This window comes from Tursiops truncatus, chromosome 3, assembly GCF_011762595.2.
Source record: "Tursiops truncatus isolate mTurTru1 chromosome 3, mTurTru1.mat.Y, whole genome shotgun sequence".
Taxonomy (NCBI): domain Eukaryota; kingdom Metazoa; phylum Chordata; class Mammalia; order Artiodactyla; family Delphinidae; genus Tursiops; species Tursiops truncatus.
In genome coordinates, this window is record NC_047036.1 from 163650011 (window position 1) to 163921965 (window position 271955).

Consider the following 271955-nt stretch of genomic DNA (forward strand, 5'->3'; position numbering starts at 1 on the left):
AAACATATACAATGGCCAAGACATGGAAGCAACCTAAATGTCCATCCACAGATGGATGGATAAAGAAAATGTGGTACATGTATACAATGGAATATTACTCAGCCATAAAAAGGAATGAAATAATGCCATTTGCAGCAACATGGATGGACCTAGAGATGATCATATTAAGTGAAGTCAGACAGAGAAAGACAAATATATGGTATCACTTATATGTAGAATCTAAAGAAATGATACACATGAACTTATTTACAAAACAGAAACAGACTCACAGACATAGAAAACAAACTTATGGTTACCAAAGGGGAAGGGGTGGGGGGAGGGATAAATTAGGAGTTTGGGATTAACATATATACATACACAAAAGATAATCAACAAGGACGGACTGTATAGCACAGGGAACTCTACTCGATATTCTTTTTTAAAAAAAATATTTATTTATTTATTTGGCTCTACCAGGACCTAGTTGCAGCACGCGGGATCTTCAAGACAGCCTGCAGGATCTTTTCTTTTTTTTTTTTTTAAGGTTCCGGCATGTGGGATCTTTAGTTGTGGCATGCGGGATCTTTTTAGTTGCAGCATGCAGGATCTAGTTTCCTGACCAGGGATCAAACCCGGGACCCCTGCATTGGGAGTGTGGAGTCTTAACCAGTGGACCTCCAGGGAAGTCCCTCTAATCAATATTCTGTAATAACCTGTATGGGAAAAGAATCTGAAAAAGAATGGATATATGTATATATATATATATAACTGAATCACTTTGCTGTACACCTGAAACTAACACAACATTGTAAATCAACTATACTCCAATATGACATTTTTTAAATTAATTAATTAATTTATTTATTTTTGGCTGCATGGGGTCTTCGTGGCTGCGTGCGGGCTTTCTCTAGTTGCGGGGAGCCGGGGCTACTCTTCGTTGCAGTGCGAGGGCTTCTCATTGTGGTGGCTTCTCTGGTTGCAGAGCGCGGGCTCTAGAACGCAGGCTCTAGAGCCCGCAAGCCACAACTACTGAGCCACATGCCAAACTACTGAGCCCGTGCACCTAGAGCCCATGCTCCGCAACAAGAGAAGCCACCAGAATGAGAAGCCCGTGTACCGCAACGAAGAGTAGCCCCTGCTGGCGCAACTAGAGAAAGCCCACGCACAGCAATGAATAAACAAATAAATAAAAAGTCAAACGTGGGACTTCCCTGGGAGTCCAGTGGTTAAGTCTCCGCCCTTCCACTGCAGGGGGCACAGGTTCGATCCCTGGTTGGGGAATCAGGATCCTGAACGCCACACGGTGTAGCCAAAATAAATAAATAAATAAAATTTAAAAAGTAAAAATAGAAAAGTTAAATGTAGAATTACTATATGATCCAGCCATGCCACTCCTAGGCTATATACACCCAAAAGAATTGGAAGCAGGGTTTCAGATATTTGTACACCCATGTTCATAGCAGCACTATTCACAATAGCCAAAAGGTAGCAACAATCCAAGTGTCCATCAGTGGATGAATGAATATCAGAATGTGTATGTATACAGTGGAGTATTACTCAGCCTTAAAAAGGAAGGGAATTCTGGGCTTCCCTGGTGGCGCAGTGGTTGAGAGTCCGCCTGCCGATGCAGGGGATACGGGTTCGTACCCCGGTCCGGGAAGATCCCACATGCCGCAGAGCGGCTGGGCCCGTGAGCAATGGCCGCTGAGCCTGCGCGTCCGGAGCCTGTGCTCCGCAACGGGAGAGGCCACAACAGTGAGAGGTCCACGTAACACAAAAAAAAAAAAAAAAAAAAAAAAAGGAAGGAAATTCTGACACGTGCCACAACATAGGTGAACTTTGGAAATTTGCTGGATGAAATAAGCAAGTGCATTAGTCAGCCAGGACTGCCTTAGCAAAGTACCAACACCCTTTTATTTTCTCCCAATTCTGGAGGCTAAAAGTCTGAGATCGAGGTGTTGGCAGGGCTGATTTCTTCTGAAGGCTCTCTCCTGGGCTTGCGGCTGGCTGTCTTCTTCCTGTGTCCTCATACAGTCTTCCCTCTGTGTGTGTCCTCTTCTTATAAGGACATCAGTCATACTGGATCAGGGCCCACCCCAGTGACCTCATTTCATCTTAATTATCGCTTTACAGCCTCTCTCTCCAAATAAAGTCACATTCTAAGATGCTGGGGATTCAAACTTCAGCATAAGAATTTGAAGACACAACTCAGCCAGTCACAAAAAGAGAAATACTATGTGATTCTACTTACAGGGTGTCCCTAGAGGAAGCAAATTCCTAGACATAGAAAGTAGGATGGTGGGTGTCAGAGGCTGGGGGGAGGGGAGAATGGGGAGTCAGTGTTTCATGGGGACAGAGTTTCAGTTTGGGGTGATGAAAAAGTTCTGGAGGGCTTCCTTGGTGGCGCAGTGGTTGAGAGTCTGCCTGCCGATGCAGGGGACGCGGGTTCGTGCCCCGGTCCGGGAAGATCCCACGTGCCGCGGAGCGGCTGGGCCCGTGAGCCATGGCCGCTGAGCCTGCGCGTCCGGAGCCTGTGCTCCACAGCGGGAGAGGCCACAACAGTGAGAGGCCCACGTACCGCAAAAAAAAAAAAAAAAAAAAAAAAAAAATTTATCAAGATGGGTGTTGGGGATGGTTGCACAACAATGGGAACGTACTTCATGCCCCTGAACTGGACATTTTAAAATGGTTAGAAATGGTAAATTTCTTGTCGTGTGTATTTTACCACAGTAACAAATAATAATAAAATGAATAAATGGAGAGGGGATAGAGGCCTCCGGGTGGGAAAGAGGGAAGTGAATGATGTCAACACACATTTCCTGCAGCTCCTGTGGAATTTCATCCCTTTCTGATCCCTTTGGACAATGTAGTGGGTGGGATAGTGACCTCCCCCCAACCCCGAATTCAATTTATATGACCTGGAGCCTCGAATGTGACCTTATTTGAGAATCATCGCAGATGTAACTAGTTAGGGATCTCGAGATAAAATCATTCTGGATTTAGGGTGGGTTTGGGCCCTAAACCCAATGGCTTAGGGTTACTGTGTCCTAATTTAATAAAAAAGAAAAAAAAGAGGGAGATTTGGACACAGACCCAGAGAGGAGAACGCCACGTGAAGACAAGCTTGGAATGCCAGGAGCCACCAGAAGCTGGAGGAGGTAAGAAAGGACTCAGTTCTGCTGATACCTTGATTTCACACTTCCGGCCTCCAGAAAGGTGCGAGAATACCTTTTTATTGTTTTAAACCACCAAGCTTATGTTAATTTATGGCAGCCATGGGAAACTAACAGAAGCAGAAAACAGTGGGTAGCCGACAGCATGTATTTCAGCTGCCTGTGTGTGTGAGAAGCAAAAGGTTTGGGAAAAGGGTCCACGTCCAGGGTCCAGGGAGGGGTCCTTTTCTAAGAATAGGGATGCTGTTCAGATCTTGCTGGTGGCCTGGGCTTTAAAAAAAAATTAAAACATTTTCAATTGAACATCTCGATTTGGAGTTTCTCTTGGAAAATCCAGAGATGTGACCATGTTGGAACTGCCCTCCTCCATTCCTCCACGCCGCGCCCCGTGGCCACTTGCCGCTGAGCTGAGTACCTGCTCTTTTCTTCCTGGGTGGGGCATAGGGTCAACTTCCAGTTTGCCGGCGTGCCTCCACCTCCCTCCAGCAACCTGCCGGTCAGGTAGGCATCTCAGTTGTGGCCCCCTCAGCCAAGACAGCCACCTGACTGAGATATCCAAAGGATGTCCCCGCAGGTAGAACCCGGCTGCAGCCGCCGGTAGAAAGAAAGGTTCAGAAAGGACGATGGTTAGATATCTAAGTGTCTGGAATTCCTCTTCCTCGAGAGGAAGTGGAGGGCGGGGTCCACCCACCATTAAGATCCTTCGAAACGCGACCGCTTTCCACCACTTTCCGGGTCCATCCCCTGACCTCGCTCACCTGGACCAGTGCAGTAGCCTCCTCCTTCGTCTCAGGGCTCCTCCCCTCCCCCCACAGTGTGTTTCCCCGACGGCCGCCAGAGGGCGCCTGTGAGCACCTGAGTCGTTTGGGTTCATCCGCTGTTTAGAACCACTCCCCCGTGGCTCCCACTTTACTCAGAGCAAAGCCAAGTCTTCCTCATGCCCTGCAAAGCGCTGCTGTGTCCTCAGAGCCCAGAAAAGTGCCTAGCGCACAGTAGGTGCTCAATAAATGCTTCTTGAGCGAGCAAACTAATGCAGTGACCAGCCTTCCACATCATCTGATTATTATGGCAAACCTGCCTCACGATGAGAAATCATTGCCCAGCCAAGCTACTGGACATTCAACTGTGAGGCTGGAATTACTTTTATGCCCATTTTATAGATGTGAAACCTGAGGCCAGAGAGGGGGGGCCTGACCTCCACAAGCTCATCCAGGGAACAAATGGCAGAGCTGGGATTTGAACCAAGTGTGTCTCTTTCTCATCATTTCACTTCGGTTATAATTTGAATTCCTCAGGTGGATTTGCTGACACGCCTTCCAGGCTATCATTCATTGTCTGACACACGTCTCCTCGTGGTTTGCTGGGTTCTATCCACCTGTCATTGTGTTGTTGGTTCTAGCAAGCCAGGAGACAGACCCACAGCCAAGCCAGCGTGCTGAGATTCAAGACTGAGGGTCATTCATCAACCAGGCAGGGAAGTTAGGCAGCGACACGGCATACTCACTCCACTTCTTTTTATCATCAGTCTCTGAGATCTTGCAGGACCCTGCTCTAGCCTGTACAGGCCAAGGGATATGTTTGTACCTTCTGTGAAGAATGCAAAGTCATGATCAGCATAGCTGTTGAATTTCATCTAAAATGGAGGAAGATTTACTTGTGAACTTGAACTGCCAAGTTGCCCTGAATGATTCAGCAGCTGATGGTGTCGATTCTGGATCTGCCTCCTTGCACAACTGTAGGGGCCGCTGCTCCCATTAAAAGCATATAAATGGCATCTCCTAGAGCTTTCTAGCACAGCAGTTCCCATCTTAGGGATACATACCATTGCTTCTGTCTGTGTCAGGCCTTCCCCCAGACACTGCCCTCTCATGGCAGTGGGTGCGGCTACCTCTTCTTCTTACTGCGAAGGAAACAAGCCACAAAGCTTAAAGAACCCCCCAGGAGAACACATCTCACAGGAATTCCCTGGCGGCCTAGTGGCTGGGACTCCTCGCTTTCACTGCCAAGGGCCCGGTTTCCATCCCTGTTCAGGGAATTAAAGTCTCACAAGCTGCGTGGGGTGGAATGTAAATTGATACAGTCACTGTGGAGAACAGTATGGAGGTTCTTTAAAAAACTAAAAATGGAGTTACCATATGACCCAGCAATCCCACTGCTGGGCATATACCCAGAGAAAACCATAATTCAAAAAGACACATGTACTCCAATGTTCACTGCAGCACTGTTTACAATAGCCAGGTCATGGAAGCAACCTAAATGCCCATCAACAGATGAATGGATAAAGAAGATGTGGTACATATGTATACAATGGAATATTACTCATCCATAAAAAGGAACGAAATTGGGTCATTTGTAGAGACGTGGATGGACCTAGAGACTGTCATACACAGTGAAGTAAGTCAGAAAGTGAAAAACAAATATTGTATATTAATGCATATATGTGGAATCTAGAAAAGTGGTACAGATGAACCTGTTTGCAAGGCAGAAATGGAGACACAGATGTAGAGAACAAACATATGGACACCAAGGGGCTAAGGAGAGGGATGAGGTGAATTGGGAGATCGGGATTGACATATATACAGTAATATGTACAAAATAGATAACTAATGAGAACCTGCTATGTAGCACAGGGAACTCCACTTCACTGTACAGTAGGAACAAACACCATATTGTAGAACAACTATACCCCAATATAAATAAATAAATAAATAAAATCTTGGTCATTTTACATCAGATTTGGGAAGCACTCCAGGCCAAATAAATGCCTGGAAACCTATCCAATTAAAATATAAGGTCAAGCAGGGTGTAAATTGGTACATCTAGCAGAAGGGTAGTTTGGCACTAGGTATTGAAATAAGCAGATGCCAGCAATTCACCTATCTCTCCTAAGGAAGCCCAAAGCTGTGGCTCTAGAGATGTTCATCACGCCATTATTTATAAATGTGAAAAGGGAGAAGCAATCTAAATTCCATCAACAGGGGATTGGTTGTGACTGGTGGTTAAAGAAAGAGGCTATATGTTAATTCAGACAATATTTCTGCGGAACAGAATTGATTGAAGAGGAAGCTTCAATGCATATTGTTAAGTGAAAGAAGCCAGTCTGAAAAGGCTACGTACAGTGTGATTCCAACCATGTGACATTCTGGAAAAGGCAAAACTATACAAACTGTAAAAATCATTGGGTGAGGGACTTCCCTGGTGGCGTGGTGGATAAGACTCCAAACTGCCATGCAGGGGGCCTGGGTTTGATCCCTGGTCAGGGAACTAGATCCCACGTGCATGCTGCAACTAAGAGTTCACATGCCACAACTAAAGATCCCTCATGCTGCAACTAAGGAGCCGGCGAGCCGCAACTAAGACCTGGTGCAACCAACCAAATAAATATTTTTAAAAATTAAAAACATAAATAATTGGGGAACTTCCCTGGCTGTCCAGTGGTTAGGACTCCATACTTCCACTGCAGGGGTTCGATCCCTGGTGGGAGAACTAAGATCCCGCATGTTCCAAGGCTCAAAAAAAAAGAAAATATCATTGGGTAGCAGGGATTCAGGGTGGGGGTAGGGACAGGAGTTGGGGGGAGGAATACAGGGAGCACAGAGGATTTTTAAGGCAGTGAAACTGTTCTGCACGACGACGCTGTACTGGCGGATACAAGACCTTGTGCCTTTGTCAAAACCCATTGAATGTACAACACCAAGAGTGAACTTAATGTGAACCATGGACTTCAGTTGATAATAATGTATCAATATTGGTTCATCGGTTTTAACAAATTTACCACACTAATGCTAGATGTTAATAATAAAGCAAACTGTGAGCAGGGACAGAGGAGATATGTGAGAATTGTACTTTCCATTTAATTTTTCTGTAAGCCTAAAACTTTGAAAAACTAAATTCTATTAATTAAAAACAAAGTTCATTATTTGGTAATCACTTTAAATGGAGTATAACCTATAAAAATATTGAATCACTATGTCATACACCTGAAACTAATATAATACTGTAAGTCAACTATACTTCAATAAGAAAAGAAGTACTGGGACTTCCCTTGTGGTCCAGAGGTTAAGAATCTGCCTTCCAATGCAGGGGACATGGGTTTGATCCCTGGTTGGGGGACCAAGATCCCACATGCCACGGGGCAACTAAGCCCACACACCGCAACTACTGAGCTCACACACCACAACTAGAGAAGCCCATGTGCCACAATGAAGAGCCCGAGCACTGTAATGAAAGATCCCACATATTGCAACGAAGATCCTGCCTGCCGCAACTAAGACCTGACACAGCCAAATAAATTAAATTAAATTAAATTAAATTAAAATACTTTAAAAAATACCTCCCAAAATAAAATAAAATTAGTGAGAAACTTAAAAAAAAATTAAAAATCTGGTAACGGGACTTCTCTCATAGCTCAGTGGCTAAGAATCCGTCTGCCAATGCAGGGGACATGGGTTCGAGCCCTGGTCTGGGAAGATCCCACATGCCACAGAGCAACTAAGCCCGTGCGCCACAACTACTGAGCCTGGGTGCCTAGAGCCCGTGAGCCACAACTACTGAGGCTGCATGCCACAACTACTGAGCCCGCACACCACAACTACTGAAGCCCACACGCCTAGAGCCCGTGCTCCGCAACAAGAGAAGCCACTGCAATGAGAAGTCCGTGCACTGCAATGAAGAGTAGCCCCCCCCCCGCTGCAACTAGAGAAAGCCTTCGTGTGGCAATGAAGACCCAATGCAGTCAAAAAATAAATAAAATTAATTAATTTTTTAAAATATCTGTTTGGCTTCCCTGGTGGCGCAGTTGTTGAGAGTCCACCTGCCGATGCAGGGGACACGGGTTCATGCCCTGGTCCGGGAGGATCCCACACGCCGCAGAGCGGCTGGGCCCGTGAGCCATGGCCTCTGAGCCTGCGCGTCTGGAGACTGTGCTCCGCAACGGGAGAGGCCACAGCAGTGAGAGGCCGGCGCAAAAAAAAAAAAAAAGAAATCTGGTAATGGCATCTGTTTTTTGCTCCAAACTCATTTGTGCTGTTTGCCATTTAATTTATTTAAACAATCTTTTTTTAATGAGGACATAGAACACAAATACAGAAAGCTCCATAGAGCATGTAGGCTGGATATAATGAATCATGGCAAAGCAGACAGCGTTGAATGCGTGTTTTGTGATTTTATATAAATAACGTAGCACTGAAGGTGTGATTTTTATAACTTGCTGGGAAGGCAGTGCGGTGTCATCCTTAAGAACATCCTTTCTCTGCTGTTGACTCACTGTGGGGGCCAGGGTTGTTGTGAGATTAAGTGGAGTAATATATCCCCATTTTACAGATGAGGAAACTGAGGCACAAAGCTTAAAACTGTCCCACGGAGTCCGAAAGTGGCGGGAGCCAGAATTTGACCCCAGGGCCTCAGTCTTAACCACCACATAGATGTTTTGCTGTCCACCCATCTGCCCACAAATATACAGTCTTTCTATCTTTTTTTTGGCCACACCATGCATGGCATGTGGGATCTTAGTTCCCTGGCCAGGGATCGAACCTGGGTCCCCTGCAATGGAAGCATGGAGTCGTAACCACTGGACCACCAGGGAAGTCCCCAGTCTTATCTTAAAGTACAGAATCCACCATGGCCTTGGAGGGTCAACGGTGGGGAAAACCCACAGAAAAATCCCGTCATGTTGCCAAGAGGACACAGCAGTTCCCAAAGTCGTGCGTTCAGAACAATCCCAACTTTTGAAAAATTCGCACAGATGACTGTTCTGTAGGGAAAAATGACCAGGAGGAAATTCACAAAAATGTCTGCATTGGTGGGCTTTTGGGCAACTTTTTTTTCTTATGTAGTCTTTTCTGAAAAATGTTCCCAAATTGTCTAGAGTGAACACGGATTCCTTTGGCACGCAGAAGAAATTGTTTAGAAAATGGAGGGATGTTTTGATTGTTTGTAAAAGGTGCCTGGGGGCGGGGCAGTGGCACTGGAGGACAGGCTGCCTCTTCGGCGCCGAGGCCTCTGCATTCCTGGGAGGGTTTTCTCACCATCTCAGCGGATGCTCCTTGCTGAGCCTGGCAGGGATGTTGGAAACCACGACTTCATCTTGGACCATGCGAGAGAGAGATGATCTGCAGAAACAAAAAAACAGCTCTGACCCTAAACTTAGCCAGGACCTCAGGGGTCATGGAAAACAGTCCCACCCAGCACAGGAATTTCCTTTTCAGTCTGGGTTCAGACTGTTTTCTGTGGTTCTCTCTTAAAAGACCTGAGAGAGTTGGTGTAGACATTTCCCGTAGCCCTTACTCCATGTCAGGTGCTTGACAAATGGTCTGGATTCTTCCCTCCCCTCCTTGGAGGTAGGTGCTCTTACTACACCCATTTTACAGATAAGAAACTAGAGGCACGGTGGCAGAAGGCCTGTGCCCCAGCCCACACAGATGAGATGTGAAGGCCTGTCTCCTGAGTCCAAAGTCAAGTCTCCTTTCTGATGGGTGGCATCTCCCCACTCTCTAATTCATTCAATTTTTTATTCAAAGAGGATCCATTGAGCACCCAGTATATGCCCACCATTGTGCCAAACAGATGCAGTCCCTATCATCCCAAACTCAGATATTTTGGGGACCCAGATGTGTAAACAGACAATTACAACATTGAATCTGGCTTCTTTCTTTTTTTCTTTTTTTTTGGCCACGCCGCGCGGCTCAAACCTGGGCCCCCAGCAGTGGAAGCACAGAGTCCCTAACCACTGGATCACCAGGGAATTCCCTGGACCTGACTTCTTTCTGAGAACATCAGGTGACGGGGATATCACTACCTGACAAAGCAACTTGGTCAGTTATTGGTGGACTCCGGTCTGACCCCCTTATTCCTTGGGCCAGGGAGCTCTCAGGCTTCCATGAGGCAAAGGAGACTCTGAGCCCACAGCTGTCTCCTTTGGAAGTCCAGCCTTACATCTGCATCCTCACCTCCTGTTCCTGGGCCTGGCTTTCAGAGTCTGCCAGGGGTAGCCTCTGGCCCCCCATCTGCAGCCCTTCTAACACCCGAAGACCCAACAGGCATCCCTTGACACCTTTTGTGTGTTTAATATGGGCAGGTGTGACTGCTGGCACCAAGTATTTAAAAACAAAATGAAGTCTGGCCATTTTTCAGCACAAAAATAGTCTGTGCTTATGATGCCACTTATATGAAATATCTGGGGTGGGGGAGGGGTGGACTGGGAGTTTGGGATAAGCAGGTGCAAACTATTATATATAGGATGGATAAACAACAAGGTCCCACTGTATAGCACAGGGAACTGTAGTCAATATCCTGTGATAAACTGTAATGGAAAAGAACATGAAAAGGAATGTGTACATGTGTATAACTGAATCATTTTGCTGTATACCAGAAATTAACGCAACATTGTAAATCAACTACACTTGAATAAAATAAATTTTAAAGAAAGAAAGAAAGAAACTAATAAGGACCTGCTATATAGCACAGGGAACTCTACTCAGTACTTTGTAATGGCCTTTATGGGAAAAGAATCTGAAAAAGAGGGGATATATGTATACATATAGCTGATTCATTTTGCTGTACACCTGAAACTAACACAAAATTATAAATCAATTATACTCCAATAAATTTTTTTTTTAAAAAAGAGAAATACCTATAATAGGCAAACTGACAGGGACAGAAGAGAGAATAAAAGTTACCAGGGGTGGTATCAGGGAAGTTATTCCTAATGGGTGCAGAACGTCTGTTTGGGGCGATAAAAAATTTTGGAATTAAATAGTGGTGATGGTCGCATGACATTGTGAATGTAATTAACACCACTGAACTGTACACTTAAAAATAGTTAAAATGGCAAATTTTGTGTTATATATATCCTACCACAATTTAAAAAGAGCATAAAAAAATAACCTATGCTTAGTGTAAAAACATCCAAACATTGTAAAAATTGATAGCCACCTAGAAAAAGAGAGTTCCCCAACTTATTTTTTTGGCAGTGAAACTGCTTCTAATCACTGGACCGCCAGGGAAGTCCCAAAAGAGTTCCTTTTAATCCCATATATTCCTCCAAATTTTTCTACCTTATATTAAACTTAGTAACATTATTTTAAATAATCTAGGTCCTCTCCATGCCCCTACTCCTCACAGTTGCAAAGATTCCTGTCTGCTTTGTTCACTGGATGTCTTCAGTGCCTGGTACACAGTAGGAGCTCAATAAAGACCCATCAACTCTTTATTCAAGCTTCAATGAAATGAGAAAACCCTTGTGTCTGGGGTCTAAAGATCTGGGTGCCAGATCTGGCACTGCCCCTCACTGACTGTGGGATCCTGATCCATGCTTGGCCTCAGTATACCTGAGTCTTATCTGCAAAATGGGCTCAAGGAGAGTTTCCACGTGAGGATGTGCAGGAATAGATGCCCTTATACACTGCTGGTGGGAATGTACAATGGCACAGCCACCTTGGAAAACAGTCTGGCAGTTCCTCAAAAGGTTAAACATAGAATTACCATCTGACCCATTTAGATATGCACCCAAGAGACATGAAAACATACGTCCACTCGAGTACTTTGCTGACTTTTCCTTTTTTGGGGGGGGGGCACTTCTTGCAACTTGTGGGATTTTAGTTCCCCGGACCAGGGATCGAACCTGGGTCCTCGGCAGTGAGAGCTCGGAGTCCTAACCACACACAAGTACCTTGTACTCAGATGTTCAGAGAAGCGTTCGTTATTCACAATAGTCAAATGGTGGAAACAACCCAAAAGTTCATCCACTGATGAATGGATGAACAAATTGGGGTATATCTATACAATGAAATATTTATTATTCAGCCACATAAGGAATGAAGTTCCAACACACGCTACAACAAGGATGGACCTTGAAAACATTATGCTAAGTGAAAGAAGTCAGATGCAAAAGACCACATGTTATTTTATTCCAGTCATAGGAAGTCCAGGATAGTAGGTTAGTGGTTACACAGGGCTCAGGGGATGGGGACAGGGGACAGGAGACAAGAGGGTGAGAGCTAAGGGTACAGGAGTTTCTGAGTAATGAAAATATTTTACAACTGACCATGATGAAGTTTGCACTTATCTGTGAAAATACTAAAAACCACTGGAGTACACTTTACATGGGACATTGTGTGGTATGTGAATTATATCTCAATAAAGCTATTTTTAAATTAATTTAATTTATTGAAGTATAATTGATTTACAATGTTGTGTTAGCTTCAGGTATACAGCAAAGTGATTCAGTTATATATATATATATATATTCTTTTTCAGATTCTTTTCCCTTATAGGGTATTACAAAATATTGAGTATAGTTCCCTGTGCTGTACAGTAGCTCCTTACTGGTTATCTGTTTTATGTACAGTAGTGCATTTGTTTTTTTTTTTCATTTTTATTGATGTATAGTTGATTTACAATGTTGTGTTAGTTTCAGGTGTACAGCAAAGTGAATCAGTTATACATACACATATATCTACTCAGTAGTGTGTATATGTTAATCCCAAACTCCTAATTTATCCCTCCCCCACAGTAAAGCTACTTATTTATTTATTTATTTATTTATTTATTTATTTATCTTCTCCAGGTCTTAGTTGCGGCATGCAGGTACTAGTTCCCTGACCAGGGATCGAATCCAGGCCCCCTGCATTGGGAGCATGGAGTCTTGACCACTGGACCACCAGGGAAGTCCCAAAGCTATTTTTTTTTTTAAGTATAGTTTTTGCTTCTGAGCTGGAGGTAAGGAGAAACTGCAGGCTGAGGGTAGCCCGAGGTCAGCTGTCCATCCACGGGAGTGTGGAGAGAAGCTGTGGAGAGAAGATACCCACAGCTCAGCCCGAAAGGCTGAGGTCAGGTCAGCCCATCCCTGAACTAGTAACTATTTCCTCTGTGGCCTTAAAGAAAACAGGCTGAGACCTTGCTTTGTGGCTTGAACCCTTGGAGCAGGTTTTTGTCATGGACCCTTCCCTCCCACGTCTGGCCCTGCCCCCCTGGAGACCACCCCCTCCTCTGTCTGCATCGCTCCAGGTGGCCTGGTAATCCCAGGTCCTCTGAGATTCTCTTCTTTACCCATGGCACCTCTGTACCCTGGGGTGGCTTTGTCTTAACTGGACCTCTTTTTTTTTATTATTATTAATTTATTTTTTGTCTGTGTTGGGTCTTCGTTTCTGTGCGAGGCCTTTCTCTAGTTGCGGCAAGCGGGGGCCACTCTTCATCGCGGTGCGCGGGCCTCTCACTGTTGCAGCCTCTCTTGTTGCAGAGCACAGGCTCCAGACGCACAGGCTCAGTAGTTGTGGCTCACGGGCCTAGTTGCTCCGTGGCATGTGGGATCTTCCCAGACCAGGGCTCGAACCTGTGTCCCCTGCATCGGCAGGCAGATTCTCAACCACTGCGCCACCACGGAATCCCTGGACCTCTTTTTAACTTAACGACTTCTTTAAAGACCCTATTTCTGATTGACACATACACACGACTATATATAAAATAGATAATTAATAAGAACCTTCTGTATAGCACAGGGAACTCTACTCAACACTCTGTAATGACCTATATGGGAATAGAATCTAAAAAAGAGTGGACGTATGTATATGTGTAACTGATTCACTTTGCTGTACAGCACAAAACTAACACAACATTGTAAATCAACTATACTCCAATAAAAATTAATTTTAAAAAACAAACAAACACCCTGTCTCCAAATACAGTCCCATTCTGAGGTCCTGGGAAGTAGGGCTTCAACATATGAATTTTGGAGGGAATTCCCTGGTGGTCCCGTGGTTAGGACTCTGCACTTTCACTGCCCAGGCTGCCAGTTCAATCCCTGGTTGGGGAACTAAGATCCCGCCAGTCATGCTGAGCAGCCAAAAGAAAAAAGAGAAAAAAAGGATGAATCTCAAAGAAAAAAAAAAAATCTCTATACTCAGTCAAATAAACGCCACCCGGTTTCCTGAATGTCTCTCCTCTGGGCCTCTGTTCATGCTGTTCCCATGGCCTGGAAGGCCCTTCACCTGCCGGACGCCAGCACAGCCTGTTAAGTCTCAGCTCAGATGCCCCCTCCTCTGAGAAGCCCTCCGGCTGGGTCAAACATTGCATCAGGGCCCCCTCAGTGCCTCAGTGCCTCAGTGCCTGGCATTCCCCCCACGACAGCTCTGATTACTGGGTCATCATCATCCGCTGTCCTGCCAGTGAGCTCCAAAACTCCGAAACAATCCCTCAGATTCCCTCATGCTGGCCTTTTGTAGTCAGCCCCAGGCAAATACTGACCTGCTCTCTCATGCTAGAGATCTATTCTCTGAGAATGTTATATATTTGGAATCATACGACATGCAGCCTTTTGAGCCTGGCCTCTTTCACTGCAACATAAAGCATTTGGGCGTAAAGCTTTGCTGCCTGTATCAGTAGTTTGTTCCTTTATGTTGCTGAAGAATATTCCATTGTACGAATGGACCCAAGTTTGTTTTATATTCACCCATTGAAGGACAATTGAGTGTTTCCAGCTATTGGTGATTATGAATAAAACTATTGTAAATAATGACGTACAGGTTTTTATGTGAACATAAATTTTCATTTCTAAATTCACAGCAGTGGGATTGCTGGGCCATGCAGTGGTTGCATGTTTAGTGTTTTAAGAACCACCAAACTGTTTTCCAGAGTGGCTCACCATTTTGCATTCCCACTATTCCCAGCCAGGGTTCTTGGCCTCCCTAATCGATAGAAATTGATAAGAGGCCAGACAAGAAATTCAGGCAAGGCTTTATTGGGGCCCCTGTTGCAGCAGGAGGGAGCAAAAACAAGTAACAGGTTCCCTGGAGGGGTGGCTTAGGCGGTCTGTCCACCCCCATGGTGGTGCTGTGTGTGTTTTTGGCCTTTTTGTATATTGTCCATAATTTGCCCCAACTGCCCATGCATGCAGTTATTTTTAGTCCCTTATCGTTTCTTTGTATTTTGTTGCTGGAGGAGGCGTTTGTCCAGGTGCAAGCACGGCAGCAAAGGGTCCCAGGTCCCGGCCTGTCTCACCACCAGCAGCATCTGAGAGGCCCAGTTTCTCTGCATCCTCATCTGCACTTGGTATTGTCGGTATTTTTAGTTTAGCCATTCTAATAAGCGTGACACGAGTCTTTTAAGGCTGGCATCATAGCCAAGGTGCAGGATTTGAACCCGAGCATCGGAGCACGTAACCACTGCAAGGTGCAGTGGTAAAGATACAGGAAGTTGCTGGCCTGAGAAAACTTGTTCCACCTAGAAGATAGAGTTTTGTGGAAGTCATTGCCGCCTGCTCCAAAAAGTTGTGCTAAGGAGGAAATGCCACAGGATGGAGGGCAGGGCTTTCATGCAAGAGGTGGCGCTGGGTTCAAGTCCTAACTCCACCACTTCTCAGCTGGGTCACCAGAGTCTTTCTGAGCCTAGTTGGCTCATCTGGTGAATGTGCCTCATAGGTTCCATCTCACAGAGGCAAGGTGTCCCCCAGAGCCCTGGTCGGTCGGTGAGAGAGTTCTTGCAACATGTGCCCCAGTTCCTTACAGCCAACTCGCACTTGTGCTTCAATGGTGGGACAGGTGACACAGGGAACTCGAGAGGAGAAAAGGTCACTGTAGGGGCCAGTCCGGACAGGAGAATCAGATCTTCCTGAAACAAACCAGAGGGTGCCCCTGTCTTGCTCTGCACCCCTCCAGGGTTCCCCACTACCCACTGGGCTATGCCCAGGCCCCCACTGGGAGGTCCTGCCGGACCTGATCCCACAAACTCACCAACCTTGAGTCTCATCCTCTCCTCCCTGCGCTGCACACGGGTGACTTCTACTTCTCCTCTCCATCTTTGCCTTGCTGGTCCGTCTGCCTAGAACTCCCTGCCTCCCCAACTCAGCCTGAACTTCAGGTCTCAGCACTAACATTACCTCCTTCCCATGCCTGGCATACAGCAGGTGCTCAATAAATGCTGCTGGAGTGAATGAATGAGGTGGGAAAAGGAAGGGGGAGCAGTCTTATGGGGCAGATGAGGGAGTCTGTAGGCCACAGGGAGGAGCTTGGCTCCTTCCTGCAGCAATGGGGAGCCACAGCAGGCTTTAGGCAGGGAAAGGCATGTTGTAGGGGGACCTTTTTGTGCCGTGGGCCCTTATCAGTGGAAATTTGTAAGTGCCTAAAATAAAACACCTCAGATGGTAAAGGAAACCCATTACAAACCCATTACATGCGATACAGTTATCAAAATATGCTTTAATTGTGATGGAATTTGTACAACTTTCCTCACACTTAAATACCGAGGCCCGGTAGCAGCTCTAATGACTGTTAACGTTAGGAGCAGGGGCAGGCGTGAGTGATGCAAGTTTTTCCCCTCCAAATTCATGGACCCCCCCCACTTCTATTTGTGGACCCCTTGGGTGTCTGGGACCCCTGGAGAAAAATTCCCAGACGTTGGAATGTGACCAGAGCACTGGAAATGAGCAAACTGGACAGAAGTGTCACCAGGAGGGATAAGAAGTGATTACTAAGGACGTGGATTAGCATCCACACAGACAAGCGTCAGGAGGCTTGGCCATCTGTTCAAAGAAAAACAGGAAGCCTGTGGCCTGCCCCTCTGGCCTCTCTGGGCCCAGCCTTTGTCTTTGTGACTTAAACTCCCAAAGGCAGGCCTGGACACCCTGAGCCGGCTCCCAGCTTCCTCCCCCGGCTCCGGAAGCGGCAGGAAAAACAATAGGACAAAGGCAGCATCTCCCGGGTTCTGTGCTCTCCTGACAACATCTCATGGGCACCGAACATGGGCCCACAGGGTTGGCTCTGAAGGTAACATCCCCATTTCACAGGTGAGGAAACTGAGGTCCAGAGAGCCCCACCCCCACCCCATCCAGGTCACTTAGCCTGGCTGTGGCCAAGCCAGCATTGGAATCCAGGTCTTTTTGGACTCCAAGCCCTGCCTGTGATCATTCCTACTCTGAACTCACCACCTGGACCAGTGCAGTCCCTCCTCCTAGGTCCGCAAGCTGCTGCCGTCAGACCCCACAGGCTGTTCTCCCACACCAGCCAGAGGAGGCCAAAGTCCCCACCAAGCTCAGCCTCTGTTTGAGCAGCTGCAGGGGTCACCCCAGCCCCGCCTGGTTGAGTCAGGCCTGGTCATATCCTGGAGAGGAACTGCCTTGTTAATCAAGTCTGGCGGGCACCAGGGTGGGCAGGTAGCTAGAGCAGGACCTTTATTTGGAGGGTTCCTTGAAGAAGTTTTTCCACTAAGACAGGGCTCATAGCCCCCACTGGCTCCTGTGTGGAATCAGCTCCCACAAGGGCCTGGAGCTTAGTGCTGACCCCACCCCTCACTGAGCAGATGAGGAAACAGAGGCTCAGAGAGGTTGAGAGATTTACCCTGGGTCACACAGCCTGGCCTGGATTGGGATCCAAGTGGTATTTATTTTATTTTATTTTATTATTTTATTTTTGGCCATTCCTGAGCGTCACTTGGGATCTTAATTCCCCGGCCAGGGATCGAACCAGTGCCCCCTGCATTGGAAGCGCAGAGTCTTAACCACTAGACCGCCAGGGAAGTCCCCCAACTAGTATTTATTTATTTATTTATTTTAAAATATTTATTTATTTGGCTGCATTGGGTCTTAGTTGAGGCACACAGGATCATTGTTGTAGCATGTGGGATCTTTCGTTGCAGCGTGCGGGCTTCTCTCTAGCTGTGGCGGTTGGGCTCCAGAGCACGTGGGCTCAGTAGTCGCAGCGTGTGGGCCCTCTAGTTGTGGCCCACAGGCTTAGTTGCCCTGCGGCATGTGGGATCTTCGTTCCCCGACCAGGGATTGAACTCGCGTCCCCTGCATTGGAAGGCAGATTCTTAAACAGTGGATCACCAAGGAAGTCCCCCAGCTGGTATTTAGAGACAACCACTTTGGAGTCAGGCTCCCTGGGCCACAGATCTGGAATTACAGATCTGACACTGATTCGTTGGGTAAAATGGCACAAGTCACTCTGCGTCCCCGAGCCTCAGTTTCCTCATCTGTACAAGTGGTATGTTGATGGCACCCACGTGTGGGAAGGAGAACAGCATGTACAAAGGCCCTGAGGTGGAGTTGCGCCCTAGTCTTTAGAGCCACATGGAAGAGGTGGGCAGCTGGAGTGGCGTGATTAAGGAAGACAATGGGAGGAGGGGATGGCAGGGAGGTGACAAGATCAGATCATGCAGGGCCTTGTGGGCCACAGTGAGGACTTTGGCTTTTACTCTGAGTGAGGTGGGAGCCATGAAGGATTCTAAGCAGAGGAGGGAGCTGATCTGATTTGGGTGTTCCCAGGCTCCTTCTGACCATCGAGGGGAAAACAAACTGTGAGGGGTGAGGGCGGGAGCTGGGAGACCAGGTATGATGGGGGCTGGACTGGAAATAGGCAAAGAGGAGTGGAGAAACCCGCCAGTCTTTGCTCATCTTCACGTTTCCTGCCCAGCAGCTACCAGCAGACTGAAAGGCGAGGCAAGGACTTTAGCCTGGGAGGCTGCAGGTTGCAGCAAGGGTGACCCGGGGTGGGGCACACCAGGGCGTGATGAGCAGGGTTACACCTGGCATCTCCCGGGCCAAAGTGGCTGGACCACTTGGGAAGGTGCGCGCATGTCACATGCCAGGCTGGGAGCCACCCTCCTGTGCCCTCAGGAGCCTGGGGCCCCACAGTCCAGGCCTCCCTCCTGTGGGCTCAGGATCTGACACTGATCCACTGGGCAACTGGGGCAAGTCACTCTGCTTCTCTGGGCCTCAGTTTTCTTTCTTTTTTTTTTTTTTTTTTAAAGATCTTTTTTGGTGTGGACCATTTTTAAAGTCTTTATTGAATTTGTTACAATACATATTTTAAAAATTTTACTTATTTATTTTTATTGTTGGCCGTGTTGGGTCTTCGTTGCTGTGCACAGGCTTTCTCTAGTTCTGCTGAGCGGGGGCAACTCTTCATTGCGGTGCATGGGCTTCTCATTGCGGTGGCTTCTCTTGTTGCGGAGCACGGGCTCTAGGAGCGTAGGCTTCAGTAGTTGTGGCACGCGGGCTCAGGAGTTGTGGCTCGCGGGCTCTAGAGCACAGCCTCAATAGTTGTGGCCCACTGTCTTAGTTAGTCCGTGGAGTGTGGGAGTTTCCCGGACCAGGGCCCCGCCGTGTCTGGCAGGCGGATTCTTAACCACTGCACCACAAGGGAGGTCCAAATTTGTTACAAAATTGTTTCTGTTTTATGTTTTGGTTTTTTGGCTGAGGCATGTGGGATCTTAGCTCCCCGACCAGGGATCGAACCCTCACCCCCTGCATTGGAAGGCGAAGTTGTAACCACTGGACCACCAGGGAAGTCCTGGGCCTCTGTTTCCTCATCTGTAAAAGGGGGGAATAATGACAGCACCCATACACAGGAATGGGAACAGCACATGCAAAGGCCCTGAGGTAGAGCTGAGCCCTAGCATTCTTCAGCCCCCAGTTCCTAGGCCCTTTTCTAACCAGGGCTAGAAGGGCCATCAGGAGGAGGCACCTGGGCATGCAAAGCCTGGGAGGTGAGCGAGAAATTGGCATATGCAGGTGCTGAGTGGGGGCTAGAGAATCCACTAAGACTGCTGCCTTGGGGCTGGTAGAGGAACTTTTGGGGAGAGATTTTAGACCACATACTGGCCAAGATATCCGCACATCCTCCCTGCACTGGAGGCGGCTGGGCCGGTCCAGCCTCCCAGACTGGCTCACTCAGGTCCCGCCACCGGGTCCTGTGTCACATCTCCTAGCGCCTTGGAGCCCAACTGGACTCCTCTGCCCTCACCCCAGACTGGGGCACATCCCATGGAGACCCCTAGGTAAGCGCCTGAACATCCCTGTGCCTCAGTTTACTCATCTGTAAAATGGCGGAAAGGATAGGTCCTCCCACATATCAGAACTACAGGGCCGTGCTTAACAAACGCTCGAGATTATAATTATTATGGTGATTATAGTGATTGCTAGCCAGAGGGCAGAAAAAGCAGCCCCCGGGAGGAAGTCCGAGGCCCCCAGCCTCAGTCCCGTATCCTCTCCTCCCCTGCCCCCCCTCAGTTTCCCCAGGCCAGCCTCGAGGGCCGCAAAGGCGGCCGGGGGACCCGCGCCCCCTCCGGCCAGCAGGGGCAGCACGGAGCGGCCCGGGACACCCGGAAGGGCCCCGCCCCCGGCCCCGCCCAGCCCGGGCTGCCCAGAACCGGGAGGCGGCGGTGGCGGCGGCCACGGCGGGGACGGTGCGCGGGGTTGCAGCGGCGGGGCCGGCGGCTGGACGCGCGGAGCACCATGGCGGTAGCCGAGCGCCGCGCCTTCGCGCACAAGATCAACAGGTAGTGCGGCCGCCGGGCCCCCTCCCGGGCCGCCCCCACGTGTCGGAGCCCCGCCCCGGGGCGGCCCGGCCCTCCCTCTTCTGGGCGCCCCCCGTTCAAGCTCCTTCCGCCTTGGCCAGCTCCGGCCCGCTTCCTCCGGCCGGGGGCGCAGGCCTGGGGAGGTGGGGAGGACGGGGGGGTTCCGGGCTGGGGGTCGCGGAGGGGCTGCGGGCGCGGTGGTGGCTGAGGTCTTCCCTTGGAACCGGTGGGACGCGTGGGGGCGTGCCCGGGGGGGCCTTCCTGGAGGAGGCGGCGCGGGGAAAGCGCTGCCCGGCGCCCTCCGCGCGTCCTACCCATCTCCTGGCCCCTCCCCCGGCCCCCTAGCTCCTCAAGCGTGGGAGTTGGGGGGCTTTTTCCGTCCCATCCTCTGGGCCTGGTGTGGGGCAGGGACGCATCAGGCGCCGAGATTTGGGAACAGGGATGGTGCTCCTGGCGGCCTTTGAACCTCCTCGGGAAGTTTCCCGTAATCTTCTCCCCGCGAGGGTCCCGTGCCCAGCTGTCTGGGGGGCAGGGGACAGCTGTGAATGTCCCCCCGCCCCCAGCCCTGCTTCAGGCTCTCCCAGCACCGGCTGGACGCTCTGGAGATGGATGGTGATTGAATGGAAGGAGTGGGGGCGGGGGACGGAACCAGCTGGTGGGCAGACGGGGGGAGGGGACAGGCGCCAGGCGCTGGGGGATCCATTTCCGTGGCCACTGGTGATTGTAAGAGATTGACCAGGGAGGGGGATGTCAGACTCTCTGGGGCTGAAGAGCCTTTCTCCCATTCGGGTCTTTGCCTCCAATAGTGGGTTCAGAATCTGCTGGGGTGGGGGGTGTTTCTCTCACAGCGGGGCAGGGGTGGGGTGGGGTGGGGCGGGAGGCGGGCAGGGACCTCCCCTGATCAGCCCCAGGTGAAAGAGTCAGCCCTGCCCTGACGGAGACACAAGAAAAGATCCCACCCTTGGGGGCAGATACAGTGGGGGAGGCAGAGGAGAAGCAGGATAAAGTAGATTATATGTTAGTGGTAAGTGGTATCAGGACATACAAGGCAGAGAAGGGAGATGGGGAATGTGAGGACTATTTTAGATCTGGGAGGCGGGTCAGGAAGGCCTGGAGGAGAAGGTGGCATTTAAACAAAGATCTGATGGAGGTGAGGGAGGGGTCCATGCCCAGACATGGGGGAAGAGCAGTCCAAACACAGGGAAGGGCAAGTGCAAAGGCCCAGGGGCAGGAGCAGATGTTCACAGAGCATCTGAGGAAGCCAGTCAGGCTGGAGCAGAGTGAGGAGGGGGGCAGGTTGTACAGGGCTTGTGGGTTGTGGGGAGGAGTTTAACTTTTACCCTGAGTGAGGTGGGGGCCATGAAGAGTTCGGAACAGAGGAGGGACATTGTGACCTGGTGTCTGGGGCATAGTGGTTGGGCAATTTTTATGTTCTGTTATCTCTGTGTCTCTGAATCGTTCCTGTCTCTTGGACCTTTGGTGTTTCTGAGCTTGGGGAGGTTATTGCTGTCTGTTTTTTTGCCTCTCGGTCCCTATGTCCTTGGGTCCTGGCGTCCACTCAAGTGAGAAAGAGAGGCCCTGGGTTTTGCCCTGGGGAATGGTTGCTCTATAGAGTTCAGGGTAAGAAAAGCAGAGAAAGATCCTGGGGCCCCAGTGAACCACAAGCAAATGGCTCAAGTCTTCCAGCCACCCTCTGACAAGGTCTCAGCAGACTGGTGGGCACCCAGGTATCTACATGCTCAGACCTAGGCCTATATTCATCTGCTTGTTCATTCAACTATTCATTCCACAAGTGCCATATTAATCTGAATATTAGACAGTCCCCCAGTTTCCTAATGAACAGGTCCATTTAAAACAAAGATTTGGGGGGACAACTTAAAAATACAGACTCGGGAATTCCCTGGTGGTCCAGTGGTTAGGACTCGGCGCTTTCACTGCAGGGGCCCGGGTTCGATCCCTGGTCAGGGAACTGAGATCCTGCAAGCCGCGAGGCATGGCCAGAAGGAACAACAACAAACAAACTCTTATGAACGTACACAACACGCACAAATAGTATTGTATGCAACATAATGTTCTTTTTTTTTTTTTGACTTGTACTCTTTAAAATAAAGTCCAATCTGGAATGGTGATAACGACCAGCACTTTTTTTTTTTTTTTTTTTTTTTTTTTGGCTGTGTGGCTTGGTTTGGCTTGCGGGATCTTAGTTCCCCGACCAGGGATCAAACCCATGACCCCTGCAGTGGAAGCCTGGAGTCCTAACCACTGGACCGCCACGGAATTCCCATGACCAGCACTTCTAATGTGCTTATCGCATGCTGGTCCCCATCTGAGATGTCACTAATTGTCACCAGAGCCCGTTGACATCGGTATAACTATTGAAACCAAAACCCAAAGTGGTTAGGTCACTCTCAAGGGTCTCTCGGGGGGGAAGTAGCCCAAGAGTGTGTGGCTCCAGAGTTGAGAACAGTCTTGGAAACCGTGCCTCTTCCTGCCCTCTCCTGTCCGCAAGGATGTCCATTCATGCTTCCCAGGCTTCTGAGAGCAGTGTCATTATTTTGCCCCTCAGTTGTCTGATGTGGGGCAGTTTGCCGTTCTCATTTAAAGAAATGCTTTGTTGGAGGGGTGGGAGCACAACAAGACATTGACGAAATTCCAAAAGTACCTGTGGGATTTCCAGGAAATATCTTCCTCCCACTCCTGTCCCCAAATATATTTGCAGACGTGAGCTTAGGCGTAGGTGATTATTTTTTACCTTTAAAAAAATTGTAACAGATGACATGTAGACAGAAAAATGCTAAGTTTAAGTAAGGAGTAATCATGAAACAAGTGCCAGGGGAAAAGTCACTCGGATCAAGACGGGCTGTCTTGGGAATTCCCTGGCTGTCCAGTGGTTAGGACTCCGTGCTTCCACTGCATGGGGCACAGGTTCAATCCCTGGTCGGGGAACTAAGATCCTGCATGCTGTGTGATGCTGCCAAAAAAAAAAAAAAGGGGGGCCGTCTCTACCTTCCCAAGCCTCCCCACTCCAGCAGGCCCCTCTCAAGGTGATCTGCACTTGATTCTGCCCCTCAGGGAACGGCCATGCTGGTGGTAGCTACTGTTTCTTCCTCACTTACATTATGGTTTCTCCATCCAAGTTGGCTTCCTATCTGCAGTGGGTTGGCTTTGTCTGTTTAGAACATCTCATAAACGGAACCACACAGGATGTCAAGTCCTATGTGGCAGCGTAATGTCGGCAGCATCCGTGCTGCCGACTGTAGTCTGGCTCATCCTTTTTCATTGCTGCATACTATTCCCCCTGTTTCTTGTGTGTTCTCCATCTTTGGTCAAGGATCTTGTGAGTTGTTTCCCTTTGAGGCTGTCATGATCAGAGCTGCCATGAACATTCTCGGCCATGTATTTCCTCCTGAGTATCTACGCCTCAGAGTGGAATTGCTGGATTGGCATATTTTCAACTCTGCCTGTAAATTTACAGATGGTTTTCCAGAGGGGTTCCTCCAGCAGCAGATGAGGGTTCCCATTGCTCTGCATCCTTGCTGGCACTCATATTATTTGCCTTTAAATTCTTCTGTCAGTCCAGGAGGGGTAGGGTGGGATATGAGGAGGAATCTCTTCATGGTTTTATATTTACTCATTTTCTTCCCTCACTCTTTACAGAAGTGGGAACACAGCATCAAGGCTTAAGCCATTCTTGTTTCTGGTTTTGTCATCCTCCTCCCCTGTGAGAGTAGTCCTCTGTTAATCTGGCCAGCCCTGGAGGGGAGGTACACAGTCTCACATGAATTCCCAGTGATGCCACTGCTTCATGTTTCCCCTCTGAGCATCTCTTTAGTAGCACATAGGGTTGTGGAGTTTTCACCTCTCACCAATAGCTAAAACCCACCACCTGATCTTTGCAGTTTCCCTCACTGAATGCTGAGATCCCTTCCTGAGAAAACCCACTGAATTCAGCTCAGCATTTTGCCTCCCTTTTTGAAATGTGGTCCACGGGAACATCTGAAGCAGATCTGATGTGGGAGTGAGAAAGACAGAGGAGTTGACGGTGACTCCCAGGTGTGGGTCCCAAGCGTCCAAGAGAGTAGGGCTGCCCTTAGTGAGACAGAGAGGATGATGGGAGGGCAGGTTATGGTCATGGGGCAGATTTGAGGATCTGTTGGTGTTTAGATGGTGTTGAAGCCTCGAGACTGGATGGGACTGCTCTTCGGAGTGGGGAGCGGGTGAGTGTGGACAGGGAAGGGGCAGGTTCTGGAGCCCCTGTTCTTGGCCCTGCTCCCCATCATGGAATGCCTAGCGCTAAAGGACTTTGACCTCCAGCTGACCAGGGTTCAATTCTGGGCACCGCTGCATTCTGCTGTGTGACCCTGGGTGCCTCACGACCCTTCTCTGAGCCTCACTCACCTTTGGTATACAAAGCAGGGTCAGGAATTCCAGTTTCCCAGGATGCTCTGTGAGGCAACGTGGGGACAGCTAGCTTTAATTGAGCACTTACTATGTGCCAGGCCCTACACTCAGAACAGCTCAATAAGTCGTGGGTACTGTCCCGAGCCCAGAGGTCCAGAGAAAAGATGTCATTCACCCCTGCTCGCCCAGCTCCAAGTGCAGAGCTCTGTGACTCAGTAAACTGGCTCCTGTGGCCACACCGTTGTGGACCCAGCCTTCTCCCACTCTGGGGGCCTCACTCTAAGGCCCGTGGCAAAATGAAGCTGGAGGCTCAGCCCTCCCCACCCCCCTCCCTGTTCTGGGGCAGCAGCTGCAGAACAGCTGGGACCAGGGCACAGACAGGTTCCCTGATATGGCATCTTTCGTAAATCACCCCCAATCCTCCTCTGTGTGCCCATGCTTCCAGAGGAAGTGGCCTGGACTTCGGGAATTTGAGGACAAATCCCTAATTTTTCCTCCCCCCAAGCATCGCCTGGCTCGCAGGATCTTAGTTCCCCAACCAGGGACTGAACCTGGGCCCTCAGCAGTGAAAGCACGGAGTCCTAACCACTGGACCGCCAGGGAGTTCCACAAATCCCTCATTTTTAACATTCTTTGAATTTCCTACAAGCTTCTCTTCCCTTCCCCGCTTCCCCGCACCTCCCGTCCAACAGAAGCAAGACTCTGAGACAGTTGACAGAGAAAAGAAATAGAATCCAGGGACAGAGAAGGAATGAGGCTGGGGTCTCAAATTGGAGACCCCACATTGGATCAGGGTCGTGACCAAGTTTTGTTTGACCCACACGGATTTGAGTTCGGAGGCTCACAGGCAGGGCTGAAGCTCCTAATTATCCCCACTCCACACCTGTCTTTCCTGGGCCCACCTCACACATCCATTGCATTGGACGCTTGTGGGCCACATTTGCAACCCTCAACATAGCGCTTTATGGGGTACAACTTTTTATTTTTTAAAAATGTTTATTTATTTGGTTGCTCTGGATCTTAGTTGCAGCATGTGGGGTCTTTAGTTGCAGCATGTGGGATCTAGTTCCCTGACCAGGGATCGAACCTGGGCCCCCTGCGTTAGGAGCACGGTGTCTTAGCCACCGCACCACCAGGGAAGTCCCAGGGGTACAACTTTTTATTAAGAAAATTTCCAAGCATAAGAGAAAAGAGGGAAGCAGGAGCTATTGAGGCCTGAACCCCTCAGCCGTTGCCTTGCCTTCCTGATTTTAAGAGAAACTGAGGCCCAGAAAGGTTGTTCCACCTGTCCAAAGCCACACAGCTAAAAGATAAGGGGCTTCCCCCAACTGACAGTAGATTTACGCAAGTTGGACCAAGAGGGAGATTGGAAGGGATTCACTCATTCCATCAAAAAAACATTTATTGGGCTTCCCTGGTGGCGCAGCGGTTGAGAGTCCGCCTGCCGATGCAGGGGACACGGGTTCGTGCCCTGGTCCGGGACGATCCCACATGCCGCGGAGCGGCTGGGCCCGTGAGCCGTGGCCGCTGAGCCTGCGCGTCCGGAGCCTGTGCTCTGCAACGGAAGAGGCTACAACAGTGAGAGGCCCACGTACCGCAAAAAAACAAACAAACAAACATGTATTGATGGGAATTCCCTGGCAGTCCAGTGGTTAGGTCTTGGTGCTTTCACTGCCAGAGGCTGGAGTGTGATCCCTGGTCGAGGAACTAAAATTCCATAAGCCGGGCTTCCCCGGTGGTGCAGTGGTTGGGAGTCCGCCTGCCGATGCGGCGGGCGCGGGTTCGTGCTCCGGTCCGGGAAGATCCCACATGCCGCGGAGCGGCTGGGCCCGTGAGCCATGGCCGCTGGGCCTGCGCGTCCGGAGCCTGTGCTCCGCAGCGGGAGAGGCCGCGGCAGTGGGAGGCCCGCATACCGCAAATAAATAAATTAATTAATTAATTAAATTCCACAAGCCATGTGGCGCAGCCAAAAAAAAAAAAAAAAATTTATTGAGCATCTACTATGTGTGGGATCCAGTGCTGGGGCCTCCACAGGGACAACACAGTCCTAGTCCTGTTTTCACAGAGACCCCAGGGAGCAGGGATTTCCAGGCCCAGAGAACAGAGCCTAGCCTCAGAGCCTTTGCACTCGCTGTTCCCTCTGCCTGGCACACTCTTCCCCCAGATAACTGCATGGCTCCCTCTCCTTCCAAGCTCAGCTGAGGGAATTGAGAGCTTGGGGAATCCCTGCCCCTGTAGGATTTGTTCGAAATTCCCGTGCTGGCCCCCTCCGCTGTGGGTCTTGCCCCTTCACCCTCGTCCTCTGGGACTCTGAAGGTCAGCGTAGATGCAGGCGGCCCATGAAGGCCACGGCACCGACCTTGGTGGCTGGGTTGTGCTCTCTGAGAGTCATGCTGGCCTCTTACACACAGTCAGCTTCAGTCTCAGACTCCTTGAGAAGGTGGGTGTGTGGCATGCCCACTGAATGCCAGGCCCCCTGCTCAGCTCCACTGGTCTGTGAGAGCAGGGCAGCTACAGATGGATAAACTGAGGTTCAGAGGCAGAAGTGACTTATCTGGCAAGGGTGGAACGGTTCTCACGTTCCTGATGAGAGGCAGAGGTCCTCCAGATGAGGAAGTAGAGGCCTCTCTCCAGACCTGGAAGCCAGTCCTGGTGGGTCAGGACTCAGAGCCTGGGGGCCAGGGGGAAGAAGGACGCGCAGGAATCAGTGGCCCTCAGGCCCTGCCCAGCAGCAGCCTTCTATCTGTGCTTGCAGGAGGAAAGGGGAGATGTATGCGCCACAGCCTTGGGGCCCACACGCTGAGATCTGTGGCTCCTGAAGCCTGGGTTCTCTTGGCCCGGAGCCTGATTTTTTTTCTTTCCATAGCCTGGATTTTCCTCTCATGGAATGAATTTGTCGGCTCTGAAGCCCCGGTTCCCAGGGCCCCGCTGCCCAAGTTCTCCTGCCCCCAACTACCCCCTTCCTGTCCCCACAGGACGGTGGCTGCCGAGGTGCGGAAGCAGGTGTCCCGGGAACGCAGTGGCTCTCCCCACTCCAGCAGGCGCTGCAGCAGCTCCCTGGGGGTGAGTGTTTGGGAGCCCCCCCCCGCCGCTGCTGTGGGGACCCTGAGGCTGGGAGGGACCCAGCTGTGGCAGGGAACGGGGTCCCTGTCCTGGCCCAGCACTGTCCCCATTCCTGTCCCCAGTGAGCGTGAGTGGGAGGGTGGTGGACCCCCCTCTCTGCAGGGAGCAGCCCTGTGGGTGGTCGGGGTCGTGGGGGAGAAGTTCAGCCTGCTGTGGCCCGCAACTCCTGCTGCCTGGACCACCCAGCTGGGGAGGGTGGGGAGGGCGGTCTGGGGGATGGGAGGTGCTTCTGGCTGCAGTGGGGAGGGGTGGGGCTCTCTCGCCCCAGGGCCTGAGGAGTTGTCTCTTTCTTTGCTGCAGTCCACAAACCTTTCCTTCCACCATGAGTTTCCTGCCGCTCCAGGCACAGGGTGTGATTTCCTGCCTGGAAAGAGGGTCAGGGCCGGCCAAGCTGGGGTGGGGGTGGAGTGGCTGAGGTCACTGTCCTCCAGGGCCCCTCCAGCTCCAACACCCTCCATGGCTCCCACCGCCCTCTTGTTTGTTCAAGGCCAGCCCAAGTCCACACTCACCCTCCAGCCCCCCGGAGCACGGGTCACAGCCACTTTGCTCCAACTCAGGTCCCACTGACTGAAGTCATCGAGCCGCTGGACTTTGAGGATGTGCTCCTGAGCCGGCCGCCAGATGCAGAGCCTGGGCCGCTCCGGGACCTGGTCGAGTTTCCAGCTGATGACCTGGAGCTGCTGCTGCAGCCCCGGGAATGCCGCACCACGGAGCCTGGGATCCCCGAGGATGGGTGGGTTCAGCCCCACGCCCTCCCTGTCTGTAACTCCACCTACCTCTGTGCCCCCCGTGAATACCCTCTTTCAACTCTTGGCTCCACTGTGTGACCTTGGGCAAGTCCTCTGCCCTCTCTGAGCCTCTACCTCTGTATCTCTGAAACAGGCAGAAGGACAGGCCCCACCTCACAGGCCACTGGAAAGATTGACACTGGGCCCTGCCTCTGTTTATTACCCTGATTGTATTTTGTGCAGAAAGCTGGATGCCCAGGTGAGGGCTGCCTTGGAGATGTACACGGAGGACTGGATAATCGCCCACAGGAGGTGGGTCTGGCTCGGGGGCAGCTCAGGGTAGAGAGGCCAGGTCTGAGCCCAGAAGAGCCCATTGTGTGCTGCCGGTCCTCCTGTTTATCCACCCACCGTCCCTTTAAGGGTAGCCAGACTTCTCCGGCAGAGCACTGGGAGGGTGGATGGCCTTGCACGCATCATCTGGACCCTGGAGGTGTGTCAGCACATCCGGGAGCCCTGGGGAGCCCTCATTCCTGATACCCACCAAGCCCCGCCTCCTCCTAGGTACCAGCACCTGAGTGCAGCATACAGCCCCATCACCCTAGAGACGCAGCGAGAGAGGCAGAAGGGCCTCACCCGCCAGGTCTTCGAGCAGGACGCTTCTGGGGATGAGAGGTCCAGCCCGGACGACTCGGTGAGGAAGCCCTGGGCAGGGGTCACTATAAGCATATGTACATGCATGGGCTGCGGCCCCAGCTCTCAAACGCATATGATGGGAAATAACCCAACAGCCTTGAACCCAAAAGGAAATGTATCAGCCCTGTAAGTGAAAAGTTACGGGTAACAATTATAAGCATTTATTAAGGGCTTAGTGTGTACTAAATGTTTTATACTTGTCCTTATCTTTCATCCTGTGAGATCGGGCAACACCCATTTTACAGATAAAGACAGAAGTTCCCTGGTGGTCTAGTGGTTAGGATTCGGAGCTTTCACTGCTATGGCCTGGGTTCAATCCCTGGTTGAGTCTTGAGCCTGTATTTTGTCAGCCAATATTTATTGAGTGTCTACTTTTACCAGTAATAATCATGTCAAGAATTATTGTTTCCTTGTTACTATTTATAAATGTAGATGGGGAAACTGAGGCCCTTAGGGTTGGGATCAGAGACCCAGGATCACAGAGCTGAGCTGGGATTTGAACCAAGGTAGTCTGCTTCTGACCATAGCTGAGTCTGGGAGGTCAGGCAGGGTCCTGGGCCATTGACAGCCCCAGTGAGAACTCTCCCTCCCCTGGCAACAGTGAGCAGAGTCCCAGGGAAGGCTCTCATTGGCCCAACCCAGGCATATCCTGACCTTGGAGCCAATCCCTGGGGTTGGTACCTGTTTTGTTCTGACTGGCCAGACAAGGGTCATGTGATACCCAGACTGGGATGTAACCTCCCCACAATAGTAAAGGAGGGGGCTTCCCCAGACAGAAGGTTCTAGAAAGAGAGTCAGCAGAGCCCTCAGGTGACCCTTGTAGTGGTGACCCCAGCCCCTGGCCCTCAGTTTCCCCATCTATAGGTTGGGCATGAGGACAGTCTCACCTGAGTAGGATGGAGATGCATTCAGCTGGCACTCAGCGCTTGCCCATTCTCTACTGCTGGCAGGATGACCCCCGGCACTCCTCAGGCTCCCCAGACGACACCCCACGAAGCAGTGGTGCCTCTGGCATCTTCGACCTGAGGAACTTGGCAGCCGACTCATTGCTGCCCTCACTGCTGGAGCGCGTGGCCCCGGAGGATGTGGACCGGCGCAATGAGGCCCTGCGGCGGCAGCACCGGTCCCGTGCCCTGCTCACCCTCTACCCGGCGCCCGACGAGGTGGGTGCCCACTAGCCTGCACAGGCCCTGAAGTCAATACACATCCAACTGACATGTATCACAGTATATGATCCCAGCAAGATTTCCTGGGTGCCTACTGTATACCCTGCATTGTATACTTTAATTCAATGGCTTCTATTGGGTGCCTACTATATACCCCTATATTTTTCCACCCAGCATTTATTGAGCACCTACTATATACTGCTATATTTACTCAACCAATATTTACTGTAAGCCTACTGTGTAGTCTTTTCTTTAATCAAACAGCATATAATCAACCAATATTTATTGAATACCTACTGTGTACCCTATTTTTTATTTGATGACTTATTATATATACCCCTATATTTATCCATTCAGCATTTATTGGGCACCTACTGTGTACTCTATATTTTTATTCAATGACCTTTATTTATTATACATACCCTTATATTTATCCACCCAGCATTTATTGGGCATTTACCGTATATTCATATTTATTCAGTCAATGTTAACTGTATGCCTACTGTATAGTCTTCTATTTAATTAAAGTGCATTTGAGCAACTAATGTTTATTGAGCACCTACCATGTGTACCTATATTTATCCAACTAACTTTTATTAGGCACCTAGTATATACATCTGTGTTTTAATTCAGCCATTTATTGAATGCTTGCTGTATACCCCAATATTTTACTCAACTAGTACTTATTGGGTGTCTAGTACACATCTCTATATATGTCCAGTCAGCATTAATCAAATACTTTCTGTATATGTCTATTCAACCACTTTTTAGTAGGTACCTACTACATACCTCTGTGTTTATCCAACCAAGATGTTTGAGTGCCAGTTATATAGCAGGCACTGGGGATACAGCCACGAACAAGATAGAGCCAGTCTTTGCTCTCCGAGTTCACAGCCTAGGGGAGGAGAGATACCAGGAAATGACAACCCAGAATAGTACCATGATGAGATGTGTGTCATTGTCTCTCACATGGCCCACAATGTCCCAGCCATGTGGCCCATTGCAGCAGGGCCTGTTGAGCAGCTGGAACATCAAGTGGCTCTGAGTGAGGGAAGGCTTCCTGGAGGAAGTTCCAGCTAAGGTGCGACCTGACGATGAGCATGTATCGGCCAGGCAAGGAGGAAGGGAGAAGAAGGGCATTCCAGGTAGCGGGAACGGCATGTGCAAAGGCTCAGAGGCAGGGGACTGAAAGAAGTTTAGTCAGCCTGCGGGTAGAGCTGGTCTCAGGCCACACATTCCAAGCCCTTCCTGGAGGATGTGTTCCCAGCTGCCCCTTCGGCTCTTGGCAGGATGAGGCCGTGGAACGCTGCAGCCGCCCGGAGCCACCCCGAGAGCACTTCGGACAGAGGATCCTGGTCAAGTGTCTGTCGCTTAAGTGAGTGTGCTGACCCGTCCCTCCCTTCAGACATGGGAGGGGACCATGTGGCTTATGGTGTGGCACACACTCGGCGCTCACTACTCGAGCTATGCCATTACCGTGTGCAGCCCTGAGACCTATGAGGACACCTGTGGGCTCTCAGGCTGGAAAATAAGACTCCCTTTTGCATTATTCAAAACCGCCAATCCTAAGCTCCAGTTGTGTGTCAGGCTCAGTTCTCAGCCCTCCATGTGTATTAACACTGACCTTCACCACAACATGCGATGTGGGTGCAGGTGGGAAACCAAGGCACAGGGTGGAAAGGTCATTGTGCCCAAGATCACGAGTTGTGAGGCCAGAGTCTGGCCCTCGCCCAGGCTGCTGCTAGGACCCAGGCTAGAGGGGGCGCTGGTGACCCTGGGCCTGGCTTCCAGCTGCCCAAGGCCCCCTCCACATCGCCCCCTGGGAGCAGCCAGCGTTCGTGGGAATGGAGCTAAACAGGATGTGGCCTTGGACCTGAGCCCGGCCCTGCCCCTCCCCAACTCTCAGTTCCTGCCTGGATGAGGGCAGGAAAGGGAGGTCCCATCTGGCCTGAGGCCTGGGTGGGCCTCCTGCCTCAAGCACACGGGCTGGGAACTGGCTCTCTGAGCTCATCCAGTCATTCAACAAACACTCATTAAGCATCTACTGTATGCAAGGCCGTGTAACTGTGGGATGACCACACAGGGCTCTGTAGGTGGGGGATACAGCACAAACAGAGGCCAGTAGATGTCTGGAGAAAGGAAAATTGAGGCCAAGAAGTGGGCGGGACAGGGCCACGCAGGGCAGTGAGGAGCCTCAAATTTTAAGTTTTGGGTTTTTTTTTTATTCTTACTACCTTCTTTTTTTAAAAAATATTTATTTATTTATTTGGCTGCATCAGGTCTTAGTTGCGGCATGTGGGATCTTCTTTGCAGCATGCAGGATCTTCGTTGCGGCATGCAGGATCTTTCGTTGTGGCACACGGGTTCTTAGTTGTGGCTCACAGGTTCAAAGTTGTGGCACGCAGGCTCTCTAATGGTGGTGCGGGCTTAGTTGCCCCGCGGCATGTGGGATCTTAGTTCCCCGACCAGGGATCGAACCCACGTCCCCTGCATTGGAAGGCGGATTCTTAACCACTGGACCACCAGGGTAGTCCCAAATTTTAAGTTTTAAGATGTTTCCTTAGGAGGCACGTGGATGATGAGTAGAAATGAGCAGGGCAGAGTAAGACAGGGAGGCGGTTATGGGGGCTGTTTCGGCGATCGAAGATGGGACTCAGCCCAGGATGGCAGAAGCCGTAGAGGACACCTCAGGGAGGGGAGGCAGGGAGGCCCAGGAGTCGAGAATTTCAAGATGGGACTTGGGGGGGTGTGGGGGGATTGATGTGCCAAAAGGTGCCTCCATGCCAACCGAACAAGGGCCGTGGTTTCAGCAGGAGGGACTCTGTGTGAGTTACTTACTGAGGGAGGAAGGCGGGCGGGGGAGGTGGGGGAGGTAGTCTCTTGGTGCCTTAGTTTCCCCTTTGGCAAAATGGGACAGGTCTTTCCTACAAGCCCTTGAATGGTGCTTCTCTGTGACCCAGTGGGAAACAGATGCCCCCCGCCCCCACAAAGCACCAAGGCTGGGCTGGACCTCAAGAGGGAGTGGGGTGTATGGAGGAGGGAGTGTCAAGGTCATCCTCTGCCAGAGAACCCCCGTTTACTGCAGGTTCGAGATAGAAATTGAGCCCATCTTTGGCATCTTGGCCCTGTACGACGTGCGGGAGAAGAAGAAGGTAGGAACCCCTTTCTTCCCTTTCCTCACAGTCCCCCTCCTCGCTGCAGGGTAGTGGGCTTCCTGGAAGTGGTGGCCCAGCTGCCTCTTGTGCCCCCAGATCTCGGAGAACTTCTACTTTGACCTGAACTCAGACTCCATGAAGGGGCTACTGCGGGCCCATGGCACCCATCCTGCCATCTCCACCCTGGCCCGCTCTGCCATCTTCTCCGTGACCTATCCCTCGCCCGACATCTTCTTGGTCATCAAGGTACCCACTGGGGCTGGCAAGGGGGTGATAATGGTGAAGGCTGCAGGCGAGGTCCCCGCTCTCATGAAAGAAGACAGACATGTCACTAAGAAGGGTGATCAGGGCTGTCATGGGGGAAGTACAGGCAGCTGGGTGAGAGCCCAGAGGAAGCTTCTGACCCAACCCAGGTGGGGAGAAATCACCAAGGGCTTCCTTGGAGAGGTTACAGCTCAGCCGACACCCATGAGTGGGCAGCCTGGGGAGAAATGGCATCCCGGCACATGTGGGTGGATGTTTAAAATTTTTTTTAGTTGAGAGTTTTTCAGTTTATTAGAGGAAGAAAGACCTAGTTGGCACATTCGTTTGGGATTTTCTTTTTCCGGGAGTGAGTTCAAATTTCCTTCCCCAAAACATTCAGTTAGGTTACGCTAATGACATTAATTGAACACCTTAAGGCAGGCGCTGCTCCCAGTCGGTTAGGCTTCACAGGGATTCTGGTCTTTGGTCCTCACAGCAGCCCCGGGAGGTGGGAGATGACATGGGGCCCATTTTACAGTTGGGGAAACCGAGGCACAGAACTGGTAAGGAATGTGCTCAAGGTCCCATAGCCCCTCAGTGGTCAGGATTGGAGTCCAGGCTCAGAGCCATGCTTGATGTGGACTCTGTTTATACTAACAAAGAAAGATGTAAATGTGGGGGAAAAAATGGAGTCTTGGGTTTGGGGCCGGGTTTAAAAGGTGGGGAGGGTGTAGCTGGTTGCCCAGGCTGAGAGCTAGCACTCAGTCCCAAGGACAGTGGGAGCCATGGTTGGTGTTGGAACCGAGAGCCCTAGCTGGATGGAACGGAATGTGTGGGAGGCTGTGAGGGTCAGGGAAGTTGGGTGTGGCTTGGGGAGGTTGCAGCCCCAGCAGTGCCTCACTGGCCTTGTCTGCCCCTCAGCTGGAGAAGGTGCTGCAGCAGGGGGACATCAGCGAGTGCTGCGAGCCCTACATGGTGATGAAGGAGGTGGACACAGCCAAGGTAAGCGTGGGAAGCTGGGCCAGGTAGTGAAGGGGTCCCCAGGCAGGGCAGATCCTGGATTCAGAGGGCCTGGGGCACTGAGATTGTGGGGTGTGTTTCCGGCGTCTCCCCACAGAACAAAGAGAAGCTAGAGAAGCTGCGCCTGGCGGCTGAGCAGTTCTGCACCCGTCTGGGCCGCTACCGCATGCCCTTTGCCTGGACGGCGGTGCACCTGGCCAACATTGTGAGCAGCGCGGGCCAGTCGGACCGGGACTCGGACTCGGAGGGCGGTGAGGAGGCGGGGCCGACGGGCCAGGGGCGGAGCTACCGGGGAAGGGGAGGGGCGCCCTCTGCTGGCCGGATTTGGTACCAGACCTGAGTCCGCACCGTCTCTGCCCCTCCCTGCCTCTCTCTCATTTCTGTCCCTCTCCATCACTGTCACTGTCTCCCCTAGAGCGCCGACCCACTTGGACTGACCGCCGCCGTCGGGGGCCCCAGGACCGGACGAGTAGCGGGGACGATGCCTGCAGCTTCTCCGGCTTCCGCCCAGCCACGCTAACTGTCACCAACTTCTTTAAGCAGGTGCCGTGACTCGGGGGGCAGGGGGCTAAGGGCTACCCCCCTGTGGCTGCCCGGGCCCCGGGGACCCCAAGCCCCTCAGCCCTGGTTCACCAGGGCGGGTCCCTGCAGGAAGCTGAGCGGCTCAGTGATGAGGACCTCTTCAAGTTCCTGGCTGACATGCGGCGCCCGACATCCCTGCTGCGGCGCCTGCGGCCCGTGACCGGTGCGTGGTGCGCGCCCTAGACGAGACGTGTTACTCATACAGTCACTCAGCAACCCCACACTGAGCACGTACTGTGCCAGGCCCTGGGGACCATGATAGGCAAAGCCCCGAGTTCACGGGTGGACGTTCTAATGGGGCCCAGAGATGAGAAACAGAATAAGATAGGACTTCCCTGTGGTGGTCCAGTGGCTAAGAATCCACGCTTCCACTACAGGGGGCACGGGTTCGATCCCTGGTTGGGGAAGATCCCGCATGCCGCGGGGTGCGGCCAAAAAAAAAAAAAAGAATAAATAAGACAGATAGATAGTGGGTCACACGGGGAATGTGGTGGGCAGAGCTGATCAAATATGAGGGCAAGACATGGGAGTTGAGGCCATCTTTCAGCCTTAGCACCTGAAGGATAGAGCCACCAGAGGGTGTTGTGGGAGAGTCAGAGCCCTGATCCGAAGCCCAGAGAGGTAGGGCCCGGCTCGAGGCTCCCAGGCATGTGCAAACTGACTACCCCCTCCCCAGCCCAGCTCAAGATTGACATCTCCCCAGCCCCTGAGAACCCCCACTTCTGCCTCTCCCCGGAGCTGCTTCATGTCAAGCCCTACCCAGACCCCAGGGGTCGGCCCACCAAGGAGATTCTGGAGTTCCCCGCCCGTGAGGTCTACGCCCCCCACACCAGCTACAGGTACAGCCTCTGGGGCAGCCGGGCACTTGAATAGGGGCATTCAGGCATCGTGCAAAGGGAGATGCCCTTTCCCCGACACTCACAGACACTGGCCTGAGATGCCACTGCTCTGCTTTAATGGGGGATGGATAGGAATGAAGGGGCGTGTCCTTCCTCCACCCCTCCTCGACGGTCCGTGTCCTCTGCCTGCGTCCCTGCCTGCTTTCGTCTCTGCTCCATGGCCGGAAGTGGGGCCCAGCGCCCTGGCCGACCTCAGCAGACAGGCAGCTCCTCCCTGTGCAGGGGCCGCGTGGGGCATGGCAGCATCCCCCGGTGCGTGACTGGTCCTCAGTTCCACCCAGACAGGTCTCAGGCTGGGAGCGCCGCCGTGTGGAGTCTGGGAGGGAGGTGAGGTTCAGGCAAGGCGCAGGGGTCCCCATCCCGCTGCCCGGCACGCCCAACCCCCCACCAGGCACACCTCTCCTGAATATCTCTCAGCCGCTGCTGCTGCGCCATCATCTCCTGCTTCTGTCGCTGCATGTGGCCCACGAGGGCCCACACGATGTGGCTCTGCTTGTCTGCATGGGCCTGTGGGGTCAGGACAGAAACCTCAGCTGGGGGCCTCCTCATCTCCCGTCCCTCGACCCCACCCAGACCCCCCTGCTCCCCACTGCATCTGTGCGACCCGGCAAGTCACTGCCACTCCTTGGCCTCAACTTCCCCACCTGTAAAATGGGGATGAAACAGGAGTCCCTCTGTGGGGTTGTTACGAGCATGGAATTTTAGAGGGCATAAAACAGTGCCTGGATACATCATGGGCACTCAAGAAATTCTCTAAATAGTATGCATTTATTGAGTAACTCCCATGTGCCACCCCCTACTGAGGATTTTATCTGCACTGAGTCCCTGGCTCTGCTTTGAGAAATCAGTTGTCGCCCTTATTTGCAAATAGGGAAACTGAGGCATGGGAAGGGACATGGGTTTTGCCCAGAGGCACACAGAGTAGAGGCCAGGGTGCTGGAAGGCTGACCTTTGGGGGGTCTCTGGGACAAAAGGTTCAGAAATGAGGTCTGGTTGTGAATCAGGGTCTTGACTCCCCCAGGGCTGGGAACCCCTTACCTTTAAGGCCTCAAATTCTTGGCGGGCATGGCCCAGCCAAGCGCCTCTCAGCTGGACTTCCATCCGCTTCATTTTCTTCCGCAGCACCTGCTGTCCTTGGGCCACTTCCTCCAGCGCCTGGGCTGTGGCTTCTGCCTGCAGCTTGAGACCATCCTCTGCCATCTGATCAATAGATAGCGGATGTTAGTAGGATGACCTACTGGGACTGACCTGATTTTAACACTGGAAATCCTGTATTCCAGGACCACCCTCAGTCCTGGGAAAACCTGACAGTTGGTCACCCTAGGCATAACTCTCCCATAGACTCCTATCCACCCCACAACACCCCAACTGCAGCGTCTACCTGCATCTCCAGTAGGCTCGCACGTAGCTCCTGGGCTGCATCCTGGCCCTGGCTGACCTCCTGCCTCAGGAGCCCCAGCGCCTGGCCATAGAGACTCAGGCTGCGCCCGGCCTCTGTCAGCTGTGCCTCGGTGGCCCTGTACACGCCGTTGAGAGCCTGGCTCAGCTGCAGGGCCCCGTGAAAGAGCAGGGTCAGCTCCTCCTGCTGCGCCGGCTCCGAGCCGCTCATGGGGGCCACCGGGGCAGGCTGGGCCACCATCGCCAGGGCGCACAGCAGACACAGCATGAGCATGGGCATGACTGGGGGGCTGGGGGTGTGGCCACAGCAACACTGCTGCTGCCTTTTATGCCTTAACACCCCCCTTAACCTCAGGTCAATCGTTAACTGGCCAACCGGGTGCCCCGTGTTGTGCAAGGGCCTGGCTGGCACTAAAGTTGCATCAGGCGAATGTCCAGCCGGGCCACGCTGGTATCACGCTGGCTGGGGCTCGGGGCCAGGTGTGGGCTGGGGACGCTAGGAGAGAACAGGCCCAGGCCCTGCTGGGAGACCCTACGGCTCCTAGCCTCAGTTCCCCCTCCTGTGGATAGGCATGACAACAATAACGGCAATAACAGTGAAGCTTTTATGAGTTCCAGTGGTTTGCCCAGAGCTGTCCCACTGCTGTTATAGTAGCTGGTCTCATAATCCTCCCATGAGCCTGTGATGCTGGAGTTTTTGTCGGCCTGGTTAAGAGCTAAGGGAGCAGGTACAGATGGTGGAGACTCTCCCAGGGCCACACAGCCTGACTCCAGGACCTCCACGTACCCTGGCTCAATGCTAACTGCCATTTGTCTCCCTGGATGACTGTGGGCAAGTGCCTCTGTTTCCCTGTGAAATGGAGTGTGATGTGAGTCCCTGCCCACAGCCTGCTGGTGAGAAATAAATGAGTCATTTCACGTCGGGTGCTTAGAACAGAGCCCAACACACCCAGAGCCAGCCGGTGCCACATTAGTGTTTGGTGCAATCATTGACATTTTTGTAATTTAGCATCATTGGTATTACAAAGGCTCAGCTGGGGAGGCTTGGTGCCCCCCATTAGACAGATAGGGAAACTGAGGCCCAGGGGGCAGTTAGGGTTTGAATGGAGTTACCCTGGGGGAGGGAGACAGAACCCTGACCCCAGCCCAGCCCTTGCCTTCAACTCCAGCCTTGGTTTCCCCGCCTGAGAGACACGCCATATAATTCTAGTGGCCTCTTCTGGGGGAAGGGGTGGTCAGGCTGCTGAGCTGGGTGATGGGCAGGTCAGCCTGCGCAGGGCTCAGGCCTGGTGCTGGTTGCCCGGGCTACCTTCTCGGAAGTCTGGCCCTCAGCACCCATCTGTCTCCTGCCCTCTGCCTCACTGTGTACCCTCAGTACCCCCGAAGTCCCTCTGTTCCCACCGTCTGTGCTCTGAGGGTGCCCGTCTGTCCTCCATTCTCTGCCAGTCACATCTCCCGCCTGGTGCCCATACGTGTCCCTGACCCGGCTCTCAGTGCCCCAGTGGTGTGGCCACCGTCCCCCGGCTCTCTGTCCCTCTGACGTGGACATGCCCCTGCCCCCGCAGGAACCTGCTGTACGTGTACCCGCACAGCCTCAACTTCAGCAGCCGCCAGGGCTCCGTGCGCAACCTCACTGTGCGAGTGCAGTACATGGCGGGCGAGGACCCCAGCCAGGCCCTGCCGGTCAGTGGCGGGGCCCAGGGGGAGGTGGGCGGGGTGTCCCCCACCGGCCCCTCATGCCCCTGCTCCCCCAGGTCATCTTTGGCAAGTCCAGCTGCAGCGAATTCACCCGCGAGGCCTTCACACCAGTGGTCTACCATAACAAGTATGTGGGGTCGGGGTGGGGGGACTGATGGGGGTACAGTGGGGCAGGAAGGGGCGCCAGGGTCGGGGGAGGGGTGCCGTCTCCTGGAGTGCTAATGCGGGAACCCGAGGCAGAGAGCAGGGACAGTGGGGCCCAGCAGCACTGGGGGAACGTGTGGCAGACGGGGCGGGGCAGGCAAGGGGGAGCCCGGCCCCCAGCAGAACCCCCAGCCGGCCCTGCCAGGTCCCCTGAATTCTACGAGGAATTTAAGCTGCGTCTCCCGGCCTGTGTGACCGAGAACCACCACCTGCTGTTCACCTTCTACCACGTCAGCTGCCAGCCCCGGCCAGGCACGGCCCTGGAGACTCCTGTGGGCTTTACTGTGAGCTCCCCTCCACCACTGCCAGCCCGCACCCCCATGCCCAGCCCTCCTGCCCACCGTCCGGCCCCATACCTGACCCCCAGCCTCCCCCCAGTGGATCCCACTGCTGCAGCACGGCCGCCTGAGGACCGGCCCCTTCTGCCTCCCTGTGTCCGTGGATCAGCCCCCGCCCAGCTACTCCGTGCTCACACCGGACGTACGTGCTCTGGACTCCCTGCCAACTAGCACCCTGTCCCCCATCAGTGCTCCCAAGTCCCCTATTCGTGCCCTGCTTTCCTTCCCACCAACACCCCTGGGAGCCTTGTCCTCCATTAGGGCCTCCGGGGCCCCTGCCTGCCTCGTCACACCCACCCCCATTATTAATCCTGTGTGATCTGCTGTCCCCGACTAGCCCTGCCTCGTTACTGACCCCTCCCCTGCCTCTGCACTCACTGTTCCATAGTGAGATTCCACTGCCTCCCCGCTGCAGCCCCCCACTTGCAGCCCTGCTTGCCTCCCTAATCACTGTCCCTAGGGCACCCCCTCCCCATGCGAATGTTCTGTCACCCTCCCACATAGCCTTTAATTTGCACCCCGGGGACCTGGAGTCCTCCCATCATGCTATTTCCTGTTCATGCCCTCCAATAACAGTCACTCTGGGTCTCCATTCTCCCGTGAGCATCCCAGGCTTCCGGCCTGCCCGGTGGAACCCCGTAGCGCTCCCCTCCATCTGCCCCCATCTCTGGGTTGGGCGGGGCCCGGGGGCAGGGTGCCAGGTGGCTCCCCGGGGCGGGGCTGTGCTCGGGCCACAGTGTCGCAATGGCTGAGGCTGGTGGCCTGAGCGGTGGGGAGGGCCGGCCGGTGCCCACTTGGTGTGTCCCTCCCGCAGGTGGCGCTGCCGGGCATGCGCTGGGTGGATGGCCACAAGGGTGTGTTCAGCGTGGAGCTCACGGCTGTGTCGTCTGTGCACCCCCAGGTAGGGGGTGGGGCCAGAGCCCAGGAGTCCGGCCCTGGGGTTGGGCAACAGTTTCCGCTGACCACGGAGGCCTGGCTTCGGGCCATTGGACACGACTTTGGTCAGCGGGGCCAGGCTCCAGGGAAGCTGCTGACTCAGGCGGGGGCGGCCGTGCCAGTGGCCGTCCTAGCTGGAGCTTTGGCCTTTGCATGGTCTCTCCTCCCCCCACCCGATTTGTCCCTTGTCATTTCTGTGATCACCCCCCACCTTTTCCTTTTCTTCTTGATCTACCGTCTTGTCCCTTTTCTCATGTATTTTCCGTTCACTGATCCCAAGCCTCGGTGTCCCAGCCTACTCAGCCTCGCACTCGATCCCCTGGGCCCTTTCTGGACTGGGGGCCCTGGCCTCGCCCTGCTCACCCCTGGTCTCCCACCAGGACCCCTACCTGGACAAATTCTTCACCCTGGTGCACGTCCTGGAGGAAGGGGCCTTTCCATTCCGGCTCAAGGATGCCGTGCTGAGCGAGAGCACCGTGGAACAGGAGCTGCGGGCCAGCCTGGTGGCCCTGCGACTCGCCAGCCCTGAACCCCTTGTCGCCTTCTCCCACCACGTACTGGACAAGCTCGTACGCCTGGTCGTGCGGCCCCCCATCATCGGCGGCCAGATCGGTGCGCGGGCACAGCCTCATACCTTAGTTTCCCCATCTGGAGAATGGGCCTTGGGTCCCCTGGTCCTGGGTGACCTCCCATAGCCCATTTATCTCTCTGGTCTCAGTTTTCCAATCTGAAAAATGGCCCCTCAGTCCCCTAGTCCCCTGAATTTTTGATGGCCACGTGAGCCCCCTGGACCCTGAAGTCTCTTCCCTGGGGAAGTGGGAAGCCCTGGGACCTGGAACTTGAACTCTCTTCTGCCCGGCAGTAAACCTGGGTCGTGTAGCCTTTGAAGCAATGGCTCATGTAGTCAGCCTCGTCCACCGGAGCCTGGAGGCTGCCCAGGATGCCCGTGGTCACTGCCCACTGCTGGCTGCCTATGTCTACTATGCCTTCCGACTGCCTGGCACGGAGCCCAGCCTCCCAGGTGGTGAGTGTTGGTGGGAGACCCTGCGGCACGGGAAATACCTGGGACCAGAGCATCCCAAGCAAAGGGAAGGGCATGTGCAAAGGTCCTGAGGCTGCACAGGCTTTGGTTGGTTTGGGCAATTTACAGGAGAGAGAGAGAGAACTTTTTGCCCCAGCCCCAGGGGAGTGGTCTTTGTAAACTTGAGTGGCATGTGATTCAGCCAGTCAGCAAGCAGGGACTCAAGCAGAGCTGTCTGGGTTTGAATCTCAGTTCTGCCTACAAGCTCTGTGACTCTGGGCCAGTGACTTGACCTCTCTGGGCCTGTTTTCCCATCTATAAAACGATGATAATAATAGTGCCTCTCACAGGGGTGCTAGTAGTAGTCAATGGCATAGTAATCCATGCAAGATGCTTGGCACACTGAGCGCTCAGTAAAGTTGGATTTTTTTTCATTTGCTAAATAATTGACAATTAGCACTAAGACTTATAACGTGCCAGGCACCGTTCTCAGTGTTTTTCATTCTCCCCAAAATTGCTGTGAGGCAGAGCCATTATCACACCCATTTTACAGGCGAAGAACCTAGAGGTTCAGAGAAAGAAAGTGACTTCGCCAACGGCAGCTGACTGGGAAGGGGCAGGGGGTCATGAGGGCAGGTGGGCAGGGGGCTGAGCATATATATTCCTTCTATCATCAGGGGCCCCTCCAGTGACGCTGCAGCCTGCCACGCTGGCCCATGGCCCTGGCCGCCCCGCAAGCCTCTACCTGGCCCGCTCTAAGAGTATCAGCAGCAGCAACCCTGACCTGGCCGTGGCCCCTGGCTCCGTGGATGACGAGGTCTCCCGCATCCTGGCCAGCAAGGTAGGGCAAGGGGCCCCTGCTCTCTCCAGCCTCAGTGGTCATGGCTGCCAGGTGGGCAGGTGAAAGATCTCAGTATTGACAGAGGATAGGAAAGACAGCCAACAGCATGGATGAAGACTTGACCCTGGGTTATTCCCTGGCGGTCCAGTGGTTAGGACTCCAAGCTCTCACTGCCAAGGGTGCGGGTTCAATCCCTGGTCAGGGAACCAAGATCCTGCAAGCCACACAGACTGGCCAAAAAAAAATAGACTTGACCCTGGACATTAGGGTTGGGCCCTGGCTGTCACAGGTTGGGAGCTGTGACTCGGACTCTTAGGCTGACCCAAGGACAGGTGACTGGATCTTGAAAAAAGAGCACCATGTACATAGCGCAGTGGTGCATTTCCATGTGTACCCTATGCATGTACGTACACGGGGCACGTATATGCACGCACCCCACGCACATGGGAACGCGGGTGCATGTACTCATGCATTCCACGCACAGACGTATGCGGGATGCATATACGTGTGCACCCCATGCGCAGTTGCGCACACACACATATTCCAGGGTTGCGTGTGGGTGTCCACGTGGGCACACGTGTGGCCCAGGACAGTGAGCACGCTTGGTGTTTCACGCTGGTTTCCCTGCCCTCTGCCCATAGATGCTACCACTTATCCGTGTATCTCCAGGGTATCGACCGCTCACACTCCTGGGTGAATTCTGCTTATGCTCCAGGAGGCAGCAAGGCGGTGCTGCGACGGGCACCCCCTTATTGTGGGGCCGACCCCAGACAGGTGCCCTCCCTGCCTGCCCCTGCACGTGTGTCACCCCACCTCAGCATGAGCTCCTCCCACCTTCCTGGCTGGGGCCGACTAACCTAGGGGGGCTGCCTGGAGGAGGCAGCGGACACCCCCCCCCCCCGCCCCCGCCTTTGTTTGGGGCTGTGGAGTGGATGTTGTAGGCAACACAGGGTCATCTTAACCAGCCTTTTGCTGCCACACAGACCACAGCCTCAGGCAGAGACAGAAGGGGCAGGGTGGTATGCAAATAGCATGCAAATGATATGCACATTCAGCCGCTCTAACCTCACTGTCCCGCATGGCCTGTTTCTCTCCCTTTAATCCACTCTGTTCGGGGGACTCTCAACTGTCCCCTTGACACAGCAGCCTGAATGATGCCCAGGGGATGGAACTGAACCTCTGGGCTCCCCAACCCCGTTTCAGGCAGAGCGACCCCTGTGGGCAGCTTCCTTTGCTTTGCCCCTTCCTGGGACCTGGTGTGGGGAGGGGCTTTGCCATCAGACCCTGGATCGGGATCAAGTCCTGGTTCTGCTGTGGGCTCCTCCTGCGCCCCAGGTTCTGAATTTTCAGAAGTGAAGACTTGCTATTCAGTGCAGCGGTCCGAGCCTGGGAGGGAGTTAGGGCATCACAGGCAAGATTTTGTTGGGGAGATAGATCCTCAACCCAGCTTCATCCCTGAGTTACTGGCTAGTCGGGGAGAGAGACACCCATCAAACAAACACATGGATATATAAGTGCAGCGGGTGAAAATACCTGAAAGGAAACGAACTGAAACAGGCCACCAGCCTCCCTCTGGGTGGTCTGGGGAGGCTCTCCCGGGAGGTGACATTTTTGCTGGTACCTGAAGGGTAAGATAGAGCCAGCCAGTGAAGGGTGGGTGTTCCAGATGGAGGGAAAGGCATATGCAGAGGTTGGAACCAAGCTCAGAGGCCCCTGGGCACCAAGGGCTGGATTCCCTGCATACCTGGCCCCAGGCCGTGTTCCAGCTCTGTACCTGTCACCTAGGCAACCTGCACCGCATGGCAGCCAGGGAACTGTTCACAGCACGAGCAGGGGGACTTTTGGACGGTCTTCTAAGATTTGCTGGGAGTCTGGGTTCATGGGCCTTTCCAGTCCCCCCATGTTTTTAACAGGTCTCCCCACCAGTGCCCTCAGTTCTCTGGGGTGTCAGCTGGGCCTGGAAGAGCACATAAGAGGTGACAAGGTGGCAGGAGGGCAGGCATTCCAGGCAGGAGGCGGCAGTGAGGCTGGCCTTTGCGGTAGATGGCCCATCTGATGCGGGCTGAGGAGCCCAGGGCGTGTGGCTGGGACTATGGGAGCTGGGGGGGCCCCCACGGCCAAGGCAAGGACCTGGGCAGTTTCCAGGGCCGGGCCAGCTCCATCACTGGGTCTCCTCTCCCTGTCAGCGGCCTCACCTGAGCAGCAAAGGAGGCGGGGAGAGTGGAGCTTGAGCACCTCATGCCCATTTCACAGATGGGGACACTGAGGCCCGGCAAGGCCCCAAGCAAGGCTGGAGCGGGGCCAGGCCTGGAAACCGGGGCTCTCTTGGCTGCTCCTACCGTCTCTCATCACCACCTCACCTCCTCTGTCCTTATCTTTCTTTTTCTTATTTCTCCTCCTCCATCCTCCCTTTAATCCCCTTTGTCTACACTCTACACCCCTGTCTGCACTCTTCCTCCTCCACCCTGGTGCCCTCCGCCTCCTCTGTCCATCCCTGGACTCACGGACTCACACGCACTCTCCGCCCTCGTCCCCACTTGGCTCACCTCCTCTGACCACGTTCTCTTCTCCGTCTACACTGATTTTACCCTCCCCACCTCCACTCCTCCCATGTCTTTTCTCTTATCTTTGTCTGCTGGGTCCTGCTCCATCTGATGGGTTCCCGTCCACATTCTTGCCTGTTCCGTTCACCCTGCTTGTCCCCTCCTTACCTGTGTCTTGCTTCTTCTCGTCTCTTCCATCACATTCTTACTCTCTCCATCCGCTCCCACACACTTCTGTCTTTATTAACACGGCTCTCCCCATCCACGTCCCCGCTGTCTGTCCACACGGCCATGTCTTTCCTCCATCCACGCCGACTGTCTCTCTCCTCTATCCATACCGCCTGCACCCACTCTGACCCCCCTCGCCATCCCATCCCCTCGCCATCCCATCATAGGCCATCGACCGCAGCTCTAGCCGAACCTCTTCCTACCTCGAGGGCTCCTCCTCGACCCCACCAGCCACCCAGCCGAGACCCACTGTGCAGAAGGTAGTGGGAGGCAGGGGGTGGGTGACTCCATTTTGGGGTCCAGAGCTCCCTTGCCCTCGAGCCCAGCAGGGTCTGGAGAGCCCGGGGAAAGGGCACATTGACTCCTCCTGGCCCCTTTCCTCCTGCATGGCCTCTCGCTGCTCTAATCCCAAGCCCTCCAGCTGCATCCTCCCCTGTCACGCCCTCCAGACGGGGGTACGGGGTGGGCTCCTCTGCTCTCTGTGATCCCTGCCCCTGCCCCCAGCTGCTTCACGAGGAGCTGGCCCTGCAGTGGGTGGTCAGCGGCAGTGCCGTGCGCGAGGCTGTCCTGCAGCATGCCTGGTTCTTCTTCCAGCTCATGGTGAGACGCCTTCCTCCCCGCCCAAGAACAAGGGGCCCCCAGGGGAGACTCTCCTTGGGGAGAGAAGCCCCCTGAGATTGTACCTAAGCCCCCTGAGAAGTGGCCCCAAGAGACCCACACGTAGAGAGAGATAAGAGATGCCTAAGGGAATCTCTCCCTGGAGAGGCCCCCTGAAAGTTCCCTGAAACCCCTTGCACAGCGAGAAGGATCCCCACTACCCACCTTCCCTATAAGACCATTGAGAGACCCCCAGCTAGCAAGGAGGCCTCCCCTGCAAGAGAGAGAAGGAAACTGTTGGGATCAGACTGGAGACATCCCCCAAACTCTTCAAGAGGTGCCTTGAACTATTCCTCCTGACTACAGCCGTCCCCCCTCAATCTGGTGGGCCTTCAAGCCCCACCCTCCTACCTACAGTCAGACGTTGACCCCTGGAGACCTGCTCTAGCCCCACCCATACTCTCTCAGCCTCGCACCCACTCAAGGCCCCGCCCATGTCCTTCTCAAGCCCCACCCACAACCTGCAAAGTCCCACCCACAGCTCTTGGGCCCTCCCCACAGCTATCAGGCCCCACTCTCACCCCATAACTACAGGGCTCAAGCCACATCCAGGACCCCTCATGCCCACCTTTAGCCCACTTCAAGCCACCACTCACAGCCCACCCATCTGCTCCCTTCTGGCAGGCCACCTCCACCCACAGCCCCTCAAGACCCACCCCCCACCCTCTTCCCCCACCCCCAGGTGAAAAGCATGGCGCTGCACCTGCTTCTGGGCCAGAAGCTGGACACACCCCGCAAGCTTCGCTTCCCTGGGCGCTTCCTGGATGACATTGCTGCCCTGGTGGGCTCTGTGGGCCTGGAGGTCATCACCCGCGTCCACAAGGTAAGGGGGAGGGGCCTCCATGGAGGGAGGGTGGGGCAGGGGTGCTTAGGGAGGACATAGAGCCAGCCACATGAGGCATCAGTCCTGTCCAGTGCCTCCTGGCTACAAGACCACGAATCCCATTTGCTGAATCAGCCTGTTCACACAACATCTATTTCTTAAGCACAGCCCTGTGCTGGGAACTAGAGACACAGCAGTGAACAAAACAGACCCAGTTCCTTACCCTCACGGAGCTGACTTTTAGGGGAAGACTTGAAGGACATGAGGGAGCAATCTATGTGATATCTGGGGGAAGAGCATTCCAGTCAGGGGGGGAACAGCAAGTGCAAAGGCCCTGAGGTAGGACCGTGCCACTGTCAGAGGAGCAGTGAGGCGGTGAGTGGCTGGGGTGAAGTGAACAAAGTGGAGAGTGGGAGTTGGTGAAGGCAGAGAGGTGACAGGGCAGATGCACTAGCCCTCAGCACAGTGTCAGAATACAGTAAGTACTCGGTAAATGGATGTCGATGTTCCGAGACCTTGATGGTTATCCAGGCCCTGGACCACTAATTCCAGTGCTCACAGAAGCTGGGCAGACAGTGATAATAGTAATAAAATTATGCATTTATTGAGCTCTTACTGTGTACTTAAATACTTTATTTTTGAATTTTATTTATTTATTTTTATTTGTTTATTTTTGGCTGCACTGGGTCTCCATTGCTGTGCGCGGGCTTTCTCTAGCTGTGGCGAGCGGGGGCTACTCTTTATTGCGGTGCGCGGGCTTCTCATTGCAGTGTCTTCTCTTGTTGCGGAGCACGGGCTCTAGGCACGCAGGCTTCAGTAGTTGGGGCGTGCAGGCTCAGTAGTTGTGGTGCACGGGCTTAGTTGCTCCGCGGCATGAAGGATCTTCCCGGACCAGGCCTCAAACCCATGTCCCCTGCATTGGCAGGCGGATTCTTAACACTGTGCCACCAGGGAAGCCCCTACCTAAATACTTTAGATGGATCACATTAAACTCTCCCAACAACTCCATGAAGTTAGTAGTATTGTTTCCTCCATTATACTGTTGGAGAAACGGAGGCAAAGAATGACTGAGTAACAACTTGATACCATATAAGTGGGAATGGGCAGAATGGGGATTTGAACCCTCACCACCAGCTTCAGTTGGGGGAGTAGGGCTTATGGTGGACCAGAGGGCATGTGGCCAGAATGTCTGATTTTTAAAGAGAAAGGGGACTTCGGATTTGATGGGAATTTTCCAGATTTTTGAAATGCTAGTTGGCCCAAGCTGGTCCTTGTGCAATCCCCTGCGACCTCTGGGCTGGTCTCAAAGGTTTTAACCTTGTTTCGCTAGAGCCTCCCCAGGGGCTGAGTTCCCGGAGGCTGATCCAGATTATGAGGAAACCCTCCTCAAAAGGGCTGCAGGAAGGGGCTTCCCTGGTGCCTTAGTGGTTGAGAATCTGCCTGCAGGGGACACGGGTTTGAGCCCTGGTCTGGGAGGATCCCACATGCCGCGGAGCAACTAGGCCCGTGAGCCACAACTACTGAGCCTGCGCATCTGGAGCCTGTGCTCCACAACAAGAGAGGCCGCGATAGTGAGGGGCCCGCGCACCGTGATGAAGAGTGGCCCCCGCTTGCCCCAACTAGAGAAAGCCCTCGCACAGAAACGAAGACCCAACACAGCAAAAATAAATTAATTAATTAATAAATTCCTAACCCCAACATCTTCTTTTAAAAAAAAGAAAAAAAGGGCTGCAGGGAAGAACAATGCCCTTGAGAAGCACCTTCGTCACAGCGCTGGGGGGGTATCAGTGACGGGCCACAGCGGTTTCATTCCTTCACTTGACATTTATGGAGTACCAACTGTGTCAGGCTCCACGCACAAGTCTCTGCCCCACTTGAGGACTCAGAGCTCAGGTGGATTTTGTATTTTGTTTCTTTGGGTTGCAGGGAACTGCGGGCCACCGAGGCTAACTTGTGAGGCCAAGAGTAGCTCCCGAAAGCAGGAGGGCAGCTGGGCCTTGAGGCCATGGGAGCCTCCTTCCTTGTCGTTCGTTCCTCACACTTGCCAGGCGCTTCCTGCTCCAGGGCCTTTGCACTTACTGTTCCCTCTCTTCAGAACGCCTTTCTCCCCTGGGCTCTTGCTCACCCTTCAGGCCTCTCTTGAAATAGCACCCTGTTAGTTGTCTTTGAAACACATAGAGCTATCTGGAATACTCTTATCCCCCATTCCCCCCCCCATGAGCCCATGAGACTGAGAGCTGGACAATCAGCAGGGACCATGTCTGTCTTTTTCACAAGACTTGGTACATAATAGATGCTTGTTAAATGATTTCTTAGGGTTTATCAGTTAGGGCAAAGGTTAATTTGCTTGAACATCATCACAAATGGTTTAAATGTGACCAAAGTTTATTTCTGAGCATAGGTGGGCTACGGGGGGCTCCACGGTGTGGGCCTGGCCATCTCAGTTCATCATGGTACCTGCCACATCAGGCATTACAGGCTATGGAAACCGGAGGACCTGCCCCTTCTGTTTAAGTGGCCGCGTCATTCCTCTCAAATCCCACTGGCCAGGATGTGGTCACATGATTGTTCTCAGCTGCATGGGAGGCTAGGAAATGTAGTCCCTACCCAGCTCTGAACTCTGAAAAAGCGTCCCAATACCTGTGAGAGGATATGGTAGGGGGTCAGCAGCCAGTCTCTGCCATCTGTGTTGTGTTACTCAAATCTGGTGAGAGAATAAAAAAGAGTGTCCTCAACAGAGCCGGGTGGAGGGTAGACACTAATTGTGGGGAAGGGAAGGGCTAGTCAGAGGGAGGAGGACAACCAGGAAGCCTGGGAGTCCAGAGCCTAGAGACAAGGGCGTGTCGAGGAGACCCAAGGTTTTCGGGCAGTGACACGGCTCTTAGGGGTCACTGGTGGCCTTGGCGAGAGCCAGGCCAGGGGCAGGGATGGAGGCTTGATGGGGTGGGTGGGCATGGCCTGACAGGCCCTGTTCCCCCAGGACGTGGAGCTGGCCGAGCACCTCAACGCCAGCCTGGCCTTCTTCCTCAGTGATCTGCTGTCCCTGGTGGACCGCGGCTTTGTCTTCAGCCTGGTCCGGGCTCACTACAAGCAGGTAGGGGTGGGCGTGGTGGGAATGGCACTCCTGCAGAGACGTGGTAGGAACAACACACCTGCGGGGATGTGGTGGGGACGGCATACCTGTGGGGGACTTGGAGGGGACAGCACACCTGCGGGGACATGGCAGGGGGTGGTGTGGATTGGTGGGCAGAGCAGTGTAGTGTCACCCGCTGAACCCTCCCCCGCAGGTGGCCACACGGCTGCAGTCAGCTCCCAACCCGGCGGTGCTGCTGACCCTGCGCATGGACTTCACCCGCATCCTATGCGGCCACGAGCACTACGTGACCCTCAACCTCCCTTGCTGCCCCCTGTCACCCCCGGCCTCACCCTCGCCCTCCGTATCTTCCACCACCTCGCAGGTGGGCTGGCCTCACATCTGCTTCCTCTTCTTTACCTATGACCTCTTACCTTTCAGCCCTTCTTGTGTGGTTCCCTCATCTCTGTCCATTTCGCAATAGGCCACTGCCCAGGGGACTGACCCCTTACCTCTGACCCTTCACCTCTGACCCTGCATTCTCAGCAGTTTCCTGGGAGGACCAGCTTCTGATTTCTCACCCCTAAATGCTAACTCCCAGACTGGTGTTCCATCTGCCATTTCTCAAATCTCTGACTTTGGACCCTGTGCCCTGTCATCTCACAGATGAGTTAACCCTAACCTCTCACCTCTGACCCTTGGCCCCTGGTCCCTTGCTTTGTCCCCCTCTCCAGAGCTCCACCTTTTCCAGCCAGGCCCCAGACCCCAAGGTGATCAGCATGTTCGAGCTGAGTGGGTCGTTCCGGCAGCAGCACTTCCTGGCTGGGCTCCTGCTGACGGAACTGGCCCTGGCCCTGGAACCTGAGGCCGAGGGGTGAGCACAGGCCCTGCCTGGCCGTGGGGTGGGAGGAAGGTCCAGGAGCCACACCCACTCTGTCCTGAGCACCTCACTACCCCACAGGGCGTCCCTGCTGCACAAGAAGGCCATCAGTGCTGTCCACAGCCTGCTCTGTGGCCATGATGCTGACCCCCGCTACGCCGAGGCCACTGTGAAGGCCCGGGTGGCCGAGCTATACCTGCCACTGCTGTCACTGGCGCGGGACACACTGCCACGGCTGCATGACTTTGCTGGTCAGCAGGGCAAGGAGGGGTGGGGTCCCACAATCTGGGGGCCTGATTGATCCCACAAGGCTCAGATCGGGAAAGGTGGGCGAGCATGTTAGGAGTAAAAACATGGGTGTTAGGATCAGAGGAGTGGGTTCAAGCCCTGCTGTGGGGCCCCAGGAAAGCCATTAACCTCTCTGAGCCTCAGATTTATCACCTGTACAATGGAGACAGTGGTAGCACCAGCTACTTCCTAGGATTATGTGAAAATCTGAGCACGTGTAGTACTGGGATATTGTCAGCGTGCAATACATGGGAGGTGAATTATCTTCTAGAAAGAGGTGTGAGGAGGGAAAGGTGGGGAACATCAGTTGGGGCCCTGTGTTCGTTCATTTATATTCACTTTCATTGGCACCACTGATGGACAAGTGTGTTCAGTGGTTGGAAACACAGACCTGGGATTGGTGGGTTGATCCCCTTCGTCATTCGGGGGAAACTCTCAGTTGTTATCTCTTGAATTTTTTTTTCTGCCTCGTTTTCTCTCTTCTCTCCTCCTGAGACTCCAATTACACGTATGTTAGACCTTTATGATCATGTCACAAGTGTCTGCTGTGCTCTGTTCTGGTTTTCATTCTGTTTGCTCCCTGTGCTTGAGTTGGGAAACTTTCTATTCACATGTGTTTGAGCTCACTACTTCTGTCTTCTGCTGTGTCTGGTCTTCTATTAATCCCCTCCATTGAGTTCTGAATTTCAAATTTTATATTTTCCAGTTGTAAATTTTGATTTCGTTGTTGTTGTAGATTCTAGTTCTCTGCTGAAATTCTCCATTTTTTTAACCCATGTTTGTGCATCTTTTTTATTTTTATTTTAAAGTTTTGCCCACTTCAACATTTGATCATTTCTGTGCCTGCTTCTATTGTCTTTTCTCCCTTATCAGTCACCTTTTCCTGCCTCTTCACATCTTCTGATTTTGTGTTGTATTTTGGACATTGCATGTAAAAGGAACATCAGGACTGAAGCAATGTCATCTTTTCCCAGTGAGCATTCCCCTTTCTCTCTCTTAGGCAGCTAGGATAAGGGGCTGATCACCTCAATCCAGTCAGGAATTCAGCTAGGTTAAACTGGGCTGGAGCTTTAGTAAAACTCAGTTGACTTTGACCTTTTATTTCAAGACTCTCTGGAGTGAAACCTGTTCTGTATTTGTTGGCAGCAACTCACTCTCTCTGATGAGACTGTGTTTTTTGGGGAGGGGGGAGTGGAGAGAGTACTCTTTTAAAATCAGAGATTTGTTTTTTTTCTTTTTTTTTTTTGGCTGTGTTGTGTCTTCGTTGCTGTGCACGGGCTTTCGGTAGTTGCGGTGAGCGGGGGCCACTCTTTGTTGCGGTGCGCGGGCTTCTTATTGCAGTGGCTTCTCTTGTTGCGGAGCACAGGCTTTAGGCGTGTAGGCTTCAGTAGTTATGGCACGTGGGCTCTAGAGCACAGGCTCAGTAGTTGTGGCGTACGGGCTTAGTGGCTCCGTGGCATGTGTGAATCTTCCTCGACCAGGGATTGAACCTGTGTCCCCTGCATTGGCAGGTGGATTCTTAACCACTGTGCCACCAGGGAAGTCCAAGATTAGAGATTTTGGAACCAGACTGTTTAGATTAAAATCCTAGCTCTACCATTTACCTACTGTGTGACCCCAGGAAAGTAACTTAACCTCTCTGTGCCTCAGTTTCTTCTTCTAAAGAGTAAGGGTGATAAAAGGACTTATCTCATAGGGTTGTTTTGAAGAGTAAGAGTTAATATTGTTAAAGTGCTTAGAACAGTACCTGACGCAGGAAATGCTATGTAAGTGCCAGTTGGTGCTATAATAATAGCAGCAGCATTTATTATTGTGGTTGTCACCATTGCCATCATCATCATCGTCGTCATCTCTACAATGACTGCTCCTGTGCACCAGGCCACGTTCTAAGTGTTGAGTTTAGAGTGGCCAGAGCAGATACAGTCCAGGCCTTTGTGGATCTTAGAAACAGTTGCATGATGCATGTAACTAATTACAAGTACAATAAGTGAGCTCTGGGAGTCAATAACTAGAGACTCCACCCTGGTCTGGGGGGTGGAATCAGGGAAGGCTTCCCTGAGGAGGTGACCTGTGAGCTGAAATTTGAGACAGAGACAGCACTTAACCACGGTCTCATTCTTTTCTCGACCCAGAGGGACCAGGTCAGCGGTCAAGACTGGCCTCTATGCTCGACTCAGACACAGAAGGGGAAGGGGACATGGGAGGCACCATCAACCCCTCAGTGGCCATGGCCATCGCTGGTGGCCCCCTGGCCCCTGGTTCCCGGGCCAGCATCTCCCAGGGCCCAGCGACCGTGAGTACCAGGCTTGTCCCCAGAGACCCCATCCAACATTTGATTGTTTTTGTGCCTACGTCTAATGTCTTTTCTCCCTTATCAATCACATCTTCCTGCCCCTTCACATGTCTTGTGATTTTTTTATTGTATTTTGGACATCGTGTGTCCGATAACCTGGTAACGGAATTTATGCAATGAAGTACCAATTGGCCAGGTCTCATCTTAACATGGAGAAAAATGAAAGTCACCTCTCTCCCTTCTGAGTGCCCTGTCCCCTCTCTGCCCCCAGGCTGCTCGCTCGGGCTGTGCCCTCTCCGCCGAGTCTAGTCGGACCTTGCTGGTGTGTGTGCTGTGGGTCTTGAAGAATGCTGAGCCAGCCCTGCTGCAGCGCTGGGCTGCGGACCTGGCCCTCCCTCAGCTGGGTCGTCTCTTGGACTTGCTGTACCTCTGTCTGGCTGCCTTTGAATACAAGGTTCGAGGGGTGGGCGAGGGACTGGGGTATAGGAGGCAGAAGAAGCAGGACCAGGTTAGCCCACAGAAAAGAGCAGAGTCAACCTCGAACTTATTCTCTGTTCCTGCAGGGGAAAAAGGCCTTTGAACGTATCAACAGTCTCACGTTCAAGAAGTCACTGGACATGAAGGCCCGGCTGGAGGAAGCTATCTTGGGCACCATCGGAGCCCGACAGGAGATGGTGCGACGGAGCCGTGGTGAGAGGGAGACGTACCCCATGCACGTCCCTACCCGGTGCCTCCCAGCCTTTGTACCAGGGGCCCCAAGGCGGGGACCATCTCTGCCTCTATTTGGCTTACTTTTCCCAGAAAGAAGTCGACGCGTTATCCCCGTACACGTGGGTGTCTGTGTTCCCTGTTCACGTCTAACTGCATCCACTCCGCAAGCATCCACGTCACCCAGTGTCCTCACAGGGATCCCATGTGTGTGGGATCCATTCTCATGGTCACGTGTGTCTCTCTGTTTTTGCACATCTGTGAACATGCACCTGTGTGTCTCAGAGAGGAGCCCATTTGGGAACCAGGAGAATGTACGCTGGCGGAAGAGCGTCACACACTGGAGACAAACCTCAGACCGTGTGGACAAGTGGGTGTGGGCAGGAAGTAGTTTGCTGGGGTTAGACCAATGTCCAGAGAACTGGCGCCCCCCCACCCCAGGGCAGCCGAGGGAGGGGAAAGACCTCAGCCGTGGGGTGAAGTCTGGCCCTGAGAGGCCCCCTCAATCCCTCCTGTCCCCTCCAGGACCAAGGATGAAATGGAACACGAGGCCTTGGTGGACGGGAACCTGGCAACCGAGGCAAGCCTGGTGGTTCTGGATACACTGGAGATCATCGTGCAGGTAGGGCTTGATCCAGCACCTCCCTCACCTCTGACCCCACCACAGGGCCTTGTGATCTCTGACTCCAGAATCCCTCTCCTTCCCTGACTCCATAACCACCCCAGTCTCTAACAGCTGGATTTCTGGCCCCCCAGACGGTGATGCTGTCAGAGGCCCGGGAGAGTATCTTGGGCGCGGTACTGAAGGTTGTGTTGTACAGTCTGGGCAGTGCCCAGAGTGCCCTCTTCTTGCAGCACGGCCTGGCCACACAGCGGGCCCTGGTATCCAAGGTGAGTACCTCCGACAGCCACGCTTCTTAAGAGTAACAGTTGGGCTTCCCTGGTGGCGCAGTGGTTGAGAGTCCGCCTGCCGATGCAGGGGACACGGGTTCGTGCCCCGGTCCGGGAAGATCCCACATGCCACGGAGCGGCTGGGCCCGTGAGCCATGGCCGCTGAGCCTGCGCGTCCGGAGCCTGTGCTCCGCAGCGGGAGAGGCCACAACAGTGAGGCCCACGTACCGCAAAAAAAAAAAAGAAAAAAAAGAGTAACAGTCACAGCCCATTCATTGAGCAACTGTTGTGTGCTCAGCAGCTCCATGAGGCAGGCAGACACTCCTTAGCTACAGCTTGCAGAGGAGGGAACTGAGGATCAGAATGGCAGAGTTACTCACCCGGAGTCACACAGTAGGGGCTTAAACCCAGGTCTGACGCCAAAACCTGCTGGGCTTGGCCCGAGAAGGCAGAACACAGACCGATGCTTCTGCCCATGTCCCCATCGGGGACCTTCTGAGCCAGAACGGGGAGGGGCTGACTGGTGTCTGTCCCGCCCTGGGGGCCAGTTCCCAGAGCTGCTGTTTGAGGAGGACACAGAGCTGTGTGCCGACCTCTGCTTGAGGCTCCTGCGACACTGCGGCAGCCGCATCAGCGCCATCCGTACGCACGCCAGCGCCTCCCTCTACCTCCTCATGCGCCAGAATTTCGAGATTGGCAACGTAAGTGGGGGTGTGGCGGTGGGGGTGATCTACGGCTCTGGGGAGGGCGGCTGACTAGGGGTCTTGACACGATAGATGCACGGCAGGAGGGGAGAGGGGTGAAGTCAGTGGGTCGAGCAGGCTCTGGTGTGAGGGTCCGAGGTCCACAGTCAGGCGTGCTCTTCCTCCCCGGCCTACCCAGAACTTTGCCCGCGTGAAGATGCAAGTGACCATGTCGCTTTCGTCCCTGGTGGGGACAACGCAGAACTTCAGCGAAGAGCACCTGCGACGTTCACTCAAGACCATCCTCACCTATGCCGAGGAGGATGTGGGGCTGCGGGACAGCACCTTTGCTGAGCAGGTGACCCCGCCGGACCCCCGCCCGACCTTCCGCAGCCAGGGTCTTTGCCCTGCCATGCTTGACCCCTGACCCCACCACCTCGGCTCCGTCACTCCTGGCCATTCCCCCGTTCCAGGTCCAGGACCTGATGTTCAACTTGCACATGATCCTGACTGACACGGTGAAGATGAAGGAGCATCAGGAGGACCCGGAAATGCTCATTGACCTCATGTACAGGTGAGGAGGGCCGGTTGGAACCTTCAGCCATTCACAGACAGGTGAGGGGAGAGGAGGTGGTGAGAGGGACAGGTGGGGAGGGAGCAGGTGAGCGTACAGGTAATAAGAGAGACAATTAAGGATGGCCAAGTGAAGAGGGACCAGGAGAGGAGACACGTGAAGATGACCAAGTGAGAGGGCAGACAGGTGAGGGGCCAGGTGAGCAGACAGGTGAGGGCAGGTAAATGAGCAAGTAAAAATGGTGCCGGATGAACATACAGATGAGGATGACAGAGGAGCACAAGAATAAGTGAGGGGGACAGGTAGGAGAGACAGGTGAGGTGCTAACCCATGAAGGGGTGACAGAGTAGGGGAACAAGTGATTTGGAGGAGAGTAAAGGGTATTTAGTAAGAAACTGGGGAGTGGGAGATGGGGGCCCGGGTGATGGAGACAGGGAAGGCAGGGGGCATACAGAAGGGATGGGCCTGGGCAGACCCAGAGTGACACTTGTGGGGGTAATGAAGAGATGGACAGGTAAGGAGTGGGATAAGTAAGGAGACAGGTGAATGGGGTAAGGGTGAGGAGATTGGCTGGGGCAGATGGGTGGGATCACAGGTGAAGGGGATGGACAAGTGAGGGGTGAGCAGGGGGGCAAGGTGAGTCTCCATCCTTCTCACATCCCCCCTCACCTGGGTTCTAGGATTGCCCGGGGCTACCAGGGCTCCCCAGACCTGCGGCTGACATGGCTGCAGAACATGGCGGGGAAGCACGCGGAGCTGGGCAACCACGCGGAGGCTGCGCAGTGCATGGTTCACGCGGCCGCCCTGGTGGCCGAGTACCTCGCTCTGCTGGAGGACAGCCGCCACCTGCCTGTGGGCTGTGTTTCCTTCCAGGTGAGCGTCAGGGATGGGGGCTGGGGGGTGGGGTAGTGGCGGGCAGGGGGTGGCACACGTGGGCCGAGGACCAGGCTCTGATGCCACCTCTCACCCCAGAACATCTCGTCCAACGTGCTGGAGGAGTCCGCCATCTCTGACGACATCCTGTCGCCTGATGAGGAGGGCTTCTGTTCCGGGAAGCACTTCACGGAGCTGGGGCTGGTGGGGCTGCTGGAACAGGCGGCTGCCTACTTCACCATGGTGAGGCCTGGGGCTGGGGCGACATCGTGCATCTGCTCGTGAGCCCGATACCCACTCCCAGAGCCTCAAGGTGAAGCTGCTGCCTGGACCCTTTCTGGGCAGGGGATTTGTGGAGAAGGACTGGGATCCCTCAGAGGCCCCGTTACCTGCCTTTTTCCCCATAAAACCCTTGAATATATTCAGTTACCATTTTAAATTCTTTTTTTTTTTTTTTGTGCCGCACCCTGTGGCTTGCAGGATCTTAGGTCCCCGACTAAGGGGACTGAACCCAGGCCCCCCTGCAGTGAGAATGTGGAGTCCTAACCACTGGACCACTAGGGAATTCCCTAAAATTCTCTTTTGTTATAAAAAATTTCAAGAACACATAAAAGAAAGTTGTATCCCCACCACCCCCCATACCCAGCACTCAAATTCAGTGACCACCTATATTTACCATCCTGTTTCAATTCTTCGCATCAAGCCTTCTTTTTTTTTCCCCTTTTTTTCTAGAGGTTTTTTTTTTTTATTATTGTTGTTTTTATTATTATGATCACTTTGCTGGAGTCTCAGAGACAGAGGCCTTGGGAATAAGCCAGACGGTAGACACAGATCTCTAACAGTCAGCAAATAGCTCAGGATACCTGCCGTGTGCCAGGCTTGATGCTGGCCCTGACTGGGGGCCAGCGGCACTCAGGAGCGGCCATTACCATGTGCTGGGAGGCAGTTGGGTGTGGAGGTTTTAGACACCATGCCAGAAGGGCCGGCCTTCAGGTCCTGGCCCTGGGGAGCCCCTCCACGTCTCTGAAGTTCAGTTTCCCCTCTGAGGAATGGAAAAAGATGACGACTCCTCCCACCAATGAAGGAACATGGGTAGAGTGTACATGTACGCAGCACCGGGTCCATAGTAAGCATGGTGGAGACCACAGAGGATGTTTGTAGGGGCTGAGTGGAAAGGCTGGTACCCCATCTGGGGCAGGTGTGGTCAGGGTGGGCTTCCTGGAGGAAGTGATGGAAGATGGCGCCCTGGAGGGTGGGTAGGAGCATGGAAGGAGGGTTGTTCCAGGCAGGAGAGAAGATCAGGGCTGGTGCTGGAAATCCTGATGTTCCACCCCCAGGGTGGGCTCTACGAGGCAGTGAATGAGGTCTACAAGACCCTCATCCCCATCCTGGAAGCCCACCGCGACTACAAGAAGCTGGCTGCTGTGCACGGCAAACTGCAGGAGGCCTTCACCAAGATCATGCACCAGGTGGGCCCAGGATGCCCTCTCAGACCCTGCCCTCAGCCCCAGCCCCTGGCCCCTGCCGACCTCAGCTGACCTTGACCCTTCTGTCCTCACCCACAGAGCTCCGGCTGGGAGGTGAGTGGCCACCTGCCTCTGGTCAACAGTGGTCAGGCACCACCAGGGGGCGCTGGAGGAGCACAGCTGCCTGGCCGCGGGGGCTCAGTGGGTGATGACGCACCCCACTACTTCCCCCCCGGAGCCCCCCTCCCTGCCCCAGATCTCCAGGGCAGCCTGTGACTCACCCAGCTGGGAGCTCTCCAGAGACACCCCTCCCTCAGGCAGGGCCAGCTTGGTCACTGCCTGGAAGGGGGGGCCTCCAACTTCCTCTGTCTCTGTTTCTCTTTCTCTCTCTTTGTGTCTCTTGGTCTCTTTCCGTCCACCTCTCCCTGTCTCTGCCTCTCTCCTTGATCACTCTCTCTGTGTGTCTCCCTTGGTCTCTGTCTCTCCCTGTCTCCCCAGCTTCCCGCAGGGTCTCTGCTCATTGCCATTTAATGTCCCCCCTCTCCCGCCTCTCCCCGACTTGGGTCTATTTTTAGGCATCTCCTAGTTTGGGGAGAATTTTCTGGCCAAAGATTGCAGGAACCCAGAACCAAGGGGGGAGGACTGGGTGGGAGCTGGGCGGGGCGGTTAAGTCCTCTCCCTCCCCGGATCTCCTGTCTCTGCCCATGGAATAGTTCTCATGGGGTAGCATAACCAGGACTCTGGGGGTTGGGGGCTGTGACCTCTGACCTCACCCATGACTTTGTCTCTCTGCCCCCTGCTCCCCACCTCCATCTCCTGGTACCTATCTCACCCTGCCTGGATCTGCCTTGGTGAGTGAACATGGAGCCACCCCCATCCTTCCCAGTGAAAAGTAGCCTACCTGGAGGGAGGGGGTCCTTCTTGGCAAACTTAGATCTGGGAGGGGAGGGAATGCACTGGAACAAGGGAACTAGAGCCTCTGTCCCAGAGCAAGAAACGGCCACGCCTTCCCTCAGTCACTCATGCATATGAGCACCTACTGTATACCCGGACCTATAGGCATTGAGGACCTAGTTATGAGCAATAGGGCCCCGGTTCTCATTTCATATTGAGATCCAGACGCTGAAGAACTGCATGGGTCATGAGGGAGAATCAGAAACTAGGGGTTTGTGTTAAATGAGAAGAAAGATTTGTGGGAGGTAGGAGGCAGGCTGGGGAAAAAGAGTGAGGGTGTGGGCAATTGGCAGTCATGTGGGTCCGTGCCCCTGCCTGTGCCTGTGATGTGATGTTCTTAGGGTGTCCAGGGTCCTCCGCCCACGCCCACCTCTTCTGCACGTGGGGCCTGAGGACCCATGTGTCTCTGGCGTAGGGGGACCTCCAGCAGGGCCTCCTGGGCAACAGCAGCTTTCCCACAGCCCCAGCGTGTGTTCGGGACATACTTCCGCGTGGGCTTCTACGGTGCCCGCTTTGGTGACCTAGATGAACAGGAGTTCGTGTACAAGGAGCCATCCATCACGAAGCTGGCCGAGATCTCACACCGGCTGGAGGCACGTCCTGGCCGTTGGGGGGGGGGGGGGTGGACAGGGCACTGGGCTGCCCTGGGGCGGGGTGCCCTGGGACAGGGCACTGGGGCTGCAGCTGTGAGTCAGCCCCGTGTTCTCAGGAGTTCTACACGGAGAGATTTGGGGAGGACGTGGTCCAGATCATCAAAGATTCTAACCCTGTGGACAAGACCAAGCTGGACCCCCAGAAGGTGAGGACTCCTTACTATCCCCCCAGGGACCCCAAAATCCTATATTCAGGGAGACTCCAAGTACTATAATCCTGTGGCCCCTCAAATCCTATATCTCTGGGAAACTCCAAAGCTTATCTCCCTCGGGGACCCCACGTCCTATTCCTCATGGGATTCCCAAACATCCAAAGGAGATATAGGGAGACCTGGGAACTCCAGATCCAAAGCCCCCAGACCCAAGGAGGCCCAAATCCCCTTTCTCCAGGGATGGGGCCCCTGCGGGAGGCCAGCAAGCCCCAGGTGTGTGTATTGGGGCTGAGAGCCTCACCCCTGAGCCCCGTGCCCCAGGCCTACATCCAGATCACGTACGTGGAGCCGCACTTCGACACCTATGAGCTCAAGGACCGGGTGACCTACTTCGACCGCAACTACGGGCTGCGAACCTTCCTGTTCTGCACGCCCTTCACGCCAGACGGGCGCGCACACGGAGAGCTGCCCGAGCAGCACAAGCGCAAGACGCTGCTCAGCACAGACCACGCCTTCCCCTACATCAAGACACGAATCCGCGTGTGCCACCGGGAGGAGGTGGGCGGGGCCCAGGCCTGGGGGAGGCCCAGGGAGGGGAGGTACAGAGACCCCAAAACCAAGGGAGGCCAGGGACCCCCAAACTCCAACCTCCAGACCCCAATCTGCAGACTCAAACCCTTACTTCCAGACCTTGCTGACCCAAGGCTGGACGAGAACCAGACCAGAGTTATCAGAACCAGACAAAGGCAGCTGAACCTTGACCCCCACCCTGCCAGACCCAAGCAGGCAGGAGCCCCAGACCTGGTTCCTTACAGCCTCTTGTACCCCTGTCCACCCCCAGCTGGGGTCCAAGCTGCCGTGGGCTGGGTTGGGTCAGCACATCCTCGGGCCCCGACGTGTGCCCGCTTATCTCCACCCCGCAGACAGTGCTGACGCCAGTAGAGGTGGCCATTGAGGACATGCAGAAGAAGACTCGGGAGCTGGCCTTCGCCACCGAGCAGGACCCGCCTGATGCCAAAATGCTGCAGATGGTGCTGCAGGGCTCCGTGGGGCCCACTGTAAACCAGGCACGGTCGGTGGGGTATGCAGGCTGCCTGAGGCCCCCGGGGGCCGTGCAGACATCGTCACAAGTCCCTGTCACCCCACAGGGTCCACTGGAGGTGGCCCAGGTGTTTTTGGCCGAGATCCCTCAAGACCCTAAGCTCTTCAGGCATCACAACAAGCTGCGGCTCTGTTTCAAGGACTTCTGCAAGAAGTAGGCCTGACCACCCCCCCAATCAGGGTCCCTCTAACCCCCGCATTATGGCTCTCTGCCTATCTGACTCCCCAGTACAGCCTGTCTATAAACCTGAGCCCCCATTGTAGCCTCTCTGATTTCCATTAAGTCACATCCACCTGCCGGACCCCCATTATAGGCTCCTCTGCATGCCTGACCCCAGCTCGCGAACTCCCCACCTCTGGTCTTGCTTTGTCTTCTGAGTGTCAGCCCCTGAGCATCTCATGCCATCTGGTCCTCCCTCAGGTGCGAGGATGCGCTGCGGAAGAACAAAGCCCTGATTGGGCCGGACCAGAAGGAGTACCACCGTGAGCTGGAGCGCAACTACTCCCGCCTGCGGGAGGCTCTGCAGCCTCTGCTCACCCAGCGCCTGCCTCAGCTGCTGGCGCCAAACACAGCCGGCTTCAGGTGCCTGACCCAGGCCTCCCACCCTAGAGAGGGAGAGAGGGGGCAGGCAAAGCCAGGCAGAGCGTGGGGGCCGTCATACACGTGCACGTCAACACGGGTGCTCAGGGCTTTGCACAGTCATGTGACTACTCAGACACGTACACATATTCAAGCTCAGGGCAACCGTTTCTGATCATTTCCCAGGTGTGTGACTTCATTTTTCTGAGCTTCAGTTGCCACATCTGTAAAATGGGCATGATTCACATCTCCAGTGGTGGATTCTAAGAGAGAATTTCTGATTCCATGGTCAGATCAGAACCAATGTAAAAGGAGCCAGGAAGACCATAGAAGACCTCCTTGGAGGAGGAGGGCAGAGGAAAAGGGGGAGGGGGAGGAGGCTGGGGAGCATTATGGAGTTGGGGGCCCTGTGGCCATGTTGATCCACTTCACTCCTCCCCCAGGAACTCCTTGAACAGAGCAAGTTTCCGGAAGGCTGACCTCTGAGCCCACAGGGCCTGAAGCCACACCCAGAGGAACCAGCACCCTGGACTCAGCTGTCTGTGCCTTCCTGACAGTCTCCCCTACTGCCCACTCAGCCATGGCGTGACCACATCACACATGGGTCTGGGCCCTCTGTCCCTCTGTTCTCGTCTGTGTGCACTGATGCCTCTTACCTTTTCTAATTTAAAATGGTTTTTATAAACAGCCTGTGTGGTGTGGTCCCTGGGAGCTGGGTCCCATGTGCACCCTCTACCTGCACACCCTGATTGCTGATGCATAGACACTGAGAACCAGTTGGGTGCCAGGGACACAGCAGTGACACCGGATGCAAATTTCTGCCCTTGTAGAGCTGACATTCTAGTGGGGAAGGCAACACACAAAGGACAATGTCACATGTGTGCAGGGGGAATAATAGTAACATTTATTAAACTCTCGTTAAGTGCCCAGCCCTATATAATTGGCTCCCGCAAAGACACTGCCCCGTTTATGGGCCTTTCTTCCTGAGGGACCTCTATTAGGCCCCTGCCTCATGGTTATAGAATCATCTTAACACCACTATCAGGCAGGCAGCATTCTTAGACCCATTTTACAGATGGGGAAACTGAGGCAGCAAGTAAAGGCTTGGTGGAGTTAGGATTGGAGCCCAGGTCTGGCTGGCCATGGAACCCAGGCCTTAGCTACGGTCTGTGCAGCCTCGCGCTGACCCAGCCCTCCCTTCCCGCCCCGCGGTGGTCACGCCACCGTGTACCAGGCCTGTGCTGGGCGGCTTCCAGCCCTGAGCCGGCGGGGGGTGGGGTGACCTCCCGCAGACGCCGCCGCCACCACCGCCCTCCCTCCAGGAGCTGGATCCCGGCCAGCCCCGCCCTCTCCCGCCCCCCGCAGCGGCCCAGCGGCAGCTGTCGTGGGGGGGAGGATAGCGATGGTGGGACCCTGCCCCGAGAACAGGAAGAGGGGGCGAGGCCGGATACCCCACGCGCGCACACACACCTGCCCGTCCAGGTGCGATCGTGTCCCCCCCCATCCCCCTCAACAGTGGCTGGGCCGCTGGCGACTAGAGGGGCGGGGCCAGCCCGGGGGCGGGGCGGGGCGGAGCTACCGCCGAGGGCCGGGCGCTCGGGCGGCGGCGCGCTGAGGACGCACGGGCGGCGGGACGCTGGGACAGCGGCGGCCGGAGCGCGCGAGGCGAGTAGGACCCGGGCTGGGTCGGGGTTCGAGTCTGGTTCGGGGTTCGAGCGTGGTCCCCACCCCACCCACCCCACCCCTAACCCCGGGGCGTGATCTCGCCGGTCTCTACCAGCTGCTGCCTCCAACTCCATCATCTATGCCCAAACTTTCCGGACTTTGAGTGTCTTGGTCCCGCGCCTCTGCCCCGTCCTCATCTTTGACCCTGTCCCTGCTTCTCTCCCCCAACCCCATCCTCCATCCGTTCCTCCCTACCCCTTTGCCCCATCACTGCCTCCCCTCTGCCCCTCTCCCACGTCTCCATCCTCCTTTCTACCTCTGTCCCGCCTCCCCACTCCCCCACTCGGTCCTCCTTCGCCCTCCTCCGCGGCCGGGCCGGAGCCAGGCCCAGGCGGCGGGAAGGCGGCCGGGCGTCCGGCCGGGCTGGGCCTCGGCCTGGCGGCTGGGCCGGCGTGGGGAGCAGCAGCTGTTTGCCATTAGCTGGGGACCCCGCAGGCCCCGCCCCTACCCTGTACGGGGCGGGGTCCTCCTCGCCCCCGTCTTTGAGGCGGGGAGAGGAGCGGGAAGACCCCAGAGACGTCCAGGCTGGTCTGGGAGGGGGGCTTTAGGGAGACCCCGCCGGACATTCAGGCCTGCCCGGGACCCCCCGCCCCTTCCCTGAGCCTCCCACCTGTCCCCTCTTGGAGTGTCCTGTCCCTTTCTCTCCATGTCTCTCTGTCCTATCCCGTGTCCTCCGCTTTCTCCAGGGGTCCTATAGAGGGAGAGGAGTCTCAGCCACAGACACCCACCACCATTACGCTTTCCCCCACCATCTGCTTTCTCCACGTGGAGTCAGTCACCGGCCCACGTGGAAGACGGTCAGGTGGCTGGAGACCCTCAGACCTCAGTCTCTCTGCCTGGGAAATGGGCAGAGGAATGTGGCAAAGGGCTTAAGGGTGGCTTGGCTGGCAGTGGGGGAATCTACCAGGCTTAGGATTCAAATCCAGACCCAGCTAATTACCCCTTCAGTGACCCTGGGCAAGTCACTGTGTATTTCTGTGTCCCCAAACACCGCATCTGTAAAACAGGGTGATAACTACCCACCTGGTAGGGTTGTCATGATGATCAAATGAGTTGCTGGGATGATGATTATAGTTATTACTGTTATTCGCCTCACACCCTCCACCTCCAGGGTTCCACACCGGGGACCGTTCCTGGTCCCTGCCTCCAGTCTCTCTCAGGTCCCCAGAAACTTTTTTTAAATTCACTTTTATTTTATCAGCTGTACAACGCATCATGCGGGATCTTAGTTCCCCAGAGATCGAACCCATGCTCCCTGCATTGGAAGTGCAGAGTCCTAGCCACTGGACCGCCAGGGAAGTCCCTGCAGAAAATATTTTTGATCACCTCCCTGTTGTGCATGGAATGGCCCTCCAGGCAGCTGGAAAACCAAATTTCCTACAATTGGGTGACTGTGTGTTCCAGGCATTGAAAGACAGAGAAGTGAGGACAGAGACGTGGAGAGACAGGGAGAGACAAGTGAAGAGAGACACAGAGAGACAGAGACTTGGAGAGACATAGAGAGACGTGGAGAGACGAAGCAAGACGCTAAGCAAGGAGGGTGTGAGACAGGAGAAGCTTGGCTGCCCCTGGAGCCCCGGCCCCACCTTCATGCCCAGCAGGTGGCCCACCTGGCCCATCCTCCCAGGTACCCACTGCCCCAGCACCTGCAGCTTGCAAAGGGTCCTCTCTGGTGGTGGGATGGGCCGGGACCTCTGCAGCAGGGTGGCTAGGGGTCAGACAGCAGAAAGGACTGGCCAAACTCAGGTGGAGTGTTGGGGACAAAAGTGCCCTGGCCAGCCTCCAGAGCTGGGGGGGGCAGGTTAGTGAGAGGCCCTCCTTGTCCCTCCTCTTTGAAGCCTCCAGGCACCCCCTCTTACTTCCTCCCCCCACCCCCACGACTTCTCGGGCCTCCACCCGGCCTTCTATCCCCGCCGCGCTGCCCCCCGCGCCCCCCCCCCAGCCCTGAGCCGGACGCGTCCTTGGTCGGGGTGGTGGGGGGGTGGGGGCAGGAAGTTCTCGTGTAGCTCGGCAGCGAAACTGTTTATTTTTAGAGAAAATTGTTTCCATAAAGGGAAAAGGCTTTGCTCCTCGCTGCCTCCCCCCAACTTTCCCTACCGCCCCCCACCCGCACCGCCTGGCCTGACCCAGCTCTGTTTTGGGGTCCCCTACCCTGAGCTCTATTCCTCTTTGTGCCCTGTGTCTCTTGTCTCCTCGGATCCTTGCAGGAAGGCTGTCTCCCCACGAGTGCCCCAGCCCTCGGTCCACCTAAGCCCCCATCTGTCCCAGCAGCCAGCTCTTGCCTGGGCTAAGGGGAGGGGGCTCAGGAAAGGTGGGGCCTGTCAGGCTTAGGGCTCCTCCTCGGGCCCGGGAGCCTTGTGGAGGCGGGGCTGTGGGAACAGCTGGAGCCTGTCCAGGGGCCGGACAGATGTGCGGGCAGACTGTGAGTTTTGGTTTCTTTGTTCCAGGCTCTGGGGGCTCCCCACCCCTTTCCACAGCCAGGCTGGGTGTGCACCTATGAGAGGGTCCCACGCCCAGGGGAAGGGGGAACTTGCGGGGAGGTGGAGGGGGCAGAGGGGAGAGGTGGCCACATCCCCTCCCCTCCCCCAGCAGATTCCCAACTTGGGGGGGGCTTCATCACACCCTCTCCCCAGGTAAGCCTCAGCCCGTGCTGCAGGTGGTCTGATTCACAGTCGCCCAAGTGACTCTTGAGGAGCGTCTGCAGGCAGGAGGATGGCCCAAGTCCTGCACGTGCCAGCCCCCTTCCCAGGTCAGGGGTCTCACGGGGAAGAGGGCCCTGCCCTGGGGTTGGAGGTGGGGGAGGGGAGACACGGCCTCGGGGAGGGGAGAGGGCCCTACTTGAGGAGGCTGAGGGTAGGACGCAGCCCTGCCCTGAGGGCCTGAAGAGGGACAACTTGGTTCTCCCCTGGAGAGTGTGATGGGAGAGACTGGGTCTTCCAGGGAAGGAGGTTGGTCTGAGTGGGGAGACAGGGTCCTGTCTTGGTTGGGAGGTTGGAGGCACAGCCCTGCCCTGGGAGGGTCTGAGGGGGTGACAGGGCCTTGCCCTGGCCGGGGAAGGCTCGGAGACCGCAGACACAGCTGAGCAGTTGAGCACCCGGTGGCCTCCCATCCTTTGGGCAAATAAGCCTTGACCCTCCCAGGGGAATCAGTTTGCCTCGAGGAGGGGACCGCAGTGTTCAGAGGCACTGGCCTTTCCTCCCACCCCAGGGACCCCCGGCCCAGCCTCCCCGCCCACCTTCCCCTCCAAGGAGCCCGACCTGCCCTACTCCGTGGAGACGCCCTACGGCTACCGCCTGGACCTGGACTTTCTCAAGTACGTGGATGACATCGAGAAGGGCCACACTCTGCGGCGGGTGGCCGTGCAGCGCCGGCCCCGCCTCGGCTCCCTGCCCCGCGGCCCTGGCTCCTGGTGGACGTCCACCGAGTCTCTGTGCTCCAACGCCAGTGGGGACAGCCGGCACTCGGCCTACTCCTACTGCGGCCGAGGCTTCTACCCGCAGTATGGCGCCCTGGAGACCCGCGCTGGCTTCAACCCGCGCGTGGAGCGCACGCTGCTGGACGCCCGTCGCCGCCTTGAGGACCAGGCGGCCGCCCCCACCGGCCTGGGCTCCCTGACCCCCAGCGTGGCTGGCTCGACAAGCTCACTGGTGGGCGTGGGGCTGCCACCCCCGACGCCGCGGGGATCGGGACTGTCCACGCCGGTGCCGCCCAGTGCTGGGCACCTGGCCCACGTGCGGGAGCAGATGGCGGGGGCCCTGCGGAAGCTGCGGCAGCTGGAGGAGCAGGTGAAACTGATTCCCGTGCTCCAGGTGAAGCTGTCGGTGCTGCAGGAGGAGAAGCGGCAGCTCACAGTGCAGCTCAAGAGCCAGAAATTCCTAGGCCACCCGGCGGGAGCCCGGGGGCGCAGCGAGCTCTGCCTGGACCTCCCTGAGCCCCCCGAGGACCCGGCGGTGCTCGAGACCCGGAGCGTGGGCACCTGGGTCCGAGAGCGGGACTTAGGCATGCCCGACGGGGAGGCAGCCCTTGCCGCTAAGGTCGCCGTGCTGGAGACCCAGCTCAAGAAAGCGCTCCAGGAGCTGCAGGCAGCTCAGGCCCGGCAGGCCGACCTCCAGCCCCAGGCCTGGCCGCCACCAGACAGCCCAGTCCGTGTGGACACTGTCCGGGTGGTGGAGGGGCCGAGGGAGGTAGAGGTGGCGGCCAGCACAGCTGCGGGGGCCCCTGCACAGCGGGCCCAGAGTCTGGAGCCCTACGGGGCAGGGCTGCGGGCCCTGGCGACATCCGGCGGGGCCGAGAGCCCCCCTGTGTTCCGCAGCCAGGAGGTGGTAGAGACAGTGTTCCCAACACCCCCTGCATCCACCAGCAATGTCCACCTGGTAAAGAAGATCAGCATCACAGAGCGCAGCTGCGATGGGGCAGCAGGTGAGCCTTAGTGGGCGGGGGCAGATGGTGGAGGGTCCCTCCTTCTTCCTCTGAATGCCGGGGTCCAGCCCCAGCCCTGTCCTCCTACCAGCTCTCAGAGCCTCGGTCTCTTCATCTGTGAAAAGGGGACACTTATGCTGCTGACTCAGTACCTCTAGGTACCATGAAAAGAAATTGGGTGTCTGTTAAGCGTGTGTGCTCATGTCTAGCACATTGTAAATGTCTGGAAAACAGGAGGTATTTAGGGGAGGGTCCCCAAGGCTGTTGGTTGCTGGGCAAAAAATCGTCGCTGATTGGCAGAAACCAATCTCAGACTATGAAAAGGAAATGTGTTGTCCGTGTAACTTAGTGACGGATGGCTTCAGGCGTAGCTGGATCCAGGTACTCAGATATCCTCAGGAATCTCTAACTCCCTCTTTCTCTTCCTCTGTGAATCGTGGAGCCTTCTCTCTCAGGCAGACAAAGGTGGCTCCACCACTCCGGGCATCTGTCCTTGCAGCTCAGTGGAAAGGGAGCCCCTCAATCCAGATAGCACCAAGAAAAATCCCACGGGTGGCCCTCCTTGGCTGGCTTGGGTCATATGCCCATCACTGAGCTAATCACTGTGTATCTCACTGCCCAGGCCCAGATCCTGGGGGTAGAGGAGCCCCACCCAAGTCCTGAGGGAGGAAGGGGCTGCTCCCTGGAGGAACTGCTGAGTCCTCATTCCAGGAAAGGGGATGTGGGATGTGCAGAATGGCAGCTGTCCCACCACCGCCCGTCCTGAGGCCCCTGGGAGGAGCTGCCAGAATGATTCATAATAATAACAGCTGTTCTTTATCGAATACCAGTTTGGTGCTGAGGGCTCTGATAAGTGTTTCACCTACAGAGGAGGTTAAGACGGTGGGCTGTGCAGCCAGGCAAACTGGGTTCAAATTTCACTTCTTACTGTGTGACCCTGAATGAGAAGCTCCACCTCCCTGGGCCTCAGCTTCCTTATCTGTGAAGTGGCATAATAATGACCCCCCACCTCTAAGACTCTTGTGAATTAGTGCATACAGTAAGTGCTTAGCTAGTGCTTGTTACTCCATCTACTAATGATTTTCAGGTCAATTTTTGTCATAGCTGGGGAAACTGAGGCCTGGGGAGAAGCTTCACTTGCCCTGTGTCACACAGCCAGGATCTAAGCCCAGGCCATTCTGAACCTACAGCAGAGCTCAAAGGTGGGGCCCAGATCCCCATCCCAGCCTTGAATGTCAGGTGGCCAGAGCCCATGGAGGGACCAGAGGGCACCAGCTGGGGGTCAGGGACCCAGCTGTGTTTTCTTACTTCCCCATGTTGTTCCTGGACAGCTCTGGACTCCACCCTTCTGCTCTGTCTATCCCAAACACCCAGCCCTGCGACCCTGGCCCCCAGCCAGAGGCCCCGCCCTGCCCAGCCTCGAGATCTCTTGAGAGGCAACCTCCATTCCAGACATGCCTCTCAGGGCAGCCACGGGGCCTTCTGCCTGCAGAACACACAGACCTAGCAATGTCCCCACCCTGTGCAAGCTACCGCCCCTGAGAAAGTTCTTCTTTGTGTCTCACTTAACTCCTTCTTGCTGCAGCCAGCCCTAATCTCTGCCTTGCTTGGGTGGAACTGGTGTGTGCTAATTCATTTCGATACCTTCTCATCCGGCAGGCATTTATTGAGTGCCTGCTATGTGCCAGACTCTTCCAGGCACTGGGGACACAGCAGTGAACAAGACAGACAAAAGCCCTTGCGATAAACAAATAAGAGACCACCAAAAACACGTGAAGAAAAATAATTTCAGAGAACACGTTTGGAGCAAATAAAATGGGCACGGGGTGGGTGGTGGTTGGATGGGGTGGCGGCCTGTGTTCAAATTCTGGTTTCCTTGCCCCCTAGCTTTGTGCCCTTGAGCAAGCTGTTTAACCTCTCTGTGCCAAATTTGCAAATTGGGGGTCCTGACAACCTGATGTCACCAGATCAGTGTGATCTTAAGTGCATCAGTTGGTGTGAGTGTTCAGTATGGTACCAGGCGCTGGTAGGTTGCTCTTTGAACCAAGATGTGAAAGGAAAGAAGCAGCCGGGTGGCTGCTTGACAAGTGGTTTCTGTTTGTGTATTTGTTTTTCTGTTTTTTGGCCACACCACAAGGCATGCGGGGATCTTAGTTCCCCAAGCAGGTATCAAACTCACGCCCCCTGCAGTGGAAGCATGGCGTCTTAACCACTGGACCGCCAGGGAAGTCCTTGATGAGTGTTCGGACCATGTGTTCTTTTAGGTCGGTCAGCTCAATGGGTAGGTCAGGGAGGACTCCCTGGAGGAGGAGGCAGGAAGGAGCCCAGCCTCTCTGACATCTAGAATTTGCTTGCTGCAGCCAAGGCAGGGAAGGTGAGAGGCAGCCTCCCCCTCAGGCTGGCAAAGGTGGGTGGGGCAGGCCTGGAGACCCCATAAAGTCTCATTCACCCCTCACCTTTCAAAGGCACCACAGAGAGATTAGTGGGAGAAGGGGTAGCCAGGCAGGTGCATCCGTGAGATCTCTCCAAGGCTTTGAAATTTCCTGTGCTCTTGTTTGAAACATAGTCCTATGAAAGCAATTCATATTGTTTGTGGAAGGTTTGGAAAGTACAGACGAATCTGGAACACAAAATATAAGCCCCATAAACCCACCACCACCCAGACACAGCTGCTGTCAACACTTTTGCTTCTTTCCTTCTGATTTTTATTTATTTATTTATTTATTTATTTTTGGCTGTGTTGGGTCTTCGTTTCTGTGTGTGGGCTTTCTCTAGTTGCTGCGAGCGGGCCACTCTTCATCGCGGCGCGCGGGCCTCTCACTGTCGCGGCCTCTCTTGTTGTGGAGCACAGGTTCCAGACGCGCAGGCTCAGTAGTTGTGGCTCACGGGCCTAGTTGCTCCTCGGCATGTGGGATCTTCCCAGACCAGGGCTCGAACCCGTGTCCCCCGCATTGGCAGGCAGATTCTCAACAACTGCGCCACCAGGGAAGCCCCCTTCTGATTTTTTTTAATGCAGAAAATAATATGTATTTTTCAAGTCTGGCAACATATAGCTGATGGAATTTGTTGTGTTGCTTTATTTTATATTTAAAAGCATTTAGGCAGCCCTTACAATGGGCCAGGGCATTATTTGATGCCCTTTTTGTATTTTAATTCATTTACACCCCCAGCAGCGCTATGAGGTGGGTAGTGTTTTTATCTCCATTTTACAGATAAGAAAACTGAGGCACTGGGAGGTAAAGGAATTTGCCCACAGTTTTCAAAGCCAGGATTTAAACTCTCTGATTTCTTTAATTTAACATTATCCCAGGGCCATTTCATCACATTGTTAAAAATTCTTGGGGGAATTCCCTAGCGGTCCAGTGGTTAGGACTCTATGCTTTCACTGCCAAGGGTGTGGGTTCAATCCCTGATCAGAGAACTAAGATCCCGAAAGCTGCAAGGCGCGGCCAAAAAAAATTCTTGGGACATGCTATTTATTTTTTAACAGCCGGGTGACTCTTTACTGTCAAAGATGCTATGCAAATGTCCTTCTATGGGAACCCTTGATCCCCCCACCCCCTTTTTTTTTGGACTCGCCAAGTGGCTTCCAGGGATCTGAGTTCCTGGACCAGGGATCGAACTTGGGCCCTCTGGACTGCGGAAGTCCTTGGAAGGGCATTTTTAAGGACCGTGATGTCTGTTACCAAATTGCTTTACACACACACACACACACACACACACACACACACACACACACAAACACACACCCTCCGTGTACAGGTTGGCCAAGTGATTTAATTTTTTTTTTTTTTTTTTTTTTGCGGTACACAGGCCTCTTACTGTTGTGGCCTCTCCCGTTGCGGAGCACAGGCTCCAGACACGTAGGTTCAGTGGCCATGGCTCACGGGCCCAGCCGCTCCGCGGCATGTGGGATCCTCCCAAACCAGGGCACGAACCCGTGTCCCCTGCATCGATAGGCGCACTCTCAACCACTGCGCCACCAGGGAAGCCCCACATTTTTAATGTATACATTTTGATGAGTTTGGCTTCTCAGTTCTGCCTTTGTAGCACTTAAGCAGGTTTAGCCAATGCATAAATGAAAGAGCATGGCTGTGTACCAATAAAACTTAACGTGTGGACACTGAAATTTCAATTTCCTATAATTTTCACGTGTCCCAAAGAGAATCCTTCTTTTGATGTTTTTCCCAACCATTTAAAAATGTAAAAACCGTGTCCGTGGGCCGTGATTCAGCAACCGCTGCTCAGTCATACACTTCCACCCCCACTGTAATATCCTTCCTTGCCACCCATCTTCCAGAAGCTTATTTAGATATTTGAGTGTTCTTGAAAACTATGCCCTATGCTTGTTTAATTTCCTAAAATGGTATTGCGCTTTAGGGAAAAAAAAATCTCATTCTGTTTCTTATTTTTTCCTCTCTACACACTATTTTGGAACTCTCCACCCTGATGTTTATAAATCTGGTTTGTCACTTTTAATGACTGCGTAGATTTCTGCCCTAGGTATGTGCTACACTTTCTTATCTGATCCCGCCCCCCCCCCCCTTGGTGGGCCCCTGGGTTACTTCCAGCTCCTGGCCGCTTTGAACAGTATGGCGCCATCCTCACATGTCCCCTCTGGTGGGCCTGCTGGGTCACAGGGAATGTACAACTTCACTCCAGATTTCGTCTTATCCTCTTCGGAAAAGGTCTCCCTGTCCACGTTCCCAGCGGCCATGCTTGGGCCTGAAGTGCCCACTTCCCTACATCTGCACTAACGTACAGTTTTACCTGTCTTTCTAATTTTTTGCCCATTTGACACCGGTGCAAGGTGGTATCTGCTTGTTTTTTTTCGTTTTTGTATTTTTTTTTTTAATTGGGGTATAGTTGTTTTACGATGATGTGTTCGTTTCATATCTCCTTGTTTTAATTTGCATTCCTTTGATTTCTGGTGAGGTTGAGCATCACCATATAAGTTTAACAAGAATCCTTGGTGAGTTGCTTAGTTTTAGCCTTTGTCCATTTTTCTTTGGGCAAGTTTGAGATGTTCCTGGCATATTTCAGAATAGAGGTTGGCAAACTACAGCCTGCAGGGCCAAATCCAGCCCACTGCCTGTTTTTATATAGCCCATGAGCTAAGAATGGTTTTTATGTTTTTAAATGGTTGAACAATGTGAAAAGAAGAATAACATTGTGTGATATGAGCAAAATTATATGAAATTCTAACTTATTAGAATACAGCCACGCCCACTCATTTATGTACTGTTTAGGGCTGCTTTTGTACTATTTGCAGCAGACCTTATGGCCCGCATAGCCCAACATATTTACTATCTGGCCCTTTACAGAAAAATCTTGTTGACTCCTATTCTAGAAAGTAATCCCTTGCCTGTTTTTGGCATTATGACTATCTTCCCACAGCCTGTATTCTTCTGTAGATTAACTTTGTCTAAGAGTTTTTTTTTTTTTTAACCAAATAGAAATCTTCATGTTGATGTAGTTAAACCCATCGTATTTTTCTTTTTTAAATTTTTGATATTTTCTGCTTTATTGAGATATAATTGACATATAACATTATATCAGTTTAAAGTATACAAATTAATGATTGGATATATGTACATACTGCAAAATGATTACCACAATAGGTTTAATTAACATCCATCACCTCACAGAGTTACAGGTTTTTTTCCTTGTGATGAGAAGTTTTAAGATCTCTCTTAGCAACTTTCAAATATACATCAGAGATATTGCGGGTTCGGTTCTAGACCCCCTGCAGTAAAGCAAGTCACACAATTTTTTGGTTTCCGAGTGCATATGAAAGTTATGTTTACACTGTAGTGTAGTCTATTAAGTGTGTGGTAGAATTATGTCTAAAAAATAATGTACATACCTTAATTAAAAAATACTTCATTGCTAAAAAACACTAACCATCATCTGAGCCTTCAGCGAGTCATAACATTTTTGCAATAGTCACATCAAAGATCACTGATCACAGGTCACCATAACAAATATAATAATGATGAAAAAGCTTGAAATATTGTGAGAATTAACAAAATGTGACACAAAGATACAAAGGGAGCAAATGCTGTTGGAAAAATTGTGCCAATAGGCTTGCTCGATGCAGGGTTGCCACAAACCTTCAATTTGTAAAAAACATGCAGTATCTTCGAAGCACAATAAAGTGAAGCCCACTAAAAGAAGGTATTGCCTGTATCTTATACCTGGAGGTTTGTACCTCTGGACCACCTTTACCCATCCCACCCATCCCCTGCTTCTGGCAGCCATCAATCTGTTCTCTGTATCTCTGAGGTTTTTCTGTTTTGTTTTTGTTTTTTTTATTCCACATTTAAGTGAGATCACCTCATACTTTTCATATATGGTTAGTGCTCAGAGGGCTCTGTAAAGAGATCTTTCCCCTTCTTGAGGCCACTGATATTCTGCCATATTTTCTTCCTGTAGCTTTGTCATTGTGCCTTCATATTAGTCCTTCAGAGTTTATTTTTTGCATAAGGTGTGAGGTAGGGATACAGCCTGATTTTCCTTGGGCAGAGTAAGCTGCTTTCCCTACACCACCCCACAGAGCTCACCCTTGACCACTGATTTGTGGAAAGCCCTCTGCTTTACCCCAAGTTCTTTCAGACAGGGTCTGTGCTGGAACTCCTTTCCTTTGGCCCATTTCTTCTTGCAGCCATGCCCTGCTGATTTAATTATTGTGACTTTGGGAATATGTGTTACTGTCTCCTAAGCCAGCTTCCCCATCCCTGCCCATTTTTGTAAAATTAGCTGGCCATGGACTTTTGTTCTTCCTTATAAATTTTGGTAACAGTTTGCTCCATCTCCCAGTAGAATAACAATAATAACTGTTATCAGTTTTGTTATTGTTATTTTAGTGTTGCAGTGTCTGACCTTGAACTTCTCAAGCTGGAAGGAGCCATGCTTTTCCCTCCGGGCAGAACGGGCCATACAGCTGCACCACTTCACCTTTTTTTTTTTTTTTCACATTTTAAAAAATTGCGGTAAAATACATATAACATAAAACTTACTCTCTTAACCATTTTAAAGTGTCCAGTTCAGTGGCAATAAGCACATTCACACTGCTGTCCAACCATCCCCACCATCTTTGTCCAGAACTTTTCCATCTTCCCAAATTGAATCTCTGCCCCATCACACACTCACTCCCCAGCCCCTGGCACTCACCATCCTACTTTCTGTCTCTATGGATTTAACTCCTCTAGGAACCTCATATAAGTGGATTCATGCAGTATTTGTCCTTCTGTGACTGGCTTCTTTCACTGAGCATAGTCTGATTTGCTGAGTAACAAACATCCCAGGTGTTTACATCAGGAGGCCTGAGTTCGGGCAACCGTGAGACCGTGAAGTGGCCCATCTGCCTCCTGATAAATTCCACTCACATAGTGCTTTGGTTTGTTTGTTTGATGTGAATTTATTGACACGGTTTAAAAAACAATCTGGAGATTCAAGTAAAAACCCGGTGTTTGCTCTTGGTTCCCCATGGGAGTTGGAGCTCCCCGCTCAGGAATCCGCCTGGCCCGACTGGGCTGGGGCGCTGTCGGAAGCATTCATGGCCAATGTCTTATCCGTTCTATGTGCTTTACTTCTGCTGAGTGTTTACTCCCCGTTCTTAGCTCAAGTTGAGTGTTGCCCATGGACTTGAGGAAGTAGTTACTGTGGATGTCAAAAAAAGTTAACCGTTAAAGGGAATTAAAATGAATTGGTCTGCAGAGCCCCTGGCCAGTTGGCAGGAAGGGGACATCCTGGAGAAGTGGTGACACAGAAGCCACACGTGGCCTGGCCGGGGCGGGGCTTGGGGGGGAAACCTGAGTGGGTTCCAAGACCCGGGCAGCCACTCCAAGTGGCAACTGGACTTTTGTTTCTAGCTCCAGGCTGGTGATCCGGGGCTGGAGCTGTCTGCCAAGCCCACTCCCGTTTGTGCAGTGGGCACCCTTGGGGCCCAGGTCCTGTAATGTCACCTTTGTTCTCAGGCCAAACTGGGCGGGGTTTTTTCTAATGATGATAAAATATACATAACATAAAAGGTATCATTTTTGCCATGTTTGAGTGTCCAGCTCACATTGTTGTGCAACTGTCCCCACCCTCCATTCCCAGAACTTTTTCATTGGCCCAAACTGAAACCACCTGGGTGGGGTTTTAGTTTTCAGTTTCTAATAGCCCTTATTGTTTCTTTTTCATGATTATTGAAAGGAACACCTGCTTAATTTCTTTTTTTTTTATTTATTTACTTATTTATTTTTTGGTTACGTTGGGTCTTCGTTGCGGTGCGCGGGCTTCTTATTGCGGTGGCTTCTCTTGTGGAGCATGGGCTCTAGGCGTGTGCGCTCAGTAGTTGTGGCTCGTGGGCTCTAGAGCACAGGCTCAGTAGTTGTGGCACACGGGCTTAGTTGCTCCGTGGCATGTGGGATCTTCCCGGACCAGGGCTCGAACCCGTGTCCCCTGCATTGGCAGATGGATTCTTAACCACTGCGCCACTGGGGAAATCCCCTGCTTTATGTTAAGTAAAGAAGAAGGAAGTGAAATACAAAATGTTATCTACAGCACAACCCTACTTCTGTTAAAAAAAAAGTATAATATTAAATCTTATCAAAATATAGTTTACAATTCTCTTGAATTAACAAATGCTCTTCAAGTGCTCTTGATGTGCAGGTGTTGTTCTAAGCTCTCTCCCTCACATTACTGTCTTTAGTCTGCACAATGCCATGATGTAGGAAATGGTGTTTGTCCAAGGCACAGAGAGGTTAAGTGACTTGCCTGAGGTCACACAGCTCTTTTGTCAGAGATATGAGTCCCGACCATGACTACTATGCTTGGCTATAGTTTCCAGACACTACTTAGTATGAAGTCAGAGGGGGTCACAAGCCAGGATTATGGGGTCTCGTAGTCTTCCCTGACCCTGACCCGCTGCGAGGCAGGCAACAAACCAGGGTTGGAATGGATTCTGCTACTTGTTTGCTGGGTGACCTCAGGCAATCTGTGTGCCTCAATTTCCTCATCGGTAAATAATCCAACTTCTGTATGGGCTGGGAAGATTTGATGAACTAATGCAAGAATTAGCCCTTGGAGCACCTGGCCTGGGGTATGTGACCCGGCCCCCCCGCCAGGAGGTAGCCGTTGTTACTGTTCTTGTTTTGCTATTGTTACCCACAGTAAGCACCTCTTTTCCTGCCCCTTCAGGTCTCCCACAGGCTCCTGCAGAGTCATCCTTGTCACCCCCGGAGTCTGAGGGGGACTCCCTCGCGCAGCCAGAGAAGAACACAGGCCTGGTGCCTGCCCACGATGCCACCAACAGGGAGCCTACCAGGCAAGCAGCCCCACAGGAGTTGGAGTCAGAGGAGGCCGGGGGTGCAGGTAAATGGGGGTGGCCACCGAGAGGGTCAGGTGCCAGAGGCCCGGCACGGGGTCTGGCTTCGGGAGACCCTCACGACAGCACGCTCCCCCACCAGGAGGGCCCCCGGCAGGTGTGCCATCCATCATGAAGCGGAAAGAGGAGCCCGCAGACCCCGAGACCCGCCGGAGGAGCCTCCAGTTCGTGGGGGTCAACGGCAGGTGAGAGAACCTGGTCTGAGCCCCTCACTTTATGGTTCATTCATTTAACCAAAGCACAGCAGACAGACGAGGAAACGGAGGCACAACGAGGCCCCGTGGGCTGGCTCCAGAGCCTGTGCTGCAACCACTGTACCACACTACCCCTCGGGAGGTGCCGGACTCGGCTCCCTGCCCTGATGGAGCTCCTGGTCCACTGCGATCTTGGGCCCTAATAGGCGATCCCAACACAACATGACTGGAGCAATGATGGGGGATGCTCAGGCAGTGGGGAGACCAAGGAAATAACTGACGGAGGGGAGCACATGTGCTGCAGGACAAGCAGAAGCTTCCGAGGTGCAGAGTGGGAGGGGTGGGGTCTCCTGATGGAGGACACAGCCTGGATAAAGGCTCAGGGGTGGGAGGAAGCAGTGACGTGAAAAATGGGAGGCCTGGGGCTTCCCTGGTGGCTCAGTGGTTGAGAGTCCGCCTGCCAATGCAGGCGACACGGGTTCGTGCCCCGGTCCGGGAAGATCCCACATGCCGCGGAGGGGCTGGGCCCGTGATCCATGGCCGCTGAGCCTGAGCGTCCGGAACCTGTGCTCCACGACGGGAGAGGCCACAACAGTGAGAGGCCTGCGTACCGCAAAAAAAAAAAAAAAAGGGGGGGAGGCCTGGGGAACCGGGCCAGTTGGGGGCCTTGAATGCCAGGCCCAGAAGTTTAGATGTGTTTGGAGGTAGCAAGAAGCATGAGGGTCCTATTTGCAGTGGGACAAGGGTCTGAATCAGTATAACACCTGTGTAAGGAGCAAAGGGTGGAAGGGAAAAGCAATGTCCCTCCCTGGCCCCCCCAAGCATGATCACAATCACGGCCAGTGTTTGTTGATCACTTACTGTGTGCCAGGTGCTATAAGCTGCATCCCTGGAGCCCTGTGAGCTAGATACTGCCATTACCCCCATTTAACAGATGGGGAAACTGAGGCCCAGAGAGGTCAAATGACCCTCCCCACCACCTGCAGCGTCTCCCCCAGGTATGAGTCCTCATCCGAGGATTCCAGCACAGCAGAGAACTTCTCGGACAATGACAGTACAGAGAACGAGGCCCCAGAGCCGGAGGAGAGGGTTCCGAGTGTGGTTGAAGCCCCCCAGCTCAGGCCCAAGGAGACGGCAAAGGCCAAGATCAGCCGGGAGGAGTGCCAGCTGTCCCGGGAGTCTCAGCAGGCGCCCACAGCTGAGGGGGCGTCGGGATCAAGTGCGGAAGAGGAGATCCGGTCAGTTTTCTGTGTGGGAGGGATTTAGGCAGGGCCTGGGGTGACCTCAGATCCCACCATTCAAACCCTCTGAGGGAACCTCCCATCAGTCAGTCATGCCCACCTTAGTCTGAATTAGTAAACAAGCACTTTCTCCTTCTGGGCATCTGAAGGTCCGGAGGCTTTGATAAAGGGCCTGATGGGGGCAATTTGGGCTGTTCAGGTTTGGGTTTAAGGGGCAGACCAAGTTTGTTCTTAAGCCATCCACCTTCTTTGGGACATTTGCCACACCTGTCCATCCTGTGTATGTCTCTTTTTTTTTTCCCCTGATAAAAAAAAAAATCTGTCCTCAGAAAAAGATTTTCCATCTGCCACTGGCCACTTGGAATAAATGTTGGCCGACGTGTCCACTTTCTCTTGGGGTCTGTGTGCTCCCCATGTCTGCCCCTTGGGGTGCTATGTAAAATTATGTCCCCAGGGAAGGGGGTCTGAGATTCTACCACTCAGGTGAGCCCTGGCAGGACTGGGTGAGTGCCTTGGTGGAGAGTGTTGAGGGCCTCTCCGAGCACCCCAGCTGGATGTGGGGAGTAGGGGGCACCCAGGAGCCTGAGGTGGGTGCTTCCAAGATCAACTCCCCGTTTGTCTGCCACCGGCAGGATGGAGCTCAGCCCCGACCTCATCTCAGCCTGCCTGGCCCTGGAGAAGTACCTGGAGAACCCCAGTGCCCTCACCGAGCGGGAGCTGGTATGGTGGGGCCCTGGGCCTGAAAGCGGGGCGGGGAGGGCTTTGTCCCTTCCACCCTCACCCTGGCTTCTCCTTGTGCTTTGGATCACGGGGACCCCAGGATCCTAGCTGGGAGCTTGTGGGGGGCTCCGAGGCTTGAGTCTTGGTCTTTGGAGAGGCTCCAGGGAGGCAGGGAGGGGCCAAGGACGATTGCCCGCCGGCAAACCCAGCCTTGGTTCCTGTTCCTTCGGGGGCCTGAGGGAAGGGGCTGCCATATTTCCCTTGATGGGTGTCTACACAGGCCTTTGAAGGTCACATCCAGGGTGGAGACGCTCACACCTTCTTCTGGGGGCGTACCTGGTACTGCAGTGTCTACACTTCCCTTTAGGGTTCTTGTACAGGGCAGGGGACACTGCGTTTTCCTCCAGGGGGGCTCACTGGGGTGGGGCGCCCATGCTTCCCCTCAAGGCTCGGGTTCAGGGTGGGGTGTCTGCACTCCCCTTGGGGGGCTTCGTCTGGGATGGGGTGGGCTTCCGTGGCCCTCACACCCCTTTCCTTCCCAATCTGCAACCAGAAAGTGGCCTACACCACGGTGCTGCAGGAGTGGCTGCGCCTGGCCTGCCGCAGCGATGCCCACCCAGAGCTTGTGCGGCGCCACCTGGTCACCTTCCGGGCCATGTCGGCGCGCCTGCTGGACTATGTGGTCAACATCGCCGACAGCAACGGCAACACTGCGCTGCACTACTCCGTGTCCCACGCCAACTTCCCCGTGGTGCGGCAGCTGCTCGACAGCGGTGAGCCAGGCGGGGCGGGGACAGTGGAGCCACTGCCCTCCTGGTCTGTGGGGGAGGCCACCCTCATAGTTTGATGGAGGAAATGCTGCCCTCCCCGTCTGATGGGGCAGACGCCGCCCTCCCAGTCTGATGGGGGAGACGCTGCTCTCCCAGTCTGAGGTGAGGGGGATACAGGCCCCACCTGTGGCCCCGGTGTACTGGAAAAGGCAGACATGGTCTTATGGAAAATATGTGGCCCTTCCCTCCCCCCCCCAACCAATGACCCCTGTATAATGAAAGTGACACCCCTGGAACCCTAGTCTGAGGGAAAGACATGGATGCGGCCTCTGGCCTGGGGCTTGGAGAGAAGATGTGGTCCTCAATTCGACATGAAGAAATTTGCTTTCCCCTAGTGTAACGGGGAAGACAGAGCCCCCTAGTCAGTCTGATGAAGGAGGCAGAGCTGGGAGACCCTAGGCCAGAATGGGGTTCTCAGTCCAAGAAAAAGGAGTAATTAGGCCAGGCCTAGACTGCTGGAGGAGGCATGATTCCCAGGCTTCCAGTCTGATGGTAGAGACATGACCTGGTCCTCGGGGACCACCCCCCCAGCCTTAAGGCAGACCTGGCCAGCATCAGGGGTGTCTGAGGCCTGTCGTCCTCCCGGTCCCCTCCCCTCAGGTGTCTGCCAGGTAGACAAGCAGAACCGTGCCGGCTACAGCCCCATCATGCTCACCGCCCTGGCCACCCTGAAGACCCAGCACGACCTCGAGACTGTCCTGCAGCTCTTCCGGCTCGGAGATGTCAATGCCAGAGCCAGCCAGGTACGGGCCCTCGGCGCTGCAGACCGGGATAACTCTTCCCATTTATTAAGTCCTGGCCATACCCAAGCCCAAGGGGAGAATCCCCACTCCACAGGCAAAGAAACCAAGGCTCAGGGACGTATTCATTTCCTCAAGGTCAAACTAGAGGAGGGGGGACTTGAACCTGGGGGTCTAGCTCCCCATCCTTTTTTTTTTTTTTTTTGGCCGTGTCACATGGCATGTGGGATCTTAGTTCCCCAACCAGGGATCTAACCTGCGCCCCCTGCAGTGGAAGCACGGAGTCTTAACTACTGGACCTCCAGGGAAGTCCCAAGAGCCCCATTCTTTTTATTTTTTATTTTATTTATTTATTTTTGGCTGCATTGGGTCTTCGTTGCGGTGAGTGGGCTTCTCATTGTGGTGGCTCCTCTTGTTGCAGAGCACGGGCTCTAGGCATGTGGGCTTCAGTAGTTGTGTCATGTGAGCTCAGTAGTTGTGGCTCGCTGGCTCAGTAGTTGTGGCTCACTGGCTTCAGAGCACAGGCTCAGTAATTGTGGCGCACGGGCTTAGTTGCTCCGCGGCATGCGGGTCCTCCCGGACCAGGGATCGAACCCGTGTCCCCTGCGTTGGCAGGAGAGTTCTCAACCACTGCGCCACCAGGGAAGCCCCCGAGAGCCCCATTCTTAATGACCTGCCTGCCAGGGTGCCTCTGATACAGAACCTCATGGTGGAAATGGGGGTGTGGGAAGACATGGGGGTCCTCAGCTTTCCTTAAGCCGACGCCATCCCACATCCTGCTTGGTAATTCATTGACCAGCAACTGGACGCTGGGGACTTAAATGTTTGACAAGCAGGCACAGTCCCCACCCTCCCAAAGCTCACTAGCCAGCCAGGAGCTCCAGGAGCCCAAGCATTGGAGGCTTAGCAGGGGTTTGGACCCAGGGCTGTGGGAAGCCACCAGGGCAGGGGCGAGGGCTGCTTTCTGGTTTGGAATCTCCCTTCGGCTGTATGTTGGGGAGCAGAAGCTGGGAGACTGTGGAGGTGACTGGGGCATGGATGGGTGTCTGGGCAGAAGAGCAGGGCACCCAGGACCCCGTGGGAACAGCAAGGAGGGGAGAGATTAGCAGCAGCCTTACGGCAGCAAAGGAAAAGGGGGAGGTGCTGCCGTGGTGCATAACAGGCAGACCCTCCTTGCTTTTTTACTGATTTTTTTTAATTAAAATTTTTTTCTTGGTGGTTTACTTTTTTTTTAATTGAAGTATAGTTGATTTACAGCATTGTGTTAGTTTCTGGTGTACAGCAAAGTGATTCAGTTTTACATATATGCTCTTTTTCAGATTCTTTTCCATTATAGGTTATTGCCAGCTATTGAATATAGTTTCCTGTGCTATACAGTAGGACCTTGTTGTTTATCTGTTTTACATATAGTAGTTTGTTAATCCCAAGCTCCTAATTTATCCCCCCACCTTTCCCCTTTGGTAACCATAAATTTGTTTTCTATGCCTGTGAGTCTGTTTCTGTTTTGTAAATAAGTTCATTTGTATCATTTTTTTAGATTCCACATATAAGTGGTATCATATGATAATATTTGTCTTTCTCTGACTGACTTCGCTTAGTATGGTAATCTCTAGGCCCACCCATGTTACTGCAAATGGCATTACTTCATTCTTCTTTATGGCTGAGTAATACTCCATTGTGTATATATGTACCACATCTTTATCCATTCATCTGTCGATGGACACTTAGGTTGCTTCCAAGTCTTGCCTGTTGTAAAAGTGCTGCTGTGAGCATTGGGGTGCATGTACCTGTTTGAATTCGAGTTTTCGTCCTTCCAGATGTATGCCCAGGTGGTTTACTTTTTTAAAAATCGAGGTGAAGTGCACATAAGATTAACCCTTTTAAAGTGAACAAATCGATCCATAATGCTGTACCACTACCTCCAGAACATCTTTACACCCTGATAGGAGACCCGGCACCCACAGCTGTCACTCCCGTCCTCACTTCCCCAGCCCCTGGCCCCCTCCAGTCTGCTCTCTGTCTCTATGGATTTGCCTGTTCCGGGTATTTCATATAAATGGAATCATGTGGTATTGGGTCCTTTCGTGTCTGGCTCCTAGCACGGAGCATAATATTTTCAAGGTTCATCCACGTTGCGGTATGCTTCAGGCCTTCATTTCTCTTTAAGGATGAATAATGTTCTGTAGTATGGATATGTAAATTTCTTTATCCATTCATCCACTGATGGGTGTTGATTTTTTTTTTACCGTGAAGTTTAACTGGCAGACAGAAAAGTGTACAACTCTTAGCGCGACACATTTTACTTACGTTTGCACCTGTGAGTTAGGAATCTGATTTAAGTGGGCATAGCGGTGGAGAGGCACAGAGCTTCTCCCCGAGGAGGAGACATTTAAGCTGAGACCTGAGGGAGGAGCCAGCAGGAGGAAGCCGGATCAGCAAGTGCAAAGGCCCAGTGGTAGGAAGGATTATTTGAGATACAGAAGGAGGCCCGTGAGTGGAGGTGCTGTTAGCGTCAGAGTACCCAGGAACCATGGATGGTTCCGGAGCAGGGGTGTCACGCTCTGGAGGCTGCGTGATTCGTAAGCTGTTCCTTGCCTTACCCAGGCGGGGCAGACAGCCCTGATGCTGGCGGTCAGCCACGGGCGGGTGGACGTGGTCAAAGCCCTGCTTGCCTGCGAGGCGGACGTCAACGTCCAAGACGATGACGGCTCCACGGCCCTCATGTGTGCCTGCGAGCACGGCCACAAGGAGATCACGGCGCTGCTGCTGGCTGTGCCCAGCTGCGACATCTCTATCACCGACCGCGTGAGTCCCCACCCAGGCGCACTCCGGGGAGGGCGGGAACATGGTGCAGGGTGTCAGCATAGCAACTGATGCTTTGCAGGACGGGAGCACGGCGTTGATGGTGGCCTTGGATGCAGGACACAGTGAAATTGCATCCATGCTGTACTCTCGCATGAACATCAAGTGCTCGGTGAGTCTCGGCCCGGGCAGGGCAGCGGGTGCGGGGCTCTGGGAAGGGATGGTGTATGGGGACCATCCCAAGGGCTGCATGGTCAGCTACTTGCTGAACCTTCACAGTGCCCCCGCGAGGAAGTAAGGCACGAGAGCTGAGACTGCACGGTATTCGAACCCGGATCTGTCTAGTTCCAAATCATGCTCTTAATTATCACACAGAGGACTTGGGCGTGCCTCCCAAGCATGCCTTCTGGAACCTTCCACAATAACCCAATTCAGCTGCATAAAGTACTGTTACTATTACCATTTCTCAGGTGGGGAAGCTGACGCTTTGAATGGTTACATTCCTGGCCCAAAGTCTCACAGACAGGAAGGGGCGGAGAGACCTCGGGGTCTGAACCCAGACCACGGGCAGGAGCCCTCTGCCCCCTCCTCTTCACCCCTACCTTGTACCTGCCCCGGCCTCCCCAGGCACGTCTGGGGCCAGGTTCAAGGGTGGTGTGGTGGGCGTCAACCACAGCAATTCCCCAAATGGTCTAGGAGAGAAAAGGTTGCTGAGACCAAAGCCATTTGGGTCCTGACTGGCCTCCAGCTTCTTCCCGAGGCCCTGAGTCTTTCCGTCTTCACTGCGTAGGGTGTTAGGACACCTGAGCCTCCGTTGTGGTGCTTAGGGGATCCCCTTGGGATCAGCTGTGGGCCTTCATGTCCTCAGCTGGAAAATGGGGGGTGATGGGGCTGGGTGGCGTCCTGCTGTCTGATCTGTGGTCCTGCTTCCCAGGGCTCCTGAGGGATGAATCCCACTCCTCCATCACTGTCCCCCTGGACCATTGCCACTGCCTCCGCTCTGCTTCCCTGGCTCCCACCCTCACTGTCCCCTCCACTCTGTTCTCCCCACAGCGGCCAGAGGCCACTGTGAGCACCTGAGTCGGGGTACATCCCTCCTCTGCTCACAGCCCTCTGTGGCTCCCACCCCACTTAGAGAAAAAAGCAGAAGTCACCTCCAGAGCACACCAAGCCCTGCTCAACACCCCTCACCTCCCCCCACTCTCTTTCCTCTCCTCCTCGCTCACTCTGCTCCAGCCACACTGGCCCGATCGCCGCTCCTGCCTCAGGGCTTTTGCACTTGCTGTTTCCGCTGCCTGGAACGCCCTGCCCCTTGGCTGGACCCCTAACATCCTTCAGCTCAGACGTCACCCTCCCCAACCGCCCACTCTCCACTTTCACTGCCTTCCACCCCCTATCCCTCAGGAAAAACCCTCCACTGCATTCATCTGTGAGCTGCTCCGAAGCATCTCCCCAACATCACCTCCTCGAGGCCAAGGAACCAAGGCCTCTTGTTCACTCACGGCAGGCGCGGGGCCAGCCAACAAAGTCGGCGCCTCATAGCACAGGAAAGGATGCCAAACAAAAGGAATTCTGCCTCTCGTTTCAGTTTGCCCCGATGTCGGATGAGGAGAGTCCTGCGTCGTCCTCCGCAGAAGAGTAGCCGTCAGAGGGGCCCGAGGCGCCTCTCCCGGGGGCCAGGCAGCCCCAGAGCGAACCATCCCTGGTCCCTCATCCCCTCCCTGGCCGGCCCCCACTCTACCCACCAAGGCCCAAGTCTCAAATGCAAGTGGGGTTTTCTTCTGCTTCCCCAGGGAGCCCCCAACAGCCCTGAGACTTCAGCCGAAAGCAGGTTTTTTCCCAGCACCCCGGTTCAAAGCAGCCGCAGCGCAGACCGAAGCTAAATTCTTATATAAATTGGCGCCAGTGGCTGATGCTGGGGCGTGGGTTTGCGAAGAACGCTGAGAACAATCAACTGGCAATTAAGGATGGAGGAGGGTGAGAGGGAAAAATATTGTATTTCGGAATCATGTTCGGGGAAGGGGGGGGAAATTTGAAAGTCACTGGAATCGCATATTTTCATTTTAATCCTCAATGTGATTACGCACGGATCACGTCTGGAGTGGCCTAATGCGCCCCCCGCTTGCTCCCCTACATTTAATTGTTCGGTATATAATAGCATTTTGTCCACTTCCCCCTCCCCAGACGGCTTTCTTGGTGGAATTTTCTTCTGGTCTCTTCACAAAGCAGACCCTGTCTTTGTCACCCGGGGCAGGAAGTTTAGTCGTTTCTTCTGCCTTCACGTGGCCACTGCCAGCGTCTCCCACGCCCTCATTCAGGTGCGGGGCTCGGGACCCAGCAGCCAAGGTGTGCAAGTAGTTCATATCGAGAGATTACCCAGAAATCCGTCCCCTCCCCACATGGGGGCCCTGGCAAATACTCATTTTCCTAGAAAATCCTTTAGATGTGGAGGTGCAGGAAATGAATCCGGTCCCCAGAGTGGTCCTTGCATCCCTAGGCTTAGAACGCCAGTAGCAGGGCCATCCTTTTTCTCCCCAGACTCCAGAATTTCTCTCCTCAAAGGAAAGAAAACAGGGCATGAGATTGTTGGCAAAGCATAGGACCAGTTCCAAAAACTCCATGTGTGCTCGATTAAAAGTTGGCTGCCCCCAAGGGCTCCCAGTGCAAACTTAAAGAGACAGGGCTTTGCCGAAAACCAAACAAGGGCCAGCTGGGTTGTTTTTTTTTTTTTTTTTAACAACGTACAGGCTTTCCAGAGCTGCCTGGAACGGAGCCTGCTGGAAACGGGGCTCTCCCGACACACGTAGTTTCCTGCATGGCCTATTTTGTCCCCAGAATCTCAACAAAGTTTTCTTTCCTGTTCCTTCCTTTTGTGACCAAAAAAAAAAAAAAAAAGGGAGGGGGGAAGGGGGACAGGTTCCGAGCGTCGAAAAGTGCCTTGTGACCAGGGAGTAAGATCCCTAGTTCTTAGGTGTCCTGCCCTCTCTTGTCCAGTTCTCAGCCTAGCTGCCGGGGTGGAAGCCAAAACCCCAGCAGGACAGAGCAAGCCCTCGGCACTTACACGTTCATTCAATACAGCCAAGTGCTGGCTTCTCTCCTAGAAAAGTAGGTTTCCTGGCTTGATGGAGTCTGGCTTGCTTTGATTTTGATGGAAGGGATGGTACCCAAGTCAAGAGAGCTTAAATGGTCAAAGGAGAGAGACACCCCAGTGTGTGTGTGTGCGCGCGCGTGCGTGCGTGCGTGTGTGTGTGTGTGTGTGTGTAAATGGTGAGGAAAGGAAACCCAAGCTGACTGGGGATGACCACTGACAGAAGGCCACAGCTTTGGGCAGCTTTGAGAAGCGGTACAAGCATTGTGTGCCTGTGTGTCTGGCCCTGGAGCCGGTGGGTGTGTTTCTTTTAAGCTTTTAGAAGCAGTTCATTGACACCCCCTATAAGTCCATAGTTATCCCTGTGTTCCCTTCTCCCCAGCTTACCCACTGGACTTGGCATGGTAGGCTACAGGGGGTCCTGCCTCTGATCCCACTCTCTTCTCACGTGTATTCATGACCTTTAACTTCACTTTCCAACCACGGTACGTCCATAAAGACAGTATTACACTTAAATGAAGTATTCCTTTTAGTAATCGTTTTTTAGAAAGTAAAGGAATTTAATAAAGCTACCTTATGATTATGCCAAAGCATCTGTGTCTGGTCTTTGTTACTGTACTACTCTTGAAGTTTTAAAATAGATCTCTTTTTTTTTTTGCGGTACGCGGGCCTCTCACTGTGGTGGCCTCTCCCGTTGCGGAGCACAGGTTCCGTACGCGCAGGCTCAGCGGCCATGGCTCACGGGCCCAGCCGCTCCGCGGCATGTGGGATCTTCCCGGACCGGGGCACGAACCCGTGTCGCCTGCATCGGCAGGCGGACTCTCAGCCACTGCGCCACCAGGGAAGCCCTAAAATAGATCTCTTTTTTTAAAATGGACTTATTTGAACAATGTTCCAAGCTACAGAAAGGTGACAAGAATATTACAATAAACGGCCTTATGCTCTGCCCTACACTGGCACCATCCAATACTATAGCCACTAGCCACCTGTGGCAATCTCCATTTAGATGGAAATCAACTGTAATTAATTCATGGTCAGTAGCTGCATGTGGTTGGTGGCTACCCTATTGGGCTGCAGAGATACAGAACACTGCCACTGTGGCAGAAAGTTCTAATCAAACCCATTGTGGGTGGGACTCCCCTGGTGGTGCAGTGGTTAAGAATCCGCCTGCCAATGCAGGGCACATGGGTTCGAGCCCTTGTCCGGGAAGAGCCCACATGCCACAGAGCTACTAAGCCCGTGCGGCACAACTACTGAGCCTGCGCTCTAGAGCCTATGAGCCTCAACTACCGAAACCCGTGCACCTAGAGCCCGTGCTCCGCAACAAGAGAAGCCACCGCAATGAGAAGCCCGCGCACCTCAATGAAGAGTAGCCCCGGCTCACTGCAACTAGAGAAAGCCCGCGTGCAAGACCCAAAGCAGCCAAAAATAAATAAATTTATTTTTTAAAAACCCACTGTGGGCAGAAAAAAATGTTTACTAATTGTTTTTTCCTCATGACAAAAGAATTTATAGTGATTGTAAAACACAAAGTTTAAGCAATACAAAACCATTTGGCATAGTGGAGGGTGCCATGGTCCTACTTGGTAGCAATGCATGCCATTGTCAATACTTTGGAGAATCTCCTGTCAAACCTTTTTCTTTTCTTTTTTTTTTTTAGTGTTTATTTATTTTTACTTGTTGACAGTTTGCTTTATTTATTTATGGCTGTGTTGGGTCTTCGTTTCTGTGCGAGGGCTTTCTCTAGTTGTGGCAAGCGGGGGCCACTCTTCATCGCGGTGCACGGGCCTCTCACTATCGCGGGCTCTCTTGTTGCGGAGCACAGGCTCCAGACGCGCAGGCTCAGTAATTGTGGCTCACGGGCCCAGATGCTCCGCGGCATGTGGGATCTTCCCAGACCAGGGCTCGAACCCATGTCCCCTGCATTGGCAGGCAGACTCTCAACCACTGTGCCACCAGGGAAGCCCAAACCTTTTTCTTATAGGTTGGGTATTAAAATACTTTGTTTTGCTGTTTTATTTTTTATCGAGGTGGCGTATACCATTTGCGTACAAGTCGTGTACAAAAGTGTACAGCTCCATGGCTTTTTGAAAAGTGAACATCTATGAGTCACCAGCTCCACGAAAGGAAGCGGAGCATCCTCAGCAACGCCCTAGGCCACTCCTCTCTCTCCCCCAAGGATGACTGATGATGGAGGATTGCTCTCCTGATTCTCACTTCCTCTGTTTTTCCTCTGGACTGTTCAACCAGGAGATAACGGGTGCTTTTCAGAGGTTATAGGAAGTCCCAGAAATTTTACTCAAAGTTGTATATTTCTAAGTGGAAGGTCCACTGATCTTGTCAGTTTTCCAGAAGGGTCTGTGAGCCAAGAAGGGGCCTTTCGGAAATTAAAAAGAAAAAAGTTGTTCGGACGCTCCCTGGTGGTCCAGGGGTTAGGACTCGGCGCTTTCACTGCCATGGCCCGGGTTCCATCCCTGGTCAGGGAACTAAGATCCCACAAGCCACGTGGCGTGGCCAAAATATAAATAAATTAAATTAAATTAAAAAAAAATTGTTTCTCACAAGCAATCACCCAGGACCATTTATTTCATCATCTTTGTTACCTTGTTCAGCTCATGCTTAAGACCCCATTCCCCACCCTCCAAACCCAGTGTCTTGCTTTGCTTTTTAAAAATCTATGTCTACAAAAAGGAATGAAATTGAGTTATTTGTAATGAGGTGGATGGACCTAGAGTCCGTCATACAGAGCGAAGTAAGAGAGAAAGAGGAAAACAAATACCGTATGCTAACACACATATATGGAATCTAAAAAACTGGTACTGATGAACCTAGTGGCAGGGGAGGAATAAAGGTGCCAACATAGGGAACGGACTTGAGGACACAGTGGGGGAAGGGGAAGCTGGGATGAAGTGAGAGAGTAGCATTGACATATATACACTACCAAATGTAAAATGGATGGCTAGTGGGAAGCAGCTGCATAGCACAGGGAGATCAGCTCAGTGTTTTGTGTCCACCTAGAGGGGTGGGATAGGGAGGGTGGGAGGGAGGCTCAAGAGGGAGGGGATATGGGGATATATGTATACATATAGCTGATTCACTTTGTTGTAGAAACTAATACAAAATTGTAAAGTAATTATACTTCAATAAAGATATTACAGGGACTTCCCTGGTGGCACGGTGGTTAAGAATCCGCCTGCCAATGCAGGGGACACGGGTTCGAGCCCTGGTCCGGGAAGATCCCACATGCCACGGAGCAACTAAGCCCATGCACCACAACTACTGAGCCTGTGCTCTAGAGCCCGTGAGCCACAACTACTAAGCCCGCGAGCCACAACTACTGAAGCCCTCACGCCTAGAGCCCGTGCTCCACAACAAAAGAAGCCACCACAATGAGAAGCCCGCGCACCGCAACGAAGAGTAGCCCCCGCTCGCCACAACTAGAGAAAGTCCGAACGCAGCAACGAAGACCAAACACAGCCAAAATTAAATAAATAAAAATTTTTAAAAAAGACATTACAGAAAAAGAATAGAAATTGTGCATGAAAAAAATATATGTCTGAAAAAAATAGATGTCTATTTTTGTGGCAAAATATACATAACAAAACATTTACCATCTAAACTATTTTTAACCGTGCAGTTCAGTGCCATTAAGTACATTCACATCGTTGTGCAACGATCTCCACCATCCATCTCCAGAACTCTTTCCATCTTCCCAAAGTGAAACTCTGTCCCCACGAAACACTGACATCATCACTCCCACACCCAGCCGCCGGCAACTGCCATTCTATTTTCCGTCTCTGAATTCAACTACTCTAGGGACCTCATATAAGTGGAATCGTGCAGTATTTGTCTTTTTATGGCTGGCTTATTTCACTTAGCATAATATACTCAAGATTCATCCACATTGTAGCATGTGGCAGAATTTCCTTACTTAAAGACTGAATACTGTTCCACTGTTTGCATGCACCACGTTTTATTTATCCATTCATCCATCAGTGGACACTTGGTTGCTTCCACCTTTTGGCTATTATCAATCATGCTGGTTATACAAACATCTTCAAGCCCCAGCTTTCAATCTGGGGGGTATATACCTAGAAGTACAACTGCTGGGTCATACAGTAGTTCTGTTTTCAGTATTTTGAGGAATAGCCAGTGTTTTTTCCGGGGCAGTTGCACCAATTTACATTCCCACCAACCAGTTTTTCCATGTCCTCACCAACAACTGTTATTTTCTGATTTTTTTTTTTTAATAGTAGCCATCCTAATGGCTGTGAGTGGTTCTCTCTTTATTTTTTGGAAGTGAGGTGAGTGGCCTTTTTGACAGGAGCATTTATATATTTCAGGCTCTGGTTGTGCAACCTGGAATGGCTTAACTCTTGAAAAACCTTTCACAGCTGATAAGAGAGCTATCATTAGCCCATGACTTAGAAAGGTTAAGAACTTGCCACAGTCATAGGTGAACTGCAGAGCCAGAAACGGAACCCATGGTCTTATCTCTTCTTCATTTCACTCAGCACTGTGCCCGCCTTTAGGCACAGAGAAGGCCAGCCCCTGCCACCAAAGGTCACGTAGCTGATGGTGACAGAGCAATCTCAGCATCAAATGCTCAGCGAACAGGAGGGTGAGCGATGCCATAAGCACTGACTCTGGGGACCCAGCTCCATGCCCCGACACCGACATTTCTGCAGGAAACAACTAAGGTGTCATCACTTATACATCTGCTAGCCACCCTATGAGATAAAGGCTGTGGAGCTTCTTAACCTGAACATCTGGGGATGGCCTTCTGGGGTCCTGAAATCCAAAAATGTGTGCCTGTTGGGTACGTTTTTCAAAGAAGAGCCTGTCTCGTTGCTCTCATTAGATTTCAAAGGAATCTGTGACCCGGGGAAGACTAAATAAATATATTAGTCTTAGGGTGTCCCCAGCTCCATGATCGCTGTCAAAATATTACAACATGAACAGTCCCTGGGGTCTTGGCAAAAATTATCCCATGAAAGTAAGCTCTAAGGAGGAAGGTGGCTCCAGGCTTGGGCTTGGGGACCTGTCAGATTCTGGATGGTCAGTGGAAATCTTGACGCCTCTGTTGTAGTTTCTCTCCTCTCTCCCTGGCTGTGCCTCCTCTATCTGGCCGGCTTCTCCTCTCTTCTCCAACGTCTGCAATTGGTGGGTCTCAGAACTTAGTCCTCAGACCTTGTCCTCTCCGTACTCTCCCCCAGGAGAGCTGTCATCTGATATTGGCTGCACCCTGACGACGCCCGGATTTCTATCTGCAGCTCAAACGTCTCTGCAGGCTCATAGCCAAGCAACTACCTTTTCTTTTTTTTTTTTTTTTTTTTTTTTTGCCACGCCGTGGATCATGCGAGATCTTAGTTCCCTGACCAGGGATCGAACCCACGTCCCCTGAAGTGGAAGCACGGAGTCTTAACCACTGGGCCGCCAGGGAAGCCCTGCAACTACCCTCTTGACAGCTCCACGTGGTCAGCCTCCAGGCACTGGGAACTTCCCCAAGCTTTCCATTTCACGCAGCCCTCCACCTCCAAGCCTGCTCCCTTACCCGCCTTGGCCACCAGTGCCACCACCACTACCCACCACCCAACAGGTGTTTGGGCCAAACACCCAGAAGTATCCTTTCTCTTCCTCAGAGAAGGATGGAATCCAGTCTTGCTGGCAAGTTCTCTTGATTCTGGAAGATCTGGAGCCAATCCACTCCATAGCTCTCCCCTGCTTAACACCTTTGAACTTACTCTTTCCTCTTCTGGTGCTTTGTTTCCTTTTTGTTTCCTTTTCATCACTCGGGTCCCAGTTCATATGTTCCCTTCTCAGGGAGTCCATCCCTGACCACGTAACCTAAAGCCACTTCCCTCCCCTGCCCCAACTCTGGTGACTCTGTCCTATGACCCTGGTTTATTCCCTGTAGCAGGTGTTCCTGGCTAAAATGATTCTGTTCATCTGTTTCTTTGCTTACTGTGAGGACTTGCCACTACAGCTGTGGCTTTCAATGGTTTTTTACACAACCCACAGCAAGATACAAATTTCACATGTGACCCAGTGATCCAGGTGTTATGGCTGCATCACAAAGTACCCCCAAGTTTACTGGCTTTAAACAAAAGCTTTAAACAAAGGCATCGATGTTGCTCACAGTTTGGGCCGGGCTTGATGGGAACAGTTCTCTCTCTCCTCCTCTTGGTGTCAGCTGGGACGGCTCAAAGCCTGGGGGCCGGAATCATCTCAATGTTCACTCACTTCTCTGGTGGTTGATGCTGGTTTCAGCTGGGACCTTATCTGGGAGACTCCTCACGTGGCTTGGGCTTCCTCACAACATAGCAGCTGGGCTCACAGAGAGTATCCTGGAATTGAGAAAGAGGGAGAGAGCGAGCTAGCACCAGGCAAAAGATGTATTATAGTTTCTGACTTAGACTTGGAATTCACACGGCGTCCCTCCTGCCACATTCTGTTTGTTGCACAAATCCTGCTCAAGTTCAAGAGAAGAATTGGAGTCTGTCTCTTGATAAGGACTGGCAAAATTGGAACTATTTCTGTAGCCATTTTTTTGGAAAATACAATCTTCCACACCCAGTAGACAAATGGGGGGAGTTTCCCAAAACAATACTTAGCTTTCTGTACACAATGCACTGATTTTTTTTTTTTTCATTGTATTTTGTTGAAAATGCTGGTCATGACCCGCTTATTTTTTCACCTCATTTTTTTTTTTTTTGCGCTACGCGGGCCTCTCACTGTTGTGGCCTCTCCCGTTGCGGAGCACAGGCTCCGGACGCGCAGGCTCAGCGGCCATGGCTCACGGGCCCAGGCGCTCCGCGGCATGTGGGATCTTCCCGGACCGGGGCACGAACCCGCGTCCCCCGCATCGGCAGGCGGACTCTCAACCACTGCGCCACCAGGGAAGCCCTCTTCACCTCCTTTGAGGGACATGTCACAAAAGTGAACAGTTTGTCTTTCCTCAACCGTAACCCCGCACACAGCATGGTGTTCGGTGAGAATCAAACACCTCACCCACTAGCCTTCTACGTATTTTTTATTTAACACCTATAAAGCACGTACTGAATACCAGGCACTGACCTCATTCAACTCTCACACCAACTCTGAAGTAGACACTATGATGATCCTCATTTAACTGAGGAGGAAAGTGAAGCACAGAAGGATGAAGCAATTTGCTCGGGGTAACACAGCTAGTAAGTGGAAAATCTGGGATTGAAACGCAATAAATCTCGATGCAGACTCCATTTTGCTACGCAGCCTCTTATATAATTTACTTATTTATGATGTTTATTGTGAGTGTCCCACACACACACCGCTGAACCTCAGCTCCACGAGAAGTAGTTCTTGGCTTCGCCCCTAGAACAGCGCGTTGCTCGCAGCAGGCACTGGACCCGGAAAGAAACAGCTTGAAGATCTTGCAGCCGCTTTCCAGCCTGCGCAGGCGCATCAGGCAGGACGCCGGAGGCACCCCCACGCTGCCTACGCAGACTGGCCATCGCCAATGGTTGACAGAGGAGCCGGCGCAGGCGCACTAGTCCGACTAGACGCGGCCTCCCTCATTGGCTGATGACTGACGTGGGCTAAACCCAATGGAAACGGGCCTCTCCGGGAAGGGGGCGGGGCCCAGCGGGCAGTTAAATTTGCGCGGGATTGGTCCTAGTGTAGTCATGGCGGCCTTCCGCGACATGGAGGAGGTGAGCCAGGGGCTGCTGAGCCTACTGGGTGCCAACCGCGCCGAGGCGCAGCAACGGCGGCTGCTGAGGCGCCACGAGCAGGTGGTGGAGCGGCTGCTGGAGACGCAAGACGGTGCCGAACAGCGGCTGCGAGGTGAAGGCCGGGGCGGGGGGCGGCGGGCAGCCGGGCCCGAGTGGTGGTGGTGGTGACCAGGCCGGCCTCAAACCTCCTCCCTTCTGGGAGCCCCATCCGCTACCGTATTTCCGCGTGCGACCGGCGGATGAGCATTGTCCCCTCTGAGCCTCGGTTTCCCCACCCATGAAATGGGCTTCAGGACAGCAGCCACCTCCCAGGGGTTTAGTGGTGAATGTAGGAGGTCTGACGCGCTGTGAGCAGGAGCTGGGACTCAGGGTTTGAATTGGGGCTCAGGTGTCAAAGCGTCGGGTTTGAATCCCAGCACCGCCACTTCCCAGCTGTGAGATTTGAGGTGACTTACTGAACCTTGCAATGCCTCTGTTTCCCATAAAATGGTTGTAATAATAAATAGTCCGCATCTTCCTGCTGAGATTGTTCCCATGTCTTACTGAGCACCTGCTGGGTCCAGGCATAGTGCCAGTCATGGGGTGACAGCCGGGAACAAAGCAAACAAAATCCCTGGGGTGGGGGTAGAGCTAATATTCTAGTGGGGTGAGGCAGAGGATAAACAAGAAAAATGGATTTGTCAGGAGGTGATGGGCTAAGGATTTCAGCTGTTAACTCATGAACCCTCTTGTCCCAGTCCAGTGCTTCCGTCTCAAGCCTCAGTTTCCTCATCTGTGAAATGGGGTTGCTGATAGCACCCCTTGATGGATCAAAGTGAGATTCATGGAGGTGATGCTTGCACAGGAGCTGCCCTTGTTGCGGCTTTTCTCAGCATCAGGGTTTTTTTGTTTTTGTCTTTTAAAGGCTTCAGACTTTTTTTATTGTGGTAAAATTGACATAACCTAAGATTTACCATTTTACCTATTTTCAAGTGTCCGGTTCAGTGGCATTAAGTACATTCACGTTGTTGTGTGACCATCACCACCATCATCTCCAGTATTCCGTGGTATGGATACACCACATTTTGTTTATCCATTCATCCGTCACTGGACACTTGGGACACTTCCACCCCTTGGCTATTGTGAATAATGCTGCTATGAGCATGAGTGTACAAATAATCTCTTTGAGTCCCTGCTTTCAATTCTTTTTTGTATTTTCCCAGAAGTGGAAATGCTGGATCAGATGGTAATTTGATATTTAATTTTTCTGAGGGGCTGTCATCTAGTTTTCCACTGTGGTTTCAGTGCCAGGGATTTGTAATGCCTTTTGACAATGACACTTTATGAGGGGGTGCCGTTTGGGTTGAGACTTGAATGATCTGGGAGCTAGCCATGGGATGGCTCCGGGAAGAGTGTTCCTGGCAGAGGGGACTGTCAATGCAAAGGTCATGAGGTGAGAATGAGCTGGAGACCCAAGAGAAAGAGGTAGAAGATGAGGTCATCAGGGGCCAGACTTGCCAGCCTGTGAGCCCCCGGGAGGAGTTTGGATGTTAGGCTAAGCACAACAGATGTCCTGATCAGGGTCTTCTGCTCTTTTCTCCTTCCTTCTCTCTCCTTTCTTTCCTCCCCTCCCGCTCCATTAACTCCCCTTTCACTGATGGTTGAGGAGAAGCTCCGCATCACCCAACCTGCCTGGGTTTCAGAAGAACAGAGGGATTTGGGGCAGGGAGACAAGAGTCGGTGTTCTAGGGAGCTGGGGTTTCGATCAAAAGGATCCAGTGCAGATGCCAGCTTCAGAGCTAAGTGTGTGGACAAGCCACTGGACCTTGGGCTTCCGCTCATCGCCTCTCAAATCGGGGGAGGGGTTCAGCCACCCTCAGGGAGTGGTGAGAGTTCAGTGAGTTGGGGCCCCGTGGTCACCTGTGGCACTTAGCACACATTCGGGTAACGACAGCTTATAATGAACGTCCATGGGGAAGAGATCATCCCAGGAGACTCGGTTGTTGTTAGGAGGGTGCGTGGAGAAGGGGCGGGAAGGCTGCAAAAGAGAGCCAGACCCTCAGCTCTCCTAACAGGAAGTCAGCAGGCACCGTCTAACACAGACAGATCAAGAAATAGCAGCATAAGCAAATTATTTAGAAATATGAAGGTCGATGCCAGAGAAAACAGTGAAGAGTTTAACTGGCTGCTTCAGAGGGTTGGAGAGGCTTAGAGAGGGTTATATGTGTGTGTGTGTGTGTGTGTTTAAATTTTCACAACCATAGACATGTGGTGCTTTGATTAAAAATTAACTTAATATAAGTTTATAAACACTTAAACACTGGCCCTTTAAGAAGCATTTTCATCCGTGCCTTCTCTGAGTTGGCAGGTTTCTCTGACTCTGTGGGAAGGAACACAGTAACCTTCTTAGGGTGTTTTTGATCTTTTTGGATGTTTTGTTCAAAATGTGTTTATTCTGAGTAGGTGTTGGCGATGTACGGTGATTTTAAGATGCAATCTGTGCTTTGAAGAAGAGAGACTTGGGAATAAATAGTCCAGTGTGATAAGGGCTGTCCTGGGAGCACAGTCTCGCCTTAGGAGGGAGAAGAGAGTGTCCAGCCGCCTGAGTCAGGCGTTATCCAGAAGGCCTTAATGCTGGGAATGATGCGCCAGTGGGCAGGGACACAGGGGTACAGGTCTCTGGAAGACCGGCAGGCAGGGGCCCAGGACTGAAAAAACATGGCGTGTCTGCACGATGATGAGGCATCTTTGCAGCCAGAGCAAAGGGAAAAGCACATGGTGGGGCAAAAAGCAGGGAGAGAGGAGGTTGGCAGGGATGCCGAAGGTGCCCAAAAAGACCTGGACGTTATCCTGGAGACTCTGGGGAGCCACGGGAGGTCTTTGATCAGGGGAGCGACTTCACATTTGGCCTCTGACGCCGCTGCTCTGAAGGCAGAGAGCAGAAAGGATTGGCAACGGGAGAGACCAAAGCAGGACACGGCCGGGAGGTTTTTGGGGTGGTCCTGGAGGCATGAAGGACCAGCACGCAGAAGAAGGGGTCCTGCCAGACGGGATGGCTAACTGGATCCAGAAAGTGAGTCCCAGGCTTGTTGCTTGGACAATGGGGTCGAGAGTGACGTCATAAATTAAGACTAGGTGTGCAAACAAGGACCAGGCTTTATTACTTTGGATGGATTCAAGTGTGATTTCGGTGAAATGGAAGCACGTGTGCCAGGTCCAGGTGGGACTCTCAGGCGGGCATTTGCAAATAGAACGATGGGTCAGGGAGCTAGAGATGGAAGTGGGAACGTGGCCATAGATGGGAGCATTGAGGCTGCCCTCTGCTCCGGGGCTCTCCTGGGGAGCCCGAGATGAGGAACGCAGACTTCTCCCTGCCCTGCAGAGGTCCTCACTGCGGAGAAGGAGGTGGCCCAGAGCCTCCTCAACGCGAAGGAGCAGGCACACCAGGGCGGCGCCGAGTTGCAGCAGCTTGAAGCCGAGCTTCAGAGGGCCAGCGAGGAGGACGCCCGTCTGAAGGCCAGCCTCCTATATCCTTTCCTGTGTGTGCAGGACAGCCGGGCCCCAGCCTCACCCAGGATGCCCTTGTTCACTCTAGAGAGCACACCTGGAGCCAGCAGCCCCGGGCCCGACGGGGTTGGTGTGAGCACGTGGGCAGCCCTCCCTCCAAAGCCAGGAGTCCTTAACTGCCTGTGTACTCAGCTCAGCAGAGAGCTGGAGGAGCTCAAGGAGATCGAGACTGATCTTGAAAGACAAGAGAGGGAGGTTGACGAAGACACGACAGTCACCATCCCTTCAGCCGTGTAGGTCCACAGACGCGGTGTGAGTGTGTGTGTGTGTGTGTGCGCGCGTGTGTGCGTGCACGCAGCCCACAGCTCTTTGTTGGAGTCGACGCTGGAGTAACTTCTCTCTCTCTGTCTCTCTCTCTCTCTCTCTCTCTCTCTGTCTCTGTCTCTCTCTCTCTCTCTCTCTGTCTCTCTCTCTCTCTCCCCCCCCTCCCTCTCTCTCTCTCTCTCTCTCTCTCCCTCTCCCTCTCCCTCTCCCTCCCTCCCTCCCCCCCCCCCCCCCCGTTTTGTCTTCTCACACAGGTATGTGGCTCAACTTTATCGCCGAATTAGTAAAATTGAGTGGGATTATGAATGTGAGCCGGGGATGATCAAAGGCAGTATCCTTTGTGGTGAAAGTGGAACCCTGTGCACTGTTGGTGGGAATCTTAAACGGTGCAGACACTATGGTAGATCCTAAAAAATCCAGAATAAACACATAACCCAGCAGGTCGGCTTCTGGGGATACACACGAAGGAATTGAAAGCAGGGACTTGAGCAGATGTTTGTACATCCATGTTCACAGCAGCACTGTTCACAAAAGCCAAAAGGTGGGAGCAACCCAAGTGTCCGTCTGCAGATGACCAGATAAACAAAATGTGGTCCATCCATACGGTGGAATATTATTCAGCCTTAAAAAGGAAAGACTTTCTGGCACATGCTACAACATGGATGAACCTGGAACATAATCTGCTGGTTGAAATAGACCAAACACAAAAAGTCAGTACTGTGGGCTTCCCTGGTGGCACAGTGGTTGAGAGTCCGCCTGCCGATGCAGGGGACACGGGTTCGTGCCCCGGTCCGGGAAGATCCCACATGCCGCGGAGCCACTAGGCCCGTGAGCCATGGCCGCTGAGCCTGCGTGTCCGGAGCCTGTGCTCCGCAATGGGAGAGGCCACAACAGTGAGAGGCCCACGTACCGCAAAAAAAAAAAAAGTACTGTATGATACCACCTACATGAGGTCCCTAGAGGAGTCAGATTCATGGAAACAGAACGTAGGAAGGGGATTATGATGGGAGGGGGAGTCAGTGTTTAATGGAGACAGAGCTTTGGTTTTGCAAGATGAAAAGAGTTCTGGAGATGGTAATGATAGTTGCACAACAACATGAATGTGCTTAATGCCACTGAACTGGGCACTTTCAAATGTTTAAGGTGGTAAATATAATGTTATATGTATTTTACCACAATTTTAAAAAAGACAGTTCATTATCTTAACTTTCTGTTCATGAAAATGTCTTTCAGTCTCCAATTATCTTAATAATAACAATTTAAAGGCAGTGTCCTTTCGTCGTGGGGGGAGAGGGAGGGCCATGTGTGCTGGGTTTCCCTTACATCTGCACCCTCAGTCCATCATGGCCCCAGCGTTGCTCAGCCCATCCACCTGGACAGCACCCAGCTCTCCAAGAAATTCATCAGCGACTATCTCTGGAGCTTGGTGGACACAGAGTGGTAGCCAGGAGCCTCTGGGACTGCGTCGTACAGTCCCACACAGTGGGAATCAGCCCGTGGTGGGTGGTCAGTGCCTCAGTGGTGAGATCAGCTTAAAATTAAATGTTTATACGTAAATGAGTTTCTTACTGGATTTCTTCCCCCGTTCCCCCGTCTTGACTTTGGCCTCAAATGCTGGACTAGGTAACCAAAGAAAATGGACTTAACTGTGCCAGGCCTGTGACTTCACGTCTGTGACAACACATACAAATGACACCGTAGTATCCGATGACAAATTCCAGGTCTTCGTCATCTGTGATTCAGGTTTGGCCCTTTTTTATCCGTTCGTTCTGAGTGCCACTGTGTGTCTGAGCTGTGCTGGGAACCCAAGGCGAGATGAAGGATCCCTTGAGCCAGTGGAGGAGTCAAAAGTGATCAGATGACACCCTCGAGCTAGAGAGCATCCAGAGTGCTTCCGGACCCTGGCCAGGGAGGGGCCCTGCCCCAGGGGATGGCGGTGGCATTTTTGCTGGGACTGGAAAGGATGAGTCAGTCATGAAGAGATTACATTATAGGATGTATAGGGGCCCATCGCTGGCTCCAGGGTGGGCTGTGTGTCAGAGACCACTGTTTGCCTCCCTGATATTTGTTCTCCCCTCCCCCCTTGGTAAGGAAATCCTTTTAGCTGCCCAGTCAAAACACAGCTTTTCCCAGCCTCCCTTGCAGTTAAGTTCAGGACAGTGAAATGTAAAAAGAAGTGTTGTGTGTGACTTCTTAAAAGGCAAGGTAGTATACCCTTTCCCCCTCTGCTCTGTTTTTCGGAACTTGAGTGTGATGGCTGGAGCCCTAGCAGCTGTATTGCCACACTTAAGGAGGGGTGCAATCCTCTAGGGATGATAGGAACCTGGTTCCCTGATGATGGTGTAGCTGGGTGTCAATGCTGGACTTCCTTGCGGGTAGGGGCTAAACTATTATGTGTGCCTTTGTTATTTTAGTTTTTCTATCACAAACACCCTAACTGATTCAGCATGCAACCAAGGCCTGGGCCAGCCGATTGATTTCTTCACCTAACCCCCATCCTCAGTGACTGAGGGACTACTAAGAGTGGGAAGCCTGTGGCCAGCCTGCCTGCCTGTGTGAGGGGAGAGAGTGAGAAGTAGGGTCCCTTCGGTATCAAGTGCCTCTTGGATACAGCTTTTCCTGAAGCCAGTAGATTTGGTAGTTACATGAGCCTCTGGGTGTTGGGTTTTGTGCACCTCTGTACCATTTACAGTGAGTACAATTTGTATTTCTTGATCAGAGAGGGACATGCTAAGCAGAGGGAGCAGTAAGTTCTAGCAGCTCCTGAGTACATCAAGTGGGCACTAAAAATAGTCCGTTCCGGTGTCTCTCAGAGGCCTTAGAGCAAGGGATCCTGCCTGTCGGGCTCCAGGAGATAGACCCAAAAAAGGGGTTGTTAGTCTCCCTGAAATGTAAGCAGCCCCAGTCCATCTGGCTCACAAAGAAAGATTCCCAGAAGAACTTCAGAGGCCGAGGGCCTGGCTTTACATATTCAAGGAAATGTTCACATAAGCCCTCCTGGGCTGTTTCCATTTTCAAGGCTGGCAGAGTTTTTTATGATGTGAAAAAGAAGCAGAGCCCTTTATTTGTACCCTCGGCCTCCAAAGGGCAAAAGACTTGATCTAGACCAGGGTTTTCCTGCCTCAGCCTTCACGATGTTTGGGCTAGGTCACTGTCTCTGGTGGGGGCTGTCCTGGACATCACAGGATATCTGGCAGCATCCCTGGCCTCCACCCACTAGATGGGAGGAGCACACCCCTGTCGCAAAAACCCTGCGGTGGGGGGGGCAGGCACACTCAGGGCTGCCGCCCCCCTGCCTTGCAGCCGCAGCCAGGAACCAGTCTTCTGCCAAGGTCAGCTGACTAGCTGCTGTCACCTTGGTGGCTGTTCCTGCTGACACAGCCGGCCTCCACCTGCTCCCCTGCAGGAGTGCTCCCCGCCCTGAGTAGACCCGGCCTAGCTGAGGGTCCCAGGGCGGGCAGAGAGGCATACTGCTCTCTAGTTCAAACAGATTTGCAGGTGCAGAGTCCCTGGGAGAGAAAGCCAGTGTTGAGGGGCGGGTGCAGTTACAGACGCAGGCTTCTCTGTACCCCGGGCCCAGGGCCTGAAACCCCCATGGGCCTGCTCCCCAACCCCTGAGCAGTGGCCTCGCTTTGTTCTGGGAGGGGCCCTGGAGGCATTGCCTGCCCAGAACTCAGTTTCCCCAAGAAGAAGAAGGTGGCTCCAGGGAGGCAGCATGGACCTAGGCTTAGAGGGGCCCCGTCGCCTCAGGCCTCCCCCGCAACCAGCCCAAGGAGTGAGCAAGTGCGTGAGGAACGCAGCCCAGTGGGGCCCGGCGGGCGCATTCAGGGAGGTGCCTGAGCTCACAGGGGCCGCGAGAGGCCCTGGCCCTCCACATGCCTGGGCCCTGACTCACTGCCCGGCGCTGGCTGGACGCCCGGACAGCCTCGGCCCGCGGCCTCCAGCCTGCACACCCACTCCCGCCCCTGCCTGCTCTCCCTCTGACAGCCGGCCCATGGGCAGCCAGCAACCAGCTCTCTCGGCCGGGCCTGTTGGAGTGCATGCAGGATCGGAGTCCCCCTGACCAGGCAGTGAGTGGGGAACCGAGGCCTTGCGCCTGCAGAGGTGAGACTTGACCCCTCACCCCCAGCCCGTTCCTCCTGCACCCCTCAGGCCAACACCGTCCCACGCCGGTGAGGAGTATCCGTTTTACAGGTGGGGAATCCGAGGCACAGCTTGGTCCAGTCGGTTGCCCGAAGTCACAGGACAGTGACACCCTGGGAGGCTGAATTCGGCAGTGGGGCCCTGGGGTCCATGGAGGAGCATCTTGGCTTTTCAGATGAGAAATGGCCTCCAAGGCATCTGCCCCTTGTCCGACGTCACCCAGGTAGAAAGAGACCAAGGACTGGAACTCAGGCCTGTACTGGGTGGAGCCCTGCTGGGCGACGGAGCAGGGTAAAGTTCTAGACGCTTAGTGATCAGTGGTTGCCGGTCAAACATCCACACACCTGGCCAACCTGTCTTATAATTGGCGTTTCTGGGGAAAATAGCCAAACCCCTCACACTGGACCTCTGGCAAGCTTGGTGGGCCGAGGCTGGTGAGAGGCTGGGAGGACTGGTCACAGGGCATCAGCACAGACACGGCAGTGCATGGACCATCCTCGGGGAGGCTCCAGGACCTCCTGGCGGCTCCCCGACTGGCTCAGAAGTGTGCACTGGGCATCTGTGACCTGCCAGGCCCCCCTTCAGGGAGCCACACTCCAGTGGAGGCCACGAGCAGGTGCCGTGTGCTGGCTCCCAGTGCCCTACGGGTGGTGAAACTGAGGCACAGAGAGGGCAGGCTATTCGTGGAAGGTGTCACAGATTATGGAGACAGTGCCTGCAGGAGGCCCCAGGGAGGAAGAGCCGTTTGAGCCCAGATAGACCTGAGCCCTCTGGGGATAAAGGTGTGGAGACAGTGAGCCAGGCAGAGGGAACAGCAAGTGCAAAGATGGGTGTTCAGGGGCAGCAGAGAGGCCAGCATGGAGGGAACATGAGGCCGTGGGGCTGGGCCATGCCAGGCCTGCAGTCCACAGTGAGGCATGGGGAGGATTTGCAGATTCCAGGGGGGCCCCAGAGTTGGGGCTTGGAAAGGGGAGCCTGACATTGGCCTCTTGACACAGGTCATGGTGCAGAGGCCCAGCCGACTAGGGGGCTGGTCTCGCTATGAACCCCCAAGCTCCCCACCTCCATCCCAGGCACAGCGTGGGAGAGGAGGCCTCCGGGGTGAGCAGAGCAGCTGTGCCGGGAGGGTGGAGCCCCTCCACCAAGGGCAGGAATCAGTGCTGAAACCTGAGCTGCCTGGAGGGGAGGCTGGACGGGACCCAGGAGTCCTGGGGGCTATCCCCCCGCATCCCACTCCACTCAGTGGGGTGGGTGATGTGACCAGTGTTCGCTCAAACTCCACCTCTTAGCCGCTCTCTTACCCCTTCATCGTGGAGGGGATTCACTTCCTGGGGGAGAGGAAGGGGTGCTGACCCCCACTGTGGGGGAGAGGCCGGCGTCAGGGACAGGGCTCCCCCTTCCTGCCTCCCCCCTTCCCTCCCCCGGACCTGGGCTCAGCCCCACAGGCTCCAGCCTGACTCACCACAGGCAGCTGTGGTTTCAGATGCCGGTGGGGGCAGGAGGGGGAGGCAGCAGAGGACATGAATTGGGGTGTCAGGCTTGGGGGAGCAGCTTCTTCCCACCACCCAGCCAGTCCTGGCCAGAGCCATTGAGCCCTTGGAGAGGGGGAGCCAGGGTCACGCCTGCCCACACCCTGTCCTTGGGGATGGCAGCTCCGAAGCTCCAGTCTGCCCCCACCCCTTTGGGCAGGCTGCGCCTACAGACCACCTCCAAGTGGCCTGCTAGCTGCGCTGCATCTCACCTGGGTGACATCCACGCCCTTCCCTAGGGGACCCCTTGTGAGCCCAGAGAGGATCACCAGGCCGCACCCCCTCCACCCCTCGGGCTGCTGGTGGGGAGGGACGTCTGGGTCTCACCAGGAGCTGCGGGAGCTGAGACCGGTGACCCCAGCCTCCCCTTTCCCATCTGTAAAATGGGCTCTGGGCCTGCCCTCCCTCCCCGCCCCTTGGGCAGCCACCGAGGGGAGCAGACAGTTAATCCCCAAGAAGTGTTTGCTCTTATTTTTCCTGAGGCTCTAGTCCTGCGTGTCTGTGTCGTACTCAATGCCACGGTGGGGACGCCCGAGGGAGGATTTCAGCAACTACTCACTCCCTTAATGGAAAACTGCCCAGGCCAGGGACCAGAAAGTTCCATCACCTCCAGCCTCTCCCAGGCACTTCCTCTGCTCAGGGACACCTGAGTCCTGCCCACCCTCCCTTCACAGCACCCTCTGCCACCTCCCGGCCCCTCCCACAGGCCCAGCCATTCGAGCTCATTTGTCCCATTTGCCACGCGGCTGAGCATGGAGTCAGTCAATCAACCAATTATCGACCGCCTGCCTGCAGGCCCCGGACGCTTCCTGTGCGGTCCGCTCAGCTTTCGCCCCCAGAGGCATTTTGGAACCTTCCCAAGACAAAAGGCGGAAGGAAGGAAGGAAGTGCCACCCTGTGGACAGAGAAGAGATAACAGTCCCTGCGGCTCCTGGCGCTTCTCTCCACCACCACGCCGGCCACCCGTGGAGCCCAGGAGGTAGGGATCAGCATCGGCCCCGTTTTCGGTTGGGGAAACTGAGACTCTGATGGGTCCCAGGTCACCCAGCTCAACCCAGGCCGCCTGGCCCAGTCTGCGCTCTTTCCCACCTGCTGCCCTGACACTCTGGGTCCCCTGCCCCTGGGCCCATTCCTGCAGGGAACCCAGTTTCCCAGGTCCTGCTGGGTTCAGCCCATGGGGGCGCTGGCAGGAGGGGTGCCCGGAGGAGGGGAGAGGACGGAGTCTCTCTCGTCTCTCTCTGCCGTGGAGGGGTCTCCTCCCAGGCTCCCACAGCTCCTGGGCTCCAGTAATGCCACCCCTTCTTCTGCTGTTATTTCTAGATGCCTCATTGTCCCCATTTGTGGTTTTTTTGGCTGCGCCTTGCGGCATTTGGGATCTTAGTTCCCCGGCCAGGAATCAAACCTGTGCCCCATGCAGTGGAAGCGTGGAGCCCTAACCACTGGACCACGAGGGAATTCCCTGGGTTTTTGGTTTTGTTTTAATAAATTTATGTTTGGCTGCGTTGGGTCTTGGTTGCTGCCCCCAGGCTTTCTCTAGTTGGGGAGAGCGGGGGCTACTCTTTGTTGCGTTGCGTGGTCTCCTTATTGCAGTGGCTTCTGTTGTTGCGGTGCACAGGCTTTAGGTGCACGGGCTTCAGTAGTTGTGGCTTGCGGGCTCAGTAGTTGTAGGCTTGCGGGCTCTAGAGTGCAGGCTCTGTTGTTGCGGTGCACAGGCTTTAGGTGCACGGGCTTCAGTAGTTGTGGCTTGCGGGCTCAGTAGTTGTGGCTTGCGGGCTCTAGAGTGCAGGCTCAGTAGTTGTGGCGCACGGGCTTAATTGCTCCGCGGCATGTGGGATCTTCCCGGACCAGGGCTCGAACCCGTGTCCCCCTGCATTGGAAGGCGGATTCTTAGCCACCGCGCCACCAGGGAAGCCCCCTGGTCTTTTAAAAAAAGTATTATTTAGCATTATTTTCAGTTGTGCTCCAATACACATAACGTAAACTTTACCATCTTATCCAAGTTTAAGTGTGTAGTTCATCGGCCTTAAGCACATTCACATTGTTGTGCAACCAGCACCACCAGCCATCCAGCTCTTTGGTCTTGCAAAACTGAAAGCCTATAGCGATTAAACACCAACTCCCCAGACTCTTCGTCCAGCCCCAGGCACCCACCGTCCTACTTTCTGTCTCTAGGAATTTGACTACACTAGGGACTTCATATAAGTGGAGCCATACAGTAGTTACCTTTTTATAACTGGCTGATTTCCCTGTAGCACAATGTCCTCGAGAGTCATGCATGTTGGAGCATGTGTCAGAATATTCTTGCTTTTTCAGGCTGAATAATATTCCATTGTATATATATACATTTTATTTATCTGTTCACCTGCAGATGGACACTTGGGTTGTTTCCACCTTTTGGCTTTTGTGAAAAATGCTAAGAACATGGGTGTGCAAATATCTGTTTAAGTCCCTGATTTCAATTCTTCTGTGTATATATACCCAGAAGTAGACTTGCTGGATCACATCATAGTTCTATTTTTATTTTTATTGTTAATTTTTTTGGCCATGCCTCGCGGCTTGCGGGATCTTAGTTCCCCGACCAGAGATCGAACCCATGCCCCCTACAGTGGAAGCGTGGAGCCTTAACCACTGGACCGCCAGAGAAGTCCCAATAGTTCTATTTTTAATTTAAAAAATTTGAGGTCCTATTTTCAATTTTTTGAGGAGCCGCCATACTGTTTTTCCACTGTGCCTTCACCATTTTACATTCCCACCAGCAATGTACGAAGGTTCCAGTTTCTCTACACCCTCGCCAACACTTGTTGTCTTGTTTTTTGTTTTTCATTACAGCCATCCTAATGGGTGTGAGGTGGCATCTCATTATGATTTGCCCATTTGGTGTGTTATGCTTAGATCCCTGTATTGTTTTTTTCTATCCAGTGACGTGCTGTGTTCCTGACTGTTCCCCAGTTGATGTGCCAGGACTATTTGTGGCTTGACCGTCATGCCCTAAGACAGGGGTCTGAAATGCCCTCAAGGCCCAGACTCAGGTAAAGCTGGGGTGCACAAGAGAATGAGGGTGTAGGGGACTGAGGTGGACTGCAGCCCACGTACCCTGACACCCATGGCTCTGGCCAAATGTTTCCATGATGTAGCCAGATTCACCTGAATTTATGATTATTTGGATTTGTGTTGTGAAATCTCTCGATTTTTTTCCATCTTAGCAACGAATTTAATAGGACTAAATTCAGGAGAATCCTTCCCCGACAACCCCCAAAATAAAAAAAGCCTCCTGCCACTCAGTTCTCTCATTATCCTTTTTAATATTCTTCCAGAATAATCTTGTAAAATATAATTTTTCTATCTGTTTCCTCTTCTAAAATGTCATCTCCTTCAGGGCACAAACTTTTTTTTTTAATATATATAACTTTTTTTTTTCTTGGCCGTGCCACACGGCATATGGGATCTTAGCTCTCCCTGACCAGGGATCGAACCCCCGCCCCTTGCATTGGAAGCGTGGAGTCTTAACCACTGGACCCTCCAGGGAAGTCCCAAGGGCACGGACTCTTATTCACTGCAGTGTCCCACACGCCTAGAACAGGACCTGGCACGCAACAGGTGCCCGTTGTTCATTGAATGAACAAGCAGGAAAATTTAGCAAAACCCCAACTCAGGGAAGCACCCAGCAGAGCTGCTCCCCACCTGAGCACAATATCCCCGAGAGCCTGCAGCCTGCTGGAGATCTGGGGAGATGTTCCCTTTCCAGATCCTTCTCCCGGGGAGTCTAGTCCCTCAACAGATGGAGGGAGCCAGAGAACAGAGGAAGAAAGCACTTCTGGTTTAGCCAAATACTTTAAGAAATTTAATCGATCACAGTAAGACATTCAGGCTATAAAAACATTCTATACAGTGGTTTAAAAAGCGATACCCATCCCGGAAAAGCAACCCATATATACAACACAGACCTGATTCTCCTGAAGAGCGTTGCACGCAGCACGCGCGAATAATCTTTTTGTACAGAAAGACGAGGCGTCTCAGAGACAGTTTCCCCCAATGCAGCAACCAGGGTTTGCAAAAATAAATAGATCTTTTTTTATATACATATAAGTGATAAATGTTTCAACAAATATACAAAGTGCAAACATAACAAAAAGCTCCCATTGTCTGCCCGGGGATCTATTTACATGCTTCAGAAAGAGAAAAGGCATTCACAGCCTCCTGCAGGGCCGCCATGTTCTGTGGTTGTACAGCAGACAGTCCCCTCAGAGAGTCTCCGTGGGAGGCACCCCCCCACCCCCACTCTGTGGTCACAAATGCGATACGTGTGTCAATTTCAGAAAGCGTTCTTGTTTCATAAGTCCCGCGAAATGCTCGAGGCCAGGAGTATATCCTACAGGGCGGACCTGCCATGCACGTTTCAGATGGACCCCCCGCCAACCATGACCAGCTTATTGGGGAAATGAACGGCTCGGGGGGCATCTGCACAGAAGTGGAAACACTAGCCAGATAGTCTCGATCTTGATCTTGGCTTTGAAGTTGTGATCAGGCCGACCCCTTCCTCCTCACGCACGTCTCCCTACGTGCTGGGAGAGGGGCCAGGTCCGCACCATCACCGACCTGGACTCTCTCCAGCCAGAACAGAACCAGAACGGAAAGCAGTGCAAAATAATAATAGACTGTCGACTTTACACAGTGTACAACTAAACTGAAAAAGTGCAAGGGGCAGGGCTGGGGTCCAGACACCCACACCCAGACAGAGGGACACAGTTAGAGGTCGGAGCCACCTATCTTCACGCACAAGGCAATGGGGTCTCAGGCACTTAATACATATTAAGGGTGACAGGTGGCTCAGGTTTTCCCTGGGGATGGCCGGATTTTGGTGAATGAATAGGGCTCAGCGGGTGCCACCCCCAGAAGGCTGGATCCAGCCATCACCAGGGGCCCTTCCCCAGCATAAGGGGAGGGCAAACCCAGCTTGGAAAACCCTAGTTTGATCCTAACCTGTGGGTGGCAGAGCAAAGGCCAACACTGGCCATCCCATCAGCTCGGCAGGCAGAGGTAAACACGTCCAGTCCTGAGTGTGAGGCTCGAGCTGGAGGGCACGTGAAGCAGCAGCTACCCGGGCCCCTGTTGGTAGCAACTGCTCTGGTGCGTTCAAAGCCACTAGCTTTCCCGCTCCGTGTCCCTCCGTCCATCATTCCCTTGGGGGAAGAGCACGTCAAGGAGGAGAGAAGCTCAGAAACATCCCCCAGCTCGTCCGCCTTCCTCCTCTTTTCTTTTAAGCGTAAAGAAAGAAAGAAAAAATGCAACCCAAACCCGATCCGTGGGCGCTGTCGGAAGCCTGTTCTGCCTCCCAAACAAATAAATATATAAAACAAAGCTTTGGCAGACAAGGCAGACAGGCTCCGGGGCTGCAACCACCAGCACTGCTTTTGGCGCCCGAGGTCTCAGGAAGGGTTTGAGGCAGGTCAAGGGTCCGGGGAGAAAGTGTTCTTCCTGCCAGCGACTGACCAGCGGCAGGTTCCGGGAAGGGACGGGACTCAAGGCAGCAGCTCACGCCACATCATCCTCTAGGCTGACCATCTGTCTCTGTCAACAAAACGGTAAACGCCGGAAACCATCAGTCCAACATACAGTAAACATGGCTAGAGGCCACCTACGCCTCACTCTCTCCTGGCCCCTCCAGCCAACCAGCCCCCACGCATTGCCCGCTGGACCCACACAGTGGCTTCCCCCGGGGTCTCGGAGCTCTGCTACTTGGTCCCAGCCTGCTCCCTCACAGCCACCAGGGAGCGCCGTGACCACCCAAGTCTGATCGTGTGGCTCCGTGGCTCCCACCTCATTCCGAGGGTGCTGCTCCATCTGCCCTGTCCCCTCCCACCCTCCCCCACTCTCTCCATTCCGGTCACACTGGTGGCCTCCTTGCTCCTCAAACACACCAGGCAGGGTTCCGCCACAGGGCCTTTGCACAGGTGGTGCCTTCTGCACACCATACACTCCCTGCTCAGAGAAGCCTTCCTGCCCACCTAAAGTTGCATCCCCTCCCTCCCAGACCCACAAACCACTCTCCGTCCCCCTTCTGGCTTTCACCCTCGGACCTACGATCCTTTTGCTTATCCTCTGGCCCCGTCCCCACACAGTGAGAATGTCTGCTCTCTGGGGAGGACCTGGCCCTGAGGAGACATGACAGACACACAGACGGACACACGGGCACCAGCGAGGTCCCAAGTGGCGCAGCTCACCGATGGGTAGGTGTAGCCATCCTGGCTGCGGCAGATGTGGACCTCGTCCTCCGTGGTCTTCTGGTACACAGGGTTGTCAAAGTTGATGCTGTTGATGCTCTTAAGCCGCCAGTTCTTCCAGAGGAGGAAGGTCCCGAAGCACAGGAGGATGAGCAGCGCTGCAGGGAGAGGGGAGAGATGTTGCCTTCAGCTGTCAGGCCCTTTCAACTTGTAAAGGGTTTTATTCTGCATTTAAAGCAGTACTTGCCCGTTGTAAAAAAAAAAAAAAAAATCTATCTATGAGCATAACAAATCTCTAGCTTGAAGACCACTGTGACTGCCTCACCCTCTTTCTTTTTTTGTTGTTTTTTTTTTTTTGCGGTACGCAGGCCTCTCACTGTGTGGCCTCTCCCGTTGCGGAGCACAGGCTCCGGACGCGCAGGCTCAGCGGCCATGGCTCACGGGCCGAGCCGCTCCGCGGCATGTGGGATCTTCCCGGACCGGGGCATGAACTCGTGTCCCCTGCATCAGCAGGCAGACTCTCAACCACTGCGCCACCAGGGAAGCCCTGCCTCACCCTCTGAATACCCAACTATTTTCAATTCTTCCAGTTTGTTTCTGTGATTAGTCACATGGGAGCCACCGCTTTTTCAGAAATAGGACTGTTCTCTACATACAGGGCCACAGTGTACTCTGGTTCTGTTTGAACTTGGGTGGGGCTGGATCCCTCTTTGCATCCTTTATGGTGGGCCTTGGGGTGGCACTTCCTGTCCCCTCCCTACCCCCTCCCCCAGATCCAGGGAACAGCCAAGGGCTCACCCAGCCCAGGTCTGAAAAATATTCTGGTCCAGAGAGTGGGAGAGGCTCAGGCTCTGCTGGGCCCCCGGCAGCCCCAAGGAAGGTAAGGGGCCCAGCCGCCAACCCACAGCACACAGTTGTTGGGCACTTAGATCTCTCATCTCTGTGAAGGGACACCTTGAAAGGACTTTTTTCAAAAAGGAAAAATGGGTGTGATGCTGACCAAGCCATGATTGATGGGTGGCGGGGGGGAAGCAGAAATCTCCCAACTGCCCCCTGCAAGAGAACCGCTCACCAGGAGGCGCCCCTGCTGGTTGCCCTCCCATCCCTTGGGTGTTGGCGAGGCCGCCCATACTCACACCGGGGACCCTGGCCCAGCCCCACTTCCCCCATTGTGACACATCGACTGCCCCACTCTGCTCACCGTCAGCTCCGAGGAGGGGGTGGGGGGTGGGGGGAGGAATGTTTGTTTCTTTCAGGGCTGTGTCCCCAGTGCCCGGAAGCAATCTTGGTATACAACAGGCACTCAACTATATTTGTTAAGTAAATGAAGCTAGGAAGGGGGGCCCAGTGATGAACAGGATGCACAGCAGGGCTACCCCATTCCTGGAGGAAAGGTGGACCAGACTGGCTTACTGGGCACGGAGATCATTTTGTAGGAACCCGGGAACCAGGGGAGGACCGGCCACAGGCTTACCGATTGGGAGGACGATGTACAGAGCACCCACGCCCTGGGGCCTCTCCGCATCCGCTCGGCCGGCAACATCACCCAGGACTGCAAGGGAGAAGGGAGAAAGTGAGGCCCAGTTCCCCAGTGAGAGGCGGGAAAACACAGCAGGTGTATGATGACAACCCGCAAAGGAAAATGCCTGACATTTCTCAGTGTCCTCAAACATTCAAAGGAACTTGGAGCATCTCCCAGGTGTGAGAGGAGCCGGGCTGGCTTCCTCCAGGGCCTCGCTTGTTAGCAATCGGGGTTATGGGATTTGGGGCAAATTTAAGAGGGTCCTTTAGCCTCACATTACAAGGCACTGGGGAAGGGACTGCTGGTCCCTGAGACCAACGCCTACAGATACATTCCCAGTGGCTGGCGAGGTCACTGGTGGAATTTTTCAACCTGCTTCTGCATTTGATGACAAGGAGCCTTTTCTGGATGGGGCCGGGGCCAACTTCTGTCCCCGTAATACTCAGCAATCCCAGTGCCTGGGTTGCATCGCACCAAAGCCCCATAGTCCTGCGCCAGCTGTCCCCACCTAATAAGAAATATTGGAAGGGGGGGAACCTCATTATATAACCACGCCCATGCACCTGGGCCGGACAATGTGAGGGGCTGTGCACGTGAAAGTTTAAAGGCCTACAAACAGGCCAGTGAGCTGGGAAGACTGCACAAGCCACATCCAAGCCACACATAGGCCGGTGAACAGTGATGACCGTCTCCGGTTGTGTTCAAATCCCTCTGGGTTTTAATTCAATCCGCTGTCGCACGTGTTGTGGACAGAGTTTACATGCAGTTTTACACTTACGCATATTTAAGAAACCTTGTCACAAAAATAATTTTGGGCAGCAGCATTGGTGTCCTTGAAAAATTTTTCCCTTAAAAGGGCTCCTTTGCCAAATTCGAGAAGCCCTCGACGGGCCCATCTGTGAAACGGTTTTTTAAGCAGTGGTCCTTCAAGTGAGAAGGGTTCTGGGCCTCCTTCAACCATATAGTTTCTGTTTTATCTCCTTTATGGTTGAACAAAGGATTCAGCTATTCTGAGGGGAAAAAAAAAAAAAAAAAGTCTGAAACTTGCTGATGTGCCTTTTTTTTTTTCTCCTGGCCAGAAAAGTCTGAGCTCTGTTTCCGGGCTGCTCAAAAACGGGGTCGGGCGCCCTCTGCTGGACAAAGCAGCAAATGGTGGGCTCCAATTCACTGAGAGCCCAGCTCTCACCTCCTCCAGCTGGGGGGAGGTAGATCATGACCTTGAGGGTGGGCTAAGATGAGGAGAGAGAGGGACTCATCCCAGGCACTAAATTTAAAGGGGTCCCCCCAAAACTCAGTAAACCAGTAATATTATAATGCATTGTTTTTTTGTTTTTCTCCTGTTTTGGCCACACCGTGCAGCATGCGGGATCTTAGATCTCTGACCGCCAGGGAAGTCCCTGCATTGTTTTTAAAAATCAAAATTAATGCCAACGGGAATTCCCTGGTGGCCCAATGGTCAGGATTCCACGCTCTCACTGCTGAGGGCTCAGGTTCAATCCCTGGTCAAGGAACTAAGATTCCACAAGTCACGCAGCACGGCCAAGAAAAAAGAAAAGAAAAGAAAAGAAAAATTAATGCCGATACCTCATGGTGACCAAAATAGCAAAACTTTTAGGAAAACAGGATCTGACTATACACTTTGCAAGATTCTGCCTCACTGAGACACTGGCTCCGAGCAAACTTTATTTACTAGAACAGGTGGCTGACCCCACATGCCATAGTTTGAGGATTCAATTTTTTAAAAAAAATACTGCATTAAAATATTACTTGAATCTTGGGTATTTTGGTGCCCCCTTTATTTATTTATTTTTAAAAAATATTTATTTATTTATTTGGCTGTTCCGGGTCTTAGTTGCGGCACATGGGATGTTCGTTGCCATATGCAGGATCTTTTAGTTGCAGCATGCAAAATCTTTAGTTGTGGCATGCAGGGGTGGGTCTTTCTTTAGTTGTGGCCTGCGGGGGTCTTTAGTTGAGGCATGCGAACTTAGTTGTGGGATGCAGGATCTAGTTCCCTGACCAGGGATCAAACCCAGGCCCCCTGCATTGGGAGCTCAGAGTCTTACACACTGGACCACCAGGGAAGTCCCTGGTGCCCCCTTTAGATGCTGCCCCAGGGAGTGCCTGACCTGCCTCATGCTAGTCCTGGCCGTGTTGGGCAGACACCTGAAAAAGCCCATGTGATCCCCACTATTCCAGGAAGGTGGGTGGGCACTGTTATTAGCTCCATTTTATAGGTAGGGAAACTGAGGCTTCCACCATGCCAGAGACAGTGAGAAAAGGAGCCAAGACTAAATCCACTCTGTCTCTTCACCAACATGCTCATATCAATGAACCGGGGCCAGGGTGACCCCAGCCTTTACCTTGTTGGGACATCGTCACTGACTCTGCCGTGGTGAGCTCAGGACTGGCTGTGCGCTTCGGACCCACGGTTGTCGAGTTGACTGTGGAGGGCCTCCAGGTGGTCACTGCAGGTTCAGTCTCTGAAAGAATAAACAGTTCCTGAGTGCCCTGCAGCTTGAGCCCCACTGATAGCTGCGCTGCTGCTGACAACGGATAGGAAGCAAGTGCCATGGGCCACAAAGAAATAACTGAAGATAAACGCACTGAAAATACAAACCCACCAATATCTATGTTATTATATTACACGTTGTTTTTCAAAAGGAAGATTCCTAAGTGTTACAGACACACTGGCCCCAAATGGAGACTTTCTCTGAGGATGAGGAGAATCAAAAGGGGGCCACCTTCTCCCTCAGTGTCTGCAACTAAAATCAGTCCCGGGCTTCCCTGGTGGCGCAGGCAGTCATTAAGAGTCCACCTGCCAACGCAGGGGACACGGGTTAGAGCCCTGGTATGGGAAGATCCCACATGCCGCAGAGCAACTAAGCCCGTGCGCCACAAATGCTGAAGCCCGCGCGCCTGGAGCCCATGCTCCGCAACAAGAGAAGCCACTGCAATGAGAAGCCCGCGCACCGCAATAAAGAGTAGCCCCTGCTTGCCGCAACTAGAGAAAGCCCGCGTGCAACAGCAGAGACCCAACGCAACCAAAAATAAACAAAATAAGTAAATTTATAATAAATAAATAAAATAAAACCAGTCCCTCCCCCACCCAAGAGGTCTGGGAAAGAGAGAACTAGACCTTACAGGTGAACTGAGTCCATCTCCCTGCGAGGCACAGTGCTGATGCACCCAGCATTTGAGAAAGGCCTTACAAGGGCCTCCTGGGGCCTCACTCTCCCATTTGATGGATGAGTAAAGTGAGGGTCAGGAAGGTCCGGCTGCTGGGCTGACCTGCAAGGGTGGCAGGAGGCAGACTGGTGCCCCCACCTGCAAGGCAGCTTCTCATGTCCTCGGCCAGCCGCGTGCCATCGGGGCAGGCACAGGTGAACCTGGGCGAGCGGGGGTTGATCTGCGGGGCTGGCAGACACAGGTACTGGCAGCCACCGTTGCGGAGGGCAGTCCTCTCACACCAGTTCACCCCTGTGGCGGAAAAGGCAGGGAGGCAGGGTGAGAACGAGGTCAGAAAATTTCTAGAAAATTCCAGAGCGCCGGCAGGGACGTGGAGGTGGGGGTGGCCATCCCATCTTTACCTCTCGGCTGCGTGAGGTTGTGGAAAAGGACGATGTCCTCTGGAGAAAGCAGGTTTTCTGCCATCAAATTAATGTCCGAGCCCGTGAGGCGGTTGGCACTGAAAATGGCTTCATTGACAATATCCGTCCAAAATACTTTATCCTACATGGGAGTTAAGGAAGATGACAGATCCCATCAACCATGGGGCTGGGACACAGACCACTGTCTCCACACCCCTTGAAGTTACTGGGGTTCTCTGGGGAACAAGCAGTGCTGGGTGGTAGCATCATTTCTTTTTTCTTTTTCTTAAAAAAATTTTTAATTGTGGGGACTTCCCTGGCAGTCCAGTCGTTAAGACTGCACGCTTCCAGTGCAGGGGACGTGGGTTCGATCCCTGATCAGGGAACTAAGATCTCACATGCCAAGCAGCGTGGCAAAAAAATAAAAATAAAAATAAAAAATAATAATAATTGTGTAAAATACACATTATGTAAAATTTACCATCTTAACCATTTTTAAGTGTCCAGTTCTTTGGCATTAAGTATATTCACATTGTTGTGTCCACCATCCATCTCTAAAACTTTTTCATCTTCCCAAATTAAAACTCTGTCCCCATGAAACACTCACTCCCCATACCCCTCCCCCAGCCCCTGGCGCCCACCATTCTACTTTCTGTCTCTATGAATCTGACTCCTCTAGGGACTCAAATGAGTGGAATCACACAGTATTTGTCTTTTTGTGCCTGGCTTATTTTACTGAGCATAATGTCCCCAAGGTTCATCCATGTTATAGCAGGTGTCAAAATCTCCTTCCTTCTTAAGGCTGAATAATATGTCATTGGATGGATGGACCGCATTGTGTTTATCCAGTCATCCACTGATGGACACTTGGGTTGCTTCCAACTCTTGGCTTTTGTGGATCGTGCTGCTTGAACGTGGGTTTACGAATACAGTGGACCCTTGAACAACATGCATTTGAACTGCGTGGATGTTTTTCAGTAGTAAATACACGATTCCCAGCTGGTTGAATCCACGGATGTGGAACTACAGATACCAACAAACCCTGGATACGGAGGACCGACTCTAAACTATACTCAGATTTTCGACTGTGTGAAGGGTCAGTGCCCCAAACCCCACGTTGTTCAAGGGTCAACTGTACAGCAACATTCTTTAGAGCAGAGTTTCCCCACTGGGATGCTATTTAGGGCCACATAAGCCTTCCTGATGGGCACCCCCATTCTCTTGCAGGGTGTTGAGCAGCATCCTTTTGTTTTGGCCTTGACTCACGGCTTGCAGGGATCTTAGTTCCCCGTCAAGGGATGGAAGCCGGGTCCCCTGCAGTGGAAGTGCTAATTCCTAACCACTGGACTGCCAGGGAAATCCCTAATTCCTGGTCTAAGACCTCTTCATGGTCACCAGCAGTTTTCTGACCTAGTCTGGGCTTGAATGACTACACGATGTGTGTGGACCTGTTAGCAGGAGCGCTCGCGCCTTGTACGTAAGTGATGCTCAGTCAGCAGCACTTGACCGTGAATTCCCGCAAGCACGGAAGCAGCGACCGCTTGCCCCCAGCACCCACCTCAAAGATGGCCAAGGAGAAGGGGTGCGCCAGCTTCTTCTTGTCCTCCAGGATGGTCTTCCGGTTGCCCCCGGTGACATCAATGCTGGAGATGGAGTGCAGCTTGGAGTCGACCCAGTACAGGCGGCCGCTGGAAAGATCTAGAATCCAAGATGGGGGTGGGGGGGGACAAGGAGTGGTCACACGTGATGCGGGGGGCGGTGCTTGGGGCTTGGGCACGCTGCTCCCCACAGGAGGGAGACCCCCAAGGACCCAGCAGAGATGCGCCCAGGAAAGCAGTTCAGACCCTGCCCCCATCCCCCCCCCCCCATGTGTGAGCCTGAACCGCATGCAGGTATGTGGGGGAATGGGAGCTGAGTTTCAGGTTATAAAATCTCAGGGAGGCCCGTGGCCATTTCCTCTCTTCCAGACTGTGCCTGACCCCACAGGACCACTGTGCTCCCAACATACCCAGGGTGATGCCATTGGGCCACTGGATGTCCTCCGTCACCAGCGAGTAAACGTCCACGCCATTCAGGCCCCCCTTCTTGATCTTAGCGGGGGTTCCCCAGTCTGTCCAATACATGAAGCTGGTGGGACAGCGGGAAGGACAGACAGGAGGACATCAGGGAGGGAGGCTCTGCCTACCCAGAAGAGCTGCTTGCCCCTGAAGCAGCCAGGCCAGGACTCCCAGTTGGTTCTGGGGAGACCCTGGATGGGTTCTTTCTGCTTCCCTGACCTTGCTGCCCTCAAGACCCACACCTGGTGAGACCTGGCAGGATTTGGAGGACGTTTGAGAACAAAGGGAGGTTTTCATTCCAATGTTGGGACTGAGGCCCTGGAATCTGCACCCTGAACACTGCTTTCTAAGGGTTTTTTATAAATTTGGGGGGGGGGTAATTTTTTGGCTTTTTAAATACATATATATATATATATATATATATATATACACACACACACACACACACACACACACACCCCTACATATACATACATGTATATACACACACACACACAAAGAGAGATTTTTTTAAATTGTGGTAAAACACACATAACATAAAATTTAGCATTTAACCATTTTTAAGTATACAATTCAATGGCATTAAGTACATTCACACTGCTGTGCAGCCATCACCACCATCCATCTCTAGAACTTTCTTTTCTCCCCAAACTGAAACTGTCCCCATTAAACACTGACTCCCCATCCCCCTCCCCCAGCCCCTGACACCCACTCTCCTACTTTCCGTCTCTATGGATCTGACTCCTCTAGGGACTTCGCATAACTGGAATCATACAGTATTTATCCTATTGTGACTGGCTTATTTCACTAAGCATAATGTCCTTAAGGTTCATCCATGTTGTAGCAGGTGTCAGATTTCCTTTTTAAGGCCGAATGAAGTTTCGCTGTATGCGTATGCCACACTTTGTTTATCTAAATCCTCTGCAGATGGACACTTGGCTACTGTGAATCATGCTGCTAAGAACACGGGTGTACAAACATCTGTTTCTGTCCCTACTTTCAATTCTTTTGGATCCATACTTACAAGTGGATCTCCAAGGGCTTTTATTTTCTTTCTTTCTTTCTTTTTTAAATCTTAATTTATCTTATTTTATTTATTTTTGCCATATCCTGCAGCATGCAGGATCCCCGACCAGGGATTGAACCTGTGCCCCCTGCAGTGGCAGCTCGGAGTCTTAACCACTGGACCTCCAGGGAAGTCGCTCCAAAGGCTTTTAAACATCTGAAGAGATGCTCAGGCTAACTCACAAGTGACCTAATACAAATTAAAACTACCCTGGAATACACCCTCCCCATCATGATTACAAAGATGGAAAACCCTTTGGTGAGAGTGTGGGGAAACGGGTCCTAGGGTGCGCCTCTGGCGGGAGGGTCAGTATCACAATGTTTGCTTGGAAGGACAATTTGAGGCTATGTCCATGTAAGTACCCTCAGACCTATTTGTAATCCAAATTCTAGAATGTTATCCTGCAGATAAACTGCAGCGACTCACCTTCAAAGGCATTCAAAGGTATTCATGGCTACTTTGTATGAGGCAGGGGGTAAAAACCTAAATTTCCAGGGGCTGGAGAGCAGTTTAAATAAATCATGGCCCATCGGGTTGGCAGGGAAGGAAACCCATAGGCCAAATGAAAGAGCCAGGTCGGGCAAAGAATTCCATGCTATTGGGGGTGGGGAGAAGAAACACAAAAGCAGAGCACTTGGGGACTCCCTGGCGGTCCAGTGGTTAAGACTCTGAGCTTCCAGGCACGGGTTTGACCCCTGGTTGAGGGAACTACGATCCTACAAGCCATGCAGCGAGGCAATCAATCAATCAATAGCAGAGCACACAACACGCATCTAAGTGGAGCGTGTGGGACTTCCCTGGTGGTCCGATGGGTAAAACTCCCCACTCCCAATGCAGGGGACCCGGGTTCAGTCCCTGGTCGGGGAACTTAGATCCCACATGCATGCTGCAACTAAGAAGTCCGCGTGCTGCAACTAAGACCTGGCGCAGCCAAATAAATAAATATTTTAAAATAAATAATTATAAGTGGAGTGTGTCGGGGAGGGTGTCTCTCTCTGCTGGCAGTAGGGTGGACCGGGTGACCCTCCACCAAATGAGAGCATTAGTCTTGATTGATGAGGACCTGACATGCCCACCTTCACCCCAAGGGGGGTCTGTGCGTTCTGAGCCACGGACACCATGCAAGGACAGCCAAGTGCGCCTTTGCCAACATTTTCTCCCTGAGGCCCAATGCTCCCTTTTCTCCAGTTATTGCAGCCAGAACATCCTGCCCATCCTGGGGTTGTGAAATGCCACACATGATGTACCGGGGCAGCTGGTGTGTGCTGCAGGTGCAGGGTACGTGTGACAGAGGACAGAGGCTTTCCGCCGGGGGACACGGGTCCCTGGGGACACTGGAGCTGCTGAGTCAGCCACGGGGCCTGCGGACCCCGAGGAGGGTGATCCACGGGCGGTGATCTGTCAGTCGGCTAACATTGTCCCAGAGCGTTTTTAAACATCTCTGCAATCCCGTCTCAGTGTAGGATACTCTGCCGTATAATACACTGGAATTTAAATTTCTAACTTCTAACAAGTGTTCATTTCTAATATAAATTTTTTTTTTTTGCCGCACCTCCTGGCACTGGGATCTTAGTTCCCCTACCAGGGATTGAACCCACGGCCCCTGCAGTGGAAGCATGGAATCCCAACCACTGGACCGCCTGGAAGTCCCTCTAATATCAATTTAAATCAGTATTTTATCTCTGATTTTGGATTCTATTCCATAGGGCAGGGCTTTTCAGGGTCTGATTCCACCTCAGGTGACACAGAAGACATGGTGGGGCATCAACCCCCAGGGCCCCCATAGGATGGGTGGGGAGGCCCACATTCTGGGCCTTGTTCTTTTTTTTTTTTTTTTTTTTTGCGGTACGCGGGCCTCTCACTGTTGTGGCCTCTACCGTTGCAGAGCACAGGCTCTGGACGCGCAGGCTCAGCGGCCATGGCTCACGGGCCCAGCCGCTCCGCGGCATGTGGGATCCTCCCGGACCGGGGCACGAACCTGTGTCCCCTGCATCGGCAGGCGGACTCCCAACCACTGCGCCACCGGGGAAGCCCTGGGCCTTGTTCTTTTCTGACATCGAGAGCATCCCGGGGTTCGGGACAGCCCGCATCCAACTCAGTCTGGTCTACCTCAGCACAAACCTCCCCCCACCTGGAGCCCTAATCGGTTCATGAACCCCACCCGTGTTCTTTGTGCCCCCAGCCCTGGGAATACCCACCCGTGGATGGGATCCACCACAATGGCCCGTGGCTTGGAGCCTTTCTCTTGGAAGAGCGTCTTCCTCTTCACACCCTTGGTGTCAGCCACTGAGACGGTGCCCAGGATGGAGTCAGTCCAGTATATGTTGCTGTGGATCCAATCCACTGCCAGCCCATCGGGGGCCTGGAGATCCTCGCTGATGACAGTGTCGTAGGAAGAGAAGCTGGAGGCTCTGTTGATCTGGGCGCTGAGGGGAGAGGAGGAGAGTGTCAGCTCCAGGGGCCCTCAGTCCACTCAGGGACTGGGGCTGCACGGGGCGGGGCCCAGGCTCACCTGTAGATCTTCCTCTGGGACAGGTCGGACCAGTAGATTCTGTTGCTGGCCACCTCCGTGTCCAGGGCGACCACATTCTTCAGGTTGGGAATGACGCTGGCGTACTCGCTGCGGTCCAGAGTCATCTTCCTCACTTCGTGGCGGTTGGTGAAGAAGAGGTAGGCGATGGTGCCTGGGGAGCCAGGAAGGGGAGTTCAGGAGAGTGAAAGGGACCCTGGCCTCCACTGTCACCCTGCAGGGTCTGACTGAATCAGGGGAGACACCAGGATGCCTGCCTGGGGTATTAACAAAGTGGTTCTGATGTGGATCGGGGAGGACATGGTAAATGACTCACTTCAAATGCAAACTAACCAGCCCACACCCCGCCACATCCTTTACTGGGGTCTCACACTCTTGCCCACTATCCACCTTCCCTAGTCACCCCAGGGACAGGTGCCAGACAACAAGGGCCAGCGTCTATTCCCCAGAGACCACGGAAATTATTCAAACTCGCCTGTTCCTTCCCACAGAAACCACAATAAAGGCTCTCCCACAACCCCGGTTTGGTCTGTTGGCCTCACCATAGCTGAATAATAGTAAAACCTACATTTGAAGACATCTGGGCCCCAGCATTTTACATTGAAGAACGTAAAGATGAAGAAATGATAACGGCAAATGTAAACAAAGTGATTCCTAATGTCAGGGAATTCTGCTTAGTGCTTTTCCTACGTTTTTCTCTCATTGACCCTCACCCTCCTAACAGGCAGCGGCTGTTGTCAGCTCCCTGTACAGATAAGGGAATTAAGGCTCAGAGAGAAGTGACTTGCCCAAGGTCACACAGCTAGTGGGTGGTAGAGCTGGGATTCGAACCTGGGTCACTTTGACTCTGGGGGCTGTGCTATAACCATGACATCAATATCCACCAACACACCGAGCCTTCTACAACTGACCCCTGTCAGAATATCCCTTCCCACGACACCATTCCAGCTGGGATGGCATCTGTAGGGACCTGACCCTACAGAATGGGATGAAAATGAAATCTCAAATCCTGGAGGGCTTCACACATGGGGATGTAACAGAGGGAAGCCAGGGAGCTGTCAAAGGGATGATGACTGAGAGGTCCTAGGGGAAACAGCTCTAAAATATTTCTGCAAAACTGGCCCTCATTTGGAATCACACTGCAAGAGCAGAACATGACAGAAGACAAAGGATGTTTGGGTGACCTGTCAACTTCACCAGGACAGCTATGCCTCCAAAACCATGGGATCCCTTGATCTAGGTGATTCTAAGAATTAGTGCATGGTTGCAGTTCTAACCTAAACGTCAGGTAGAAGAAACTCAGTGATTTGTACTATTTTGTTTCATTATGAACAATTATATTTTGGTCTCTTTTCAATGGATTTACTGTTTTTGATATAAGTTCCTTTAGCTGGAGGGGGTGCAGGCTGTTCAGGCCATGGCTTTCCACTTCTTGTGCCCTGAAGCCCCTCATGGGACTGGGGGCTACAAACCATCCCCCACGGGATTGATCTGCATCTTCAGAGAAGCTGGACAGGTGTGGGCAGCTCCCTAGCCCGATTCCTAACTAGGCTGTGGTGTTCACCTACCAGAGGCCTCCGGAGCAGATGGTCTACCCCCGGGTCACTGCAGTCGGTGCAAAGTTCAGATGATAAAATTCCCCACCACGTTCGTTCCCTGTCCCGCCGCCTCCCTGCACTCACCCACGGCCTTGCAGGCCTTGGTGAGGGGCTCCAGCTGGAAGCCCTCCTCACACTGGCACTTGTAGCTGCCCTCGAGGTTCACGCAGAGCTGGCTGCAGGCGTCTGGGTCCTGACACTCGTCGATGTCTGCGGGATGGGACACAGAGAGATTTGGGGCATCTTCCTCACGGGGTGCAGATGGAGCCATGGGCTCTGACCAAAGGCCGTGCATCCCAGTGGCAAATGGGGAACAGCTCATCAAATGGGGGATAGCTCATCCCCTCTGGGGAAGACCTCCAGAGCCGGGGACTCTGACCAACAAAATCTTGGAAACAGCCAAGTGTCACCTCTAACAGTGACCCCGACCTCACCATTCACCTCAGGGCACAGCCAGCAGGGCCAAGCTGAGTCAGCTGAGATTTCTTTCTTAATTATTAATCCCCAAAGGCCAGAAGCAAGTCCTCCCTGAGAGCCAAGCCGGCGACAGTTGGCCTGTGCACCTGGCCTCCTACCAGCCCTGTACAGAGGGGACGGTGCCCACGCCCACTTAATGGATGGGAAAACGGAGGCTGAGGGCTTGACCTTCCCCATGTCCAGGGAAAGGGCCGGGGCTCGGGAATCACCTTCACATCTGTGCTTGTCCACCAGCTGGAAGCCCTCAGGACACAGGCACTCGTAGCCGATCTTGAGGTCGTTGCAGATGTGGGAGCAGCCGCCCTTGTTGTCCAGACACTCGTTGGTCCCTGTGCCAGGTGGGGGATGGGGACCGGTCACACTCTTGCCTCCAGCCACCACTCTCCCGCCACCCTGTGCTATTTCGCCGTCATCATTATAATCACCACAATGACTGTGCAGCTGCAGAAGTACCATGACTCCTAAGACGACTCAGCCACTGTCACATGGGACGCCATGGATGAACCACGAGGATGTTATACTGAGTGAAATAAGCCAGGTATAGAAGGACAAATACTGCACTATTCCACCTTGAGGCCCCTATTGGAGTAAAATTCATAGGGACAGAAGGGAGGATGGTGGGTGCAGAGGCTGGGGGAGGGGGAGGGGGACTTAGTGTTTAACGGGGACAGAGTCTCAGTTCTGCAAGATGAAACAGTTCTGGAGATGGATGGTGGTGATGGTTGCACGACAACGTGAATGTACTTAAAACACTACTGAACTTCACTAAAAATGGTTACGATGGTAAATTTTTATGTTTTTTTAACCGTAATTACAATTTTTTTAATTATAAAAAATAAAAGTCGGGGCTTCCCTGGTGGCGCAGTGGTTGAAAGTCCGCCTGCCGATGCAGGGGACCCAGGTTCATGCCCCGGTCTGAGAGGATCCCACATGCCATGGGGCGGCTAGGCCCGTGAGCCATGGCCACTGAGCATGCGCGTCCGGAGCCTGTGCTCCGCAACAGGAGAGGCCACAGCAGTGAGAAGCCCGTGTATCGCAAAAAAAATAAAAAATAAAAGCCACATACAACTTCCTACAGTTACATATATTAACCCATTTAATCCTCCCTACAACCCTAAAGGCAAGGGAACTACAGCTGGGGAAACTGAGGCATGGCCAGATTAAATGACCTGCCCAAGATCACAGCACTGGACTCGAACCCAGGGCACTCGGCTCCAGAATCTATGCTCTTACCCTCTGTACCAGGCATGGGCCAAAGCCAGCCCTCCACCTGCTCTTACACAGCTAAGAAGGGTTTTTACATTTAAAAATAGTTGAAAAATAAGAATCGAAAGCAAAATGGTATTTCATGAAAAAGTTCTATGAAATTCAAGTTTCTGTATCCATAATAAAAGATTCCTTGGAGCACGGCCCCAGGCATTCATATGCACGTGTATGCATCTGTATGGCTGCTCTTCTGCTACAATGGCCAAGTTGAAGAGCTGTGACACAGACCTTATGGCCTGTAAAGTCCAAAATATGGGTCATAGCACTGCTAAAACTACACGCATTGCATCATTTGATCCCCAGCAGCCCTAGGATGTGGGAGCAGTTACTGTCCCATTTTACAGCTGGGAAAACTACGGCTTAGAAAGCCAATCCACTTATCCCCAGCACCCCCCCCCCTCACCATCTGTCTCACCCCACAGCACTTGTGGGCCTGGGTGGGCCAGCCCCTCGCAGCACCGCAGCACCCACGTCTGGGTCCCACCCCTGCTCTGCCAGCTGCCCGCACCCTGGGGCTCACCGCACTCCTTGAGGGGTTCGTCCGACCAGTCTCGGCAGTCCCTGACTGAGTTGCACACTTTGTCCAGGGAGATGCACTCGCCGCTTTGGCACTTGAACTTGTTGGGTCCCTCACACAGAGTCACTATGAGAGCCACAGAGGAGGATCAGGTGCTTCTGAGCAGCAGGAGCCCACTTAGTGCTTTTTATTAATATGATAGCTTATTCATGCAAGAATAGATGCAAACGTATTTGGTAATAAAACAGAATAATTATTGAACGTCTGTGAAGCCTCCACTCAGCTTAAGAATTAGAATGTCACCAAGAGCAGGGGCTGGGAAACTCTGGCCCACTGCCTGTTGGTTTAAATAAAGTTTTATTGGCACACAGCCCTGCCCATTCATTTACATATCATCAGCGGTGGATTTCACGCTATAATAGCAGAGTCCAGTAGTTGTAATTGAGACTATGGCCCACAAAGCTGAAAATACTTACTATCTGGCCTGTACCATTGGGCCCTGACAGAGACTATTATAGTGGTCTTTGCCATCCCATCCCCCTACTCTCTGCTACCCCCAGAGGTAATGATAGTCTTGAATTATGGGTTTACCATTTCCTTATTTTTTCATTAATCATTCTATCAAACATGTATGAATGAACAATATATTGTTGAACTCTGCTTGTTTTTGAGTATGATATAATAACTGTACCCAGTAAATTCCTACAACTTCCTTCTTGCTCCCAACCCCAAGGTTATGAGGTTTGCCTGGGCTGCAGACAAGGGCTGTAGCCTCATTTCCTCAGCTGTATGGTATTCCACTATGTGCCGTTTAAAATTATTTCCATATACCCCTGTTCACAGCAGCACTATTCACAACAGCCAAGGGGTGGAAGCAACCCAAGTATCCATCCACAGATGACTGGATAAACAAAATGTGGTCCATCCATACAATAGAATGTTATTCAGCCTTAAAAAGGGAGGAAATTCTAACACCTGCTACCACATGGATGTACGTTGAAGACATCATGCTCAGTGAAATAAGCCAGTCACACAAAGACAAATACTGTGTGATTCCACTTACATGAGGCCCCTAGAGGAGTCAAATTCATAGAGACAGAAAGTAGAATGGTGGGTGCCAGAGGCTGGGGGAGGGGGAGGGGGAGTGAGTGTTTCACGAGTACAGAGTTTCAATTTGGGAAGATGAAAAGAGTTCTGGCAATGGATGGTGGTGACGGTTACTTAGCACTACTGAATTGACCCTTAAAAATGGCTAAGATAAAAAAAAAAGGTTAAGACGGTAAATTTTATGTTATAGGTATTTTACCACAATTAAAAAAATACTTTGGGACTTCCCTGGTGGCACAGTGGTTAAGAATCCACCTGCCAATGCAGGGAACACGGGTTCAATCCCTGGTCTGGGAAGATCCCACATGCTGCGGAGCACTAAGCCTGCGAGCCACAGCTACTGAGCCTGTGTCTAGAGTCCGCGAGCCGCAACTACTGAGCCCCTGTGCCATAACTACAGAAGCCAGTGCACCTAGAGCCCGTGCTCCGCAACAAGAGAGGCCTCCGTAATGAGAAGCCTGCGCACCACAACAAAGAGTAGCCCCCACTGGCTGCAACTAGAGAAAGCCCACGCACAGCAACGAAGATCCAACACAGCCATAAGTAAATAAATAAACAAATAAATAAATAGATAGATAAATAAATACGTATTTTTTTTTAATTAATTCTACTGCTGATGAACATTTGGGTTGCTTCCAGTGTTTTGCTGTTAGGACAGTGCTGCTCTGCCTGTTCTAGAGCTTTTCTCCCAGTGCAAGTTTCCCAGGAGCGGAACTGCTATGTTGTAAATTCAGCAAAGTGCTTTACATGGAATCGTACTGTGCATGTAACTGAGCTCAGGGACATGAGCTCTGTACACTCCGACCGCATTAAATCTCACAGTCCTGAAGTAGGTGCTTACATTTTGCCCATTTGGCAGATAAGTGGACGTGAGGCTCAGAGAGGTCAAGTAACTTGCCCAAGGACACACAGGAGGCTTCTCCCTTGTCTGGGATGCACCATGCTCATCCCCCTACATCTCCCCATGGCCCTGGACCCTGGCGGGACAGAGCTCACCATTGATGCAGCCCAGCTCGTCGCTCAGGTCCTTACAGTCATACTCCCTGTCGCACTGCCGGCTGCCGTGGATGCAGGTCCCATCTGAGCACTGGAACTCGTCAGGCCGGCAGGTGGCCACAGCTGGGAAAGACAGAGCCAGGTGTGGAAAATAAGAAAGTGGGCAGGAAAGCACCCTAACACAACCGTTTTCTTAGACTTTTCTCCAGTCTGTCCTCGTATGCAGGAAATTCATTAAAAAGCTGGCAGAGCCAACAGGCCATTCTCTGCAGAAAAGCAGTGATGTGGTCCCAACCCAGACAGAGGCACGGCCAGGTAAGCTATGATAAATCATATCAATACCACTGAGTATCATACAGCCCCTCAAATGACTCACACTGCAAACGTAAAACATGTTTCAGTTGACACTACCTAAAAAGGCCATTACAATGAAATCTTGGCGGACACACGTGATGACTAGAATAGGGTCATTCTAACCACGGTCCAGACCTTGACCTCCAACAGGTTTTTGCTTTACCCTAATTCATTAAGCTCTAAGCTTAAGTTTTCTGCACTTTCCCATGGGTTACATTTCACTATCAAAATGTTTACAATTTGAAAATTCGATTTCAGGAGGTCAGTGAAAAAAGATGATAAATCTATGGGCAGAATGATCCTCCCCACCCACCTTTTTAAAAGTATGCAAACGGGCTTCCCTGGTGGCGCAGTGGTTGAGAGTCCGCCTGCCAATGCAGGGGACACAGGTTCGTGCCCCGGTCCGGGAAGATCCCACATGCCGCGGAGCGGCTGGGCCCATGAGCCATGGCCACTGCGCCTGCGCGTCCGGAGCCTGTGCTCCACAACGGGAGAGGCCACAACAGTGAGTGGCCCATGTACCGCAAAAAAATATATATAAAATAAAATAAAAATATGCAAATGTCTGGAGCTTGTTATTTTCAAGTGTACTTGCTCTGCTGTGACCTAGGTAAAAGAGGAGAATGATCCTACTTTTTGTTTTGCTTTGTGTATTTAGAATGATCCTATTTTTAACCCCTGTGTCTATCTTTGCATTAAGGAAAAAAAAATACAACTGAACATAACTCTCGCAAAACATGCTCTCCGATGAGAGTTCACATGGTGGGGTGATCAGGGATGGGTTCGGGTTCACAGGTGTGTGTCCTCAGAGGGTTACTCTGCCTTTCTGTGCCTCAGTCTCCTCATCTGTAAAGAATGAGGGAAGCGTGCTCTCACAAGTCATGGGGATTAAATGAGTTTGTGTTCAGTTTTATTTGTTTATTTACTTATTTATTTTTTATTTTTGGCCTCGCCGTGGGGCTTGTGGGATCTTAGTTCCCCAACCAGGGACTGAACCCCGGCCCTTGGCAGTGAAAGAGCGGAGTCCTAACCACTGGACTGCCAGGGTGTTCAGTTTTAGAACCGATCGATCACATACAAAGTCTTCAACTGTTTTGTTTTGCCTTATTTATTTTTTGGCTGCGCCAGGTCTTAGTTGTGGCATGTGGGATCTTCACTGCCGCAGGTGGGATCATGCGGGATCTTCATTGCGACATGTGGGGTCTTTAGTTGCGGCATGCGGGATCTAGTTCCCTGTCCAGGGACTGAACCCGGCCGGGTGCACTGGACTCCGCAGGCTGGAAGTCCCTTCAATCGTTTTTAAAAGGTGTAAGAAGTTTTTAAAAAGTCTAATTACGGGACTTCCCTGGCAGTCCAGTGGTTGAGACTCCACGCTTCAAATGCAGGGGGCACAGGTTCGATCCCTGGTTGGGGACTAAGATCCCGCATGCCATGTGGGGCGGCCAAAAAGGAAAAAAATAATAATTAAAAAATAAAATGTCTAATTACACCTATACAGCGATTGCAACTCTGAACACTGTGCACGTGGGCAAAGATGCCAAAGAAACAGAAAGACGAAAACGACCTACATCACTAGCCGTGCAAGAACGGCCCTGATTCAGGGTGCACTGACTCAGGGCCACGTCTTCATCACAGTCGCCACTAACTAACTGTGGCTATTTAAGTTTCAATGAGTTAAAATGAAAGCAACCTAAGAATTCCATCTTTCAGTGGCACCAGCTACACTGGCCAGCGCTCGTGCACTGGGCAGCATCACAGCAAGTTCGATTGGATGGCACTGGATTCTAACCGAGGCCCGCAAAGGCCGATGCTATTGCCCCATCTGCAGGGGAGGAGACCACAGCACAGTGGTCCCTGGCCAAAGGTCACACAGCACAGATGACACCAGCCAGGCCCGGAGCCCAGGATCCTTTCTGGACCCAAATTATACTGCAGGTTGCAGTTTGCTCCCCTGGGCAAAAGAGATTAATTAAATAGGTGTTCCAGACTGAGCACTCTTTGGAGGATAGCTTGTCCTGCATGTGACTGGAAAGACTCGAACATGAAATGGGACCGATTTTCTTGCTATGAGATGTGAAACCATTCAACCACCTAAAGGCACTGCCCCTGCCCCGACTTGGGGGAGCCTGGGGACAGATGAGGGGACCCGTGCGGCGCCCCTACCACAGTTCTCCTCGTCAGACTTGTCCTTGCAGTCGGGGTCGTGGTCGCAGTGCCAGCTGGAGTGGATGCATTCGCCGCTGCGACAATGGAACTCGAGGGCCGAGCAGGGGTTGTTGCCCTGTGTGGGGTCCGACGGCTGAGGGCTCCCGCAGTGCTGCGGCCACTCGTCAGAGCCGTCTTCGCAGTCGGGGTCGCCGTCGCAGGCCCAGAGCTCGGGGATGCAGGTGGAACTGTTGCACTGGAAGCTGGCAGGGCTGCAGGTGGGCACGGGGCAGGACACCTCGTCTGAGCCATCTAAGCAGTCCAGGTCCGAGTCGCAGACGAACTTCGGGGCGATGCACTTGCCGTCATTGCAGCGGAACTCGTCCTGGGAGCACGTCTTGGGGGCTGCGGGGACAGACGGGAGACGACAGCCCGGTCAGCAGGGAGCCTCCCACCACATTCTGACACAAGCCCATTGCACAGATGCAGACACTGAGCCAAGGAGAGGCCAGAGCCCAGTGGTCAGGAGCTCAAGGCAGTGGTCAGGAACCCTGAACACGGAACCGCTGCCCTGGCCGGAAGACTGCCCAGCTCCTGGGCCCCCTCTGTGCTTCAGTTCCCTCATCTGTTCGTGTCTTAAGGCATTGCTGAGGACTTGGGGTATAAAGCTCTCACGTTGGGCTGGGTACATGGGAAGCAGTATGAGTCTGCACAGGGGACTTCCCTGGTGGTCCAGTGGTAAAGAATCCACCGTCCAATGCAGGAGATGCGGGTTCAATCACTGGTTGGGGAACTGAGATCCCGCATGCCGGGGCAGGGGCAACTAAACCCCTGCACCACAACTACTGAGTTCATGAGCCTCAACTAGAGAGCCTGCGTGCTGCAAACTACGGAGCCCATGCACTCTAGAGTCCGCGTGCCACAAGTAGAGAGAGAAAACCCACACGCCACAACTAGAGAGAAGCCTGTGCCCTACAACTACAGAGGAAGAAGCCCCAGCGAGGAAATGAAAGATCCCACATGCTTCAACAAAGATCCTGCATGCCTCAACTAAGACCCAATGCAGTCAAAAAAATAGTGTGCACTGGGAATACAGTCAATATCATATAATAAATTATAATGGAAAAGAATATGAAAAAGAATATATGGGGGCTTCCCTGGTGGCGCAGTGGTTGAGAGTCTGCCTGCCACTGCAGGGGACATGGGTTCGAGCCCTGGTCTGGGAAGATCCCACATGCCGCGGAGCAACAAAGCCTGTGCAGCACAACTACTGAGCCTGCGCTCTAGAGCCTGCAAGCCACAACTATGGAAGCCCACGTGCCTAGAGCCTGTGCTTTGCAACAAGAGAAGCCACTGCAATGAGAAGCCCACACTCCGCAATGAAGAGTAGCCCCCGCACGCCACAACTAGAGAGAGCCTGCGCCCAGCAACGAAGACCCAACGCAGCCAAAAATAAATAAATAAAATAAATTTATTAAAATGTTCCCCAGGGAGCTGTTTCATCAGATGACCACTAACCAAGGTTAGACGTGCATTTCTAAGGTAAATGTAAGCAAACACTCACTTTTTGGGTCTTATGGCTTGTGGGATCTCAGTTCCCCAACTAGGGATTGAACCCTGGCCACGGCAGTGAAAGCCCAGAATCCTAACCACCTGGCCACCAGGGAACTCCCCGTTTTTAGTTTTTTTTAAGACTCTCTTAAGGGTTTTCATATTTTGTGAACTTGAAGATTTGATGTGATCTCAGTTATTTAAGTTTTCCCCAGGATTTTTTGTTTTTTGTTTTTTAAAGGGCCTTATTTTGTTAAAAAAAAAACAACCTATGCAATTGAAAATGAAATTATAAACAATGAATAAAATCAAAGAGACAAGACAGAACCAACTGCAAAGTGCCTTCCCCTCCAAGACTCTCGGCCTGTTTCTTCACAGAACCCTCAGTTTGGGGAACAAACTCTGACCTTAGCCAGGAACCCGGTCAGGTCACTTGGACTAAACCAGGACCCACGGGCCACCAGGCCAGTGACTCCACTTACGACAGCCTTCCTCGTCTGAGCCGTTCTCGCAGTCCAGCTGGCCGTCGCATCTCCAGGACTCAGGAATGCAGCGATTGACATGGCCCCCACAGCTGAAGTCCCCCGTCTTGCAGGTGACAGACACTATGGGAGAAACAGGATTCAGCCTTAACCCAGAGGGAAGACCAACCTGCCTCGCCAGTCCGAGCTTTGCAAGGGAAAAACCCAGAGTTTTCTGACAGGGAGTGCCGAGCCCACTTTTCTGAGTCAAAATGAAGGACATTTAATGGAGCTTGTTTAAAATTAGAAGCTAGGTGCTGCAAAGGTTTTGGAACGAGATGGAGGTGGTGGTTGTACAGCACTGTGAATGTATTCATGCTACTGAACTTTACTTTTTTTAATTTTTAAATTTTTTTGGCTTTTTAAAAATTGAAGTATAGTTGATTTACAATGTTGTGTTAGTTTCAGGTGTACAGCAAAGTGATTCATATAGATATATATATTCTTTTCCATTACGGTTTATCACAGGATATTAAATATAGTTTCCCTGTGCTATACAGTAGGACCTTGTTGTTAATCTATTTTTTATATAGCAGTGTGTATATGTTAATCGCAAACGCCTAATTTATCCCTACCCCCTCCGTCTCAAACTGATCACTTGAAAATGGCTAATTTCTGTTATGTGAATTTCACCTCGATTTACAAAAAAAAAAAAAAAGAGGCTTTAAAGGAAAGTTTCAGTTCCAGTAATACCTTCTCTCTCCATTTCCCAATTCACAGCTGAATACATCAATACACTGGCCAATTTCCACCGAGTCTGTCATCCAGTATCATCAAATCACTTTGCTGTACAGCAGAAATGTTTATTTATTTATTTTTAAAAAAGTGGTTTTTGTTGTGTCATGGCTTGCGGGGATCCCCAAAGAGGGATCCAACACCGGCCCCCTGTAGTGGAAGTGTGGAGTCGTAACCACTGGGCCGCCAGGGAAATCCCTGTACAGCAGAAATTAACACAACGTTGTAAATCAACTATACTTAAATTTTAAAAAAAGAGTGAAAAAAAAAGGTTAGGACGCGTGTCACGCCCAAAGGGGACTCACTGCACGTCTCCTGGGACTCATCGGAGCTGTCCTGGCACTCAGCGCTCCCGTCGCAAACCCACTTGTAGGAGATGCATGTCCCATCTCGGCACTGGAACTCATTTCTCCCACATTTGTCTTCCACTGAGAGAGAAAGAAAGGAGAAGGAAGGATCAGGGTCAGGATTAGAAACGACCATGCTCCCTGTGTCTATTTCCTGCCAACTGAAGAACGAACCAGAAATACAACCTTACTATAACAGTCAAGTTCCCAGGAAATGAAACACGTACAACAAATTAAATTTCATGAACTGAAATGTAAGTATTGTGGAGGATGCAAAGAACACATCCAAAAGAGAGATTTGTCCCCAGTATGAGATTTTGGCATCATGGTTGTTGAGTCCAAAGTATGGATCCATTGGTCTATGGGAATAAAATATTAGAAACTGGGTGTACATTAACAAAGAAAAGAAAATTATTTCGCATATTACAAATCTGTATTGGAAACAGTACCAAGGAAAATTGAGGCTGTAAAAGCATTAAGCTGGAGGAAAAGTTGAAAAGCTTTCTCCAGTAGGTAGAAAGGAACTATAAAGAGATAAAAATTATGAGAAATTATTAATGTAGAGGTCAGTGAGCAGAGATCCAGCAGAAAAGATAATCATATAACTAAAAGTCAGATCAAAAGAAATGGGACAGACACAGTAACAAAAGATCTAATCAAGAGAAAACTTTCCTTAGGAAAACGAAGACTTGGATTTTGAGATAAAAATGAGGACAGCGGCTTCCCTGGTGGTGCAGTGGTTGAGAGTCCGCCTGCCGATGCAGGGGACGCGGGTTCGTGCCCCGGTCCGGGAAGATCCCACGTGCCGCGGAGCGGCTGGGCCCGTGAGCCATGGCCGCTGAGCCTGTGCGTCCGGACCGCAACGGGAGAGGCCACAACAGTGAGAGGCCCGCGTACCGCAAAAAAAAAAAAAAAAAATGAGGACAAAGTAAGTGTTTGGGAAGTTTTCTAAAATATATGATTTTTGCACTTTGGAAAAGAGAACAAAATAATATTGACTGCATTTAGTTTTAGATATCATGCTTTGATTTAGAATGCATTGTTATGTGTGAACTACGATCAAAGCAAACTTTTATTGGTTGGTAAAACCTGGTACTAATCCTTTAATCTCTAAATATAAACTTTGATCCCCTTGGTAATCTAAAGTAATGCGGCCAATAAAAATTATGATCTGGTTCATCTCAGGATAAGGAAATAAGACCAAAAAAAAAAAAAAAAAGAAGCTAGCAAGATTTTCCTGATTAGTCAGATGTTCTGAAGGCAAATAGTATGTAAAATAGAAGTTTTAACTGATGGCTACATTTGTTATATTTTTCATTACCTTTGTAAGAAGATTAAGAATGTCTTTTCTTTTATTAATTTACTTTGAATGTTAGCCATAACCAAATAAAGAGTTTAATGGTTTGTGCAAAACTTATTCATGAGCTCATCTTGCACAAAGGCAATTAATGAACGCATTGTCTGGGAGAAAACTCCAGACAAGAAGAACAGAAGACAGTAGATCCTTTAATGATTCTTCTCATGGGAGAAGTCTCTCCTTCCTTCATTCTGGATATGGGTGAGGAAGATTCAAGATCTTACACACTTTGGGGCTTTTTATGTATTTAGATTTTTTTTTCCTTTGATATTCTCTTTAAACACCCAAAATTTGTTTTTTTTTTTTGTTTTTTTGGGTTTTTTTGCTAATTTATCTGTCCCTCACCCCTTTCCTCTTTGGTAACCATAAGACTGTTCTCTGTGTCTATGGGTCTATTTCTGTTTTGTACATAAGTTCATTTCTATCGTTTTTTTTAAGATTCCACATATAAGCAATATTGTATGATATTTGTTTTTCTCTGTCTGGTTTACTTCACTTAGTATGATAACCTCTAGGTCCATCCATGTTGCTGCAAGTGGCATTATTTCATTCTTTTTTATGGCTGAGTATTAAGGGCAAGGTTAATCATTAGCAATTGGGCACAGAAGGCCACATTTCAAAGGGTGTCCTTGATCATTTTGATTTTTTTTGGCTTGACCTTCTATCATATCTGATTAGGTCTCTTTTTATCTTGTATGTTGAGGGTAGGAGGGGCGAAATGCTCATTAATAGGAATAAACTTGGGACTTCCCTGGTAGTCCAGTGGTTAAGACTTTGCCTTCCAGTGCAGGGGGTGTGGGTTCAATTCCTGGTCGCGGAGCTAGGATCCCACATGCCTCGTGACCAAAACATAAAACAGAAGCATTATTGTAACAAATTCAATAAAGACTTAAAAAAAATAGGAATAAACTTGTCAATGCTGCCATCTAAGATTGGGAAGTTTGCACATTTACATCCACTCACAGCTCATTAGCTTAAACTCAGTCCCATGGCCACACCTAGCTGCAAGGAAAATTGGGAAATTATAGATCCTCTTTTGGGTCGTGTGCCCAGCTAAAACTTGAAGGTCTTAATAATATGGAGAAGGAGGAGGAGAACAGATACTTGGAAACATTCTTCAGTAGTCTCAGAGCTAAAGAATTATTAATGGAAATTCTTTTTTTTTTTTTCTTTTCCAGGCAACAAAATTTTAATTTACCTGTAACCGTTTACTAGACTAAGTGTAGATGATTCACGTTTTCTAGGCAATACCACCATGGATAAAAACAAATTTTGGGGGCTTCCCTGGTGGCGCACTGGTTGAGAGTCCGCCTGCCAATGCAGGGGACACTGGTTCGTGCCCCGGTCCGGGAAGATCCCACATTCCACGGAGCAACTAAGCCTGGGGGTCACAACTACTGAGCCTGCATGCCTAGAGTCTGTGCTCCGCAACAAGAGAAGCCACCGCAATGAGAAGCCCATGCACCGCATTGAAGAGCAGCCCCCGCTCGCTGCAACTAGAGAAAGCCTGCACACGGCAATGAAGACCCAACACAGCCAAAAATATTTAATGAAGAAAGGTAGGAAGGAAGGAAGAAAGAAAGAAAGGAAGAAAGAAAGAACGAACTGCAGTCATCTAATGTATGTCATCTTTCACCTCAATGACTTGGGAAAAAAATTACCTTCTTATTTTGGGATTATATTCAATGTAAAAAAAGTTGCAAAGATATTACAGAGAATTCTCATACCCCTCATACATTTTCCCCCAATATTAACATCTTACATACTACAGTAGATGTCAAAACTAAGAGATTAACATTTGTATATTACTATGAACTCCAGACTTTCTTTGGATTTCATCCATTTTTTTCTTTAATGGCCCTTTCCTCTTCCAAGATCCAATCCAGTATTTCACATCACATTTGGGCCCTAAAGTCTTTGATCCTAGTCTTAACCAGTTGGTCTACCAGCTCTTTTAATCGCATACCCTCACTGGTTAAAAAAATTTTGAGGAAGTCCTCCCTAATATAATTATTTATCATATACTGTACTAGTGTATGATGTACATGACAAACTATAACTATACAGAAAATCAGAAATGTTAAAAAGGTGAGATTAAAAATCAGACACACAACATTTAAAAATATCTTGTTATTCGTGATGGCTTCCTACTACAGTTAGTTAAAATCTGAAATCATGATGTAGTCAGAGCAAATGTTTTTTTGCAAAAGTGATTCAGATTCTTTTTCAATTTTTTTTCTCTTATAGGTTATTACAAGATATTAACCACTGATTCTTAACCACTGTGCCACCAGGGAAGTCCCCACTGCAGTTCCTTAAAATGAACAATGAATGTGAATAAAGACTTGGGGAGCATCAGTGGGGAAAAAAGTCTTTAGGGCTAGAAGGCACGTGAAAGCCAGACCTTATGATGATGAAGGAAGAGCTGAGTCTCCAACTCATCCCATTCTTGGCCAAAATGGAAGTGTGGTCTCCATCTAAGTTAAAGTCAAGACATAAGTTGGCAGAGAGGTGAAGGTGGCCCACAGCCGGAAGGGAACAAAAGAACATGCCTGGATACTTCTTTTCCAAGCTCACGGATGTAGGCCGGTGTTCCCTATACACATCCCATTTCCTTTCATACACACCCATCTGCAAGACATCTGTTTTCCCCATAAAATGCCATCCTGAAACCTCTATAAACAAGGAAGAGGGAGGCCCTGAGGTCACCAGATTTCACCAACTGTCCCCACTCCAAAGCAGTGTGAATTACAGTCTTATGGAAATGGCATTCTCTGCCTCCATACTGGATCTGGTAAAAATTTCACAACCTCAGATCCCAAATCCCTGCAGTTCCCTCTGCTGCAAAGCCCCCTCCCAACTCCCACCTGTTTGTTTGGCTAACAGTTCAACTTTGAATACTTATTTATTTATGTATTTTGGCTTTGCCAGGTCTGAGTTGTGGCATGCAGGACCTTTCAGTTGCAGCATGAGGGCTTCTTAGTTGCAGCATGCGGGATGTAGTTCCCTGACCAGGGATTGAACCTGGGCCCCCTTCATTGGGATTGCCGAGTCTTACCCGCTGAACTACCAGGGAAGTCCCTAACAGTTCAACTTTGAAGCTGACCTTCCCCAAAACTGGGTTTGGCACCCCCGTGAGCCCCTAAAACACCCATTTCTCACTCCTAACACAGTATCGAAAGCACCTGTTTATTGTGTATCCCCCAGGCTAGACTTAAACTCCTTGAGAGTAAGGAATGTCTTTTTCATCGTTTCAGCATGAAACCATCAGAGCCCAAGGCCTGACACAGTCACAGTAAGATTTGTTCAATAGGTATGCCAAAAATCAGGGCCGGGTCCATCACCTTTGCTGGGGAAAGATTTTGGAAAAGTGGAACTCTTCCACATTCCACCTCTTAGGAGGGCAACAGGGCAGAATCTGTCAAAATTTAAAGTGCAAAGTCCCTGGGACCCAGAAGAAATATTAACACAGGTGTATAACAATGTCAAGTTCAAAAGAGGTCCAAAGCTTTTTCTGTTTGTTTATTTTGGCAGTGCCTGGCGGCATGCGTGATCTTACTTCCCCCACCAGGGATCGAACCCATGCCCCCTGCAGTGGAAGCTCAGAGTCCTAACCACTGGACCGCCAGGGGAGTCCCTAAAACTTTTCTTATAATAGAGAAAAGGGGGGAACAATTGGTGGTATTATTTATTTATGTATTTAATTTATTTTTGGCTGCATTGGGTCTTCATTGCTGCCTGAGTGCTTTCTCTAGTTGCTGCGAGTGGGGGCTACTCTTCGTTGCAGTGCATGGGCTTCTCATTGTGGTGACTTCTCTTGTTGCGGAGCACAGGCTCTAGGTGTGCAGGCTTCAGTACTTGTGGCACGCGGGCTCTAGAGCACAGGCTCACTAGTTGTGGCACACAGACTTAGTTGCTCCGTGGCATGTGGGATCTTCCCTGACCAGGGCGCGAACCGGTGTCCCCTGCATTGGCAGGAGGATTCTTAACCACTGCGTCACCAGGGAAGCCCAGTGGTATTTTAAAATATGACCACAAATTCCATGACACTCCCTCCAAAAGGTGAGCCTAATTCCCCACACCTGGCGTGTACTCAGGACTTGTTTCTAATATAGAGAAAAAGGCAGACGTGATGAGGTGTGCTTTCTGACCCTACATCATGAAGCCACCGCAGCCTCCTCCAGAATCTCTTGGATTGCTTACTCTGGGGGAAGCCCTTTGCACACGCTGAGGTGCTCCATGCAGTGAGTGCCTGAAGCCTTCTGGGAAAAGCCACTGAGGACACCATCTTGGAAGGGAACCTTCAGCCCCCATAGAGCCCTCAGATGACTGCAGCCCCTGCAAATGTATTTTTTCCTGGGGTATCTAGATGGCAACTTCAAGTGAGATCCTGAGCCAGAACCATCTGGCTATGCTGCTTCCAAATTCCTGACCCACAGAAACTTGGAGATAATAAATGTGTATTGTTTTCAGCCACTAAGTTTTGGGGTAATTTGATATGCAATAGATAATTAATACATAACCTAACTTAAGAAGGTATGCCTATATTCAAATGGAACTATGTAGCCACACATGCAAAATCGATACCTAATTATAATGCAGATCCTTCAGAGGCACTGAAAAAGGTGATGTCAATCATCCTACGTTGTGACACTGTGGAAAGCTGTCCACAGTATTTTGCTAAATGGGGAAAAAAGCAAGGGGCAGAAGAGTTTGTAATAGTTTTCAGTGTGATCCTACTTTTGGAAGAAACAAAGTCTTATCTGTGCTTCTGCAGAGGAAACAGTGGCAAGGGGCCTTCTTTAATTCATTTCAGGTTGTTTGGTTTTCTTCTAAGAATGCTTTACTCTTGAGATTCTTTTTTTTTTTTTAAACAAAGGAAGAAAATGATTAAGTGAAAGAACTAAGATAGCAGTCAGTGCCTATCCCTGGCATTAGCCCTAATTCCTCTGATTCAATAAACCTCCCTTTTTGTCGGCTCTTGGTGGCTTTGGTCATTCCAATGGGGGTTGACAAGGCCAGAGACCTCTGGAGGCCCTCGAACATTTCACTCAGCCTTGAACCCAATCCTGAGCCTGGGTTGAGGGCTATGGGGGTCAGGGGCTCTGGGACCCAGTTTGAAAACCACCTTCCTGGAGAAATGGGACACCATATGCTGTACTTTATCACTCTCCCCTGGCTTCCTTTGGTAAACAGTTCCACTACCCAGATGAGTGTATTACATTTATACAAGAGGGAGGAAACCTTTTACTGCAGCCACAGAATGCCAGGAAAAGGTAAGATGATGGTGGATGACTTTCCATGGCCTGATTCCAGCTGTCAAGGAATGTTCTGCATTTTTAGGACTTTTGGAGAACCTTGCAAAAAGATCATCTTTCACTGCCCTGGAGTCTACGGAGCACAATGAAACTAACGTTTGGGTTGCTTTTCCTTGTAAAAGTTATTCTTTAAAAAACAGCTACTTACTTATTTATTTATGTGTACATGTGTGTATATGTATGTATTTGAGTTCTCAAATATGCATGCACGGATGGAGAAACTTGATTTGGCATTTCTGGTAAAGGGATCCAAGGGAGAATAATGTATCCCTTCATCCATTTCTACTTTGCTGGTTCACCCAGCACTTTTGTGTAGACTCCCTGAGAGGCAGTGTAGTGAGGTGCTCAGACGGACAGGCTTGGGTGTAAATGGCTTTCTGGGAACTTTCTGGGATGTGAGAAATTCTCTAGATCCTAATGAGAGGTGGTTACATAGAAGTAAATGTTTATCACAACTCATTGAACTCTTTACTTATCTGTCCATTTTATAGTATGTCAATTATACCTCAATTTCAAAATGGAAACTCTAAGTCTTCAAAGATCATGTCCAAGGTTCCTGCCAGAGGTTAGGAAACCAGTCAGGTGAGATTAGGAGGGCCACAAGGAGGCTACAGGTGATAAAGATAGAAATACAAAGAGTGTTGACAAGCATCAACAGAACTTGGTAACTGAACTACAAGGAGGCCAGGCTGGAGGTGGCCCCAGTGGAGCCCATTCATTCAAGAGAAGTGAATGAGCTGAGCTTTGGAATCTACTGCTATCAGAACAGACTGATAAACACATTGCCCAGCTACTGAGCCAAACAGGATATCTCCCTCAGAGTTGCCTCTACAATACACCCCACACCCCACTGACTCACAACCGAACTGTGATCATGCCTGAAAAAGGAAATGACTCACTTCTAGATCCTGGCACACAGGGTGAGCAGAAACCAATCGGAATTCCAACACTCTCAGAAAAAAGTAAAAAAGGAAGTTCAGGCAAGGGGCATTCTCAGTGAGGATCCCGGAGGAGGACCTTCTGTCATCCCCTCTCCCAACCAGGCGATTGCAGTTTCGATTGCCACTACTAATCCACTTTGCACAAGGAATCATCTTACACACAAAATGTGCTCCTGGAAAGGTTAGAACTATTAAAACATCTTAAGGCCCTTTAAAGAACAATAACCCCGTTCCCTGGATAACAAGCCTTCCCCTGGCAACAGTTAATCAAATATTTGCTTGTCATAGACGGCTGAAGACCCCACCAACAGGAAGACCCCAATACTACCTATTTCTATCTGAACAGCTGGCCAACAGCTCCAGACAGTGTTTAAATGAAAAGTGAATGGATTTCACCATTACAGGGAACGGTCAGCTGGGAAATAAATCCCATAGCCTTGCTCATGGGGATGGGAATGAGGAACAGTGAGCACCAAGGGACAGCACATCAGATGGGTGTCTCCACAGCAGGCAACACAGTCCTGAACAATGGGTCAGAACTAGGCCTGTTTCAAACGCCACAGCCCAAAGAAATCACACCTCTTTCTTGTTTTCTCCCTGTTCCAGAAGCAAGATTTGGGTTTTCTACGTCAGTTTCATTTGAATTTCAGCAAAAGCAAACCAGAGCTCCCAATCCCTTATCTCCTCATGCTGGAGATGCCTAAAATTACATAAGCACTGCACCCTCCCTTAGGAAAAAAAACAAAAAACAAAAAAACTAAACTCTAGCCCTTAGACCTCTCCTGTCACGAATGACAAGTCAGGAACAACATAATTGAAACACAAAAGGGGAATACACATTTCTGCTTTTTCTCCAGCACACAAATGAGGTGGTAAACGCTTTCGATGTTTTCCTTCCTGTTACTGAAGACAGTGGTTGTGCAGAGAAATGAAAATAATACATGGAATCATTTTCTTGAGAAAGAAATGGCGGGACCTAACAGACTCCGCGGAAAACAAACGAGACATCCTTTTACCAGTGCTCTTTTCCACACCAGGTGTCGCCAAGGTATTTTCCCCAAGGGTGATCTCGATGGTAGATTTTGTTGCCTTTGGGGAGGGGTAGCCTGTTTCTATCACTGTTCACAGCTGGCTACTTCCACAGTGTCTTAGCAACACATGGTCTCTTTCCTGACAGCGGGGCAGAGTATGGATGCTGTTAATGTACTTAAAGTGGAACATGAAAGGCCATCCAAGCTCTGAGCAAAAAAGGCATCTAGAATTGGGTCTTATCAGGGGAGGAACCCTACAGATAAGAGCAGGAATACTGTGGAAAGACAGAATGAGGCACATATTTCTCTTAAAGATTTGCAGTCTCAAAAACACTCTCCCTATCTTTTGCCAGTGTTGCCCGGGAAGAAAAGTATGCTTGGCAATGATCAATGAACAACCCTGGAGCCTGCTGCCAAAGCAGACACAACTCTTAGAGGGACCACTCTACTTTCTGAGTTCGGATGTGTCCTTGGCATATTTGAGGCTCCACACACAGCTGTTAACTGATTTTGATCTGGCTAAGGGAAAGCATGCAGTTAAGATCCCAATTACTTCCATTCCCAAAGGAAACAGACAAGAAATTCCCTCCCCCTCGGGGCAAACTGGAGTAGTCAGGGCTGCTACAAATGTACATGGTTGTGTTAACACCAGAGAAGATACTTAGTAGCTGCCAGCTCTCGGGAGCCTGGGAAACACACCAGACGATCAGCCTCCTTGAGACCCAAAATACACCAGATCCTTCGCCACCCAGTGAAAGAGGAAACTGAAGCACGCAACACAGCTTGCTCAAGACTTCACTGCCATCGTTTCCTCTTAGGAAAGGAGTGGATCGCGTGTGAAACACAGGCTAATCAAGCGTCTCTTGACCAAGCCACGCTCCCTTTGCTTCACACAACTGAATGGCCGAATTATTACAGAAATCCTCTGCCATGTGCAACCTCCCTTCCTCTCCTCCCAGAGGAAACTGATGGGTCACAGGTACTGATTCCAAGAGTTCAAAGCCACCTCCCTGCCAATAAAAAGGAAAAGCTTCCTGCATCCTGTTAATCAGACAATCCCAATCCTTTTCTAGGCCCAGCTGGTCGTAAGTAGGAAAAGGACCATTTCTCTATTTTCCAGAGCGAGGTCAAATGCCTCTGGGAGCCAGCAGACAACTCAGGATGGAGCCTCAACTAGCCTCTTAACCAAATCTAAATTTCAAACCCTCTAAAACGAAATGCTGTCATGTGGGCAGCACAGCTGAACCCATTCAGCGCCTCTGAACAAACAAGGCAACCCGAGGGCCATGAGGGTGGCCTGGGGGGCACGTCTGCGAACATGTCCCGGGCGGGGTGGGTGAGGGCGGCCCCCGAGGACAAAGCGGGGACGAAGGCCTCGCCACAGATAGAGGGGAAAACTGAGGCGTTCGCCGAGGGGGCCGAGGCGCTCCGCGGGCGCCTCGGCCACGCTAGCAGAGCTTCTCCAGGGGCCCGGGACGTGACGCCTCCTTTGTGACAGAAGCTGGGACCAACCTGAGGAATCTCCTTGGACGTCCTCACCGAGAACGAGGTGCGCCGCTAGTCTTGAGCCAGCCCCGCCCGGCGCCGCGCGCGCCTCCGCAGCCACCACTTCCCATTGGCCAAGGGGAGTGGCTCGAGGCTCGCCTGTTCCAATGGCGCCCTATGGGAGCTCGGGGGCGGGGCTGAAGGCGGTGGCCTTGGGAGGAAGTGTGGTGCGGGGTCCGCGCTGGACGCGTTCCTCTCAGTTCCGGGAGCCAGCAGCGCCCTTGAGCCGCACAAAGCCAACTTGCCCGCCGCCGCAACCTCTGAGGGTGAACCGGCGCAGGGGCGCGCCCGCAGACTACCCTGAGCGTGCAGCCAGGGACCAGGCTGAGCAGCCGGGTTTCGGGTCACTCTCACCCCTAGAATAACTCTGGGAGGGGGTCCCTCCCCCCATTGGTGGAGACCCGCGTACCCGGCTCTAAGACAAGAGGGTCTGCAATCGGGTGGAGACTTGTGGGGAAAGCCGCATCCCGCATTCCCCTGACTCCGCAGACCCCTCAGACCCTCCCAACCCTCGCGCTCCCCTTAGTGCTCCCTGCAGCCATTTGGGAAGGATTTCGTGCCATTTGCCCACAAGTCTTCCAAGGGTGGAATGATTTTTCGTTCTCTTCCCCTGCAAACAAAAATTACCAAGAGGCTCTCCTAGTTCGCAGGCTCACCCCCACCCCGCGCGGGCTTCTGGAGCCAGCCTTACCTGCACCCGCAGTCGCAGCGATGAGCAGGGCGACGGCCCAGCGCAGCCCGCAGCCCGCAAGCCTCATGTTCCCAGCCTCTGCCTGTCACGCCCCGGACCGGGCTGCTGTCCGCTGTGTCCACTCTGGAAACCCGGGCTTCGCGCGGCCCTGACGCGACTGCACGCGGGGCCCCAGTCATTTGCAGCATTTCAATGTGAGGTTTCCCGTAGAGGGAGGAGTTTGCAGTGGGGTGATTTTCAAACATCTTCACCTCACTGCGAGAGGAGGAGTTTCGAGAGGAGGAGTTTGGAACGGCCGATGTGACATGGGCTCCTTAACCCGTGAAGCCCTGACTCGGATTCCAGTCCTTTCCAAAGCCGCTTCGGGACAGGCTGCCGGATGTGTCCCATTTGGGTAGCCCCTGAAGAGAGGAGCCGCCGCCACGCCCACCCCCAAATGGAAATGCGCGTCTCCTGAAGGATCTCCCTTACATTTCACTCCACTTTTAATTGTTACGTTCTCTTTGGTGCCCAAAGGAGATTAGCAACCACCTGTCCTTCCAAATCGTCTAATTGGCCAATTGACATCTCCCCTCTGACTCAAAAGGAAAAAAACTAGAGATGCTGGAAACTACACCCCCCTACCTCTGTCTCTCCTTGCCTTTTCCTTTGTACGAATTGTTTATAGATTTTAACTGTTTCGTCATATACAGTCTTAGAGGGTTCTTCCAAATCACCCCATAAACAGTTATTAATGAGGCATTTAAATAAAATCGTCACGAAAGTACAGCCAAAGACTGATTTTGTTTTGTGGAATCCAGCACTTGGATGAATTATGAGCAAAAACATCTCTAAAATCAATTGACCCAATACCTGGGATCTGGACATAAATATTGATTTATCCTTTAAGGAGAAGGAGTTGAATCAACAGAGAGGCCCAAAGCCTCTCCCCAAAGCAAAATGAAAACAAAATAGAGCTTTCAGAACTGAACCCGATTGCCTAAACCACAGAGGGCTGATGGAGAACAGCTTTCAAGAATCAGGGTGTCTCTTTGGAGATTCATGAACTTCCCAGAGGCCCCTGGCCAGAAAGCCTCCCGTAAGGGGTTTGGTAGTTTTGGAGGGTTCCCTCAGGAATGAGCAGAGTTCTCTGAGGTTTTACAAACTGAGCTTGGCAAGGCATACTTACCTCTCAGCAGGCTTACAGGAAACCCAGGAAAGAAGGCAGAAAAGAGGCAGAGAGGAAACAGAAAGAAAAACAGTGACTTAATCCAGGGGAAGAAATTTATAGACAGTGTTTGGCAGTAAAGAGCCCCAGCTTCTGAATCAGACAGACCTTGGGTGAGTCACTCAGTTTTGTTTTGTTTTTTAACATTTATTTATTTAGTCTGTGAAGGGTCTTAGTTGTGTCATGCTGGATCTTCATTGGAGCATGTGGAGATCTTTAGTTGTGGCATGCATACAGAATCTAGTTTCCTGCAGGGATCAAACCTGGGCCCCCTGCATTGGGAGCGCGGAGTCTCACCCACTGGACCACCAAGGAAGTCCCGAGTCATTTAGCTTTGCCAATTAAAAAATGGGAGATAGGGACTTCCCTGGTGGCTCAGTGGTTGAGTCCACCTGCCAATGAGGGGACATGGGTTTGATCCCTAGTCAGGGAAGCTCCCACATGCTGCAGAGCAGTTAAGCACTGCTGAGCCTGCATGCCACAACTACTGAAGCCTGCGCGCCTAGAGCCCTCTCTCCGAAATAAGAGAAGCCACCGCAGTGAGAAGCCCACGCACCGCAACGAAGAGTAGCCCCCGCTCGCCGCAACTAGAGAAAGCCCACACAGCAAGAAGACCCAACGCAGCCAAAAATAAATAAATTTTTAAAAAAATAAATAAAAATTAAAAATGGGAGATAAAATAAATATGGGAGAGAAAGTAATGCCACTTCCCTTACTTGGCAGGTTCAGTATCAGGGTCAAAATGAGATCCTGAGCAAACACCTGGAGAAATTTACAAGGGCAGGTAAGTTCTGGGAGTTGCAACATTTATGAATGTGTCACCATCCAATTCCAATTCCTTACACCATATGCTCCTTTTTTATTTATTTATTTATCTTTTAAAGTCAGGAGCCCTAGGTGTGATTTCACTTCAGAAAAATTGCAAGACCTCACTGGCTCAGTTTCTGTTGTGAGCCCGTGCTCACAGAAAGAGAAAGCCCGCGCGAAGTAATGAAGACCCAACACAGCCATAAATAAATAAATAAATAATTTTTTAAAAATGTCTAAATAAATACATAAATAAACGTGATTGGAGCCATGCTTGCTTGGCACATAATAGACACAGTGTATGGGTTCCCTGTTTTGTTTGGCTGTCTTTGCAACTACATCTCTTTTTTTTCCCCCCTCTCTCTTTTCTTTAGGGAACACTTTTGTTGACTTGAAAAAAAATGCACAACGTGAGAGCTGCAAGTTAAGTTTTATTTGGGGCAAAATGAGGACTGCAGCCCGGGAGACAGCGTTTCAGATAGCTCTGAGAAACTGCTCCGAGGAGGTGAGGGGGGAGCCAGGTTGTATAGAAGTTTTGTAACAAAGGGCAGGTAGTCTGAACATAAAAAGATTATTGTTAATTAAAGAAAACCAGATATCTCAAGTTAAGGAATTTAGCGCTTTTCTCTGTATGGGAAGATGTAAAAGTCTGGGCTCACTGGACCCATTCCTTTGATATGCACCTCAGCTATCTGGGGCCAGTATCCTGTATTTTCACATCCTGAATTTCCTCAGGGCTCACCATCTCCCGAGTGGTTGCAGTCTGTTCGCTGCTAGATGGCAGGTATTCTTTTCAGCCCTGAGTTTCCTCAGGGCTCACCGGGTCACATTGGAGGGCTGCAATCATTGATGACTGTGACACTCTTTGTCTATTGATATGACAGGAAATATTCTGTTTACAAATATTCCATTCCATTTATAAATATTCCATTTATCACTTTCTTTCTCATAGGAACTTGAAAACAATCTTTCCATGGAATCCACTTCATCTGAAAATTCCTAGACTTGCAAAGTCATTCTAATCCAGGGCAGGCATTTTCCTCATTCTAATTAACGGACAGCCTTCTTTGTCTTATTTTACACCTCTCGAATTCACCAGGAGACTCAGACCAGAATAGGTCTCTGAACAAAGGGGTCTGCTTTTGACCAAGGTGAGCCTTCGTAGCTGTCGTCTGGCCTTTGACCCAGAAGTCAGCAGACAGAGGGTGAGTAACTGCAGGTGCCTTGGTACCTTCCAGTAGGTACAATTAGAGACTTGCCTTGACTCGGTAGCCATCAATTATCTCCACAAAAACGCCTATAAGCCATATGAGGGCAGAGACAATGGTTTATATATCCAGCACCCTGTGGTAGTAAGGGTTAAATAAATAAATGAAAATTAGAGGTGTTTTTTTTTTTGCCACACTACGTGGCTTGTGGGATCTTAGTTCCCTGACCAGGGATCGAACCTGCCACTCCCGCAGTGGAAGCGCAGAGTCTTAACCACTGGACTGCCAGGGAAGCCCAAGAGATATTATTGCTGGCGTGGCTGCAACAACATTAGAGATGCCCTGCTTCTGAATTCCACTATTGTTGGGATTTTGATAATTCAGAACTCAAATTTGTTCTGGGCTGCCGGTCCTTCCTTTCAAGCAGAACACCAGACTTGAAGGCAAACCTGTATTGAGAACATGGAGAAAGCCCCAAGTCTGTAGTTGGGGAGATTCAAAATTGAGGAAGACACCACCTCATCCTCAAGGACTCCGGGAGAGAGAACACGGCAGGATGTGTATATAAACATGGGCCCATGCAGTGCCAGATGAAGACTGCAGAGGCTACTTCTGGAATGAGATGTGGAAGGCTACTAGAGAAAAAGTATATTTTCATTTAGCTTGAATTGGTGAAACATTTCTCTGGTTAGGAAAATGTAAAAAGACTTTTTCCTAAGATCAGGAACAAGAAAATGATGCTTGCTTTCAACCCTTTTATTCAACATAGTATTGGAAGTTCTAGCTAGTGTAATTAGGCAATTAAAAGAAAATAAAAGGCGTCCAAATAAGAAAGGAAGAAGTAGGGCTTCCCTGGTGGCCCAGTGGTTGAGAATCTGCCTGCTAATGCAGGGGACATGGGTTCGAGCCCTGGTCTGGGAGGATCCCACATGCCGCGGAGCAACTAGGCCCATGAGCCACAACTACTGAGCCTGCGCGTCTGGAGCCTGTTCTCCGCAACAAGAGAGGCCGCGATAGTGAGAGGCCCGCGCACCGCGATGAAGAGTGGCCCTCACTTGCCACAACTAGAGAAAGCCCTCGCACAGAAATGAAGACCCAACACAGAAAATTAATTAATTAATTAACTCCTACCCCCAACATCTAAAAAAAGGAAAGGAAGAAGTAGAGAAAAAGTAAAAGTTTTATTTTTTATAAATTTATTTATTTTATTTATTTATTTTTGGCCACGTTGGGTCTTTGTTGCTGCGTGCGGGCTTCTCATCGTGGTGGCTTATCTTGTTATGGAGCACGGGCTCTAGGTGCACAGGCTTCAGCAGTTGTGGCTCACAGGCTCTAGAGTGCAGGCTCAGTAGTTGTGGCACACAGGCTTAGCTGCTCTGCAGCGTGTGGGGTCTTCCCGGACCAGGGCTCGAACCCGTGTCCCCTGCATTGGCAGGCAGATTCTTAACCACTGTGCCACCAGGGAAGCCCTGGCCAAATTATTTTTTACAAGGGTGCCAAGACCGTTCAGTGGAGAAAGGACAGTCTTTTCAACAAACGGTGTTGGAAAAACTGTAAAACCACATGCAAAATAATGATGCTTACTATTTTGCATACTAACTTTCACCATATACAAAAATTAACTCAAACTGGATCAAAGACTTAAAAGTAAGAGCTAAAATTATAAAACTTTTAGAAGAAAACATTGGGGTAAAACTTCATGACATTGAATTTGCCAGTGAGTTCTTGGCTGCGGCAGTAAAAGCATACAGAATAAAGGAAAAAACAAATAAGGTGGGACTTCATCAAAATCAAACACTAAAGTGCATCAAAGGACACTGTCAACAAGGTGAAAAGGCAGCCCGTGGAATGGGAGGAAATATTTGCACATCCTATATCTGGTGAGATTAATATTCAGAATATATAAAGAGCCCCTACACCTCAACAACAGCAAAACAAACAGCCCAGTTAAAAAACAAGCAAAGGACTTAAGTACACCTTTCCAAAGAAGATATAACAATGGCCAATAAGGGCCTGAAAAGACGTTCAACATCACTAATTATTAGAGAAATGCAAATCAAAATGACAATGAGGGCTTCTTTTAGAGGGCGCCTACATGCTTCCTCCTACAGATTGTCAACGAAAGGTGAGAAGGGGCAGGAAAATGACATTTGAGACGAGGCTCAGGGGAAGGAGATTTGCCAAGGGAGGCATTTTGGGAAGAGGGACCTGCATGTGCAAACACCTGTAAGTGTGTGGTGTGAAATTTCAGTGTGGCTGAGGTTTAGGAAGACATGGCTGGAGAGTTGCCAGGCTCAGATGATCAGGGCCCCATGTGCGCTCAAGGATTTGGAAGAGTTTAGAAGTCTCTGGCCATGTGGAAGAAAAGACTGGTGGGGAGTGAGGGTGGGAGCTGGGGAACCAGGGAGGTGCAGACCACACTGGTCCAGACCAGCGATGGCAGCGGTGGTGGACTAGGTAGGGGCCAAGGATGGAGAAGGGGTGGGTGGATTGAAGATACTTAGAAAGGAGGATGGTTGAGCTGGGGGACGGACTGGATGTAGGAGGCCGAGGGAAAGGGATGAGAGCTGAGTTAGATTTCTTGGGGCCACTGGAGCCACCTAAGAGGTGGGGACACAGAAGCGGAATCAGGTGTGGGAGGAACACGATGAGTTGGGCTTTGGGCACCTTGTCAGTATGAATGCTCTGGAAGATACAAATGGCCTCATTGAAGCAGAAATCTCTGAGACCATGACATAAACTAGAAACCAACTATTTTGTTGAATTAAACATTGGTGAGGAATCAAGAAATGGGTCGTAAAATGGACATGTGTCCAGAACCTCACTAGCTTGGAGAAGCTCCCAACTCCATCCTCTTGTCCCCTGCTTCCAGGGGTAACAGCTGTTCAGGATATAGTGTGTTTGGGGGTATATCCTGACAGGACTTTCTCTGAATGTTTATGTGGCAGAGACATGGTCCAAAGCAAAATATCTGAGACCCTGTGTGTGCTAAAAAAAAGGCATCTTGGGACTTCCCTGGTGGCGCAGTGGTTAAGAATCCACCTGCCAATGCAGGGGATACAGGTTCAAGCCCTGGTCCGGGAAGATCCCACATGCCCTGGAGCAACTAAACCCGTGCACCACAACTACCGAGCCTACTCTCTAGAGCCCGTGAGCCACAACTACTGAGCCCGCGTGCCTAGAGCCCATGCTCAGCAACAAGAGAAGCCACCACAATGAAGCCACCGCACACCACAATAAAGAGTAGCCCCCGCTCGCCACAACTAGAGAAAGCCCACGCGCAGCAACGAAGACCCAACGCAGCCAAAAATAATAAATTAATTAATTAATTTTAAAAAAGGCATCTTGCTGGACATTTGTGTAGCTTGCTTTCCTAGCCTTAACCTTGCTCTAAAGAGCTTTCCATGTTAGCTTAATTAGACCCATGTCATTTGAAAAATTGTTTTAGGATGTTCCAGTTGCTATCACTGTGTAAGAAATCACCCCACAGCTTAGTGGCTTAAAACAACAGTTTGTTCTCTCTCTTTCTTTGTGTCGGGAAGGTGGGAAGGGCTCATCTGGGCAGGTGCACACAGGTGGGGTTTGGCCAGCCGTCTCTTTCTCCTCCTGTGGTCTTGGTGGTCTCTCGGCATGGGCTTCTTCGGGCTTCCTCACCACATGGTGGCTTCTAGGCATTTGGGCTGTTCCAGGAGAGCTGACGGCTTTAACAGGGAGTGTTCCAACAAACTGAGGTGCTTTGTATGACCCACTCTTAGTGGTCACATTGTCACTTCTATTGCACTCTACTGCTTACCAAGAGTCCCAAGCCAAAGTCAAGGGAAGGAGAATTAGATTCCAGGTCTTGGTGGGGGAGTTGCAAGGTTCTAGAAGTGCATATGGGGTGGGAGATATTGTTGTGGCCATCTGTCACATGTGATGCTCCATACTCTTCTGACTGCCCCCCTCCCAGTCCTAGCTGTGTCAGGGCACCCCAGGGGCTCCCATCATGCCCTGACCATCTGGTATTCCAGCCAAAGGGACCTGCTCACCCAAGTCTTGCTGGGGCCTTCCCTGACTCCCTGAGGACACAGACCTGGCTACATTACTCAACGCAGCACCCTTTCCAGGGGCCATTTCACCCTCCCAGACCCAGGGCCTTTCCTCCAGATTTGGAGCAGGTCCCAGCCCCCGAGGACTCACTCCTGTGCCCCACAAACCTGGGCCCAAATCTGTGTGGCCTTGGGCAAGTGTCTCAACCTCTCTGAACTTCACTTGTGTCATCTGTGAAATGGGAGTGAAGTCCACACCCCTCAGGGTTGTTGGGATTAATGGGGGAGGAAGGCACTGGCCAGCTGGGCCGAGATAGAGGGGAAAGGACTGTCCAGATAGATGGGTGCTGAGAACAAAGGCCAGTGGGGGGTGGTGGGTAGGCAGTTAGCAGCTGTCACCAGGAGCGACAGGAGTTCAGGCTGGTAGAGGTCGGTGGTTCCTGGCCAGTGTCCACATGAGGGCCAGGCTGGTTCCAGGACCTCAGGCCAAGGTCAACGTGGGAGAGCCAGGCCAGGGGGATGACCTCTCACCCCCAGCACAGCCCACGTGTTCCTGGGTCACCATCACACTTGGCTTTGCCTGTGTGGGTGTTCAGCCCAACTAGCTCCTCTTGTTGATGCCCTTCATTTGTTTTCTTCAATTATTTCTCTTTTCATTGTCACCGTAGAAAAAACAGAAATGCCCAAAGAAATAAGAAACCTCCGTGAGCATCGTTTGGCTTCTCATCTCCTAATGGGCTCAGAGAGGTGCAGAGAACTGCCCAAAGTCACATAGCCTGGACGTGGCAGGCTATGGATTCAAACCCACGACCACCCAATGTGGGAGGAAGGCAAGTGGGGCTTGACAACCACTGGTTCTAGGACTGGCTGTGCAGGCTTGGGCAAATGTTTCCCTTCCCTGTGCCTCAGTTTTCTCATCTGAAAACTGGGGCTAACCACCTCAAAGTATGCAGTGAGCGAGTGGTGTGCCCACAACTTTAGCTGGGCACATAGGCACCAGAAGATAGGCTGCATTTCTCAGCTTCCTGTGCAGCTAGGTGTGGCCACTTGACTATGTTGTAGCCAACGAGCACTTAAGAGAGAGTGAAGTGTCAGTTTCCAGAGAGGATCTCCCTCCCCTTGCCTCCTTGTTGATGGCTGGAATGTGGAATGGATAGATGGAGCACCAGCACCCATCTTGGGCCATGAGGTGATGCTGGACATAGGGGTGGCAAGTACTAAAGCAACAAGACAGAGAAGGAGCTGTTCTCCAACACTGAGGCACCAACTCCAGACTTTGACATGAGAGCGGTATGAACTCATGGCAAATATTATTTTGGATTTTGCTGCCATCTATTCACCAACAAACTATGTCAGACAAACACTTTTCTCCTACTCAAATTTCACATATACTTTTTGCCCCCTCAAGGGACACATTTTTAAATTGGCCTCAGTCTAAATACCGTGAAATCAAGGTGAGCTGCTTTTCTGTAAACATTAAAATAAATTCAAATTTGTTAAAATGAAGTCAAAGCCATTCACACACAAAAATGTGGACTTTCAAAATGACATGAGTATCTTGGCAAATCCACTCCATAAAAGCAACCTTAAAACTAGACAGAGTTGTCAAAAACAACCATTTCAGGATTCTGGAGATTAATCAAAGGCATTTGACAAATTAAGAAGAATTTACTCAAAAATAATTACTGAATGGCAAGGTACGAGCAGTGGGAGGTAATGGTTTTTTTTTGGCCTCCCAGCTCCTATTAGACTGGACAAGCCATGAATATCACTGCTGGAGGGGGCTGACTTGACTAGGAGCCAAGTAACACCTCAGGCCACTGGGCAAATTGGAAACAGCAGGGATCTCAGGGTGGAATGAATGGGGAAGGCCAAGGCCTCCTAACTAGCTGAGGTTGAGATGCTGGCTGCAGATGGGTAAGGCGCACACCAGGCTGCACAAGAGACGGAGGGAGCCCCGTCAACCCAGCTGCTCAGCAGGAGGCCGTGTGCACATGTTGAGAAGATGCAAGAGGGACGGCAGGAAGCAAAGGCAGGTCTGGCTTGCAAACTGCCTGAGCACGGGCCCCTGGCACAGGGCCTCACTGACTCAGGGGTTTGAGCACAACCTCTGTGCCATCACTGGCTGACCCGAAGCTAGGCCGACCCAGGGGTGACTCCAACAGGGAGTCAGCTTAAAGATAATGAAAAACAATAACTTTCAAACATGGAGCAGAGACATAAACAGCTGTACACAGTGGGGGAGAGAGACCCTACAGAGTCAGCTCAGCAATAACTAAAACAAAACAAAACAAAAATGCCACCAGGGGCTTCCCTGGTGGCGCAGTGGTTGAGTCCGCCTGCCGATGCAGGGGATAGGGCTTCGTGCCCCGGTCTGGGAAGATCCCACATGCCGCGGAGCGGCTGGGCCTGTGAGCCATGGCCGCTGAGCCTGCGCGTCCGGAGCCTGTGCTCCGCAACAGGAGAGGCCGCAACAGTGAGAGGCCCGCATACCGCAAAAAAAAAAAAAAAAAGAAAAAGAAAAAAAAATGTTCAAAGAATTAAAGTGAACAGTGTTTGAAGAATTAAAGGCAAATATGATGACAATGACTCGCAAATACAAGATCTTAATGAAGAGACAAAAACTACAGAACCCAAAGTAAGTTCTGGACTTGGGAGCTCTCCCTGATCACCTGGGCTCCCACAATGCCCTGGGATTCCCGTGTCATGGCTCTGACTACTGTGTGGCACCTGCCGTTTTTTTCCAAAATATATTTATTTATGGCTGCTTTGGGTCTTTGTTGCTGCACGCGGGCTTTCTCTAGTTGCGGCGAGCGGGGGCTACTCTTCGTTGTGGTGCACGGGCTTCTCATTGTGGTGGCTTCTCTTGTTGCGGAGCACGGGCTCTAGGCGTGTGGGCTTCAGTAGTTGCAGCACGTGGGCTCAGTAGTTGTGGCTTGCAGGCTCTAGAGCACAGGCTCAGTAGCTGTGGTGCATGGGCTTAGCTGCTCCACGGCATGTGGGATCTTCCCGGACCAGGGCTCAAACCCGTGTCCCTGGCATTGGCAGGTGGATTTTTTCTTTTTTTCTTTAAGTGTCTTTTTTTTTTTTTAACATCTTTATTGGAGTATAATTGCTTTACATTGTTGTGTTAGTTTCTGCTGTATAACAAAGTGAATCAGCCATACGTATACATATATCCCCATATCCCCTCCCTCTGGCCGGTGGATTCTTAACCACTGCGCCACCAGGGAAGTCCTGCACCTGCCTGTTTATGTGACTGTCTCCCCAACCCCACCTTAGCTGCAGAGGGGAAGGGACTGAGCTGTTTGCTCCCTGCATGACAGGGCAGGCTTGAACACATGATGGAGAATGGCAGTGGTAAGGGAGCCAGAGCCCAGGCTTGCAGTCAGATGGTGTGAGGCCTGGGCAAGGTGTTTGCCTTTGCGTGGGCTTCAGTGTCCTCCCCTGTGAAATGGGACCCCTGGGATCTGGTGATGGGAGGACAGGGGCCCGGATATGGTGAGGCCCCACACGGGGCCCCAGGGCCTCACAGCGCTTGGGGTGGCAGCGGACATTCACCACCACCCCAGGAGCCGGGAATGAGTCCACCAGAAGGCAAGACTTTTGTTGTAGGTTTAATTTATTACTGTTTGACATCCAGTGACACTGACATACCCCCGCCGGGCCTATGGACCCCTGGCCCTGGCGAGTCTGACCTGTCCAATAAAATACAGTACGAGGAGTGGACGGCTACACACATGCATCCACAGCTTAAACTACAGTGATTCCAAACTGCGGCCGAAACAGTACTGCCAGGGAAGGAAAAGAAAAACAGGTGTCGCGTGTTCCCCAATTCATAATTCTTTTTTTTTTTTTTCTCATTTTAAACAGTTAATGCTGTTACCAACGCTACTGATGCCAGGACAGGGCCAGACACAAACAGTCCTACATCTTCTCTGCTGTATAAATATGGAAGATTTTTGTTTATACAGTTTATCCCAAGTCTGAAACTACATCTGCTGCTACCCGTTACTGCTAAGGGCTACACCATCTCAGATCTGGAACGAGCGGCTCGGGGTTGAGACTCTGGAATGTCGGGACTCAGTCTTCCTCGCTGCCACTTCCTGAGCGGTCCTGGAGGGGGGACAGGAAGAGAAAGTGTGAGTCAGCCCCGCCCTCAGGAGCACCCCGACTGGCACCGACCTCAGCTTTAGATGCACTCAACCACCAGTGCAGGCAGCAGAACCGCTCTGCCCTGCAGGGAGCGGGCAGCACTGGCTCCACGAGGCTGGGTGCGGACTGGCCTTTGCCCTCATCCCCTGCTGCCATGGCCACACCGTGACGTCACCGTTCTCCCACAGACTGTCCCCTGTGTCCACATCGACTCTTCCTCGGGACGTGGGAGGCTTGCTGGGCCTTCCCTGCTCTGTCCCACTGCTGTCTGCCTGTCCCTGTGCCCTTGACTTGCGGCTTTATTTTTGTGGGCATGCCACGCAGCTTGCGGGATCTTAGTTCTCTGACCAGGGATGGAACCCGGGCCCACAGCAGTTACAGCGTCAAGTCTTCACCACTGGACCGACAGGGAATTCCCCTGACCTGTGGCTTTAAAACCACCTTGGCGATTCCTGACCACGTAAAATCTCTGCTCTCCTGTATAAAGATTTTAAACAGCTTGGCAAGGGCCACAGAAGCCCTGCTGGGTCCAGACGGGCAGATGGGGAGCTTTACAGCTCAGACCCTCCTCTCCAGAAACAAGGGCCGCCACTCCCGTGTTCACAATGTCATTAACGTCCCCATAAGACCATGGATGTCTATGGTCAGATTTATTCTGAGGCACCTGGGTTTTTTTTTCCTAATTAATTCATTTATTTATTTTTGGCTGTGTTGGGTCTTCATTGCTGCACGCGGGCTTTCTCTGGTCGCAGTGAACAGGGGCTTCTCATCGCAGTGGCTTCTCTTGTGGCGGAGCACAGGCTCTAGGCATGCGGGCTTCAGTAGTTGTGGCTCGTGGGCTCTAGAGCGCAGGCTCAGCACTTGTGACGCATGGGCTTAGTTGCTCTGCGGCACGTGGGATCTTCCCGGACCACGGCTCGAACCCGTGTCCCCTGCATTGGCAGGCGGATTCTTCACCACTGCACCACCAGGGAAGTCCGAAGGCACCTGGTTTTGCTGCTATTGCAAATAGCTATACAAGAAAACTAACGAGGGACTTTCCTAGTGGTCCAGTGGTTAAGACTCCTCATTTCCAGTGTGGGGGACCCAGGTTCCATCCCTGGTCGGGGAACTAGATCCCACATGCGTGCTGCAACCAAGAGTTCGCATGTCACAACTAAGGAGGCTGCGTGCTGCAACTAAGACCTGGTGCAACCAAATAAATAAATATTTTAAAAAAGAAAAAAAGACTAACAACAACAAAATGGTGCTTGTCAGGCTGTTCTGGGAGCCAGGCCCCGTGTAATCGACTTGACCTCCGTGCTTTGTAGAAGTGGACACAGGCTCAGAAGTGAAGTGAAATGCCCAGGCCCTACAGCAGGGAAGGGCCTGGCATCCGGGCTAGAGCAAGAGGGCAAAGCTTATTTAAACCCAGCCAGTGGGTCTGCTCGTGCCCCCACGCCCATGAAAGTGTCCAGGCTTGATGCTCCTGTGGCTCTTCCCTGGTGTGCGAGGGACTGCAGCCTGTGCCAGGGGGACCATCACCAAGGAACCGCTCACAGCCCCGTTCACAGGGTCTGCTGCACAATGTTTTTATGACTGTGGATTATGGGACCTTTTGTTTTTTGCTTGCTTTTTCTTAACCCACTACCATTGTTTAGAAATCCTTCTAGACAGGCCGGAACAGAGCCACAAGCAGAGACCTGGGGTGCAGGGCGTGTGCCCCGTGCAGTGAGGACACCACGGCAGTCCTGGCGGCTGGAGGGCCCTGTGCTGTGGGCATGGGGACCTGCTGGCGGCACCTCCGATCTCACCGCCTCCCGCCCCAACACTGCCAGCCCGAGCTCGGCAGCCCTGGTGCCCTGGGTTGGCAGCTCTGCAGGCTGCTGCAGCAGGAACAGGCTGGGATGCCCCGCCTGAAGCCCACCAGCTCCAAGAGCACTGCTTGTAGGGCCGCGTGGGCTTGGACTTGAGTCCCAGGCCATATAAGGCTGAGCCTCGGTCTCCGCATCTGGGGAGTGGGGCTGTTGGCCTTGGACCAGGGGCCAGCACGTGGCACGGCGCAGACGTGCAGTGACCCGCCTGCCTGGGCCCCGCAGGCTTTACCTCGTCCTGCTCCTCCTCACTGTCGTCGTCGCTCACCACCGGCTTGGCCCTGGAGCCACGGCTCGGCCGCCGCCGGCCGCCCTTGAGCCGGTCCTGGGCCTTCTCCTTCCGGCCCAGCTTGATCTTCACTTTGACTGAGCGAGCTGGGGTGGGCACCAGGAGGAAAGAAGATGTGAGCTCGGGAGAGCATGGCACCTCGGAGCCAGGGGCGTCTGGGAGCCGTGCGGGCTTCGGGTCCCCTCAGGTGGGTGTGACCCCATCCCCGCCTCCCCCCACCCCGGGGATGGGCTGCAGCCCCCCCGCAACGCGCCCCCCGCCCAGACTCACACTCCGACTCCGAGCCTTCCTCCTCGCCCTCCTCTTCCTCCTCACTCTCCTCCCCTTCACTGTCTTCCTCCTTCTCGATTTTCTGCCGCACGCTGGTGAAGACCGACTGGAGGACGATGGAGTCTTCGTAGATCTGGGGGGAAACACACGGGGCTCAGGTGCGGGGCCTGCTGGGGAGCTCCCCGCCCGCTGGGCCCCAGTCCTGGCAGAGGGACAGCTCAATAATCCTTTCTCAGCTGGTGCCCCAGAGAGCACCGGGTTGATGAAGGGGCCCCAGACAAAAGGTCCGGTGTGTTCGTTCAGAAATAACCACACGTTCCTCCCTCCCTTTGAAGAATTGAACCGAGCGCGTTTTTAAAGGCTCTGAGGGGGTCTGCCGTAACATTAGAAACGCGTGCCCCTCGCTGAAGCCAGCATCTCCCCCAAATACATGACTATCAGACCTCTTTTCCAAGAGGCACCCATCCCGACACTTAGGGAAACTGCTAGGCTAATAAGGCTGTGTGTGTACACGAATTTCATCCCAGGATGGGACACAGCACAGGATTCCTTTCAAGAGAGTCCCCGAGGGAATTCAAAACAGATTCCGAGATGTACGCAGACTGTTCCCAGGGTCACCATGGATGGATGGCACCGAGTCTACTTTCTCTTTTTAGTTTGTTTTTATTTTCTGCTATTTTTTCAGTAATACACACACATTGCTTCTGTTATGAGTAAAATAGTCCAAGTTGGAGGGAGTCTTTTTTAAAACCAGTCAATTCACGGGCGGGGGGCTGAGGGGCGTGTCACCCGGGGCTGGGGGCTGCTCACCAGGGAGCCCTCCAGGTTGAAGGTCTGCGCGTTCTGGCACAGCAGCATCACGTCCTTCTCTAGGTCGTTGAGGCTGCGGTACTTGTGGCTGCGGATGCGCTCCTGTGGGCGGGAGAAGCGGCCTTACCTCTGGACCCCCTCGCACCCGGCGTCCCTCTGCCTGACGAGGTCACGGCTGAACCCCCAGGCTCTGTGCAGACGTGGAGGCCCAGCTGTGGGTGCCGGGGGCGGGGGGCGCCCATCACATCCTCAGGACCCCTACGTCCAACGCCTGGCTCCCTGCCTGGGGGGGCCCGAGGCCCAGGCTCGGAATCCCCCAAACGCCGACGTGGCACGTCTTTCTCCCCGCACACTCGACACGGGGTTACCTTTATCTTCTTGAAGTCCACAGGCTTGCGGATGAGCTCGTAGTACTCAGGCAGCTCCTTGCGGGACGGCAGCTGGATGAACACCTCGCTGAGCTGACGTCCACTACTACTGCAAGGAGGGACACGGCGGCGTCACTCACAGGCCCTGCCTGCCGGGGAGCCCTCACCCCCTGCCTGGCGCCCCCCCACCAGGCCACTCCCCCACTGCTTGAGGACAGAGCCGGTGAGAAATTCAAGGCTGACTCGGGAATTATTTCCCGTACCTGTGCTGTCTTGTGAGTTCTGGAACATTCCTGAGGGGCAGCCATGCAGAGAGGCCCCTGATGCATTTGAATCGAGGCTCCGAACTCACCCAACTTCCTCCCATCTCCCCTCCCCCACCCCAGCCCTGGAGGAAACAGCATCACGTGCCACATGCAGCGAAAGCCTTGGCGCTTAAAAGAGGGAGAAGAGCCCTGATTATTTGTTTACGACGCAAAAACCAGTTTGCTCACGTTGGGAGCATCAAGTGCCCGCACCTTCAGAGGCCAGTTTCCCAAGCACACTGTGCACCTCTCACAGGCGGCACTTACGAGCGGCGAACTTCAGAGAATCTGGCCAAAACCCAAGGAGAGATGCCCCCCCTGGCAAGATGCTAATGGATGACAAAAGCTGTTTTCTAGTCTTTTCCAACGAGAAGGTGCTTGCTTTGCACAAGGGAGCAGAGGAAAGACGTGCCGTGAGTGGCCATGAGATGAGGAACCCGAGCACTGGGACGCCAGGCTGTGCCACCCCCGCACCCGGCTATGCTGGGGCCAGGAGCTCCGAGGCAACATCCTCCCAGTGCCTGGACGAGGAGGGGGCGAACAGAGAGACATCCACCCTCAGCCTCCCTTCAGCCTCCAGCGTGGCGACGCTGTCTCCTGGCAACGCCAGTTTTAGACCCGCTAAATTAACGCTGCAGCCCACAAACAGGCTTGTATGTGGTGCTAGGGCCATGGGCTCTGTGCTCACCCGTGGCATCCACACAGGTGGCCTGGCCTCAGGGTGTGCGTGGCCCTTCAGGGAGCTCAGGAAGCGGGACTCCAGCGCCATGATATAGAGGGAAATTCCAGAGCAAAACCCTCACAAACCTCTGGGGAAATCGCGTCCTTGAGGAATAAAAGGCCCACCTGGCCCGAGAACTGTTGTCTGGTGCCACGTGCTGAGGGCAGAGGGCCTGGAACTGGTCGCGTGTGAGGGAGGGGCAGGGCGCCAGGGTCACGGGGGACTTTTAAAACCGCCCTCTCTGACGGTGAAGACCTCTTGAAAAGCCACTGCCATAAGATTTTCGTTGCCAAAGTGCTGAGAAGTCATTTTTAATCCTCAGAAGTCCCCTGGAGAGCCCTCACCTCCCCCCGACCAGGGGCTGGTACGGCCTTCCAGGCTCGCTCACCGGCGCCCCCCTCCTCGGGGCTGCTTGGCTCTCCAGGATGGGCTGCCCGTGACCTCCGATGTCAGCGCCCCTCTCCACCTGCTCAGTCGCCTCAGAATCACCGAAGCGGCTGCTCCCCCAGGGAACCCCGGCTCCCACCCTCACCTCCGCATAAATGTCATCTTCCCGACGCCTCGTAATAACACGGACGACTGAGATGACACGTAAAGGCACAAACCTTCAGTGCTTGCTCCCGTGAGCCTCCCCGACCTCCAGCACCTGGCCGAGCTTGGCCTCCCTCCTCTTGAATTTGAGGTTACGGGATCCCACAGGGTGAGCCCCCAGGCCTGGCCTCCCCGCTCACCACTGTCAGTGAGACATGCCTCCTGCCTTGTGAGACTTGCTCTGAAGAAGTTTCTGCCAGGCAGAATTGCTGGAACTCCACCTCTGGCTCTGCTCTGCGTCCGGCCGCCTGGCAGCAGTGGGCACGCGAACGAAGGAGCCTGAGAGAATCCTGCTGCCGTCAGGATCGGCCCTGTGACCCCAATTCAGACACAAAGAAAGCAAGCACCCACCATGGCCCTAGTGCCTCCAGCCTGGCCTGTCACCTGGTTTTTGGTAACACTAGCAGTGGTGGCTGCTGTTACATACGACAGTGACGTTATTTTCCAGCCTCTAGATGTCAGTTCCCACAGCAGGGATTTTCTTCTACCTCGTTCACTGCCCTGTCCCCATCACATCGGGACACGAGACACAGAGGGGCTCAGAGTGACTAGGGCCTTGCCTGGAGCTCCAATTCCTCCCACTTCTAGCCCAGAGGTCATTTCTTACTGAACGAGGTTTGTGACCATGCGGTGGGGGGGGCCTTATCTAGTTTTCTAAGCCCTTCTCCTTAGAGCCCGAAGAGCCCTGGTTGGGACCCTTATTATTTAACCTGCCCAGATGGTCTCCTCCCTATGGGAATGTGCCCTCCGCCACACCAACTCAGGGTTCTGGTGGGGCTGCCCGTCACTGAGTCCCCACCTCTCCCCACAAGACTATGGCGCGACCAAGCACAGCTCCTCAGCCGTCTGGTCTCAGTGACTGGTCCAGGCAAGAGCCTGGGACGCAGCCAGCCAATAAGAGCCCTTCCCTGGTCCTTTTTACCAGGAGCTGGGGAAGCAGAGGTCTTTTTTCTTGGTGTGTGAGGCCTTGAGGACGGTGCCCAGAGCTGTGTTTCACCACAGGGGTAAGGGGAGAGGTGGCAGGTGGCTCTGGGTCCTGAAAGCTAGACTTCACTAACTCCTCCATGGCCTCCAAGCCAAAGGAACCCCTGTTCTGCTTGCGGGGCTTACACCTGAGTTCCTGATACATAGAGCCCCAAAGTCTAAATGGACACATCCTTTGATGTGTCCTTGAAACAAAAAGATAACATGTGAAGGAGAAACAAAGAATCAGACGAGACAAAAAGCAAAACAAACAAAGCAAACAAAAAAACAGACCCAAACCCCTGAACAGGACAGAACCACAGACTCTCAGCATCTAAGAGGTCATCCGTCGATATCCCATTCGAACAGACGGAGAAACCAGAGAGGTTATGAGAGCTGGCCCAGACACAGAAAATTGGTGGCAGGCAGGACCTCAGCACAGGTGCCCTAGGCTAAGTCAGGGGTCTCTCTCATCCTTTCCCATATACTGTTCTAGAATCTTTTTGTTGTTGTTGTCGTCCTTTTTTTGGGGGGGGGGGCGCACTGTGTGGTTTGCGGGATCTTAGTTCCCCAACCAGGGATCGAACCTGGGCCCTTGGCAGTGAGAGCGTGGAGCCCTAATCACTGGACCGCCAGGGAATTCCCCCCATGTACTGTAGTGAGTATAAATGTTATAGGCTGGGCTTCCCTGGTGGCGCAGTGGTTGAGAGTCCGCCTGCCGATGCAGGGGACACGGGTTCGTGCCCCGGTCCGAGAAGATCCCACATGCCGCGGAGTGGCTGGGCCCGTGAACCGCGGCTGCTGAGCCTGCGCGTCCGGAGCCTGTGCTCCGCAACGGGAGAGGCCACAACAGTGAGAGGCCCGCGTACCACAAAAAAAAAAAAAAAAAAAAAGTTATAGGCTTTATGGGCCATACCACCTCTGTTACAACTACTCAACTCTGCCATCGTTGCACCAAAGTGGCCACAGAGAACATGTAGGCCAACAGAGTTTGGCTGTATTCCTCATTTATAAGAAACAAAATCTGATTTTCATATAATTTTACATCTTGAAATAGTATTCTTCTTTTGATTCTCTCAAACTCATCTAAAAAAAATTCTTAATTCACAGACTATACACGTACAAGTCGTGGGCCATATCTATAGTTTTGCTAGTTTGCAAATTTGGTTTGTTGACCCCTGGTATGAATCCTGAAAATAACAGAAAGAATGTCTGTATTGGGGATGATAACATACTGCTTGATTCCTTCCGTTCCTCACCCTTTGACCAGGGCAGACATTGCAAATGGATCAGAGCACTATCTCTTGAGCCCTGATAGCCTCAGGCAGGCAGAAGCAATCAACTGAAGATAGTACTCAAGACAGATCCTAGTTGCCTCCTCCCCAGTCCCTCAGTCCCCCTCTCCTTCCTAGAGTGCAGTTCAGACCCTCTTCCCATGACACCTCTTGATAACATCTTCTCACCCTGGGACTATTTTCTCTTTTGACTCTTAGTGAACTGAGCCAGCAAGGGTCCTGGATATGAGGTCAGGATTTTAAAAATTGACTTAGCAGCAGAACATTTATCTGAAACAGAATCTCAGATTATGTATATGTACACCATTCATGAAATTTGAAAATGATACAATGAAACACATTAAAGAGGTATTAGTACAAAATTACTTTCCAGGTTCAATTTTTTGACCCATTACAAAGTCAAGGATATCTGGAGAATTAGAAAAGTGAGAAGTCTGGGGCAGATCCGCTTACAAATATTTACTAAGAGCCTCCACCTGCCAGGCATCCACCCTTAAAAGATCAATCTCAGTGTCAGATTTATGGCTGTGTGGTACAGAAAAACTCCTGACTCATGCACGAGTGAAAGGAAATGATATTCACCACGGAACCTGCCAACAAGGAAGGTCTGTAGGCTGCCTGCCCTGCACTCTTAGCACACTCTTCCAACAAAGAGGGAGGGTGGGGAAGCTTTACTGCAGGGTCCACATGTTGAGGGCTGGACTGGCTGTAGGTCACAAAGCTGATTAAGAATCTCATGAGCCAAAATTTCTAATGAACTGATTATTTTACAGAAGCCAATGGCACACCTGGGGGCTCATGTTTCTTAATACAGTTCAATGATGAAATCCAAATCTCATTTTAAAGAAAACCTGACCACCCCACCCCCACCCCCGCTAAGCTGGATTTGAAACCACTTAGTGTGAAACCCTCATTCTGGAGAAGAGGGTCACACGGCAAGCAGCAGAAGCCGGATCATAATCCAGCCTGGCTCTCAGGGGTGGCATCTACTCCAAGTGTACGTTCCAGCTTCCCAAGCTGACCTGAACGCCGCGAGAGCCAGTGCTGTGCTCTGCCGTGGCAGCTGCTCAGGGACGTTAGCTGCGGGTGACGAGCACCGTTCATGGCACTTCAAAGAACATTTCTCAGGACCAGGGAGAAGATGAAAATGAGAGGCACAGCAAGCCCAGGAGCTGCGGCCAGGGGTGGGCGGAGCTGGTCATGTGAGTGCAGGGAGGCCCAAGGCCACTCTGCAGGGCTGAGTGACCTTGGTCTTGAGGAGCGTGCTTCCTGTTTGGAGCCCCCATGTTACCATCCGCTCTGAGCACCGAGCGGCGCCAAGGCAGAGAGGCCTCAAGCTCCTTCTCAGGTGGCAGGGTCTGCAGGATGGCCACCCTGGGAGCTACGGGTGCTGGGGATCCCTGGACTGCTGGGACCAAGGGGCTGCGGTGTGTCTGGGGGTCGGCGGGTGGGGAAACCGTGCTGCCACCGTCCGGGACCCACAGACCCACTTCCACACCTCCCCGGAGGCCCCCGCAGACACTCTCTCTTCCCTCCTCCTAAATTTTAATCTTAGTTAAATTACATTTTTAATTTAGTTTCTGAGTTTCACCTCAGAAGTTTGACACCTCTCTATCTGCCTTTCAATCCTTTTATCTAGCTGTCTCCTGGCTTCCTTTTAAATTTTACCTGTGTTTTGGTAATTTCTCATTTATTTGACCTTGACTTTGGACCTTTTTATTCATCCTTTCCCCCTCATTTTTTTCCCCCGGTTGTCTGGAATTTTCCATTTTACACCTCCTGCCTTACCTGTTTATCCTATTCTGATATTTTCACGAATGTTCCTCTATTGCTTCCTGAGTACAGAAGAAGCACATGCCTGCTGAAATGCTCTGAGCACTTCACAGGGTCTCACAGGGGATTCCGAGGTGGGCAGAGGGACGGGAGGGGCAGGCTGCCACCTGCTCACCCAAATCTACTTGTTTCTGGAGTCCAGGTATCTATCTGTACCTGTCCTGTTTTAAGCTTTTATGTAATTCTACTTTTAAGACCCTTAAAATTAGAACCCCGTTTTTTGTTGTTGTTTTGGCGTGCTCTGTCTCCACCATGGCGATTAGCAGCAGGGAGTGAAGCAGGGGGATGGAATCGGCTTGACTAACTGGGCAGGTGGGCTTCTTCCCGCAAATTCCGTGGCAGGCTCAGAACCTCAGCACGGCTCAGCGAGGCCACCTGGGCTAAGCCTCCCGTGGCTTTGAGCCCCACTTGGCTAGCAGCCTGGCCTGTGCCCACGCTCAGGCGGGCCCGGGGATTAATGATGGGGATCAGCACTGTTCTCAAGACATCTCACCTCGGCGCCTCTCACGCCAGGCTCTGGACTCGGGGCTGAGCAGACAGCGCTGACCCCACAGGCGGAGGGCCGCCTCTTGCCCTGCAGTGCCCATTCCAAGCTTGGGCTCCCGATGAAGGGCCAGTGCACCCTTCCAAAGGCCGAGGCAGGAGAAGCCTGAGGCCTCCCTGCCCTGTCAGGAAAGGGCTCCCAGACCCGCCCACCCTCCACCCTCTCCCTTCTCCCCAGAGGCCTGTTCTGAAGGGCCTGCAGCCAACCGAGGTGCCCTCTCCTAGAGAATGTTTCTGCCTGACAACCTGCCCTGGAGCCTGTTACACTGCCCCGGTTTTTCTTGCCAATCAAAGCACAACCTTGCAACTGAAGAGCCACCTGCTTTTTGATTCTAATCAAGGTGATGCAGGGCTCCTGCAAGGGCAGAGGGCAAGTGCTGATGGGGTTTGGGCAGTGGCCACCAGGCCTGGCTGAAGCTGCCACCGTGGATGTGGTGGGGCCCTTCGTCACCCACAGTGGATCTGGCATTGATCCCAGGTCTCTGTGACACTCAAACCCTATGGTCCTTACAGGGCTGCTGCCTCCTGGTAAGAGGACAGGAGAAGGGGACCCAGAGGGTCCACCTAGTGGGGCTCAGCCCTGGGAGGCTTAGCCTGGGCGGCCTGTACTCAACACCAACTTTCTGAACCATCTGGAAATAACTTATGAGTATCTCCTAAAAACAAAGATGTTCTCTTCCACCACCCAGGCTCGATGATCAAATTCAGGCAGCTTGGTGCCGATGGGCCTCCACTGTCCAACGCACAGTCTTTACAGCAGTGACAACTCTGCCCTGCAGCAGTTAACGGTCAAGCTCTACACATCAGCCAGCGGGGCACAGAAGGGGCTCTGTGGGGTCCTCTGGAGCCTGTCCCCCGAGGTGGCGCCTTCCAGAAGATGCACTTCTCTGAAGCCATCCTAAAGGCGCCACAGGATGCGCCCTGGAGCACACACCTGCTGACTGGCACTTAGAGACGGTGCCTAAATGCCTCGGCCACCAGCTGCTGAATCCCTCCGAAGGACCAGGGGAGAAGACAGCCACCGGCAGCACACGCAGCTCCGCGACAAATCCCAACCTGACCCTGCAGCCTAACTTACTGGTGCGCTTAGATATTTTAAAGTGAAAATCCCTACTTCCAGCTTAATTCCTTAATTCTGGTTTCACTTCTGGCTGTTAACCCGAGGGTTCCTCTGTGCAGTTTCGGGATTTCCAACCACCAAGGAGGAGGCACCCTGCGAGGCCCTGCGTGTGGGATTGGCCTCCGGGCCCCTGCATGCGCAGTTCCTTGGCCTGTGATGCTCCTTCCCCTCCTCTTCCCTGGTGGGCCCCTGCTTTTCCTCAGGCTCTGCTTATGTGGCACTCCTCCCGGAGGCCATGCTGGACCCCAAGGTTGCCTGTGCCAGCCCTCAGTTGCGTTAAACTGCAGACTCTTCCAGCGTTTTCCCACCGTGACCCCACGGAAGGACATGTATTTTCACCGCCACCCAGCAGAGGGTCGCAGCTGCGAAGGCTGGAGACCTCACAACTTGAGGGAGGGCCACTCACAGGGTGCACTGGGGCCTCGGGAGGGGTGGGCCTGGCAGCCCTGAATCTGAACACACATGAAAGACGCAAAAGCTTCCAAATCAGGACATTACCTGCGTGCAGATCAGGATGTACATGCAAAGGTTCTATCAAACACGACGGCACTGGTATTTTAACACCACTGGGGTGGGGGGTGGGGGGGTAGGGATCTTGAAATCAACACTCAGTAGCAACATTTGGAGTGGTGCAAATTGGGGGCGGGACAGCCCTGCTCAGACTCAGCAGCAGAGGCATGGCCGAGCCGCTTCTCTCTGGAGTCACTGCTTCAAGGTGCAACCCCACTCCCACCACGGTCACTGGGGGCAGGAAGAGCGGCGCCACGGCCCCTGCTCAGCAAGGCGGGCTCCCCACTCCGAATCCAAACGCTGGCGATGTCCTGTAATCATTCTTTGGTGTCCAGGAAGAACCAAGCTGTAACAATAAGTTCTCTCCTCAGGATCCACATTTAACTCAAGTACAGAGTTTAGCTAATCACAGGGTTCTAGCAAGCAAATGGGATTTTTAAATCCAAAGTTTCATTTTCTCTTCTGGAAAGGAGCAATCCGAAGTCTGAGACAAGAAAGTGCACGTCAAGCTACCTCTGGTTTTGTTCCAATCCTGTTCTCCTTGGCGTGGTGGCCAGTCCCTCAGAACCTTCCAGGTACGTGACAGCTGTGTCATAAAGAATTTAACCTGGCCCAAAGAAAGGTCTGGCCTTTGCCCTTGGCTCCTGGGAGGCCATGTCTCTGTCCTTGAATGTCCCGCCTGGTGGGGTACCTTTGTTTAGCTGGGGGCCTTTGGCACAGTCTAAGTGTGATTCCAGGCAGGGGCGTCGGGTCAAGCAGCATCGGTTCAACCACAGAGGGACTGGAGACTGGGCAGCCACGTGGGAGGTCGGCCGGGTATACTGACCAAGTTCAAGGCTAGACACCAAGGCTTCCCAGACTGGCAATGCTCTGTGCGCATCTTCTCGTAATGTTGCCAGGGAAGTCACTGTGGCCCGGTGATTCCACGGGGAGGACGCTGCTCCCTGCGCCTCTCCCCTCGGCTGGTTTTAATCTGTGTCCTTTCGCTGTAATAAACCATAACTGTGAGTACACCAGCTTTCAGAGAGTGCTGAGAGTCCTTCTAGGGAAATTATCGAGATTGAGGGTGGTCTTGGGGACCCTGAACTCTGCAGTTGTTGTCAGAAGACAGCGTGGTCTACAGACCGTGCCTAACCCTACAGCTGCATGAACCATATTGTAGTTTTCCCCATGGTTTCAAATTCTTATGTTTTGATAAGAATGTCAAAAATGTCCATTAAGTAGGTCAAGTTTGTACTACCCAAACATCATCTCTGAAAGCATTTTCCATGAAGCAACGTTTCAACCAGGATGATGTGACTATTTTCCTGAGTTTACGTGCCTTGTTTGATCTCTTCCTGTGTGGCCACCAGCAAACCAGCGAGTGGAAGGCCCTGCTCCAACTGAGAACCAAACGTTTCTCAAAGCCAGCGTGTAGGAGGCTTCCTGGAATGGTCATATTCTCCATCCCACTTGTAACTCCTTTGCAGTTCTCCCCAGTCTAACGTCGAACTCCCCGTCCAGTGGGGCCATTGTTCCGGGAGGACGTGAGGTTAAGCATACGCCATGCTTCAAGCCCTCCCCGGAGGCACCACCACGTGGGCCTGACAGACCTGGGAGCTCAGCTCTGTGACTGCAGTGTCAGGGCTCTCATCAGGCTGGATCTCAGAATCCCTACCAGGATCTTGGTGTCCTGACACAGGCCAGTCTTGACAAGATGTCCCTGAACCCTAAAAGCTAGTTTTAATTCATTGCCCGATTTATCACCCAATCTTGCATGGGCCTGGGAGAACAGCTGTTTGCAGCAGCCAGGGGAGCCAGCTTCTCTTCTGTCACGTGACCTTCAGCTAAGCACAGTGCCTTTTCTCTAAGTCATAGGATGACTAAGAAAGTGGACTGACACTTGACATACTTTTAGTTTGAAAATATCCAAGGCCTTATTGAGTGCAGGGTGCCGATTTCAAGTGTCTACTATTTTTAAACCAAGGTGTAACCTACTACAGGAAAGTCCGCACATCTTTATCTTAGGTGTACAGCCTGGCGAAGGTTTTCATGTGCAGACCAAGATCCCAACGTCCCAGGAGGCTCCCTGGCGTCCCATCCCTGTCAATTCCAACTTGGGGTAACCACTGATCCATGCTCATCACCGTCGGTCAGCTTAACTTCCTATAACTGGAAGCATACGACAGGTACTTTTCTGTGTCTGGCTTCTCTCACTCAACAGAGTGTAAGATTCTCCCAGGGAGTGGTAGCTTGTCTGTTCTCGTGGCTGTTAGAATTCTGTTCTTCGACTAGGTCACTGTGGATGTGTTCTCCTGTGGGTGGACACTGGGCTGTTTCCTTTAGGGGAGTCGTGATCAAAGCTGCTATGGATGCACCTGTACATGTCTCCTGGTGGATGTATGCATTCAGGACTAGGACGGGAGTGGCTGGGTCAGAAGCGTTATCTGTATGTCGAGCTTCAGAAGATACTGCCCAGAGCCACATGCTCCCATGAGCAGGGTGTGAGGTGCTACTGCTCCACGTCCTTGGTGGTACTAAAAGGAACTTTAACACTTCTGGTGTGTGTGAGGAGGCACCTCACGCTCATTTTATTGTGCACTTCCTTCTTGTTATGACGTCGATGTGGTGATCCCGAGCACCTTTTCACACGCTGATTGGTCACTGGGGTATCTTCTTCTGGGAGGTGTCTGTTCATGCCTTTTGCCCATTTTAAAATTGAATTTTCTTTTCCTAGTCTGTGGCAATTTTCACCATCTTCATGAGGGTGTCCTTCGATGAACAAATGTTCTTAATTTGAGTGAAGTCTAACTTGTGAGTCTTTTATGGCCAGTGGCATTTCTGTCCTACTGAAGAAATCTATGCCTCCTTTAAGGACATGAAAATTTTTTCCCATGTTGTACCTTTCACATTTACGGGTTTTTAAAAAAAGATTTATTGAAATATAGTTGATTTACATCACGTTTATGTCTGTAATCCATTTCAAATTAATATATGTGTATGGCGTGAGGAGGGGTCAATATTCATCTTCTCCGTATGGATGGATATCCCAGTGATCAGCATGACTTTTTGGAAAGTCCATCCTTCCCCACTGACCTTCAAGGGTCTTCATTTTGACAATGTTAAGGTTCCCTTGCAAGAATACTATTAGGAAGAAAACATCAGGGTCTATTATTTTCATTGGATTTTTGCACATTCCATATTACAAATAATTGTTGGTCTACTTTTTTCTTTGTGGAATTGGCCTCAAAGGTGAAGTTTGCAAATGAGTTCAATATTTTGTTCTCAATACTGACACAAGGAACTTCCCTTGTGGCGCAATGGTTAAGAATCCGCCTGCCAATGCAGGGGACACGGGTTTGAGCGCTGGTCGGGGAAGATCCCACATGCCGTGAAGCGACTAAGCCCATGTGCCACAACTACTGAGCCTGTGCTCTAGAGCCTGCGAGCCACAACTACTGAAGCCCGTGTGCAGCCAAAAATAAAATTAATTAATTAAAAAACCCCAATATACACTTAAAAAAACCCAAAAAAACACTGACACAAAATGTAATATTTTTAGGCCTAGCAGTTGAACTTAAATATGCCTCTTTTCCACTTCATCATTTGTTTCTCTTCCAATAATAAAGGATTCTTTTTAAAGAGCAATTTGTATCCTTTTTTGGGTACTATAACCATCACCACCCCCTGAAATCACAGGCTTGGTAACAGTTTCTCCAAATGATACACCATGGGCTCATGCCTTGACACTATTCCCTCAGACAGATTAAATTCTCCCCTACTTTGCTTGTGACTGACTGCAGAGCATTACTATGAATTCAAGTCGTAAAACCCTCCCGTTACGGGGACAGCCTCATCGATCTGCATATAGCAGAAAGTGGAACAAGACACTGGGGGGCGGAAGGATGCCCCTGGCTGCCCTGTGCAGCTCCACACGACCCACCCTGCGCTGGCAGGATGGGCACAAGTCTCCTAGGAGGGCCGCGGGAGAGCCATTATTTTCTTCTTCTTACTTACGTAGTACTCATGATCCACAAATGGATCTACAAAGCAGAAAGCATGCATTGTCCTGTGGTTGGCGTGTCTGTGAGGGCAGGGGCCCCAGTGCCTAGGGGGAGCCTGGTCTATGTCTTCTCCACAAGCGGCTGACCTGTGAATGGCCCAGGGAGACCATAGCCAGGCGGGGTGGGGGACTGTCTACAGAAGGAAAACCACTGGCTCTCTGCTCCAGCCACAGGCGCCTCCTCACCACGGTCCACCAGCCACGTGATCGGCCTCCATCACAGCACAGACCCCCTTCTCCCACACTCACCCTGCCACTCGCCTCGAACCCGCCGGCCACCTCCTGGACCCCTTGTCCCCAGATCTGCCCTCCACAGGGCCCCTCTTGAACGTCGCCTCCCCTGCCCTCTCACCATGGCTGACGCTGCCTGTCTGCCCTCTTCCAGGACGTTAATGTCACGTCCCACAAGGACAAAGGCTCCGAGACAGAGATTCGACCTGAGTTTGTGGAGTGACTGCCCGGGCAGCGGGCTCGCCGGCCCCTCCCAGAGGCCCCCGCCCGCCCGCTCCGCCCCCCGCTTACCTGTCCTTGTACTTTATCACAGCGTCCACGATCTTCTTCATCTTCTTGGTGAGGTTGGGCGGGTTGGGGGAGAGCTTCTCGGCAGGCGGCCGGCCACGCTTCTTCTGCTTCTTGCTCTCGTCGTCCTTGTCGCGGCTGCGGGTGCTGGTGGTCGGGGTGGAGGGGCCGGCATCGCTGTCCCTCTTCCGCTTCCGTGATGATTTCTTCTGCCGGACCTCCTCTTCGATCTCCTCCAGCGTGCCCTCCTCGATGGCCTTCAGGGTCAATAGTGGTAAAAATAGGACAGCCAGCACCGAGGTCGACAAGCAGAGGCCGCGGCGCAAACCCGGGAGCCTGCCTGGGGTGGGACGCATGCTGGGGCTCTGGATGGGCTCCGAGGGCACGGGGGCCGTGAGGGCCAGCTCTGTCTCCCTGATGCCAGCCCACCCAAGCCAGTTCTTCGCAGATAAATGGCGTATGTTACAAATTTAAGTGTCACAGCCTCACTGTGCGAAGCCTGAAGAGTGGGCTCCTGTAAACCCTCCACCTAGAGTGACCCCGTCAACACTTCTGCTCTAGACCATGTTCCATGTTTTTAAAAAACTGTGGTAAGATACACATAACATAAAGTCAGCCGCTTCAAACACTGTCAAGTATGCAGTTCAGTGGCCCTGGGAACGCTCCTGCTGTGCAGCCGTCCCCACCCTCCACCTGTAGGATGTCCCACCTTCCCACGCACATGTGCACAATCGAGGCAGCACCGGGATCGAGCCACATACCACATCACGACTCATCTTTTTGCTTATTATGTCCTGGATATACTTCCTCTCGTTTTTCTGCAACATAATTTTTAATGCCTATTTAATAGTATTTCCTTGTAAAATGGGCCTTAACTTAACTTCCTCTGTAGTTGGGCATTTAGGTTCTTTCCAGTTTTGCAAGAATGGGTGGGTGGGCTATTCTAAGTACCGTCATAACTGACATTTGTCTTTCTTTTAGATAGATTCCTGAAAGTGAAACCGCTGGGTTGAAGAACACGAACGTGAGTGTTAACTTTAAAATAGTTCCGACGTATTAATTCTCAACGATAATAACTAACTTGCATGTTTTAGCCGTGAACACAAAGTGATGGGAAGCCAGGTTTCTACGGGGGCTTGGAATCAGAAACGGGAGTGGGGCCTGGACCCAAACGGATGCACTGGTTATTCATCTCAGTTACCAGCTGCATCTGAGTGCAGGTACAGGGCCAGGCACTGAACACAGCCCCTCATGGAGGGGAGACAGTAATACACAGCCCACAAACATGGTGACAAGTGTGCCGAGTGCCAAGAAGGAGGGTAAGAAGTGCTCTGAGAATGGTGGAGCAGATGTGTCCTGGTCAGGGTTTGGGAGAGCTTCCCAGAGGTGGGCACTTAAGATCTGAAGGGTCAGGGTGGTGGAAGGAGGCATCCACCATCCATGTCATCTTATGGGGTAATAGGGTTTTTGCAGATGTAATAGGTTAAGAATAGAGATGAGATCATACTACATTAGCATGGGCTCAAATCCAAGGAGTCAGAAAAGGCCGTAAGAGAGACACTGCGGACATACATGTGAAGGCGGAGGCAGAGACTGGAGTGATGTGGCCACAAGCCAAGGAATACTGGGGCCACCGAAAGCTGGAAGAGGCAAGAAAGCAGCCTTCAGAGGGAACATGGTCCTGCTGACACATAGATTTCAGACTCCTAGCCTCCAGAACTGTGAGAGAATAAATTCCTATTGTGTTAAGCCACCAAGTTTGTGGTAATTGTTACAGCAGTCCCAGGAATCTAATACTGGGGTCTCTGGTCCTGTGCCCTAGACATGCAGGTCAGCCCAGAAGGGCAAGAGCCAAGTACATTCTACAGGGTTTGGGTACATATGGCATCAGAGTGGCTGCCAGAGAAGTGGTGCGAATTACATGTCCACCACTAAGACAGAGGAGTGCCTGATTTGAGTAAATATCTCTTTTATTAATGTAAATTTTATTGAGTATGATATATTAAAAAAATGGCAAGTGCTCAAATGGGAAAGAATAGACTTTTCAACAATGGTGCTGGGACAACCAGATAGCCACATGCAAAAGAATGAAGTTGGACCCTGACCTCACGCCATACGCAAAAATTAACTCAAAAACGATTAACGGTGGACTTCCCTGGTGGCGCAGTGGTTAAGATTCTCCTGCCAGTGCAGGGGACATGGGTTTGAGCCCTGGCCCGGGAAGATCCCACATGCCACGGAGCAACTAAGCCCGCGCACCACAATTACTGAGCCTGCGCTCTAGAGCCCAGGAGCCACAACTACTGAGCCTGTGTGCCACAACTACCGAAGCCCGCGTGCCTAGAGCCCATGCTCCGCAACAGAGAAGCCACCGCAATGAGAAGCCCGCGCACCGTGAGTAAGAGTCCAACTAGAGAAAGCCCGTGAGCAGCAATGAAGACCCAACGCAGCCAAAAATAAATAAATAATTTTTAAAAAAAAAGAAAAAAAGAAAAAAAAAGGATCACGGATCTACATGTAAGAGCTGAGACTCTAAAACTCTTGAAAGGAAACACAGGGGTAAATCTTTGTGACCATCAATTGGCAATGGATTCTCAGGCATGCTACCAAGGCACAGGCGAAAAGAGACAAACAAATAAATTTGACTTCATCAAAATTTTAAAATTCTGTGCTTCAAAGGACAGTATCAAGAAAGTGAAAAACAGGGGCTTCCCTGGTGGTGCAGTGGTTAAGAATCCACCTGCCGATGCGGGGGACACAGGTTCGAGCCCTGGTTTGGGAAGATCCCACATGCCACGGAGCAACTAAGCCCGTGCGCCACAACTACTAAGCCTGAGCTCTAAAGCCCGCGAGCCATGACTACTGAGCCCGTGAGACACAACTACTGAAGCCCACGCACCTAGAGCCCGTGCTCTGCAACAAGAGAAGCCACTGCAATGAGAAGCCCACGCACCGCAAGGAAGAGTGGTCCCCGCTCACTGCAACTAGAGAAAGCCTGTGCGCAGCAACGAAGACCCGATGCAGCCAAAAAACAATGAATAAATAAAATAAATAAAATTTAAAAATATGTAAAAAAAAAGTGAAAAGCAAAGACAAAAACCACCCCACGGAATAGGAGAAAATATTTGCAAATCATATATCTGATAAAAGACTTTAAAGAAGATCTACAAATGGCCAAATAGTATGTGAAAAGGTGCCCAACACCATTAGCGCCACCACCACCCTCCCACCCCACCGGAAGCAATTCAAAACCACAATAAGATACCACTGCACACCCACTAGGATGGCTAGAATCAAAAGGCAAATAGAAAGTTATCAGCGAGGACCTGGAGAAACTGGAACCCTTCTGTGTTGCTGGTGGGAATGTAAAATAGTGCAGCCACTTTGGAAAACAGTTTTCGTTCCTCAAAAGGTTAAACAGAGAATTACCATTTGATCCACTCCTAGATACACACCCCAGAGAAATCAAAACATATGTCCTCACAAAACTTGTACACAAATGTTCACCACTGCATTATGCACAATAGCTAAAAAGTGGAAACAACTCCACGGTCCATCAACTAATGACTAGATAAACAAGTGTTGTATATTCTTATAATGGAACATTATCCAACCACAAAAAGAATGAAGTCCTGATATATGCTAGAACCTGGATGCATCTTGAAAATATTTTGCTAAGTGAAGAAACCCAGACATCAAAGGATCATATAATGCATGATTTCATTTATAGAAAATTTCCTGTTTAGGCAAAATTATTGAAACAGAAAAGTTGTTTAGCGGATGTCAAAGGCTAGGGGGAATAAAGGGATGGGAAGATAGCTAAAGAGAAAACAGTTTCTTTGGGGTGAGAATGTAGTAAGCTTCATTTGTGGTGATAGTTTCAGAACTCTGTGAATATACCAAAAATCACTGAACTGTACATCTTACACGGGTAAAGTTATTCCTCAAAGAAAGGGAGGAGGGAGAAAGAAATGCGCACCGACTATCATCATTAGCGTGTGGGCAGCTACTTTTTAAAGGGCACCCATTGTCTCAGTAATGCCGGGCTGGCAAAGGCCCCACGCGAGCCGTTCGGGACTGTGGTTGGTACGACGTTCCTTCATCCAAGGTTCTCTTCTGGGCCCTGGAGCCCTGGGCTGACGGCAGGGAATGAGACACACACACGCCCCCAGCCCACCCGAGGTTCGGTGGTTCCTGGCATGTTTCAACAGCTCCCTCTGGTGCACAGCTCAGTGGGCGAGCTCGCAAGTCTGGGGTGTTCTGAGCTCCCAGGAGGGGACCAGGGCCACCTGGCCACATGGCTGAAAAAGCACTGGGGCTGCAGTTACTTAAGGGGAACCCCAGGGTGTGTGATAAGAGGCCTGGGGAGACAGCTGCTCATTCCAGGGTGTGGCGCTCAGCAGGGCGTAACCGAAAGCCGCCATCTGCCTTTCAGGAAGTGTTGTCTCAGGGACAACAACTCGAGGGTTGGACTCTTACTCATCACCTCTGCACTCAGAACCCCTGGAGCAGGAATGGGGTCTGATTTGTCACTGTAACCACAGTGCCAGGCCCCTGTGCAAATGTAGAGCGCCCTCGCTCGGGTGGGGGCGGGGGGCGGAATCAGGAGGACCAGCAGCCGCCCGCAGCCCTGACTCAGCTGTCGGCAGCTGCGAGGGCCGGGAGCCACCTGCTGAAAACAGGTGCTCACATCACCTCCGTGAGCAGCTGGTGCCGGGAGCCTCGGGCGGGGGCTTCCTCCTCTTCCCTCCCCACAGCTCCCAGGGGTGACACACGCGAAGGCGGGGCTGCCTGACCCCATCACCAATCTCAACCATTTTGCAGGGTGACTTGACGATCCCCAATATATCCCTGGGTCTTCCGGTCAGCCCCATGCAAAGACTGGCAATATTTTGCTTAAACCTGACGCTGGAAGGGCCAACTCCACCCAGAAGTGGGTTTTGAGCAGCTCGGGAACCGCACAGGGGTGCCTTCCCGAGTTCCATCAGGAGGAACTGAGTGAACCTGACCCCACGTGGGAAGGGTCGCTGTCGTGAGTGAAAACCGACCAAGAACGGCCGAAGGGTACTGCCCAGGATTCGGACGAAGGCCTCGATCCTGGCGGCCGAGCCCTGCGCTGCCCGAGCCCCGCCCGCGGCCCTCTCCGGCATGTACCTTGAGCCACTGCTTCTCGGTCAGCGAGTCGCTGTAGTCCACCTCCTTGCGATGGCGGGAGCCGCGGCCGAACATCTTCTCCTCCTCCTCCTCGCATGTCAGCCGCTCCACCTCTGCGTCGTCCTTGATGATCCACGAGGGGAGCTCATCCTCCTCCATCAGGCGTGGCTTCCGCTTGGGGTTGCGGGCCTCCTCACGCCTGCGGTCCAGGTCCATGCGCTGTGGGGTGCGGGGCGGCAGGGACAGAGGGACAGGCGTCAGCACAGAGAGGACAGAGGAGATGACCAGTGGGCACACGCGGGGGCACCCTGACCAGGGGCTGCTTCCCTGCCTCAGGACCATCGCTGCAGCGGTAGTTAAACAGCAACTTGGTCGTGCGGTGGCTGAGCTGGCTCGGCTGCCATGTCAGACCTTGGCTGGGGCTCTGCTTCAGGGGCAGAGAGAACTGGAAAGGACAGGATGGTGGTGGAACGGGGGCTGGAATGGGGGCTGAAACAGGGCAGCGGCTCCCCTGCCCCACTGAGGCGATACAGGCTCAGTGGAAGGCATAGGCCTGCTGGGGCCGAGGGCGCCCCCAATTCCCCCCGATTCCGTGCCCACGAGGGGCAACAGGGCATCTGAGACCGAGGCCCTCGCCAGTCCCTCAGTCTTGGACAGTGTGGCTCCCTCTGAAAGGGAGCCTCAAGGACAACAGGCATTGGCCAGACGGAGGGCCATAAACTGGAGCAGGGCTGGGCGTGTACGTGTGTCCTGCCATCCCTATGACACACTTAGGAGGCCACAGAACGAAGATGGGTCAGTTAGGAGCCATGGAGGGGCCACCCTGAGGGCTGCCCCCGGCCCCGTTACCCGCTGGGGATGCCACCGTCACTGAGACCTTTTGCTCTGTTCGGTGTCAGCAGGGAAGGGGGCGGTGTGTGTGTGTGTGTGAGCTCCACTGCACATGGTTCACACAGGCGGGGAACCAAGCCCCTGAGGGTGCGCAGGGCCCGAGTGCCCGCGGCGCTCACCATGAACAGGTCGAACTCTTCCTCGTGCCGGGCAATCATCTGGTTCACCGTCTCGTCGTCAGGCACCTCGTCTTCTTCCTACAAGATGTCACACGTTTAGTTGGAGTGCGGGGAGGCCGGGGTGGGAGGCGGCCGGGCTCGGAGGCGAGCGGCGGCGGTCCATGGGAAATGAGCTGGCGGTCCCAGTCCGGCTGCGGTGGATGGGGACCCACACGGCAGCGAGAGACGCACACGCACACGCACACGCACGCTCCGTGGGATCAGGGCCCTTGCTGGCCATCTCAGCCGAGAAGCCGAGGATTGAATGGGCATGGAGACTGAACTACCCCTCTCACCTTTAGAGGTGGCTCCTCCAAGTCGGGGTTGACGCCCGCTGGCGGAGGGGCAGTGTGGGCGAAGCTGGCACTGCCGCTGCCCGTGCTGCAGTGTCTGCTCTGTGGATAAATAGAGGACTTCAGTCTCCAGGGCTGTCAATCCGGCATCTTTCACCAGCAGTTTAGAAAAAAAAAACCACTTCAAAGAAAAAGCAAGTACTCATCCTCTTTCCTTTCAGCCCACACTCCCTTTACTCCAAAGGGATGCAAAAAAAATAAGAGTGCAAAAAAGGTAAAAAAACAAAAATGAAAGCCGCTCATGCGTCCACCACTCACGCCGGGGAGGGGGTCGGGGCTGGCGCTGCCCTCACCTCGTCCTGCTCCTCGTGCTCGAGGATGGCCTGGAGGAAAGCGCGCCTCTCGTGGCTGGAGGACTTCTGGTCGAACATGCCGGCCTGGATCACCTTCTGGTCGACGTTGAGCTTGTACTTGGCCGCAGCCAGGATCTTCTCTTCCACGCTGTTGACCGTGCAGAGGCGGAGCACACGCACCTCGTTCTGCTGCCCGATGCGGTGGGCACGGTCCTGCGCTTGCAGGTCCTGGGGAGAGAGATGCCGGTCAGTCCCAAACAAGCTCTTTAAATCGTTAAGGGACAGTGGATCACTGGATGCCACTGGGAAAGGCAGGGGTCTTGCAATTCTCGGGCGCCCGCCTGGCTGTTCTGCCCGCCACAGCCAGAAGCTGCACAGGCCAGAAGCTCAGGAACAAGACCTGGAGCCCGTGCCAGGATGACTTGACCCCAAATTCCTGCAGAAGCGTCACTTTCTACCTTCACTGGGATTTGACGGATACTCAGGAAGAAACCGCGGTTGTAGAGGGCCACCCCAGGGGGTTATACCCCAGCAGCTCCTCTCACAGCTGCATAGGGCCCCTTGGCTGCCCCGGGCAGGGCCTGGCTTGGCGTGGCTGTATCACAGCGAGGGCACTGTTCACAGAATGACGCCAAAGCTGGGCAGCACCACGTTGATGCCTGGTTTGATTGGAGGCCCTGCCATGCAAGCCAGGCCCAGGCCCCACCTCTCGGAGCCTCAGGATCCACTCTGCTGACACCAGCCCGTCTCGTGGCTATCGTGTGTGAGAGGAGCCAACGGGCATCGGGTGCTCAGGCCAGTGCCTGGTGTGGAGCAAGCGCCCATAAAGTGGCAGGTATGGCGCCAATGCTGTATCATCACGCCCAGCGTAGACCCAGGAGGGGCTACGAGATCCTGTGTCTGGGGCCTGCAGCTGTGTGGGGCTGACCTCCAGATCTGCACCTCATGGGGGCAGCAGAGGCCACACCTGGTGGGAACAGGCGTGCTTTGTGTCCACGGTTCGTACCCTCAACCCTGCCCCGCAGCTCAGCCGGCGTGATTCCTGGCTCTGCAATGTGCTTCATGACCTCTGATACCCCCCGGATGTGGAGGAGGACAGGGCTCCACGGGGGTCTCTCCCCTCGACAGCCTGTGGGTGGGGGAAGCACACTCGGACCACCTCTCAGGAAACAGGCCAGTCATCGAGGTCCGGGCGGCAGCCACATCCCAGGCTGGCGCAGCAACCATCCCAGGCACTCGTCTGTCAGGCGCCCGTGGTTTACACACCGATAACCAGCTCTACTGGGCTGTGGAGAAGGGCTCGCTCGCACCGTCAACAGGAGTGAAAGCTGGAGCAGTCTGCTGGAGGCCACTGTGGCAGAACCAACCAGAACGTGAAGGGACAGGCCTGTGGACTGAGCAATCCCACCTCACAGGCTTGGCCTGGCTGGTGCTCCAAGACAGGGACAAGGTTCCCCAAGGGGAACAGAAAACCCGGACGTCTGCCAACTGGAATTTGAGTCAAAAATCCTGGGGCCGGGCTTCCCTGGTGGCGCAGTGGTTGAGAGTCCGCCTGCCGACGCAGGGGACGCGGGTTCGTTCCCCGGTCCAGGAAGATCCCACGTGCTGTGGAGTGGCTGGGCCCATGAGCCATGGCCGCTGAGCCTGCGCGTCCGGAGCCCGTGCTCCGCAACGGGAGAGGCCACAGCAGTGAGAGGCCCGCATACCGCAAAAAAAAAAAAAAAATCCTGGGGCCACCATATGCCAAGATAGCTGGCTGCTGAGGAAGCGGCTGGGGAGAGTCCCCATGTGCTTCCATGGAGACATGAACACACCAGCTGCTGGCGGGAAGAGACACGTGCTGGAACATGCCGTGTTCATGTCAAAGCCAAAATATATGTGTGTACACGGGTAGATGCTGGCTCAGAGAAGAGCGGGGTTGGTGGGGAAGGGGAAAACTGGACTCTTTAATTTGTTACTTTCACTTATTGATACTTGCATTTGAAAAAATTACTACTTTTATAGTAAGACGCAAGAGGTAAATACTTACTTTAAAGCTACTGTACCAGGGCTTTCCTGGAGGCTCAGCTGTTAAGAATCTGCCTGCCAGTGCAGGGGACACGGGTTCAAGCCCTGGTCCGGGAAGATCCCGGAGGTGCCGCGGAGCAACTAAGCCCGTGTGCCGCAACTACTGAGCCTGTGCTCTAGAGCCCACGAGCCACAACTACTGAGCCCACATGCCACAACTACTGAAGCCCGTGCGCCTAGAGCCCATGCTCTGAAACAAAAAGAAGCCACCACAACGAGTAGCCTGCACACTGCAAGGAAGAGTAGCCCCCTGCTCGCTGCAACTAGAGAAAGCCCACACGCAGCAACAAAGACCCAATGCAGCCAAAAAATAAATAAATAAATTTATAAACAAACAAACGAACAAAAAACTACTGCATCTATAAAATACCACATTCCTGTTATCTACAGGCACGGAGCCCTGTGCAGGGTATGTGGATAAGAAACAAGGGCAGCAGTGCACAGAGCACAAAAAGTACGCCCCAGTGTGGTTTTAAGAGGCGCCAGCATGAGAGCTGGGCCAGAACACGGCCAGGAAGGACCTGCATGACTAAAACAGTGACCATTACTGCCAGCTGATAGGACTGGGGCATCTTCCACTTTCTTTGCACATTTACGTGACACCAGAATTCTTTTTGTTTTTTTGGCTGTGCCATATGGCTTGTGGGATCTTAGTTCCCTGACCAGGGATTGAACCCAGGCCCTCTGCAGTGAGAGCGCAGAGTCCTAACCACCCGACCACCAGGGAATTCCCAGGATTATTTTTTTTTAAATAACAACGGAACATGAATTTTTTCATAATCAGAGCAAAAAACTAGTTTCGTTTTGAGAAACAGAGGAAAGTAACTGCTCTCTGGGCTTCTCTCCAGGGGCTTCCGGGACTCCAGGAGAATGTCAAGAGGCCAGCGGACACTCATGCTAGTGGGCATGGTCTCCCTGAGGCTTCGAGCCCCTCCCCCTAGGGGGCCTGAGAGCTGTTACCTGGTGGGGGTTCCAGTCACTGTCGAATATGATAACAGTGTCGGCTGACTGAAGGTTCAGACCCAGCCCCCCAGCCCGGGTGCTGAGCAGGAAGATGAAGTACTCGGAGCCGGGCTCGTTGAAGGTCTTCAGCAGCATGCCCCGGTCCTCCGCTTTAGTGGTTCCTGCCGGCGGGTAGGGAGAGCAGGGTTATTAGCAAGGTGACCGTGGCGGGTGGAGGGGGGGCGGGCGGTGGTGCAAAGGAGACAGAGGAACACCTACATCAGGGAGCAGGTATAGAGTCCACAGCCGTCCAACTCGGGCCACCCAAGCCATGGACACTCGCTCAACACGTGGCCATGAGTGGTGACTGGCGAACAACTCAGATTTACGGTGACACTACTGACCGCCAGTCCTCCCACCCCAGGAGAAGAAAACGAGCCCCAACGGGCCTCCGGTGTCTCCTCCGTGTAAATCGGGGCTGCTGTGGGAACTAAGTGGGCAGACGCTGGAGCACAGTGCCCGGCACCCAGCAGACACCCAGGCAATGGGGCTGCCCAATGAGTCGCCACCACCTGCCCTGCCCAGCTGTCCAGGCGGTGGTGGGACACACTGCAGCAACACTGTTAACGCCGTGCCCCCAAACCCATGTGGGGTTTCCAGGCGGGCAGACGGGGCTGCTATGGTATCGAACAACTGGCCAGAGGGCTGGCGCCTGCCTCCATCCTACTGTGATGGGTTTTCTCCATTCACAAAGGGAATCATCTACAGGCGAGCACACGGGGGGCTTACAATGGAGACTTGTTTCCCTCTGGGCAGGATGGCTCCCCTCTTCGTGGAGCCACAGGGACTCTAATGTGATGGCCCAGGACATGATCCTCAGCATCGTGATGCTCAGAGGGGCATCTAAGCTCCTCGGGCTACTGCCAGCCTGGGGAGCAGAGGTGCCTCTGGGGAAATCAGGTGTCATTCCTGGTGTTGCTTCCAGCCACTCTCCTACACGTCACAATGAACAGCATGGAGGCCTGATGCCCACTGGTGCCTGGGCTGCCCCAGTTCCAAGGAGGGGCTGAGGCAGGCCCAGGTGGAGGGGCCGATCCCAGATGCCCGGCCTGCACCCTCACTCTTGGCATTCTGAGAGCAGAAGGTTCCACTCCACGTGTCACCGAGCCCCCACCATTGCCGTTCTTTTTTTTCCTTCTGGCTGCACTGTGTGACACACGGGACCTTAGTTCCCCGACCATGGATTGACCCTGGGCCCCCTGCAGTGGAAGAGCGGAGTCCTAACCACTGGACTGCCAGGGAATTCCCCCCCTTTGCCTTTCTTTCCCAGAGCTTCCGCTCATGTGGCAGTGACCACATGAGGTGCCCAGAGATGCAGCCACAGCCAAGCAAACAAAAGTCCTCATCCTAGATAGAGGACTCTCATCATGGAGGAAAAGAAAAGGGGGGGCGGGCAAATGGATGGGCGCTGGGGTGGGTGGGAACACACTCTTCACGTTTGGCCTGTCCTCTAGGGGGCGGGGCAGTGACACAGACAAGGAGTAGCGCTCATGAAGGCTCAGCCCCTGAAGGACAGAGAGGCCACTGGGGAGGCCAGCACACAGAGGGAGGGGCGAGGTGAGCCTGGCCACGCAGGCCTTCCAAGCCATGGGAAGCACCTGAAGGAGGGAGGTTTGAGGGAGGACCTGACCACAGCTGTGTTTGTAAAGGTCGCCCTGGACAGAATTCCAAGAACAGGCCGAAGGAAGGCAAGACAGGATGCAGCAAAGGTTCTGGGTGGGAGTGGGGAGGGCAGAGACCGACAGACAGATCCGCCCAGCAACCTCGCGTCTGAAAAAAACAACAGTTCCACAAGATGTACCGTGAAAGACACAATGGGGGCAAAAAGGTTTGGGGTGTTGGCTGTGGATGCACATAGCAACGAGCTTAGATAAAGGCTCTGAGAAGTGTGGTTTATCCCACGCTTCTTAACTGTGTTTACCCTGGAGGCCCCCAAGTTCATTTTTCTCGAGAGCCCCATTCACTCCATCTGACAGAGGGTGGGGGGCTCCCTCTAGGGTCTTCCCGGTCAGTTGACACGTGTCAGAGCACGGGTCCTGCACACTGTCAGCATCTCACTCAGCCCCCTCCTCCCCGGAGCTCCTGCGTGCTGGGAACAAGGCAGAAACAGGGCTTCTTATGAGTGCATGTGGTCACAGTCAGTGCTGTTCCCAGGGAACTTGCCGCTATCACCCCTGCAGCATTGGTTTTCCTCCCTCTCTTCCTCCCTCCCTTTCCTGCTTCTCTCAGTGCTCACAGTTCCGGCATGAACGGGCCCGATTCCAGCTCCAGAGCCACCCAGGCGGTGGAGAGAAGAGCATGTTGCTCACAGCAGCCTAATGAAATTTCACCCCCAGACCCCTGGGGGAAAAGACAAGTTGCTTCTCTGTTCGGGACACTGAGCAGGTAGGTGGAAGGAAAGCCCGGAGGGGTTGGCTAAGAATGAAGCCAAAATGGAGGACAAAGAGCCAGGAGCTCCAGAAAAGCCCCTCTTAACACTATCTGGGCACCTGGATCCAGCTGTGCCTGAAGCAACCCTTGAGGTTCAGTTATGTGAGTCTATCAAGACTTCCTTCTTTATGCCCACAGGATATGGGTTTCTGTCACTTCCCACCGTAACAGGACCGTAGAGCAACCCTTAACCACTGGACTGGACGCAGCATTATGGTGCAAACACCATGAGCCTCACATTCAGGAGATCCAGCCATGATACTCCCAGGGCCCTCCCTCCCATTCCCGCAAGCCTGTGTCACTGAGTGAGCCGCTATGCCCACTCCTGCCGCTAGACCTAGAGAAGCTTTGGCAGCAGCGGATAACGAGGCCGCCCTTTAACAAACGTCTCTCTCCCGATCGTACTCACCATCGAGCCTGAGGTATTTAAAGCCGCGATACGCAAAATAGTCTTCCATGATCGTCATGAGGGAGGTCATCTGACAGAACAGCAGCACTTTATGGTTGGTGGCCCGGAGTTTGGGAAGAATTCTATCGAGCAGCTCAAATTTCCCCGAGGCTCGGTACAGGTCCAGCCTGCGGAGTGGAGGGGGTGGGGAAGGACACACACACCACATGAACCACAGCGCCCTGCAGGCAGGTCAAGGAGGACGTGCGCTCCCATGCCCAGGCTACCTGAGCCGGCCTAGGCAGGCTGGCCACCAGGCTCGGGGGCACACAAGTGCTTCCTTGGCAGACTACCCCCGTGCCCGCCCCCGCCCCCCTCCCCCCACCAAAGTTTCAGCAAAGCCATTTCAACCCAACTAAAATAAACTTGGTCATGAAATTACTGACCAACTTGGATACTTCTAAGAGCGAAAGAAGGTGCTATTTATTAGTAAAGATCCTGGGACAATGGGCATGGACAGGGGCTGCCCCGGGAAGCCAGGCCTCCTGTTTAAGAACTTTCCAAGAGCAGAGGCTCCCAGTGGAGAGTGCCCACACCGCACCACACACAGGACTAAGGGCCACTGCAACTTCTGTCATTCGCTCCTGGTTTATAGATGTGGAAACTGAGGCTGGGGGACAGTGTGACACGGCTGCTGACCTGCCAGGGCCGGGCTCAAACCCAGGTCTGTGGGACCCCATTATGCAATTTGGTATAAAGAACTACACAGCTAAAGAACCTTTTGCCCTTTCATTCGGTGCCTCTGCTCTAGGAAATAGTTTACTATCCCAGAGAAATAATGGTGGCTTTAGGGTTAAGAATGTTTTAACGGTGAAATCTTGAGGCAGCATTTGTGTCCCAACACCAGGGCTGAACGATGCCTGGGCTGCGCTTTATAAACAACGCTGGAGAAAACACCCCCAGAGCAAGGTGCGTGGCGCACTGTATAAAGAGTATCCCTCTGTTGGTGGGCAGAGTTTAGGCTCAGAGTGGTTAAGAAAGCTGTCACAGGTCACAGAGCCCAGAGGTGGGGCCTGGAAGCCAGGTGTGGTCACCTCTCCAAGTGGAGAATTTTTATTCTCTTCTTTGGGTTCATCTATGTTTTCAAAGTTTTCTGCCAGGAATATACTGCCTTTGAAATCAGACAAGTATAACAACAGAAATAAAGCCAACCGAAGAGAGAAATACTGGCACACAGATGGTCTGCCCACCCCGTTAAGCTAGGAAGATTCTCACCCTTGGACGATGCCACCGGTAAATCCCAAGTGCTCGGAAAAGGACTCCTGCGATGGAATGAGAGGCGGGTCAGTGCGGGGCAGGAAAAGACAGCTAGGCCCCATGCCTCCGAGCCCTCCCACCCATGCTCAGCGATCGCCCACGGCGGCCCCAAGGCCACACAGATGCTGAACACAGCTTTTCTATCCCACTGATATCCCTTCCGTCATGACCTAACATTCTTAACCACGGAAAGGAGCGCGCGAGGACGGCGCGCGCCTGAGACCACACCTGGTGAGCTGAAATGGAAGCCCAGGGGCCTCTGGCATGACCCCGGAACTTTATGCCAGAATGTATGGACATATGTGTGCTTTTCAGAAGCAAGCATCCAGACTCTCAAGGGTACTGGGGCCCAGAGCCGTCAGGAAGAGGGACGCTGCTCTCCATGCTCTGCCCAGGATGGCCCCACGTGTCACCGAGTGGGGAAGGCTAGTAACCAACAAGCAGAGGCAGCACAACCCCACCGCGGGGGAAACGACTCCGGAGAACAGCCTCCGAAGGCTTCGGCAGTTACCTGAGGTGGGATTTTCATTTCTCTTGCATATTTCCCTACAGTTTGGATTCTTTACAATATATAAGCACTTGCAAACAAAAAATCCATAAAAAGGCAAATGTACAAGCATCATCTAGTCTAAACCTTACAAGCTCTTTTTCTCTAAAGTTGCCAGAGAGAAGTGACCTAGCTCTGTCTAGGGGCTAGGCGCAGACAGACCCCTCTGAGAGCAGGGCCCTGTGCAGGGCTGAGGCCCCCGAGCTCCGGGTACCGCTGGGCCTGCCGCCCCGGCCCTGGGCCTCACCTCGATGTGCTGGAACATGTACGGGTGGTTGCAGATCTTCCTCAGCTGCATGATGGTGTTCATCAGGGTCTTGGTGCCACCTTTGCCCTGAGGAGGCAGAAGAGAGGCTCCCAGATCGGTCTTGTTCCGGGGTGGGGTGGGGTGGGGTTGGGGGAGGAGGCGTGGAAGAAGGACGTGAGAGGAACTGTGGCTTGTGGCAGAGGAGACGGGGCGTGTGCAGCTGGCTCCTGTCGGGGCTCAGAGGCCTGAAGCCAGCAAGAAGCCAGCGCTGGGGGAAGCGGAGACCCCCTGGCACCCTGGAGGGTGGAGGGTGGAGGGTGAGGAGGGGCCGGCGGGACACAGGGGAAACGTGACTGGCAAAGAGCTGAGGGTGGATCACAAACACTTTGTGAGGCCAGCTCTGTGGGCACTGGGGGGAGTCCCCAGGGCGGGGCTGCAGCCAGACGGCTTAGGAAGATCTCTGGTTACAGGGTGAAGGAAGGATGCCGGGGTGGGTGCCGTGGGCCAAGAAGAAAACCAGGAAACAGGGTGCTGCAACAGCTCGGGTAAGAAAGGGCCCAAACGAAACATCTGGAAGAGAAAATGGGGTGGCAGGGCCAAGCCCGAGGCCGCGGGGGCAGAAGCGAGGGATCTGGGAGGACAGCTGCAGTCCTGGTGAGGGGAGCAGGGGCGGGGGGGCCCAGGGCCTCAGAGGGGCCGAAAGGCAGCAGCCTGCCTAGCTCCCACCTCCCCACCGTAAACTAACGTCACCCCAACGCCACGTAATGACGAGGGAAACGGGCTCAGTGGCCCTGGCCGTCGAGGCTCTTTCCCAGCTGGGAAGGTGGGACTCCCTAGAATATTCTAATGGCTGGGGTCCGTGCTGGGCCCCCCACTTCCGACTGATGCATCCACGGGAGAGAGCACTTCACGAGCAGAGGACCCCAGGCTGCTGACTGGGAGGCTCGGGGGCCTCCCTGGAAACGGGCCATCAGCCTCTGTCCCCTCAGCCTTATGGACTGGACCCATCCACACCAGCTGTGATTTAAACCAGGCCCAGTCAACACCCTCGGGACCACGGCCAGATGGGGCCTCGGCCACGACTATCACCTCCGAGGAGGCGAGAGCCTGCTGCTTACAGTGTGCAAAAGCCCCGCACCCAGTGGCCCCCAGCACGCCTGCTGTGGACACCCGGGGGGGAAGGGGGGCCCCGGGCCAACCTTCTTATCCTTTTCAGAGCCATCGGTGAGCAGCACCCCCTTGGCCTGCATGTGCCGGTAAAGCACGCGCTGCAGCGCGGACATGTCGCACTTGATGACGTACTCCACCTGCAGGGCACACACCGCCGTCAGCCGGAACTGGAGCCGAGGGTCCCGGAGCCCAACGCCCAGCCTGGGCCAGTCTCTGATCGCCCAGCCTCTCAGAGGCATCCTGGGCCCTGGACTGTGTGCTCTGATCAGGGCACACAGGGGTGACCGTGAGGAAACCCCATACCCAGGGGGACGAGGGGAGATGGGATGTGGCAGATGCACCGGGGCAGAGGAATGTGGGGGGCTTCCTGGGCCAGATGGGGCAACTCGGCTACCTTCCAAAGGCCTGCCCACAGCCGGCCAAGAAACAAAGCGCAAATGTGACTGGGGGGGGCGACTGGCCAGGGACCCCAAGCCCACCCAGGGGAAAGGGGAGGGGGCCCTGGGGGGACTTAGCGCTCTAACTTAGCACACCTGCCTTCCACTTGAGAGACCCAGTGAGGGAGAGTGGCCAACCCCAGGCGGGATCGACTCCTGAATGCCGAGGCAAGACCAGGGCCAGGCCTGGGATCCAGGGGAGCCACCTGACTGGGCCCACCCCAGGGAGGTCCCCTGGACGATGCCGCACTGGGACTTCCGCTCAAAACAAACATGGTACGTGGAATTCCCTGGTAGTCCAGTGGTTAGGACTCGGCACTTCCACTACCGGGATGCCAGGGTTCGATCCCTCGTCAGGGAACTAAGATCCCACAAGCTGTACAGCGTGGCCAAAAAGAAAAAAACTAAACGTGGTACCTTTTCAGGTAACTGAGCCTCGACTTCCTTCTTGAGCCGCCGGAGCAGGAAGGGCCGCAGCACTTTGTGGAGACGACGGATGATGAGAATGGTTTCCTCCTCGTTCAGGTCCACCTGGCAGCCCCAACAAGACATGACAACCAAGCGTTACCTCCAAAGGAGGGGACAGGGATGCAGCGAAGGGCCATCTGGAGTCACCCTGTGCTCAGCACCTCCTTTTCAGACTACCCTAAGCTTCACAGGAGCCTAGCAGGGCAACCTCTTCCTCTGAAAAACTGCAAGGATCTAAGACCTTCCATGGAAGCCCTGGGACACGGAAGCCAAGGCCCCAGGGCACTATGAAACACAGCAGCATGCTGCATCGCTTCCCGAAGAGTAACAAACCCACGTGCCTGGAGTCCTGCCAACACATCCAAACGAAATCCGGATAGCACTGCGGGGGCCACGCGGATAGAGCGTGTGGCGTAACTGGGAGGGTGCTCCAAGAGGGCTCTGTCACTGGAAGCCCAAATCAACTCTCCTTTTGGCCTGGGTGGGAAGGACGGAAAGAAATGCTGCTCTCCCAGGAGGCCTGCTACTCTGATAAAAATGTGAATTAAAAAATTTTTTTTTAAGTGAAAACATGACATCTGAACTTTTCTTCTCTGGGTCCCTTTGGGCAGAGCTTTTGCTCAACTTGAAAATACGTGAAACCAGAGCATTTGTTCCTCAGCTCTTGGAGGAGGCGGTCCCTGGGAATCTGAAAACTGGGGGCTCCTTTGTTATGAGATCCTTGGAAAGGCCTCAATTTCTCCTTCAGGAGGGCTTCTGCCTCAGCCGGTACCAAGGAGGCGGGATGATGCTGACAGAGGCCCCCCTGTAAGAGCTGAGGAACAGCTGTCCCAGACTTGCCTCAGGAAAATCCGCTAACTGGGAACGAGTGAGCTGGGGCACGGCTGCCGTGGGCGGTGACGCTCAACGTTAAGCCCTGCGATCGTGCCCACCTCCTCGGTCATCAGGCTCAGGCCGCTGACCTCCTTCAACAGAAAACGCGGCGGCCACAGACACACCAACAACGCCACTCCCAGCCACGCAGACATTGAGAGACACTGGCCACAACCCACAGCCGTCTTTAAAAACAAAAGGGACAGAATCTGACCATGTTACTCCTTTCACTGAAACCATCCAAGCTACCCGCTGCCCTCAGGGTGAAAATTAAACTCTCCTCAGGCCCTCCAGCTGCACCTTCACACCTCAGGGCCATATTCCTTGCTGTCCCCTCCCTGTGCCTGGGGCACAGGGTCAGGGAAGCCCCAAGCATCCCCTGGGATTTCTCTGTCCTTCTTCTCTGGGGTCCTTTGGTGCCAGGGCTGCCCTGTGCTTTGCTGGGCCGGCTGTGGTGGGCACTCAACCCACAACGACCCAGGGAAGCCAGCTGGGCCGGGACCATCAACTTGGAGGGTCCTCGGAGCTGCTTGTGGCCGAGGCTCACGGCTCCCCACTCCACCCCCCGCCACCACGTGGCTGGCTGCACACCCACCTTTTCCCCGGTCATGGCAAAGGGCGCGTTGAACCACTGCTCGAAGGTGCTGCAGCTCTTGAAGATGGTGGGCAGCAGGAAGTTGAGGAGCGCCCAGAGCTCAGGGAGCTTGTTCTGCAGCGGCGTGCCCGTCAGCAGCAGGCGGCGGGGGGCCACGTAGTGCGTGTTGAGGACCTGCGTCAGCTTGCAGTGGTGGTTCTTCATGCGGTGGCCTTCGTCCACGATCATGTACTTCCAACGGATCTGTGGGCCGAGAGCAGGAGGTCAGGGGAGGACAGGCAGCGGCGCTGCCCACCTGGGTGAGGACCTCACGGCCATTAGGCAAGAAGGCCCTGGGCAGAACGGCCTGCTGAGCTGGAGGACGTGAGCACAACAACAGCCCCTGATGAGGGATCAGCTCACACCGCAGCCTCTGTAAAGCAGGGGGTGAAGACGGACACGCGGACAGGGAGACACGGCTGTGACCTGCGACTGGGTGAACAAATCCAGGGGCAGAAAAGTACTTTGGTTTCCCAAGAAAATTATGTATGCTAGTACATGACACAGAGAAACACCCCAAATAACAACCCCCCTGCTGATCAGAGGCCCTCAGGGGTGGGGTCTTCAGGGGACTTGGCTCAGCAACGGGTGCATTTCCAATCAGCAGGCGGCAGCTCTAAGGCAGGAGCAGCACAGGTGGGTTCAGATGGTGCGCTCTGGGGGCCCTGGCTGCGCCCCAGAGCCTGTCAGTGGCCACACGGCTGGTGGACACAGGCTAGATGTCGATTCTAACCATAAGTGTGAGTCTGCAGGCAGGAGCCGCAGGTGTAAATCCCTATTTACATGTGACTGTGACGAGCTTCAGAGCCACTCTGGCTTTGGCTTCCTTGGCACGGCCTGGCTGAGGAACTGCCCATCAGGTGTCCCAGACGAAAAGGGCAGAACCGACTGGGGTGGGGCCTAGCAGCCACTTCCCACGAGGAACCCCCATGGCAGGGGGTTTACGTTAATTAAAGCCACGGTCAGACAAACACAGGATTTTCAGAGCCCCGTTCTCATGCTTGGGATGGGCCTGGCTTTGTACTGGGTCAGAAGGGTGAGCCTGCACACTGGACACCAGCTCCCTGGGCCCCAGTTTCCTCATCCGTAGCTCAGAGATGCACATCAAGCACAAATGTCATCAGTACGACCAAGGCCGACAGGTGTGGTAACACGTAAACATCTCCTCCATCCCCTGGGTCAAAAACTCCACCACTTGACTTAATCCCCTACACGGTTAGTGAGGCCAGATGCAGCACCTTCTGGCTCGACCCCTTCCCAAACTGGGAAAAGAGCTTTTTGTAGGCGAGGGATGGTGTCTGCCTCCTATCTGGGTCATGGTTTATTCTCGGTAATTCCCTGATGGCCCAACTAGAGCTGCCTTCACAACTGTGTCAGCTAAGAGGCTGCCCCACGTGCACAGCCCCCACTGAATGCGCCAACCCAGCGGTCCAAGGCTGAGAGAACACACAGGACGTCAGAGTGCTTGGACCTGGATACCAAATCCCTCCTGCTTCGTGGGCCGCTTTCCTGTAGGCTGTGGTAGGGAGACATGGCCACCAGGGAGGGAGGTCTGAGGCCTCTAGAGACAGGCGGAGACAAGGGGGGCCTCACCACAGCCCTGCCAGGGACACGGCAGGCAAGACAGGTGGGTCGAGAGTCACCGCGTGTGACCAGGCTCTTCGGGCAGAAGGCCTGAGAGGAGCCAGTCCACATGTTGCGCAGACGCAGCCAGTCTCTGGACGTGGCCCAGGGCCAGCCTGGGGACAGATGGTCGGAGAGGCAAGCCCAAGGTCACCTCGACCGGGGCTGTTCGCACACAGAGCAGCTGTCTTTTTACACATATGTGGGGGAATCACTGAGAAATGTCTTCGGGGGCTTTGAGAAGATGGGAAGCGTGACACACTTGCGACAATCCTGGGCTGGATCACGGGCTCCCTGACAGCACGCGACGGCCTGGGCTGGCTTGTTTTATAGGCAGACACGCTACCTTTGCAAGGATGTGCTTGTCTTTAATGATGTACTCGTAGGTCGTCAGCAAGACGTTGAACTTGCCGCTCCGGAGCTGGGGAACGAAAGCACGTCTGGCTGCTGGAGAGCCCTGTGAGGGAGAGAAGACACTCGCGCCTCAGCCTCTGGGCCTCGGGTCCTGGCCCCTCACGCCGGCAAGGGCAGAGGGCCAAGTGTGGGGAGCGGAGAGAGGAGTGTGGGTCCTGGGCGGCTCGGGCCCCTGGGAGGCTTGCTGCCTGCACCTCCATCGGCCTCACTCCTGATGGTCAACCAGCTCCGCTTCCCACACCCTCCTCTTCCCGGGTCCCCATCTCAGGCCTCCAGGCCTCCCACACAGGCGCAGACCGCCGTGATCACTCCCAAAGGGCAGCTCCGGTTAGCAAATCTGCCCCATCCCTCCTGTTCAAAGCTCACGTTCCAGACAGAGCTGCACTCGTTCCCATAAGCTCTTGCCAGCCGAACGACTTTTAGCTCCTCAAACGCACCAAGTTCTCCCCAGACACGCTGTCCCCTCTGCCGGGACCCGATTTTCCCCATCATGGGGCCAAGAGCCTCTCAGCACAGGGTGGTGAGCCTGGGCCCAGTAGACCTGTGGCCAAGGGCACAACGGGGCTCTGCCACTGAGTGGCTGTGTGAGGCCCTCTCTGCCTCTCTCCCCACGAGGACAAGAGGCACATTTAGTCCCCACTTCACAGGAGAACTGATCTAGGGGTGGCACTCAGAGCAGGCCTGCACGGGGCCCACGTGTCCTGGTGTCCCCCGTCACACAGCAGCCCACGGTGGACACTCGCTAAGTCATCCCACGTGAATGGGTTTTAACCAAAGCTCGGCAAGAATAATGAAATCTTCAGGTGAATGCGTTAATGTCACCACATTCCACAAACTGAGTCCATAACTTCAGGTAAAAAAGCAGCATCACTCCTCGAAATAAAGTGATCCAAACCCTGTGTTAATGGCAGGATCCCATGTGTATAACATAAGAAGACGCGCACATGCACACGTGCATCCTGTCATTAATGCAAGTTGATGCCCCTCTTCACCCACACGTATCCCCTGTTCTCCCACCCTGCCCATGCCCACCTCCTCAGGGGGCGACGTACCTTGTAGGACACCTTCACCACCGAGGGGGCCCACTTGTCAAATTCGTATGCCCAGTTGGACAGCGTTCTGGTGGAAACAAGGAAGGGAGAGTCAGGGTCTAGTTCTGTTGCCAGCAACTGTCCAACAGATGCCCACGAGGGAGTGAAGCTGATGTGTGTGTGACCCTCAGAGCTGGCCGGGTAATGGACCATCTGAGGGAAGGAGGGGATGGTGCCCCAGGTGGAAGACACAGGGACACACAAAGGCGTGGTGGTGGGTATAGGGTCAGCCCCCGCCAGGGCGGCCGGAGAGGGCCAGGACCAGGAGCTGGACCCTGGAGATCAGTTCTCTGTCACCGCTGTGTGGCCACAGGCCCCTGTGAGAACACACCACAAGCTGCAGACCTGCTGCTCAGAAAAACGCAGATTCACGGTGCCTCATTTCAGGCTCAGGACGCTGGGGGTGGGGTGCGGGAGTCATGCCACGGAGGCCGGGGCTACAGGAGACACCACCGAGTCGCAGTGCCATGTCAAAATGAAACTGGCAGCCACTGAAGGTTCCTGCCCGGTAAGAGGCAGAATGAGGATGGGAGGCAGGCGAGACCAAGCCAGGCCCGGGCAGAAGACTGCAGGAGGGGGAGCGCAGGAGGGCTCGAGGCCAGGAAGAAGGGGGACAGACAGAGATGGGCAGTGAGCGGACATGGGGGCGGGTGAGGAGGGACAAGTCACCCCCGACTACAAGAGAGAACCTCAGGAGAGGGTGACAGCGACAGTAAAGCCAAGTTCAGAGCGGGTGGGCTCTCGGGGAAATACTGGGACACAGAGTCTTCGGTGGGGGAGGGAACTCACTCAGACAGTCTAGACCAGGGGGTTTGTAAAGACAGGATGCAAAAGCCAAGTGGAAGGGACTGCTCGCGGCTCACCCAGCTCCACCCTGCAAGCTCCACTGAGGAGCTCCCCCAGCAGCCAGGGCCAACCAGGTGGGCACAGTCTGAGCCAATGAGATGGAAGCTTAAGTCGCTGGGCTGAAAGTCAGGGAAAGGTCTTGAAGGAGGGTGGTGGAGACTCAGCTGCCCTACGCTCCTGCTGCCCTGGGCCCCGCCCATCATTCTGGGAACCCAGAGGAGATGATGGAGGCAGCGTGGCCATCCTGCAACCAAGAGGGTAAAGGCCTAGGGGCAGGAGTCACGTGCTAAGGATTACTGAGCAGAAAACTGCAGGAGCCTGGGTCCTGGAAGCTTGAAGCCACCTGGCTGTGGGCTTCCCCTTACTGAGGGATCAGCAAGGTTGCCCTGGTTCGGTCACCGAGGTCTGGTTCCTATTGCAGGGAGCAATAGGGGAAGGCCGGGGCACTGAGAGAGAGAGAAGCCAAGGGCCAAAGCCTGGGGTGGGGGAGGGGCATCTGCAGAGCGGGAGAAGAGCTGAGGGAGAGTTGGGAGGGAGTGGAAGTTAAGGAGACAGGCCAGAGTCAGGGGTCAAGAGGGAGGCAGGACAAGCAAACTCATGGCGGAGAACAGCACGCCCCAGCAGGTGGACGGGACAGCGGGACACTCACAGTCTGAAAACATCCCCCAGGGCACAGGTGGCTCCTGGAGATGACACTCAACAGCCTGGGCCCCGGTCTGGGTAGCACAAGGGTGAAAAGGGCTGAAGATCAACACACGGGATAACTTCACTGAACGGAATGGGGGAAAGCAGCCAACTTAAATGACCTTGGAAAAGATGTTTTGGCTGGAAACTGTAAGTCTAAGAACAAAAGGAACTGGATCTCTAGTTCGCAAGGTTGTTCCTCACAGGCTAAGTATTCTGAAAGCACTGTACATGCACACTGGGAACGAACACACGAGTAAGGAGAAAGGCTAGAATGAGCCCTGTGGTCCCGGCTGAGTCAAAGACAGCAGTATGGTCACACTTAACAGACACAGATGACCAGACGCAAATCATGTCAGCACGTGTGCACTAGGGTCAGTACACGTACGTATACTTCCTAGCACTGCACACTGAGAGGGCCTAGAAGCAATGACGCCCCAGAAGCAAGGAGCACACCCACCACCCACGTCTTGGTTTCTAAGACCATTTTCTAATAAGGGAAACCAGGGTTTCTTGGAGAAATGGCTGGTTCTAGGCCTGGGAGGGAAATGTACCAGCTGAGCCTGGAGCGTCTTTGGGTGCCAAAAAGCAAAGACGTGCTCAAAAACCCCACAATGATGGGGGCATGTCAAAGGAACAGAGCAGCCAACTGAGACAGCTCCCAATGGCCAAGGCTGGAATGATTTGAGCAACAAAATAAACTAGTATTGGAGTTTAACCCAAAGTATAAAATAAATATCCAGGAGTCCATATTGATATAAATGATTGAATACATTCACAACTGGGGGGAGAAGAAAGAAATCTTCCACACAGGAAAACTCCAAAAAATTTATGTAGGGATTTCACCTTCAAGGAGGTAGCTCTTAATTGCCCACCTATTATTTGTGGGCTGAACTTAGTCCCTTTTTTCCAGAATACAGTATGGAAGGGGTAAAAAAGAGTAACTTCACAGTGGAGACACCTGACACACACTACCTCAGCCCGGTGATCAAGGTCAACCTCAAGAGTGAAAAGACATGTAGACAGTAACTGCCCCCCCCTTGTGAGGTGATAAGAGACGTGCTTCACTTCTGGTCTTCGTCCCGAAACCCACCATCCCATTTAAGGATGAAAAAATCACCAAACAGATCCAGGCTGAGGTACATCCTACAAAACACCCGACCAGTTCTCCTCAAAACCATCAAGGTCACCAAAATTACACCAAGTCTGAGGAATGGTCACAGACCAGAAAAGATTGAGGAGATGTAAAGGCTAAATGTCATATGGGAGACTTCCCTGGTGGCGCAGTGGATAAGACTCCGTGCTCCCAATGCAGGGGGCCAGGGTTCGATCCTTGGTCAGGGAACTAGATCCCACATGCATGCCACAACTAAGGAGCCCTGGAGCCGCAATTAAGGAGCCCGCCTGCTGCAACTAAGACCCGGTATGTATGTATGTATGTATGTATGTATGTCACATGGGATCCTGGAATTGAAAATGGAAATCAGGGCAAAACTAGAGAAATCCACATAAAGTTTACTTAATAGTAATGTGTTTAATTACTAGTAATGTTCCAGTGCTGATTCCTCACTTGTGACGAATGTAACACGGTCACGTAAGATGTGATCAACCACAGGGGGAACCTGGGGAGAGTATACGGGGGCTCTGAGTACGACCTTTTCAACTTTTCTGTAAATCTGATACTATTCTAAAGTAAACAACCACAATGCAATGACAGAGACGTGCTGAAAGGACACAGGGACGGATCTGAAGCGTCTCCCTGGGCCAAATCTGGGACAATTTAAGCAAAGTAAATAACAATAGTGTCCACAAGACAATTCTTCTATGAAGAATTACACCATTAAACAATTAAATAAGGGAGAAGAGACAGCTCTTCCTTGTAGTGGAATTCCAAGACCTGTAGAAGGAATGCCGGAAAGAGAAAACCAGTACTCGGCACTTTCCAGAGTGATCATTTCAGGTGAGACTCCTCTGACAGATGCTGAAATTACGGGGGAAAGTTATGATGAGAAATGGTATATTCATATAGCTTCTAAGTGCCTTCTCACAAGTTACTTATAAATTACAAAGGAAAACTCTTAGGTTTATGTGGGGAAACCCGCAGGCACCACGTAAGGAAAGACCAAAGCGATGCTCTCCTGTCACGGAGCCCCTGGGCTTGTGCCTCCCGATGTGAGGCCCCAAGAAGGGCACAGCACCCACCCTGGAGTTTCTCGCCAGAATTCCAGAAAGAAGACACATCACACAAACCCAATCTGAGGGACAGTCTACCAAATGCCTGGTCAGGATTCAAGTGTCAAGATCATGAAGGAAAAAAATGGACTCAGGAACTGTCACAGACACGACATGACAGACACACGGCAACAAAAGGCAAAGTGGGATCCTGGACCAGAAAAAGGCCTTTAGTGGGGAAGTCTACAACATCTGAATAGAGTCTCTAGATTCGTTACCAGTTAACAATGATTTGTTAAATCATTGTTACTATCCTGGTGTTGAAACTGTCCTAAGGTTATGTGAGATGCAGGAGGCCGGGTGAAAGGTATATAGGAACTCTTTACACTACTTCTGCAGTTGTTTGTAAGTCTGAAATCATTTCAAAATGAAAATTTAAGAATGACAAACCCAGGCTGCAGAGCAGCACGCTGGACAGAGCTATTCCAGTGGAGATGAAGTCACGCCTGGGAGGCTAAACAGAAGGGAAGGGACTTGAGTAAGTGGAGGGCAGCGAGTCAGCGCACAGGCAAGGGCAGCGGGAAGCAGAGAAGCAGCTGGGCCTGACCACGGCCTGGGACCTTCCGCTGCACCGTGGAAACAGTTCCCTCTCCATGAAGATCTGTTCCTGCCAAGGCAGCCAGATTTACACCGCCATGAGGGACAGAAGGCAGAAGGAGGAAATCAACTTCTCGAGGTGAATTCTGGGAGGGTTCTGGGGCCCCCAGCGGTGGGTGCGTGGCCTCTGGAGGCCTGGCCTCCTTACAGGTAGGAGGGCACGTTCCCATGGGCTGAGGGCTGAGTACTCGGTTTCCCATCCTCCCCCTCGACAGCTGACTTGAGGCAGACATGGTTCCCCCTGAGTGCTGGGCCGACGGTAAAGGGGGTTCCCCTTCAGGGCCAAGCCAAGTGTACACTCAGAGGCCTGGCCACATCAGAGCAGACCATCCCCCAGGCCCATGACTGGACTGTTGCCTAACATGTGACCTGAACTGGGTCAATGACAGCCAGTCCTGGGACTTCTGGAAAAAACCTGGGAACAGGAGAACCATTATGTGACACATGCGGAGCTGGGAAGAGGGATGCCCAGATGGCCTGAGGAATCCTGGCCCCTGGAAGGGTGCCTGCTGGGAGGAAAAGACCAACGGTACCAAGAGGTGGCTAGTGAGAGAGCCTCCTCTGGACGCCGTTTGGGTATCCAGATGCCACCTGAGCGTCTGTGGTGCCTGGACCAGGCTGGGACGCGATCGACAGGGCTCGGTGCCCCAGCAGTAAGTGGACAGTGTCTGCACAAATGGTTCCACTCCACATTTCTAGTGGGCAGTTATCTGACTCCCGTGACAACCTTGTGTGGAATTTGCTCATTGTGGGGCCTGAAGAGGACACCAAGGACATCCTGTGAGAGCTGCCCCAACAGGAATCATGGACGGGCACTCCATCACCTGCCCTTCTATCCTGAGCCTTGACACGAGAGGCAGGTGGCTATGGGCTGAGTTGTGTCCCCCCCCAAATTTGTATGTTGACATCTTCATGCCCAGCACCCCAGAACGTGACTATATTTGGAAATAGAGTCTTTAAAGAGATAATGAAGTAAAAACACGGTCACTGGGGCAAGCCCTAATCCATGACTGGTATAACTTTGTTGTAAGAAGAGGAAATTAGGGCACAGACACACATAGAAGGAAGGCAGTGTGAAGACACAGGGAGAAGATGGACATCCACAAGGCCAGGAGAGAGGCCTAGGGAGAAACCAGCCCTGCTGACACCTTGTTCTCAGACTTGTGGCCTCCCGGGAAATAGTTCCTATTGTTTAAGCCACCCAGGCTGTGGTCCTTCGTGAGGGTGGCCCAAGCAAGCTAACACACAGGCCTCTGAGCCCAGGCCGGGCTGCTAGTGACCTCGGGCGGTGGGGCCTTCCCATTGGGCACTCCTGGCACCTGGGGTGGGCACACTCACGAGAGAGGTACTATGATGAGGAAGGGCCCGTTGATCCGCTTGTGCTCCATGAGGTACGTGATGAGAGCGATGGTCTGGATGGTCTTCCCCAGGCCCATCTCATCAGCCAGGATGCCATTCAGGTTGTTGTTGTACAGGGACACCAGCCACTCCAAGCCTTTGATCTGCAAGGAAAAGCGGCCAGGACTGAAGCCCAGGTTGGGTTCGGGGGTGTTCCCCGCGCTTCGGAGACTCACAAGTTCTGCCCCAGCCAGGGACCTCCTGCGGCCGTCTTCACTTGGTATTTTGCTCTGAGTCAGCCCACTCCTTTCCCACTCAGCCTCATCCTCAGCAATCCTGTCTCTGAAATCACAGGGTTGCTGTGCTAATGAGAGATGTATATGAAATGTCCTTTCTGGGCGCACATTTAAACAGCTAAGCTTCTCACTGTTACAGTGTCCGTCTGTCACTGCCTGACACCAAGCCACACAGCACATTGGGAGCAACCTGCCCTCAACCGTGTGACACTGGATTCAGGAGAGCGTTGGGGTTTCAGGGGAACTTGGTGAGGAGTCCACCACATGACTAACAACTGCCTCAACAGCATTTCAAGATTAACTGAAAGGTTTCCAAAGCTTGTGAAGCTTTCTGAAACACAGTCAGTTAGAGAGAATATTGTCTTCAGGGAAAATCTGGAAATTTTCATAACAGATTAAGCAAGTTAAGTCTTGGCCATGTTCTGATTTCTCTGATTACACTGGTCTCTGGAAAGTTCCACTGGCCACAGGATTCACCTTTGGCACTTGATATCAGCACGGATATCAGCACCAGCTGCCTCTTGGGAGCTTACAGGTGAGCCTGGGATATGGGGCCACAGGAGAAGAGATTTTTACTATAAGCAGCTCCATTTCTTGGCTGTTCCAGGCCAGACCCTGACAAAGAGCTTCAGAGGCGTCATCACTTCACCCTCAGAGGCTGGCAGGAGGGGCTGCTGCCCCATTTCCCAGAAGGAAGGACCGAGTCTAGGGCTGCTAACCTCTCCTGCCTTGCTGCCTCATGCTGCACAGAGCTCTAGGAAATATGTACTGAGCACCCATGGGCCCACACCTGGGTCCCATTCTGGCTCGGCCATTCCCAAACTGTGTGATTTTGAGGAATCGCTGTACCTCTCTGTTCCTCAGTTGTCCCTCCAACCACCCCCCCTTCCCATGAAATTCGGAGGACCGCAGCACCTACTTCAGAGTGGCTGAGGGAATTCAGATGCTAACAGCCTATAAAGTGCTCCTATTCTTCTTGGCACATATCAAGCACCCAGCAGATACGGATTTATTGCAACATTTCATTTCCTCTTGGGCAGACCATGAAGCTGCTTTACAGATGAGGAGACTGAGGCTCAGAGGGGAAGAGCAAGTTGCCCAAAGACCAAGAGTGGACCGTGAACTCAGGTCTGCCTGCCTTCAGCAGCCACCCACGACCCGGAAACCCCTCTGCCGAGACTGCTATGTGGACACGGCCCCCTCCAACCTACCTGGTACTGCTTGAGGACGCCGTTGACCATGAGCGCCGACTGCTTATCCACCCTCTCGGTGACGGCGTGGGCCACGGCATAATAGGACTGCAGGCCACGAGCGAGGGCCTGCGACACGCCATACTCGTCATCAACATCTTGCTTGGCGTTCCTGGGAGCAAGATCAAAGGGCCGTGTGAAGACACACATTCCTACTTGTGACAATGTGCTTCTGACACAAACCTCCGCAGAGCAGCTTTATGGCCTGAGCCGGAAGATAAGCCAAAGAGCAGCCGCACAGTCTGAGGACAGGCAAGGCAGCAAACACTAATCCAGGTGGGCCCAAGACTAGACTTCTGGGTGCCATGGGAATCAAGTCACTGTCACACCACAGAAGGAATGTTACTTTCAGCCAGAGGCTGGTCACATGGCCCACCCTCCCTACCCGGAGTTCAAGAGTCTAAAGGGAAAATGTACACTCAACAGCCTTGCACAAACCAGAATCATTTACACTTAGGCTGTTTTGTAATCTAATCTAGAATTCTTCAATTAAAAAAACCTCTTTTTATAATTTTATTTTATTTTTTTGGCCGCACCACGAGGCTTGCAGGATCTTAGTTCCCCAACGAGGGATCAAACCCAGGCTCCTGGCAGTGAAAGCGTAGAGTCCTAACCACTGGACCGCAGGGGAACTCCCTGGAATTCTTTTAAAAAATGACTTTAAACTATTTACATTTTATTAATGTGAGAGATATATGTGATCCAACTATCATATTGTTTTATGCTGTGTTTTGTTTTTATATCTTCTTACAAATCCTGCACAGTGAGCTGGGTTTTCCTAGCTTAGAGGGTTTTTTCCTATATATTTCTGATGGATTCAAAAGACTGTATGTTTGGGCTTCCCTGGTGGCGCAGTGGTTGAGAGTCCGCCTGCCGATGCAGGGGACACGGTTCGTGCCCCGGTCTGGGAAGATCCCACATGCCGCGGAGTGGCTGGGCCCGTGAGCCATGGCCGCTGAGCCTGCGTGTCCGGAGCCTGTGCTCCGTTAACGGGAGAGGGCACAACAGTGAGAGGCCCGCATACCGCATATGGTTCCCTTCATACCTAGTGCTTATGTAATACATAATGCTCTCAATGCTCTATTTAAGAGTATCCATTAACTCTGTCCTGTAAGCCACAATAAAATTGGTATGTTAATTGTAACTGTGCTTACAACCAAAGGATGAGAAATAACCTAAACGACCACCGCCAGACTCAGGCCACAACGTGAGACCATGACAGGGATGCCATGACAGGATGGCCAGATGTGGAGGAGTGAGACACCCTGTGTGCACAGACATAGGAGCAAGGGGCAGAACACTGTGCCCCAGATACACTCGTGCAAATGAAACAAAACACAGATACATGTCATGCTTACTGATGCATAAAATATGTGTGGAAGACACGCGATGCTGGAAGCAGTTTCTTCCAGGGAGGAGATGGGGAGGGCTGCGGCTGAAGCACAAGCATGAAGCGGCCTTCTGTGGTAAACCCAACTATCTCTTTTTTATTTATTTATTTTTTATTTGTTTATTTTATTTTTGGCTGTGTTGGGTCTTCATTGCTGCGTGCAGGCTTTCTGTAGTTGCAGCGAGTGGGGGCTACTCCCCATTGCGGTGTGCGGGCTTCTCACTGCGGTGGCCTCCCCCGTTGCGGAGCATGGGCTCTAGGCGCATGGGCTTCAGTAATTGTGGCATGCGGGGTCAGTAGTTGTGGCCCACGGGCTCTAGAGCGCAGGCTCAGTAATTGTGGCCCACGGGCCCAGCTGCTCCGCGGCACATGGGAACCTCCCAGACCAGGGAATCGAACCCACATCCCCTGCATCGGCAGGCAGATTCCCAACCACTGCACCACCAGGGAAGCCCCCCGACTATCTCTTTGTTGGTTTTCTTTTTTTTCTTGTGGTACGCGGGCCTCTCACTGTTGTGGCCTCTCCCGTTGCGGAGCACAGGCTCCGGACGCGCAGGCCCAGCGGCCATGGCTCACGGGCCCAGCCGCTCCGCGGCCTGTGGGATCCTCCAGGACCGGGGCACGAACCCGTGTCCCCCACATTGGCAGGCGGACTCTCAACCACTGCGCCACCAGGGAAGCCCCCGACTATCTCTTAAACACAGGATGAGCCACGTGAATGGATGGAACGTCATTCGACCCCTACAAACATCAGTGACATCTGAAGTAAGTCAATCCGGTGTTTGTGGTCCCACAGCGGCTGCCGGCTGGACAGTGCTGTCCGGGGAGAAGCTGGGATTCTAACAGCTTCTGCCGGTGCCACCTCGCGGGAAGCTGGTGGAGGGAGGGATGCCTTACTCGATGATGTGCCGGGCGTCCACCTCGGAGACGTCGTCGCTGTCTGGATCTGGAATCTTCTTCTTGTCCTCCACGGGCAGGGCGGGAGGCTGTGCTGGCTGTGGCTGCTCCTCCTCCTCCTCCTACCAAGAGACAAGCCAGTTCACCTCAGGTCACCCCAGAGTGATGCTTTTACAACCCACGTGCCCTCTTCCTACCAATCCCAAAACATGTCACGCTTTTTATTTGCACATTCTTTTAATTGCTCAGTATATGATTTTTAGTTTTCTTAGCAGAGTCCAGACACTTCTTTTTAAGGGCCTCTCAGGGTATGCTGTACTTCTGTTGCACCGAGTCCCCCGTACACAATGCATACTACTAAAACAGCTTTTCCCTTCTCTTGGATTTCCTAGGTATTAAACATTTTATAGGTAACCTTCAATATTTATTGCTCTTGATTTACTTTCAGCTTTACTGACATGGCCAAAATGTCTAAAATATGTCAAATAAGACTGATGATAAGGCATCATCGTTTACTAAGAGGTTTTCTATAAATCTGTATATTAAGTATGAGTGTCGTGTTTCATTAAAAGGATTTTCCAACATTTACTGAGCAGATAATAAAGGGGATTTTGTATGACATACTGAAAAAACACACACAAATACATTTCCCAATATTAAACCATCCTTGTATTCCTGTATAAATCACACAAAATGTGTGTGTATAATGGAACTGCTATAAAACTAAAAAAGAAAAAGTATCTGTCATTAACCTGTCAAATTATTCCAGTCAAAACCCAGTGGGATTTCCTTTGGAGCATGCAAAATAATTTTATAGATCATTTGGAATAATGAACAGGTAATGACAGCACAAACATTTTGGTCAAAAAAATCATAACCGGTAAGACTTATCCTACTTGATATTACCATGCTGGGAATTAAAATAGGAATGGGAAGCCTGGCTAATTCCAATTAAAGGGGTCAGCAAATTTTCCCCTCAAAAAGTGACTTTAGGGGCTTCCCTGGTGGCTCAGTGGTTAAGAATCCGCCTGCCAGTGCAGGGGACACAGGTTCAAGCCCTGGTCCGGGAAGATCCCACGTGCCACGGAGCAACTAAGCCCGTGCGCCACAACTACTGAAGCCTGCGCACGTAGAGCCTGTGCTCTGCAACAAAGAGTAGCCCCCGCTCGCCGCAACTAGAGAAAACCCACGTGCAGCAATGAAGACCCAACGCGGCCAAAAATAAATAAATAAATAAATTTATTTAAAAAAAAAGAATTCCCCTAGTCCTCCTGGGGAGTAGGTGGGGAGAAAGGTGGGGCTGCTTGACAGCCCTGCCTGAGGTCTGACTTATATTTAAAAAAAAAAAAAAAAAGTGGCTTTAAAGCTAGACAAAAGTAGCACAGGCAACCATTTCAGAGCCCTAGGAGTCTGAGAAGCATTAACACTGAGAAAACTGCCGAGCCTTGGGCAAGAAGAGTGGGAGTTTGTGGAGTTCTTACTTGGGGGTGCTTTCATCTCTCCTACCCTCAGCTCCCAGTTCTGATGTGCAAGTTCTCCCAGGGTGGGCAAGCCACGAGGCCTGGCAGCTGAGGCTGATGGGGACTTAGTCATTTTGTAGCAGTGGACGATGCCCAGGCCAGCAGCACTGTCAGTGGAGGTTAGGACCTCAGCCATGGGTGGGGAAAGCATATTACTGGCTGAGGGCTGTGCACATGCACAGAGGAAACGAGAAAGGGAGAAAGGGCCCAGCAGAAGGTAAAAGCCAGGGTGGGCTTGAAAATGGCCCAAACTTGGAATGTGTTCTTCTACACACACTGATCCACTGGCTGGAGAAAGAAGCCTTACTGGCTCAAGGTGTTTGAGTACAAACTCTCCCCAATCACTGGAAGACTACTAAGTTATGAAGAAACACAACCCACTCCTAGAGAGCCAGGATTAAAACTAAAAATGAGAAAAAAACAAAAACAATAAACTGAGCAGAGACACCAAAGGCAGCACACACCCTGGGAAAACATTCCACAGATTCAGCCTAGATAATTTACTAAACAAACAAAAACACCAAAAAGAACGCACAGGGGTGGAAGTCAGAATCCAGAGTGGTTAAAATAGCCTTCCACTAAACATTCATTACAAGACAAACAAAAAGGAGGAGAATGTGATACGAACTCAGGGGAAAAGACAGTCGGTTGAGCCTGTCTCTGTTCCTAGATGTTGGACTTAGCATACAATCATACAAGCAGCTATTACTATATATGTGTTCAAAGCTATTGTAAATATGTTCAAAGAAATAAAGGAAACCATCTTTAAGTAGAATGTATCAACAAATACAGAGTCTCAATAGAAGACAGAAATGATAAACTTCCCAAATTTGATGAAAAACATGACTCTACCAAGCCAAGAATCTGAACAAACACTAACGAGAATAAACACAAAGAGAGAGTTCACAAACTTCTAAAACCCAAAGGCAAAGAGAAAATCTTGGAAGCAAGAAAGAGAAAATGAACCATCATGTACAAAGGAGCATCAATATAATTAGTAGCTAGACTTTCATCTGAAACAGGAGACCAGAAAGTAGAGGAATGACATATTCAAAAGGAAAAAGACTGTCAACAAAGAATTCTATGTCCAGCTACACTATCTTTGAAAATGAAAGCTAAAGAAATACATTCCCAGAAAAACAAAGGCTGAGAGAATCTGTTGCTAGCATACATGCCTTATAATAAATGGTAAAAGAAATCTTTCAATATATTCAATATCTTGCAATAACCTGTAATGGAAAAGAATCTGAAAAAGAATACACATACACACACACACGTCTAACTGAACTGCTTTGCTGTACACCTGAAACTAACACAACATTGTAAATTATACTTTGATTTTAAAAAATGGTTTAAAAAAGAAGTCTTTCAAGCTGAAAGGAAATGATAGGTGATAGTAAATTGAATCCATAAGGAGAAATAAAAAACATCAGAAATGGTAAGTGCATGTATCAATATAAAAGACTCTATAAATATATTTTCCCTTATTTCTTCTTTTCCAACTTCTTTAGACTAAGTCATAAGATTATATCAGGTATTAATTAGAAGACTGTATTGTTGGGTTTATAACGTATACAGATGTAACATATGTGACAATAACAGCACAAAGGAAGAAGAACAAATGGAGCTAAGCTAGAACAAAATTTCCATATTTTACCAGAATGTAGTTAGTATTAACCTGAAGCATATCATCATAAATTAAGATGCATATCATAATCCCTGGAGCAACTACAAAGAAAATAACTTTAAAAATATAGTAAGAATTTGTACTTCCCTGGTGGCGCAGTGGTTAAGAATCCACCTGCCAATGCAGGGGACACAGATTGCAGCCCTGGTCCAGGATGATTCCACATGCCGCAGAGCAATCAGGCCCGTGCGCCATGACTACTGAGCCTGTGAGCCACAACTGCTGAGCCCACGTGCCACAACTGCTGAAGCCCACGTGCCTAAATTCCGTGCTCCACCACAAGAGAGACCAGTGCAATGAGAGGCCCGTGCACTGCAACGAAGAGTACCTCCACTTGCCACAACTAGAGAAAGCCCCTGCTCACTGCAACTGGAGAAAGCCCCCATGCAGCAATGAAGACCCAATGCAGCCAATAAATTAATTAATTAAATTTTAAAGATTAATTTAAATTAAAAAAAAAATCAGGGACTTCCCTGTTGGAGCAGTGGTTAAGAATCCGCCTGCCAGTGCAGGGGACACGGGTACAAGCCCTAGTCAGGGAAGATCCCACACGCCGGGGAGCAAATAAGCCCTTGAGCCACAACTACTGAGGCCACGTGCCACAACTACTGAAGCCCACGCCCCTAGAGCCTGTGCTCTGCAACAAGAGAAGCCACCGCAATGAGAAGCCTGCGCACCAAAACGAAGAGTAGCCCCCACTCACTGCAACTAGAGAAAGACTGCACGCAGCAACGAAGACCAAACACAGCCAAAAATAAAAATTAATAAATAAATTTTTAAAAAATCAAATGATCAACTTAATAGAAAAAGTATGAGATAAAATCTAGCTCACACGTGCTAAAAACTCTCAATAAACTAGGAACAGAAGAGGATTTACTCAACCTGATAAAGGGCATCCATGAAAAATCTACAGCTAACACCAAACAATAGTGACAGACTAACTGCATAACCCTTAAGATCGAAAACAAACTAAGGATATCTGCTCTAGACACTTCTATTCAACACTGCACTGGAGGATCTAGCCAGTGCAATAAGGCAAGAGAAGGAAATTAAAGATTAAAGGCACACAGAGGGGAAAGGAAGAAGTATTGAAGAATTATGGTTATTTATGAATGACATAATCCTGCATGTGAAAATCCTAAGGAATCAAACAAACAAACAAAAAACCCTATTGGAATTACCAATATGAGTTCAGCAAGTGCACAGAACACGAGATTAACATTTTAAAAATATACATATAAAATTGTATTTCCACGTAATAGCAACAACACATCGAAAAATAAAATCAAGGAAACAATTCTATTCATAGTAGCAGAAAAGGAATAAAATATTTAAGAATAAATTTAACAACAAAAAAAGCAAAACCTATACTCTGAAAACTACAAATCATTGCTAAGAGAAATTAAAGATGATCAAAATAAATAGAGAGACATCTCACGTTCATGGACTGGAAAACTAAATATTGTTAGGACGTGATTCTCCCAAAACTGATCTCTATATTCAACACAATCTCAATAAAAATCCTAGCAAGCCTTTTTGTAGTAACTGATGAGTTGATCCTAAAGTGTATATGGGAATGCAAAGTACCTAGAATAGCCAATAGAGCAAACAAGCAAATAATACTACCTGATTTCAAAACTTGTAATACAAGACAGTGTGGTAGTGGCACAAACACAGACATACTAATCAACAGGAAAACACTGAGCATCAGAAACAAACCCTTAATTTTATGGTCAACTGATTTCCCACAAAGTTACCAAGACTATTCATGGGAGAAAGAACAGTCTGTTCATCAACTGGTGCTGGGTAAGAAGGTTATCCATAGCAAAAAAACCCCACAAAAAACAAACTTAGACCTGTACCTCAAACCATACACAGAAATCAACTCAATTATGACCCTAAATGTGAGAGCTTAAATATAAAACTTCTAAAAGAAAACATAAGAGAAAAACCTTTGTGACTTCAAACAGCTCTTAGATACAACACCAAAGGCACAATTCATATAAGAAAAAACCGATAAATGGATTTCATCAAAATGAAATATTTCTGCATTTCAAAAGACATCACTGAGGGAAAAGAAAAGCAAACAGACTGGGAGAAGATGTCTGCAAGCTACATATCTGAACAGGGACACATATCAAGAATATATAAAGAATTCTTAGGACTCACTGATGAGATAACAAACAACCGAATTAAAAATGGGCAAAAGATTTCAATAGATTTTCGCCAAAGAAGGTATTTGAATGGTGCATAAACATTTGAAAAGATGCTCAACATCATTATTTACTAGGAAAATGCAAAGTAAAACCACAAGATACCACTACACACCCACAAGGATGGCTATATAATGTAAAGAACAGATAACGCCAAGCGTTGACAAGGATATGGAGAAACTGGAACCTGTGAAAAGGTACAACTACTTCAGGCAACAGTTTGTCAATTCCTTAAAAAGTTAAACATAAACTTACCATATGACCCAGCAATGCCACTCCTAAGTATCTACCCAAGAGGAATGAAAACGTATGTCCACACAAGGACATGTATGTGAACGTTCACAGCAATGTTATTCATAATAGCAGAAAATGGAAAAAAACACAAATGCCCACCCATTGGTGTATGGATAAACAAAGTGTGGTATATCTATACAATGGAACATGACTCAGGAATAAAACAAATTTCTTTTTTAAGACCTTAACTTTTATTAATGGTTTCTCCACTTATTTTTAAAATATTTTTTAACTGAGATAGAAATTACTTAGAGTAAAATGTACATATCTAATCAAAAATTTTGATAAGTTGAGTTTGATATATTTGGAATTATGCATATAAGGGTTAAATCTACACCTTCAAAGCATAGAATATTTTCTTTTTTTTTGCTTTTCCATTATGGTTTATTACAGGATATTAAATATAGTTTCCTAAGTGTAGGACCTTGCTGCTAAATAGTGCTGTTATGAACAGAGGGGTGCATGTATCTTTCTGAATTATAGTTTTGTCCAGATAAATGCCCAGGAGTGGGATTGCTGGATCATATGGCAGCTCTATTTTTAGTTTTTTGAAGAAATTCCATACTATTCTCTACAGTGGCTGTACCAGTTTACATTCCCACCAGCAGCATAGGAGGGTTCCCTTCTCTCCACACTCTCTCCAGCATTTGTTATTTGTAGACTTTTTAATGATGGCCATTCTGACCGGTGTGAGGTGGTACCTCATTGTAGCTTTGATTTGCATTTCTCTAATAATTAGCGATGTAAAACAAACTTTTGGTGTACAGACAACATGGATGAAAATCAAAAACATGCCACATAAAATAAGCCAGACACAAGATACTACATGTTGTATAATTCCATTTATGTGAAATTCCGGAAATGGCAAATCTATAGAGACAGAGCAGACCAGTGGTTTCCTGGGGCTGGAGGAGTTAGCAAGAACAAACTGTAAATGGGTGAGATGTCATTTGGGGTGACAGAAACGTTCTAAAGCTGGTGTAGAGTAATGATTGCGCAACTCTATAAATTCACTAAAAAATCACTGAATTGTACTCTTACTGTGGGTGCATTTTACATATGTAAATTATATCTCCATAAAGCTGTTTAAAAAATTACAACAAAAAGTTACTGGTCTAAGAATTATTAGAACTTTAAAAGAACCTGAACAGTACATCAACTATACCTCAATTTAAAAAAATATTAAATAAAATAAAAACCAGAAACATAAATTATAAAAGAAAAAAGAAAAAGAAACTGAACATGTGACCCTAAAAAGACACCAGTGTGTCTTTAATATTAGTTTTTTTTAAATATCACAGATCAATGGGGAAGGGATGGACTAACAGTATACCAACTGGCTTAACGCTACTACTGGGAAGGGGGAAAAAGGGCGCCATCTCAAGCCCTACACAAAATAAATTCCAGATGACCTGAAGAGGTAAGAGGACAAACCAAAAGAAAGATATAGGTGAACACCAAGCTGATTTCAGGCTGGGGTAAATACATAAAGAACACTTAAAAATCCAGTAAAAAAACACAACTGATTAGAAATGGGCAAATGAAGCAAACCATTCACAGAAGAAATCTAAATAGTAACACCTGAAAAAATGTTCAACCTTAATAAGCAAATATCTGCCCATTAAAATTCCCTTTTTAAAATCTTATGGAGGTGGCCAAAGCTTTTTAACAGCCTTGTAAGACACTCTTACCCCAGCTGAAGGGGGAGTCAGGACAGCACCCTTCTGGATGCGAACTGTGGAAAACAAGCCCTGCTTTCGGACACTGCATCCCCGGGCTCCCTCTGAGTCACCCTTCCCGAGGAGGCCACCCAGGACAGACAGAGGAACAAGGCTCTCATCAGAGCTTTGTCAACCAGCAAACATCCAAAAATCACCGTAACGTGGAATAATTAAATGATTTAGAGAACATACACAATAAATGCGACCATCTGTAACATTGCCGAAGAATAGATTACAAGGGGCCAACATGTACGTGATCTCATGCTCACTACTTCATACCAACATTTTCTGGAGGGGAGAGCTGTTTGGGCACCTGAAATGTGGCCCGTACGACTGAGGACATATGAGTGAGGACATTTACATTTTACTTAATTAAGTGAAAGTGGAAACAGTCATGTGTGGCTAGAGGCTACGGTACTGGACAGCGCAGCTCTAAAGCACCAACTTTCAGCCTCACCCCCTGCCTGTGTGCCGATCTCCTGCCCCATTTGATGCCGGGCTGGAGCGGGAGAGGATCACTGTGCCAGCTGTGGGTAGAGGCCACACCACACAGCACTGTGGGCCTCGACAGCCAGGAAATGAACTCTTACCTCCTCCTCTTCTTCTGAGCCACTCTCTTCACTATCAGATCTCGGAGCTACTTCATACCTAAAAAAAAAAAAATCAGCATTTTAATATAAATCTCCCCAGAACCAGCATGCTTCACTTTCCTTAGCAAATTGGCCTGTTTCCAAATGTAAGCAGGATCACCCCCAGCTGCCAGCTCCCCTGGAATGAGGCCGACTGTTGACTCAGGATCCTGGCTGCCTCTGGAACACGAAGCCCCACTCACCCCGGGTTCATTTCCAGCCAGGCCTCCAGCTGCCCTGCTTTGGGTGCGTCTGTGCCCGTGAGGATCTTCCCACTCTCCACGTGGATCACTTTCACCGGAAGGTCGCTCATTTGGCTGGTCTCATCCAGAGGCTGAAAAAGTCACACGTGTGACTTGAGGTTCTGTAGAGTCTATACCTTCGGTGCCCCACTAACCATGGCCAACTGGAGAAGTGCCCTCCCAACTCCACGTCCAGAAAACAGCACACCAATGTGACCAGTGGTTGTGGAGATGGGTTAGCTGCACATTAACCATTCAGTAAAAAAATATATATATAACCCATTGACGACAGTTGTTTCTTGGAAGGAACTGATATCCACGTTTTAATTTTCAAATAGGTAACATATAGTTCAAATTCAAGAGTATAGAGTGTGTACTCTCCCTCCCTATCCCCCTGCCCAACAGTTTCTCTTCACAGGCGCCCACCAGCATCATTTTCTCGTGTGTTCTCCCAGATCAATTCCACACATAAGGAACATGGACTTACGTACTCCTTCCTTTTTTACCCAAGTGACTACCCTATTCCCATTTTTCTGGTCCTTGAGTTATTCAATTTATATTGTATTTGTAGACTGCAACAAGGGTCCTCATTCTTTTCTGTTAAACACCTAACTAGAATATTTGAAAAATAAAACTTCCTTGTAGCAACAAATACGGAATTCCTCAATTTCCTGAGATATCAACTTGGGATGAAGTTTTCCCCTTCCTCAGCTCCTTCACATTTCCTGGTGAAAACCTTCAGGACGAGGATGAGGATGGAAACCTTTGTTTGCATCTACCAGGAACTTATACCTCCCACGCCTCCCTCCATCAACACTGACCCACAGCAGAGATTAGTCTCCATGCAGGTTAAAATCTCACCCTTAAAGTGGCCCACCATGAAGCGGAACAGAAACCCCACGCCCCACGAATGAGCTCTGCAGGCTGCCTCAATCAGTGACTTTCACCCCTGAGTCCTTCCTGAGAGCGGTTATGGTGCTGATGCCGGGATGTCCCCACACCCAGAATCCTGACAGAACTGCTCTGGGGTGAGGCTTGGGCCTCTCTGGTTTTCAAAAGCTCCCCAGCTGATTCTGACGTTCAGCCAAGGCTGCGAACCACTGGGTGAGAACAAGGACAATCAGCAGCCATCATCAAGTGATGGTTCCCGTTACTAAACAGGATGAGCAGCTGCAGTGATTCCCCAACAGAATTCCCCGAGTCACGCTTTCCTGTGATGTGACTTCCCCCTTGAAAGCCACAAATGGCCGTGTGAAGGCTTAGCACTGTAGTAAAATGCCAGCCCACATTTCTCTTAAAAAATTCAACTTAACGTTTCAAATAAAATCATGCGAAATAAGAATATTATTTGAGTTAATCACTATAGTCATTCATTTCTGGGAATCAGGCCAACAGGAGAAAGCGTGCCATCTGCTACGGACTGGACTGTGTCCCCTCCAAAATTCATATGCCCAAGCCCCAGCTCTCCAATGTCACTGTATTTGGAGATGGGGCCCTTGGTGGGTAATTAGGGTTAATTTAGGTCATATGGGTGGGGCCCTCAGGATGGCATTAGTGCCCCTATAAGAAGAAACACCAGAGCTTGCTCTCTCTCCTCCCATGTGAGGACACAGCCAGAAGGCAGCAGTCTACAAGCCGGGAAGAGAGTACTCATCAGGAACCAAGCTTGCTGCTCCTTGATCTCCAATTTCCAGCCTCCAGAACTATAAGAACGTATATTTCTGCCGTTTAAGCCATGCAGGCTACCAAAACAAAAACAAAAACAAGAACTAAAACAACAAAAGGGACTTCCCTGGAGGTCCAGTGGTTAAGACTCTGTGCTTCCACTGCAAGGGGTGCGGGTTCAATCCCCAGTCGGGGAATTAAGATCCCATGTGCCATGTGGTTAAAAAAAAAAAAAAAAAAAAGCCACACAGGCCATGGTGTTTTGTTATGGCAGCCCAGCTAAGAGAGCAAGGGGGCTCATTACAACAACATGTGGGATAGAAAGAAAGGAAACAATGGAAATAGCCACCCATAGGGGAGGGGACATATGGTGGTCCATCAGAGCTGTTCAATGCAGGATCTAACAGCTACAGATGGGAAGCAACTTAGATAGCTATCAATCTGAACGATGAAAGAGATCCTAGTACATCAATACAATAAAATGAAAGAACTAATTGCTTGATATGGAAAGTGGTCCAAGATACCTGCTACGCAGGAAAAGTCTTGCTATGTGTAGACTGACCCAAATGGTCCCAAAACAAAACAAAGAGAATATAAGCACAAAGGTTTCTGGAAAGATACAGAGAGAGACATCAACCAAGGATCAACATGCATGCTTGTGAGAGAACAGGCACCATGGGGGCTTCTACTTTTCATGTTATCATTACATTTACGTTTCATGTTATTATCATTTTCTTCCTAGAAGTATTACATTTATAAGTCAGAGAAGCAAGCACTAGCCACCTCTCTAATACGGTGGTATTAGAAAGAGTCAGGTAAGTAAGTGTACATAAGCTAACTTGGAAAGACTCAGATACAATACCAGGCGGGGAAAAGAAAACCACCTGGAGACACAGGTACGGAAAAGGTCCCAGAGCAAACACACCGAAGGTTACTCAGGTTTCTCTCTGGGAAGGGGGACTGAGGAGGGGTTGGAGGAGGTGGTAAAGGCCACACCTTGCATTCACACCTCACTATGCAGCCTTCTTTCACACTAGTGTGTTAACCGAGAGGAGGCGGACAAGAGTGCCATGGAAAAGACTCAAAGACTCGTGTGTGGGGACAGCAACCCCTCTCTGAGTGGGCCTCACTGCACGGTTCTGACTTTTGGAACCAGGCTAGTATTTCACATCCTAAATAAAGAAATGAGGAGTAAATAAATAAAACCAACAAGCGTTGGGGGGAGCCTCACTAACGGGGGCACAAGGGGAGAACTAATCTTCTGAATGCAGTATCTGGAGCATGTACTTTCAACTTCAGACAAACAGTGAGCTCTAGCTAGGAGGTTTCTTTCTTTTTATTTTTTTATAAATTTATTTATTTAATTTATTTATTTTTGGCTGCATTGGGTCTTCGTTGCTGCATGCATGCCTTCTCTAGTTGCGGGGAGCAGGGGCTACTCCTCGTTGTGGTGCGCGGGCTTCTCACTATAGTGGCTTCTCTTGTTGTGGAGCATGGGCTCTAGGTGCACGAGCTTCAGTAGCTGTGGCATGTAGCCTCAGCAGTTGTGGCTCAAGGGCTCTAGAGCGCAGGCTCAGTAGTTGTGGTGTACAGGCTTAGTTGCTCCGCAGCATGTGGGATCTTCCCGGACCAGGGCTCGAACCCGTGTCCCCTGCACTGGCAGGCGGATTCTTAACCACTGTGCCACCAGGGAAGCCCCTAGCTACGAGGTTTCTTTTGCAGAGGGGTACATGTTAGCCATTCTGAATGTACTTCCTGCACAGTCTAGGACTGAGGAAATGAGGGCCTATCTCGTGGCAGACGGGGGTCAGGTTTTGGGCTATTATAACGTGGACAGGGAGAAGGAGAAAAAGAACCCCGTGGTACTGGATTAGAATTGGAAGTATCAGTGTGGCCTCAGTATTTTTAATACTACAATAACTAGTTAATATATATAACTAGCAAGGTGGATGTGTGAGCATGCACACAACTGTTTCCTAGATCTGTCCACTGAGAGGGCCCAGAAGCAATGACAACTCAGTAGCAACGAACACATCTAGATCATGGTTTCCAAATATTCTTCTCTGATTAAAGGAATCAGGGCTCCTTGGAGAAATGACCGAGTCCAGGACTCGGGCAGAGAAAGCAGAAGATGAGCCTGGGCCATTTTCGTGTGCAAGGAAGTCAGAAACCCCTAAAAGAACGATGGGGACACATCAAAAGCAGGCAGGAGCCAATGTGAAGGGGTTCCTACTGGTCCAAAATAGAACAATTTGAGCATCAAAATACATAATAATAGTGCAGGATTAAACTAAGTAAATCCATTAAACTAAATAAGAATCCATGAGTTAGTACCAAGGGTTGCCAAACTATGAACAAGCCAAATAAAAAAGAAGGGAAGGCTTTTCCTTCCTGCAGAAAGTCAACTAATAAATGCAGAAGAAAAGACGAGGGAAAAAACATCACCATTTTGTAACCATTATGGCAAAAACTGATACAGGCAAAGACAACAGATGATGAAACAGCCGATGAAAGTTTGAGGAATCACGTTATCTTTACATGTCTGAGTATCTCTGCACAAGGTACTTAATCTTTACAGCTGGAGACACCTTGGCGGCCACCAAAAGGTCAATATCACCAGTGGGGGAAGAAATCTACGCCACACACTCCTGATATGACGCACAGAGAAGGACCCGGCGTCATTTCAGGGTTTTCTGTTGCTGTGAAGGACACTGGAGGGTCAATTGTGAAACCTTAACAAGGGCTGTGAATTAGATCACGGTATTGCGTCAATGTTCATTTCCTGGTTTTGATCATTGTACAGTTGTGGAAAAGAACAGCCTTGCTTTTAGGATGTACACACTGAAACACACAGAGGGGTAAAAAGCCCTCACGTGTGCATCTGACCCTCGAATGGTTTAGGAAAAAATAATGACACGTGAAAAGTGGGAATCTGGGTGAAGAGTACGCAGGAACTCTCTGCACTGTTCTTACACCTCTCCTGTGAGCCTGAAACTTTAAAGGGAAAACTGAGAAATAAATAACAGCACGTGCGTAGAAAAAGCTCTGGAAGGAAACGCACCCAGTAGTAAACAATATTCTCTCTGGGCAGTGGGAGCGAGGAAGGGTGGAGTGTGGCAGGGGACCTATGTGGATTTTTACCATTGTCATATACTTCTACAATTTCAAAGGGAAAAAAAAATTTTTTTAAGGATGAAATAGACCTAACCTCTGGGGCTGGGCTGGCATTTCCACAGAAGAAACCCCTGGTTCCTCACCTCGCCATCAGGTCCGATTGCAGGTGTCTGTCCTTCAGCGTTTTCTGCCTTCTGGAAGGAAAGAGAGAGACAGTCACCCCCCGACCGGGGAGGCCGAGTCACACGCGCACACAGCCGCTCCAGTCCCACCGAGGGGCGCACCTTCTTTTTCTTCTTCTTCTTCTTCTCCTTGGCGACCTGGGCGGCCTTGTGCTGCCGCACCAGCTCCGTGAGGTTAGCCACGTACTCGTCCGTCTGCTGCAGGAGGTAGGCCAGGCGCTTGTCCTTCTTCTGGTCGATGAGCTTGCGGTACCCTTCCTCGTCCTCGGCCTGCAGAAGCGTGCGGTTATGGCGCGTGCCCATGACACGCTCGTCCACCAGCACCCAGGGCGGGCAAACCAGACTCAAGAAGCCCGCGGGGCTGCAGTTAACCAGCAGCCGGACCCACATTTAGGGAGCACTGAGCTCACACCCGGGGCTGCGCTATATTCACACCTTTCACATAACTACTGACTCCGCTTCAGAACTTCCCCAGTTCCCACCCCGGGCCAGGCTCCTTGGGGACCTGCTGGACAGACATGGTCCTGCCAAGGGCCATTTAAAAGCTCCGTCCCCTATGTCCACAAACACACCCAAATCCCAACCCTTCTCTCCACCTTGTCCGAGCCACTGCTCTCCCACAGACCGTCTGCCCCGGCTTTCTGAGAACACATCGGATCATGTCACCCCCACCCCCACCGCCATCCCAGCTTACAGCATCCCTCGGCTCCCCATCATGGTCAGAATTAAATCCAAAGCCCTCCCCGTGGCCTGCAAGGCCCCGCGTGGCTGCCTCCGGGACTCCAACCTCACTCTGCCCCCACGCCACGCTGTTCCAGGGGCCACTGGCTGAGCCTCACACACGGCTTCTTCCCGCCTCGGGCCTTTGCCCTCAGCTCCTCTTTGCCGGGAGGTGCTTCCCCTGGATCTCCGCATTCATGGGTCACACCCACCCTGCCCATAACACCCAGTCAATCCCCACTCCCTGGCCCTGCTTTGTTCTCCTCAGTGCGCTTTTCACCACCCAAAACTATCTTGTCTGTCTCTCTTGGGCATCTGTCTCTCTAGGGCCAGCACGAGCCCCACCAAGGGCAGGGACTCTCCTTCGTACTAACGTGGCCCTGTCCACTCAGCAGTGCCTGTCAATATTGGCCCGGTCAGAGAACCCTCCACGAATAATACACGGTCAGACGGGAAGGGTGGGGTGGGAGGTCAGGCTCACACCATCGGCGGCTCCTCCACCAGGAGGGGTGCCACCTCCACCCTCCAGAGAGCACAGAGCAGCCAGTTAACCAGCTGAGGTCACGCGGTCACCGATGGTCAGTGAGTGGGCAAAGGTCTGGAGTCAGGTCTTTCGGACTCCCAAACCCAAGCCCTTTCTTTCTCTGTCCTGCCTCCAACTCTGAGCACCAAAATGCCCCGGCGTAACCCTGGGCGGCTGATCCGCCCGCATGCCTGCAACACCCAGCACCGCGTGAAGGGACCCGGGTCATGATGGCCAACTGTACCATGAGTCTCCGCATTCTCTCCTTCTCGATTCTTTCATTCTCCTTCTTCTGTTCCCGCTCAGTGTTGGCGTGGTATGTGGCCACCGCCTTCGTGAGTTTCTGGATTTTGCCTGTGACCGACCTGTGATATTCTTTGAAATCCTTGGCGTGCTGAAGAATGCTGTTGAGGTATTCCTGCAGGACGCACACAGAAGAGCAGACTGACTATGGGACAGGAGTTGCCGTGGTGTCACCCCACGTGAGACGAAACTTTAAAGGGGGCCTGGTGAAAACCAAGGGGACGCAACCAAAACGATACCGAGTCACTGTCTGCCTACGAGGCCCAACATTCTCTGCGTGGACTGTGTGGTGAAAAGGGACCCCCCTCTCATGCACAGCAGACGGGGCAAATGCCCTGGCTGAGACAACCTGGCAGTGTCTACCACCCACTGCAAAATGCACCCGCCCTCCCACCAAATCATTCACTGCTAGCGATTTATTTTAAGGAAAATAGCAGATATTGGCCCAAAAACTCAAGGACAAGAATGCCTATCCCAGTGTTACTTTTAACACTGGAAAGCTGAGAGTACACTGCATGTCCCCAAACAGGGAAACAGTTTCATAAATCACGGGATGCTGGGCACACTGAGATGGACTACAACACATATGTTAAAATCATGCTTCAATAATACTTTAAACAGCTCAATGTGCATATATATATATTTTTTTAAAGGCAGCTGTTTAACTTTTGATTACTATATGTATATAGACAAAAAAGGTCAGAATGATATACCAAGATATTAACAGTAGTTAACACTGAATATTGACTTCTCTGTTATTTTAAACTATGCCAGTAACAGACACTGTTTGGAGGCAAACTTTAGAAAACATAAATGAATGAACAAACAGAATCACCCCAAATCCTACTTGAGTAGAGATTCTGGTCTCCTTGACGGATCTTGTATCAACCTCAGTCAGATCACTGACTGAGGACCCTCCATGGTTTAGGATCCTCCGTGGCTCCCACCTCACTCACAGCACAAGCCCAAGTCATCCTCCCGGCCCACAGGGTCCTGCACGCTCTGCCCATCACCTCCCCATTCTCACCTCCTCCCACCCTCCCCCTTGCTCACCCCACTCTGACTATACTGGGTCATTGTTTTTCACAGAACACTGGGGCATACTCCCCTCTGTCTGCAAAGAGCCTCGTCCACACGTCGGTGTAGCTCCTCCCTCGGGGCTCTGCTCAGACCTCACATCCTCAGGGAGACCGTCCCTGAGTCGACCGTCCTATATAAAGGGCTCCTCCATCACTCCCTATTCCCGCTTCATGTCTCCTTACACCCTATTAACTCCCAACGTGTTATACGTGCGTTTGATTACGACCCACCTTTCCGTACTGTTTGGTTTTTGTCCACTGAAGTATTCTTAGTGCCTAGGATACTCTTATAATGAACAGAAAAGAGACTCGGACATCGTGTTGAGAGGAAAACCAAGACTCGACAGTGCAGAGCTGACGACTCAGGCACACGGTCAAGCCTGTGGCCGCGGGGACACACCTGGTGCTTCTGCCGGCGCTTGCGCTCCTGCTCTATCTTCTGTTGCTTCTCCAGCTTCTCAGTGATGCGGGCCTCGCGCAGGGACTGCCGCTTACTGCGCTTGTAGGCCTTGGCGTTGAGGGCCGTCTCGAGGGCCGTGTCCCTCCTCATGCACACCACCACCTCCTGCCGCAGCTTCGGGAAGGAAGAGGAGAAACTGGCGACGGGCACAACTTGGTAACATCCATGCAACACGCGCACCTCCATATCGCAAGCCAGGCAGCAAGGAGGACCCGTGAGCATAAACGCGTGCGTGGGGAGAACCCGTGGTGGGTGCCCGTGGGCGGGGCACGCACAGGGTAGGAAACAGCTGCTTCCGGACAACCAGCAGACAGCCCTATGCTCAGGCCTTCAGGTCTCCAGCTTTGCCCTCCCTCAACCACAAACAAACTTCCTTATTGGTCGTTCAAAAGTAAAGGACCCTTAGAAATTAGACCCATCTAGGGACTTCCCTGGCGGTCCAGTGGCCAAGACTCTGCGCTCCCTATGCAGGGGACACGGGTTTGATCCCTGGTCGGGGAACTAAGACCCCACATGCTGCACAGCATGGCCAAATAAAATAAAATTAAAAAAAAGAAAGAAAGAAATAGACCCATCTAAGTACACTGCTTCAAGCTAGCCACTGCCACCTTAGGGAAGGCCCACACTTATTCATCCCAATGTCCCTCCACTGGGCAGGACATGGAAAGGAAGGGGGACAGTGAGCCAACAAGTGTGCTTGGGCACTGCGACTTTGGTTTTGTAAGATTTTTTTGATGTGGACCATTTTTAAAGTCTTTATTGAATTTGTTACAATACTGCTTCTGCTTTTTAAGTTTCCGTTTTTTGGCCGAGAGGCATGTGGGATCTTAGCTCCCTGACCAGAGATCGAACCTGCACTCCCTGCATTGTAAGGCGAAGTCTTAACCACTGGACCACTAGGGAAGTCCTGGCACAGCGGCTTTAATGGTCAGGGTACATTTAGTAACTGCCCAGTGAGCGGCTCTTTAATCTAAGCATCAAGGCTGGCAGAAAGAGTCTCCTCCGAAAGCAAAGGCCTGCGCCTGCGCCCACCTGCCTCTGGAAGTTCAGCAGCCTCAGGGCCTTGAGCTCGATGGTTGCTTTGGTTCGCAAATCCCCGGCCAGGGACCCGGGAAGGTTTTCAAGTTCCTGAATTCGGTGTGCGATGCGAGCCTGCAGCCTAGGGCACAAAGACAAAAAAAAGACAGGTGATGAGAGGTGTCACCTGTTTACAAGGAACCCATCTGTTCCCTTTCTTTGAAGGTGGAGCCTCAGAAGTATCCATCCCTCAAGGGAAGCCGATATGAATCATAAGACAAGAGATGGCTGAGAAAAGGATGCCCCACAACACAGACTACATACAGGAGGGCAGCCACAGAAGTCTCGGGAGCCACAGCAAACTGGAAACCTGAGAGGGCGCAGCTGGTTTCTGGCATCTCAGCAGTGGGAGCCAGCCTCTGGAGTCAGGCGGGCCAGGGTCTCCATCCCAGTCCTGGGAATCTACTTAGCCCATGAGCCTCAGCGTCCTCAGCTATGAAGTGGGGAGACCCCTCAGAGCAACCCTACAGGCTTGGTCTGAAGTTCAAATGGGATAATCTCCTTACTCAGTCTTTCACACACTTATTGAGCACCTATTGTGTGCCAGGGACCATTCCAGGTGACGGGATTCAGCACTAAAGAAGACTAACAAGGCTGTTTGTTGCTCTCATGGAGCTCACAGCATTATCAGGATGACAGGCCATAAAGGAGTTAAAAAATTAAGTATCTATGGTAATTCCGGAGAAGGACTTGGAGGAGGGTCCTGGAGGGGAGGGGTCGCGGGGGGGGGGGCAGGGCTTCTATAAGGTGGGGACCTTGGCAATAAAGCTTAAATAACTACAAAGAGTCATGCAGAGCATGTGCAAAGTCCCTGGGGCAGGAACAAGTCTAACCTGTTCAACAGAAAGAGGAACCGGGACAGTCAGGTAGATGAGGACAGAGCACTGGGCAGGGGCTACAGAGAAAAGGGTTACTCAATGGATAATGGGAAGCCAGTTTTAACCCAGGAAAAGATCTAATATAAATTAACTGTAAAAAGAGAATTCAAACTGCTGTGTGGGAAACACTGCACAGGGAAGGATGGGAGCAGGGAGGCCAGGGAGGAGGTGTAGACCAGATGGCAGGGTGAACAGCACTGGGGGGAAAGGAGCTGAGAGAGTTCACCAGACACCGAGGATGAGGGAGTACAAGCGAGGGTCAAGGAGCCGAAGGGTCCATGGTCCATTCAGCTGCTGCATGAGAACAGAGAGAGAAGGGAAAACTGGGGGGCATAAGGCCATCTGGACAGGCCGTCTTTAAGCCGTCCAGATGGAGCAGGCGGGGAGGCGCCTGGGTACAGGGGCTGGAGCTCCAGGGCATGTCACAGCTGGAGATGCACTCCGGAGACAGTCACTGGCACAGATTTACTGATGCAGCTGGGGATTTACGGTGAACAAGGCACAGCCCCCTCCCCTAAGGGAGCTGACATTTACCAAGGGAGGCCAGCCCTGAACAGGTTATAAATGCAGTGGAGAAACAGGGGAGCACGAGGTGCTCAGGGAATGAATCTCAGGCGCCCCCAGCAGTGTGGGACAGGGTGATACAGACCTACTGTGCACCAGGCATTTCACACAGCGCCCGGCGCTCAGGAGGCCTTGGCAAAGCGACCAACAACTACTTATGTTTGAGGAACATCCACCGCAAAGCTTGCCAGGTGGCTTTTTGAGTGCGGATGAGCCAAAAGTTGGATAATACACTTGTGTTGGAGAGGTGAAACAGCACTTTCACTCCAACACATACAATCTCCATGGAGGGCAGTTTTGCAGAACTGATGAAATTTCCACGTGCACGTAAATCCCCTGCACCTGAACTATGCCGTGTTCACAAATTTATTCTGACATAAATGCACACATGTGAAGAGAAATATGCAAGTGTAGTTACTACGGCATCGTTTTACCGAAAGATTAGAGACCACCTAAACGTCCCTCCGGGTAAGACACTGGCTAAATAAGTCACAGTAGAGCCACCAGGCAGAATGTGTCCAGAAAAAAGAAGAGCTTATTTTGTACAAATAGGGGATGATCCCTAAGATATTTTGCGAAGGGAGGAACAGTGCACATGTCAGGTACCATTTGGGGACCACACAGCCACTTGTACCCATCTGCCTGTATACATACTCGATTTCTCTGGAAGGATACACACTGACCCAGAGAACTGGGAGGCTGGGGACAGAGGCAGGAGGGTGATCTCTGGCTGCATACCCCATAGGCCTTTAGAAGTGTGAACCACAACAACGCGTGACCTGGGGGGCGCGGGGGGGGGGCGGCAGCACCCTCACCTGTACTCCCGCTCCTGCAGGATCTCTACGGGGTCCAGGCCCCGCGGCTTCTGGATGGGGGTGATGCGGCTCTGCTTCTGGTGCAGCGGCACCATGGGGGCGGGCTGGGCCGGCTGCCCTGGCGACTGTGTCTGGGGCGGCATCACGGGGGAGGCAGCAGGAGGGACGGCGGGGGGCGCAGGCGAGGGGCGACCCGTTGGCTGCGGGGGGATGAGCTTCTGAGGTGTGCTTGTGGGGGCAGCAGCATTCGCCATGGGTCCTGGGGGGAGTCAAGAAGCAGGGCACAGCGTTGCGTTCCGAGTCCATTCCAGGTGAAGATGACAAGCCTGCTGGGCGTTTACTGCCCTGGGGTCTAACTCGTCCCCAAGGCTGACAAGGCCTGGGCAGCTCCCTGTAACCCCCACCTCTCACTGCCACACCACTCCTCGCCCATGGGGCGCGCTTCCTCTTCCTCCTCCAGATCTCAGCCTGCAGGCCCCTTCCCCAAAGCCCCCTACTGGTCCAAGTGCTGGGTCTGGGTGTGATCTTGCTATGCTGTGGCCTCACAGGAGCAGCAGTTGCCTGCCTTTCATCCACCCTAGCTCCAACGGAATCCTATTTAAGCGATTAGCCCTTCAATGACCATCACTGAACCTCAGGGCCCGTGAGGATGGGGAATGAGTCCATTTTATCCACTGCTTTGACCTAACAGATGTGACCTTCAAATAAGTACTAACTACATTTTACACAAAACACAGGGGAGACAGAACCCTGAGCTGCCCTGACATCCTGCCTGCCTCTCTCTGACCGGGCTCATCTCAGGGTCTGCATGATGCAAACTTGACATGGGAGTCAGGGCACACACGTGTCACCAGAACAGAGGGAACTTACCTTCAGGCCAGGGCTTGGGAGGCCCTCCAGGGGGCTGGCCGGGCATCCCGGGGGGCACACCTGAGGGTCCTGGAGGGGGCATGTTGGGCCCTCCCATACCTGCACGCAGGGAGAAACGGACAAGAGGATAAAACACGTCCTGTGTTTCTCCCTGCACCTGCCTCCCTGGGCAGCCCTGGCTCCAAGGGACACACCCAACAACAAGCCCCTCACTGTGGGCACCAGGGGAGAAAGGGGGCAGCTGGAGAAACAACATTTATCACGACAGCAACCCTGCTGTTGGGGAAGCTGATGGGCGGCAGAGTCCAGATCTGCCCAACACTGATGCCCACACTCCTGTCAGTTTGCTCTGAGACCCCTCCCTACCCTGAGGGCCATGGGCCTTACCGTGAGGCCTGCTGTAATTTGGAGGTGCTGGTCCAGGACCGGGGCCGGGCCCGGGCCCGGGACCAGGTCCTGTTGCGGACACAGAGGGTGGAGGTAGTGTTGGCATCTGCTGCTGCATCCCGGGCATCGGCCGCTTCCCCTGCACCGCCATCTGCAGGTGGTCAGGGAGGGGCTGCCCCCGGGCCAGCATCTTGTAGGCCATGATCTGAGCTCTGAGCTGGTGCAGCTGGTTCTGGTTAAAGGGGGTCGGGCCCCGGTTCTGCTGCCCCAAAGCCTGGGGGTCAGCACCATCCAGCGGGGCGCCTCCAGGCCCGGACGACATCTGCGGGCCTGAGGCCGGGCCGCTGGCTGGAACCGGACTGGAGGCGTGCTCGGAGCCACCCAGGGGCGAGGGGTAACCTGCGGGGAAACGTGGATCCGAGCGGTCACTCGGCAGCACATGTCCAGTAATTCTTAAGGCAGAGACGGGAACACTTGCCTGCTTACACTGGCCCCTACCCTGAGATTTCGTTCTCGTGATTACACGGACCCCTACCCTGAGATTTCGTTCTCGTGATTACACGGGCCTCTACCCTGAGGTTTCGTTCTCATGATTCAAACAAGAGGCACCCAGAGGGCACACGCTCGCAGCTTGGTTGGCAGCCTGCACAGCTGGTTTGGTTCGGCCCATCTTTCAGTAACCTGCCAACGATTAAAGCTGAGATGTCACACAGATCTGGGCTTTCTCTGGGCCTGCCCCCCTGCCCCTCGGCTTGGCCAGGCCCACTCCTCTCACTTCCGTTACCTGCGGAGCCCCTGAGCTTCCCACCCCGTGACAGGAAGCCATGTACCCCATCACTTCTCAAACCTCCCTGTTCAGAAAAGTACCTGTAGGGCTTGTTAAAGCTGAGCCCCGGCCCCCTCCTGAGATTCTGACTCAGCAGGTCTGGAGCAGGGCAGAGCCCAGGAGTCTGCATTTCTTCTTCTTTTTTTATTTTTCGGCTGTGCCATGCGGCTTGCGGGATCTTAGTTCCCCGACCAGGGATCGAACCCAGCGCCCTGGCAGTGGAAGCACCAAGTCCTAACCACTGGACCGTCAGGGAAATCCCAGGAGTCTGCGTTGGGTGGCACCAGAGCGGCTATCCCGAGGAGCCCATCCTGCCCAGGGCTTGTCTAACACCCAGCGCTGATCACAGTTCTGTCCCACCAGTATCCGCTCTCCTGGGGCTGCTATAAGAAAAGACGCCCTGAACAGGGCACCAGACAAGCCCAAGCTAAACAGCCCTCTGTGGCAGGGTCTCCCATGAGGCTCAACTGCCCTAGGTCCTCTGAATCCATGCATGGGTGATCCAATTAGGAAAATGACCTCGGGACTTCCAGAGGGCAACAAACATGAAGAAAGAAAAGAAAGGAAACCATACCTTGGGAGTGCTGGTCCATGGGACTTGGCGGGGGCCCCATCCCGGCGTGGCCCCCCGACCGCATCCCCATCCCCTTCATCTGGTTGTAGCGGGGGTCGTCCGACATGCCCTTCTCGTGCATGGACTCCATTGGCTACGAGAGTGGACAACAGGGCAGGATCAGCAAGGCGGGAAGGGAAGAGGCTGCACAGAAAGGCGCTGAATGAGAGGACTTCAATGTCACTAACAATGCCCATCCAAAGTCGCCATGGCATTTACTGAACCACCAACATGACCAAGTGGCTTAGGTCCAAGACATGGTCCTAACATCTACTTGGGTGTCAAGGCAGGTGCATGAAATAATGCCACCCAGGGAACCTGCAGATTGGTGGTCTAGAGGCAAGGGGACAGCTGGACTAGGACATCAGGGAGAGGGTGAGGACACAGTTTCAGACAGCCAAAATCTCACAAGGAAAGGACACACATAGCTCCCAGTCAGGAGCAGTTTTAGCTGGGATACCAAGCTCCCTGTTTATCGTCACAAGATGACCTTGTGACCACAAGTCTTTGGATGGGGGACCCTCTTGCCTGGGAGACTGTAAATCAGAGAGACGGGCAGTAACTCCTGCCCATGAAGTATGGTAACAGTATGTCAAATGTCCTCACTGATCCGAGATTGGCCTCCCACCTGCTAGCTGGGAGGGAGGCTGTCTGCAGCATCGTTCTGCCCCTCCGCGGAGGCTCGATCAGATCCTGGTGGGACAGAAACACACATTTTCCCTCCTGATGCTCAGCACTGAGCACTCCCCCTACGGAATGGCTGGGAAAGGGGACATTTTCCGAGACCCTTCCAGGCCCTCTGTGGGCCCAGTTAATGCAAACATCCAGCTCTCCGGTCTAATAGCTGGCCAGCAAAGTCAGCTACAGCTCAGTGTGTGCCATGAGAGGAGGACGAGAGGGCACCGGGCTAGGAGCACGAGGGCCAGCTTCACAAGCAGAAGAAGCAGGGGGCCCTCGGGATGCTGAGCAGAACCCTGGGTGGGGCCCACCCTCTGCTCCTTCTTCCCTGGGCTGGTGGAGCTGACTGATGGGCTCGCCTCCCCCAGAGCAGGAGCTCTGTGCAGGCAGGTGAAGGGCACCACTGGACCTCAGCTCCTAGGCCAGACACATGGCAGGCGTCTGACAAACATGGGTCAAGTGTCCAGGAGGAAGAAACAAGATGGTCAGAGAGGGAAAAGGAGATGGTGCTAGAGGAGAAGCTGGCCTCAGTCAGCGTGTGTGCGGGGAGTGGGGGGATGGGGGGAGATCACCAACAGCTTCCCAAAAGGGAAGTGACAAGACAGATACTGTATCGAAGTTGACAGAAATATATGGGGGATGGGGAGGGCAGGGAGGGGAAGGGGTCACTGCACTGTGTGGGAGGTCAGCGATGTGACACATGCCTGAGGGGTTGGGAGGGCCGGAGGGGTGAGGTGGCTCTGGCACCAACTCACTGAGTGACCATCTCTCTGAGACCTTACTTCCTCGTCTGCAAAATGGGCAAAATACTATCCATAAGAGGGTATTTCCTCATTTCCTTCAACCACCGCCCAGGAATGCAGAGAGAGAGGGCAACCATTTGTGTTAAAACAGGTTTTTTCCATCTCACTGGCAAAAGCACCACTGATCAACTCAGGTACGTGGTGAAGACAATGGCACCCGAGTACAGGATCAAGTGGGGACAAAGGGCACCTGCTGCTATGCTCTGTGAGTTACCCGGGTGAGCCGAGCAGCCTGAGTGGGGGAAACCATGGGCTGTAAGCCATCTTTTAGGATTTGGACATTCTTAATTCACTACTAAAACGACGGGTGTGAGAGACACAGGGAGGGGTGGCTGCCGGCCCACAGTGGAGGCCAGGGTGTGCTGCTGCTCCCCTCCCGTCTCTGATCGTGCGGACCCAGCTGGTGGGGCAGCAGGCCCAGGGCTCCCTACCTTGTGCATCTGGTGCATGTTGTCCTGAGGGTACCCTCCAGGCCCCTGGGTCGGGATGGGGTGTCCTGCTGAGGGAGGCCCTGGGCTGGGCCCCATCATGCTGTGGGCGGAGCCGGGTGAGGGACCTGGGCTAGGGCCCAACATGGCTCCAGGGGAGGGGCCCGGGCCCGGGGAAGGGCCTGGCCGAGGAGTTCCGCCCAGGGGTGGGTCTGGAGTGGACATCTTCACGGGAGCTGCGGATAGTGGTCTCCTGCTGGAAGAAAGTCCCAGTCAGCGTGGGGGTCACAGCCATCGGCTGGGTGGGTCAGGGCAGGTCAAGGACGATCACACACAGTCATGTCAGAGCACCCATCTGACAGGGAGCTGGTGCCTTGGACGGGCACCCCCAGTGCCCCAGTCCTTTCTCCTCCATTCCTCTCCAAGGAGGTGATACATCAGGCACCCAAAATCAGATCAAAGTCCCCCGAGGAAGGGGTGGGACTCAGGAGGTGGGGACACCAGGTGATACTGCCTCACTTCCCCTGGTATCTTTCTGATTACAACAGAGAGGACGTCTCAGGGCAGTGCTGACACACCCTTCACATCACTCCAACACTTGCTCATCTTCCTATTTAAGAAAAAAGAAGAACGTGACTAAGGCTCAAAGCCTTTGCTGGCAACAGCATCTGACGGGACCTTCGTTAATTCAACTAAAACACATATTCATAGCAAGTAATGCTGGTTTCCACTTAAGGCAGTGAGACCAAGTTTCCTTTAAAATACATGAATTTAAGTTTTAAAAGTAGGCTCTTTTAAAGAGAAATATTACAGGACTAATGGCACTCTGATACGTCAAATACTTCAAAAGTGATATTCAAGTGCTGTAAACTAAAAATTGAGGCCCGGAACTATGACCCCGAGCCTCCACAAGATCCAGAACTCAGGTAACAAAATATCCAATGACGTTGGCAAGTTATGACTGCTACGATTGGTCTGTGAGCTGATACATTTTATAAGTGCTCCCTACAGTAAGGGTTCAGTTTTCAGGGAACCCTCAATCTGTCATGACTGTCAGGAGTAATACATTCTCAGTGCTGAAATCTGGAAAACATAAAAAGAATACAGAAACTTAAAATTACCCACCGTCCTACCAGACACAGAGGTGAAGTGCTTGCTGGCCCTGCAGAGATCAAGAAGCAGCCCTGCCCTCCTTACCCCTCCCGCCCAGCAGGGTGGGGTGAGGGGGTACGTGTGGGGAGAGAGGGCTGCAGCTCCCCAGAGACCCCCAGAGCTGTGGCGATGGAGCCCTCTCAGGATGGACAGCTGACTGGTGCTCCCGCTGGGACCCGGCCACACTCCAGAGTGCTTCTCCTTCGAGGCTATTCCACACACAGACACTCGCTCTACAGAATTACTCAGCACATTCTAGGCCAGCTTTCTCTTCAGAGAATCATACCTACGACCCTTTTCATCATTTAACAGTCTTCAAGACACAAATTCTAGCAGTTCCACCAAGTTCCCTGGTCCTGATGCATCCTGAGTTATTTAAAAGCCCCTCTTTTTTTTTTTTTAAACTGGAGTATAGATGATTTACAATGTCGTGTTACTTGCTGCTGTACAGCAAAGTGAATCAGTTGTACATATACATATACCCACTGTTTTTTAGATTTTTTTCCCATATAGGCCATTACAGAGTACTGAGTAGAGTTCCCTGTGCTCTAAAGTAGGTCCTTATTAATTATCAAAAGCCCCTCTCTTGTTGGCATGCCACAAATCTACTTTTGTTTCTCTGGACTTTTTGGTTTGGGGAATGAATCTTTTTGCCCATAAGCTCTACTGGGCTCTCCTGATTCTAAGACTAAATCTTGAAAAAGTACAGGAACATTTTTAATTCTCTTGATTCAAAAAAAAAAAAAAGTCTTCGTTTGAAAGGTGGGGGTATATCTTCCTGGATAACAGATCAAAAGCCCGAACTTCTTCAGTCCAGTTTCATGACTAAATAACTGGAATAGAGAGGGTCAGAAATCTTGGCAGAGCCAGGACCAGCAGCTGTCACCCCTGCCTGCTGGTGAACACGCCTGACCGTATGAGAAAACACTCCTCCATCCTCCCGGCATCCCTGATCTCCTCCAAAGCTCAAGAAGCCTCAGTGCTGGACCTTAAATACACCTAACAGGAGTGCTGGAGAACTGACATGTGCTCACAATCCCTTCCACATAAATCCAAAACCCAACACGCTCAAGGAAAAAAATCAAACTTAAAAAAAAAATAAATTCGAGACAAATTCATTTGGAAGCAAAACCTGACCTGATTCAAAAAGACCTGTACTCAGAAAATTCTAAAACTCTGATGAAAGAAACTGAAGAAACACAAACAGATGGAAAGTTACACGGTGTTCATGGATTGGAAGAATCAGTGTTGTTAAAATGACCAAATTACCCAAGGCAATCTACAGATTCAGTGTAATCCCTATCAAGATACCCACGGCATTTTTTACAGAACTAGAACAAATAATTCTAAAATTTGTAGGGAAACACAAAAGACCCTGAATTACCAAAGCAATCCTGAGAAAGAAGAACAGGGCTGGAGGTATCATGCTCCCTGACTTCAGACTATACTACAAAGCCAGAGTAATCAAACGAGTATGGCACTGGCACAGAAACAGACACAGATCAATGGAACAGAATAGAGAGCCCAGAAATAAATCCACACATTTATGGTCAATTAATCTACAACAAAGGAGACAAGAATATATGCAGAAAAGACACATGCACCCAAATGTTCATAGCAGTATTATTTACAGTAGCCAAGATATGGAAGCAACCTAAGTATCCAGCCACAGATGAATGGATAAAGATGTGGTATGTGTGTATCTATGTATATAGATACACACATATATATACAATAGAATATTACTCAGCCATAATAAAAGAATGAAATATTGCCATTTGCAACATGGATGGACCTGAAGGGTATAATGCTTAGTCAAATACGTCAGAGAAAGACAAATACTCTGTTGTCACTTATATATGGAATCTAAAAATAAAACAAATGAATATAACAAAACAGAAACAGACTCACAGATATAGAGAACTAATGGTGACCAGTGGGGAGACAGGAGAGGGAGGGGCAAAATGGCAGTAGAGGATGAGGAGGTACAAACTACTATGTATAAAATGAATACTCTATAAGGATATATTGTACAGCATAGGGAATACAGCCAATATTTTATGATAACTTTAAATGGAGTATAATGTACAAAAACGTTTGAATCACATCGTACATCTGAAACTAATATAATATTGTAAATCAACTATACCTCAATTAAAAAAAGAAATTTGACCTGATTCAGCTCCATGTGAATATTCACACATTCTGTCGCACAAACAGGATGCTGTTTGCCCTGCCACGTGACAGCGGTCTGTGCCCTGTATCTCGTTTGCTAAAATGCTGATTCTAGAGTTGGAAACCTCTGGTCCAGGGGTTTGTCTACAGGGTGGATGCACCAGCAGTCACACTTCCCAAGTGGGCAGCCGAGTGATATGGATGTGGCCATGGCTGGACTGAGGACGATGGCTCCTCGGGGCTCCCTTCTGGGCCCTTTGTGTCCACAGGCCCTCTCTTCGGGTCCACAGAGCACTGCTGAGGCAGGAAGAGGGACAATAGTCCTGCACCTCCTTAAGGAACCTGTGGCACCTGGCAGCTCACGGTTTCTTTCTCACCTGGAGGTCTCCACTCGAAGTCAAGCCAACTGAAACTGACAGCAAAATAAAATCCACACCACCTCCTATCTAAAGACAGACGAACCAATGTGCCTCTGGAAAGACAGCTCTGCCCAAGGTCCCTCTAGGAATTAACTGCCTCCTCTCACAGCACCACTAACGTCATCGGCAACACAAAGCAGCTCACCAAAGACACAGGAGGGCAGCGAAAAAGACTTTCATGCCCGAGTATGGCAACCTTCGCCTTCAAGAAGCATGGGCTTTCACAAAACCCTTTTTAAATTGCATTTCCTTCAGAAGCTGCCACCTCTGAAGGGTCAGGTTGCAATGAAACAGGTAACTGCTCGGAGCCACCGTCAGCAAACTCGTTTCTGGACTTGAAAGCTCAGACACATGTGGAAACGACAGTAAAGGAGATCCAAAAAGTGCAGACACAATGCAAAACCATCCTGAGCGGCAAAGCAGGTAGGGTTCCATCAAAAGCCCCACCAGGGGCTGGTGCTTGTGCCACGTGTGGACACAGGAGGGCAGTCCTACAGCATGGCGGTGGAGAGAACAGAAAAATGGAACTGGGGAGCGGCTCTCAGGTGCTTGGTGTAGTACTGAGGAGGGGCATCTTGAGTTCTGGCATACCTAAAGTGCCCTGATCGTAGGTATACAGCTGGATGAATCCTAGATCAGACACAGCACTTCCAACATTTCAGAAGGGGCCTTTGCCGGTGAAACTCTTGTTCTGACTTTCTCACTGTAGGTTAGTTTTGCCTGTTACTGAACTCAATCGGAAAACAGGGTCAGGGACTTCCCTGGTGGTCCAGTGGTTAGGACTCTGCACTTCCTTTGCAGGGGGTGCGAGTCTGATCTCTGGTGAGAGAACTAAGATCCCACATGCCGTGCAGCATGGCCAAAAAAAAAAAGGAGAAAGAAAAGAAAAGAGGGTCATATAGTTTACTTATGCTCATCGCTAGGTCTGGGAGGGGCATCCATGCAGTTGGATGCTATTGTCAATTCTCCTGTTCCCGGATGTTGTGCTCCCAGGTTTTAGCACACATAAAGCTGCTGTGAACAATGTCATTTGGTGGACGTGGGCACTCGTTTTCCTTGTGTGTCCAGGAGGGGAACTGCTGGTCATGAGGGAGGCATAACTTTACCTTGGCAGATACTCAGTTTTCCAAATCAGCATGACAATCACATACACTGCCCTCCCTGCTGCAGCTGGGTGAGCGTTCCAGCTCCTCTAAATCAACTCTTGGTGCTGTCAGTCTTTTTAATTTGTAACCGTTCTGGTGAGTGTATAATCGTACCTTATTCCAGTTTTAATTTGCATTTCCCTTGTGACTAATAGTGTTGCACCTTTCCATATGCTCACTGGCCACCAAGAGATCCACTTTTGTACAGGCTCTAAGCTTTCACTAACATTTTATTGGGGATGTGTAATTGCTATTACTGTCTCCCAGAGATGAAGAGAAGTTCTTAATTTTAATGATGTTCAATGTATCAAGTCTGTTCTTTTATGGTCAATGGTTTTGGGGTCCTGTTTAAGAAATCTTTGTCTACCTGTGACAATAAGAAATAATATATTTGGTCTCTGCCTTCAGTTCCTGACAGAGTTCCTAAAACCTGTGTAATTTCCTAAGTGATAGGGGTGATAAGAGCATCTTACACAGAGCTCCAAAATCCCTTAGAATTTCCTCCGTGATAGGAGTGTCCTTTGCTCTAATGAGGCTACTCTAGGTGGGCTCCTGGATGACTTCAGGATGGGGGCTGGTCGTCAGAAAGATCAAACCATGGCTAGAAGCTTAGAACCTTCACCCCCACCCCACCCCATCCTCCGGTGAGGGGAGAGGGGCTGGAGATTGAGTTAATCGATCATGGTTACGTGATGAAGCACCACAAAACCCCTAAACTATGGCATTCAGAGAGCTTCTGGGTTGGTGAACACATCCACGTGCCAAGAGGGTGGTGCACCCCAACTTCATGGGGACAGAAGCTCCTGTGCTCCGGACCTTTCCAGACCTCACCCTATGTATCTCTTCTTCTGCCTGTTCATCTGTATCCTTTATAAACTGGTAAACGTAAGTGTCTTCTTGAGTTTTGTGAGTTGTTACAGCAAATTATCAAACCTTATGAGGGGGTCATAGGAATCCACGTTTGTAACCAAGTTGGACAGAAGTGTGGATAACCTTGGGACCCACTACTTGCGACTGGCATCTGAAGTGGGGGGCAGTCTTGTGGGACTGAACCCTTAACCTGTGAGGTCTGCACCAACTCTGGGTAGTGTCAGAATTGAATTGAACTGTAGGACACCCTGTTGGTGTCCACAGGAACCTGCAGAATTGGTTGGTGTGGAAAACCCACGTTTGGTGTCAGAAGTACTGTGACACTTTACTACCTCAAGATCATGGAGATAGAGAAAGGGAAGGAATATTTTAAAGTCCAGGGGGATTGTGACTTGTTCCCGCCTCCTAGTGGCTTACAATTATTGAGGACTAATCGGTCACAAAGAAAGTGCAGGGAGGTAAGATCCAGTCAGAGAGGGGAGGGAAAGGAGTGGTCCCATTAGGTAATAAGGACAGGAATTTATTTCCTCACTGAGCCTGCCCCACCACCCTACGAGGAAGGACTACCAGACAGAGGGGTCCCTGAGGCTCCCAGGCCACCCAGTGGGTCAATGGAAGAGCTGGAGTCACAAGCCCAAGGCCATAGTAGACCTCAGACTCTGAGCGTGGACTCTGCCACCTGCCAATGGCACAACACCGGACTCCCTGAGCCTGTTTCCTCTCTGCAGACTAGAGCTGAGACCAGTCCCTCTCTCAGGGGTCGCTAGCTGTGTCACACAACCTAACACACACCAGGCACATACCAGCAGCAAGTGCTACCACGCTGCTGGTGAAATCAGCCATTAGCGCTCCAGACGCACGGCACTCAGGACAACAGGCTCACTTCCCTCCTCGGGAAGTAGAGGTTGCACAAGGCAGCTCTGCTGACCTGGAGGAGCAGCAGCTACCTGAACGCCAGCACAGCCTTGGTGCAAATGAGGACCAGCTGTCAAAAGTGACCGCAGTCCAGCCTGACAGTCAATGAATAGGATTTGGGCTACAAACTCTCCCTTACCTTTTTAGCTCCCACTGCACAAAGGAGCTGTTCTTAGCCATCATCAAGCCAGCCCTTCCTGAGGTGCGGGGCTGGGCCTGGCCCTGCTGAGAGCCAGAGAGGGTGTGGGACGGGATACCAATGTGCTCCTACCCAGCGGGGGCCAGACAAATTCAGCCAGGAATTTCAGAAGAGAGGTAAGATCTGAGGGCAAGGAACACCCCTCTCTCCAAACTCCTTCTTCCCTCATCACCAAACACCCCTGCCCTCCTCATACAGGAAACTATAAAGATCTGGCATTTCCAGCAAAGCCCTTGGGTCCCCTAGGTCACCCTCAAGGCTGCCTCAGGGGGTTTCAGGTGGCTTTCTGGTGCTGCCTGGACTCCTGCAACAAGTCCCTCTCTGACAACTCACTTGGTGTCTGGGCTGGAAGAGGTGGGGCAACTTTGCACAACACAGAAATCCATCTCAAACCAGACAGACAACCCAAACCTAAGCAGGCGAGAAAAGCGAAGGAGAAGGGGATGCAGGGGCCAAAATGGCAAAGCCACTAGCACGTGTGTGTCTGGGAGCCTCATTGAGATGTGTGTGGCCCGAGGGGCAGGTGTATTTGGGGGCTCCATGAGCGGGGAACGGAACCTGGGATTCTGGGCAGGTAGCCCGAAGGCATGTGACAGAAAATAAATATACTCCAGGGCCAGAACCAAAAAGCTGAAAACTAAAGACAGTTCAGGAGGCTGTGAGATGAAAACAGACTCCCAGGTTCCTGGGGCCAAAGGGTCTGGAAGGGTACTCAGCCATTTCACCTCAATTTCTCTGAGAAGCCCCCCAACTGCCGAACAACCAGAACTGCCCACAGTCCATGCTGTACAAGTCAAGGCATCATTAAACATGAATGCGGGACATGGTACACGTGGACACAGAGGATGGTCCAAAATGAAGCAGGGGAACAAGGCATCGTCAAAGTTTGGGGTGCTTGGCCCAAACCCTACTTTGCTAAGAAGAACAATTTCTGCACGTTAATCCGAGCACAGAAGCCAGAAAACATGTACCAAACTGCCTGCGACTCTCTCTGGAGGTGTCTGTTGGGGAACTTACACTTTCCACATCACAGATTTCTGGAGTTTTTCTTTGTGTGTTTGTTTTAACTATTACTTTTGTAAACAGATTTTTAAAAAACACTTTTTTAAGGAAAAAGAAAAAAAAAAAAAGCCCTGGATCAGAAAAAATACCTGGGAAATAAACACCCAGAAAAGACGCCCCAGGAAGTGCCTTTGTGGAAATAAAGGAGGAAGATGAAAGGATCTGGGGACTGTGTTATTTTCCACCCACTTCCAACTTCACCAAAATCACTATGCTGACATTCAAATGCGGAACCAGACCTGCTTGAGGATCAGAGGTCTGGTTTCTTCTTTCGTACCACTCTTAGCGTTTCTCTTAGAAATAAAAAAGGACCGTGGTGGCCGGCCACTGTGGCAGGACAGGCTGCCAACAGGCGATCGGGACCCTCTGCAACCTGCTTGCTGAGATCATGGGTTGGCTTTTTTTTTTTTTTCCATCTTGCCTAAAAACCAGCTTTATATTTAAGTTTGGTCCCAGGATGGCTGCTATTTTGTTTTTTGGGGCGTGGAGAAATTTGTTCAAAGACACATTTCAGCAGCAGCAACACTGCAGTCAAGTCATGACCCGGCGCTCAGACGGTACAAGGTGGCCATGCGGGATGGCTTCAGCAGAGCCAGCCCCATCCGTCACATTTAAACTACAAAATGAGATTTCCACCTCCCCCATCCCCACCCCCGCCACACTCCACGACTAAGAAAACCCTCCACACCTGACCTGACGGTGTGGGGTGCACTAGTCCTCGAACCTGCAAGGATGTGCAGGGCGGGGGACACCTGTGGTTTTAAGGACCTCGTGGAAATGGCTTATTCCTGAGACCCTGGGAAGCTGGCTGTTCTGTGGCATTTCCCTTGCAATATAATTAAGTAGCAAAACCTTGCCCTACATTTAAAAGGGAATGCATTTGAGAACCAAAAAACCATGTCGCGATGATAAATTACAATGTCTTCTCAGTTCTACCTCAGAGGTACACATGCCAAATTGCTACCAAGTACTATTTTTAGCACTGGGAATTATATATCATTTTATTCATTGGAATCCTCCCCCCTGCCCTTTTTAAGTTTTTCATTCATCTGAAAACCACTGAAGAGTACCTCCCCATCTATAACATGGCAGGAGACATGAAGACAACCAGGCCAGCCCTCTGCCCTCGGGGAGTTCAAGCTCTAATCCAGCAGGGAGATAAACTGTCTACACTTCAAGAACACAAACGCTAGCCTATCTACACAGGTGTTTGCCAAACTCTTTTTACCATGACCCAGACTCCAATGTGACCCAGCACAAACACGCATCAAGTAACCAAGACAAGTTGTACAGTTCTGTCTTGACCCTGCCCCCCTGAAACTTGGGTAGACTCTCCTCCTTTTCTGTTAAGCCTGACCAAGCCCCACTGGATGGACATCATGACCCACCACTGGGTCTGCTGTGGGGCTTGCTCTGTATTCAACACTGAGCATGATGCGTGACCTGTGGAGAGGGCAGGAGAGAAGTCCCCCATGACAGGGACGCACAAAGTGCAAGTGTGGCCAAGAATAGGTGGGGAGGCGTGGCACCTATAACTGCCGAGTGTCACTCATGACAGAGCCCCAGCCACCCCCAAATACTTAGGGAGAACAAACTCTGCGCTAAACAGGGTTCTAGGCACTGGCCATGCAGCAGAGAACAAAGTCCCTGCCTGGTGGGACGGACAACTGAGTGACAGAAACAAGCACACAAATAAATAAGACACAGTGTCACGTAGTGGGTGGAAGTGCTATGAATAAAGTAGCAGGGTTAACAGTCAAGCTGATGGGAGGTGCGTTTCCAATCATGGTGGGCAGTGATGGGGACACATCTGAGCAAAGACCTGAAGTGAAATGGGAGCCAGTGGCTATGGACAGGCGGAGGGACCAGCAAGTGCAAAGGCCCTGGGGTGGGACCCTGAAGGAGGAGAGCAGGCGAGAAGGGTGTGGCAGCAGATGAGGTCAGAGATGGGCAAAGAGGGCAGATCACAGGCCTCGAGGACAGTGGTAAGGAAGTTGGAGTCTACCCTAGGTGCAATGGGAAACTACTGGAATGTTCTGGGTAAGGCAGTGACATGGTCTGATGATGGTTTTAGAAGACTTTTCTGTACAAGCAGATGGAATGCATGTGAGAGAATGAGAGGAGACAGGGATGACCAAGGTGAACAGCAGGGCCTCAGCTAGCACATGCCATTTGAAGTATAAAGGGTGCCCCTTCCTTGGGGGCGACCAGCCCTGGAACCAGGCTTACTTTAGCAAAGCCCAGCCAGGCTGGATTTCAGCCCCAACTTGCATCCCCTTGGTTCACTACTGGCGACTGAGGTGCCAACTGGGGACTATGGGAGAAACAGGGGATTTTACGCTCAGAGAGGTTACGTTGTTTGCCCAAAATCACGTGGGAATAGAGTCCTGCCTACCTCAAGCCTGTCGGACTCTAATGCCTGAGTAACTGATTCAGGCTGAGAATCAGAAGATGGAGGAGGAGGAGGAGAGTCTGGAAGAGCACAAAGTGCAGCAAAGAGAAGCACTCCAAAGGCAGGAGCCTCCAGGGGGTGTTCCGAGGAGGCCGACGAGGGCGCTCAGCGCGCTAGCAGTCCAGGCTGTGGTCGATATGTGCTCTGTGGTCATCAGGGCCAGAAGCAGCTCCCAGGGCACATCGAGGAGCCCCCTGTGCTTCAGCGTCACCATCAGGACAAGGAGACACCCACTGTGCCACTTTACTGGGACTTTCGGGGCAAGGTGGGGTGGTGCACATCAAACCCTGCCCCCTCAAGTCTCTCACTGTAACAGGTGAGGCAGCAACTGCCACTCGGCCACCTGCTTCCTGAACCAGCAGGGCGCAACCTGCCAGTGAAAGGAGAACTTAAACCACCCCAAGGAGCCATTTTAAAGCCCATCATCTTTTTTTTTTTTTTAATTTTATTGAAGAATAGTTGATATATAATGTCGTGTACAGCACATTAATATGTGTACATATTCTTTTTCGGATTCTTTTCCCTTATACGTTATTACAAAATACTGAGTACGGTCCTCTGTGCTATACAGTATAGGTCATTGGGAAAGCACATTCTCTTTATCACACTCCTGCGGGTGGTAAACTTCACACTGAGCGAAACTCAGACCGTTCCCAGTTACAAGTGTCCACGCACAAAAATGAAGACATGGCCCTTGAGCAAAGTAACAGAATCCCAAAACGAAGCCCTGGAAACCAGTCTGGGTTTCTAGGAAGGGGCCAGCTACCTGTTTCCTAAAGAAAGCCCCTTCCCTGAGGGAACTGGATGCATCCCTTTCCTTCCCTCTGCCCTGTGAAATATGATCTCCCAAGAGACCCAGCTACACCTGGTGCCTCCCGCAAGGTCCTTTCCCACACAGGAAGATGAGTGGAGGCCAAATTGCTCATGCCCATCAAATCCATATCCTGAAAAATTTGCATGCAGCTAACTGAAAACTCCAAGATATCACCGACCATATCAATGAGCTTAATATTTCTTAGGGATGACATCTGGAAGGTGATAGCAACAGCAACTCAGTTCTGATATAGTCACCCTTGGACATCTCCCTCCAATATTCCCACCGCTGTTACTTCCCTTTTATAGTAGGTTTTGCGTATTCTTTTGATTTTAATTAAAAAAAAAAACCTCTCTCGGGCTTCCCTGGTGGTGCAGTTGTTGAGAGTCCGTCTGCCGATGCAGGGGACACGGGTTTGTGCCCCGGTTCAGGAAGATCCCACGTGCCGCGGAGCGGCTGGGCCCGTGAGCCATGGCCACTGAGCCTGCGCGACCGGAGCCTGTGCTCCGCAACGGGAGAGGCCACAACAGTGAGAGGCCCGCATATCGCAAAAAACAAAAAACAAAACAAAACAAACAAAAAAAACCCTCTCTCTTCAGTGTTCCAATCAATGTTACAAGTTATGAGGAGATATATGAAATGCAAAACAAACACTTGATATTTTTTAAAACCCATGCCACCAGACACACTTCCCTCTTTCCAATGCTGTATGGTGAAACTTCAAAGCACACAATTTTTTTTTTTAAGCACACAATTTCAAATTATTAAGGACAAAATGAAGGAGCTGATTCCTTTGCTACCACTTTGAAAACATACAGAACTATTAAAATGGGGCAAAAATCTGTTCTGTATCTCAACCCGCTAGGATGTTGTAGAGATCATAATATATGACAACGGCTACAAACTGTTTAGTCTTGTGTGTCAGGCATTGTCCTAAGCACTTAACGTTTGTCATCTGTCATTTTGTTGTTGTTTAGTCCTTGCAGCAATCCTACAAGTTCGGTACTATTACTGTCCCCCTTTGCAAATAAGGAGACAGGTAGGAGCGGAGGAGAACAAGGTCCTTGTCTGCCTGTTCCCGGCTGAACCCCCAGCCCCAAGCTGTGCCCGGCTCGTGGCAGGCACTCAATGCACGCTTGTTCACTATACGAATGGGGAATGCGTGGCTGGGCCACTTCTTGCACAACTGCAGGGGGCGCCATTCACGTTGTGCTCTGTCTCTGGTGAATGTGAATGCCCTCTGTGCCATGGTAGCCCTGACAGCCCAGGCCAAAATCTGCTGTCATGTCTGAGGACTTACAAGGTGCCAGGCACTGTCACCCCCATTGCCTTGAGGCACCAAGAGGGAAAGTGGCCAAGCCAGGAGTCAGACTTGGATGTTCGACCCGAGAACTCCTGGTGAAATATCCCTGGACCTCAGTTTCTTCACCTGCAGAATGTTCACCTAACACAACTAATCCTTCCCACTCTCCCACATCTGATAGACAGCTAGGACCTGAAGCTGGTCTAGGATTACCTCCCAGTGTTTTGAGGGTCCACAAGGAGTAGCAAACGTATATAAATAAACACGTGTTTATGTTGGGGTGCTTTTCACTGACAGGAAGTTTGGAGACCACTGCACTGCACTGCACTACCCTACACAGAAGCTCTGATGAGGTCATCCCACCACCACCCCCAGCTCAAAAACCTGCAAGATCAACATCTCCTGAAGTGCTGGACACAAAATGATTTTAAGTGGCATGCAGAAGAACGTTTATTATTTTCATAATTGTGTATGCATTGATTTTAAAGAAAATTATAAAAATATATATAACTGGCACATCAAACCTGGGATTTCTGGGATACAGAATGACTCTAACTTATGTTTTCAGTTTTTTAAACAGTTAATTTACAAATACATACATATATAAACAATATTAACTCCAATAAATTGAGGGTTCATTACATGCCAGGCTCTGCAGTGTGTTAAGTCACTTCCCATACTACCTTTCCAACCCTCACAACAGTTCTTTGAGGTGGTACCACTGTCATACCTGTTTCACAAGTGGGGGGACCTACTGGTAAGTGTCTTGCTTGAGGTCAAACTAGGATTTAGAGCTGGCTGTGAATCCAGGAGGTCTAATTCCAGAACTAGCACTCCACACCACCACCTCATATTAACCACCGCCCCACACACACCCTCATTGTTGGGGTAATGAGGTTTGGAAAACAATGGCCTGGAAAGTTTAAAAACAAAAACAAAAACAAAAACAGACCAGCAACAGCAACTAACATTTATTGCCTACAATCCCCCTTCAGTCGTGTGCCAAGCAGTTCACACACATGTTCACTCAATCCTCCCGCACACCCTCCTCATTCATCCACAAAGGTTCACTGAGGGCCTACTAGGTGCTGGGCCCGGGGTACACTGCAGGAGATCAGGTAGACACAGCTGAGGGCTCTGATGGCCCTTGGAGAAAAAGAGATGTATAATTACAAACTGGGGTAACTGCTACACAAGAAAGGTTCAGGGTGATGCGCAAGTGTAGCAAAGGGGAGCGATGACTGGTCCCGGGTGGTCAAATACAGCCTGGACGTCCTCCCTGATCCTGAGTAAAGGCCCCCTCTTCCACGCAGCCTCCCTGATCTCCGGTTCCCATCACTCACTCCCCTGTGCATCCATCCACTGTGTTCCTCACACATGATAGGCCAAGGGGAGTTGTTCCCACATTTACCACCTGTTCCCCTACAGGCCTGGAGAGGCTCCTCAGGGCATCCAACCTCCAACCATCGAACACCCAGTAGGGACTCAACAAATATTGAACAATAAAGGAAGAGATTGTACTGAACAACAATAATAGTGCTTCCCTCTAGCCAAGAACCATTTTACAGGCCTTCACCAACTCCACTTGTGGCATTATTCCCATTTCACATACGAGGACACTAAGAGGTTCAGAGAGATTAAGCTTTTTGCCTCACGTCACACAGCTAAGTGACCAGCAACGCCAGGTATCAAACTCGAATCCGGTCTGTCAATTAAAAGTGAAAACTTGTTTCAAATTCCTCGGAAGTGGCTCTCACGCTTATTCCCTACTTTCCCCAAGGATTCACTGGGCGGGGGGAAAAATCAAGACTAGTGTCTTCAAGACCGGCACAAAACACCCTCTCCTGAAAGATCCACGTTTTAAATAAAAGCCTTAATCTGGAAAATCAATTGAGAGAAAGGGAAAAGGATGCAAAACTAAAACAATGCTTTCAACGGCAGTTTCCCCAGTCCTTCCCCACTTGCTGCCGACCCCCGCTTCAGGGCAAACATTCTTAAGTCACTACTTGCGAGGGTTTAGGAGAGTTATTTACCTTTCCTTGAAAATCTAAAATGACGTGATTTTTTATAATAAAATTTTAGGTCGGCTAACCCAAGGGGGCTGCTAATGTTCGTGTCCAGGCGACGCTGGACACACCTGGGCTTTTTCCTACTGAGCTCCGACCGCAGCCTCGCCAAAAAGCAACATTCGAGTCGGACCCGTTACACGTAGCCAGAAAAGCCAGGACGGCTGGCTATTGTTGGAACCCCAATGGGGGCCGGGCCCCTGGCCCGCCGACGGGGCTGCGAGCTTTGTCCTGCGACCCCGGCGAGAACGCGCGCGGAGGGCGCGCGGCCTCCACTTGGCCCGGGCCCCCACCCAACCGGCCCGCGGATACAGTAGCCGCCGCGGCCTCGCTGCACTGTGGCCTTCACCGCGCGCGCGGTGCCGGCCAGGCTTCTTGACCCTCGGGCGCCGCCGTACCCCGGCCCCAATCCGGGCGCCAGCGGCCCCCTCCACCCTCAGCGCCCTGGCTCCATTCAAACCGTCCTCCCAAGTCCCGCGCCGCGCTCACTCCGAGACCCGCGTTCCTTACCGGGAGTCGACGGCGCCGTCGCCTTCCCGGCGCCGCCCCCACCCCTCCGCGCGGGGCCGGGGGCAGAATGAGCGTCTCGTCTCTCCTCACGAAACAAAGAAGGCGCCGCCGCTGCCGCCGAGCGAGGGTAAGCCTAGCGCGCGCGCCCGCCTCAGCCGCCCCCCCACGCCGCCCGCGCCCCCGCTGCGCGCGCACTCGTCACCTCCCCTCCCCCCACCACAGACAGCCTCTCCCGCTTCCGTCGCCGGCCCGGCCTCTTGCGCGTGCCCGCCCACCCTTCCGCTCCTAGCGCGCGTGCGCGCCCGCCCAGGGTGGGTTGGGGAAGGTGGGTGGGGCCAGAGAGACCTAGCGCGCCCGACGCACCTCCCCACGCTGTGCGGGACGGTCCTGCGCCTGCGCGCGGGGGTCTTCGTCCTCGGCACGCCGCGCGTCTCCACGCCGCCGGGCATGCGCAGAGCGGGTGGCACTGCGGCGGTTGTGGAGGCGGAGGTGGCTGGGGGAGGTTGGGGGATGGGGTGGCAGCGAGGTCTGAGGAGAAGGGGTGGCCGAGGGACCCTGAAACTCGTAAGTGAGGCCCCAAGGTCGTGCGTGAAGGCGCGTGGCGACAGGCTGGACTGGGGACGAGCAGAGCCGACCCCTGGGCCAAGGGCGGACTTAGGAACCGCTTTCATCCCTGGTCGGAGAATGGCGGTGCCCGTCCGGCTTTGCCGAACGGGCACCGACCGTGGCTGCCTTTTCTGCAAAACCTACCTAGGGCTATTAATTGGATTAGCAGATATCTATTGACCTGCCCCAGGCTCAGGTGCTACGGAACCGAACAAAAATATCACCCGCTGTGGCGCTCACGGTCTAGTGGGAGAGGCAGGCGCGGGGCAAGAGAATTAAGTAACATACACTTTGTTGATAATGGAGACAGGAAGGGTCGTTGGAGTTTTAAATGGGGCAGCTAAGGAAGGCCTCGCTGCGAAGACATTTGAGTCAAGACATATAAAAGCAGTGACGGAGAGAGCCTTGTTCCGAGTGGGAAGACCCAGAGCCTGGAGGCGGCGTGGTCTCTTTTTGTTTTCAAAGTATCTCCGAGTCTGTGTATGTCGCGTTTAGCTCCGCAACTGGACAGACGCTCCCAAGGTCAAGTCCCAAAGCCCATGACTGTCCCTACCCCTGCTTCTCTCAGGCCGGCTCTTCCTCATTTTTCAGGTCTCAGCTGACTCATCACCTCCACTGGCCTTGCCTCCTTTTTGATCACTGCCTCTTTTTTTTTTTTTATTTGCGGTACGCGGGCCTCTCACTGTTGTGGCCTCTCCCGTTGCCCGGACGCGCAGGCTCAGCGGCCATGCCTCACGGGCCTAGCCGCTCCGCGGCATGGTGGGATCTTCCCAGACCGGGGCACGAACCCGTGACCCCTGCATCGGCAGGCAGACGCTCAACCACTGCGCCACCAGGGAAGCCCGATCACTGCCTCTTTTTCCTTTCTTTCACAATTCTTGTGTACCCCTTTTATTGTCTGTCTCACTCAAATGACACGATGTTGTAAATTTTAGTCCCTAGTGAATACCCAGCATCTAGTGTGTTGCCCACCTCTGCCACATATCTGCTAGATAATTAAAAAAAATTTTTGTGATTGAAAGAATAATAGAGATTCTATTGAGTGTGTATCATAAGCTCTTTGGGCCTTTCCAAGCCCAAGGTGAGTCCCTTGCAGCATAGAGCAGCAGGCGAGGTCTTGGGCTGAAGCCAAAAAGACCTGAATTGAAAACCCGACTCCATTGTTAGTAGCTGGGGGATGCCAGGCAAGTTTACTGGACTCATCCACACTTCCTTTTCTTCACCTGTAAAATGCAAACAATAACAGCACTCACCTCCACAGGTTGGTTATGAGGAATCCTTGAAAGCAGGCCACCTGGAAGTTCTCAGAACCTTAGCTTGTCATGTTGGGTAGTGGACAGGAAATGGGCAAATGGAGTCTGGACTTTGGTCTCTCTCATACACTCAAGTGATATTTCTTAAGCGCCCTCAACATGCTAGACACTGAGCTGGTCATAGGCCTGCAGGCAGGGTTCCGGCCCTTGGAGCAGATAGTCCTTGAGTTCAGCTGACTGTCTCCCACATTGATCACACTAATACATGATAGGAGAGTCTAAGTGCAATGGAAGAAAAGCCCAGGGTGTGATGAGATCATAACATGGGGCCTTCCTGGGATTGAGGCGTCAGCTCGACCTCTCTGTATGCCAAGACCCTGAAGAGGGAAAAGAGCATGGGAACAGCTCCTGTGGCTGTGAGGGGGATGTCGGCAGTAGCTGGGCAAAGCAGGGCAGTAGCAAGGATCTCAAGTTTTTTCTGGAGCACAGTGTGAGGCAGTTGGAGGGCTTTAATCAGGAGAATCCCATGCTGCTCTGGCTGCAGGGTGGAGACTGGGCTGGCGGGACAAGGAGCAAGGAGAGGAAGTAGGGAGCCCCCTTCAGGCCATTGCAGTGGCCCAGGGTAAAGAGGGTGTCTTCACATCTAGAGATAGATGAAATTGGAGTTAGAATGGATAAACATGGAAGTGGGACTGAGGTGAAGAAGGAGGGCCCTGTGTGAACTCCAGCTTTCTCTGCAGCTGGGACACTGGGGACATGGACACTGGCAAGGAAGGATCAGAAGTCTTGTTTGGGGGGAATTCCCTGGCTGTCCAGTGGTTAGGACTCAGCACTTTTCATTGCAGTGGACTAGGTTAGTGGTTAGGACTCAGTGGTTAGTGGTTAGGACTCAGCACTTTTCATTGCAGTGGACTAGGTTCAATCCCTAGTCGGGGAACTAAGATCCCACAAGAGCCATGTAGCAAGGCCAAAAAAGGAGTCCTGTTTTAAGGACAAGATATATTTTAGGAATAATCCTATAGACCGGTGGCTTATGGCTGTACAGTGAGATCCCAGTTTAAGCAAAACTGATGCCTTTAGCGCTATACTTCTGTCTGTGATACACTTTGAGTTAATTTTTGTATGTAGTATGAGGTAAGATTGAAGTTCATTGTTTTCCATAGGTATATGCAGTTGTTCCATGCTGTTTGCTTCCCCCTTTGAATTGCTTTGGTGCTTTTGTCAAAAATCAGTTGACTATTTGAGACAGAAAGTGTGAATCTATTTCCGAACTCTCTGTTCTGTTCATTAATCAATATGCCTCCCCTTAAGCTAAGACCACACTGTTTTGATTACTGTAGCTTTATAGTAAGTCTTGAAATCAAGTAGTACTCCAACTTTGTTCTTTTTTAAAATTGTTTTCGTTACTGTAGATCCTTTGCATTTCCATGTAAATTTTAGAATCAACTTGTAAATTTCTACCAAAAACAGTGACTTATCACGGTCATGGTTTGATTGGTATTGCACTGAATCTGTAGACCAGTTTGTGGAGAATCACCATCTTCCAATCCATGAACATGGAGTATCTCTCTGTTTATTTAGGTCTTCTCTAATGTCCATTAAACTTGCTCTTTTCAGGCCTTTCCTAGTCCAGTGATATGACTCCTGTCCAGGTCACAGGGACTTACCTGTTGCTGAAGGCAGGAGTCAGTTCTCAGCTTCACCTTCCTCGGGCTGGTGGCCACAGTTGACACTTTCCCTCCTTAGAACAATCTCCTCACTTGGTTTCCAGGGCACCACACACTGCTAGGTTTCTTCCCACCCCATCATCAGCTCCTTTGTGTCTTCCTCCTCCTCACACTGATCTTTTAAGAATGACCTGCCATAGGACTCAGACTTTCATCCCCTATCTACATTCACCCCCTTGGCTTCCAGTCTTGTGAATTTACAAATTTTTCCAGGGGATTCCCTGGCAGTCCAATGGTTAGGACTCCATGCTTCCACTGCCCTGGCCCGGGTTCAATCTCTGGTCAGAGAGCTAAGATCCCGCAATCCGCATGGTGAGGAAAAAAAATCATCTACATCCTAGGTATCTACCCAAAAGCATTGAAAGCAGGCACTTGAACAAATATTTGTAAATAAATGTGCATTACTACTGCACTATTCATAATACCCAAAAGGTTGGAACAGTCCAAATATCCATGAACAGAGGAATGGATAAACAAACTGTGCTGTATACATTCAGTGAATATTTAGCCATGAAATGAAGCGAAGTCCTATTATGTGCTACAGTCTGGATGAACCTTGAAAACATGCTAAGCAAATGAAGTCAGACACAAAAAGCGGCATATTGTATGAGTCTGTATATTTCAAATGTCTGAAATAGGCAAATCCATAGAGACAGAAAGCAGATTGCTAGGGGCTGGGGGTAAGAGGAGAGTAACTGCTTAATGGGTACAGGGTTTTATTTGGCAGATGATGAAAATATTTTGGAACTAGATAGAGATGATGCTTACACACTGTTGTGAATGTACTAAATATGACTAAATAATTCATCTTTAGGTGTTTAATTTTATATGAATCTCACATTAATTATTTTAAAATTTTATTATTTATTTATTTATTTTGCCTGTGCCAGGTCTTAGTTGTGGCATGCGGGATCTTTTTTTAGTTGCAGCCTGCAGACTTATTTGCGGTGGCATGTGGGATCTTTTTTTTTTTTTTTTTTTTTTTTTTCGGTACGCAGGCCTCTCACTGTTGCGGCCTCTCCCGTTGCAGAGCACAGGCCCCGGACGCGCAGACTCAGCGGCCATGGCTCACAGGCCCAGCTGCTCCGCGGCATGTGGGATCTTCCCGGACCGGGGCACGAACCCGCGTCCCCTGCATCTGCAGGCGGACTATCAACCACTGCGCCACCAGGGAAGCCCTGGGATCTTTTTTTAGTTGCGGCATGCGGGCTTCTTAGTTGTGGCATGTGGGCTTCTTAGTTGCGGCATGCATGCGGGATCTAGTTCCCCCACTGGGGATCGAATCTGGGCCCCCTGCATTGGGAGCGTGGAGTCTTACCCACTGGACCACCAGGGATGTCCCTCACTTTAATTTTTAAAAAATCTACATGCTAATGATTTCCAAATGTTTATCTCCTGTCTGGACCTGGAGCTCCAGAAAAGTGCCTCTCAGATACCACCATTTGGATATTTAATAGGAGTTAAAATGTTCAGTTCCATCATGTCCCTCTTTTGCTCAAAACCCTCCAATGGCTCCCATCTCACCAAGAATAAAGGCAAAGACCATCACGAGAATGAGAAGACAAGCCACAGACTAGGAGGAAATATTTGAAAAGTTATCTGATAAAAGATTGTTATCCAGATATACAAAGAACTCTTAAAACTCCACAATAAGAAAATGAACAACCCAATTAAAAAACGAAGACCTGAACAGACACCTCACCAAAGAGGATACACAGATGGCAAATAAGCACATGAAAAGATGTTCAATATCATATGTCATCAAGGAATTGCAAATTAAAACAACAGTGAGATACCACTACACACCTATTAGAATGGGAGAAATCCAAAACTCTGAAAACACCAATTGCTGGTGAGGATGTGGAGCAACAGGAACTCTCATTCATTGCTGGTGGGAATGCAAAGTGGTTCAGCCACTGTGGAAGATAGTTTGGCCGTTTCTTACAAAACTAAACATACTCTTACCATATGAACCAGCAATCATGCTCCTTGGTACTTACCCCAAGGAGTTGAAAACATGTCCACACAAAAACCTGTACCTGGATGTTTCTAGCAACCTTTTTTTTTTTTTTTTGGCGCGTCACGGGGCATGCGGGATCTTAGTTCCCCAATCAGGAATTGAACCCGTGCCCCCTGCAGTGTAAGCGTGGAGTTTTAACCACTGGACCACCAGGGAAGTCCCTCTAGCAGCTTTATTCTTAACTGTCAAAACTTTGGAAGCAACCACACTGTCTTTCAGTAGATGAATGGATAAATAAAGTGTGATACGTCCAGACAATGGAATATTAGCACTCAAAAGAAATGAGCTATCAAGACGTGAAAAGACACAGAAGACCCTTAAATGCATATTACTGAGTAAAAGAAGCCCATCTGAAAAGGCTTATGTTTGTTCTGCATGATTCCAACTATGACATTCTGGAAAAGGCAAAATTATATAGACAGTAAAAGGATCAGTGGTTTCCAGGGATTTTAGGGGAAGGAGGGATGAATAGGCAGAGCCCAGAAGATTTTTACAGCAGTCTGTCTACTCTGTATGATACCACAATGGTGGATGCTTGTCATTATACATTTGTCCAAACGCCTAGAATGTACACCACCCAGAGTAAACCCTAATGTAAACTGTGGATGCTGGGTAATGATGATGCGTCCATTTAGGTTTATCAGTGGTAACAAAGGTGCCACTGATGGGGGGGCGCTTTGATAGGGAGGAGGCTGTCCATTTGTGGCACTCTGTGCCCCCCCCTCATTTTTCCTGGACGTGATAGCTCTGCCTATTGCAGGACAATGATGGCTATTCTAAACGCTAAGGAAAAAAAAACACAGAACTGTTTCAAGTACTCAAGACTGACTTACAAACCAACCAACCACCTGGCTGGAACCCTTGCTAGCAGGCATTCTTATAAAAGAAACTTTCGAGCCTCCTTATATTGCTGGAAACTCAGCTGTGCTCCAGACTAGAGCCTCCTTACCTATGCTATGGATTTTAAATTTATTTTCTCTTACTTCATGTACACTGCTTTTTTTGGTTACAGTGTATGATGGATGTGTATGAAAAAAAAATGTATCTTTGGGAAAGCAATTACAGTTTGTTAATTTGAAAAAAAATTTTTTTATTGCACACTGCTTTTTAAAATAATTTATTTAACTAATAACTAGATTTTTATGAAAAGCATAAACTAGGTAGCACACCTTTAATACCAAACATGAAAATATATTTAACACTGAGCTTTACCAGTGGCTTTTGTACTTGATAAGATGACACATGAGACAGAGCTAGGGAGAGGGGAGCACTGTGCATGTTTAAAGCAAACATCAACATGGCAATTTTCGTGACATATGTTGAAACGCTCTGTTTAACAGAGCCAGGTGCATGACTGATTCAGTGTGGTGACATCTCTACCAAACAGTGTCTCGCATTGTGTGGTGCATGTACTCCTTTCCCTAGTAACATATGTTGAAATTCTGACGTGTATTTATCTCTAAATATGCTTAAATAAAACAGTAGATGCAAAAAAAGGCACTCTGTGCCTTTTGCTCAATATTGCTGTGAACCTAAAACTGCTCTAAAAGATAAAGTTTACTTTTTTTAATTAATTTATTTATGGCTGCATTGGGTCTTCGTTGCTGCGTTAGGGCTTTCTCTAGCTGCGGCAAGCGGGGCTACTCTTTGTTGCTGTGTGCAGGGCTTCTCATTGCGCTGGCTTCCCTTGTTGTGGAGCATGGGCTTTACGCGCGCAGGCTCAGTAGTTGTGGCTTGCGGGCTTTAGAGCGCAGGCTCAGTAGTTAATACCACACGGGCTTAGCTGCTCCGCGGCATGTGGGATCTTCCCAGACCAGGACTTGAACCCATGTCCCCTGCATTGATAGGTAGATTCTTAACCACTGTGCCACCAGGGAAGTCCAAGATAAAGTTTATTTTTTAAATGTAAACACATTTAAAAGACCAAAGTCGGTCATCACAGGGACCTGTAGGCCATTTGTCCCCTCCCTGACTGCATCGCCTACTGCCCTTCTCCTGGCTCATTCCCCTCCCACCACTGGCCTCCTCACTCGCTATTCTTCAAACCTGGCACATTCCTGCCCCAGAGTTTTTGCCCGTGTGCTCCCAACCCATGCATGGCTCTGTCTCCCAGAGGATACCAGTAATGTTACAGACGCCTCCACCTTGCATTCCCAGTTGATTTTTCTCCACGGTACTCATCCCCCATGCTGAAACATAAACTTTGTGTCTGTCTCCACCACCCATGCATCCCAGCACCTAGCACAGTGCCAAATGCCTGGTGCACGAAAGAGAGAGTGAAGGAGTACTCCCGGGTGACTCCTTGCTGCCGGTTTACGAGATGCTTCCTGAGGCGTCAGTATTACACTCCCGGCTTCTCAGATGCCAGTGGGGAGAATGACTCGAGCCCTGGACTGAAGTCACAGCTTTAGGCTCTGCCCTTCATCTCCTGTGTCCAGGTCCCAGTCACCCTCCCCATCTGCTGCCTGGCACAATGATAGCTGCCCCTCCTGCCTTCCCCGGTGGGAAGGAGAGTGCCAGGTGTGGAGGGAAGGGTAGGAATGCAAAGAGGTGTATAAAAGTCCAGATGTTTGCAGCATCACTCCTCACGCGGTGAAAATACAATTCCCAGTTGGTCTTAGCAGTCTCGGAGTCTGTGCATTCACGTCTACATCCTCTGGTATCTGCTGCCTTATTAGGCAGGAGTTTCTCACGTGGCTCAGAGGATGTGTCAGGGTTCTCTAGAATCAATATGATGTTGGATGTACATATATATACATCCTATTCTGTTTCTCTAGAGAAATGGAATATATATACATATATAGAGAAAGAGAACACACACACACGTATATGTATATTTATATTTATGCAGATAAAGAGAGAAAGATGTTTATTTTAAGGAACTGGCTCACATGACTATAGGGGCTGGCAAGTCCAAAGCCTAATCCATAGGGCAGGCCAGTAGCTGGAAATTCAGGGAATAGAGGATGTCTCAGTGTTGAGTCTGAATTCCGCAGGGCAGCAGGCTGGAAACTCAGGCAGGGTTTCTGTACTACAGTCTTGAGAATTTCTTCATTGGGAATCCTCGTTCTTTGCTCTTATGTCGGATTGGATGAGGCCTATCCACATGATGGAGGGTGACCAGCTTGACTCAACATCCTCAGTATGATTTAAACATTAATCACATCTATGAAAATCTCCACAGCAACAGCTAAGCTGGTGTTCAACCAAACAGCTAAGCACCATGTGCCAAACTGACACCTAAAATGAACCATTGCAGAGAAAATGAACTTCTCTCTTTTGACTCAACGTCAAGGGCTTGAAATAAAATGCTTACGCACGTCCAGCAGGTGAAAATGTGAAATGCGTCCTCTTCAGTTGCCACAGTAAAGTGAGTACTTTTTGAGTAATCTCTTCAGATCTTCCTTAGGCATGAAACTGCTTATTTATTAACCAAACATATATTTATTCCTCAAACATGACCTCCTGCCCTGAAAAATGGGCATCACAAGAAAACGATTTCCCCACATCAAGCAGTGAGATGCGTTGTGCAGAGAACAAGAAGCCATCCTTCCAAATTATAAACCCAGGGCAATAGATTTCTTTTAGCCGGAAGCCCAGGTTTTAACTCAGCTCAGCAAATGATCAGCATATCATGTTACACTTGCACTAAATCATGTCACTTCCTGCAACTACAGGGCAAAACCTAACTCCCCACATTTGTCATAATTCGATAGGTATTTTATTCTAACTATAAATATGTCTAAAAGTGTTTTATTTTAGGTTGAATTTATTAATCTCTTCTAAAACACTAGTTTGGAATTATTACACTTTGGACCTCCATCAAGAATAATCACAGTACATTTTTCACACACACATATACACATATAAGCCAAACATATGATTGGGGCTAGGCTTGATATATTTAGGCATTTCACCAAGGAGGATATCCAGATGGCAAATAGTGCGCGAAAAGATGTTTAGTGTCATTAGCCATTAAGGAAACGTAAATTAAGACCACAATGAGAAATCACTACACATCTATCAGAATGGCTAAAATAAGAATTAGTAGGCTTCCTGGTGGCGCAGTGGTTAAGAATCCGCCTGCCAATGCAGGGTACATGGGTTCGAGCCCTGGTCCGGGAAGATCCCACATGCTGCGGAGCAGCTAAGCCCGTGCGCCACAACTACTGAGCCTGTGCTCTAGAGCCCGTGAGCCACAACTACTGAAGCCCACGAGCCTAGAGCCCGTGCTCTGCAATGAGAGAAGCCACTGCAATGAAAAGCCCGCGCACCGCAACGAAGAGTAGCCCCCACTTGCCGCAGCTAGAGAAAGCCTGCTCAGCAAGGAAGACCCAAAGAAGCCAAAAAAAAAAAATAAAAATAATAAAGTTCCCTTTAAAAAAAAAAGAAGAAGAATTAGTGACAACATCGAATGCTGGCGAGGATGTGGAGAAACTGGAATACATTGGAATACACGTGGAATAATACATTGCAGGTGGGAATGTAAAATGGTACAGCCACTCTGGAAAACAGTTTGGCAGCCTCAGAAGAAACTAAACAGACCACTATCATATGACCCAGTAACTGTGCTCCTAGGTCTTAATCCCAGAGAAATAAACATGAATGTTCACGCAAAACCTGTGCATGAATATTCATAGCAGCTTTATCTGTAATAGCCCCAAACTGGGGTCAACCCAGGCATCCTTCACACAGGTGACTGGGTAAACAAACTGTGGTCCATCTGTACCGTGGATGACTCCTCAGCAATTACAGAGAATGAGCTATTGATTCATTGGACAACCTGAATGAAGTAATGTCAGGGAATTATGCAGTCACACTGAGAGAGAGAGAAAGCCATACTGTATGATTCCATTTATGTAACATTTTTGAAATGGCAACATTTTGGAGATGCAGGACAGATTATCAGTTGCCAGAGGAGGTGTGTGTGTGATTATAAAAAGGCAGCACTAGGAATCCTTATGGTATTGAAACTGTTTCGTTTCTTGACTGTGGTGGTGGATATGCAAACCCACACAGGTGGTACAATTGAATGGAACCTAATACACAGGCACACACACAAATGAGTACAAGCAAACCTGAGAAAATCTGAATAAGATCAGTGAACTGTATCCATGTCAATATCCTGTTATATCTCAATAAAGCTGGGGGGCAAGGGGGAGTAATGGGAAAAATATGTATTTCTCTTTCCAGGCTGTGATATTATACTATCATTTTGCAAAAGATTACCACTGGGGACTTGAACAGATATTTGCACACCCATGTTCATAGCAGCGTTATTTTCAACAGCCAAGATGTGGAAGCAGCCCAAGTGTCCATCAATCGATGACCGGATAAACAAAGTGTAGTCCATCCATACAATGGAACATTATTCAGCATTAAAAAGGAAGGAATTCTGACATGCTACAATATGGATAAACCTTGAGGACATTATGCTCAGTGAAATAAGCCAGACACAAAAGAACAAATACTGTTATGATTCCACTTATATGAGGTATCAAGAACAGGCAAATTAATAGAGGTAGAAAGTGAATAGAGGTTACCGGGGGCTGGGGGAGGGGAAGGGGGATGGGGAGTGAGTGTTTAATAGGGACAGAGTTTCAGTCTGGGAAGATGAAAAAGTTCTGGAGATGGGGTCTTCCCTGGTGGCGCAGTGGTTGAGAGTCCGCCTGCCGATGCAGGGGTCACGGGTTCGTGCCCCGGTCCGGGAGGATCCCACATGCCGCGGAGCGGCTGGGCCCGTGAGCCATGGCCGCTGAGCCTGCGCGTCCAGAGCCTGTGCTCCGCAACGGGAGAGGCCACAACAGTGAGAGGCCCGCGTACCGTAAAAAAAAAAAAAAAAAGTTCGGGAGATGGATGGTGGTGATGTTTGCACAACACTGTGGTTGAACTTAATGCCATTAATCTGTACACTTAAAATGGTAAATTTTTTGTTATGTGTATTTTACCACAATTTTTTTTAGGTTTTATTTTAAAATAGCTTTATTGGGCTTCCCTGGTGTCGCAGTGGTTGAGAGTCCGCCTGCCGATGCATGGGACGCGGGTTCGTGCCCCAGTCCCGGAGGATCCCACCTGCCGCGGAGCGGCTGGGCCCGTGAGCCATGGCCACTGAGCCTGCGTGTCCAGAGCCTGTGCTCCGCAATGGGAGAGGCCACAACAGTGACAGGCCCGCGTAACATTAGAAAAAAAAAAAAAAGAAATTAACAGTGATACTTAACCGTGATACTACCATTTTAATTCTCAGGCTCCTTTTACATTTTACGCATTTTCCCCACAATATCCTTTATAACAAAAAAATTAAGTCCAGAATCACAGGTTTGGTTGTGCTGTCCCCAGCCTCCTTCAGTCCGGAACAGATTCTCAGTCTTCCCTGACCGCCCTGACACTTTAGAAAATTACAAACCAGCTACTTTGTAATCTGTCCCTCACTTTGACTTCACTGGATGTTTCCTCTTGATTAGGTTCAGATTGTGATCCCATAGGTTTTGGATCGTCGTGTTTTCATTGTCATTTGTCTCTAGGTATTTTTTGATTTCCTCTTTGATTTCTTCAGTGATCGCTTGGTTATTTAGTAACATATTGTTTAGCCTCCGTGTGTTTGTGTTTTTTACGGTTTTTTCCCCTGTAATAGATTTCTAATCTCATAGCGTTGTGGTCAGAAAAGATGCTTGATATGATTTCAGTTTTCTTAAATTTACTGAGGCTTGATTTGTGACCCAGGATGTGATCTGTCCTGGAGAAGGTCCCATGCACACTTGAGAAGAAAGTGTAATCTGCTGTTTTTGGCTGGAATGTCCTATACATATCAATTAAATCTATCTGGTCTATTGTGTCATTTAAAGCTTGTGTTTCCTTATGAATTTTCTGTTTGGATGATCTGTCCATTGGTGTAAGTGAGGTGTTAAAGTCCCCCACTATTATTGTGTCACTGTCGATTTCCTCTTTTATAGCTGTTAGCAGTTGCTTTATGTATTGAGGTACTCCTATGTTGGGTGCATATATATTTATAATTGTTATATCTTCTTCTTGGATTGATCCCTTGATCATTATGTAGTGTCCTTCCTTGTCTCTTGTAATAGTCTTTATTTTAAAGTCTATTTTACCTGATATGAGTATTGCTATTCCAGCTTTCTTTTGATTTCCATTTGCATGGAATATCTTTTTCCATCCCCTCACTTTCAGTCTCTATGTGTCCCTAGGTCTGAAGTGGGTCTCTTTTAGACAGCATATATATGGGTCTTGTTTTTGTATCCATTCAACAAGCCTGTGTCTTTCAGTTGGAGCATTTAATCCATTCATGTTTAAGGTAATTATCGATATGTGTATTCCTATTACCATTTTCTTAATTGTTTTAGTTTTGTTTTTGTAGGTCCTTTTCTTCTCTTGTGTTTCCCACTTAGAGAAGTTCCTTTAGCATTTGTTGTAGAGCTGGTTTGGTGGTGCTGAATTCTCTTAGCTTTTGCTTGTCTGTAAAGCTTTTGATTTCTCCATTGAATCTGAATGAGATCCTTGCTGGGTAGAGTAATCTTGGTTTTTCCCTTTCATCACTTTAAGTATATCATGCCACTCCCTTCTGGCTTGTAGAGTTTCTGCTGAGAAATCAGCTGTTAACCTTATGGGAGTTCCCTTGTATGTTATTTGTCATTTTTCCCTTACTGCTTTCAATAATTTTTCTTTGTCTTTAATTTTTGCCAGTTTGATTACTATGTGTCTCGGTGTGTTTCTCCTTGGGTTTCTCCTGTATGGGACTCTCTGCACTTCCTGGACTTGGGTGGCTATTTCCTTTCCCATGTTAGGGAAGTTTTCGAGTATAATCTCTTCAAATATTTTCTCGGGTCCTCTCTCTCTCTCTTCTCCTTCTGGGACCCCTATAATGTGAATGTTGTTGTGTTTAATGTTGTCCCAGAGGTCTCTTAGGCTGTCTTCATTACTTTTCATTCTTTTTTCTTTATTCTGTTCCGCAGCAGTGAATTCCACCATTCTGTCTTCCAGGTCACTTATCCGTTCTTCTGCCTCAGTTATTCTGCTATTGATTCCTTCTAGTGTATTTTTCATTTCAATCATTGTATTGTTCATCTCTGTTTGTTTGTTCTTTAATTCTTCTAGGTCTTTGTTAAACATTTCTTGCATCTTCTCGATCTTTGCCTCCATTCGTTTTCTGAAGTCCTGGATCATCTTCACTATCATTATTCTGAATTCTTTTTCTGGAAGGTTGCCTATCTTCACTTAATTTCAATGTTTATCTGGGGTTTTATCTTGTTCCTTCATCTGATACATAGCCCTCTGCCTTCTCATCTTGTCTATCTTTCTGTGAATGTGGTTTTTGTTCCACAGGCTGAAGGACTGTAGTTCTTCTTGCTTCTGCTGTCTGCCCTCTGGTGGATGAGGTTATCTAAGAGGCTTGTGGATGTTTCCTGATGGGAAGGACTGGTGGTGGGTAGAGCTGGCTGTTGCTCTGGTGGGCAGAGCTCAGTAAAACTTTAAACTGCTTGTCTGCTGATGGGTGGGGCTGGGTCCCCTCCCTGTTGGTTGTTTGGCCTGAGGCGACCCCACACTGGAGCCTACCCGGGCTCTTTGGTGGGGCTAATGACAGACCCTGGGAGGGCTCACGCCAAGGTGTACTTCCCAGAACTTCTGCTGCCAGTGTCCTTGTCCTCACGGTGAGACACAGCCACCCCGCACCTCTGCAGGAGACCCTCCAACACTAGCAGGTAGGTCTGGTTCAGTCTCCCATGGGGTCACTGCTCCTTCCCCTGGGTCCCGATGCGCACACTACTTTGTGTGTGCCCTCCAAGAGCGGAGTCTGTTTCCCCCAGTCCTGTAGAAGTCCTGCAATCAAATCCCGCTAGCCTTCAAAGTCTGCTTCTCTAGGAATTCCTCCTCCCGTTGCTGGACGCCCAGGTTTGGAAGCCTGACGTGGGGCTCAGAACCTTCACTCCAGTGGGTGGACTTCTGTGTTCTCCAGTTTGTGGGTCACCCACCCAGCAGTTATGGAATATGATTTTATTGTGATTGCGCCCCTCCTGCCGTCTCATTGTGGCTTCTCCTTTGTCTTTGGATGTGGGGTTTCTTTTTTGGTGAGTTCTAGTGTCTTCCTGTCGATGATTGTTCAGCAGTTAGTTGTGATTCCAGTGTTCTCACAAGAGGGAGTGAGAGCACGTCCTTCTACTCTGCCATCTTGAACCAATCTGGATGGACCTTATTATACTAAGTGAAGTAAGTCATACAGAGAAAGACAAATTATCATGTGATATTACTTATATGTGGAATCTAAAAAAGTGATACAAGTGAACTTATTTACAAAACGGAAACAGACTCACAGATAGAGAAAACAAACTTATGGTTACCAAAGGGGAAAGGTGAGGGGAAGGGATAAATTAGGAGGTTGGGATTGACATATACACTACTATCTATAAAATAGATAATCAACAAAGACCTATTGTATAGCACAGGGAACTCTACTCAATACTCTGTAATAACCTATATGGGAAAAGAATCTGAAAAAAGAATAGATGTTATGTATATGTATAATGGAATCACTTTGCTGTACACCTGAAACTAACACAACATTGTAAATCAACTATACTCCAATAAAAAATAAAAATTCAAAAAAAACAAAAGCTTGTTGTGGGTCAAACGTCTGGGTAGGGGGTGGGCCCTCTCTAAGCACAGCTCTGGGCTGGTCCCTAGGAGGAGCTGTGATCCAGGAAGGCAGACGCTTACACCCTTTGGGGCTGAGTGCATGTATAAATATTATGTGTTTACTTTAAATAAACCCTTGAGTGGCTCAGAACGAGGCCCTGACTTTGTAAAGTGGCCCACAAGGCCCTGCCTATCCCCCCGCCGCTCCCCCCTTGCAAATCTTCCTCTACCTGCTTGGAAACAGCAGCCGTGCACATCCAACTGCAGGTCCCATTTTGTCCTTTTCTAGTCCCGCAGCCTTTGCCCATGATTTCTCAGCCTGAATGCTCTCTCTCTGCCTCTCTCCTTGGCTTCCTACACAAGGACTTGGCTTAGATTTAACTTCTGTCCCTGCCTGAGACTGGTTAGACATGCTTCCTCTGTTGGGAGGAATAGGGAGGCTTAGGAGGGAATCCTTTTTCAAAGGTGTTGAAAGGATGAGCTTAGCAAGCCAAAGGGTGTGTGCTAAAGGTAGGCACCATTAAAGGACCAGAAATTAATATTAGCAACAATAGCTAACACTTGCATAGCACTTCCTGGGTACCAGCTGCTATTCTAAACCGTGAATATGTAAATTAAAATGTAGTAGGGCTTCCCTGGTGGCGCAGTGGTTGAGAGTCCACCTGCCGATGCAGGGGACACGGGTTCGTGCCCCGGTCCAGGAGGATCCCACATGCTGCGGAGCGGCTGGGCCCGTAAGCCATGGCCGCTGAGCCTGTGTGTCCGGAGCCTGTGCTCCGCAATGGGAGAGGCGACAATGGTGAGAGGCCCATGTACCCCCCCGCCAAAAAAAAATTTAGTAGAAGTGCAAATTGGTACAACCATTTTGGAAGACCGTTTGGCAGTTTCTTACAAAACTAATCATACTCTTATCATCCAGCAATTGTGCTCTTAGGTATTTACCCAAATGCATTAAAAACTTAGGTCCATGCAGAAATCTGCCCATGAATGTTTCTAGCTGCTTTATTCGTAATTGCCAAAACTTGGAAGCAACCAAGATGTCCCTCGATAAACGAAAGGATAAACAAACTGTGGTAAATCCAGACAATGGAATATTAGCACTAAAGAAAAATAAGATCAAGCCACAAAAAGTCATGGGGGAAACTTAAATCTGTATTTCTGAGTGAAAAGAAGCCAATCTGTAATGGCTACATACTGTGTGATTCTAACTATATGACATTCTGGAAAAGGCAAAACCGGAGACAGTAAAAGGAGACCTCCCCCTCCCTGGGGTTTGGGGGGAAGGGTGGGAGGAAGAGGGAGAACACAAAGGACTTATAGGGCAGTGAAACCATTCTGTGTGATGCAGTAATGATGGATACATGTCATTAGACATTTGTCCAAACCCACAGACTGTGCAGCATAGGGTGATCCCTAATATAAACTGTGTACTCTGGGTGATGATGATGTGTCAGTGTAGGTGCAGCAATTGCAACAAATATACCACTCTGGTGGGGGATGTCGACAGTGGGGGAGGCTATGCATGTGGCGGGGGGGACCAGGGCTATAGGGGACATCTCTGTACTTCCTGCTCAATTTTGCTGTGAACCTAAAACTACCCTAAAACATAAAGCCTATTAAAAAAGTAGAATATACAACATGAGTGATCCCTAATGTAAACCGTGAACTTTAGTTAATAGTAATGTATCCATATTGATTCAGTTGTAAACCAATTTCAATTGTAACAAATGTTTCACATTAATGCAAGATGTTAATAATTAGGGAAACTGGAAACTATGGGGTGGAGGGCAATTAGGGAAACTGGAAACTATGGGGTGGAGGACTGGTGGGGAGAGGAGATACATGGGAACTCCCTACTATTTGCTCAATTTTTTGTAAACCTAAAACTTCTCTAAAAAACAAAGTCTGTTCATTTAAAAACTGTACGTCCGTATCGATATATGTACATGACCCTCACCACACCCTTTGCTGCATCTCCTACCATTGCCCCCACGTTGTAGTTGGAACTGAGGCACAGAGAGGTTAATAATCTACCCAAGGTCACCACTGTCCTGGCAGAGCTGGCCTAGTCACAGCCAGGCAGGTAGACTCTGGTGGTCGTGCCCTTAACTGCTGCTGCCAATGATGGGCGCAGAGGAAAATGCAGAGCTAGAGATAGGGGTGAGAGTTGGCTGCCTGCAGGTTATACACAGAGCCATAGAGGGGAGGGGAACCCTAGGTGACCATTGTCACCTGTGCTCAGTTGTCTGTGACAAACAGTGCCTGTGTTGCTTTATTTAGAAAATCTCATCTCACCTCCATAGTCAGGGTTCCCCTGGAGAAACAGAACCAATAGGATGTGTACATGGATAGAAAGAGATTTGCTGTGGACTGAATTGTGTTCCCCAAAATTCGTGTTGAAACTCCTACCCCTAATGTGACTGTATTTGGAGATGGGCCTGCAAGGAGGTAATTAAGTTTAAATGCAGTCATAAGGGTGGGGCTCTGACATGATAGGATTAGTGTCCTTATAAGAACAGACACCAGAGAACAGTCTTAATCTGTCTCTATGCGTCTCCATCTCCATCTCTATCTCTGCCATGTGAGCATACAGCAAGAAGGTGGCCGTCTATAAGCCAGGAAGAGAGCCCTCACTAGAAACTCTGTTGTCTGGCACCTCGATCTTGGGACTTCCCAGCATCCAGAACTGTGAAAAAAAATTTTTTTCTGGGAATTCTCTGGTGGCACTTTCACTGCTGGGGGCCCAGGTTCAGTCCCTGGTCGGGGAACTAAAATCCCACAAGCTGTGTGGCGCAGCCAAAAAGAAAAAGAAAAAGAAAATTTTTATTCTGTTTTTGAGGTCACCTAGTTTATGGTGAGTTGGTATGACAGCATGAGCAGACTCATTCAAGATTGATTTTAAGGAACTGGCTCAGGTGATTAAGAAGACTGGCAAGTTCAGAATCTGCAGGGTGGGCTGGCAGGCTGGGGACTCAGGAAGAGCTGATATTGCAGTTCCAGCCTGCAGGCTGTCTGCTGGCAGAATTCCCTCTTGCTTGGGGGTGGGGGTGGGAGTCAGTCTTTTGTTCTGTTCAGGCCTTCAGCTGATTAGAAAAGGCCCACCTGCGTTGTGAAGAGCAATCTGCTTTGCTCAAAGTCTATTGATTTCAATGTGAATCTCATCCAAAAACACCCTCACAGGAACGTCCAGAATAGCGTTTGACCAAATGTCTGTGCACCACAGCCCTGCCAAGTTGACACATACAATTAACCATCACATCACCAAAATAGACTAGGAACACGTGGGCACCAGGACATAGTTTGCTGGACACCTTTGGTGTGGACATACAGACAGGTTCAATCACCATCCTCAGAGCTGGCAGAGAAGCTCTGTTTTCTCTACTTTGCCAGGGTGGAGCTGGCCACAGGGAGTGCAAACTGAAAACATCTACAATGTAGCATTTCACCCCCTTCTGTGGAAGAAAATCAGCAGGCGGTGTGTGTTGGGTTTTGGCCCGTGTCAGGGCCTTTTTCTCAAGGGTCTGTTAGAAGATGGTGTCAGGCAGGGGTTCTCGACCTCAGCGTCACTGTGGGTTGTCTTGTGCACTGTAGGGACTGTAGGGCGTTGAGCAGTGACCCTGGCATCCATCCATCACTGGTCAGCACCAAAGGCCAGAGCCCAGGCTCCCTCCCTGGTGCCACCTTGGGGCTCAGGCCTTTGTCTGATCTTCCCTGTAGAAGCTCCCTTGTGGCAGGGGGCCCAGTGTCCTGGGTTCCTGGTCTTTCTCTTCTTTTTGCTACTTCTCCGTGACTGAGCACCACGCAGCTGACTATCCTGCCGTCTGGCGGCCTCTCCAATGATGGTTGGCTTTGTGTGGGCCAGTGAAGGGAGATGGGGCGGGGTTTGCATCCCTCTCCTGTGGGTCCACTCTCCTCCATGTCCACTCTCTAGAACCACCCAGGTCCCCACCATCAGGACCCCATCAAGGGTAGGAAAGGGAGGCAGCAGCCTCAGCACCAGCAGGTCCCTTCAGCCTCCAGGTGGGGGTCCAGGATCGCGGAGGATCCTTCAGAAACATCTGTCTCCTTCCCTCCCCTCCCGTGGGTGCGAGTTCTAGGCTTGGAGCCCTACCACTGACAGATGTCTGTACACTGATTTGGGGACAGAGGCTGGGCCAACCTGGGGGTTGCGGTTGTCTCTACACGGTGGATGTGCAGACTTAGTCTATGAGACAAATTCAGTTATGAAAATTCAGTGGCTAGTATTTAATGCTGATCTACTATTATAAAGTACTCTCTATTTTTATGACTTCAGAGACTGCTATGTAATAAAGGACACCCTTCCTCCAGTCCAACATCCAGTTCCAGCCCCAGAGAGGAGGCAGATTGGCATATTTGTCTGTTCTATAAGTTTACAGTGTCCAGAATCCTGTTTAAGGTTTTAGGATGCCCTCAATACTTTTTGAAATAAAAATTTTCCTAACTAAAAAAATCCCCCCTCAGGGTTCTGACCACCAAAAAATATCTCCAGACATGATCAGATGTCCCTTGGAAGTAAAATCATCCCCCATGGAGAAGCACTGATTTAGGGACCTGATTTAGGGTAGCTTCTAAGCATCCTTTTACCTTCTCCTGTTCATAAGAGGATCACGGCCGAAATGATCGTCCCCCAGCCCTGGGGTCTGTGTAGACACACACACGTGGCCAGGGGAGCCTGCAGCAGGGCGTGGATGTGACAATGCCAGGTGGCCGTCCTGCCCGGCCCCCTTCCATCCACCTCCCCTTTGCCTCTCGTGTGTCGTCTCCTCCCTTTCTTCCACTGACCTCATTCTGCAGTGCAAATTAAGCCTGGGAGTGGCATCCCTGAGACTGTGGCAGAACAGGTTGTCCAACCGTGAACTGAAGAAACGAAACCCATCTCTGCCCAAGCTGGTGTTCCTCCAGCATGGCCCACGCATGAGCTCTTGTCACCAGGTGACCCTGGGAAAGGCACCATGGGGTGGACCTCAGTGGTGCTGCTTCTCCCGGAGAAGAGTTTCACTGTCCTGGGTTCATCTGGCTCTTACTTCTCCCTGGGGCTGCTTACCAGGTCTTTTAATGATTTTATAAACCCGAGACACACTTCCATGAAGGCAGAAGCAGCCTCTTAAAACTCAGCAGTGGGACTTCCCTGGTCCAGTGGCTAAGACTCTGCCCTCCCAATGCAGGCAGCCCGGGTCCGATCCCTGGTCTGGGAACTAGATCCCACATGCCACAACTAAGAGTTCACATGCCGCAACTAAAAAAAAAAGAAAAATGGTTCTGATGAACCTAGGGGCAAGACAGGAATAAAGACGCAGGTGTAGAGAATGGACTTGAGGACATGGCCGGGGGAGGGTAAGCTGGGACGAAGTGGGAGATTAGCATTGACATATGTACACTACCAAATGTAAGACAGATAGTGGGAAGCAGCTGCATAGCACAGCGAGATCAGCTTGGTGCTTTGAGACCACCTAGAGGGGTGGGATAGGGAGGGTGGGAGGGAGGCCCAAGAGGGAGGGGATATGGGGATATATGGATTTGTATAGCTGATTCACTTTGTTATACAGCAGAAACTAACACAACATTGTAAAGCAGATATACTCCAATAAAGATGTTAAAAAAACCCCAAAGATCCCACATCCCACAACGAAGAGCCGGCACGCATCAACAAAGATCCTGCGTGCCACAACTAAGACCCAGCGCAGCCAAATAAATAAATGATAGTTAAAAATAAAACAACAACAACTCAGGAGTAACTACCAGCTCGCACTATTGGGATGGCTACTATCAGAAAAATAATAATAACAAGTGTTGGAGAGGATGCTGAGAAATTGGAACCCTTGTGCACTGTTGGTGGGAATGTAAAATGGTGCAGATGCTGTGGAAAACAGTATAGAGATCCCTTTAAAAATTAGAAATAGGGGCTTCCCTGGTGGCGCAGTGGTTGAGAGTCCGCCTGCTGATGCAGGGGACATGGGTTCGTGCCCCAGTCCGGGAAGATCCCACATGCCGCAGAGCGGCTGGGCCCGTGAGCCATGGCCGCTGGGCCTGCGCGTCCGGAGCCTGTGCTCCACAACGAGAGAGGCCACAGCAGTGAGAGGCCCGCATACCACCAAAAAAAAAAAAAAAAAAAATTAGAAATAGAACTGCCATGTGATCCAGCAATCCCACTTCCAGGTATAGATCCAAAAGAATTGAAAGTAGGAACTCAAACAGATATTTGTACACCCATGGTCAAAGCAGCATTATTCATAATAGCCAAGAGGTGGAAGCAACCCTAACATCCATCCTCAGATGTACGTGGTCCATCCATACAATGGAATATTATTCAGCCTTCAAAAGGAAGGACATTCTGACACCTGCTACGCCATGGATGACATTATAAGTGCAAAAGGATAAATGCCATATGATTCCACATGGTATATGACATCCCTAAAGTACAGTCAACTGCAGAGTCAGGAAGGACAATGGTGGGGGTCAGGGGTTGAGGGAAGGGGTAGGGAGTGAGTGTTTAATGGGGACAGAGTTTCAGTTTTGCAAGACGCGAGTTCTGGAGATGGATAGTGGTGATGGCTGCACAGCAATGTGAATGTGCTTAATGCCACAGACTGTACCCTGAAAAAGGGTTCAGATGGTCAATTTTCTGTCATGCATACTTTACCTCAACTTTTTAAAAACCTCGTAAGTCGTAATAAATCCAAGCCATCCAGCTAACCTCTGATGAGCACAGCCCAGATCCTCAGGTGCTGGCTGAGAGACAGTGTGAGAAGCCTCAGCCCAGGATAATTAAGACTTGATTCTGCTGGCTTATCCAGGCACCCTGGGGAGCCCTGGAGATCGTTTTTATCTGATGGAGATCATGACCGCTGTGTTTATGGAAGGGACGTGCATGCCTCCATCATGATGCTCATTGTCTGCACTTCTGAGATCAGTGCTGAAGCTCACAGGACAGGATGGAATTACAAAAGTGCCAGCCGGGCCCTGAGTCAGCGTGCATATGCGGTAATTACCGCTGGGAGACCTCGCTGGTGAGAGCCAGGGGAAGGAAAGCTGCACCTTCAGTGGCTCCAAGGCTGGTTTTCCTTTTAACAGTCATCTGCTGGTCCCTTGGATGTGCTGTTATCAAACATCTTGAAGTGGCCTGCTGTGCTCTACCAGACTCCCCTACATCCTGGACTTCGATTTTTTTCTCCATATTTAACATTTCCCAAAGAATAAAGTGGAAAAAGCCATGGATTATATTTCTAGGGCAAGGTAAAGACAGCATTTCTTGCAATCAGAGCTTCTGGAATCTTCTTAGGCTAGAAGGACTAGCCTCAGTGGCTGCACTGACCTCAGCTGAAGTCCCGACCATGGTCCTCAAGGCCCCCTGCCCTCGCCTCCGCCAGTCCCCACCACTCACTCATTCCAGCCACACCGGCCTCCTCACTGCTCCTCCAGCCTGCCAGGCGCAGTCCTGCCACAGGGCCTTTGCACCTGCAGTCTTTCTGCCTGGAGCATTCTTTCCCCAGATATCCGCATCACTCCTCCCTCAGCTCCTTTATTTATTTTTATTTTTAAAATTTTTATTTTCGGCCGCTCTGCATGGCATGCGAGGTCTTAGTTCCCCTGACCAGGGACCGAACTCATGCCCCCTACAGTGGAAGTGTGGAGTCTTAACCACTGGACCGCCAGGGAAGTCCCTCCCTCAGCTCCCATAGACCTTTGCTCCAGTCTCAACAACTCCTATCACCCTATTCAGTATTGCAACCCCTCCGTCAGCACTCAGCTCTCCCAGCCGCCCTTCTCCATAGCACTTACCACTTTCTAACACACTCTCTGATTTCCTTATTTACTATGTCAATCATGTATTGACTGTGCCAACAGCCTCTGTCCTTCGTGCCCCCCCGCCAAGCAGAGTCTTTGTGTTGTTCACCAATGTATCCCGTGTGTCTGTAATAGTGCCTGGTGTGTAATAGGTGCTCAGCAAACACTAGTCAACTAAATGAATTCACCTGAACCACCAATAGGACCCTTTGGTTTAGAATTTGAAACGTGTTTACAGAGACGAATGACCAAAATGTGAATGATTTTTAATTATTTTAAAGTTAATACTTTACATTTAAAAAACACTAATAGGGAATTCCCTGGCAGTCCAGTGGTTAGGACTCTCCACTTTCACTGCCGAGGGCCCAGGTTTGATCCCTGGTCAGGGAACTAGGATCCCACAAGCCACACGCTGGGACCCAAAAAAAGCAAAATTAAATTAAATTAAATTAAAAATAAAAACCAGTAATAACAACCTTGTTTGTCCATCCAAAGCAGCTCCATCCCTCCGGGTGCTCAGGCCAAAACTCGCAGAGTCAGCCTCACTGCCTCGCTTTCTCTCACCCCCCACATCCAATTCATCTGGTATTTGTAATTGATTCTACATTCAAATTGTGTCCTGTGATATTGTGATTTATAATAAGGACTATATATTTGGTCTTCATCCCCATTCCTGGCACAGAGCTCCTAAAACTCTTGGAATTTCCTAGGTGATAAGGGCAATAAAGGTGTCTTGATAGTCCTAACAAGCGCTTTCCGACACACCTGAGTTTATGTTAATGAGGCGACTGTTGGAAAGTACCTGAGGATGGGAGCTCGTTGACAGAACCAAGCCTGTCTGGAACATTCAGTTCCAGAGGGGCTGAAGGTTGAATCAATCACCACTGACCAATGATTTCATCAATCATGCCTATGTGATGAAGCCTCCATAAAAACCCAAAAGGATGGGGTCCAGAGAGCTTCCAAGTTGGTGAACCAGACGCATCCATGTGCTGAGCCCCAAACTCCACAGGAACAGAAGCCCCTGCGTTCAGCACCTCCCCCAGTGTATCTCTTCATCTGGCTGTCACTTTGGGTCCTTTCATAGCCTTTTTAGGAAACCGGTAATATAGTAAGTAAAATGTTTCTCTGAGTTCTGTGAGCCGCTCTAGCAAATTAATCGAACCCAAGGAGGGGTCGTGGGTAACCTCTGATTTATAGCCACTTGGTCAGAAGCACAGGTGACAACCTGAACTTGCGATTGGCATCAAAGAGACTGGGAGCCAGTCTCGTGGGACAGAGCCCTTACTTAACCTGTGGGTCTGATGCTATCTCCAGGTGGGGAATGGGGAGCAATATGGATCTTATTCTCAAAAAATGTGGTTATGGGACTTCCCTGGTGGTCCAGTGATTAAGACTCCACACTCCCAATGCAGGGAGCCTGGGTTCGATCCCTGGTCAGGGAACTAGGTCCCACATGCTGCAACTAAATATCCCGCATGCAGCAACGAAGACCCTGCGTGTCTCAACTAAGACCTGGCTCAGCCAAATAAATAAGTAAATATTAAAAAAAAAAAAGACTCCACACTGCCAGTGCAGGGGGTGTGGGTTTGATCCCTGGTGGGGGAACTAAGATCCCATATGCCGCATGGCGCGGCCAAAAAAAATAATATTAAAATGGCACACTAGGGAAAATACCCATCAAACACCAAAGAAGACCACCGTAATGGAGGGATTAAGAACAAAAAACATATAGGTCATATATAAAAAAGTAGCCCAATGCATCTCACAGGAAATGTTTCTCCAGCATTGACCATGGCATTGACAATGGAGGTTTAACATCGAGAAGTTTCTCTTGTCCTCAGGGATACATTATCCTCCAGACACATACATCTGCAACAATACACAGAGTTTATTGCCAACCTGGAAAGTATACCCAAGTCTCAGTGTTCAGAGCTTTTACTGGGGTTTCTTAGGTAGGAATCATTGATTGAATACTTACATGATCAAATTATTGCCCACATGGCTGAATCTCCAGCCCCCGTCCCCACCTCCCCTCGCTGGATATCGCGTGACGCCAACCCTATCCATCTAATTACATGGTTGGTGTTTCTGGCGTGGACCCACCACGAGTCATTGAGTTAGCATAAACAATCCAGGGGCCCACCATGAGTCACCAAGTTAGCTTAAACTGTCAAGTGTGTTCCGTCTAACACCATATACAAAAATAAACTCAAAATGGATTAAAAACCTAAACGTAAGACCAGATACTGTGAAACATGGGCAGAACACTTTGACGTAAATCACAGCAATACTTTTTTTTGATCCATCTCCTAGAGTAATGGAAATAAAAACAAAAATGAACAAACGGGACCTAATTAAACTTAAAAGCTTTTGCACAGCAAAGGAAACCATAAACGAGATGAAAAGACAACCGTCAGAATGGGAGAAAATACTTGCAAACGAAGCAACTGACAAGGGATTAATCTCTAAAATATACAAACAGCTCATACAGCTCAATATCAAAAAACAAACAACCCAGTCAAAAAATGGGCAGAAGACCTAAACACACATTTCTCCAAAGAAGACATACAGATGGCCAAGAGGCACATGAAAAGATGCTCAACATCACTGATTATTAGAGAAATGCAAATCAAAACTGCAATGAGGTATCACCCTACACTGGTCAGAATGGCTATCATCAAAAAATCTACAAACAATAAATGCTGGAGAGGGTGTGGAGAAAAGGGAACCCTCATACACTGTTTGTGGGAATGTAAATTGATACAGCCACTATGGAAAACAGTATGGAGGTTCCTTAAAAAACTCAAAATAGAACTACCATATGACCCAGCAATCCCACTACTGGGCATATACCCTGAGAAAACCATAATTCAAAAACACACACACACCCCAATGTTCATAGCAGCATTATTTACAATAGCCAGGACATGGAAACAACCTAAATATCTATCAACAGAGAAATGGATAAAGAAGATGTAGTACATGTATACAATGGAATATTACTCAGCCATAAAAAGGAATGAAATTGGGTCATTTGTAGTGATGTGGATGGACCTAGAGAGTGTCATATAGAGTGAAGTAAGTCAGAAAGAGAAAAGTAAATATCGTATAGTAACGCACATATGTGGAATCTAGAAAAATGGTATAGATGATCTTATTTGCAAAGCAGAAATAGAGACACAGATGTAGAGAACAAATGTATGGATACCAGGGGGGAAAGTGGTGGGGTGGAAGGAATTGGGAGACTGGGATTGACACATATACATTATTGATACTATGTATAAAATGGACAGCTAATGGGAACATACTGTATAGCACAGGGAACTCTACCTAATGCACTGTGATAACCTAAATGGGAGGGAAGCCCAAAAGGGAGGGTATATCTGTATGTGTATGGCTGATTCCTTTTGTTGTGCAGTAGAGGCTAACACAACATTGTAAAGCAACCATACTCCAATAAAAATTAAGAAAAAAAAAAAGCTTTTGCACAGCAAAGGAGTCCATAAACAAAATGAAAAGACAACCTACAGACTGGGAGAGAATATTTGCAAATGATGCTACCGACAAGGGATGGATTTCCAAAATATACAAACAACTCATGCAGCTCTATATCAAAAAAACAAACAATCCAATCAAAAAATGGGCAGAAGATCTAAATAGACATTTCTCCAAAAAAGACATACAGATGGCCAACAGGCATTATTAGAGAAATGCAAATCAAAACTACAGTGAGGTATCACTTCACACCAGTTAGAATGGCCATCATCAAAAAGTCTACAAATGATAAATGCTGGAGAGTCTGTGGAGAAAAGGGAACCCTCCTACACTGTTTGTGGGAATGTAAATTGGTACAGCCACTATAGAGAACAGTATGGCGGTTCCTTAAAAAATTAAAAATAGAGTTACATTGTGATCCTGCAACCCCACTCCTGGGCATATATCTGGAGCAAACTCTAATTCGAAAAGATACATGCACCTCAATGTTCGTGGCAGCACTATTCACAACAGCCAAGACATGGAAGCAAGCTAAATGTTCATCAACAGATGAATGAATAAAGCTGTGGTATATATGTATATATGTATATATATATATATATATATATATATATATATACACAGTGGAATATTACTCAACGATAAAGAAGGATGAAATGCCATTTGCAGCAACGTGGATGGACCTAGATATTAAGTGAAGAAGGAGAACGACAAATATCATATGATATCACTTATATGTGGAATCTTAAAAAATGATACAAAAGAACTTATTTACAAAACAGAAATAGACTTACAGATATGGAAAACAAACATGATTACCAAAGGGGATACCAGGATGCGAGGAGATAAATTAGGCGTTTGGGATTAACATATACACACTAGTATATATAAAATAGATAAACAACAAGGACCTACTGTATAGCACAAGGAACTATACTCAATATCTTGTAATAACTTATAATGGAAAAGAATCTGAAAGAGATTATATATATGTATAACTGAGTCACTTTGATGTACACTTGAAACTAACAGCAAAAACAGTGTGTTCCGAGGGGCTCTCCAATAATAGCCAATACATCCTATCACTTAGAGAATCCCAAGGGTTTAGAGGTTACCTCCCAGGAGCTAGGACAGAGGCCAGACCTCTCTTTGGGTAATTCTTCACTATACAGTGTTACACTTCAATTTAAAATTTATCAAAATAATAACTCCGGACTTCTCTGGTGGTCCAGTGGTTAAGACTTCGCCCTTCCACTGCAGGAGGCGTGGGTTTGATCCCTGGTCAGGGAAGATCCCTCATGCCGCCTGCCGTGGCCAAAAAAACCAAACAAAAACCCCCAAACTCCACATGTAGTCCAATTGTAATAAAACTGTAGAATATCTAAAACAAAGAGATGACTTTCAGATCAGGTAGAATAAGAACAATTATACAGAGCGCTGACATTGCAGAAGCAGCATTGGAAACCAGAAGAGAAGGAATCATATCTTCAATAAGTAAACAAATTTTGGATTCTGAAAAACCAAAGTCAACTTTGCACTGAAAACTTTCAAGAACATAGTAAAAGGGACCTCCCTGGTGGTCCAGTGGTTAAGACTCCACACTGCCAAAGAAGGGGGCCCGGGTTCAATCCCTAGTCATGGAACTAGAGCCCGCACGCTGCAACTAAAAAGCCCACGCAGCCAAATGAATAAATATTAAATTAAAAAAAAGAACATAGTAAAAGGCAGACATTTTCATTCAAATAAAAAGAGAGAGTTTGCCACTAGCAGACCTCCATAAAGGACGTTCTGGACTTTCCTGGCGGTCCAGTGGTTTAGATTCCCCACTTGCACTGCAGGGTGCACAGGTTAGATCCCAGGTCGGGGAAACTAGGATCCCACATGCTGCGGGGCGCAGCCAAAAATAAATAAATAAAAAATAATAATTAAAAAAATAAAATGGTATAAGAAATTATAAGAAATTTTTTTAAAAAGGACATTCTTCAAGCAGAACAAAAAGTGATCTGAGAGGGAAGGACTGAGAAACAAAAAGGAATGTTGAGCAAAAAAAAAAAGTGGTAACTGGATAAATCTAAACACATGTTGAATTGGTAACACTAATAATAATATAATGGTTTTTTTTTTTTTTTTTTTTTTTGCGGTACGCGAGCCTCTCACTGCTGTGGCCTCTCCCCCGCCGCGGAGCACAGGCTCTGGACACGCAGACCCAGTGGCCATGGCTCACGGGCCCAGCTGCTTCGCGGCATGTGGGATCTTCCCAGACCGGGGCACAAACCCATGTCCCCTGCATTGGCAGGCGGACTCTCAACCACTGCGCCACCAGGGAAGTCCCTGTAATATATTTTTGAAGTTGAAAATAAACAGTTTAGAACTATGTTTTTAATTAGTACGGTGGCCAGAGTTGAGCAGACGTTTCTCCAGCATAGAAGCCAGACCAGGTCACTGATGTCTACATGTCAGGTCTGGGGACGTAACATGAGAAACCTGAATGTACAAATCCCTCTACAATCTCCCTGTGGTAAGTGTTCCGAAGGCAGAGTGTGTAGCAAGAAGCCAGAGCCTGAAAAGCTGTCCTTGGCTAGAAAGATGCTGCAGGTGACACCCAGAGAAGGAGCTGGCCTTAAGGCAAAGGGTGGACCAGTGGGGCCTGGGGAGAGAAAGCCGGCCTCTCAGCACAGCTGGCTTCTGCGTACATGAAGAGTTTGAGCTTCCTGGGGATCACGTGTCAGAAGTGGTTTTGCAGCTGCCATCGGCCCTCTCCAGCAGCTGAACCTGTGTGTCCAGGTGCACTGGGCCCAGCCCAGGTGTGTGTATTTTCGGTTTTTGAAGAAGAAAGAAGTCATGCTACAGCACAGAAGATGGATGAGAACCAAGTTGAGCGAGCATCCCTGTCATCTCTGAAAACAAGTGGCTGGCGGTTATATAAGCTTAGATACTTTTCTGTCACCTTGAAATCATTTCCAATGTAAAAAATATTTCCTCAACAACACTAATCATTAGGGAAATGCAAATCTAAACCACAGTGAGATACTGCCCGACACGCATTAACATGTGGAGAGGGCTTCCCTGGAGGCGCGGTGGATAAGAATCTGCCTGCCAGTGCCGGGGACATGGGTTCGATCCCTGGTCTGGGAAGATTCCACATGCCGTGGAGCAACTAAGCCCATGAGCCACAACTACTGAGCCTGCGCTCTAGAGCCCGCGAGCCACAACTACTGAACCCTGCGCACCTAGAGCCTGTGCTCTGCAACAAGAGAAGCCACTGCAATGAGAAGCCCGTGCACCACAACAAAGAGTAGCCCCCTCTCACCGCAACTAGAGAAAGCCTGTGCGCAGCAACAAAGACCCAACACAGCCAAAAATAAATAAATTTTTTAAAAATATGATCTTTAA

The 271955-nt window shown here is 51.2% G+C and overlaps 6 protein-coding genes, 2 long non-coding RNA genes and 1 other non-coding gene across 50 annotated transcripts; 3 read left to right on the forward strand and 6 right to left on the reverse strand.

Annotated features, from left to right (window-relative positions):
• Positions 1-8663: 8663 nt before the first annotated feature.
• On the reverse strand, positions 8664-8736 carry TRNAW-CCA (transfer RNA tryptophan (anticodon CCA)). Its single transcript has one exon. It is a non-coding gene; the product is annotated as a tRNA-Trp (tRNA).
• A 6134-nt stretch (positions 8737-14870) lies between these two features.
• LOC141278238 (uncharacterized) lies at positions 14871-17341 on the reverse strand. The gene is made up of 2 exons (XR_012330587.1): positions 15882-17341; positions 14871-15755 (listed from the first exon to the last, which is right to left on the reverse strand). It is a non-coding gene; the product is annotated as an uncharacterized lncRNA (long non-coding RNA).
• Positions 17342-20261: 2920 nt separating this feature from the next.
• Positions 20262-62991, forward strand: DOCK6 (dedicator of cytokinesis 6). Of its 20 annotated transcripts, none has more exons than XM_073801873.1 (51): positions 20852-21050; positions 24603-24655; positions 27815-27902; positions 28520-28695; positions 28934-29002; positions 29252-29381; positions 30334-30546; positions 31839-31924; positions 33635-33701; positions 33801-33950; positions 34869-34949; positions 35065-35218; positions 35383-35510; positions 35619-35712; positions 36226-36388; positions 39412-39529; positions 39601-39671; positions 39894-40032; positions 40127-40228; positions 40901-40987; positions 41403-41634; positions 41885-42043; positions 42721-42884; positions 43554-43658; positions 45823-45915; positions 46160-46255; positions 46995-47135; positions 50116-50229; positions 50423-50593; positions 50943-51082; positions 51170-51339; positions 53509-53669; positions 53941-54123; positions 54233-54359; positions 54663-54747; positions 54903-54999; positions 55134-55268; positions 55817-55969; positions 56151-56309; positions 56425-56525; positions 57206-57398; positions 57498-57641; positions 58736-58867; positions 58964-58978; positions 60280-60411; positions 60528-60617; positions 60945-61181; positions 61547-61690; positions 61772-61878; positions 62146-62307; positions 62748-62991. In XM_073801873.1, exons 1-51 carry the CDS (start codon positions 20880-20882, stop codon positions 62788-62790), a joined length of 6525 nt encoding a protein of 2174 aa, XP_073657974.1. In that variant the 5' UTR covers positions 20852-20879; the 3' UTR covers positions 62791-62991. The 20 variants fall into 20 exon arrangements, 16 of the variants coding, with proteins under 16 accessions (XP_073657978.1, XP_033710144.1, XP_033710147.1 ...); XM_073801874.1 differs by having other exon boundaries at positions 20853-21050; positions 36253-36388; positions 41885-42046; XM_073801872.1 differs by having other exon boundaries at positions 20855-21050; positions 41885-42046.
• Positions 36396-38126, reverse strand: ANGPTL8 (angiopoietin like 8). Its single transcript, XM_073801904.1, has 4 exons — positions 37830-38126; positions 37487-37648; positions 36846-36955; positions 36396-36764 (listed from the first exon to the last, which is right to left on the reverse strand). The coding sequence occupies exons 1-4, from the start codon at positions 38124-38126 to the stop codon at positions 36737-36739; spliced, it is 597 nt and encodes a 198-aa protein (XP_073658005.1). The 3' UTR covers positions 36396-36736.
• An 825-nt stretch (positions 62992-63816) lies between the features above and the next one.
• On the forward strand, positions 63817-88026 carry KANK2 (KN motif and ankyrin repeat domains 2). 4 transcript variants are annotated; one of them, XM_033854266.2, is made up of 14 exons: positions 63817-63969; positions 65434-65656; positions 66237-66451; positions 66663-66778; positions 67237-68448; positions 77635-77808; positions 77904-78006; positions 79002-79253; positions 79889-79976; positions 80530-80749; positions 81407-81549; positions 84151-84351; positions 84431-84520; positions 85937-88026. In XM_033854266.2, exons 4-14 carry the CDS (start codon positions 66742-66744, stop codon positions 85988-85990), a joined length of 2574 nt encoding a protein of 857 aa, XP_033710157.1. In that variant the 5' UTR covers positions 63817-63969; positions 65434-65656; positions 66237-66451; positions 66663-66741; the 3' UTR covers positions 85991-88026. The 4 variants fall into 4 exon arrangements, with proteins under 4 accessions (XP_033710157.1, XP_073657997.1, XP_033710158.1 ...); XM_073801896.1 differs by lacking the exon at positions 66237-66451; XM_033854267.2 differs by lacking the exon at positions 66237-66451 and having other exon boundaries at positions 79014-79253.
• LOC117311748 (uncharacterized) lies at positions 74677-94892 on the reverse strand. 2 transcript variants are annotated; one of them, XR_004526044.2, is made up of 3 exons: positions 94514-94892; positions 93576-93783; positions 74677-76110 (listed from the first exon to the last, which is right to left on the reverse strand). It is a non-coding gene; the product is annotated as an uncharacterized lncRNA (long non-coding RNA). The 2 variants fall into 2 exon arrangements; XR_004526042.2 differs by lacking the exon at positions 74677-76110 and adding an exon at positions 86766-86903.
• Positions 94893-95085: 193 nt separating this feature from the next.
• Positions 95086-100515, forward strand: SPC24 (SPC24 component of NDC80 kinetochore complex). 3 transcript variants are annotated; one of them, XM_073801903.1, is made up of 5 exons: positions 95086-95260; positions 98510-98670; positions 98827-98927; positions 99213-99289; positions 100296-100515. In XM_073801903.1, exons 1-5 carry the CDS (start codon positions 95101-95103, stop codon positions 100400-100402), a joined length of 606 nt encoding a protein of 201 aa, XP_073658004.1. In that variant the 5' UTR covers positions 95086-95100; the 3' UTR covers positions 100403-100515. The 3 variants fall into 3 exon arrangements, with proteins under 3 accessions (XP_073658004.1, XP_033710162.1, XP_033710161.2); XM_033854271.2 differs by lacking the exon at positions 98510-98670 and having other exon boundaries at positions 98723-98927; XM_033854270.2 differs by lacking the exons at positions 99213-99289; positions 100296-100515 and having other exon boundaries at positions 98510-98654; positions 98823-98931.
• A 7943-nt stretch (positions 100516-108458) lies between these two features.
• LDLR (low density lipoprotein receptor) lies at positions 108459-144328 on the reverse strand. Of its 3 annotated transcripts, none has more exons than XM_033854269.2 (18): positions 144114-144328; positions 133189-133311; positions 132110-132232; positions 130095-130481; positions 127578-127700; positions 125478-125600; positions 123901-124020; positions 123299-123424; positions 121599-121770; positions 121285-121512; positions 117972-118090; positions 117522-117661; positions 115964-116105; positions 115701-115853; positions 114737-114856; positions 112326-112403; positions 110852-111009; positions 108459-110198 (listed from the first exon to the last, which is right to left on the reverse strand). In XM_033854269.2, the coding sequence occupies exons 1-18, from the start codon at positions 144178-144180 to the stop codon at positions 110163-110165; spliced, it is 2538 nt and encodes an 845-aa protein (XP_033710160.1). In that variant the 5' UTR covers positions 144181-144328; the 3' UTR covers positions 108459-110162. The 3 variants fall into 3 exon arrangements, with proteins under 3 accessions (XP_033710160.1, XP_033710159.1, XP_073657996.1); XM_033854268.2 differs by having other exon boundaries at positions 115665-115853; positions 144114-144327; XM_073801895.1 differs by lacking the exon at positions 144114-144328 and adding an exon at positions 143390-143399 and having other exon boundaries at positions 115665-115853.
• Positions 144329-154967: 10639 nt separating this feature from the next.
• On the reverse strand, positions 154968-242148 carry SMARCA4 (SWI/SNF related BAF chromatin remodeling complex subunit ATPase 4). Of its 15 annotated transcripts, none has more exons than XM_073801884.1 (37): positions 242011-242148; positions 226932-227181; positions 224981-225113; positions 223581-223979; positions 223194-223292; positions 222324-222582; positions 220022-220148; positions 218930-219103; positions 217392-217565; positions 216007-216174; positions 215866-215916; positions 210905-211035; positions 210663-210720; positions 202638-202759; positions 200312-200462; positions 198805-198968; positions 193069-193135; positions 191949-192059; positions 189941-190183; positions 189405-189530; positions 188422-188535; positions 187597-187704; positions 186398-186484; positions 185562-185608; positions 184308-184474; positions 181427-181590; positions 178400-178627; positions 178050-178148; positions 177715-177792; positions 176705-176923; positions 172312-172368; positions 171554-171807; positions 159109-159217; positions 158741-158842; positions 157931-158063; positions 157604-157746; positions 154968-155479 (listed from the first exon to the last, which is right to left on the reverse strand). In XM_073801884.1, exons 2-37 carry the CDS (start codon positions 227151-227153, stop codon positions 155447-155449), a joined length of 5121 nt encoding a protein of 1706 aa, XP_073657985.1. In that variant the 5' UTR covers positions 227154-227181; positions 242011-242148; the 3' UTR covers positions 154968-155446. The 15 variants fall into 15 exon arrangements, with proteins under 15 accessions (XP_073657985.1, XP_073657987.1, XP_073657986.1 ...); XM_073801886.1 differs by having other exon boundaries at positions 215866-215913; positions 226932-227184; XM_073801885.1 differs by having other exon boundaries at positions 159109-159214; positions 226932-227184.
• Positions 242149-271955: the final 29807 nt, after the last annotated feature.

Bases quoted from the DNA above. Each gene is read 5' to 3' on its own strand.
- DOCK6 (XM_073801872.1), top strand. From the start codon at position 20,880: ATGGTGCTCCTGGCGGCCTTTGAACCTCCTCGGGAAGTTTCCCGTAAT. The intron at 40,229-40,900 runs GTACGTGCTCTG...TCCCTCCCGCAG, and splicing joins ACTCCGTGCTCACACCGGAC to GTGGCGCTGCCGGGCATGCG. The intron at 56,526-57,205 runs GTGAGGAGGGCC...CCTGGGTTCTAG, and splicing joins CTCATTGACCTCATGTACAG to GATTGCCCGGGGCTACCAGG.
- ANGPTL8 (XM_073801904.1), bottom strand. From the start codon at position 38,126: ATGCCCATGCTCATGCTGTGTCTGCTGTGCGCCCTGGCGATGGTGGCC. The intron at 37,649-37,829 runs GTAGACGCTGCA...TCTATTGATCAG, and splicing joins CGAGCCTACTGGAGATGCAG to ATGGCAGAGGATGGTCTCAA. The intron at 36,765-36,845 runs GTGTGCCTGGTG...CCTCCCTCCCAG, and splicing joins CTGAGAGATATTCAGGAGAG to ACTCCACACGGCGGCGCTCC.
- KANK2 (XM_033854266.2), top strand. From the start codon at position 66,742: ATGGCCCAAGTCCTGCACGTGCCAGCCCCCTTCCCAG. The intron at 78,007-79,001 runs GTGAGAGAACCT...CACCACCTGCAG, and splicing joins TTCGTGGGGGTCAACGGCAG to CGTCTCCCCCAGGTATGAGT. The intron at 84,521-85,936 runs GTGAGTCTCGGC...CTCTCGTTTCAG, and splicing joins GCATGAACATCAAGTGCTCG to TTTGCCCCGATGTCGGATGA.
- SPC24 (XM_073801903.1), top strand. From the start codon at position 95,101: ATGGCGGCCTTCCGCGACATGGAGGAGGTGAGCCAGGGGCTGCTGAGC. The intron at 95,261-98,509 runs GTGAAGGCCGGG...CCTGCCCTGCAG, and splicing joins TGCCGAACAGCGGCTGCGAG to AGGTCCTCACTGCGGAGAAG. The intron at 99,290-100,295 runs GTATCCTTTGTG...CTGCACCCTCAG, and splicing joins GCCGGGGATGATCAAAGGCA to TCCATCATGGCCCCAGCGTT.
- LDLR (XM_033854268.2), bottom strand. From the start codon at position 144,180: ATGAGGCTTGCGGGCTGCGGGCTGCGCTGGGCCGTCGCCCTGCTCATC. The intron at 133,312-144,113 runs GTAAGGCTGGCT...TTTCTCTCTCAG, and splicing joins CGCTGCGACTGCGGGTGCAG to TGGAAGACAAATGTGGGAGA. The intron at 116,106-117,521 runs GTGGGTGCTGGG...ACTCCCATGTAG, and splicing joins TCTCCTTGGCCATCTTTGAG to GATAAAGTATTTTGGACGGA.
- SMARCA4 (XM_073801884.1), bottom strand. From the start codon at position 227,153: ATGTCCACTCCAGACCCACCCCTGGGCGGAACTCCTCGGCCAGGCCCT. The intron at 171,808-172,311 runs GTATGTGGCTCG...TTGACCCTGAAG, and splicing joins AAAAGATGAGTCGTGATGTG to GCCATCGAGGAGGGCACGCT. The intron at 159,218-171,553 runs GTAAGCGGGGGG...CCCTCCTTGCAG, and splicing joins GTGATAAAGTACAAGGACAG to TAGTAGTGGACGTCAGCTCA.